Here is a 288,358-nt window from a genome sequence, read left to right on the forward strand (position 1 = left end):
TTTCTCACATAGCAAATGCCCTAGAGCAAGCATTCCAAGAGGGTGGCCTAGATGGAAGCTGCAAGGCCTCTTATGAACTACACTCAGAGTTTGAGAAGGTCATTGCTGCTGCATTCTTGTGGCTGAACAAATATCCAAGGCCAGATCAGATTCCAGGGAAGAGGAATTAGATTCCACCCCTCAGTGGGAGTCTTCCCTGATAGCTCAGCTGGTGAAGAATCTGCCTGCAATGAGGGAGACCTGGGTTCCATCCCTAGCTTAGGAAGATCCCCTGGAGAAGGGAAAGGCTACCCACTCCAGTATTCTGGTCTGGAGAATTCCATGGAGTGTATAATCCATGGGGTCGCAAAGAGTCGGACACGAATAAGTGACTTTCACTTTCTCAGTGGGAGGAGTAGAGTTAGGGTTAGGGATGCAAGCAATCTTGAATCTACCATAACACCTGATGAGTGCTGACTCCCATCTGGCGCTTCGCTGCAGTGGGGTCAGGGAAATGGAGTTTTTAGGATATCTTGTCTCTGCAGCCTAGATGGAAGATGGGGCACAGGAAAGAGGATGGGACAGTCCACCATTCAGTCATGCTTGTCATGCTTTGGTGATCAGATTCTGTGAGTTGGCCAAAAGGTTCCTTTGATTTTTTTTTTCTGTATGACGGTTCTAGTAACAGTTGTCTTTAACTTCATTTGAAACAGTTTTGTTAGGTTATATTATTACACCTGTCATACTTGTGTGCATTAAAAATTTATCAAAATTAGTAAATTTTTGTATAGCTGTTTTAATATTGAAGGTGGAAGAAAAAGGCAAGATTTTCAGCATATTGTGCTTTATTATTTCAAGAGAGGGAAAAACACAGCTGAAACACAAAAAAAGATTTGTGCAGTATATGGAGAAGGTGGTGTGAGTGATCAAACATGTCAAAAGTGGTTTGTGAAGTTTCAGGCTGGAGATCTCACTGGGTGATGCTCCACAGTTGGGTAGAGCAGTTGAAGTTGATACTGATCAAGTCAAGACATTAATAGAACAGTCAGCATTATACCACTTGAGAGATAGCTGACATGCCCAAAATAGTCAAATCAAGCATTGAAAATCACTTTAACCCGTTTGTTTGTGTTAATTGCTTTGATAAATTTGGGTTCTACATAAGTGAAGTGAAAAAAACCTTGACCATATTTCCACATGCGATTCTACTGAAACATAACAAAAACTTTCTATTTTTAAAATAAATTATGATGGACAATGAAAAGTAGAAGTGAAGTCGCTCAGTCGTGTCCGACTGTTTGCGACCCCATGGGCTCCTCCGTCCATGGGATTTTCCAGGCAAGAGTACTGGAGTGGGTTGCCATTTCCTTCTCCAGGGGACCTTCCCGACTCAGGGATTGAACCTGGGTCTCCCGCATTGCAGGTGGACGCTCTACCCTCTAAGCCACCAGGGAAGCCCTGAATGAAAAGTAGACACCGTACAATAACGTGAAACAGAAGAGATCGTGGGCAAGCAAAATGAACCACCACCAACCTCACCAGAGGCCGGTGAAGTGATGTTGGAAGATGGTGGGATTGGAAAGGAGTCCTCTGTTATGAGCTCCTTCTGTAAAACCAAACAATTATTTCCACCAAGTACTGCTCCCAGTTAGACCCACTGAAAGCAGGAATCAACAAAAAGTGTCCAAAATTAGTCAACAGAAAGCCCACAATCTTCCATCAAGGTAATGTAAAACTCCGTATTTCTTTGATGACCAGGCAAAAAAAACTGGTCAGCTTGGCTAGGAAGTTCTGATTCATCTGCAGTGTTCACCAGACATTGCACCTTTGGATTTCCATTTATTTTGGTCTTTCCAAAATTATCTTAATGGCAAAAAAATTTCAGTGCCCTATAGTAAAAGGCACCTGTAACAGTTCTTTGCTCAAAAAGATAAAAAGTTTGGGAAAGGTGGAATTATGAAGTTGCCTGAAAAATGGCAGCAGGTTATGGAACAAAACAGTGAATATGTTATTCAATAAAGTTCTTGGTGAAAGTGAAAAATGTGTCTTATTTTTATTTAAAAATCAAAGGAACTCTCACTACTCGCCGTTTCAAAATGCTGCTAAGACCTTAGGGACAGTTGAGTGATGCCCCCTCACCCCCGGGCTCGGCGGAAAGCGACTCATGGAACGGCCATGAGCAGACTTCACATCACTTCACTGCCAAAATGACATCATTTTCCACCTCTGCCCAGTGTTCAGCATCTGACAGTGCTTGCAGGATCTCTCCAGAACAAACCAATCAGGTACGACCAAAACTGCCTCTTTTGAAGATTTTGCAAGCAGCAGGTGCACAAGGTGAAATGTTCACTGTTAAAGAGGTTATGCATTATCTAGGCCAGTATATAATGGTGAAGCAGCTTTATGATCAGCAGGAGCAGCATATGGTATATTGTGGTGGAGATCTTTTGGGAGAACTACTGGGTCATCAGAGCTTCTCTGTGAAAGATCCAAGCCCTCTCTATGATATGCTAAGAAAGAATCTTGTCACACTAGCTACTGCTACTACAGATGCTGCTCAGACTCTGGCTATCGCACAGGAGCACAGTATGGATATTCCAAGTCAAGACTGACTGAAGCAAAATGTAGAGGAAAGCCTCAGTTCCAGGAAAAGAACTGAAGAAGGCAATATTCCCACACTGCCTACCTCACAGTATAAATGCAGAAGTTCTAGAGCAGATGAAGACTTGGTAGCAAATTTAACTCAAGAAGAGACGTCAAGACTGGATCTCGGGTTTGAGGAGTGGGATGTAGCTGGCTTGCCTTGGTGGTTTTTGGGAAACTTGAGAAATATCTATACACCTAGAAGTAATGGCTAAACTGATTTACCGACAAATCAGGATATAGGTACTGCCATTGTGTCAGACACCACAGATGACTTGTGGTTTTTGAATGAATCAGTGTCAGAGCAATTCGGTGTTGGGATAAAAGTTGAAGCTGCTGATCCTGAACAAACAAGTGAAGAAGTAGGGAAAGAGAGAGACAAAAAGGTGGTTGACATGGGAAAAAATGATGACCTGGTGGACCCTGAATCCATAAGTGATGATACCGACACAGAAGTTACCTCTGAGGATGAGTGGCAGTGTACTGAGTGCAAGAAATTTAACTCTCCAAGCAAGAGGTACTGTTTTCGTTGCTGGGCCTTGAGGAAGGATTGGTACTCAGATTGTTCCAAGTTAACCCATTCTCTCTCCACAGCTGCTATCACTGCCATACCTGAAAAGCAAGAAAGTGAAGGAATTGATGTCCCTGACTGCAGAAGAACTGTATCAGCTCCAGTTGTTAGACCTAAAGATATATACATAAAAGAAGAAAACTCTGAACATTTTGATCCTTGCAACTCGGTGGAATTCTTGGATTTGGCTCATAGTTCTGAAAGCCAAGAGACCATATCAAGCATGGTAGAACAATCAGATAACCTTTTTGAACAGAGAAAAGATACAGAAAACATGGAGGATTGCCAGAATCTTTTGAAGCCATGTAGTCTGTGTGAGAAAAGACCACGAGACGGAAACATCATTCACGGGAGGACAGGCCATCTTGTCACTTGTTTTCATTGTGCTAGAAGACTAAAGAAGGCTGGGGCTTCTTGTCCTATTTGCAAGAAAGAGATTCAGTTGGTTATTAAGGTTTTCGTAGCATAGCTGAATCGGTGAATTACAGACACATATTAACAGAGCTGGTCATGTATCCAAATATCAGTATTGAGCATCTCTACGCAGGGTGACTCATTTCATACTTTCATTTATTCTTGTAAACTTTTATGTTCTAAGCCATTTTTACCTCTAAACTTATAGAATTTGAGAATAAGTTCTTTAGAACTACATTATCAGTATGGAGACTATTAACATTAAAAGAGAAGTTAATCATTCTGTCTCCAAAGATGAGGCTCTGGGAGGGAGCAGTACAAATAGAAATACATTCGTTCTTTCATTTACCAAATTACCTGAAGATGAATCATTTCTTTATTTAATTTAATTTCTTACTGTTCTTTTCTGGTAGGGAATGTTCTTGGGCATCAAAATCCAAGGTGACTGTTAGAAAGATATTAAAGCTATCGATGAAAAAACAAGTAATTAATGTATAAAGTAGATTATGTTGTGTGATTCAGAGAAACGATTATTTTTGTAAAGTGCCTAGAACAGTGATATCCAACATTTTTGCTAACATACCTCAAAAAACAACTTTGAAAAAGTACATACAACTTTTTGCACATTTTAAAAATTGAGGTGTAGTTAGCCAACAGTAAAGTCAGTAAAGTGTTCCCTTGTGCTGAATTGTAGACATCTCAGTAGCCACCTGAAGCAAGCAGTAGTGCATTTCTATCTCCTTTTCCAGGCAGTTCCTCCATCATTTCATGACTCTTACCCTCAATTAGTTTTCCTTTTGCACATGTTAAATTTGACTTTTAAATTTTTAAAATAAATTTAACTAATTAAAAAAAAAAAAAAAAGGAACTTTTTGACCAACCCAGTATAACAAGTTTCCCTTCATCCTTGGTGTCAGCATTCTTGAGTCCAAATGGGAATGGGGAGCTGTCAGTCCCTCAGTCTATCCTGTCCTCTGGGTCAAAGCTTAAATTTTTTTTTTTCTCACTAAAACAGCGAAAGCTACAGTTTATAACAGCATATGGACATATATATGTAACTGAAAAAAAGTTTTATGATGCAATTTTTATTATGTGCAATATTGTCTCATTATTTTCTAGTCTGTTCCTTTTAAACAGATAGCAGATTGTGCCTCCATTCAATTAATCTCATGATTCACTGATTTACGAGTTGTAGTTTGAAAATCATTGCTGAAAATTCTTCTCTATTTTCTCATAGGTATTGAAAACAAACAAAAAAAAAGTAGGAAAAAAAGTACATAAGAACATTCCCCCAAAAGATTTGAGGAAGCTACCTAAAAGCATTGCCTATTAACCTCTATCTCATTCACATCCAGTTTACGATCACTCACAAAAATTTTTATCATACCAAGTTACTTTTCTTGCCAACAAATTTTGTAACAAAGATAACATGAACTTACCTGACCAGTAAACTCAAGGAGAATAAAAGTTGTATGCCTGCATTATTTTCAGTGTTGATAGCTCTAAAGACATGCTTGTTTTACTTAAAAACTCCAAACTTGCTTTAATACACCAGAATTAATCTCAGATCATGTAAACCTGAAAAGCTCTGGATCCAGTCTCTGTTACATTTCAACTGGTATAAATGCTTTGGGCTGTTTTTGGTTTGGTTTGGTTTGGTTGCCTGTGATTTGTGACATGTGAGATCTTAGTTCCCAGACCAGGGATCAACTCCCATCCCCCCACCCCAACCCCTCGCAGTGAAAGCTTGAAGTCTTAACCATTGACCACCAGGGAAGTCCCATTGCTTGCTTGTTTTTAAGCCAATTAAATAGAGCTCTTCTGCAAATCAATTTTAGCAATACCACCAGCAGGTAGGAAATGAAAAAAGCACATCTATAACACATGTATATACACACACACTTACAGACATGAAAACACAGACAGACGGAAACAGGGACCTTCTAGGTTTGTTTTAAATTTCATCTGTGTCTCAGATCAAACTCAAAAGAATAGTTAGATCCAAATTGTGTTTCTGGCATACTGTAAGGATGCTTTAGAGCTCTTTATGAAGTCAGTTTGCCTTTTAGAAGCTTCTGCAAACCAATCAAAGAATGCATTACATTGGCTCCCTAAGGATTTGGACTTCTCTCTTTTAGGAGTGCTCCTTAAGGTGAACTTTTTTAAAACAAAGATTCCCCCTTTTGAACAGGATGGATGAATTCCCAAAACCCTTCAACAGACAGAAATACCAAAAATCTAAGGCAACTGCTATTTAAATCTTTCCTTCTTGTTGTGTATTTGCTCCAGTTAACTTAGAAACAGTAACTAGGGGGTTTAATGTTTGGATCCTCATATGATAGTTCAGTTTTAAAGGGGCTGGTTTTCACAGAGGAGAGAGGGAAGATGGCATCGGGGGTGGGGCCAGAGTACAAGGTGGAGTCCTGAGACAGAAGAGCCAAGGAAGATACACAAGAGGGCCCTAAGACAAAGAAGCCAGAGGGCGGGGAACATAAGAAGTAGGAGGTTTCGGAAGTCATTTTGTTCTTTTTTTTATCTAGTTTTTTGGTTGTTTCTGCCAATTTAGAAAGAGTACCTTGCCAAGAACCAATTTTAGAGTATTGATTGTATTTGAAAGCTTATCGGTACTAACAAAAATAAATATGCCGTTTGTTTTAATTTTAAAATCACAATCCTCCAATGTGATCTTAAGAATGAATTTAGGGAGATTGGAAATTCCTCATAATGGCCATGGTAATTCTGAGTAACCTTTAGGTTTTTCAGCCTACTTTGTTAAAAAATGCACATGTGGGGAGCCTGTAGTTTTTAACATGAAACCAACTGGAATCCCCAAAGGAGGGCTGCCCTCAGGGCATTTAGATGGCCAGGGTCTTATTTTCTTGAGTTCGCCTAGAATTCTAAGGCTGCAGTCCTGGCCCAGATTCCAAAAGGAATAAAACAAACTCTTAGATCCCACTTAGCTTGGTCCTCAAAAGAGAACCTCACTACCATGCTCCAGAAAACAACTTAATACTCACTAATGAAGAAGCCTTGATCCAGAAAGAACAAAACCTTTCCAGATTCCAGATGAAGTCCAGGAGCTCCAAGTGCAAAAAGAGTGGAGCTTGGAACCCAAAATGAGACTCCAGACTGAAAGCAGGTGCTGACCACAGAACCAATGAGCGTAAAGGACTTTGCAGGTACCTCATTCAGTTCTGGGAGCCATCATCTTTCATGTCCACCTCCTTTGGATCCCACTTCTGACATCAAGTATGTCAACTAGTAATACAGTAGCCAGCTATTTTAGCAGCCAAAGTGAGTTTATTTACTGATAGCAGAGGAATTCCAATTTGGTATAAGTGAATGACAGCACACCATAGGCAAATGCAGAGCCCAAGGAAAAGGAACTTGCTTTTATGGGGAAAAGGAGGGAGTTGAGAGGGGCTGTGATAACCAAAGAGTCCATTGGAAGAAGCTGGGAATCCAAAGTATGGTGGCTTCTTATTGGTTGGTCTTCTACAGTCTGATTAGCTGGGCCATCATGGAGTGGAAAGATGTTTTCTTCCTCTTGATGGATCATAATGTAGAGGCACCTTCCTGTCAGAGATGTAGGTGAGGTCTCTTCCTGTCTGGTGTAACTGATGATGCATCATGGTCATGAGGGCTCCTCCTACAGGCCTGTCCCAATTCCAGTTTAGCAAAGTTTGTTGTTTTTTAATAAAGAGGCTTTATTATAAATTCATAACAGATTTAGTCATAAATAGACAAAAATAAAAATAAGCCAAATCTATCAACAGGAATTTGGATAAACAAATTGTAGTATGTCCATACAATGAAATTTTGTACAGCCATAAAATGAACAGACTACCAGTACACAAAACATTATGGATAAAAACATGTTGAGCAGAAGCTAAGCACAGAAGTGTACATATTTTGTGATTCTATTCATATAACATTCTGGAAAAGGCAAAACTACACTGAGAAAGTGGATCAGTGGTTCCCTGGGCCAGTAGTGGGAGGGGGGCACAAGGAAGTTTTGGGAATGATAGGAATGTTCTCTGTCTTCATGGCAGTGGAAGTTCTACAGGTATATACATTTGTCATATGAGTCGGACACAACCGAACGACTAAGCATACATTCGTCAAGTCACACTGAACTATATACACTTAAAATCTATGCAGTTTATGGTATGTATGTGCTAAGTCGCTTCAGCTGTGTCCGACTCTTTGTGACCCTATGAACTATAGCCTGCCAGGCTCCTCTGTTCTTGGGGTTCTCCAGGCAAGAATACTGGAGTGGGTTGCTGTGCCCTCCTCCAGGGGATCTTCCCCACCCAGGGATCTTATGTCTCCTGCATTGGCAGATGGGTTCTTTACCACTAGCACCACCTGGGTATGTATACCATACCTCAATAAAGGTTTTGAGATACACCATTTTTTTAAAAGATGGTAAAAAAATTTAAAAAAAAAAAAAAAAAGATGGTCAGTAGGAGACCCCCCTAGCCAGATAGGCGAGGTTGTTTTAAGTCAGACATACACGTTTTTATGTGAAATCTCTTCTTTTAAGACGTTAGTACCTAATTCAGAACTTAATTATGCCACACAAGCCAAACAAGTGAATCCTCAGGCTACGTTTGGCTCACAGGCAGCCAGTTTGTGGTCTGAGCCTTAAAATCTGCCTTGAGCTCAGCCAGTAAAGCTGCGAGCTGGAACTACACATAGTGACTTTTCCTGGGTGTGGCTCTGGCATGTTGCTCTTGACCCTCCTTGAAAGAGGTGATGGGTAGTGAAATGTAATGGGTCTGGGGAACTGAGTTTTTAAGAATTAATTTCACAAACCACATTATAATGATCACACCTAGAGTATTTAACACTGATCTAATTCTACTGACTAACATCCACATTTCCCCAAAATTGTCCTGAAAATGATCTTCTTAGCCTTCCCCCCCCCCCAATTCAGTTTGTAATTAAAGATTATACAGTGCATTTACTTATCTCTCTTCAGTTGCCTTCAATTTAGAATAGTTCCCAGTCTTTTTTTTTGTTTTTGTAATTTCCCTGGTGGCTCAGACGGTAAAGCGTCTGCCTGTAAGGTGGAAGACCTGGGTTCAATCCCTGGGTCAGGAAGAGCCCCTGGAGAAAGCAACGGCACCCCACTCCAGTACTCTTGCCTGGAAAATCCCATGGACAGAGGAGCCTGGTAGGCTACAGTGCATGGGGTCGCAAAGAGTCGGACATAACTGAGCAACATCACTTTCACTTTTCTTTCACTCCCAGTTTTTTTAGACTCTCATGAAGCTTTTTTTGAAGAGTCTGGACAGATGTTCTGCAGATTGTCCATTTGGATTTGTCTGGGGTTTGCAACTGCAGTATGGGATTCAGGTTAGTCATTTTTGGCATGAATTGTGCATAGGTGATATCATGTTCTTATTAGGAGGCTCGTGCCGTCATTTTGACTAATTATTTGTGATGTTTTATCACTTGTTTACATAGTGTCTGCCAGGTTTCTCTGCTGTAAAGGTCATTTCCCCCACTTTATAATTAATAAGTCATCTGTGGAGAAATTCTTTGAGCTGTGCAGAAAAACCAACAAGCTTTTGCCCTGTGGTTTTGGCTCCATTGATGATTCTTTCCTGAATCAATTGTTATCATGTAGGATGTAATTGGACATCAGTGTTTAAAACAGCCCCTGAGCAATTTTATAATTTTACTTATTTACTTATTTTTGGCTGTACTGGGTCTTTGTTGCTAGGTGGGCTTTTCTCTAATTGCAGCGAGCAGGGGTTACTCTCTAGCTGAGATATGTGGGCTTCTCATTGTGATGGCTTCTCTTGTTGCAGAGCACAGGCTTTTGTGAATGCGGGCTTCAATAGTTGCAGCTCCTGGGCTCTAGAGCACAGGCTCAATAGGCGTGGTGCACAGGCTTAGTTGCCCTGAGGTATGTGGGCTCCTCTTGGATCAGGGATTGAACTCATGTCTCCTGCACTGGCAGGGTATTCTTTATGACTGAACCACCATGGAAGCCCTCCTCCTTATATAAAAAATAAGTGATTTTATTAAAGTGTAGCCAGTGTTGGGAATTGCTAGACCAGTGCTTCTCATTCTGTGTTTACAGTTTCCCTGGAGATCTTGTTATAAAGCAAGTTTGGATTCAGTTAAACTGAAGTAGAGGTAAGAGTTAGCATTTCCAACAAATTTCCGGATGCTGCTAGTCCACACAGGTCACATGTTAAATGTCAAGGGTTAATCTAGACTTCAGAAAAGTTCTGCAATTCGTTCTGGAGACAGTGCCCTCTCCCCCTAATTTAGTTCTGCCCAGCGTGTCAGTCAAGATTCTCAGTTACAAATATCAAAACACCCTCTAGCTTGTCTGCACAGAAAAGGTATTTGTGAATCAGCATTGGGGAGCTCTCAGAACCCCTTGGCACTGAGCTCCCAGGAACAGTGCCCAGACACGTTGCAGAACTGATCTCATGAGAGAACCAGCCTTCCCACTGCTGGGCACTGAACCCATCAGCACTGATGCCAGGCACGCATGCCAACTGTGACCAGTACTGCCACCAGCAACAATGCCACACTGATGCCTGAAACCCAACCTCACAGCTATTATTGGCTGTCAAAGCTAGATGTCAGTTGTCACCCTCGCAAACAGATTCCACACAGAGCACACTTGCTCATGTTGTTTATTTCTAAAGTTTCATTCGAATGGGTGGGATTGCTGGAGCCTTGGTCACATATCCATTCCTTAGCTGCAAGGGAGGCAGGGAAATCACATTTCCTGGCTTCTCTCTTGGGAGATGGGGAAAAGGCAGAGTTCATAAAGCAAAGATGCTCTAAAGAAGCAGTTCCTAAACATGGCAAGTGTCCAACACACGGTTACTTGAAAGAATCAACATTGTTAAGTGCTGAGAAATCTACAAAAAAATAAGAGTAATACTAGAGACATTCTCTCTGATGTAGAAAATGCATCGTCAAACTGTGATAATGTGTGATACCAGAATGAGAATAGATAAATATTTGAGGTATACTTGTCATATTTTCATATATATATATGTATATGTGTACTGGGGGAAAGGACTTAGATCCAGGCCTTTACATCAATGTTAGCCAAAGTAGTCAGGATGACCAAGCTCAAAGTCAGCGTGGAAGGGCATCAGTCAAGGGCTTGGATAGAAGGAATCAGGCACCAATGGAAGGTCTTTGCTGCAAGAGTCTACCTTAAGTATGTTCTCATCTATGATTTTTAAAAATTGTACATTAGTAAGGCCAAAAGGAACTATCAGAATGTCACTAGTGATGGGAATTCCCCGACAGCCTAGTGGTTAAGGCTTTGTCTTCCAATGCAGGGAATACAGGTTCAATCCCTGGTGGGGAAGCTAAGATCCCATATGCCTCCAGGCCAAAAAACCAAATCATAGAACAGAAGCAACATTGTGACAAATTCAATAAAGGTTTTAAAAAAGGTCCATGTGAAAAAAAAATTTTTTAAAGATTGTTACTAGTGATTATCTCTGAGTGATAGTTTTCCTTCCATATTAATACTTTGCATTCTAAAATGCTTATAATAAATAGGTTTTCTTTTTTAATCATTGGAAAAAATTAAGTTAGAAGAACAGGAAGAAAGCTAAGAAAGGTGAGAAGGGAGGGAGGGAAGAAGAGAGAAAGAAAGAGAGGAGAGGAGAGAAATTGAGGCAGGGAAAGAAGGAATAACTGAAATTGATTTACAGCTGGAAAGCTGGTGGCTTTCTTGGGGCTAAATTTTCCAGAAGAGCAATCTGAGCAGTGCAATACACTCTGGGTGGCATCTCTCTCTCCTCCTCACCTGCTCCTGGGCTCTTGGATCTGCAGAGCGCCACAAGCAGCATCCAGGCCAGTTCTTGTGTTTGGCATCCCCTTGAACTGACTTCTGCTCTAAGCTTCTGTGTTGCAGATTTGGCTTCACCCAGAGCTTTGGATGGACTATTCCAAACCCAGTTCTGAGACTGGAGAACTATGCTGATGGGAGAGTCCTTTGATGTGGAGCAGGATGGAGTGAGACAAAGGATAGCAGGATCTCCTGATATTTCCGTGGAAGCCTTGAGCTGCCTCTGGCTGAAGCCGGGACCAACCTTCAGAGCTGGTTTGAAGTGGGAGGGGGAGTGAGAGGGCTTGACCTTTATACTCCTGTGTCGATCAGTCCTTAGACGTGGGCTGCCTGATGTGAGGGTGTGACCTTGGGTGAGGTGGCTCTCCTCAGTGAGGCTCTTCTTGACTGTGGCTGAGGCTTATCTGTGAGGGTCACTCTGAGGTCACATGTGCTTCGTTCCTGAAAGGGGATCTTCATTTCCTTTGGGGGATCCCAGCGTCCACCATGAATTTACAGAATAGTGTGTTGATATGGAGCTGGGCAGGCTTCCCAGGTAGCGCTAGTGGTAAAGAACCCACCTGTCAACGCACAGGAGACATAAGAGACATGGGTTCGATCCCTGGGTCAGGAAGATCCCCTGGAAAAGGGTGTGGCAACCCACTCCAGTATTCTTGCCTGGAGAATCCCATGGACAGAGGAGCCAGGCGGACTACAGTCCATGGGGTCACAGAGTTGGGCATAACTGAAGTGACTTAGCATGCACATACGAAGTTTGGAAACGATGGGATAAGAAGATACTAGAAGAAGCAGTGGGAAAGAAGACAGGAAACAGTGTCTTGTTTATGTGGGGATTGGTTCTGTCCTCTTCTGTCTTCACCCACAGTCCAGGCCTGCAGTTTTCTTAAACGTTCTGCTCTGAGGCACCTGTGCTTAAAAGCCTTTGGTATGTTTGGGACTCCAGGTCTGTTTCCCATCTGCCCTCCATTCGAAGCTACTCTCTTGGGTGTGTGGTTTCATCCTGGAACCACCACCAGGGGACATTCCAGACACCCTTGGCTCGCAGGACCCAGGCTGAAGATGAAACACTGCCTCTCCTCATCTTGCTTCTGAAAAAAAGAAAAAAGAAAGGAAATATATTTTGTGGGATTATCCTTTCGGAAATAAAAGACACAGAGCCACGATGTGACAGGTGGATCTCCCTCAAGAAAGAACATGCCCTTTGAGACTTCCCTGGTGGTCCAGTGGCTAAGATGTGCTTCCGATGCAGGGGGCCCCGGTTCGATCCCTGACCAGGGAATTATATCCCACCCACGTGCCACAACTAAGGATCCCATATGTTGCAACAGAAATTGAAGACCCTGCGTGTCATATCTAAGAACTGGGGCAGTCAAATAAATATTAAAAAAAAAAAAGAAGAAATGTGTCTTTTAGCTGCCAGGAGTACAGATAGCTGGCAGCCTTCAGCTCTTTGCATCTCATGACTTGACTCAGCCTTCACACTGGGACCAGTTCTGACTGGGCAGCCCCAGACCATGACCATGTATGACAGGGATACTAAAGCCTGGGTATTTTTTTGCCAAATCTAAGATTCCTTTATGGGCTGTCTTTGCTGCCTCTCAAGAAAGTGAAAAGCTAACTCACAGAATGGAAGGAAATATTTGCAGATCTTATGTCTGATTTGCAGACTTATCTGCAGAACACGTAAAGAACTCTTGCCATGGAATCCAAATACAAGCAAATGATCCAGTTAAAAAATAGACAAAGGATCTGAACAGGCATCTCCAAGGAAGAAATACAAATGGTCAAAGGGCACATGAAAAGATATTCACCATCACTAGCCATCAAAGACTTGCAAATCGAAAGCATAGTGAGATGCCACTTCATATCCATGAGTGTTGAGGATGTGGAGAAAGTGGGAACCTCAGGGTGTGGGTGGCGGTGTGAAATGGTGCAGCCACAGCAAAAACAGCCTGGCAGGTCCTGACATGACTAAACATTGAGTCACCATATGACCCAGCAGTTCCACTCCCAGGTTCGTCCCCAAGAGAAATGAAAACACATGTTTACACAAAACCTTGCACACAAATGGTCACAGCAGCACTAGTCACAAGAGCCAAAAGGTGGAAACAACCCAAGTGTCCATCAAAAACCCAGGTGGGAAGCCCGAAATGGGGAAATAGTTCCAAGTAGCTAACTTCTGAGTGCTTCCCAAAACTGGGAAGAGAGAAAACGGAAGTGGGAAAGTTCTTACTTGAACATTTCTGCTGTGTGTAGATTTCAGATTTATTGGATGTGCAAAGTCCCTTCTTTGAAGCTTTGGGTACTTTGAATGAGTTCTCTGAGGCATCCTTTTTCTCAGTCACTGGGTGTGGAGCAAACACACCTCTCCTAGAAAATTCTCTCTAAAAAATTTCCTCCTTAAATCCAATTGCCAACCTTTTTGTACCTTTGATGGGGCACGGAGTTAAGACTGATTATTTTTCAGAGACCTGATAAATTCTGCGTTTGGTCTAATCCAGGGTTTTTCAACCTCAGAATCACACTTTGGTGGATAATTCTTCACTGTGAATTCTGTCCTGTCCTCTGTATGATGTTTAGCAGCATCCTTGGCACCAGCTTGCTGGTTAACACCCTCCCCTTCCCCAGTTGGCAAGCCAAAACATCTCCAGACATTTCTCACTGCCACATGTCCCCTGGGGGCGTTGATGGCAAAATTGCTTCACGTTAAGAACCACTGACCCCTCCCCTTTGCTACTCAAAGTGTAGACCATGGACCATTAGCATAAGCATCATCTGAGAACTTGCTAGAAATGTAAATTACCAGATTCCACCCTAGACATGCTGAATCACACTCTACACTTGAACAAGATGTGTGATTTGTGTGCTCATTCAAATGAGAAGCCCGGTTTAGTACACTGCGTTATGTGGGATCTTTCTTCCCCCACGAGGGATCGAACCCATACCCCTGCAGTGGAAGCATGGAGTCTTAACTACTGGACCACCAGGGAAGTCCTGAAAAAGACAAAGGTACCAAGGCCATGGCCTGGCCTTACTGGCACCATATTCTCTTGCATTAATCCTTCACTTGTGGCTTGTGGTAGAATCTCCACAACCTTTCTCAAACTGCATGGGCCCAAGCCCCAGATTTTCTGATTCTGTGGGTTAAGATCGGCCATCCAGTGTCTATGAATTTTGAAACACCTCTCCAGGTGATGTGCTGTCCGTTAAGATCCCCTGGGCTACCTTTACTGGATACTGAGTTCTTCCAAATCAGTTATTCAGGTTGCAGAATCTTTTGAGATAGGGACTTCCTTAGTGGTCCAATGGTTAAGACTTGTGCTTCCAGTGCAGGGGTGTGGGTTTGATCCCTGGTCCAGGAACTAAGATCCTATAGGCCGTGCGGCATGGCCAAAAAAAGTCTCTTGAGATAGAATAGTTGGCTGTCAAGTGAGCCCTGGCCACGTTTCAGAAGCAGAGGGGAAATAGGATCATGCTAGGATTCTGGAGTGGATTCTTCTCAGGCCTCCAAACCTGGGGAGTGTAGTCTCTGGAAGTGGCCAGTTGCCGAATCCCCTTCTCCTGCCCAGAGGACCCAGGGAGCTGCTCCTTCTTTCATCACACCCTGCATTGCACACACCCCTGCAGAAACTCTGGCCACCAAATTCAGGCATAGCGTTCCTTCCAAGAATACCCAGCCTTTCTCAATTTCTTCTGTGTCCTCAGACAAGAATGGCTGGAAAAAGTGACAGGGCAGGCTTTCTTGGAAAGCAATCTGGCCTGCATCAGCATTAATGAGTAAAATGTGTCTTTGTGTGGCTATTTCCCAACAGACAGCACATTCCTAAGCTATTTTAACTCCTCGGTTCAGAAAGTCTAGAGTCCCCGTCTTCAGTCCTGGATCCTTTTTCTCCTAGAGAATCAGACCGAGACATCATTGACTAAAGGGTTCAATTAGTCTCAGAAAATATCTCCCTTCGTGTTGTTTGGTCATTAAGTTGTGTCCAACTCTTTGCAACACCATGGACTGCAGCACTCTAAGCTCCCTTGTTCTTCACTATCTTGCAGAGTTGCTCAAATTCATGTCCGTTGAGTCGGTGATGGTATCTAATCATCTCATCCTCTGCTGCCCCCTTCTCCTTTGGCCTTCAATCTTTCCCAGCATCAGGGTCTTTTCCAATGAGTCAGCTCTTAGCATCAGGAGGCCAAGGTATTGTAGCTTCAGTCCTTCCAATGAATATTCAGGGTTTATTTACTTTAAGATTAACTGATTGAATATCTCCCTATCTATCACCTGTCTATCTATATATCTCTTATCATCATCTAGATATAGATCGATAGTTGTAGAGATTTTTATATTACAAAGTGGTAAAAAAAATTCAACTGAGGAAAGGTTAAAGATCTTATTGGCTTTATTTAATGATTCATGAATCAGGCAGCATCCCACCTGGTAGACAGAAAGGAGCTCCCAGGAGCTGTACAAAATAGAAGACTTCCTGGCAGAAGGAACAGGGTAAGGAAGTTAAACTAGCAAAGAGTGGATTGGTTGTGACAAGGTCACCTTTCTTTAGGGGAGAGTAAGAGTCCTCACTACTGCTGACCAGGTAATTCCTCGTTGACTGATTTAAGACTCCATTTCCAGGAGAGGCCAAAACTAGAATTAAGTATCAATTAGGTGACATGGGGCTTAGCCTAAGTGACTCCATTTTGGACCTGTTGTCTTATCTTGTTTTTAGCAAACGTAATATAACCTTGATTTAGAAAGTTTGGAACATGTTACATTTTTTAAAAACCTGTTAAAGTATAGTCAAGGCTATGGTTTTTCCAGTAGTCATGTATGGATGCGAGAGTTGGACTGTGAAGAAAGCTGAGCGCCAAAAAATTGATGCTTTTGAACTGTGGTGTTGGAGAAGACTCTTGAGAGTCCCTTGAACTGCAAAGAGATCCAACCAGTCCATCCTTAAGGAGATCAATCCTGGGTGTTGGCTGGAAGGACTGATGCTGAAGCTGAAACTCCAATACTTTGGCCACTTCATGCGAAGAGTTGACTCATTGGAAAAGACCCTGATGCTGGGAGGATTGGGGACAGGAGGAGAAGAGGACGACAGAGGATGAGATTGTTGGATGGCATCACCAACTCGATGGACATGAGTTTGAGTAAACTATGGGAGTTGGTGATGGACAGGGAGGCCTGGCATGCTGCGATTCATGGGGTCGCAAAGAGTCGTACACGACTGAGCGACTGAACTGAACTGAAAGTGTGGTGGCCAGAACCTTCTTGGAGCTGTCAAAGTTACATAGAAAAGGCCAAGAATACGCTGCCTTTTAGAACATAAGAAAACTTGACTATATATATATTTTTTTAGGCTCATTTTATTTTTTGAATTTTTTTTGCCATGTTGCACAGCATATAGGATCCTAGTTCCCCACCAGGAATTGAACCTGAGCTGCCTGCATTGGAAACACAGAGTCTTAACCACTGGACCACCAGGGAAGTCCCTTAACTATCTCTGTTATGCTTCTCAGAGCCATAGAAGTGGATCATACAATACTTCAGGCCCTGTCCAAAAGAATACATTTTTCCTAGTCAACTGGGTCTTTTATCATCCTACAAAAGTTAGTTATTTTCCTTCACAAATAAACATGCAATTATCTAGTTTCAGTGTGGTAAACACCTGACTCGAAGCTAAAGTCACAAATTTTAGCTTAGCTAATCATCCCCACTTTTGTCTCAACTCAGGTTCATGAGATCTTTGTTTCTTATCACTGATCGACAATGTCATTTGTATTGTATTTTCTATTCAATTAAATATTTAAATAATGACATCAGTTGCTATTCTAAGACTGAAGACAACTGGTGATGCTGAAATGGAACTCTTGGCAGCTATATAACAACCCCAGGAATTAGCCTGAAATCATCCAGAGTCAGCTGAGAGATACAATGCAAATTCAGTCTTTGAAAGTTGCATTCAGACTGTCAGAATATAGTGTATGAAACGTACGAAAGTGTAGACTAAGACTTGAAATTAGCAAAATTGTGGACTGTCTATATATATATATATATATGACATACTTTTTCCCTGCAGCACAGTTATCTTCAAAATTCTTCCTTCAATCTCCTGAAAACTCAGAACCTTATTCTCCTGTCATCATAACAACCCCTGCCTTGTAGTGAATAGGGTCTTTACCAAGAAAGGCAGAAGTGGTATTCAGTATTTCTAAGATATTTAGTATTTCTTTTGAAGTTCCATCTGGTGCTTGCATCTTATTTGAGGGGGCTCCTCTCGACATCTTGACCTATGCAACACTTGCCAGTCAGGCCTATAACAGCCCAAGAGTGATCATCCAGGTGATCTTAGTGAACAAACATGGTAATTAAATTCGAACCAAAGTTTGGCATCAATATATAAAAATAGGACAAGTATTTAGAATAGATAAATCCTGCATAAAAAAGAGGAGGAGAGCGTTCGCCTCTGATTAATTATCCCAAGAGAGGCAGCAACATTCTTGCAGAAGAAGGGAATAAAGAGTGCTCGAAAGGGGCACCAGAATGCAGTCCGAACTGTGAGCCTGTTAAGTCCAGGTGCTGAGGCTTGCTTACCTGAAATCACCCATTTTCAGTCCACTCAACTGCAGTAGGTAGGTACCTTGGTTGTGGGCAGTAGAAACTCAAAATAGCTTAAGCCTGAAGATGGATTTATTTTAAGGAACAATGGACCCTTGGAATCAATGGCTATCTTGGAACATGGGTCTATTGGAACCCAGGAGCAAGGATGCAGCTGGCACTCAGAAACTCTGTGCAACCACAGATTCAAACACCACCAGCCTCTCTGTCTTGTCTCTGTACCCCTCTGAGTGTCACTCTTTTTTTTCTCAGCAATGCAGCTGCCTGTAATCCTCCAGTTCACGTGATCTGAAACATGATTGTAGACAGCACCTAAGTTTTATGTTTTCACAGCCTCAGACACCAAAAAGAGTCTGTTTCAACTCTCTTTCAGTCTCTGGTCCAAAAATTCTGGGAGAAAGCACTCACTGCATCAGTTTGGGGCAGGTGCCTTCCCCTCCCCTGAGTCAGTTAGCTGTGGGCAGAGGACAAGGTCACATGAAAACCTGGCAGCCTGGAAGCAGGAAGCAAGAACAAGTAGCGCCAGCCACTCGTTCCCATGGGGTATCCACTGAGCCAACCATCCCACCATTTTGATGTGTTCTCTTGTTTTCATTAAATCTACCTATGAGTCTGGAGAAATACAGCATGTTCATGGATTGGAAAACTCATGAATTTAGTCTCCCCAGATTGATTTCTAGGTTATATACATCCTTATCAAAGTCTCAATCTTTTTTTTTTTGTATTTGTTTTGTTTTTATATTTTGATTTTTATTTATTTTGTAAAGGTTATTTATAATTTTTAATGATTATATTCTTCTGTTTTTTTTATTTCTATTTTTCCCCAAAACAAACAACTTTTTATTGAAGTGTATTTGATTTACAATGTTGTGTTGGTTTCAGGTATGTAGCAAAGTGATTCAGTTATACACGTGTGTTTGTATGTGTGTGTATGCATGCACATAGTCGCTCAGTCATGTCTGATTCTTGCGACCCTGTGGACTGTAGCCTGCCAGGCTCCTCTGTCCATGGGGATTCTCCAGGCAGGAATACTGGAGTGGGTTTCCATGCCCTCCTCCGGAGGATCTTCCTGACTTAGGGATCATACTAGCATCTCTTAAGTCTCCTGTATTGGCAGGGCAGGTTCTTTACCACTAGCGTCACCTGGGAAGCCCATATATATATATCTTTCCAATTCTTTTCCAAAATAGGTTATTATAAGATATTGAATATAGCTCCCTGTGCTATACAATAGGTCCTCATTGGTTATCTATTTTATTTATAATAGTATGTATCTGTTAATCCCAAAGTCCGAATTTACCCCTCTCCCTCTCCATTTCCCCTTTGGTAACAAACCCTATAGTTTGTTTTCTGTGTCTGTGAGTCTGTCTCTCAACATGTTTTTTTAAATAGAGCTTGACAAGCTAATTCTAAATTTATATGAAAATATAAAGGGCCAAGAAGAGTCAAGATATCAGCCAGTTCTGGAAGCTCTGGGGTATGAAATGATCCTCTTCTTATTCACTGAAGATGTGACTTCTAAAAAATGTCAGAAATAAAGAAAAACCGGCAGAATACCACCCACAGTTTTCACTCAATAAAAGAAGGGAAGGTCACAAGCAAGCTAGAGCCCCACAGGCACAAGCTCATGCACAGGCACTCAGGAAGGAAGATCCAGGGGGAAAGAGAATTGAGTGAATTACAGGTAAGAACTGTGTGTGAGCTACACAGTAGCTACTATCTTCCTTCTGTCCTCTGACTCATGAGAGAGTCTCGCTGGTAGCACACCCTAACTGGAGTCCCACTGGAAAGGGAACTTGGGAGTCTGTAGACCACATCACGCATCCACTGCACTAGCATGCGTGCCGGTTTGGGTGGATAATGCTAGGAGATAGTCATTAGTCTCACCTTACCCTGCAGATCGTCGCTGACGGCTGAGCCCCGGCTGTGTCTATTGTGGTCATGCTCTCTCCCCTCCAGGTGGCCCAGCACGCCTTGTCCTTGGGGCTGACCTCAAATCCAGCATGTGCCGGCTGTTCCAGGCCCAGCTGGTTCCTCTGCTCAGGCTCCTCCATCTGTCACCCCAGAACTCCAAGCGCCTCCATAACAGTGCTTTGAGCTTTCAGAAATGGGGAGTTCACCCTTGCCCACAAGTGTTTCACTTAATCAAGGATTTGTTGTTTTAAAAATGACCTTCCTGGTGACTTGGTTTATTTGCATTAAAGGCCTTCACATCCCCTTGCTGCCTGTGGCCTGGAATTGCTGACTTTAGTCCTTCTGGGAGCCCCGGGCATGGAAAAACCTTGTGGGCTCTGCGTCTACATACATCATCATGTATGTGTGTAAATACTTCAGCAGAATGTAAACAAGGCGTGGGCTTGCCGCCTCGTTCCCTGCGGTGTTCCCAGTGCCTCCGCAGGGCCCAGCACAAATGCGTGTCAAGTGAAGGACAGCACACACGCACATTCCTACACAAGGACCTGGGGACAGTGTGCAACCACCTGTGCGCAGATATGTTGTTGTAGCCACGCGTTCTGGGAAACACACTCACTCAGAAGGACAGTGCAGATAGTGGAGTGCAGTTTATTACGGCGGCGGGCCCAAGGCAGAGTCTCCTCTTAGCCAAGGACCCCGACCAGTTTTTCTGAAAAACTTATATACCCTAAGTGTACATGCCCAAACCCACCTCCCCAAATTCCCTGGAACTAGTCTGAACAAAGGAAAAGAAAGATACAATCAAAGTTAACCCGTGATTCATATGCCTTAAGCCTAGGTAGTTAACAGTGGACAATTATCAATAGGCCTGTGGTCATACCCCAATAAGCTTAATAGAATGTATGATTCTATTTGGTTACACTGATAATTAAGGTATTCTTTTAGGCAGCAGAGAGTCTAGATATGAGTCCTGGGGCTCTTCCATCCAGGGGCCTGGTTTTCCAGTTGGTATGTCGTTTCCATAGGTACTGGGCACAGAGCTCAAAGTCCACAGTCCGGCCCAAGATGGAGTCCTGCTTTCGAGATGGAGCCTGTTCTGTCTGTTTCCTTCTTCAATGTTATTGTGTGTGTGTGTGTATGGGGGTGGCAGGGGGAGGACAGAAGTATTTGGGTAGGCCCGAAACAGCCATTGGGGACTACTTTAATGATGCCTGACCATCAACAAAGTACAGAATTTGTTGGAGAAACATATGGAAAACTAATATTTGTGCAGAGTGGAAGAGCAGACATGAATTCCTTTCATAGCGAGGTGACTGGTGGCCCCCCAAAGATATGCACTAACTCCCAGAACTGTGAGTGTGAGCTTATGTGGAAAAAGGATCTTTGCAGATGTAAATAAGGGTCTCATTAGGAGATCATCCTGGATCATCTGGGGGTCCCTAGGATCCTGCCCAAAACCCAAGAAAAAGTTTCCTTAGAAGAGAAAGGAAGAGGAGGCAGAGTGACCGCAGTGGCAGAAACTAGAGGATGCAGCCAGGAAGCGAAGGCCTGCCAGCCGTCACCAGAAGCTGGAAGAGGAGATGAAAGATCCTCCTCTACCGTCTGCAGAAAGAGCCCGGCCCTGCCGACCCCTCCATTTCAGACTTCTGGAACCGGAAGAGAATAAATCCCTGTTGTGTTACGCCACCCCACTCGTGGCCATTGGTTATAGCAGCCACAGGAAAGGAACTGTCCAGCACACAAGTCGTGGCCACTTGGTCCGGGGCTGTGTGTGTCCTGTGGGCACGCACTGCCTACATGCCGCTGTGACTGCCAGCCCGGGGTTGTGTACCACAGCAGAGCAAATATTTGTCAGGAGTGGAGCAAACAGTCAGGGGCGGGGGTGGGGTGTGGGGGAGTCTGGCTGCAAGGGCCAGGCCCGGCCCAGAGGTCTGGATCCCTTCACCTTCACTGGGAACCCCTGGAAATATTCTGGAACTAATGCCTCTGAGGCATTTCCTGCACTGAGCACCAGGGGCCACCAGGGAATAAGGACAATAGCATGGTCTTCCAGCTTCCAGCAAACTGGTCCCTCTCCCAGTCCTGATTCCGGTGAAGGGCCTGTACCCTCGGGGCTGTCCTGAGGTGCCTGGTGTGGCATGCCCGCCACCTACACCGCAGTGAGCTGCAGCTGCTCCCAGCATAGCCCTCAGACTGCCTGCCCTGCTCTCCGCACAGTTCTTTGTCCCTGCGGTGTTTCTCTCTCTGCGCATCCTGGCGCTGTGATCTCCAGAGCCCCAGCTCCAGGCTGCCGGCCAGCTCCACTTTCCTTGAATGACTGGCAGGCTCATCAGGCAGGAATCATCATCAGATTGGGAACAGAGTATTTCCACAGTCTCTAAAATACGAAGTCATCTCCACAGATTGCTTATAAGCACAAAAGGAAAAACTGCAACTGCTCCATGGAGAAACCTGGCGGTTACCACCTTAACCAGATCATCAAAGTTAACCTAACCCAGACTTCCCTGGCGGACCAGTGGTTAAGACTTTGCACTTCTACTATTGAGGGCCCATGTTCGATCTCTGGTTGGGGAATTAAGAGAGCACATGCCTTGCAGCTGGGCTTCCCAGGCGGCGCAGGGGTAGAGAATCCGTCTGCCAGTGCAGGAGATTCAGGAGACGTGGGTTCAATCCCTGAGCTGCGAAGATCCCCTAGAGGAAATGGCAACCCACTCCGGTATTCTTGCCTGGAAAATCCCATGGACAGATGAGTCTGCAGTCCCTGCAGTTGCAAAGAGTTGAACATCACTGAGCATGGACCCACAGGGCACAGGCAAGCCTTGCAGCCTCCCACAAAAAAATTAACGTGACTGACAATGGGACAGATTGACCTCATGTGGGTTCCTGCTGCCATGTTCTGAGAAAGGCACAACCTCATTCCCAGAGCCTTCCTGTCCCCCAAAGGCATAACCTGGGACAGCAGACAAAGTCAAGTCGAAGGCTATTTTACAAATAACTAGCATGGCTCAAGAATGCAAGAGAGAGAAACTGTTCCACACTATGAGACTAAATGATACAATAACTAAATGCAATGCATAGATGATGTGAATGGAAAACATCACCTGCCATATCAGTAACAAAGGAGGCTGCAACCTTCACCTTACAGCTATCCCCGGGGGTGAGCCCTGAGGGAATCCAGGATGGGAAAGAACTGGATATTGGCCCTTGACAGCTAAGGTGCAGATAAAGGATGTTTTCAATGAGCCCAGACTCTTGCATCTTCCCATATATACACAAGCACTAGATTAATTGAGATGTCTGATTTTCTTTATTTAACAGTCATCTTTTTTTTTTTTTTAAGTTAGAAAGTGAGATTTATTAAGTGTACTGCATGGGGGCTGCTGGCAAGACCAAGAGGGGGTCTGCTAACAGTAATCTTTTGATTACTACCTGGTTTTTGTTGCTAAACTCCTATATAACCTGGCTCTTCGCTCTTCAGAGCAGTCCCTCGGAGCTCTCTGAGAGGCTGCCTCCTGGGCTTGAGTGTTCAGAAAGTCCTTGGAATAAAACATAATTCTCAACTTTTAGGTTATACATTTTTTTGTTCAACAGACAATGAGAATGAAAAAAAATAGCTTAAAGATCATAATTGGGACAACTGGGGAAATTTGAATAGGTACTGTACATGGAGATAATTATGGAGTAGGAAATGGCAACCCACCCCAGTGTTCTTGCCTGGAGAATCCCATGGATGGAGGAGCCTGGAGGGCCACAGTCCATGGAGTTGCAGAGTCGGACGTGACTGAAGCAACTGACCGTGGAGATAATAGTATCCTATCAGTGTTGAATTTCTTTCATCGGATCATTGTATAAGAAGAGAATGTTCTTGCTTTTAGGTGGTACCAATGAAGTATTTAGGGGTAAAGGGATGCAAGACACAATGTCTAATTTATTCTCAAATGGTTCAGTAACTAAAAATAGTGATAATTATAGTTAGCTAGCTAGAGAGAGATATAGTAAAGCAAATGTAACATATGTTAGCAAAATGATGACTCAACAGACACCTGGTAAGGATATATATACTGAAGTTGATTGTACTATTCTCACCAATTTTTTTCTAGTTTAAAGAATTTCAGGGAGGGGAATATATATAATTATTACTGATTTGCATTGATGTACAGCGGAGACCACAACATTGTAAAGCAATTATCTTCCAATTAAAAAAGAGAAAAAAATTTTTTGTCTGTGAATCACAGAGATGTAGAGCAAAGTGAACTGTTTATTCTTCAGGGAGATAACGTCCCATCATTCAATTTAATCCATCCCAACAAACATTTAAGGCCTCTTAAGGGCCCAGAGACAGTGTTGGGTGTTTCAGGGGAAAATTCATCTGCCAGCTCAGCAGCTTCCTATCTGATGGGACTGATAGGGGAGAACCGGACAAATATATAAAGAACAAGAATATGAAGTGGAACAGGAGACGGGCCTTAAGAAAGGTGTAAAGTGGGGCAGAGGTCACAAGAGCCACACAGGTGAGACCCTTCCGAGTGGAGCTAACGTTTCAGTGTAATGTGAGGGGCTGGATTGGCCCTGGCAGAGCTGCACTGACTTTTCACTGGCTGGGTGGAGGAGTACCACACATGTAGAAGGCTATGCATGAACACAGGGCCCAAGTGGAGACAAGGGCACATTGAGTGATGGGCAAGTTTTTTTTTTTTAATTAATTAATTAATTTTTGGCTACGCTGGTGTTTAGTTGTGACATGAGGGCTTCTAATTGAGGTGCGTGGGCTCAGTAGTTTTGTGGTGTGGGCTTTGTTGCCCCTCCACATGGAGGATCTTAGTTCCCCTACCAGGGTGTGAACCCCTGCCCCATGCTTTGGAAGGTGAATTCTTATCCACTAGACCATCAGGGAAGTCCCATGAGCAAGCCTTCTTGGCCTTGAGTGCCTTTGTGAAGTCCGGGTAGGCAAGACAACGCTTGTCTTCTGCTCCTCTTAGGTTCAGCGGCTGCAGCCTGAGAATTAAACTGAAAACAGATTATAGGCATACCCTGTTTTTTTGCGCTTTGCTTTATTGTGCTTCACAGATACTGTGCTTTTTTTTTTTTTTTAATAAATTGAAGGCTGGTGGCCACAGCAACCCACTCCAGTATTCTTGCTTGGAGAATCCCATGGACAGAGAAGCCTGGTGGGCTACGACCCATAGGATCACAAACAGCTGGACGTGACTGCAGCGACTTAGACGGCACGGCATGGCCACCCTGCAAGGAGCGAGCCTACTGGTGCCACTTTCCCAGTGGCCTTTGCTAACTCTGTGTCTCTGTGCCACGTTTTGCTCATTTTTAAAATATTTCAAACTATTTCATTATTATGTTTTTTATGGCCATCTGTGATCTTTGATATCTTTGATATGACTATTGTAATCGTTTTGGGCGCCAGAAACCACACCCATGTATGATGGTGTACTTAATAAATGTGTGTGTTCTGACTACTCCACCAACCACCATTCCCCCACCTCTCTCCCTCTGCTCAGGACTCCCTACTCCCTGAGACACAGCAATATTGAAATTAGGCCAGCTGATAACGCTGCCATGGTCTCTCAGTGTTCAAGTGAAAGGAAGATGGGCATGTCTCTCACTTTACATCAAAAGCTAGAAATGAAAAAAAAAAGCTAGAAATGATTAAACTTAGTGAGGAAGTCATTTTGAAAGCCAAGATAGGCTACAGGCTAAGCCTCCTGAGCCAAACAGTTAGCCAAGTTGTTAATGTAAAGGGAAAGTTCTAGAAGTAAATTAGAATGGCTATTCCAGGGACTTTCCTGGTGGTCTAGTGGCTAAGATGTCGTACTCCCAACACAAGGGGCCCAGACTCGATTCCTGTTCAGGGAACTAGATGCCACTTGCTGTGACTGAGAGTTCACACCCCGCAACTAAAAGGTCTTGCATGTCACAACTAAGATCCGGCACAGCCAAATAAATTAGTATTTTTAAAAATTGCTTCTCCAAGCATTGAAACATATACATTACTGTATGTAAAACAGATAGCCAGTGGGAATTTGCTGTATGATGCATGGAGCTCAAATCCGATGCTCTATGATAACCTAGGGTGGTGGGATGAGATAGGAGTTGGGAGGGAGGGGACATGTATATACCTATGGCTGATTCATGTCGATGTATGGCAGAAACCAACACAATATTGTAGTTATCCTTCAGTTAAATAAATTAAGAAAAAATTGCTACTCCAGTGAATACATAAATGATGAGAGAGCAAAACATCTTTATTGCTGATATGGAAGAAGTTTCACTAGTCTGGTTAGAAAATCAAATCAACCACAACATTCCCTTAAAATTCTAACACAGAGCAAGACCTTAACTCTCTTCAGTTCTGTCAAGGCTGAGAGGTGAGGAAGCTGCAGAAGAAAAATTTGAAGCTAGCAGAGGTTGGATCAGCTCAGTTCAGTTCTGTTGCTCAGTGGTATCCAACTCTTTGTGACCCCGTGGACTGCAGCACGCCAGGCTTCCCTGTCCATCACCAACTCCTGGAGTTTACTCAAACTCATGTCCATTAGGTCGGTGATGCCATCCAACCATCTCATCCTCTGTCTTCCCCTTCTCCCACCTTCAATCTTTCCCAGCATTAGGGTCTTTTCCAATGAGTCAGTTCTTCTCATCAGGTGGCCAAAGTATTGGCATTTCAGCTTCAACATCAGTCCTTCCAGTGAATATTCAGGACTGACTTCCTTTAGGATGGACTGGCTGGATCTTCTTGCAGCTCAAGGGACTCTCAAGAGTCTTCTCCAACACCACAGTTCAAAAGCATCAATTCTTCGGCGCTCAGCTTTCTTTATAGTCCAACTCTCACATCCATATGTGACTACTGGAAAAACCATAGCTTTTGACTGCCTGGACCTTTGTTGGCAAAGTAATGTCTTTGCTTTTTAATATGCTGTCTAGGTTGGTCATAACTTTTCTTCCAAGGAGCAAGCGTCTTTTAATTTCATGGCTGTAGTCACCATCTGCCATGATTTTGGAGCCCCAAAAGATAAAGTCTGTCACTGTTTCCATTGTTTCCCCATCTATTTGCCATGAAGTGATGGGACCAGATGCCATGATCTTAGTTTTCTGAATGTTGAGCTTTAAGCCAAATTTTTCACTCTCCTCTTTCACTTTCATCAAGAGGCTCTTTTGATGAGGTTGGCTCATACAGTCTTAAAAAGCAAGCCAGCTCCATAACATAAAAGTGCAAGGTAAAGAGTAAGTGCTGTTATAGAAGCAGCAGCAAGTTATCCAGAAGATCTACCAGAGATAATTGATGAAGCTGGTACACTGAACAACAGATTTTTCAATGTAGACAAAACAGCCTTCTCAGGGAAGAAGACGCTATCTGAGACTTTCATAACTAGAGAGGAGAAGTCAATGCCTGGCTTCAAAGATTCTCTTGTAAGGAGTTAACACAGCTGGTGACTTGAAATTGAAGCCAATGTTCATTTACCATTCTGAAAATCCTAGGGCCCTTGAGAATTATGCTAAATCTATTCTGCCTATGCTCTGTAAATGGAACAATAAAACCTGGAATAACAGTACATTTGTTTACAAATATTGAATATCTTAAGCCCACTGTTGAGACCTACTGCTCGGAAAAAAAGGATTCACTTCTAAATATTACTGCTTATTGACACTGCACCTGGTCACCCAAGAGTGCTGATGGAGATGGACAATGAGACTGGTGTATTGTTTTCATGCCAAGGAGTAATTTCGACTTTCAAGTCTTATGATTTAAGAAATATAGCCGTAACAGCCATAGATAGTGATTCCTCTGATGGATCTGAACAAGGGAAATTGAAAACCTCTGGAAAGAATTCACATTCTAGAGCCATTAAGAATATTTGTGGTTCGTGGGAAGAGGTTAAAATATCAACATTAACAATTTAGAGGAAATTGATTCCAACCCTCATGGATAAGTTTGAAGGGTTCAAGACTTCAGTGGAGGAAGTAGCTGCAGATGTGGTGGAAAGAGCAAGAGAACTAGAATTAGAAGTGGAGCCTGAAGATGTGACTGAATTGCTGCAACCTCAATATAAAACTTTAATGCATGAGGAGGTGCTTTTTCTGAATGAGCCAAAAATGTGGTTTCTTGAGATGGGAACCTGCTCTTGATGAAGGTGTTGTGAAGATTGTTGACCTGACAATTAATGATTTAGGATGTTACATAAATTTAGTTGAGAAAGCAGTGGAAGAGTTTGACAGAATTGACTCCAGTTCTGAAAGAAGTTCCACTGTGGGAAGGGTGCTATCAAACAGGATTGCATGCTACAGAGAAATCGTTCCATGAAAGGAAGAGCCAGCAGACTTCATCATTGTCTTATTCTTAAAAAAACGGTGCATTTTGAGACACTTCATCTTCTGTCTATGGAATGTATATCTCTCTAAATAAACCTGCTCTCATTTTACTATGGCTAACTCTTAAATTCTCTTCTATGCAAAGTCAAAGACCCTCACGTGAGGCTGGTCCCAGGAACTTGCCTGAGACCTGGAATGTGACCATTCTCTGTCTCCCGTTCTCCTGCAACAGTTGCACATCCCAAAGTGCGATTTTTGCTGCTCCTGGATTAATCCATTTTGCTGGTAAAAATAACTTGGCTGTTTTATTGTTAACAAATGTAATCCAAAGGGCATTGGAGATTGACTTGTTCACTGCTATGTGCTCAGCGCTTAGAACAGTGACTGGTGCTGGATGTTGTTAATTGCATGTGCTGGAGTCCCCCAGATCCTGCAGGAGTAGCAGGCAAGAGACCTGGGAGGGTGGCAAGAAACCGGTACCCTCCGCAGCCTCTTTAACGAGGGAGGGAAAACCAAAGTCACAGGGAAGAATGTGCTGTGTGGTAAGTCGCCTCAGTCGTGTCCAGCTCTTTGTGATTCTATGGACTGTAGCCCACCAGGCTTCTCTGTCCACGGAATTCTCCAGGCTAGAATACTGGAGCGGGTTGCCATTTCCTCCTCCAGGGGATCTTCCCGACCTAGGGATCGAACCCGCCTCTCTTATGTCTCCTGCATTGGCAGGCGGGTTGTTCACCACTAGTACCACCTGGAAAGCCCCTCCTAACTCCCCTCTCTGTAGTTTTCTCTGCTGAGGGTCAGAGACTTGCTTAAGAAGGGAGGCAGATCCTGTACCTACTCTAGCCAATACTCAAAAGCATCCAGCCTCTCTCTCATTCTTTTTTTTTTTTCTCTTGTTGCAGAGCACGGGCTCTAGAATGCAAGGGCTTAGTAGTTGCAGTGTGTTAATTTCTCTCTAGTTATCCTGAGGCATGAGGGATCTTAGTTCCCCAACCAGGGATCGAACCCGCATCCCCTGCATTGGAAGGTGGCTTCTTAACCACTGGACCACAAAGGAAGTCCCCCCCCTCCCCGCCCCCAGCTTCTCTCTTTTGTGTAACCTAAACCCTTCATCCTGAACCTCCAGCTCAGTTCTGAAACCTCGTAGGGGAGCAGGATTGACCTGGGAGCTTTTTTTTTTTTTTTCTTTTAAAACGAAGTGTAGTAAATGTACAGAGAAGTGCACATGTGTGTATAGTTTGATGAATTTTCACAAAGTGAACAAACCAGATAGTCATCAAGTCAGGAAACAGAATATCGTCCACCAGCCTTTCTGATGTTCCCCAAGTGCCACCTCCCCGTCACTACCCCTGCCTCTCTCCCTTGGGAGTTGGGGGGATCCTTCCCCCAGAGCCTCTGCTTTATGAAAGTGACCAGAGGCCCAGTGTCAAAGCTGCACAGGTGGTTTACGTGTGTAGCGAGGTTTGGCAACTCCTCCTGGAAGTCACATAATCTCTGTTGCAAGTGGAACCAGAAGCTGCTCTACTCCCAGTCTTGGGCTCAGCACCAGTAGCTGTCTGGCTAGGTTTCCCCGCGAAGCAGTGGGCATTTCCTGTATCTGGGGCCTGCAGAACACGGGAGGGGCAACTCCTGGGCTCACGAAGGCCGGTGGGTTAGTTCCAGCCTGGGCATGTGGCCTTCCTTCCCTGGCAGGAGGTGCGTGAAGAGGTATTTTTGGAAGGTGCAGGAGTTCTGTAGCCATTTGGAAAATGCCTGCTCATAGGCTGGGCTGGATTCTCATTTTAAAATGATGATGTGGCTGAAGGGCCTGACCTGGCCAGTTTTCCTGGATCTACGGGTGGGGAAAGCAAAGAGACATGCTCATTTTTTTCCCCTTTTTCTTTAAATTGTGTCACCATTTTCTTTTTGTCTCGAATCCCTCTAACCGACAAGTTTCAAAAGAATCGTGCGGTGTCTCCCGCAGTTCATTGGCTCTTTGATGCTGTTTGCAGGTAAGTGTTTCATCTTGTCTCAAATCAGCCAGGGCTCTGGGTCACTTTTAAGTCGAGTGAGAGTTTAAACCTCAATTCTCCACCAGGGATCTCTGGCTCTGGAGCCCTCACCTGGCATCCCCCTGCCCTTCCAGGCAGGACCCTGAGTGCCCTCCCACTCTCTCCTCTGTGTCTCTCTCTGCTTTTCGCTGCTGCCTTCATCCTCACTGAGAGCTGCAGCTTTTTAAAAAAAAATTGTAATTGATTTACAGTGTTGAGCTAATTTCTACTGTATAGCAAAGTGATTCAGTTATATATATGCATGTACATCTTTTTCATATTTTTTCTATTATGGTTTATCACAGGATATTGAATATAGTTCCCTGTACTATACAGTAGGACCTTGTTGTTTACCCAATGTATATATAATAGCTTACATCCGCTAACCCCAACCTCTCACTCCACCAGTCTGTTCTCTATGCCTGTGAGTCTGTTTCTCTATGTCTGTTCACTTACATGTGATATCATATTATATTTGTCTTTCTCTTTCTGACTGACCTAGATCATCTCCAGGTCCATCCATGTTGTGGAAAAGGCATTATGTCATTCTTTTTTATGGTTGTGTAGTATTCCATTCTAAATATATACTACATCTTCTTTATCCTTTCATCTGTCGATGGACATTTAAGTTGTTTTTTTGTCTTGGCTATTGTGAATAGTGCTGCTATGAGCACTATTATAGAGGTGCATGTATCTTTTTGAACTGTAGTTTTGCCTGGATATATGCCCAGGAGTGGGATTACTGGACCATATGGCAACTCTAGTTTTAGTTTTCTGAGGATCATCCATACTGTTTTGCATACTGGTTGTACCAACTTACCTTCCCACCAACAGGGTAGGAGGGTTCCCTTTTCTGTACACCCTCTCCGTCATTTATTTGTAGACTCTTTTTTTAATTGGAGCATAATTGTTTTATAATGTTGTGTTAGTTTCTTTTGTACAATGAAGTGAATCAGCTATATGTATACACATAATCCTCCCTTTTGGACTTCCCTCCCCAACCCCCCATCCCACCCATCTAGGTCATCAAAGAGCAACAAGCTGAGTTCTCTGTACTGTATCACAAGTTCTCCATTTGACCAGTATGAGGTGGTACCTTACTGTAGTTTTGATTTGCATTTCTCTAATAATTAGCAATGTTGAGCATCTTTAATGTGCTTATTGGCCATCCATATGCCATCTTTTGGGATACCCTCATAGCTCAGTTGGTAAAGAATCTGCCTGCAATGCAGGAGACCCTGGTTCGATTCCTGGGTCAGGAAGATCCCTTGGAGAAGGGATAGGCTACCCACTCCAGTATTCTGGCCTGGAGAATTCCATGGACTATATAGTCCATGGGGTCACAAAGAGTCGAATACGACTGAGTGACTTTCACTTTCACTTTCATATGCCATTTAGAGAAATTTAGCAGCTGCAGGTGTGTGTGTGTGTGTGTGTGTTTAATAATTTTATTTATTTATTTATTGGCTGTGCTGGGTCTTGTTGCTGCTCAGGCTTTTTCTCTAGTTGCTGTGAGCAGGGGCTACTCTCCAGTTGTGGTGGGCAGGATGCTCATTGCAGTGGCTTCCCTTGTTGCAGAGCATAGGCTCTAGGGCATGTGGGCTTCAGTAGTTGCAGTTCCTGAGCTCTAGAGCACAGGCTCAATAGTTGGTGGCACACGGACTTACTTCTTCTGCTTATGTGGGATCTTCCTGGATCAGGGATCAAACCCATGTCTCCTGCATTGCCAGGCAGATTCTTTACCACTGAGCCACCTAGGAAGCCCCAGTTGCAGTTTTTGCTAATCATCTATCCATTCACTCACTCATCCATTCATTTGACCAGTGCCAAGCCCTGTCCTGGAAACAGGATGGAGGATCAGGCAAACAAATGACTTTATATCATCACCATTTTTGCCTTTACCCTTGAGAACTCTTTGCCCTCACTTCTCCACTTCCTCCCAAGGCTATGTCCGTGCTCTCTGAAGAACCTCTGCTCCTTCACTTGCATAGCAAAGGTAGCCTGTCCTCCCCATTATCTGTGTCCAAACCCCTTGCTCAGTTCAGTTCAGTTGCTCAGTCATGTCTGACTCTTTGCGACCCCATGACCTGCAGCACACCAGGCCTCCCTGTCCATCAACAACTCCTGGAGGTTACTCAAACTCATGGCCATCAAGTTGGTGATGCCATCCAACCATCTCATCCTCTGTCATCCCCTTCTCCTCTTGCCTTCAATCTTTCCCAGCATCAGGGTCTTTTACAAGGAGTCAGCTCTTCACATCAGGTGGCTAAAGTATTGGAGTTTCAGCTTCAACATCAATCCTTCCAATGAACACTCAGGACTGATCTCCTTTAGGATGGATTGGTTGGATCTCCTTGCAGTTCAAGGGACTCTCAAGAGTCTTCTCCAACACCACAGTTCAAAAGCATCAATTCTTCAGCACTCAGCTTTCTCTATAGTCCAACTCTCACATCCATACATGACTACTGGAAAAACCATAGGCTTGACTAGATGGACCTTTGTTGGCAAAGTGATGTCTCTGCTTTTTAATATGCTGTCTAGGTTGGTCATAACTTTTCCTCCAAGAAGCACACGTCTTTTAATGTCATGGCTGCAGTCACCATCTGCAGTGATTTTGGAGCCCCCAAAAATAAAGTCTGTCACTGTTTCCAGTGTTTCTCCATCTATTTACCATGAAGTGATGGGACTGGATGCCATGATCTTAGTTTTCTGAATGTTGAGCTTTAAGCCAACTTTTTCACTTTCCTCTTTCACTTTCAACAAGAGGCTTTCTAGTTCTTCACTTTCTGCCATAAGGGTGGTGTCATCTGCATATCTGAGGTTACTGATATTTCTCCCAGCAATCTTGATTCCAGCTTCTGCTTCATCCAGCTCAGCGTTTCTCATGATGTACTCTGCATATAAGTTAAATAAGCAGGGTGACAGTATACCTCGACATACTCCTTTTCCTATTTGGAACCAGTCTGTTGTTCCATGTCCAGTTCTAACTGTTGCTTCCTGACCTGCACACAGGTTTCTCAAGAGGCAGGTCAGGTGGTCTGGTATTCCCAACTCTTTAAGAACTTTCCACAGTTTGTTGTGATCCACCCAGTCAAAGTCTTTGGCATAATCAATAAAGCAGAAGTAGATGTTTTTCTGGAACTCTCTTGCTTTTTTGATGATCTAATGGATGTTGGCAATTTGATTTCTGCTTCCTCTGCCTTTTCTAAATCTAGATGCCTTCTCTAAACCCCTTGGTGCTGACCCTCATTTCCAGCTCCCTTGGTCTGAGACAAAGAATAAAAAGTAATACTTTTGGCATGAGTTTCTTCCCCAACTTTCCCTTTCTGAGACTCTCTCCATCCCCCATCCTCTCTCCATGCCAGATACTGGAATGGAAGCGCCATTTGTGGGGAGCTGCTGCACTTTCGTCCTTCCAGAAACCAAAGCAGGGAGCTCCCCGGTGGCCCAATGGTTAGGACTCAGAGCTCTTACTGCTCAGGCCCCAGGTTTGATCCCTAGTTGGGGAACTAAGATCCCATAAGGTGCATGGCTCAGTCAAAATAAAAGACACCAAAGCAAAATCAAAGAGTGGTGGCAGGGATGAGAGGGAGGGACGGAGAGAGGCTCAGAAAGGGAAAGTGGGGAAGAAAGTAAAATAAAAGCTCTGGAGGGCTGGACTGCTTGCTGGGAGATGACTCTCTGAGGCAGAAGCAGGGTAAAGGTTGGCCTAGAGGATGGCAGTGGCTTCCGTGTGCTCACTGGGGTGTCAGTGAACACTCAGCCGCTTCCTCTCTTTTCTTGGACCTGCCAGACTGTTTGGAAGAAGCAGTCTCTCAGTCCTTTGAACTGCCTGTTGGTCAGAGGGAGAAGCTGTCTAGGCTCCCAGGTAAGGTCTCTGAATCTGAGCTGATCACCTGGAAGAGGTATATAGCTGGGGAGGGAAAATAGATCCAGGGCATTCAGAGTGTATGTGCTGAACCTGAGAGTCACTAAATGACACAGAGCAATGCAAATGCCATGTGAACTGGATGTTCATAAAGGCTTGATCAGTGAGCTTTCCAGAAAAGAGTTCTTTAAAAAAAATTACATATTTATTCATTTCAAATAGGTAATCCAAGCACAGGACACAACATTTCAAAAAGTGCCGAAAGGTATGTGTGGTGAAAAATAAATGTCTTTCCCTCTCCTGTGCCCAAGTTCTTCAGTTTCCTTCGCAGAAACAACTACTGTTGTCAGTTTTTGTTATTGTCGTTTGGTCGCTAAGTTGTGTCTGATTCTTTGCAATCCTGGCATGGATTGCAGCACGCCAGGCTCCCCTTCACTGTCTCCCAGAGTTTTGCTCAAATTCATATCCATTGAGTTGGTGATGCTATCCAGCTCATCCTCTGTCACCCCCTCAATCTTTCCCAGCATCAGGGTCCTTTCCAATGAGTTGGTTCTTTACATCAGGTGGCCAAACAAAGTTTTGGAGCTTCAGCTTCAGTATCAGTCCTTCCAATGAATGTTCAGGGTTGATTTCATTCAGGATTGACTGATTTGAACTCTGAAAATCACAAGTGTACGTGTGTTTGTATTTCTGTGTGTACTTGAAACAATACAAATGGGCATATTACATATACTGTTTTTAACTGTGCTCTTTTAAGAGTACATTTTGGAGTCTTTTTTCTTAACATATACTGTATGGGTTGGGATAGCTTTGAAAAGCAGAAAAACCTTGTTCCCATACAACCCTGGAGCTTTACTTCAGATCAAGCAGCAACTTATTTGCAGCTTTTTTTTTTATTTTTTACAGACAGTGTGGTCCCTGGGCGACCTGAAGCTGTCTTGCTCAGGGAAACATCCTGGCATGGAACAGGCAAAGAGCTAATATCCCTGCCAGATTTCACTCGGATTCATGTCCCCCATTCTTATGGAATTCCCTACATCTGGAATTTGTTCTTAGAGTTTATATGAGAGATACCAGCACCAAGCCCCTACCTGGCTACTCGATATTTTTCCCCCCCAGGTCTTGTAGGTGGGTGAAGTGTTTTCTGGGTGTTGTGGAGGTCATTTCAGAGAGCTGCATTTCTGGCTCATGGAGAGAGGCTGGCAGGGGCTGTGTTTAAGGGATTAATGCCCCATGGTGCTGTCTGTGGCTTCAAGATTACTCAGGTCAGGGTGAGCTGTTTCCCTGAAGTGGTCTGGAATGCAGGAAGTGGAATAAGACACAGCTCTTAATGTTAAAGGACTGGTTAATCAAACCACTTTGGGTGCGAGTGTATCTGAATCACCTTGTAGAATGCTGTGTCTTTTCCCTTTCCTTTTGCTCTCTGCCTGCCAACGTTGCTCATTTTCTTTTCTTTTTAATATTTATTTTATTCATTTATTCGGCTGTATCAGGTCTTAGTTGCATGGCACAAGGGATCTTTGATCTTTGTTGCAGCATGTGGGGTCTTTAGTTGTGGCATGTGGGATCTAGTTCCCTGACCAGGGATCAATCCTGGGTCCCCTGCATAGGGAACAAAGAGTCTTAGCCACTGGACCACCAGGGAAGTCATGCCCCTTTTCTTTTGATGAGCTTTCTAATCCTAGTGGTCCATTTCTGCTGCCCCAAAGCAGCTTGGGTCAGATCAGATCAGCTTCTTAATTTGATTTAAATGTTCCAAAGAAAAAATATCATGGTGGGTATTTCTTTAAATTTCATCAGATCGAATTGCTTACAAGATTTTGGCCATCAAATAAAGGGAAAACAACCAGATATACTGACCCCTTGTTCTTAGAGTGGCTACCACAGCCTGGGGCTCTTGGAAGTTTATTACCTTATTTGCTCTTTTAAAAAAATAACAGCTTTATTCAGATATAATCCACATACCATACAACTCACCTACTTCAAGTAAACAAGTCAGTGGTTTTTTTTTTTTTTTTTTTTTTGTTTTTTTTTTTTATATTCACAGAATTGCACAACTATCACCACAATTTTAGAACATTTTCATCAATCACTCCCTCCCATCAAAAAGCCCCATAGCCATTAGCAATCACTTCCCCCTCAGTCCAAGGTATCCACTAATATACTTGTTTTTTCTATGGATTTGCCTGTTCTGGACATTTCATACAAAGGGGCTCATATAATAAGTAGTCTTTCAAGACTGGCTTCTTTCATTTAGCAGGACATTTTCAAGATTCAGCCCTGTTGTAGCATTTATCAGTACTTCACTCCTGTTTTATGGTCAAGTAATATTCCATTGTGTGGTTATGTCATATTTTACTTATTCATTAATTAGCTGATGGACATCTGGGTTTTTTTCCACTTTATTGGCTATAATGAGTAACGGTACTATGAACATTCCTGTAGGCATTTTTGTGTGGACCTCACTTGAACTTGGGCTTCCCCAGTGGCTCAGCCGTAAAGAATCTGTCTGCAATGGAAGAGATGCGGTTCTATCCCTGGGTTGGGAAGGTCCCCTGGAGGCGAAAATGGCAACCCACTCCAATATTTTTGCCTGGGAAATCCTATGGACAGAGGAGCCTAGTGAGCTACAATCCATGCGGGTCACAGTTAGACATAACTGAGCATATAAGTATACTTGACCTTGACAGCAACTCTCATGAGGTTTACAGACCTCGTTCTATAGACAACAAAACTCATTCCAAGATTGTAGACAGGAATTTTTAATGCAGCTGTTAGATTTCTGAGCCCATGCTTTTTCCAGTCTGTGTTCACAGAGTTGAAATAACTGCGACAGGACGTGGTGTGGATATGTCCGCAGGAAGGACCTGTGAACAGGAACGGTTATTTTTCAGTTGTGAAATTTCAGCCCTCTCCCCAATGTCCCCCTTCTCTTTGCCTTATTCTCCTCTCCTAGTTTTCACTTTCTTTCAAGTATCGGGGTTTCTGCCTCTCTGGTGGGTACAGAATCCACTCTCACTCATTTACACTTCGGTGTGGAATATAATTTTGTGCGAATGTGATATTTGCATGTTCGAGTCACCCCGATGAGGTGAAATCTCCTCTGCTAGTAGCAAGCACTGAGGTGCTATTTGAAGCAGGGACAGGCAGAGGGAGGATTTCTTGGAAAAGCTCCTTCTCTTGTCGGGTCCCAGGTTTCCAGGATGAAGGCCACCCACCGTGGGGTTGGGGCTGCAGGGACCGCCACCTGCCCGCGGCTCCCCTCTACCCCCAGCTAGGTCGCGCGCACCGTTGCTCGGCAACCACTCGCTCACGCTGGTGGAGGCACCAGAACCCTGCGGGGAGCGCGCGCACACGCGGGACGCAGGGCCGCTCGCGCGACCCCGACGTCAGACCCACCCCTCTCCTCAGGGCTTGCCGGGCCCGGCGGGAGGCCGAGCCCCGCCCCGCTCGGAGGGCAGCCTGTGGAACCCACGAATCAGAGAGACCGACACATCGCCCGGCCGGGCGCCGGGCAACCAATCGCCGTACGCGTGTGATCCCGCGCCCGCCCGGGAGGCCGGCTGCGGGCGCTGAGGCGGCGACGGCGGGAGTCGCTGCTGAGGCGGCCGCGGGCGCGGGTCGTGTCAGCGCAGCTCCTTGGGGCCGGGCCGGGCTGGCAGCAGCTGGCGCCTGGCGGTGAGGGCGGGCTCCCGGGGTGGGCGGAATGGCCCCCACCTAGGGACGTGGGAGTAGCGGCTGAACCCAGGATGCTGAGGAGGCGGCGCGGCGGCTCCTCACTCATTCCAGGTAAGGGGGACGCCGCGCTCGTTGCGGCGCGCCGCCCCGGCCCCGCTGTCTCCCTGCCGCCGCTCACCTGGCTCCGAGTCCTGGCCGCGTCTGTCCTGGCATCCCTCGGCCCCAGTCGCCGCCCGCCAGCGTATCTCCCCCGGCGCCAGTCCAGCCCCGCCCCTTCAGCGCGGAGCCCCGTGTCCCTGCCCGGCCGGGCCCGGCTCCGGAGCCCGCACCCCTGGCCCCAGCGCCCGCGTTTCCCGGTCTTGGGCTTCCCCGTGGCCCGACTCGCCCCCGCCGTGGTCGGCCTCCCGCTCTCTCCCGCCCCCTCCCCGCCTTCCTGTCCCTCTGGCAGGGCGGGCACTGTTTCCCAGCCTCCGCAGTCCTTCGGGGCGCCTTCCGGGGATAAGACGCCAGGGCCCCCCCGGATCGGACTTTTGCCTTCACCTCTACCCGGACTTAAGGGAAGTCTTCCCCAGGCTCACCCCGTCCTTGCCCGCTATACCGGGTCCTCTAGGCGTTTCACTCGCGCCCTCCCGCCCCCCACCCCACGCCACGCCATGTGTCCCTGGGTTTTGCCCTTTTGCCCCCAGATGCTTTCCTTTCCCAACTCGCCCCTTCTCTCTCCATTTTCATCACCCACCGTCGCTAACACGTCTTTTCCTCTACGCTTAAACCTCAGACACTGCTCCTCTTCTGAGTGCCCGGTCTATAGTTTTAGCGTAAGTCGTCTTTAAAAGAGCTACATCCATAATATATAAAGTGTGTTGCCTGAGTTTGGCACATAGTAGGTCTGGTACGTGGTAGGTGCTCACGCTTGTTACCCTCTTCCTTCTTTGAGGCCTTTGTGCCCTCCAGATAGTGGTAGCAAGACGTCCAGTATCCAGTACCTCAAGAGTAGTATGGGAGGTGGCAGGATGAATTAGGCACCTCCAAGTGTGATGAAGAGATTGCATTGTCAGTTATTTACTTACAGCAGTCATTTCGAAGAATTGAATTTTGCTATCTTTGTGTCATGTATTGTTTTATAATAATTGGCTTTGTAAAGAGTTCTTAATAAGGTTTGCAACTTAGTCCCACCACCCTATCTCCAGTGTTTGCTGAACTTTTATTTTTAGGAAAGGAAGAGCCCCCACCTCCTAGTTGAAATTGTACTGTGTCTAAGAAGGGTTTCGAGTGTTTATCTCCCAGCTTGATAGTCCAGTCCTGCAGTGAATTTTCATCCTTTAAGAGCCTAGAGGAATCAGGTTTAGATTTCTTTGAATCAACCGTGGAAGGGATCAGAAATGCTTAGGTGTAGAAGTTCTGACAAGTTCTCTCAGAGTGAAGGAGGAATTAGCCATCCCCGCCCCCCTTTCTGGCTGTCAGAGGAAATAACTTGAGTCGATTTTTAATAAGAATAAAATAAGTTTAACTTTTGAAAATTATAAAAGCCATGTTACTGGCCTCAAGTCATTCTTGCTCGTTTGCTCTGATGGTTTCCAAGCCTGGATGAATCCAACAGTTGGCTTTTTCTGCTCCTGGAGGCTTCAGGAAAGCCTGGGACTGAGCTGCTGGTGCTGTTCTAAACTTTATATTCCAAGTTTGCTCGCATTGCCTGGAGATCCTTTGATTCACTCCCTATGTACCTCTTATGTACCTAGACCTCATTGCTACTTCTAGATCTTTACCATTCTCCTCTTCTTGACTTATCTTACTCTTGACTTCTTTACATTGCTTATTTTGCCTCCTACTTCACAGAATTGGTGGGCATTAGCCCTGAACCCTTAAGGGTCTGTCATTTTTCTGTGTGCTTGTACCTATCTGATTTCTGATTACCTTATCTTTTATCAGAGGAAGAAGGTATTACTTTTTGAGGCTAACATCTTTCATATTCTATATTTTCTTTTTTTTCTCAGCTTGCACACATGCTCAGGTTTTCACCATCCAAAACAAACCAAAATGAAGCATTGCCTTAATGTGCTTTCCCTCAGATTAATGTGGTATTCCTTAGGACTTTGTTTTCTGTTCTTTTCCCTGTCCTCTAGTTTGTTATTACACTTCTGTTCGTGGCTTCAAGTAGCACCTGTATATTTTTGGTCTACAACCATATGTATTCAGTTCTCATTTTTCTTGAACTTCAGGTATTTCATATGTTTGTCTGTCGGATAACTATACTTGTACTTCAAACTTGGGTATTTTTTCCTTTCTCTTCTTACTCATAGCTGCTTCAAGGACATCCACAAACCTCCTATTTTAAGTTCTGTACCCTAGAAACCTTAGAATCCTCTTCTTCTCTCCTATCATTATGTCTGCCATAGATCCTATTGTTGCTACCTGACGTCCTGTTCTTTTCTCTCCTCATTGCCAGAAGATTGCTTGTGGCCTGGGTTATTTTTTTCCTGAACAGATATCAACCCAGGCTCTACTTTAAAACCACCTGGGAGCTTTTAAAGGTTGAGGATGAGGGGATCAAGGCCTCCATAGAGATTCTGAGTTTTGGTCTGCTGTGGGGCCAGACCTTTTCATTTAAAAAAAATCTTTGTCATTCAGCAGTAATAGGCATCAAAGGCTGAGAACTGGCTTGAGAGCTCTAAGAGGGACTGAGAATGGTGAGGAGCTGTATATAGCATTTAATCATCCTTTAAAAATCAACATAAATGTCACTTTTGTTGGCATGGTTACTTTCCTGACTGTACATTTACCTGTTAAAGTACTTATCACATTAAAATATTTTTTTTTAATTGGAGGATAAGTTCTTTACAATGTTGAGTTTCTGCCGTACAACAATTCGAGTCAGGCATAATTTTATATTTGTGTGTATATATATGTATGTATAGATCCCTTTCCTCTTGAGCCTTCCTCCCACCTCTCATCCTAGCCCCCAGATTTTATTTAAATCATTTCTCATGGGCCCATTTTTCTCATAACTAGGATTTCCTTGAGGTCTGTGATTATGCCCAAAGGTAAATTATTGTTTCTTACACTATTCACGGTCCTTCTGATACCAAATACGTAGGTTTTTCCCTCACATTAAATAGTTCTCCAATTCTCCAGACAGCAACTGAGTATCATACACTTTAACTTAATTATTACTATTAATACCTGGATTTAGTGCAGACCCCATAGATTAAGGACTCAGTCCCACAAGACACCTCTCAACTTCAGACAAATCCCAAGTCCTAGGTTGTGACCTGTACTTGAAACCAATTGGCTATAAATTGAGGCTTCACACAACTCCTTCCTCAGGTGTGTAATTTGCTGTAAAGGCTCACAGAATTCAGGAAAGCTCATTACTTACCTTTACCTGTTGACTAAACAATAAAAACAGTGGCAGATTTTATTTTCTTTGGCTCCAAAGTCACTGTGGACTGCAACCATGAACTTAAAAGATGCTTGCTCCTTGGAAGAAAAGCTATGACAAATCTAGTCAGCGTATTAAAAAGCAGAGACATGACTTTGCCAACAAAGGTTTGTCTAGTCAAAGCTGTGGTTTTCCCAGTAGTCAGGACAGATGTGAGAGTTGGACCATAAAGAAGGCTGAGTGCTGAAGAATTGATGCTTTTGAACTGTGGTGTTGGAGAAGACTCTTGAGAGTCCCTTGGACTGCAAAGAGATCCAACCAGTCTATCCTAAAGGAAATTAACTGTAAATATTCATTGGAAGAACTGATGCTGAAGCTCCAATACTTTGGTCACCTGATACGAAGAACCGACTCATTTGAAAAGACCCTGATGCTGGGAAAGATAGAAGGCAGGAGGAGAAGGGGATGACAGAGGATGAGATGGTTGGATGGCATCACCGACTTGATGGACATGACTTTGAGCAAGCTCTGGGAGATAGTGAAGGACAGGGAAACCTGGCATGCTGCAGTCCATGGGGTCACAAAGAGTTGGACATGGCTGGGCGACTGAACAACAAAATTCTGAGAGCCATTCTATATGCTATTAAGAGGTTCCAGGGAAACAGACTCGGTTGTTTCCTGGGTTAAATTTAACAACACACTTTTATACTGACTTTTGATAAGTGACTTTTGATTGTATCCTGGACCTTTGTTGTATTTTGTTAGGAGACTCTGGATCCTATTTAAATCTTTTATAGGTGAGGGAGATTAAGAGTTACTTGGGGATGTAATATACGGCACAGGCTGCTGCTGCTGCCAAGTTGCATCAGTCGTGTCCGACTCTGTGCGACCACATAGACGGCAGCCTACCAGGCTTCTCTCTCTGTGGGATTTTCCAGGCGAGAACACTGGAGTGGGTTTGCCATTGCCTTCTCCGTACAGCATAGGGAATATAGTTAAATATTGTAATAACTTTGTATGGTGACAGGTGGTAACTAGACTTATGGTAGTGACCATTTTGTAATGTTTCAAAATACTAAATCACTATGTTGTACACCTAAAATTAATATAGTAATGTAAGTCAGTTACCCTTCAATAAAAAGAAAAGTCTTTTGTTTTAGTAGCATTTGCCCTAAAAAGTTTCATACATAGGGCCCAGCCTACTTTCTTTTATTTTTGGTAGCAGCTTTATTGAGCTATCATTCACATTTCATACATTTGCCCATTTAAGGTACAGTTTTTTTTAGTATGTTCAGTATATTTTAGTTATTGTTTAGTTGCTATAGTTGTGCAAGATTCTTTTGCAGTCCCATGGACTATAGCCCGCCAGGTTCTTCTGTCCATGGGATTTCCCAGGCAAGAATACCGGAGTGGATTGCTGTTTCCTTCTCCAGGGGATCTTCTTGACCCAGGGATCAGACCTGCATCTCCTGCATTGGCAGGCAGATTCTTTAGCACTGAGGCACCAGCGAAGTCCTATGCAACCCTTATTACAGTCAATTTTAGAACATTTTCAGGAAACTGCACTCCTTACCTGTCACTTCCAACTCCCACTTGTCATCCTCTCAGTTTAGTTCAGTTGCTCAGTTGTGTCTGACTCTTTGCGACCCCAATGGACTGCAGCACTCTAGGCTTCCCCGTCTATCACCAACGCCTGGAACTTGCTCAAACTCATGTCCATCAAGTTGGTGATGCCATCCAACCATCTCATCTTCTGTTGTTTCCTTCTCCTCTTGCTTTCAGTCTTTCTCAGCATCAGGGTCTTTTCCAATGAGTCGGTTCTTCGTATCAGGTGGCCAAAGTATTGGAGTTTCAGCATCAGTCCTTCCAATGAATATTCAGGACTGATCTCCTTTACGATGAACTGGTTGGATCTCCTTGCAGTCCAAGGGACATTCAAGAGTCTTCTCCAACACCACAGTTCAAACCATCAATTCTTTGGGGCTCAGATTTCTTTATGGTCCAACTCTCACATCCATATGTGACTACTGGAGAAACCATAGCTTTGACCAGATGGACCTTTGTCAGCAAAGTAATGTCTCTGCTTTTTAATATGCTGTCTAGATTGGTCATAGCTTTTTTTCTAAGGAGCAAGCATGTTTTAATTTCATGGCTGCAGTGACCATCTGCAGTGATTTTCAAGCCCAAGAAAATGAAGTCTGTCACTGTTTACATTGTTTACCCATCTATTTCCCATGAAGTGATGGGACCAGATGCCATGACCTTAGTTTTTTGAATGTTGAATTTTAAGCCAGCTTTTTCACTCTCCTCTTTCACTTTCATCAAGAGGCTCTTTAGTTCTTCTTTGCTTTCTGCCATAAGGATGGTGTCATCTGCATATCTGAGGTTATTGATATTTCTCCTGGCTATCTTAATTCCAGCTTGTGCTTCATCCGGATGGGCATTTCGCATGATTTAATAAGCAGGGTGACAATATACAACCTTGACGTACTCCTTCCCCAATTTGGAACCAGTCTGTTGTTCCATGTCTGGTTCTAGCTGTTGCTACTTGACCTGCATACAGATTTCTCAGGAGGCAGGTCAGGTAGTCTGGTATTCCCATCTCTTTCAGAATTTTCCACAATTTGTTGTGATCCACACAGTCAAAGCCTTTGGCATAGTCAATAAAGCAGAAGTAGATGTTTTTCTGGAACTCTCTTGCTTTTTTTGTGATCCAACAGATGTTGGCAATTTGATCTCTGGTTCCTCTGCCTTTTCTAAATCCAGCTTGTACATCTGAAAGTTCTCAGTTCACATACTGTTGAAGCCTCGCTTGGAGAATTTTGAGCATTACTTTGCTAGCGTGCGAGATGAGTGCAATTGTGCGGTAGTTTGAACATTGTTTGGCATTGCCTTTCTTTGGGATTGGAATGAAAACTGAACTTTTCCAGTCCTGTGGCTACTGCTGAGTTTTCCAAATTTGCTGGCATATTGAGTGCAGCACTTTCACAGCATCATCTTTTAGGATCTGAAATAGCTCAACTGGAATTCCATCCTTCCGTTAGCTTCATTGGTAGTGATGCTTCCTATGACCCACTTGACTTCACATTCCAGGATGTCTGGCTCTAGGTGAGTGATCACACCATTATGATTATCTGGGTCAAGATCTTTTCTGTATAATTGTTCTGTGTATTCTTGCCACCTCCTCTTAATATCTTCTGCTTCTGTTAGGTCCATACTGTTTCTGTGTTTATTGTGCCCATCTTTGCATGAAATGTTCCCTTGGCATCTCTAATTTTCTTGAAGAGATCTCTAGTCTTTTCCACTGTATTTTCCTCTCTTTCTTTGCATTGATCACTGAGGAAGGCTTTCTTATCTCTCCTTGCTATTCTTTGGAACTCTGCATTCAGATGGGTATATCTTTCTTTTCTCCTTTGCCTTTAGCTTCTCTTCTTTTCTCAGCTATTTGTAAGGCCTCCTCAGACAACTGTTTTGCCTTTTTGCATTTTTTTTTTCTTGGGGATGGTCTTGATCACCTCCTGTTGTACAGTGTCACAAACTTCCATCCATAGTTCTTCAGGCACTCTGTCTATCAAATCTAATCCCTGTCCCTTGGCAACTGCTAATGTGTTTTCTCTCTGTACAGATTTGCTTGTCCTGGACATTTCATATGAATGTAATCATACGACATGTAGTCCTTTGTTATTGGTTTCTCTCACTTTGCATGTTTTCATGGTTTTTCCATGTTGTAGAATGTATCAGTATTTTATTTCTTTTTCTTGCTGAATAATATTGTTTTATGTGTAGACCACATTTATATATTAATCAGTTGATGGGTGTTTGGGTATTTGTACATTTTGACTGTTATGACTAATGCTGCTGTGAACATCTGTGTACAAATTTTTGGGTGTGCATGTTTCATTTCTCTTGGATATACACCTGTGGGTGGAATTGCTGGGTCATATAACTCTAGAACTGTAGGTCTAATATCTTGAGCAACTGCTAGACTGTTTTCCAAAATGGCTACTCTGGTTTACATTTCTGTTAGCAATGTATGCCGGTTCCAATTTTTCTACCTCCTTGCCAAAACTTGTTATTATCTGACCTTTGTATTCTAGCTATCCTAATACATGTGAAGTAATATGTTATTGTGGTTTTGATTGCATTTCCCTGATGGTTAAAGATGTTGAGCAACTTTTCATGTGCTTTTTAGCTATTTGTATATCTTTGGAGAAATCTGTTCTTTGTCCATTTTCAGATTGAGTAAATAACTCAATTTTGTCTTTCTGTTTCTGAGTTGTAAGGTTTCTCTATATATTCTGGATACTAGACCCTTGTCAGATATGATTAACAGATATAAATCTCCCATTCTGTAGGTGTCTTCACTTTCTTGATGGCATAAAGATTTTAAATTTTTATTAAGTCCAATTTGTCTTTTTTTTTTCTTTTGTTGCTTGTGTTTTGTGTTTCATATTTAAGAAACCAGTGCCTGTTCAAAGTCATGAAAATCTTCTATGTTTTCTTCCAGGAGTTTGATAGTTTCAGCTCTTTTATTTAGATCTTTAATCCATCTTGGTGAATTTTGTATAAGGTATAATATCGGGGTCCAACCTTATTTTTTGCTTATTGATATTCAGTTGTCTTAGCACCATATGTTGTAAAAATACTCTTTTACTCTTTGATTTGTCTTGGCACCATTGTCTGATTGGAATTTTGATAGAGATTGCATTGAACAGTTTGGGGAATATTGGCATCTTAATTCTTATTAGTCTTCTAACTCATGAGTGTGTAATGACTTTTCACTCATTTAGATCATCTTTAATTTACTTTGAAAGCATTTTCTATTTTTCAGTGTACAATTTTGCATTTTTTTGGTTAAATGTATTTTTTTTTGTTGTTAGTTTCATTTATTTTAAACTAAGGAGCATCTTAGCTCTTTGCTGCATCTACTGCGAGAATGAAGACCATTCTCAGCAATCAGACTGTCAACATCCCAGAAAATGTCGACATTACCTTGAAGGGACGGACAGTTATTGTGAACGGCCCCAGAGGCACCCTGCGGAGGGACTTCAATCACATCAATGTAGAACTCCGTCTCCTTGGAAGAAAAAGAAGAGGCTCCGTGTTGACAAATGTTGGGGAAACAGAAAGGAATTGGCCACTGTTCGCACAATCTGTAGTCACGTACAGAACATGATCAAGGGTGTTACACTGGGCTTCCATTACAAGATGAGGTCGGTGTATGCCCACTTCCCCATCAATGTTGTTATTCAGGAGAATAGTTCTTTTGTGGAAATCGGAAAATTTTTTGGGTGAAAAATACATACGCAGGGTTTGAATGAGGCCAGGGGTTGCCTGTTCAGTATCTCAAGCCCAGAAAGATGAGTTGATTCTTGAAGGAAATGACATTGAACTTGTGTCAAATTCAGCTGCTTTGATTCAGCAAGCCACCACAGTTAAAAACAAGGATATTAGGGTGGGGCGGGGCGGAAAAAAAAAAAAAGAGGATATCAGAAAATTTTTGGATGATATCTGTGTTTCTGAAAAAGGAACAGTTCAGCAGGCTGATGAATAAGATCTCAGTGATCCTGCTGCAGAAACAAGATAGCAGATGGTTCTATGGACTCAGTTGTGATATTTTAAAGAGACAATAAAAACTCTTGATTTGAAAAAAAAATAAACTAAGGAGCATCTTAGATTAGTCATTACATACATGTATTTTTATCCACTTTCTAGTTTTTCTTTTTTTTTAATTTTTGTTTTGTATTGGAGTATAGTCAGTTAACAGTGTTGTGATAGTTTCAGGTGGACAACAAAGGGACTCAACCATTCATGTACATGTATCCATTCTCCCCCAAACCCCATCCCATCCAGGATGCCACATAACACTGAGCAGAGTTCCCTGTGTGTATTTCTTAATGTTTCATTCTTTTGGTGCTATTGTGAGTGGAATTCTTTTGTTAATTTTGTTTTTGGATTGTCAATGATAATATATAGAAATATAATTGAATTCTTTATATTAGTTAAGTATCTTAAAATCATACCGAACTCATGTAACAGTTCTAATAGTTTTTTACTGTTTTATTAGAATTTTATATATATGATATATACTCTCTGAAGAGAGGTAGTCTTACTTCTTCCTTTCAATCTGGATTGCTTTCTTTTTCTTGCCTAATTGCCTAATTGTCTAAAATTTCCTGTATAATATACTATTAGAAATGGTGAGAGTGTACATCTTGTCTTGGTCCTGATCTTAGTGGGAATTGTTAAATGTGAAGTTATCTGTGGGTTTTCTTAGTTGTCATTTTTCAAGTTGATGATGTCCTCTTCTATTTCTAGCTTATTCATTGTGTTTATTGTGAAAGAGTGTTGTGGTGGTGGTGTAGTCACCAAGTCATGTCCGACTCCCTGCCAGGCTCCTCTGTCCATGGGATTCTTCAGGCAAGAATGCTGGAGTGGGTTGCCATTTCCTTTTCCAGGGGCTCTTCCCGACCCAGGAATTGAACCCAGGTCTCCTGCACTGCAGGCAGATTCTTTACCAACTGAGCTATGAGGGAAACCTGAAACTGTTGGATTTTGTCAAATGCTTCTTCAGCGCCTATTGAGATTTATCAGGTGGTTTTTGGTCTTTTATTCTATTAATAATGGTGTGTGACATTAATCGATTTTCATATGTTGAGTCAGCTTTATAAACATGGGATATACCACACTTGGTCATGGTGTGTGATCCTTTATATGTGTTGCTAGATTGGTTTGCTGCTATTTTGTTGAAGATTTTTGCATTTATATAGTAAATATTTGTTTATAGTTTTCTTGTATTGTCTTCATCTGGTTTTGGAATCAGGGAAAACTGGCTTCACAGAATGAGTTGGAAAGTGTTCCCATCTTTTCTGTATTTTGGAAGAATTTATGGGTTGGTGTTCATTCTTAATGTTTCATAGCATTCACCAGTGAAGCCATCTGGTCCTGGACTTTTCTTTGCGGGAAGTTTTGTTTGCTAATTACATTTCTTCACTTGTTATAGCTTTATTCAGATTACTTCTTTATGAGTTGATTTTAGTAGTCTGTGTTTTCTAGGAATTTGTCCATTTCATGTAGGTTTTGTAATTTGTTAGATTATAGTTTTTTATAGTATTCCCTGTAGCCCTTTATAATCATTTATGTAAGGTTGGTAGTAATTTACTGATTTTAGTTTTGGTTCTTCTCTCTTTTGTTCTTGTTCAGTCTAGCTAAGTGATTGTCAATTCTTCTGATCTTTTCAAAGAATCAACCTTTTATTTTGTTGATTTTCTCTATTCTTTTATTCTCTACTGTATTTATTTCACTAATTATTTCCTTCTGGCTTTGGGTTTAGTTTGTTCTTCTTTTACTAATTTCTTGAAGTGAACAGTTAGGTTCTTGATTTGAAATCTGTTAATTTTTAAAATTTAAAAGTTAAAAATTGAGATATAATTTACATAACATTGTATAAGTTTAAGATGTATAACATGCTAATGTGAGAGCTTTTTTTATGCCATAAGTTTATTTACAAACATAATGAGGCTGCTGAGTTCAGGTGTTTGATCCTTTTTTCAGAGATTGCAGCTCTTAAAATGATCCTCTTCATATCCATCTCATGGATAATTTTTTAAGCAGTTAATGTCTTACTGTAAAGAAAAGTGCAGCAAATCCAGACCCAGAGCACAAAGTCATGCTAGTAACTTCCACTTGTTTTCCAGTGAAAATGGTATATTCTTCCCTGGGCTTGGCTCCTAGTGGCTCCTGCAGACCACAGAGACTGTGACCCTCTGGATGCCGTCCCAACATGGTGCACAAGGCGCGGGGACTGCAGGCGCGAGAAGAGGCAGCCGCGCGCCAGGCGCGCCTTTCCTCGCGACCTTGTGCCCTGAGTTGAGTTTTTTTTTTAACTACAAGTGTTTACAGCTATAAATTTTCTCATCGCGTGGCTCTTGCTGCTTTCGTTACATACCATACATTTTGTGTTTTTATCTCAAAAGTATTTTCTAACTTCCCTTACGATCTCTTCTTTGGCTCATTGGTTATTTAGGGCAGTAGTGTTTATTTTCACATCTTTGTGTGAATTTCCTAAGGTTTTTTTCTGCTGTTGTTTTCCAGTTTCATTCCATTATCTCTGGAGAATATACTCTGTATGATTCCAATCCTTTAAATTTACCAAGACTTCTTTTATGGCCTGTTTCAGAGAATGTTACATGTGCACTTGAAAACAAAATATATTCTGCCATTGTTGTTTGGACTGTTTTATAGATTTTTGCTATATCTAGTTGACTTCAGTGTTGTTCAAGTCTTCCGGTTCCTTGCGAATCCTTTGTCTGGTTATGTTATCCATGTTGAAAGTAGAGTATTGAAGTCTCTAACTATTATTATTGAGTTGTCTATTTCTCCTTTTAATTCTGTCAGTTTGTAGTTGTTGCTTCTTATATTTGGGGTTTCTGTTGTTAGGTGCATATGTGTTTATATAGGTACCTGATATGTACAAGTATTTCTTGTAGAAAGCATATATTTGGATTTTTTAAAATTGTTTTTTATTTCTGTTTTGATCCATTCTGCCAGTCCTCACCTCTTGAGTGTTTAATCCATTTACATTTAATGTGATTACTGGTATATTAGGATTTTTTGGGTTGACCAGAAAGTTCATTCAGGTTTCCTGGTAACATCTTATGGAAAAATCCAATGGACTTTTTGGCCAACTGAATGTGCTGTACTTGGTTGCCGAGTCATGTCCGACTCTCTGTGACCCCATGGACGATAACCCGCCAGTCTTCTCTGTCCATGGGGATTCTCCAGTCAAGGATACTGGAGTGTGTTGCCATGCCCTCTTCCAGGGGATCTTCCCAACCTAGGAATTGAACCCAGGTCACCTGCATTGCAGGCAGATTCTTTACTGTCTGAGCCACCAGGGAAGCCCTGGCCAATCGAATATGTCTTCCATTTTGCTATTTGTTTTCTATATGTCTTAACATCTTTTTAGTTTCTCTATTCCTCCTATTCCTATACAAGAAATAAAGGGAGTCCTTAATGCTGAAATGAAAAGACACTAGACAGTAACCCAAATCCACATGAAGAAATAAGCACTAATAAAGGTAACTACACAGATAAATACAAAAGACAGTGAACATATTTTTGCTTGTAACTTATTTTCTTTCTTTCTTTTTTTTTTTTTTTTACTTATTTTCTATATGAAAGAAGACAGCTGCATGAAGCAATAACTATAAAACTGTTGACAGGATTAAATTTTTTTGTATTAAATATTTTCCGGTATATGTTTTCATTAGCTTATTTCTTTCATTATAATAGTCTTTATTTTTCTGGAGATTACAGTTAATATCTTAGAGCAATCTACTTTGGATTAATATAAATTTAATTTCAATAGTACATAAAAACTTTTGTTTTAATAGAGTTCTGCTCATTTCCTCTTTCTTTGTATTCTTATTGTCAAGCTGCATACTTTGTATTACAATCCTGTCAACAGTTTTATAGTTATTGCTTTATGCAGTTGTCTTCTTTCATATAAAAAATAAGTTGTAAGCAAAAATATGTTTACTGTCTTTTGTATTTATCTGTGTAGTTACCTTTATTAGTGCTTATTTCTTCATGTGGATTTGGGTTACTGTCTAGTGTCTTTTCATTTCAGCATTAAGGACTCCCTTTATTTCTTGTATAGGAAGAAATGTTTTTTTTCCTTAAAAACATATTTTTAAGGAAAGGAAGCAGCCCTTCTAGCGTTGAATTCTTTCAGTGTTGTTTACTGGGAATGTCTTAGTTTCTCTTTCATTTTTGAAGGGTAGTTTTACTGGATATAGAATTTTTGATTGATATTGTTTGTTTTCTAGCACTGTGAATATGTCATTCCACTGTCTCTGGCCTCTGTGGTTTTGACTGAGAGGTCAGTTCATTATCTTACTGAGGATTTCGAATGCAGTGAGTCACTTTTTTCTTGGTATCTTCAATATCCTGTTTTTGGCTTCTGACAGTTTGATTATAATGTGTTTAGCTATACAACTTTTCAATTTATCCTACTTGATGTTTAAAGATTAATATTTTTGACTGAATTTAGGGTGTTTTCAGCTATTTCTGTAAGTCTTTGAGTTTTTTTTCTTTTTGTCTCCTCTGAGCCTTTGGCATATTTTGGTATGCTTGATGATATCCCACAGATTTGAGGCTGAATTCATTTTTGTTCATTCTTCTTTCTGTTATTCAGATTGGAAAATTGATCTCTCTTTAAGTTTGCAGATTCTTCAGGTAGCTTAAATCTACTGTGGAGCCCCTCTAGTGAATTTTTCATTTTAATCATTGTACTTTTCAGCTCCAGAACTTCTACTTGCTTCTTTTTTTTAAAAGAATAATTTTTATCTCTATTGATACTATTTGGTGAGAAATCATTTTCATAATTTCTTTTAATTCTTTAGACATGCTCTCCTTTAGTTCTTTGAATGTATTTACAATAGCTGATTTAAACTCATCTACTAAGTCTAATATCTGGGCTTCCTCGGGGATGGTTTTTGTTGACTGCCATTTTCCCCCTGTGTTTGGGTCATACCTCTTGTTTTGGTGTGTCCTTCATGGTTTTTGCTGAAAAATGGACATTTCAAATATTGTAATGCAGCTACTCTGGAAATCACCCTGTCTCCCAGGGGTTTGTTGTTTTTACTGTTTGCTTTGTTACTTTTTTGGACTAATTCTGTTAACTCTGTACTCTTTGTCCTGTGTAACCCCTGAAGTCTCTGGTTGGTTTTCTTAGCGGTTAGCAAATGGTTGGGCAGATTTCCTTAAATGTGTTCAGCCCCTAAGTCCCCCAGCCTTGTGGAGGGTCTCTGTGTGTGTGTGTGTCTGTGTGTGTGTGTGTCTGTGTGTGTGGCTCCCTTCATGCACCAGCAGTTTACACTGTGCCTTAACCTTTTCTTTCTGCTTGTGTAGAACATCAAGACCAGACAGAGGTGAGAGAATAGGGCCTTCTAGGCCTTTCCTGGGTATGTACATGCCTTCCAGATTCCTAAAAATATGTTGAAGCTTTTCTGAACCTTCTATGTACATCTGTTTCCTCAGTTTTTCCTTTTAAGTTTTTGAATCAGTGTATTTGCCCCAGTTGTTGTTGCCACTGCAGACAGCTGTGGCATTAAAAAATTGTCTGTGTTTATTTTAACAAATGCCCTGGGATAGGATTGTTCACATTGAGGGTGCTCGGATTCAGGTCCAATAAGGATAAGCCCCGAGAATGGAGTTTTTCCAGTGAGCTGCTGGACAGGTTAAGTAGTACAATTCTTCTTTTAAATAATTTTATTTATTTATTTTTGGCTGTCCTGGATCTTCGTTGCTGTGCAGGCTTTTCAGCTGTGGCAGGTGGGCGCCACTCTCTAGTTGTGGTGCTCTGGCATCTCAATGCAGTGGTTTCTCTTGGGGTAAGACACAGGCTTTAGAGCACCTGGGCTTCAGTAGTTGCGGCCCGGCCTCTAGAGGGCAGGTTCAGCTGCTGTGGCGCACCGGCTCAGCTGCTCCACAGCACATGGGATCTTCCTAGACCAGAGATCGAACCCGTGTCTCCTGCATTGGCAGGCGGCTTCTTCACCACTGAGGCACCAGGGAGGCCCTAAGTAGTGCAGTCCTTTAGAGATGTGGTTTTGAAGGGAGCTGCTAACCTGTTCTGCTCCTTACGTGGCTTCTGGGCTGCTGTTACTCACAGCTACCATGTTTACTGGTTGTTGGTTTCCCAGGCTTCCATGGAGCTGGGAAGAGGGAAACAGGGCAAATTGAAATGCCATAAAGCTTGCTCTGCTTACTGAAAGTCAGCTGCTTTTCATGAATAAATGTTTCTTAAATTGTTTCAAGCTTTTGGTTAGTTTTCAGATCTCTGAAAAAGTTGGTTTTGACCATTTGTGCCAGCATTCTCTTCAATTTCATTGAAGGTCACGCTTTTAGAGGTCCTTCCTCTGCCATGTTGAATGTGTTACCTTTAGCCTTTTCTTACATTTATGTCATAGAAGTGTTTCATACATTAGTTTTAGCACATTTTTTAGGTTACTGATAACTTTGAGACAATACATTTTTGTTTTTCTTGTTTGCTTTTATTTTCCTGCACTCTGGTTAAGCTGACTACTTATTATTTTCTGAATACGTGCTATCCTTTTCTAGTCTGAGGCTTCTTATTATCTTATTTTCTCTGCTCAAAACTCTTTCTTCCATCACTCCTACAGTAGGAGTTCTGTTTATCGTCTAAGATTCATTTATGAGCCCATGGATGTGATCCTTTCTTGGAAAACTTGTATTTTCTCACATCTTTTGTATGATCTTATAATTCCATCATATATATATACACAGAGAGAGAGAGAGAGAGAATGCATCCTAGTTTCTTGTTTTTTCCACCCCCTGCTAAATGCTAGTTCTTTTAAGGCAAATGATGAATCATACTCATTTATATGCTCAGTAAATATTTGTTTAATTGAAGTGTAAGAGTAAGGTTTTATATAGCAAGAGTGCTTCACATTTTGGGTATTGTTGCTGGGAATTGCATTTTATTCATTTATTATTGAACTGAAGGAAGAGGTCTACTCTGGAAAAATATACCAACCACACACTATACTATATAATCTTTAGTAGGGTACAGGAATGTAAGAGTATAAAGGCAAAATTCAGTTTTTCTCATATAAATTATTTTATTTTATTTTTGTTTTTTTTTCATATAAATTATTTTAATAGTGATTTCTAATCAAAGATTTGATACCCAAATTTTTATGAAGAAGGTCACAGAATTCCAGCTCTGAGTAACTTTGTGTCAGACACATAATTTCTCTTGACAGAAGTGGGGACTTATTTACATTTGAGAGTGATTGTGCTGAAGCAAAACTAAACTGCAGAAAAACACAGGAATTGTAGAGCTACTTGACCTGCTAGTTTTTGCCTTTCATGTATGTCTATTATCTCTTAGGACCAGATCTAGCTCTCCATTCTTGATCCCATCTTGATGAAGTCATCAGGGACTTGCAGAAAGTGTGCAAAAATGCATGGTATTCATTTATGCAAATAAAGCAAAATACATATATGGATTTAGTTTTCTTCTATCATTCTAATTAGATCTGAGATGACTGAAATAGGATAATTCAAAAGCTAGGTGCATTTTTTAAACCATAGGCTAATGAAAGCCTTATAACACTGCCAGAGTTTTAAGTTCACTTCATTTGCATATTCATGTTGCCTGTGTTGCTTTTTGTTCATGCCAAGCCTCAGGAAGCACCATGGAGTTTGTCATCATAGTTTTAGAGCCAGACCTGGGTTCCAGCTTGGTTTGCCAGGTATTGATATGTTAAATGAGTTCCTTATTCTTTCTGAGCTTCAGTTTCCTTGTATGTAAAATGATTCTGGGACAGAAGTGTTACTTTATCTTCTGGTTTGTTGCAGTGAGACTGAGAGAGTACCAAAAAAAGTAAGATTCTGATTTATTCATCAATGAGAGTGTGAAATGATAGAGGCAGATAAAGTAGACTGATCAATAAAGAAAGTGGATTAGAAGAGCAAGGGCCAGAGGGGGAAAAACAAGAAGTGAACTTTGTACTTTAGTCTTTCTGAATATAGTCAAACCATATTTTCACACTGGAATCAGAAAGAAAGACCGATCAATATTCTAATTATAGTGTAATTATAGTGAAGTGTTAGCTGTCTGGGATTTTAGTGAGAAAAAGAGTTTAGTGGGTTCACGCAATACTTATTTATTGATGCTTAATATGCAGGTAGGATAAAGATGTAGTCTGTATCTTTACAATTAATTACACTCATAGAATCTAGTTATATTAACTTATTGGCAATCAAGAATCCATTAATTCATTCAAAAGTCCCTACTTTCAAGGAGTTCACAATCTACTGAAAAAAGACAAATTACATAAGAAGAAATAAGATATGGTTAAGTACAAGGACACTGGGAAGGACACCTGTGTCATATGAAGCAGAGAGCTGTCAGGAAAGCTTCCTAGAAGAGATAGTATTGAAACTGAATATTGAAGGATGAGTGGGAGTCGTTAAGTGGTGCTTCAGGTTTTTCAAGATGAAGGCAGCGTTGGGTGAGAGAGAGAGAGTATGTGTGTGTGTGTTAGGGGTGTTGATGATGTGGAGTAGTAAAAGCAGAGGCTGAGGGGCAGGTAAGGACTAGATCATGAAGGGCCTTATGTTATGGTGAGGATTTTTTTCTGAAAGAAGTAGAAAGCCATTGAAGAGTTTTAAGCAGGGGAGTGTCATAAGTTTATTTACATTTTAGAGAGATCTCTCCTGAAACAGAATGGTGAATGAACTGATTAAAGGAAGTCATAGAGTACTAGTCAGTAGGCTGTGGCGTTATCTTTGAGAATAAGATGAGGGTGAGAATTAAAGCCATACCAGCAAGGGAAGAAAAGGGAGAAGAGAAGATTCAAGAGCTATAAAGGAGGAAGAATTGACAAGACTTTACCTGCTGTGTATGAAGAGATTAAGGAAGAAGCTACAAAAAGGCTCCCAGATTTTTAGCTTGTGCATCTGGGAGGAAGTGGTTCATTTACCAGTAGAGAAAACTGAAGAGGAGGATTGATTTACCAGAGAAGATATGTTCCATTTGGTATTCTTTGAATTTGACAGGCCCAGTGGAATATCCAGATAGAGTTTATCCCTTGGTTTTTGAATGGTCGGTTCTTGGGATTTAGCATAGAAGTTTTGGCTGCATATAGATTTGTGAGGCATCAGAAAATAAATAGGGGGCGGCCATAGATGAAGCTGGGTGAGTGTAGGAGTGTGGTTGAGGGAACCCAATTGTTCTTTGTTGTTCAGTCACTAGGTTGTGTTCTGACTCTTTGTGACCCTATGGACTGGAGCATGCCAGGCTCCTCTGTCCTCCACTGTCTCCTGGAGTTTGCTCAAATTCATGTTCATTGAGTTGGTGATACATCTCATCCTCTGCTGCTGGCTTCTCCTTCAATCTTTCCAAGCATCAGGGTCTTTTCCAACAAATTGGCTCTTCGCATCAGGTGGCCAAAGTATTGGAGCTTCAGCAGTAGTCCTTCTAGTGAATATTCAGGGTTGATTTCCTTTAGGATTGACTGGTTTGCTCTCCTTGCAGTCAAAGAGACTCTCAAGAGCCTTCTCTAGCACTTTTCCAGTTTGAAAGAATCAGCTCTTTGGTGCTTGGCCTTCTTTGTGGTCCAACTCTCACATCTGTATATGACTACTGGAAAAACCAATGGTGGTGGTGGTTTAGTCGCTAAGTTGTGTCCAACTCTTGCAACCCCGTGGACTGTAGCCTGCCAGGCTCCTCTGTCCATTGGGTTCTCCAGGCAGGAATACTGGAGTGGGTTGCCATTTCCTTCTCCAGAGGATCTTCCCTACCCAGGAATCAAACCTGGGTCTCCTTCATTGAAGGCAGATTCTTTACCAACTGAGCTACAAGGGAAGCCCCAGAAAAACCAATGCCATAAGTTAAATAATGTTTTGTGACTGGTTTAAAAACTTATGTACGTAGTTGTAGCTGTTTTTTGAGGCTTTCTATTTTGTTCCATTGATTAATATTAGTATCATAACAGTTAAAATATTTTTTCTATCACCTTAATAGCTGTATGTTTCTTTCCAAAGTCTTGGGAAAGTTGTTTTTCCCATCTGCTATGAATTTTGTAGATTCAATTGAAAAAACTCAGTTGGAATAATGACTGGGATTGCAAAATTGTTTCATGGCCTCCAGATTACTTTGATTTTGTCTATTTGTAGTTCCTGGTTTCATTTTTGACATTATTTGTTGAACATTTGCTTTCTTTCAGATGACTCTGTAGGCATTTTAAGGAGATTTAAGAAAGAAGATTTCACTAGTGCTTATTCATCTATAAATTCCTTTATATTTTATTTGATAATAATGCACCTGCTGCATGAGCGATGAATGGGTTTTAATTTGTGCTCTAAAGGAGCTTATAGTTTAGTGGGGGTAAACTGACCACAATACAGTGCATGAGTGTGCAAACCAATGTGTTTTTACCAAGGCTTGAGGTTACAGAAGAGGGAGGAATTGACTTTGAGGGGAAGGGGGATGAGTAAAGAGCACTGAGGAGGCAGGTACGAAAGAGAATAGGGCTTGACGCAGGAGGCGGCAGCGTGAGCAGAGGCCAGGTGTATGTGGAGGGCCTGGTGTGGGTGCGGGTGGTCCTGAAAGGGGCAGGCTTCGTTGGGGGAGTGCCAAGACATGAAATTAGGGGATGAGCAGAAGCCAGTGTATGAAGAGTGCCACAGGCCTGTGTTTTTTAGAGGTCCTTTCACATGTTGTTCACCTGATGGTCACAGCAGCACTGGGAAAGAAAAGAGAACTTGCGGATGTTCCTTTATCTTTTCATTTTCTCTTTGGTATTACTTCTTATACTTTCTACTCTATTTACATGTGGAAAAAAGTTTATCATTATCCCTGTTTTATGAATGAGGAACTTGATGCTCAGTGATTTATCTAGTTCCATATGGCTAAGATAAAATGAATTTCAGATTAGAGCCCAAGTCTTCTGACTAATATACTAGGCTGCCTTTATATTATTTCAGTGGCATCTTCTTTTCTATTTTTCCTATTGTAGTTACTTGAATAGTTTCCTATTCTAAGCTTGAGAGGTTGGTGGGAAGATTGCCCAATTGAATAACTGAATGAGAGTGTGTAGTTTGAGCAGATTTGTTTTTTCTTTGTGTTCTCTCTCATGGGTGACTTAAAAAGACAGTAAACATAAGTGAAGAATCTAGAATATGAATGGTTAGCCTGCCATGGCCCTCTGATTTATATGTCTGAGAAAGTTAGAACTTGGTTACTTGAACTTTTTATTTTGTTTTATTTCATTTAACTCTTTTATTATAAAATTTTTCAAACATATGCAGAAATACATTATGTTGAGCCCTCAAGTACCCATCGCTCAGCTTCAACAGTGATTAATTTGTAGTCATCTAATTTCTCTCCTTCCCACACATCTGCCTTCAGATATTTTTGAAGTAATTCCCAGACATCATTTCATTGAATTTGAACTTTAGAAATGCCATGCTTGAGTTTAACGTGTGCTCTTGTCTCCATTTGTGTCCTAGGCATTAGGTCCAGCTTTTTCCCTCCTGGCCATGGGGTTTATTGAAACCAAAATCCCAGTACACTCCCAAGTCCCAGTAGACTCCCAGAGATGATCAGTTGTGTATACTGTAGTCTTCTTACTGTTTGTTTTCGTGCCAGTCCCCAGGGGGTGGCTGGAAAAAGATGTTCCTGTGTTGGTACTCTCATCATGAGCCGACATAAAGATTGGTTTTATAGCAGTGGACTTATTTGAAGTTTCTGCTGAATGACAAAACTCATTCAAATTAACCCCTGGATACTTACTAATCATCAAGTTCAAACACATGAATTTTTCCTTTTGCTAAAAAGCTGGAAGCAAATAGAGAAACCATCTCTGGACTGGACTTTGGACAGAAGGTAAAGTAGCATTGGCTGTTGCTGTTTGCCACATTGGTTGGCATGAATGAGCATGGAAAGCAAGAAGCTAATGATTAACAAAGGAAAGAAAGTGTTTAGGGGATTGTTGCATTCCTATAATTTATCTTTTTCTGGAAAATGTACCCAGCATATCTTTGTATGTAGCACATGGCTACTTTCCAGATTTTAAAGGCAGAGTGTAAAGAATGTGCTCATGAGTACATGTTCTGGGCCTGTGTGTATGTGCCGAGTGTTGGGCATGGTCTGCTGACTACCAATCTCTTAAATCCCTATGTTTGTTGACTGAAACTGTTTGCTTAGAAATCTTTATAAAATTTACAGTGATCCAAGTATGGAAGTATAATGTCAGCCTTTTCTTTTTCTCTAGAACTTTATTTCTGGAAGTTGGCTTTCTGGGAAAGAGAAGTCTTGTTAATAGTAATTTTTCAGATATGTCTGTTGCTGTGCTTTTTCTTCCTCCTGGAGATAAAAATGAGACTGAACTTTCTCATGTTTCCTTCTAGCTCAGCCTCAGCTTTGTAAATGTCCCAGGTGAGAAAATGTTGAGCCTCCTTGTCTGAAAATACAGTGATGTGGACTTTAGGAAATGGAAAGAGGCCAGTGTATGCGTGCATGTGTATGCATATGCAGGTGGACAGTGATCAAATATGTAATGGTAATTATCAGACAAGCTTGTACTGTACTTTCTTCTTAAATTATAGAGCTGCTTTTTTCCAGAGATTGAGAAGAATCAGTATCGAGGTATGAGTAGAGGCCTCAAGCTCTGCAGAGTCTCTTTTCTATAGATGTTTTCTTGGTCTGAGTAGTTTATTGATGCTTTTTGAAGGCTCAGTGTACACTGTGACCTCAAGCTCTGTGAAGCATGCTGTGGTAGGGGACGGGACTTAGTCAAGGTTTCTGAGCTTCAGGACTTTAAAATCTTTTGGAGTAAGTAAAATATACCCAATAAATGAAGAATGACCTTTGAAGAACACGTAAGATTTAAAGAGGTAGAGAGAAGAATGTGCTACTTGGGCCTTGGACCAAATGATGTAAAGGCCCCTTTTAGCACTCATGCTCTATGATTCTTCAAGTCAAGAAACATCTAAAGAAAGGAACTTAGGCTTCATAAACTTAGTGAGAAGTAATGAGAATATTTCTGGGGAAGCCAAGAATCCTCTTCTTTTCCTTTTCCGTGTCTCTTAACAAGGCCTTTGCCTACTGTCTTACTTGCTTTTGAACATTTGAAAGGGGAGACAGAACATACTTTTTCCCCCTAGGTGTGTTGGGGAAGACAGTGTTCAATTTAAAATACAACAGAAATGAAGACTTGAAAAAAAATCACCTCAAATTATGTTAATTGACTCAACCATCAAGTTGTGAGGACACATGCTGGGGTACAAGGCAGGGTTTTCTTTACCGCAAAGTGTCCCTTAGTGAAGAGGAAGTTGCCTTCATTTGAGTCTTTATTAAGCCTCTAATGTGAAGAAGCCTCTATTATTTCACTTTGAACAGCAAACTACTGTTTTGGAATAGTGTTAGTAAGCCTGACTTCCATCGGTGCTTTCGATGACTATTGACAGAATCAGTAGAATGAGACAGAGGAATTTAACATGAGATTTAGTGTTGGATGTCTTCAAATAAACCTTTTCAAGACCATTTTGAAAAATAATACCAGGTGTTGAGCGTAGGCTTGACATGTTCTGACTTAAGTTTTGGAAAGATCTCTTTGGCTGTTGAGTTGAGAACAGACTTTGGGGGGCAGGAGTAGAAATAAGGGCAGCTTTCAGAAATCCCAGTAGAGAATCCGGATGGTCCTAGTTGAAGTGTTAAGTGGTGGGATTCTGACTATATTTTGAAGGGAGAGCTGGCACAATTTTTGTCAGATTTCAATGTAGGGTAATGAGAAAGAGGTAAATAAAATATGTATTAAAAGTTTTAAAATCAAGCACATCTTACACCCTTTGACCTAGCAATTCCTCTTTTAAAAATTCAGAGTAGAAGGACTTCCCTGGTGGTCCAGTGGTTAAGGATCCACCTGCCAATGCAGGGGGCAGGTTCGATCCCTGGTCTAGGAAGATCTCACATACCACGGAACAACTAAGCCCAGACACCACAACTACTGAGCATTCTGGAGCCTCAAGCTGAAATGTAGGTTTCATTTCTGTAGAACTCAGGAGTGCACTTGTTAGGTTGTATGATAAGTATATGTTTACATTTACTAGACTCTGCCAGACTCTTTTTTCTTTAATTTTTATTGGAGTATTGTTGATCTACAATGTTGTGTTAGTTTCTGCTGTACAGAAGAGTGACTCAGTTATGCATATATCCACTCTTTTTTAGATTCTTTCCCCAGATACGTCATTTGACTCCACCAGATTCTTTTTCATGGTGGACGTACCATTGTGCAATGTGTGAGAACGAGTTGTTCCTTATCTTTGGCAGCACTTGATGTTGTCTGTCAGAATTTTCTATTTGAGCCATCCTAATAAGTTGTAGTCTTTTTTTTCTAAGAAGTATTATTGAGATGTAATCCACATACCATAAATTTTCCCACAACCTGGGTTTAGAACACTTTCATCACCCCAAAAAGAAACCACATGTTTGTCACTTCCATCTTCCTTTTCCCCTCAGCCCCAGGAAACTGCTAATTTTTGTCTCTAGGAGTTTGCCTTTTCTGCATATTTTGTATAAATGAGATCATACAATATGTGATCTTTTATGAGCTTCTTTAGTCGGTTAGCATAATGTTTTTAAAGTTCATCCAAATTGTAACATGTATCAGTACTCCTTTTTATGACTGAATAATACTCTATTGCATGGATGTACCATATATTATTTACTCATTTATCAGCTGATGGACATTTCGGTTGTTGCTACTTTTTGGTGATGAATAATGATGCCATGAACATTTGTGTACAAGTTCTTTTTGTGGACACATGTATTCAGTTCTCTTGGGTGGAATTGCTGGATGGTATGGTAACTCTTGGACTGCAAGGAGATCCAACCAGTCCATCCTAAAGGAGATCAGTCCTGGGTGCTCATTGGAAGGACTGATGCTGAAGCTGAAACTCCAGTACTTTGGCCACCTCATGCGAAAAGTTGACTCATTGGAAAAGACCCTGATGCTGGGAGGGATTGGGGGCAGGAGGAGAAGGGGACGACAGAGGATGAGATGGCTGGATGGCATCACCGACTCGATGAACATGAGTTTGAGTAAACTCCGGGAGTTGGTGATGGACAGGGAGGCCTGGCGTACTGCGATTCATGGGGTTGCAAAGAGTTGGACATGACTGAGCAACTGAACTGAACTGAACTGATGGTAACTCTATGTTTAATTTTCTGAGGAACTGCCTTACTATCTTCTAAAGTGACTATGCCCTCAGCAATTTACAGTCCCACCCACTGGCATTATATGAGTGTTTCAGTTTCTCCACATCTTCATTTGTTACTGTCTGTGTTTTTTTTATTGTTTCCATTTTAGTGGGTTTGAAGTGGTATCCCATTTTGGTATTGATTTGCATTTTCCTAAGACTAACATTGTTGAACATTTTTTCACATGCTAATTAACTATTTGTATACCTTCTTTGGAGAAGCATCTGTTTAGAGTTTTTGTCCATTTTTTACTGGGTTATTTGTCCTTATTGAGGAATTGTAAGCTCTTTTTATTTTCTGGATGCAAGTCCCTTATTGGAGATGTGATTTGCATATATCTTCTCCCAGTTTTTGGTTTGTCTCTCACTTTTAGGATATTGTCCTTTGAAGCACAAATGTTTCAAATTTTTATGAAGTCTAGTTTATCTATTCTTTCTTTGTCTCTTTTGTACTTTTGGTGTTGTAGCTAAGAAACTATGGCCTAACAAAAGGTCACAAAAATTTGCACTTCTGTTTTTGTGTAAGAATTTTATCGTTTTAGCTCTTCCATTTAGATCTCTAGCTCATTTTGAGTTAATTTTTGTGAATAGGTGTTCAGCTTCCTTCCTTTACATGTGGATATCCAGTTGTCCCAGTGTCAGTTGTTGAAGAGTACTCTTTCCTCACTTAGTTATCTTGGCATCCTTGTCAAAAGTTAGTCGACCACGAATCTAGTGGTTTGTTTCTGGACTTCCAGTCATCTGTATGCCTGTTTTTTGTTTGTTTGTTTGTTTGTTTTGTATGCCTGTTTTTTAATGCCAGTATTGCATTAACTTCGTTACTGTCATTTTGTAGTAAGTTTTATGTTTTGGTTTTAATTTTTTCTTTGCACTGCACGGCATGTGGGCTCCTAGTTTCCCTGGCCAGAGGTCGAACCTGCACCCTCTGCAGTGGAAGCAGTCTTAACTCTGGACTGCCAGGGAAGTCCCTGTAGTAAGTTTTGAAGTTGGAATTGTGAATCTTACAACTTTGTTTTTTAAAATAGTTTTGGCCAGTGAGATCATATAAACCTAAATAGAATTAAGTAACTCCCTGCTTAGAATCTTTATATGAGTCATATCTGATGGTATCTATGATAAAATTTTATATCCCTAACCTGATCCACAAGATTTTTTTATTTTTCAAAATATTTATCCATTTATTGAGGTCTTAATTGTGATATGCAGGATCTTTGATTGTGGCACACAGACTCAGGAGTGGGTGGACTCTCTAGTTGTGGTATGTAGGCTCTCTAGCTGCAGCACGTGGGCTTAGTTGCCCCACAGCATGTGGAATCTTAGTTCCCTGACTAGGGATCAAACTTGTGTCTCCTGCATTGAAAGGTGGATTCTTAACCACTGGACCACCAGGGAAGTCCCTGACTCATAAGATCTGACCCGTGCACATCTTTCCAGTTTCATTTCTCATTCATTTTCTGTCTTGCTTAAGCCTTAGCCTGCTCCTAGAAAGCTTGAAAAATGCCTTTCCATTGCAGGACTTCTGTGTATCCGTTTACTTTTGCTTAGAATGCTCTTCTTAGCATTCTTGACCTAATTCCTACTCATTCTTCAGATTTTTACCTATCAATTTTTAAGAAGGCTATTCCAATTATTTTTAAAATATTTATTTTTCTTTTCCCACTTAGGTAATACATGTTCACTTATTGAAAAATAAGGAAAGGTATCTTACAAGAAAACCAGAGAATAAACATTTAATGTTGTAGAGACATCTAATGCTACCTTGTTATTTGGTCCTTTGGCTTTATTTTCTTTTTCTGTTTGGAAGCCTGCAGAACTGTTTCATTCACATTTGAAGTTGAACTGTATTTGAAATTTGAAATCATTGTATCTGAAATTGCCAGGATGTTTCCAGATTGAGTTTATTGTCATTTGTTTTGCTGGAAAGGTAGGCCCTCACATGTATAGACTAATGTCTTTTTTTTTTCATTTCAGAAAGAGTTTTTCCCCCTTTGTGCTTGTGATATAGTTTTAGTTTCTTCAGCCAAAATGTTATTTTACTCAGGTTGAATCTTAATTTTCCATTCTTTATATTACTACCTTTTCTCTCCATTATTTGCTTTCCTTTCCACTTACTCCCTTTTAAGTTAAATACTGGTGTAACATCTGAAGTGTGCCTTCTAAGTTATGGATACAGTTTTCTGCATAGATATTTCAGTGCTATACTGCTACCAATTATCTTAATTTTTTCTTTGCAGTCTTTTCATTTTAAAAAGACTTTTATTTATTTTTGGCTGTGCTGGATCTTCATTGCTCTGCTTGGGCTTTCTCGGGTTGTGGCAAGCAGGGGTTACTCTTTGTTGTGATGTGTGGGCTTCTTATTGTGGTGACTTCTCTTGTTGTGGAGCATGGGCTTTAGGTGAGCCAGCTTCAGTGGCTGCAGTGAGTGGACTCAGTAGTTGTGGCAAACAGGCTTATGAGCTACAGCCTCAACCTACTCAAGCTTTTCTCCCTCCTTGCACACCTGCTGGCTGGAAGCGTCACACTGGCAGCACAGTGGGGCATGTGCATTACACTCCCATTCAGCCTGAGCGATCTCCATTGATTCCAGCAGCAAAGACTCTAGGCCTTTTTTTTTTTTTTTTTTGCCCGTGAGAATTGCCATTTATTCCCGAAGTTGCCAAAATCATCACCGAGGGACTCTAGGCCTTGTAGTTTGTTCTGCCTTGCCCTGCTCTGCCGAACCTCTGCACCTGCTGAGTGGATGAATGTGGGGTGGGAGTAATCGGGCACAAGTACCAGAGGTTCTCACTGTTCTTACTCAGTGTTGAGCAGTTTTTAAAACATAAATACTTCTTTGGTTGTTGTATTTCTTTGGTCAGTTTCATCCTGTTTTATAATTTGTTTTTGCGGCCCGGGGATGGGGGAGGGGGCAACAAGGAGCAAGAATTGGCCTACCTTCTCATTAGTTCATAGCTAGAAGTCCTGCTTCTCAGAATGTATTCTTTCTCCAGTATAGTTAGTAATTTCCCCAGGTGTACTCCAGTCAGGATTGTTGTTGTTGTTCATTCGCCAAGTTGTGTCTGACTCTTTGCGGCCCCTTGAACTGCAGCATGCCAGACTTCCCTGTCCTTCTCTATCTCCCTGAGTTTACTCAAACTCATGTCCGTTGAGTTGGTGATGCTATCCAACTATCTCATCCTCTGTCGCCCCCTTCTCCTCTTGCACTCAATCTTTCCCAGCATCAGGGTCTTTTCCATGAGTCAGCTCTTTGCATCAGGTGGCCAGAGTGTTGGACCTTCAGCATCAGTCCTTTCAGTGAATATTCAGGACTGATTTCCTTTAGGATTGACTGGTTTGCTCTCCTTGCAGTCCAAGGGACTCTCAAGAGTCTTTTCCAACACCACAGTCCAAAGGCATCAATTCTTTGGCGCTCAGCTTTCTTTATGGTCCAACTCTCACATATGTTCATGACTACTGGGAAAATCATAACTTTGACTATAGGGATCTTTGTTGGCAAAGTGATGTCTCTGCTTTTTAATATGCTATCTAGATTTGTCATAGCTTTTCTTCCAAGGAGCAAGCGTCTTTTAATTTTGTGGCTGTAGTCACCATCCACAGTGATTTTGGAGCCCAAGAAAATAAAATCTGTCACTGTTTCCACTTTTTCTCCATCTATTTGCTGTGAAGTGATAGGACCGGATGCCATGATCTTCAGTTTTTTTTTTTTTTTGATCTTCAGTTTTTGAATGTTGAGTTTTAAGCTAGCTTTTTCACTTTCCTCTTTCACTTTCATCAAAAGGCTCTTTAATTCCTCTTCGCTTTCTGCCAGTAAAGGGGTACCATCTGCATATCTGAGGCTGTTGATATTTCTCTTGGCAGATTCCAGCTTATGAGTCAACCAGCCCAGCATTTCTCATGATATGCTCTGCGTATAAGTTAAATAAGCAGGGTGATAATACACAGCCTTGATGTACTCCTTTCCCAATTTTAAACCAGTCCGTTGTTCCATGTTGAGTTCTAACTGTTGTTTCTTGTCCTGCTTACAGGTTTCTCAGGAGGCAGGTAAGGTGGTCTGGTATTCCCATCTCTTTAAGAATTTTCCACAGTTGGTTGTGATCCACACAGTCAACGGCTTTAGCGTAGTCAATGAAGCAGAAGTAGATGTATTTTTAGAATTTGCATGCTTTTTCTATGATCCAGTGGATGTTGGCAATTTGATCTCTGGTTCCTCTGCCTTTTCTAAATCCGGCTTGTACATCTGGAAGTTCTTTATTCACATACTGCTGAATCCTAGCTTGAAGGATTTTGAGTATGATTTTGCTAGCATGTGAAACGAGTGCAGTTGTACAGTAATGTGAACATTTCTTTGGCATTGCCTTTCTTTGGGATTGGAATGAAAACTGACCTTTTCCAGTCTTGTGGCCCCTGCTGAGTTTTCCAAATTTGCTGGCATATTGAGTGCTGCACTCTTAACAACATCATCTTTTAGGGGTGTGTGTGTGTGTGTGTGTGTGTGTGTGTGTGTGTGTGTGTAACTAAGAGTTTTTAAGGAATGTGATTATGGCACTGGCATTTCTAAAATCCATACAGCAGTCTGGCAGGTAAGAGGTGATGTTAGCCTTGAGTGTAAATTCTTCAGAGCAGCAGGCTGGAAACTCAGAGTTTCTGTGTTGTTGTCTTGAGGAAAATCTCCCTTCTCTTCAGGAAATGTGTCTTTTCTCTTAAGGACTTCAGTTGTTGGATGAGGCCCACCTATGGTTTGTAGGATAACCTACTTTACTCACAGTTCAATCTGTTAGATTTATTAGTAATTTAAAAAAAGAAAAAACCTTCACAGAAACATTAGACTGGTGTTTGACCAAACACTGGGCACCATAGCCTAGCAAAGTTGACAGATAAAATTAAGTACCACGCTTGCTCTCTGAAATTCAGGTTAAATTTACATGCACATAGTTTATGTGTCTAACATGTATGCCTCTGCTTTTATGTGTCTGTTTCTTTGGTCATGGTGTATCTTCAGTTTAGAATATTCTTTGTGCCCAGATCTTATCTATTCTTCTGAAGGCTAGATCACAGACACACGCAGTTTTCTTTGCACCCTATACTAGCTCTTCTGAACGACTTCTTGGCACCTAATTGCTGTGTTCTGTCTTGCCATTGTGCTTTTGCACACAAATTTCTGTTGCTTAGTGTAGTCTTTCCTTTTGTTTTATATAAGGCTTTTGCAGCTTCCTGAGGCATGCTTTGTGTGCTTTTTCATTATACTCCCATGGTCTCCTTTGCTTATTTCTATTAAGGCACTGATCACATTTTACTGTCATTGTATATCTGTCTGCCCATGAGACTGTGTTTCCTGAGAGCAGGGGTCATTGCACTGCTGTCCTTTTCAAAGTTTATCCTCAGCCAAACCCAAGTATCTGGACTATTATCTAAATAAATACTTTATAGAATGAATAAACTGAATCTGTGTTGAAAATTTGGAAGTTGTATATTTCTTCTGTAATTTCTCTTTAAAGTAGAATGTGGAGATAATGAATTCTTGGGGATGAAGCAGCTCTGACTGTCAGAGATGAACCTTGGGTTAGACTCAAAACATACTTGGGAATATTGAACATTTACTTGACTGACTAGAAATAATTTTATTTATTTTTCCATTCTGTGCAATGTTTGTAGCTTCAGTATTGTTACATAAAGAAAAGCTATTTCTTTTTTTTTTTTGAAAAGCTATTTCTAATTAGAAATGTTGATTTATTTTTGCTTTCATTTATATATGCTTGTATTCTAAGAATATCAGTGTATTTAAGACTGCTTCAGCTTCTTTCTAGCTCAAATGTAATGGTGATAACTGATGATTAATTTGTCAACAATCTCAGTGTGATGGTAAAATAACTTTTTCCTTCTCCTATTAGATGTTGGTCATCTTTCTGAAGTAGACTGTCCATGGCCTGAATGTTTTCTGAAAATCATTTGGAGCAAAATATCTGTTTAATAGCAAGATAATCACATCAAGATGGTTGGAAAACTGAAGCAGAATTTACTATTGGCATGTCTGGTGATTAGTTCAGTGACTGTATTTTACTTGGGCCAACACGCCATGGAATGCCATCACCGAATAGAAGAACGTAGCCAGCCCCTCAAACTGGAGAACATAAAGACCACTGTGCGAACTGTCCTGGACATCAAAGCCAATAAAACCTTTGCCTATCACAAAGATATGCCTTTAATATTTATTGGAGGTGTGCCACGGAGTGGAACCACGCTCATGAGGGCCATGCTAGATGCACACCCTGATATTCGCTGTGGAGAGGAAACCAGGGTCATTCCTCGAATCCTGGCTCTGAAGCAGATATGGTCACGGTCGAGTAAGGAGAAAATACGCTTGGATGAGGCTGGTGTCACCGATGAAGTGCTGGATTCTGCCATGCAGGCCTTCTTACTAGAAATCATTGTGAAGCATGGGGAGCCAGCCCCTTATTTATGTAATAAAGATCCTTTTGCCCTGAAATCCTTAACTTACCTTGCTAGGTTATTCCCCAATGCCAAATTTCTCTTGATGGTCCGAGATGGCCGGGCATCAGTGCATTCAATGATTTCTCGAAAAGTGACCATAGCTGGATTTGACCTGAACAGCTATAGGGACTGTTTGACCAAGTGGAATCGTGCCATCGAGACCATGTATAACCAGTGTATGGAGGTTGGCTATAAAAAATGCATGTTAGTTCACTATGAGCAACTTGTCTTACATCCAGAACGGTGGATGAGAACAGTCTTAAAGTTCCTCCAAATTCCTTGGAACCACTCAGTATTACACCATGAAGAGATGATTGGAAAGGCTGGGGGAGTATCTCTGTCAAAGTGAGTAGATTTTTTGTTTTTTATTTGACCCTATATTCAGCTAATAAAGGTGTGTGTGTGTGTGTGTGTGTGTGTGTGTGTGTAAACTATAGCCCTGTTTCCTGGAATAGAGAGAGCTTCATCAATGAGTTCTTAAAAAATTCTCTAACTGGTTCATTACATTTTCACTTACTTAATTCATTTTTAAATTTATGAATTATCCTTTTTATGTACTTGATGGAGGCAAAAATGGAGGCAAACCCAGTTTATAGCAGTAAAAGCGTGGCAGACTTTCAAGTCCATCATTCAAATGTAATGGTTTCTGATATTTAATTTTCAGATATTTTTGTTAATAAGGATAGTTGACTTTTGTGTGGAGTATGGTCAATATGAAGAAAAGCGTCTACCATATTGAAAGTGAAAGTGTTAGTTGCTCAGTCATGTCTGACTTTCTGTGACCCCATGGACTGTAGTCCATGAGGCTCTTCTCTTCCTGGAATTCTCTAGGCAAGAATACTAGAGTGCGTTGCCATTTCCTTCTCCAGGGGATCTTCCTGACCCCGGGATCGAACCTGGATCTCCTGCACTGCAGGCAGATTCTTTACCATCTGAGCCACCAGAGACGCCCATAGATAGTAAATTCCAATTATATAGAGCATTTTAGTGAGAGGAAAAATAAAGATAAAAAGAAAAAGAAGAAAATGAAAAGAAGAAACAAAAGAAAGCATCATGATGAAATGAAATTTTGCTTGTAATGATTTTTTTAAATTCAAATCATGGCTGATTTCCAAAAGGATACGTATGCGTTTCCATTCCATTTAATCGTACTGTCCAAGTGTCCTACAATAAATTTGCCTATTTTTTTTAACCTTTAAAAAAAAAAAAATTATCTAACTCAGTCCCTTCATTTTATAGGGAAGAGGTCTGAGTCAGAAAGATCAAAATGATTTACTCAAATTTAGCTGGCAGGGCCAGAATAGGAATCTGTGCTTTGGTGTAAATGAGCTGGTACTTTTGTCCATGGCATTTTCTTGCATCTAGTGTTTTCTTTTGTCATCTGATGGCTACATCTTCCCTTGAGTTTTACAAAAGGTTAGAGAATCACTGAAATTTAGAAGTTTAATCCATAATCCATACTAGAAGTTCCTTGAATTAAAATACTTCTAAAATTATTGCATTTTTCTTCCTTTCTCATAAAGTGATGACTAGATTGGCTTGACTTGATCTGATAACCTAACTTGATGACATACACATCAAATAAGGACATAATGATATAAAAAGTACTGTTAAATTCAGGTAGCATCTCCTCATGAAGAAAAGTTGACTTTAACTCTTGTTTTTTATCTTTCCACTTATAAAAGTAATATATATCCCCTGTAAAATAAAGAAAAAGCAGTGAACTTCCCTCGTGTTCCCTTCAAGGAATGTCTTCTTGATTTTTTTTCAAGTGTAGAACTTGTACAGTAAACATTGCTTCCTCATATGGATAATTTGAAAGGAACAGCTACTTTTCTGCAGCTAGCTTTCAGTTACTGACTATAAATTATTAGGTATCATCACTCTAGTGGCTCCAGGTTATTTACATTGATAAAAAAAATTACAGTTTTAGCTCCTGTCATCACAGTTTATTGTTCTTTCCATATAATAGACCATAACTTGTTTCTAATCATCTGTATTTCTAGGTAAGCATTTTATTCTGTATGCTTATATGTTGGCCCAGAAATTCTGATGTTTGTTCCATCTATTAATATAAAATAAGCTTTTTAACACCCCCCATCTCTCCAAGTAGGGAGTAAAGAGATTGGCTGAAGTTAAATTTCTGTGGAAATTCAGGAGAAAATAATTTTGCAGGGACTTCTCTGGCAGTCCAGTGGTTAAGACTTTTGACTTTCTACTATAGGGGCGCAAGAGTTCGATCCCTTGTTGGGGAACTAAAATCTTGCATGCCTCATGGTGTGGCCAAGGAAATTCATAGGAATTTTGAGTCAGTGAATTTTAGAAGGGGAAGAGACCTTATTTAGCTGTAATATATGGAATGCAGACCCTGTGAAGTTTTATTCTTTGTCAAGAATCACACATGGCTGAACTAGAACTTCCAATGCCTATTCCAAGATTCTTGCCACTATGAGTTTTTTTTTAATTAAGATATATAGTAAATTACAAATATTCAGTGTTCAATTTGATGAATGCTTACATCTCTATACACTTGTGTTCTCACCATACATATAAAGATATTTTAAAAATTATTGGCATTTAGGAGACTCCTGTATGCTCCTTCCTAGTCAATATCCTCCTCAACCCCAAAGTAACCACTGTTTCAGTCTCTTTCACCAGAGGTGATGAGGTTGCATATGAAGTTCAAAAACAGTCTTGCTTGTTTTTGAGCTTGATATAAATACTATCATGTCTATTTACTATCTTGTTCCTGGATTTTTTCATGTAATATTTGGATTCACCTATACTATTTTACATAGCAATAGTTCATTCTTTTTCCATTACTATGTGATATTTCAGTATGTAAATACAACACTATTTACATATGCTTTATCTCAGTTTTCATATTTACCCTTTTACCATTACCCGCGGATACTTTAAAAACCTCCATTTTATAGATGAAAGGCCTATTCCTCTCAGAGAGGTTGAGGAGCTTGTCCTCAGTTCCGCAGTTGAAACATAGTAGAAAGAGGATATGGATTCATGTCTCTCCATCTTTAGAAACTGTGCTCTTAACCTCTGTGTTATATTTATATTACAGGGCTTATGAATATTAAATAAAATAAGGACTGTGAAAGTGGCTAAACAGTCAGACAAAGGTCCAAATCCTAGCTCTACCCTTTATTAGTTGTATGACCTTGAGTGAGTTACTTGATTTTGCTTATTCTTAGTTACCTCATCTTCCCCATTAGTTTTCTTATCCTGGAAATGGAGATGGAAACAATATCCATTAAGGTTGTCCTGAAGACTGAATTAGGTGACTATAAAGTCTTAGCCCAGTGCATGGCATTAGTAGGTGATCAAAAATGTTACCTATTGGGAATTCCCTGGCGGTCCAGTGGTTAGGACTCTGCACTTTCGCTGCTAAGAGCTTGGGTTCAATCCCTGGTCAGGGCACTAAGATCTCACAAACTGCACAGTGTGGCAAAAAGTGTTACCTGTTATCTTTATTATTATTATTATAATCAAGGTGATAATAACCGTACCCATTGTGGATGGTGGTTATAGTATGTACTTCATAGAACTGTTGTAAGGATTAAATTAAAATTACTGTAAAGCCTTTAGTACAGGCTCTGGCATAAATGTTATAGTATATATTTAAAAATTATTATTAAATGCTTATGCTCTGTCAAAAAAACAAAAAAATGCACGTGAAACACCTAGCATGGTACCTAGTCCAGTACCAAGTGCTTCATAAGCTTTTGTTACCACACATTCTCTATAAGTTTTTTAGTGTAGAGATAGTCTTAACTCATGAATGAAGCAAAATGGGCACCTGATTGAACAACTCTTCTCGGGATACTGACAGGGCAGATTGGCTTTACAGTAGCAATATTTGAAACTACTTGATGGTGATCATCTGTTATTATTGTCATGTTTTTCCCCTTTTGTTTGTTTAGTTTTCCTATTTGTGAACTTCAGATAAATGGGATCATAGTCTGTTTTCTTCTGTCCATTTTTGTTTTCTTTTAACATTATCTTGAGGTTTATCTTTCTGAGGTATATAACTATTTTTAATTTGTTTTTATGGCCATAGTACTATTCTGATATAATCAATTAATAATAATAGATCCAATTATTTATACTATTGATGACCATTTGAGTTGTTTTGGTTTAGAGCTAAGTACATTTTTTTAAGGTTCTTCCTCTTCAAGAGTTTCTCTAAAATGCACAGCTAAGCATAGGATCGCTGGACCATAGGGGATATTTGTATTCAGCTTCACTAGGTAATACCAAATTGTTTCCCAAAGAGGTCACAGTAGTTTACACCGCTACTGTCAATATAAAAATCCCCAGGAATCTATATCCTCATCAACATGGCTTTAAAAAAAAAAAACCAAACCTTCTTATTTAATGTACTATAGAATACAGCCTGCCTTTTTAATTTTTCTAATTGAGTAAAGTAAATGGTACTTCATTGAAATTTCAGTTTGTAATTCTCTGTTAATGAATTTGAGCACCTTATATTTTCATTGGTTATTGGTAGTTCTCTTTTATTCCCACTTAAAAGGTTGCTTTTAAGAAGGAAAATCTAGAGCCATTCTTAGAAAGGATACAGATGAAGAAGTACATAGGGTGAGGTCTGGAAGGGTCCCAAAACAGGAGCTTCTGGCTCCATGATATAAGGATACTCTGCCCTCCGCATATGGATGTATTCACCAACCTGGAAGTTCCTAAAAATATAGCGACTTTAGTGTTTGCTTAAAATAGCAAATGTGTATTTTGTCACAGTTTTGGTGGGTTGATAATATGGGCTTGTCTTAGCTGAGTCTCATAGCTCAGAATCTGTTACAGGCTGCAGTCAAGGGTAACTGGTAAGGGACGGTTTCCAAGCTCATGTGGTTTTGGGCAGGATTCAGTTCCTCATGGGTGTTGGATGGAGGACCTCGCTTCCTTGCCATGAAGCTTTCTCTCTATGGTTACTAACACAGCAGCTGACTTCATCAGAGCAAGCAAATGAAAAGAGTCAAGGAGAGTGAGCAAGACAGAATTCACATCTTCTTAACCTAATCTTGCAAATAACATCCTATCATCTTTGCCATATTCATTAGAAGCAAGTCTCTAGGCCCAGCCACAATCAAGAGGAGGGGATTACACAAAGGAATATCTGGAGTTGGGAATCATTTTAGAAGAAGTTAACCAGTCTGCCCTCTGGTTGCCAATGACTCATATGCAAAATATACTTTCCCCCTCACCAAGTCTCAAAATTCTCATCCTGTTACAAACTCAGAGTCCTTCATCTTCCCATCTAAATCAGGTCGAGTTTTGGACGAGGCTTCTGGATGTAGTTCCTTACTAAATACAGATCCTTAAATACAGTAGCTTTCAATCTGAAGATACATCTAAAGATACAAGTTATGTCCCCACCCCACCCCCAATGCCAGTATAAAATAGTGGAACAGGCATAAGATAGTAGACCTTCTTATTTAAAGTGAAGGTAAATGGGGGAAGAGGAAAAGGTATCACTGTTCAGTCGCTCAGTCGTGTCCGACTCTTTGTGAACCCGTGGACTGCAGTACGCCAGGCCTCCCTGTCTATCACCAATTCCTGGAGTTTACTCAAACTCATGTCCATTGAATCAGTGATGCCATCCAGCCATCTCATCCTCTGTCGTCCACTTCTCTTCCTGCCTTCAATCTTTCCCAGCATCAGGGTCTTTTCAGATGAGTCTGTTCTTTGCATCAGGTGGCCAAAGTATTCGAGTAAGGTATCACTGCTGGTGGTGATTTAGTTGCTCAGTCATGTCTGACTCTGCGACCCCATGGACTGTGGCCCGCCAGGCTCCTCTGTCCAGGGATTCTCCAGGCAAGAATACTGGAGTGGGTTGCCAAGGTATCACTGGTTCATATCAATTCTGAAATCCATCTGGGAAAATGTTAGACATGCTTTGATTAGGTCTCCGAATATAAATAATTGTAGGAATTATTTTCCAGGTCTCTCAGCTCTGCCCTTTGGGCTCTTGACTGATCATTTCTTTTTCATGAAAGATAGCACATATTTTGTAGCTGTGTAGTTTTATCAGACTACTTCCTGCCAGAAGAATTCTGGAAATCCAATGTGTATTTTCATTTTGTACTGTTTCTGTCTCTTTCAGTCCAAGTTGGCAATGTTGCTGCTGATAAACTTCTCAAAAACTGTGTGGGTCCTCTGTAAATCTTACTGGGGTTCATTCCATTGGATAATAGTTTTCCCCAGAAATCTCTGAGATAAATTCTTCTTTGCTTTGGACTCCTGCTGAGATGCCTAAGGGATGATGTGCTTAAGCTTCCTAGAGGGCCTTATTGTTAAATTTGAGAAGACCTGTGACGCACACCTTTAATTTGTTTAAATGACTCTGTGTGAATAATTGGGAGCCATTTAGAAGTAGCCTACCATAGAGGTTATTTGATTGAAGTAGTTATATGATTTTTTTCCCTTCTTGAAGCTACTATGTAAGTTACATTAGTACATTTTGTAATGTTGATTTAACCTTGAATTTCTGGTAAAGCTTCAACTTAGAGGAACACTAATTATCTAATTAGTGCTGGATTTGATATGCTAATTTTAGTTTAGAATTCTTACATCTATTTCATGAGTGATACTGACCTATAGTTTTTATTATTCTTACGCTCTTTGTCTGGTTTTGATAGGGATAGAGTAGGTACACAGGTAGTTTTAGAAATCCCACTAGGGGATTATAGATAGAGAGGGAACTTTAGGGAAATTTGGGATATCCCTGTCCAAAATAAAGGATTTTCCTGTAGCTCCAACAGTAAAGAATCTGCCTGCAATGCAGGAGACCAGGGTTCGATCCCTGGGTTGGGAAGATTCCCTGGAGAAGGGAATGGCTACCCACTCCAGTATTCTTGCCTGGAGAATCCCATGGATAGAGGAGCCTGATGGGCTATAGTCCATGGGGTTGCAAAGAGTCAGACATGACTGAGCAGCTAACAGTTTAACTATAAAGCTTTTATCAATGAAAGCATGAGATATGCCTCAGACCATTAAGTTAAAAAAATGAGGCCTGCATCCTGCTAGTCAAGTCTAGCAAGATAATGATCCTTAGAACCAAGGACAGGAATATAAGGGAAAGATGACATTCCAAAGTAGAAGACCCTCATTATAATGAAACCTGAGATGATTTAACGTATTTTAGTATATGTTACCACCCTTCTGGTGATTTGAATAAGCACCACGGCAGTCCTGGTTTGACCTTATAGGGTCAGTCTCCTGCCTGATGTGAAGGAGGAGCTAGTGATATAAGCCTAATGTCTACTCATAGAATGAGGAAGAAGGTAGTCCTCTCCCCATCCCCACTTTCTTTGACTGTGAACATGTAACTCACTTAATTTCTCGGGCCAGAGCCCCTTTGTCTACCCACTTGTATCCCTCACAAGCATCCTTTATTAATAAATCTACTCCTTGTCTAACACTTTGCCTCTCACTGAATTTCTTTTGCACTGAGACATATAGAACTTGAACCTCAGTAAGGCCTGACACCAGGTGAGTGAGTCTAGTTAAAAAAACCCAATCTGGGGTTTGGCTGGGTTCAAGTCTCAGCCTGTGGGTTCAAGTTTCAATCTGAGGTTGAGGTTTCAGTTTCCTTATATCATACTGCTAGCCTTAAAAATTACTTAGTGTTCCCTCCTCTTCTGTGCATCTTTTGATTGTCTTTTCTGTTATTATTGGATCACATTTTCTTGGTTCTGTGTATCTGAGTAATTTTTGGAGTTGGGTTTTGAGCCTCTGAGTCCTGCTAAAATCCTCTGGAGAACGAAGATTTGTTTTGTTTCATTTTGTTTTGTTGAGTAATCAATCTGGTTAGTTTCTAAACCACAAGTTTGTGTCTCCTTCTATGAATAGTGTTTCCAGTATCATATTACTTTTCAGACTTTGCTATACTGCTTTGGGTTTTGTTATTGACCAATCATTTGTGAGGAGAAGGCAATGGCAACCCACTTCAGTACTCTTGCCTGGAAAATCCTGTGGACAGGGGAGCCTGGTAGGCTGCAGTCCATGCGGTCGCTAAGAGTTGGACGAATGAGCAACTTCACTTTCACTTTTCACATTCATACATTGGAGAAGGAAATGGCAACCCACTCCAGTGTTCTGGCCTGGAGAATCCTAGGGACGGGGGAGCCTGGTGGGCTGCTGTCTATGGGGTCGCACAGAGTTGGACACGACTAAAGTGACTTAGCATCAATCATTTGTAAGTTTAGAGCATCGGTGGCAGTTTATTTCCTAGTTTAATTCTCAAAGCCTTTGCTGTGCTTCCTTCAGTCTCTCCCAGGTGTGAGTTGGAAGTTGTGCCAATTTATGTGCAAAATTATGGGATATGTTCCCTGGCTCTCTCCTTTGATTTCCTACCACTCCCACCCCCACGCACATACTAGCTGGTTCCCAGGGGCTGCATTTCCTGTTATTCTGGCCTGAAGTATGGCTTTCTCTCAGTTTTAGCTGCTTGCACCATCGCTGTGCGTTTCTGCATGTTGGGTGTCACCATGAGGGGAAAGAGATGAGAGAAAACTGTTAAGAATAATACAGATGTTTCCTGTATTCTTCAGACCCCAGTGCTCCCTTTTCCCATTATTTTTTGCCTAAAAGATGGGGTTTTGTTCAGTTTTTGCTGCTTATATTTGTGCATCAGGTGTACCAATGATTTTTCTCTTATTCTAAGGATTTTAATGTTTCTAAGTTTTATTTGAAAAAGTCTTTAATTTTCGGCAGATTATTTTTGTTCGATTCAGTCTGTGTTGGCAGTAATTTTCTGTTAGTACTTTGAAGGTATTATTCCACTGTCCACTAGTTGCAGTTGTTGCTCTTGAGAAATCTGCTGTCAGTCTAATGGTCAGTTTTTTTTTCCAGTTCTTTTTTTATATGACATTTCCATGACCATTTTAAGATCTCATCTTCTTTTGTGTTCTGTGGTTTTACTAATATATTTTGTGAATAGGCATCAATTTCTTTAAAAGATAGAAAGTGAAAGTGAAAGTTGCTCGGTCATGTCTGACTCTGTGGGACCATGGAATTCTCTAGGCCAGAATACTGGAGTGGGTAGCCTTTCCCTTCTCCAGGGGATCTTTTCAACCCAGGGATCGAACCCAGGTCTCCCACATTGCAGGCGAATTCTTCACCAACTGAGCTATGAGGGAAGCCCTTAAAAGATAAATGTTATTTAAATAATTTTTTCTTGAATATGTTTTGTGTCTTTCAGAAGGAGTTTGTCCATTTTTTCTCAATTCTTGAATCTATAGGCATAAATTTTTTATAGCATTCCTTTATTGTCATTTTTTTTTAATTGTCATTTTTATATCTGTTGAATCTGTCATGATCTGTGAAAACTGTCATTCCTGAAATTGGTAATTTCTACTTGGAGTCTGTTGAACTTTTTGAATCTGGATTTTCTAGTTTCTATACAGTGTGGGAAAACTTGTACATTATTTCTTCAGATATATATTTTTTCTCTTCTCTTTTGATGGCCCCGACTATAAATATGTGAGATTGAAATTGTTCCAGAGCTCACTGCTGCTGCTGCTGCTAAATTGCTTCAGTTGTGTCCGACTCTGTGCGACCCCATAGATGGTAGCCCACCAGGCTCCCCCATCCCTAGGATTCTCCAGGCAAGAACGTTGGAGTGGGTTGCCATTGCCTTCTCCAGTGCATGAAAGTGAAAAGTGAAAGTGAAGTCTCTCAGTCGTGTCCGACTCTTAGCAACCCCATGGACTGAAGCCTACCAGTCTCCTCCATCCATGTGATTTTCCAGGCAAAAGAGTACTGGAGTGGGGTGCCATTGCCTTCTCTGCCAGAGCTCACTGATGCCTTTTAAAAATTAAAAAATTCTTAATTGAAGTATAGTTGATTGACAATGTTGTATTAATTTCTACTGTATAGCAAAGTGATTCAATTATGCATATATACTTCCTTTTTTATATTCTTTTCTGTTATGGTTTATCACAAGGTATTGAATAAAGTTTCCGGTGCTATCCAGTGTGTGCATGTGTGCTCAGTTGCTAAGTTGTGTCTGACTCTTCGTGACCCCATGGACTGCCAGGGCCCTCTGTCCATGGGATTTCCCAGGCAAGAATACTGGAATGGGTTCCCATTTCCTCCTCCAGGGGATCTTCCCAACCCAGGGATCAAACCTGTGTCTTCTGCATTAGTGGATGGATTTTTTTATCAGTGGATCAGTAGGACCTTGTTATTTATCCAGTCAGCAGTTTGCATCTGCTGACCTCAGACTCCCACTCCATCCTTCCCCCACTTCCTCTCCCCCTTGGCAACTGCAAGTCTGTTCTCTATCTTTCTTCTTCATATACAGGTTCATTTGTGTCATATTTTAGATTCCACAGGCTCTAGGGTGTGTGGGCTTCAGTAGTTGTGGTATGTGGGCTCAGCAATTGCACCTCCTGGGCACTAGAACACAGGCTCAATAGTTGTGCTCCATGGCATGTGGGATCTTCCTGGATTGAACTTGTGTTTACATATTTGCAGGTGGATTCTTTACCACTGAGCCACCAGGGAAGCCCCCCAGGAGTAGAACTGCTGGATCATGGGGCAACTGGTTTTAGTTGAGGAACCTTTATAACTGTTTCCCATACTGACTGCACCAGCTTACATTCCCACCAACAGTGTAGAAGGTTTCCCTTTTCTGCACACCCTCTCTATCATTTGTTATTTGTAAACTTTATTGATGGCCATTCTGACCAGTATGAAGTGTTATCTCATTGTAGTTTTGATTTGCGTTTCTCTAATAATTAGTGATATTGAGCATCTTTTCCTGTGCCTGTTGGCCATCTGTATGTCTTCTTTGGAGAAATGTCTATTTAGGTCTTCTATTTTTCAATTGGGTTATTTGTTCTTTTGTTGTTGTTGTTGAGTTGTATGAGCTGTTTGTATATTTTGGAAACGTAAACCCTTGTTGGTTGCATCATTTGCAATTATTTTCTTCCATTCTGTAAGTTGTATTTTCATTTTGTTTATGGCTTCCTTTGCTGTGCAAAAGCTTGTAAGTTTGATTAGGTCCCATTTATTTTTCTTTTTATTTCTGTTACTTTGGGAGACTCACTTAAAAAAACATGGATATGATTTATGTCTGAGATTGTTTTACCTATGTTCTCTTCTAGGAGTTTTATGATGACCTGCCTTACATTTAAGTCTTTAAGCCATTTTGAATTTGTTTTGTGTTTTCCAACTTCATCAGTTTACATGCAGCTGTCCAACTTTCCTAACACTACTTGCTGAAGAGACTTTTTCCCATTGTGTATTCTTACCTCCTTTGTCAGAGATAATTATCCATAGGTGTGTGGTTTATTTCTGGGCTATCTAGTCTGTTCCATTGATCCATATGTCTGTTTTTGTGTTAATACCATGCTGTTTTGATTACTGTAGCTTTGTAGTATTGTCTGAAGTCTGGGACGGTTATGTCTCCTGCTTTGTCCTTTTTCCTCAGATTGCTTTGGCATTTATGGGTCTTTTATGGTTCCATTTAAATTTTAGAATTGTTTGTCCTAGTTCTGTGAAGAATGTCACCAGTAATTTGATAGGGATTGCATTAACCCTGTAGATTGCTTTGGGTAGTATAGCCGTTTTAACAATATTAATTCTTCCAATTCAAGATGATTTTTTAAAAATTTTTAAAAATAGACTCTTTTAAAGAGCAATATCAGGTTCATAGTAAAATTGAGCACAAAATACAGGGATTTCCTATGTATTTTCAGCCCCAACACAGGCACAGCCTTTTGGGATCCAAATCCCAAACCAGACTGGTCCATTTGTTAGAGTTGATGAACCAACATTGATACAACATTATCATACAGAGTCCATATTTTACATGTTGTTCATTTTACAAGTTTTGACAAATGTGTACTGTCACATACCCACTGTTACAGAATCATACAGAGTAGTTTCACTGTCCTAAAAATTCCCTGTGCTTTTCATGGTTTGATAGCTCATTTGTTTTTAGTACTGAGTGGAACATTTTATTGCTCTTTCCAAATAACTAGCCTCTGATTTTGATGATTTTTTCCTGCTGATTTTCTGTTTTCAACTTTGTTGAATTCTGCTGTAATTATTATTGTTTTTTATTTTCTTCTGCTGCCTATTTTTAAAAAAAAATTATTTATTTTTTATTGAAGGATAATTGCTTTACAGAATTTTGCTGTTTTCTGTCAAACCTCAACATGAATCAACCATAGGTATACATATATCCCCTCCCTTTTGAACCTTCCTCCCTTCTCCCTCCCCATCCCACCCCTCCAGGGTGACACAGAGCCCCTGTTTTCAATTTCCTGAACCATACAGCAAATTCCTATTGGCTATCTATTTTACATACCATAGTGTAAGTTTCCTTGTTACTCTTTCCATACGTCTCACCCTCTCCTACCTTCTCCCCATGTCCATAAATCTATTCTCTATGTCTGTTTCTCCAGTGTGGCCATGTAAATGAATTCTTCAGTACCATTTTCTTAGATTCTGTATATATGCGTTAGAATATGGTATTTATCTTTCTCTTTAGTCACTTCACTCTGTATAATAGGTTCTAGGTTCATCCACCTCATTAGAACTGACTCAAATGTATTCATTTTTATGGCTGAGTAATATTCCATTGTGTATATGTACAACTTCTTTATCCATTTATCTGTCGATGGACATCTAGGTTGCTTCCATATTGTAGCTATTGTAATTAGTGCTGCAATGAACAGAGGCATACATGTGTCTCTTTCAGTTTCGGTTTACTCAGGGTATATGCCTAGAAGTGGGATTGCTGGGTCATATGATGGTTTTATTCCTTGTTTGTAAGGAATATCCATACCATCTTCCATAGTGGCTGAAATTACATTCCCAGAAATAGTGCAAGAGTGTTCCCTTTTCTCCACACCCTCTCCAGCATTTATTGTTTGTAGACTTTTTGATGATGGCTATCCTGACCAGCATGAGGTGATATCTCATTGTAGTTTTGATTTGCATTTCTCTAATAATGAGCGATGTTGAGCATCTTTTCATGTGTTTGTTATCCATCTGTATGTCTTCTTTGAAGAAATGTCTGTTTAGGTCTTTTTCCCACTTTTTGACTGGGTTGTTTGCTTTTCTGATACTGAGTTGTATGAGCTGCTAGTGTATTTTGGAAATTAATCCTTTGTCAGTTGTTTCATTTTCTATTATTTTCTCCCATTCTAAGGGTTGTCTTTTCACCTTGCTTATAGTTTCCTTTGATGTGCAAAAGCTTTTAAGTTTAATCAGGTCCCACTTGTTTACTTTTGTTTTTATGTCCGTTTCTCTAGTAGGTGGTTCGCAGAGGATCTTGCTTTGACTTATGTCATCAAGTGTTCTTCCTATGTTTTCCTCTAAGAGTTTTATAGTTTCTGGTCTTACATTTAGGTCTTTAATCCATTTTGAGTTTATCTTTGTGTGTGGTGTTAAGAAGTATTCTAATTTCATTCTTTCACATGTCCAGTTTTCCCAGCACCGTTTATTGAAGAGGATGTCTTTGCCCCATTGTATATTCTTGCCTCCTTTGTCAAAAATAAGGTACCCATAGGTGCATGGGTTTATTTCCGGGCTTTCTATCTTGTTCCATTGGTCTGTATTTCTGTTTTTGTGCCAGTGCCATACTGTCTTGATGACTGTAGCTTTGTAGTATAATCTGAAGTCAGGAAGGTTGATTCCTTCAGCTCCATTCTTCTTTCTCAAGACTGCTTTGGCTATTTGGGGTCTTTTGTGTTTCCTTATGAATTGTGAAATTTTTTGTTCTGTGAAATATGCCATTGGTAATTTGATAGGGATCGAATTAAATCTGTAGATTGCATTTGGTAGTATAGTCATTTTCACAATATTGATTCTTCCTATCCAGGAACATGAAATATCTCTCTATCTATTTATGTCGTCTTTGATTTCTTTCATTAGTGTCTTATAATTTTCTGTGTACAGTTCTTTTGTCTCCTTAGGTAAGTTTATTCTTAGATATTTAATTATTTTTGTTGCAGTGGTGAATGGGATTGATTCCTTAATTTCTTTTTCTGATCTTAGGGGGAATGCTTTCAGTTTTTCCGTTGAGAATAGTGTTTGTTGTAGGGTTATTGTATATGGCCTTTACTGTGTTGAGGTAGGTTCCTTCTGTGCCCATTTTATGAAGAGTTTTAATCATAAATGGGTGCTGAATTTTGTCAAAGGCTTTTTCCGCATCTATTGAGATGATTATATGATTTTATCTTTCAATTTGTTAATGTGGTGTATCACATTGATTGATTTCTGTGTATTGAAGAATCCTTGCATCCCTGGAATAAACCCAACTTGATCATGGTGTATGAGCTTTTTGATGTGTTGCTGAATTCTTTTTGCTAAAATTTTGTTGAGGAAATTTGCATCTATGTTCATCAGTGATATTGGCCTGTAGTTTTCTTTTTTTATGTTGTCTTTGTCTGGTTTTGGTATCAGGGTGATGGTTGCCTCATAGAATGAGTTTGGAAGTGTTCCTTCCTCTGCAATTTTTGAAAGAGTTTTAGAAGGTTAGGCATTAGCTTTTCTCTAAATGTTTGATAGAATTCTCCTGTGAAGCCATCTGGTCCTGGGCTTTTGTTATTTGGGAGATTTTTTTTTTTTTTTTATCACAGCGTCAATTACAGTGCTTCTAATTGGGTTGTTCATAATTTCTATTTCTTCCTGGTTCAGTCTTGAAAAATTGAACTTTTGTAAGAATCTGTCCATTTCTCCCAGGTTATCCAGGTTATTTTATTGACATATCACTTCAGTTCAGTCGCTCAGTTATGTCCAACTCTTTGTGATCCCATGAACCGCAGCACGCCAGGCCTCCCTGTCCATCACCAACTCCCGGAGTCCACCCAAACCCATGTCCATCAAGTTGGTGATGCCATCCAACCATCTCATCCTCTGTCATCCCCTTCCCCTCCTGCCTTCAATCTTTCCCAGCATCAGGGTCTTTTCCAATGAGTCAGCTCTTCGCATCAGGTGGCCAAAGTATTGAAGTTTCAGCTTCAACATCAGTCCTTCCAATGAACACCCAGGACTGATCTCCTTTAGGATGGACTGGTTGGATCTACTTGCAGTCCAAGGGACTCTCAAGAGTCTTCTCCAACACCACAGTTCAAAAGCATCAATTCTTTGGTGCTCAGCTTTCTCTATAGTCCAACTCTCACATCCATACATGACCACTGCCAAACCGTAGCCTTGACTAGACGGACCTTTGTTGGCAAAGTAATGTCTCTGCTTTTTAATATGCTGTCTAGGTTGGTCATAACAGTCCTTCCAAGGAGCATGCGTTTTAAATTTCGTAGCTGAAATCACCATCTGCAGTGATTTTGGAGCCCAGAAAAATAAAGCGAGCCACATTTCCACTGTTTCCCCATCTATTTCCCATGAAGTGATGGGACCGGATGCCATGATCTTAGTTTTCTGAATGTTGAGCTTTAAGCAAACTTTTTCACTCTCCTCTTTCACTTTCATCAAGAGGCTCTTTAGTTCTTCTTCACTTTCTGCCATAAGGGTGGCGTCATCTGCATATCTGAGGTTATTGATATTTCTCCCAGCAATCTTGATTCCAGCTTCTGCTTCCTCCAACCTGGCGTTTCTCATTATGTTCTCTGCATATAAGTTAAATAAGCAGGGTGACAATATACAGCCTTGACGTACTCCTTTTCCTATTTGGAACCAGTCTGTTGTTCCATGTCCAGTTCTAACTGTTGCTTCCTGACCTGCATGCAGGTTTCTCAGGAGGCAGGTGAGGTGGTCTGGTATTCCCATCTCTTTCAGAATTTTCCACAGTTTATTGTGATCCACCCAGTCAAAGGCTTTGGCATAGTCAATAAAGCAGAAGTAGATGTTTTTCTGGAACTCTCTTGCTTTTTCGATGATCCAGAGGATGTTGGCAATTTGATCTCTGGTTCCTCTGCCTTTTCTAAATCCAGCTTGAACATCTGGAAGTTCACGGTTTATGTATTGCTGAAGCCTGGCTTGGAGAATTTTGAGCATTACTTTACTAGCATGTGAGATGAGTGCAGTTCTGCGGTAATTTGAGCATTCTTTGGCATTGCCTTTTTTTGGGATTGGAATGAAAACTGACTTTTTCCAGTCACTGCTGAGTTTTCCAAATTTGCTGACATATTGAGTGCAGCACTTTCACAGCATCATCTTTCAGGATTTGAAATAGCTCAACTGGAATTCCATGACCTCCATTAGCTTTGTTGGTAGTGATGCTTCCCTAAGGCCCACTTGACTTCACATTCCAGGATGTCTGGCTCTAGGTCAATGTGAGTGATCACACCATTGTGATTATCTGGGTCGTGAAGATCTTTTTTGTACAGTTCTACTGTGCATTCTTGTCACCTCTTCTTAATATCTTCTGCTTCTATTAGGTCCATACCATTTCTGTCCTTTATTGTGCCCATCTTTGCATGAAATGTTCCCTTGGTATCTCTAATTTTCTTGAAGAGATCTCTAGTCTTTCCCATTCTATTGTTTTCCTCTATTTCTTGGCATTGATCGCTGAGGAAGGCTTCCTTATCTCTCCTTGCTATTCTTTGGAACTCTGCATTCAAATGGGTATATCTTTCCTTTTCTCCTTTGCTTTTTGCTTCCCTTCTTTTCACAGCTATTTGTACGGCCTCCTCAGACAGCCATTTTGCTTTTTTGCATTTCTTTTTCTTGGGAAAATGGTCTTGATTCCTGTCTCCTGGTTGTTCATAATAGTCTCTTATGATCCTTTGTGTTTCTTCATTGTCTGTTTAACCTCTCCTTTTTCATTTCTAATTTTGTTGATTTGATTCTTCTCTTTTTTCTTGATGAGTCTGGCTAAGAGTTTGTCAATTTTGTTTATCTTCTCAAAGAACCAGCTTTTAGTTTTATTAATCTTTACTATTGTTCCTTTCATTTCTTTTTCACTTATTTCTGCTTGGATCTTTATGATTTCTTTCCTTCTACTAATTTTTTTGTTGTTGTTCTTCTTTTTCCAGTTGTTTTAGGTGTAATGTTAAGCTGTCTAGTCTCTGTTTTTCTTGTTTCTTGAGGTAAGATTGCATTGCTATAAACTTCCTTCTTAGGATGGCTTTTGTTGCATCCCATAGGTTTTGAGTTGTCACGTTTTCATTGTCATTTGTTTCTAGAAATTTTTTTATTTCTTCAGTAACCTGTTGGTTTTAGAAACGTGTTGTTTAATCTCCATGTGTTTGTGTTTCATACAGTTTTTTCCTTGTCATTGATATCTAGTCTCATAGCATTGTGGTAAGAGAAGATGCTTGATATGATTTCAGTTTTCTTAAATTTACTGAGGTTTGATTTGTGACCTGTGGTGTGGTCTATCCTGGAGAATGTTCCATGTGCACTTGAGAAGGTGTATTCTTCTGCATTTGGATGGAATGTCCTGAAGATATTAATGAGATCCATCTCATCTAATGTATCATTTAAGACTTGTGTTTCCTTATTAATTTTCTGTTTTGATGATCTGTCCATTGGTATGAGTGGGGTGTTAAAGCCTCCTCCTATTATTGTGTTATTATCAGTTTCTCCTTTTATGTCTGTTAGTCTTTGTCTTATGTATTGAGGTGCTCCTATGTTGGGTGCATAGATATTTACAATTGTTATGTCTTCCTCTTGGATTGATCCCTTGATCATTATGTAGTGTCCTTCCTTATCTCTTATAATCTTCTTTATTTTAAGGTCTATTTTGTCTGATACGAGGATTGCTACTCCAGCTTTCTTTTGCTTCACATTTGCATGGAATATATTTTTCCATCCTCTCACTTCAGTCTATATTTGTCTTGAGGTCTGAAGTGGGTTTCTTGTAGCCAGCATATATATGGGTCTTGTTTTTGTATCCATTCAGCCAGTCTGTGTCTTTTTGTTGGAGCATTTAATCTATTTACATTTAAAGTAATTATTGATATATATGTTCCTGTTTCCATTTTCTAATTGTTTGGGGTTGATTTTGTAGATCTGTTTTCTTCTGTTGTATTTCTTGACTATATAAGTCTGTTTAACATTTGTATACTGGTTTGATGGTACTGAATTCTCTTAACTTTTGCTTGTCTGAAAAACTTTTTATTTCTCCATCAATTTTGAATGAGATCCTTGCTGGGTACAGTAATCTTGATTGTAGATTTTTCCCTTTTAGTACTTTAAATATATCCTGCCATTCCCTTCTGGCCTGCAGAGTTTCTGCTAAAAGATCAACTGTTAAGCATATGGGGTTTTCCTTGGATGTTACTTGTTGCTTCTCCCTTGCTGCTTTTAATATTCTTTCTTTTGTTTAGTCTTTGTTAGTTTGATTAGTATGTGTCTTGGTGTGTGTCTCCTTGGGTTTATCCTGTATGGGACTCTTTGTGCCTCTTGGACTTGATTGACTATTTCCTTTTCTATGTTGGGGAAATTTTCAACTATAATCTCTTCAAAAAATTTCTAATACCCTTTCTTTTTCTCTTCTTCTTCTGGAACCCCTATAATTCGAATGTTGGTGTGTTTGATTTGGTCCCCGAGGTCTCTGAGACTGTCCTCAGCTCTTCTCATTCTTTTTACTTTATTCTGCTCTTCAGAAGTTATTTCCACCGTTTTATCTTCCAACTCACTGATTCGTTCTTCTGCATATTCTGCTATTGATTCCTTATAGAGTATTTTTAATTTCAGTAGTTGTGTTGTTTGTCTCTGTGTGTTTATTCTTTAATTCTTCTAGGTGTTTGTTAATTGATTCTTATATTTTCTCCATTTTGTTTTCAAGGTTTTTAATCATCTTTACTACCCTGAATTCTTTCTCAGGTAATTTTCCTGTTTGCTCTTCATTTATTCGAACTTCTGTGTTTCTAGTTTGTTCCTTCATTTGTGCAGTATTTCTCTGCCTTTTCATTTTTTTTTAAAGTTATTGTGTTTGAGGTCTCCTGTTCTCAGGCTTCATGGAAAGTTGAATTCTTTCCTTGAATTCTTTCTTCCTTGTAGTTTCTGCCCTCCTAGGATTGGTCCAGTGGTTTGTGTGAGCTTCCTCTAGGTGAGATATGTGCAGAGTTTTTATTTGTTTGTTTGTTTTTCCTCTGATGGGCAAGGCTGAGTGAGGTGGTAATCCTGTCTGCTGATGATTGGGTTTGTATTTTTGTTTTGTTTGTTGTTTAGATGAGGCGTCCTGCACAGGGTGCTACTGGTGGTTGGGTGATACCAGGTCTTGTATTCAAGTGGTTTCCTTTGTGTGTGTCCTCACTAGTTGATCCTCCCTAGGGTTAGTTCTCTGGTAGTCTAGGGTCTTGGAGTCAGTGCTCCCACTCCAAAGGCTCAGGGCTTGATCTCTGGTCAGGAATGAAGATTCCACAAGTGGTTTGTTATGGCATTAAGTGAGATTAAAACAAATATCCAAAAACGAGAAACCAAAGATGAACCCCAGACTAATGGCAGTTACAAAATCAGGCAAATAATAATTAAAGTAATGGTGTATACACATATACATATATACCCATGAGCAAAATGAAAACAGTCCAACAAAAATACAGTAGATTGATCTGGCGAACAGAGGAAATCAAAAATTATATTTACCAGTTAAGAACAGAACTGACTTAGGCATAAACTGGAAGACAAAACTAAAGCAAGGTACCAAGTGGGGAATAAAGCAATGAAAACAAAACTAACAAGTATGTTGAGAGGAAAGGAAAGAAAGATATACAAAGTTAAATAGATGTAGATAAAGAAGATTTGTATACATTAAAGATTAACTGCAAGGGGAAAAGAACAGTAAGAAAGCCAAAGAAAGGAATAAATGTTGAAAAAATATAATAGGTTTAAAAAAATTAAAGTTATAAAAAAGAAAAAAATGAAAGAAGAAAGGAAAAAGGGGGGAATAAAAGGGAAGACTCCACAGAACTGCAAAAGCCCAATGTAGAGGCAGAGGTTTATAACAACAATAGAAAATGTGTGTGAATGTACACATATACATATACACCCATAGGCACAATCAAAATAGTCCAACAAAAAATAAAGTACAATAGAGTGACCCAGTGAACAAAGGAAACCAAAAATTATATATACCAGAACAAAACTAATTAAAGCACAAACTGGAAAACAAAACTAAAGCAAGGTGGCAGTTGGGGAATAAAGCAATGAAAATAAAACTAACAAATATGTTGAGAGGAAAGGAGAGAAAGAAAATAGATATGCAGAGTTAAATAGAGGTAGATAAAGAAGATTTATATACATTAAAGATTAACTGCAAGGGGAAAAGAACAATAGGAAAAGCAAACAAAGGAATAAATGTAGAAAAAAATAACAATAGATTAAAAAAATTAAAACTTGAAAAAAGGAAAACTCCACAGAACTGCAGAAGCCCAACATAGAGGCAGAGGTTTATGACGTCAATTAAAAATGTGACTGAGGGGGAAAGAAAGCTCAAACGCTTAATAGGGTTTCTTAGTGCCAATAAAATCAACAACTACAACAGAGGGGGGGAATATCCAAAAGAATATACAGAACAAGTCAAAAAATAAGAATAATAAATGTTTTTCTTGAGTCAGTGCTGTCAGAGTCCTTTCCCGAGCTGGGAATCACAGTCCACCGTACCTCCCTAGGATGCCCTCCAATACTGTTGGTCTCTGGACCTGCTGTGGGGGCAGCTCAGATTCTAACCTGGTCCTGCTCCTGTGTGTTCTTGACTCCAGTGTCCACAGCTCTCAGAGCTAGTGTGTTTTCTTTCGTGGGCACTCTCAATGGCCTTTTATATATTCCATAGACACAGAGTCTGCTTAGTTGATGGTGTGGATTTAATCTGCAGCTTGTACAGCTGGTGGGAAGGTTTTGGGTCTTCTTCCTTAGCCACACTGCCCCTGGGTTTCAGTTGTGGTTTTATTTCCACCTCTGCATGTGGGTCGTCCACTGGGGTTTAGCTCCTGAGGCTGCCCTGGAGGGCTTGGGTTTGCCCCTTTGGGGGCCGGGTGTGGAGGTGGTGCAGTTGCTTGGGTCACAGGGTTTCTGGCAACACCAGGTACTCAGCGGGGTTTGGCAGCTAGGGTAGTAGGAAATACAGTGCTCTAGAAGGGTATGGCAACCAGTCTTGGCCAATACGCTCCAGTATTCTTGCCTGGAGAACCCCCTCTCTGACAGAGAATTGGCAGGCCATAGTCTACAGGGTCGCAAAGAGTCAGACAGGACCGAAGCTACCCTGCGTGCATAAATGCAAGACTTTTTTGCCTGTGGCAGCTCTGCCCTAGTGAGAGTTGAGTGTGAAGGTGGTGCAGCTGTTTGGCTTGCGGGGACCCTGGTGGCGCCAAGTGTGCAGGGACATGGACTGTCTCCGCTGCAGGAGTTATGGCCGTATCAGGGTCTTGTTTTGAGCCACTATGTAGCTGGCGATCAGAAGGCCTCTTTGGCCAGTCTTTCTCCGTAGTTCCGCACGTTCAGGCACTTAGAGGGCTCCCTTGCCTGGGGTCCTTCTTTGTTGTTCGGGACATCAGGGACGTAGAGGGACCCCTCCAACTGGGGTCCTACTCTGTAGTTCAGTGTGTCAGACATTTGATGGGCCAGCCTCTCTATTGTTCAGCTACCGATGCTGGCATGTGGGGGGAGAGGCTGTGGTGATGGCTCCACCCCCTTTGCAACTCAGCAGTATTGCCTTGCTTCCACGGCTGCCTGGCTTTCCTCCACCAGAATCTCCCACCACGATCTCTTCCCTTACATCCCCTCAGTCCATCTCTCTGCAGCAGCCCTCACCCTCGGGTTGCTCCACAATCCCTAACCTCCAGCTCCCAGCTGCTGCCCCTTCCAGGAGATCAGTGTTTCTGCCCAGGGTGTATATGGCTGCAGCAGGGACTGTCTGATTCTCATTCCATTTAGGCTGCCACAGATCAGCTGTTTCACTCTCAGCCTTCTGTGTTTCTCCTCTGACTCAGACAATTGCCCCTCTGTGGGAATCGGACCCCTGCTTCAGTTCCCCCACCCGCTGAGGGCAGGTCCAGTCCTACTAACATTCCTGTTTTTTCCCCTAGTTCCTTTGTCCTACCGAGTTTTTCATGGTTCTATATATTATTTTCCATTGGTCAGGTACTCCTGTCCGCTCTCAGCTGGTGTTCTGCATGCACTTCTGTGTCTGAAGGTGTATTCCTGATGTATTGGTGGAGAGAGATGTATTCCATGCCCACCTACTCCTCCACCATCTTGTTCTCTCTGCTGTGTATGTTTTAACCAGTTTATATATATATACATATATATATATATATATATATAATTAAATTTTTTTTTTTTCATTTTGGCTGCACCACTTGGGATGCAGGCTCTTCATTTCCTAACCAGGGATGGAACCTGCCTTCCCTGCAGTGCAAGGGTGAAGTCTTAACCACTGGTCCGCCAGGGAAGTCCCTAACCAGTCACCTTTTATTGGGTGTTAGTTCTCCATTACTATATGAAAGGGTGCTGGGCTAAGGTTATGGTCGGGAATGCAGAGTGTTCCTCTTCAGTGGTAGTTGCATAGCTGCTCGTGTTTGAGTTCCCTGTAGGAACTGCATTAGTTGAAAAGCTAGCACCAAGAAAGCCCAGTGATTCTCCCTTTATTCACACTGATGTACTTGTTTTAATACCGGTAGTTTCCCTGGTGGCTCAGATGGTAAAAAATCCGCCTGCAATGCAGAAGACCTGAGTTTGATCCCTGGGTTGGGAAGATCCCCTGGAGGAGAGCCTGGCAACCCACTCTAGTATTCTTGCCTGGAGAATCCCCATGGACAGAGGAGCCTGGCAGGCTATAGTCCATGGGGTCACAAAGAGTTGGATAAGACTGACCAACTAAGCACATAGCCTCTTTGAAACACTCCAGCAGTGCCTTTGTAGGTGAAATTCTACATCAGTATCCAGCTTGGCAGCTCCCCTAGTTTGACTTTCAGGAGCTTCTTCTCCTTCAGCAGTATGATTGATGCCATCTTAGAGTCCTGGCTGTCCACTTGACCAGGCTGTGTGAGGACTCCTGCTTCTTTTCTTACATATGTATTCTCCATGATGTAAAATTTTCCTTCTAAGCACTGTTTTCACTGTGTTCCACATATTTTGATAAGTTGTATTTTCATTTTCCTTTAGTTTAAAATATTAAAAATTTTTTCCTGAGATTTCTTTTTTGATCCATGTATTATTGAGAAGTGTATGGTTTAGTCTCCCAAGTATTTTGAGATTTTCCAGCTGTCTTTTTATTACTGATTTCTGATTTAAGTCCATTGTAGTCTGTGAGAATACCTTGTATAACTTCTCTTTATTTTTTATAGCCCAAATGTGATCTTGTGTGTTTCATTTGTGCTTAAGGTGTGTGTATTCTGTTATTGAGTGAAGTATTTTATAAATGTCAATTATATCCAGTTGATTGATGATTTTTTTTCTCTCAGCACTTGAAATGTTTTGCTCTACTCTGTCCTTTCTGATTTTCTTCCTATAGGGTCTGTCCATTTCAGATAGAGACATGTTAAAGTCTCTAACAATAATAGTGAATTCATCCTTACATTTTTATCCTTTCTTGCCTCGTGTTTTTTTTGTAGGCACCGACACATTAAGAACTGTTATATCTCACAGAGTTGAGCCTTCTGTCATGAATATGGCTACTCTAGCTTTCTTTTGATTATTGTTTAACATGATGTATCTTTCTCTGTTTACTTTTAATCTATATGTGTCTTTGTATTTAAATTTGGTTTCTTGTAGACAACAAACAATTGGGGCTTGTTTTTTGGTTTACTCTCACAGTCACTTTTAATTGGTGAGTTTAGACCAACTGATGGTCAAACTGATTTTTATCATAGTTGGATTAATGTCTACTATAGTGATACTGTTTTCTATTTACTTCCTTTGTTCTTTATTATTCCTATTTTTGTTTTCCACTCTTTTTTTGCCACTTGTGGTTTTAATTGACCATTTTATATAATTTGATTTTGTCTCCTTTCTTAGCATATCAATTATACTTTTTTTTTAAAGTGGTTGCCCTAGAGTCTGCAATTTACATTTACAACTAATGCAAATCCATTTTCAGATAACACTATGCCACTTCATGGGTAGTGCAGGTACCTTATAATAGCAAAGTATTCCTGATTCCTCTCTCTGTTCCTTGTATAATTGCTGTCATTAATATCACTTATACATGCTGTTTAGTGGCAAAGTCATATCTGACTCTTTGCGATCCCATGGACTGTAGCCCATAAGGCTCCTCTGTTCCAAGGATTCTCCAGGCAAGACTGGAGCAGGTTGCCATTTCCTTCTCCAGGAACTAATACATAAGCATATATAGTCAAATACATAGTTGCTATTATTATTTTGAGCAAATTCTTATCTGGTAGATCAGTTAAGAACAAGAAAAAATAAAGAATTTTCTTTACCTTTTCTTACCTCTGTAATGCTCTTCCCTTTATATGGATCGGGTTTCTAACCCTATCAATACCTTTCTCTCTGAAGAACTTCCTTTGACATTTCTTGCAGGGCAGGTCTACTGGCAACAAATTCCCTCAGTATTTGTTTGTGAAAGTCTTTTACCTCTTCACTTTTGAGGGATAATTTCACAAGACACAATTATAGGCTGTGACTTTTTTCTCTCAGCACTTAAAATGTTTTATGCCACTCTTTACTTACCTGCATAATTTCTGAAAGAGGTCACATATGATTCTCATCTTTGCTCTTCTCTAGGTAGGATAATTAATCCTCTGGCTTCTTTCAAGAGTTTTCCCTTGTCTTTGGTTTTCTGCTCAAGTATAGTCTGTTTTCCTCTGTCTCTCCCTTCCTTGCTTCCTCTCTCTCTTTTTTCTTCTTACCCCCTTTCTTTCCTTCCTTCCTCTTTTTTCTTCCTTTCTCCCTCTTTTTTTGTAGTAGAATTTATTATCCTTGTCAGAAAGAATATTTGAAGAAATAATTAATGAAAAGCCCAATTTTCATGAAACATATGTATCTAAACATCTAAGAAATTCAGTGCACTCTAAGTAGGATAAAACCAAAGAGATTCACACCTACACACATGGTAGTCAAACTTTGAAAGACAAAGAGAATCTTTAAAGCAGCATGAGGAAAGGGCTCGTGGTATGCAAAGATCCCCAGTAAGAGGAACAGCTGCACTTTCATTAGGAATCATGGATTCCTGAAAGGCAGTGGGATGGTATATACACAGTGCTGAAAGGAAAAAAATCAATTAAGCCTTTCATTGGGTTTACCCAAAATTGATGTTACAGAAAAACCTGACTGAACTTTTGGGCCAACCCAATATGCCTGTCAAAACTATGCTTCAAAAATGAGGGAGAAATGAGACGATCCCCAGAACAAAAAGTGATAGAATTTGTTATCTGTAGAACTGTCTACAACAAGTGCTAGTGGGAGTCCTTCAGGCTGAAATGAAGGACACTAGAGTCAAATCTGTATTTAGAAAGTAATAAAGAACGTGGGTAAAGTCACTACTCAGGTTGACTTAGTACTGACCAAGCTGGTCCCTAGATAAAGGTCTTCAGAAGATCACTTACTTCAAGATGGCAAAGATAAAGCCACACCGCTCCCTTCTTTCATTCAGTACATAGTTTCTGAACAGATTAATGAGGTGAGATCTGTTCTAAATCTACTTGAGTGAATAAAGTGAATGAGTTAGTAGGGTTAATATTAGTCAACAGGAGTTACAAATTAAAACCATAGTGAGATACCCCTACATTTCCACCAGAGTAGTAATATTAAATGAGTAGGCAATACAGTGTTGGCAAGGATGTGAAGCAACTGGAACTCTCATTGTTAATGTAAAATAGTAAAGTCACTTGGCAAAACTATTTGTTACAGCTGTTTAGCAAAATATATGCCTCTCTTATGACCCATCGTATTTCTCCAGGATACGTATACAACAGAAGTTACGCACTTGAGAAAATCACACCAAAAGACTTTACAAAATATATATAGCAGCGCTGTTTATACAAAGAGCCCGAAGTTGGAAATAAATCCAAATGTCCATCAGCAGGGGAACAGATAATGTGGTATATTCACGTGATAAGATACTATTCAGCAAAGAACAGATTGCTGATGTAACATAGTTGAATCTCACAAATACTGTGTTTTTCATAAAAATCCAGACACAAATGAATTTATAATGTGTTTCCATTTATATGAAGTTCAAAAGTAGATAAAACCAATCTATGTAGTAGTTAAAACAATAGTTATCATAGGGCTACTACTGTGATGTAACACAAAGAAGCCAGTTTGGAGTCTGGAAGTGTTCTTTATCTTGTTCTGGATGGTGGTTACGCAGGCATACTCATAAAAATTTAAGTTAAACACCTTATAAAAGTTACTGTTCTTGAAGTTCTGCTTGTACTTGTGAAAGATAATTTAAGACCTTGAAGAAATATATATATCCTTCTTGCTCTTCAGTGTTATTTAAATAGGGATAAATAATACTATACAATTCAACCACTGTGTAAGAAAATTCCAACTACAGTTTCCTTTCTTCTAACTGCTAAAAGCCTGAAATTAAAATATAACATGTTAAAACAATTTACCTTTAGGAGATAAAAACATATACCTAATTTTAATGATGAATCTGCTGATTACCTTATTTGCTTTTAGATAATAATTAAATAGGGGCTTCCCAAGTGGCTCAGTGGTAAAGAATCCACCTACCAATGCAGAAGACACGGGTTCTATCTCTGGTTCAGGAATATCTCCTGGAGAAGGAAATGGCAACCCACTCCAATATTCTTGCCTGGGAAATCCCTTGGACAGAGGAGCCTGGCAGGCTACAGTCCATAGGATCATAAAGAATCATCAACAATTTAGCAACTGAGCATGCATGCATGCAATAATTAACTATTGTATTCCTGAAGTCCAGAATAGACTAAGGGCAGTTATTAGCAACCTTTAACCAACTTGGGTCTATTATTTCATGCTGGAGGAACAAAGCAGAATGAACAAGTGAGGGAACTTTCAAGAAATGAAGTGCCAGTGTTTTTACAACTACTTGTGGATCATAAAAAAGAAATGAAATGTGTTTGTTTCGAAGAATGCAAGTCTGGCCAAACATCAGGATGTTGCTACACAGAGAAAACAACCAGAGACAAAACCACAACAGAGCTGCTTTCATCCCAGAATGTCAAGGAACTGAAGAATGAGCCCTGAGATATGACCAGGAACAGTGGAGAGGAAGGGTAATCAGGGGAGGGGAGAGATTTTTTTAATTTCTTGATCTTGTGCTATTAATCTAAACCTAAAAATGCTGCTTTTATCTGAAGAATCAGAAATGGATTTATTCAATAAATACTTATCACCCTCTTATTATGTGCCTAGGACTATTGTAGGCCGTTTATGTATAGCAGCAAAAGAGACAAAAATTCCTGTCCTTATGGAACATATATTCTCTGGGTGGGGGATAGCCCAGGAATGCATACACACATTATCACATTGCAGTGAGCTTACATTAGATACCTATGTTTCTTGCTTAGCCTCAACTAAACATACATTATGGGACCTCTGGTTTAATGCTACTATCAAAGCCTCATTGCCCCTTCTAATGAGACTTTCCTCAGTACTTTAATAGTAAAATATTCTTCTGTATGAATCAAGATTGATCTGTCCTGATAAATGATAAATAAGAAATAGACCCAAATCATATGGGAACTTAGGACAGTGGCATATCTTTCATAAAGGAATAGTGGTATTGGATCCTAAAGTCAATGTAGCTAAGAGCTGAAATTAATAAAAGAGAGAAAAATAAAATTTAAAAAAAATTAAAAAAGAGAAAAATAGTAGAAAGAATAAATAAAAACCAAAGTCAGTATTTGAGATGATCGATTAAAAGGTAAACCCTTTGCAGTATTGATAAAGGTCTAAGAGAGCAAATATATATCACATAAATGATGAGAAAGGAGATATAATCACAGATATAAAAGAAAAGAATTGTGTGAGAATGCTTAGGACTGAGAATGGAAGGACTTTTGTAATAAATTGAAAGCCTAGAGACAATAGCTGATTTTTCAGGATAGATGGAGAACTTAAATAGGTTGATTAGCTTCAAAGAGATTGAAAATGTGACTAAGAGATACCATTAAAAAAGTTGTGGATGATCAAGAACTGATTTCTAACTTTTAGAAAACAGATGAACCCAAGCCTGTTTAAATTAATTGAGGTTATAGAGAGAAAATTGCAAAACTCCCCAGTTCATTTTATGAAACCATGATTTAATGACAGAACCCAACAGAAGTTACAGAGAAGGAAACCTGACACCAATTTTCTTATATACATTGATGTCAAAATCATAAATATTAGTAAACAAAATTCAGCAGTGTATCAAAACTGATAAGCAATTATCATCAAATAGTTTTCATTTCAAAAATGAAAGAATGGTTCCTATCAGAAAATCTATTAAATCACTACATCAATAAAGAGAAAACCATATGATCACATCATTCAATGCTGAAAAAGCTCTTGGCAAACTTCAGTTGTCATTCATTAAAAAAGCTTAAAGAATAGAAAATCTACTTGAATTTCACCTAAATGTTTTTAACTGAGCACCTATCGTGTACCAGGTAATGTTTTACATTCTGGCATTATATTTGCATGCTAAGTTGTTTCAGTCATGTCCGACTTTGTGCTACCTTATGGACTGAAGCCCACCGGGCTTCTCTGTCCATGGGATTCTCCAGGCAAGAATACTGGAGTGGGTTGCTATCCCTTCTCCAGAGGATCTTCCCAAGCCAGGGATCAAACCCGCATCTCTTATGTCTCCTGTGTTGACAGTCAGGTTCTTTACCACTAGTGCTACCAAAGTTCTACATGCTGGGGTTATAGCAGTTAACAAAACAAAATAACAAACCTTTTTTTCATGGAACTTACATTAGCATTTGGGAGTTACCCATAAAAAAAGGAGACAAGTTAAATGTCTATTTTGTCAGGTAGTAATAAGTGCTAAGGGCTTCCCTGGTGGCTCAGACGGGAAAGAATCTGCCTGCCATGCAGGAAACCTGGATTTGATCCCTGAGTTGGGAAGATCCCCTGGAGAAGGGCATGGCATCTCCCTCCAGTATTCTTGCCTGGAGAATCCCCATGCACAGAGGAGTCTGGCAGGCTGCAGTCCACGGAGTCACAAAGAGTGGAACACGATTGAGCGTCTAAACAGAGCGCAATAAATGCTAAAGAGAGAAAGCAGAAAATAGGTAGTTGCCAAGACCTGGGGTGTAGGAACAGAAGGAAGTCTTCATCCTTAAGGTGACAATTTGAGCAGAGCCCTGTGGGAAAGCAACAGCAAGTGAACGAAACACAAAAATTCCTGCCTTCACAAATCTATACTAAATTGAAAAAAAAAATAGTATATTAGGAGGTTATAAACATGGAAAAAAGAAAGATCAGAAGAATGAAGGGGACCATGACCTAGGAGATTTTGAGGGGCAGGTTGTATTAGTAGTTAAATAGAGTGGTCAGGGTATGCTTCATTGAGAAGGTGAGGTCTGAGGAAAGTCTTGAAGAAGGTGAGGGACTTAGCTAAGTGGTTATCTGGGGAGTGTTCCAGGCAGAGGAAACGGCCTCTGTAAAGATGCCAGTGAGGAGATGCGTGGCCTAGGCAAGCAATTGCAAAAAGGTCAGTGGGGCTGAAATAGGATAGACATGGGAGTAAAAGTCAGCTACCCTATTTTATGTAGGGCCTTGCAGACCATCATAAGAGCTATTTAAAAGTTAGTTTAAGGGAGACTTTCCTGGTGGTTCTGTAGCTAGGACTCCATGCTCCCAATGGAGGGAGCTGGGATTATATCACTGGTCAGGGAACTAGTTCCCACATGCCACAACTAAGACCTCATGCAGCCAAATAAATGATAAATATGCTTTAAAGTTAGTTTAATAATTTTAATAAGGCAGACACCCTTATAACTATCACCAATATCATGAAATTGGACTATGTTAGTCAGTCCAGAAGCCTTTCCATGTACCCTAACTCAAATCTTCTCTTTCCCCACCAGACTATCCACTACTCTGGCACTTCTGTAGAAATCACCTTTTGTTCCTTTATAGTTTTATCACCCAAATATGCATCGCTATATATTATAGCCTCACTCATTAAAAATAATTTAACGTATCTTTTAAGTTTCTTTTAATCTAAAGGTTTCCAGGGAGTTCTCTGGTTGTTCAGTGGTTAGGACTCTGTGCTTTCACTGCAGTGGCCCGGGTTCAGTCCCTGGTCAGGGAACTAAGAACCTGCAAATGGTGTGGCATGCCAAAAACATTCTTTACCATACATTTTATTTTTTGAAGAGCTTGAGTCATTTAGCCTGTAAAGTTACTAATCTGAATTTTGATGATTGCAAAATTTTTTCAGTCAAACTGCTGATTATTCAGTATATTCTTTTTTTTAATGGTACTGTGGTTTATCATTTTATTTATTTATTTTTGGCTGTGCTGGGTCTTCGCTGATGCTCAGGCTTTTTTCTCATTGTAGTGCACGGGCTGCTCACTGTGCTGGCTTCTCGTTGCAGAGCACAGGCTCTATGCGAGGGCTCAATAGTTGTGGTGCACAGGCTGAGTTGCTCCACGGCATGTGGGATCTTCCTGGGCCAGGAACAGAATCTGTGTCTTCAGCATCGGCAGGCAGATTCTTTAGTGCTGAGCTCCCAGGAAAGCCCCAACATATTATTCTGATTCTGTACTTTGTGCAAATTGGCAGCTGAATCCAAAGGCTCATGTTTTATTGTTTAGTATTTCTTCTATTTTGTTTTTTAAATTAATTTAAAATTGGAAAGCATTTAAGTCTTTTGGAAACATTATTCTATTTCACTTTTAATATTTTTTAAGAGTATCATATTTATTTTTCTTTCAAGATTAGTCTTCATTTATGAAATTATCTTTTTTCATTTCTGATTTTCCCAAGTTCTGTCACTTCATTTCTGAGTTTTTATACTTACGATTTATGTTGTTCTTTCTTATTTTATATCATTTTCTTAATGTCTTTTAGCTGTTTAAAAATAGTAAGTTATGAGGTGTATATATATGCACACACACACACACACATAAATGGCTGAGTCCCTTTGCTGCCCACCTGAAACTGTTACAACATTGTTAATCAGCCATACTCCAATACAAAATAAAAAATTTTTAAAAATGCAAAAAAATTTGTGTTTATGCTAAGAAAGAACTTCTGGTGGTCCAGTGGCTAAGATGCCACACTCCTATTGCAGGGGCGTCCAGGATTCACTCCCTGGTCAGGGAACTAGATCCCGCATGCTGCATCCTGGCACAACCAAGTAAATCTTTTTTAAAAAATAAAATAGTAAGTTACAGTTTTAGTATTTTGTGGCCATGTCTTTCTGACGGCTTTTCCTTATACATAGGGATGTTATTTCCTTTTTTCCTTATAATTAAAAAAACCCTTGAGATTTGGTCTTGTATTTTCTTGTTGTTCATTTGTACATAAAAATAATTTTCTTAAACTTTTAGAAGGAGTAATCGTTCAGGATATCTTTATCAATTGCACAGATCACCCTCTTCTCATTTTTTTGGTGAAGTATTAAATAATATGATGACTTGCTTTACTGAGATTCCTGGCTCTGTACCCCTCTGTCAAAGGTATCTGAACTTGCTCACTCCTTTGTCTCTGTCCCTATTCTGATTCTTCTCCAGAAGTTTCCCTTCAGTGTGGTGCCCCATCTTGGATAGGAGCTTTGGCTGGTTGGTTTTAAGAGTTCATTTTTCCCAGCCTACTGATCCCTTTCTCAACTTACGAGGGCCTCTTACTCTCATCTTTTGGTTTGGGTGAAACCCCTTCCGCTTTAGTGTTTTCAGACTGGTCTGTTCTGGTTTTCAGAGTACAGCTATCTCTCATATGCCATGTTGCTTCCCTCTCTTTCCTCCCACAGAAACATTCCTTCCGTGCAGTACTGTGGCTGTGCTGGCCATTTCCACACTTGAATTTGGGGGTTTGTGGGGCTACTTTGTCACCTAGTTTTGTTTTAAATGTTGGTTATGAGGTTTTGATTTTGCTATCTGGTTTCTTTGTTTTTAGAGAACATTTGGCAAGATGAAACAATATTCTGTGGTTTCTCAGATTCCCTCTCATGTTCTGGATGTGGATTTGGAATACTTGACATTGGTGGGGTGGGGGCGGGTGGAGTTTGCAGGATTTTGAGTAGAGGAGTGACAAGATCTGCCTTGTATTTTTAAAGGCTCTGTATGCTTGTGTGATGAAAATAGATCACAGAGACATAAAGGAAGAAGCAGGGAGACCAGTAGAATAATACGGTAGAAATCCAGGCAAGAGACAGTGTTGGCTTGAATCAGGGGAGTAGCAGTGACATTAATGAGAAGTGATCATATTTGGATACATTTTGAAGGATAGTTGACAAGCTTTTCTGATGAAGTGGATGTGGAGTATGAGAGAAAGAGAGTAGTCAAAAGACAACTCCACTTTTACTTTGTGTTATCCTGCACAGCCAGAAGAATAGAGCTGCTTTTAACTGAGATGGGGAGGGCTGTGGGCATAGTAGATTTGGGAGGTAAGAGGAGGAGTTCAGTTTGGACTATGTTGAACTTGAGATAATAATTAGACTTCGGAGTGAATCTTCATGATCCTACGCATCCCACTATTACATGGGCTTAAAAAAGAAAGATGGTTTATCATAGAAAAGGGGAAGATGCTGAGAAGTCAGATGAGAATGTATTAATAAAAATCACACTTAATCATATCTCATTTGCAGCATTTTACTGTGCTTCTATGCATATATGTAAAACACGCATATATTAATTTTAACACATTTTTACAAAATTGAATTTCTGTTGTGTACACATTTAAAAATCCACTTTCACAAGACATAACCTGAGCACTTTCTAAGAGTGAAATAGAACTTTGAAAACATGACTTTTAATGGTGTTTCATCTTTTTACTCTAATAAGTCTAGCTGTGTGGACTGTTACTCTTTTACCCATTCTGTTTTGCATGTCCATTCCAGCCCTGATGCTTTAGTCCAGAGGATTTAGTTTCCTGTAGTAGTTGCTGCATATCATAATTCAGACCTGTGGTTTGGCAGCCTGCCTAGCTGTAGTGTTTAACTAAGATGTGTGGAAGCTCCATGCTTTTAAAATGAGTGCCTTGGAGAATAATGTTCACCTCAGTCATTCAAGACTTTGGCACTGTCCCCATTCCCCAAGGAAGAGTGCCTTCCACTGTGAATGCTGCACAGTAGGGGAGCCTGGACGCTTAAGACTCCTGCTTCAAGCTCCTTGCCTGCAGATTCACAGATATCTTGCCTTGCCTTGCAGTGCTGTGCCTGGGATGTAGATGTTGAAATATATATCTGTCAGGCTCTGTTTTATGGTCCCTGTGAGACTAGAGGGTATGGGAGTGATAACTAGTTTATACTCAGATATTCTTCAGGCCTAAGTGTTAACTTCTGGAAGGACTGAAGGAGTAAAGGAGATTGGGTGAACTCCATCCAGCCTGCAGATTGTTGTCTGGAGAAGAAAATTCGATTCTTTGGAGGAAGTTCATAGCTCTCAAATAACTGTTTTCTTTTTACAAATATTTATTTATGTTTTTATTTATTTATGCTTGGCTGCTCTGGGTCTCTCATTGCTGTGCACAGGCTTTCTCTAGTTGCAGCAAGCAGGGGCTACTCTCTAGTTGTGGTGTGTGGGCTTCTCCTTGCCGTGGCTTCCCTTGGTACAGAACACGGGGACTAGATGATGGGCTTCAGCAGTAGTAGCACCCGGGCTTAGTTGGAGTCTTCCCAAACCTGGGATTGAACCCCCGTCCCCGATGCTGGCAGGCAGATTCTTCATCACTGGACCACCAAGGAAGTCCTAACTGTATCCTGTTGAACAGAGAATGACAAACTTCTGTAAAGGACCAGACGTTTTTGCCTTTTTGGGCCATATGATTTCTCTCGTGACTGTTCAGCTTTGATGTCAGCACAAAAGCAGCCGTAGATGGTATAGAAGCGGCGGATGTGGCTTTGTCCCAATAATACTTTTATTTGTAAAACAAAAAGCAGGCCAGATTTGGGTCATAGTTTGCCAGTCTGTGCTTCTGAACAGTGTTTTACAAACTGTGTCTCTACCTACTAGTGGTCATTATCTCCAATCTCTGAGGATCAGAGTTTCATAGATCACAAAGCTAGAGCACACAGGCCCAACTTCCAGGTCCACATTCTCCCCGTTACGTCTTGCTGCCTCTTAGAAAAAAAGGCAGACTAAATACCTAGAAACCATGGGAAGAAAGAAAAAAATGAGCCAAAAGGCTTGATTTGGAACTACAAAGCAATTCTCTGAGTTTAAGAGTGGGAAGTTTGTGTGGCTCCCCAACCGGCAGTGACCTGGAGGATTGGGATCACACTTTCTCTTGTTTTTCAGTTTGTTTCCTATTTTACTTTACCCTGTCCTATTCATCACACAACAAATGTGTTTCTTGAATCTGGTAAGTACAGAGTAAACGGTGTGTTTCTTTCCTGCCCTGTCTCCCTCCCCACCCAAAAGCTGCTCCAAATACATCCTTAGCTCTCCTGTGTCACTCTCTAATGCACTAGGCTCTCGTGTGTGAAAGCTGATGTGGTCCTTTTTGAGGAAGACTGTTCCCTGAGACCGCCACCTGCCACAGACCCTCCGTGCCCTTAAGATACAGTCTTAGATTGGGGTTCATTAATTTTTTCTGCAAAGGGCTGGATAATAAATATTTGAAGTCTGGGGAATTGTATGGTCTTTTTTTTTCCTTTTTTTAAATGTTTGGCTGCTCTGGGTCCTCATTGCCACGCACAGGCTTTCTCTAGTTGAATTGAGACAAGCCGGGGCTACTCTGTAGTTGTGGGGTGTGGGCTGTTCCTTGCAGTGCTTCTGTCGTTGCGAGCGCAGGCTGAGGGATTGTGAGTCACGGGCTGCAGTGCTGACGGAGCAGCTGTGGTACATGGCGCCGCTGTTAGTGGCAGTAGCTGTCTCGCGGCCTCAGGATCAGCTTGGACCAGAGATCAAACCCGTGTCCCCCGCGTGGGCAGGCGGATTCTTAACCAGGGGACACCACGGGGAAGGCCCACCACAAGGGCTTTACCTCAGCTACTCAGCTCTGCCGTTGTGGCACAGAAGCAGCCGTGGACAGTATGTAAACGAATGAGTGTGGCTGTGTTCTGGTAAAACTTTAGAAATTTGAATTTCATATGATTTTCACATGTTATAAAATATACTTTTGATTTTTTTAAAAAACCGTTTAAAGTATAAAGCCCTTCGTAACTTGAAGGACAGATAAAAATAGGCAGTAGAACTGGATTTGGGCTGTGACCCATAGATTACGAACATTTGCCCTAGCTATTGGTAATTTATGCTGACTCATGTCCCACTCCAGGAGAAGAATGGCCTAGTTCTGTTATCTACATTCCCATAATATGATTTCTAACCTCTGACATCACATTTATCATGCTGCATATTAACCATGTATATGTTTATCTCTCTTAACAGACTCAGCTTCTTGAGAAGAGGGCCATGACCTAGTCATGTCATGTTTGCATCCTTAATATCTAACACTTGACACATAGTGGGCTCAAAAAATATTTAATTTGAATTTTATGCTCAATCAACGTAAAATGCCTTTCAGTTCAGTTCAGTCGCTCAGTTGTGTCCGACTCTTTGTGACCCCATGAATTGCAGCACGCCAGGCCTCCCTGTCCATCACCAACTCCCAGAGTTTACTCAGACTCATGCCCATCGAGTCGGTGATGCCATCCAGCCATCTCATCCTCTGTCGTCCCCTTCTCCTCCTGCCCTCAAGCCCTCCCAGTGTCAGGGTCTTTTCCAATGAATCAACTCTTCACATGAGGTGGCCAGAGTACTGGAGTTTCAGCTTCAGCATCAGTCCTTCCAATGAACACCTAGGACTGATCTCCTTTAGGGTGGATTGGTTGGATCTCCTTGCAGTCCAAGGGACTCTCAGGAGTCTTCTCCAACACCATAGTTCAAAGCATCAATTCTTCAGTGCTCAGCTTTCTTCACAGTCCAACTCTCACATCCATACATGACCACTGGAAAAACCATAGCCTTGGCCAGACGGACCTTTGTTGGCAAAGTAATGTCTCTGCTTTTTAATATTCTATCCAGGATGGTCATAACTTTCCTTCCAAGGAGTAAGCGTCTTTTAATTTCATGGCTGCAATCACCATCTGCAGTGATTTTGGAGCCCCAAAAAATAAAGTCTGACACTGTTTCTACTGTCTCCCCATCTATTTCCCATGAGGTTATGGGACCAGATGCCATGATCTTAGTTTTCTGAATGTTAAGCTTTAAGCCAACTTTTTCACTCTCCTCTTTCACTTTCATCAAGAGGCTTTTTAGTTCCTCTTCACTTTCTGTCATAAGGGTGGTGTCATCTGCATATCTGAGGTTACTGATATTTCTCCCAGCAATCTTGATTCCAGCTTCTGCTTCTTCCAGCCCAGCGTTTCTCATGATGTACTCTGCATATAAGTTAAATAAGCAGGGTGACAATATACAGTCTTGACGTACTCCTTTTCCTATTTGGAACCAGTCTGTTGTTCCATGTCCAGTTCTAACTGTTGCTTCCTGACCTGCATATAGGTTTCTCAAGAGGCAGGTGAGGTGGTCTGGTATTCTCATCTCTTGAAGAATTTTCCAGAGTTCATTGTGATCCACACAGTCGAAGGCTTTCGCGTAGTCAGTAAAGCAGAAATAGATGTTTTTCTGCAACTCTCTTGCTTTTTTGATGATCCAGCGGATATTGGCAATTTGATCTCCGGTTCCTCTGCCTTTTCGAAAACCAGCTTGAACATCTGGAAGTTCTCGGTTCATGTTATTGTTGAAGCCTGGCTTTGAGAATTTTGAGCATTACTTTACTAGCATGTGAGATGAATGTAATTGTGCGGTAGTTTGAGCATTCTTTGGGATTGCCTTTCTTAGGGATTGGAATGAAAACTGACCTTTGCCAGTCCTGTGGCCACTGCTGAGTTTTCCAAGTTTGCTGGCATATTGAGTGCAGCACTTTCACAGCATCATGTTTCAGGATTTGAAATAGCTCAACTGAAATTCCATCACATCCACTGGCTTTGTTCATAGTGATGCTTTCTAAGGCCCACTTGACTTCACATTCCAGGATGTCTGGCTCTAGGTGAGTGATAACACTGTTGTGATTATCTGGGTCGTGAAGATCTTTTTTGTACAGTTCTTCTGTGTATTCTTGCCACCTCTTCTTAATATCTTCTGCTTCTGTTAGTCCATACCATTTCTGTCCTTTATCAAACCCATCTTTGCGTGAAATGTTCCCTTGGTATCTCGAATTTTGTTGAAGAGATCTCTAGTCTTTCCCATTCTGTTGTTTTCCTCTATTTCTTTGCATTGATCACTGAGGAAGGCTTTCTTATCTCTCCTGGCTGCTCCCTTAAAGAGAAACACCTGATCACTATGCAACTTCCCAAGTTCTTCTCCTTAAGAAGTTATAGCAACTGCATTCATTACTAATGGAGCTTGTGACTCAGTGGTTACATAACAAAAAGCCTTTTCATTTTAGAATTCTCTCTGTCAGACACGAGATGGTTGAACTTTATCTGTAAATCATTTATGTAATCATAATAAATAATGACTTTCACTTTTCTTCTGATTCAGTGCTACAATCTGGATACAAAAATAATAATAGCTGTTTTTTACTGAATGCATACTACATTTCAGTCTGAGTCAGCTCTAGGTTTCCTTTAGACTTTTGGAAACTTCCTGACTACTAAAAAATTATCTCTTCTCCTTTGTTCCCTACATCTGAAATGAAACTAAGCAGTAATACCTAACTTTTCCTCTATGTTGTCTGTTGTAAGGAATAATACTGTTGTACATTCATTCCTTCAAGTCAAATATGAATTCATCTAGACTCCTTTCTCTCCTCCCCATATCTAATTAGCCACTGTCTTATCAGTTTAAAAAATCTGTGCAGATTTTTTTCTTTCCATCTCTATGTCATTTACAGTAGTTGAAGCTTTAATCATTTCTCAGTTCTTTCAATATATAGTTGAATGTCTTCACTGGTTCTTCTGACTGCAGTTACCCCTTCCTTTAATCTACTCTTCCCATAGTTATCAATATTGAATGCAGATAAGGATGATCTGGTCTTGTCAGTTCTGTAATAAAATCTGGTCTTGTCAGTTAGGTAATAAAAACCCTTCTATCATTCCCCATTATTTTCAAGATAAAGCCAACTTCCCAGTCACGACATACAAGACCCTATGTACGACTTCATTGGTTAACACAGATGTGTTTTAGAATTCAGAAGTTTTTGGGCTCTAGAAAGTCATATGATGTACATAACACATAACATCCTCTGTGCGTTCTGGGTCAGCACTCTGTAATCAAGTACATATTTCTGCATCAAAGACTGATTGTTTACACCAAGAAGAATAAGTACTATAAATAGATTCTTACCAGTTCAGGTTATGTTTTGCTGCCATATGAGTTACAGGAAAATGTTTAGTTTGGGGAACTTTTTGGATTTCAGAATTTTGGATAAGAGACTGTGGCCCTATATACCCAGGGGTCTGTTGGAGCTGGATTGCCTCAGCTGTTTGTTGTTCAGTCGCTGAGTCATGTCTACGTCTGCCTCTTTGCGACCCCATGGGCTGCAGCACGCCAGGCTTCTCTGTCCTGGAGCTTGCTCAAACTCATGTCCATTGAGTCGGTGATGCCATCCAACCATCTTGTCCTCTGTTGTCCCCTTCTCCTCCCACCTTCAATCTTTCCCAGCATAGAGAAACCTTTTTTGTGCATCTCTTCTCAACTCTGTGGTTGATGATATTATGTTGGTAGCTTCAAATTAGCCATAGTGGGAGTATTTACACCACTGTGTGCATATGTGTTCATTGTCGCTCAGTTGTATCCAGCTCTGTGACCCAATGGACTGTAGCCCACCAGGTTTCTCTCTCCGTGTGATTATCCAGAGTGGGTTGGAGCGGGTTGCTAATTCCTCCTCCAGGGGACCTTCCCTACCCAGGGATCCAACCGATGTCTCCTGCTTCTCTTCTTTGGCAGGCGGATTCTTTACCACTGAGCCACCTGGGAAGCCCTTTTTAATAAAACCTTGCCCTGCATTATAGTCTGGTGGAAGGATAAGATAGCTGGACAAGGAAGCCAGCTACTTAAATGCAGGAAAATTAGGAGGCTTTTGTAGCAATCTGGGTGAGAAATGATGGTGACATGAACTAAGGTTAGTGGTGGTAAGACTAGTGGGAGAGATTTTCCTATTCAAAGATAGAGCCTCCAGCACTTGAATAATTTGGGAGTGATCTTGCTTTCTCCCTGTCCCGTCCGAGATCTCTGGGTTTGCTTTGTAGACAGGTGGTGGTGCCGTTTATCAAGATAAGACGTACATGTCTCATGCATCCAACCTGGGCTGGTGATCTGTTTCACCCTTGATAGTATACTTGTTTCAATGCTGTGCACTGGGAAGACCCAGAGGGATGGGATGGAGAGGGAGAGGGGAGGGTGGATCCGGATGGGGAACACATGTAAATCCATGGCTGATTCATGTCAATGTATGACAAAAACCACTACCATATTGTAAAGTAATTAGCCTCCAACTGATAAAAATAAATGGAAAAAAAAAGATAAGATGTACATGAAGAGGAGTAGATTTTGAACAGAAGATGAGGGGTCCAGTTTTGGACCATCTTAGTGTTTGGGTGTGTGCAGGGTATATGGGTAGGGTGACCATATAATATATCATACAAACTTGGATATTTATGGGTGTGAGTGTCATGTGCTGTTCATTATTAAGCTGGGGGCAATTGATATAAATTGGACCTGTCCTAGACATACTAGGATGTTCTTCACTCAGGTAAAAAAATCAAAAAAAGATCATAGAGGTGAAGCCATACCGGGAAAATATATAGAGTGAAGAGAGCAGTGGAGTCCTGGAGAAATGTTTGAGAGAGAAAAAAGAAGGTGGCCATCAAGGCAGGGAGGAAACCTGGATCAAGTAGCCTCACAGAATCCCAAGGAAGAATCATTTTATTTTCTCTTGTGTATTTTTGAAGGAGTGTAGCCCCTTTGAGGGATTCTTCATTAGATAATGTTTATCTTCAGTGAGAGATTGAAAACTTAAAGGAAAAGATTTTTTTAACCATTTATTAGAATACTGTGTTTGAATGACTTCTAATGTATTATGATATTAATATAAAACTCTTTTAGGCATTTTTTTTTTGCCACTTTTGTTGATAGTCATTAGGCCAAAATCTCCTAGTTCAGATACAATTTAAATACAGATGTCTTTATATATTATATTTTGCACTAATATTATGAGTGTTTGGTCAAACATAGTATCACTATAGACTTAAAGTAAATTTCTAGGTCAAGAGTTAGCATTTATTTTGTAATAGTAAAAGTTATAAAAGCACTTTTCTTCCTTATAAAATAGAGTTCTTTAGAAAATCAACAGAAAAATAAGACATAGGAATCTTTTGCATTGTTAGTGAATAGTGGTTGACTATTTTCCCCCTCATATTTTATTATGAAGAATTTCAAACATACAAAAAACGGAAAGAATTATATCCACTAGCTACAATTAACATTTTGCTGTATTTACTTTTTCACATAATATGTCCATCTTTCTGTCCCTTTGGTCATCTTTCAATCAAGCCATCTTATTTACCTGTGTTTTTTAAATGTATTTCAAGTAAGGTGATCAGCTGTTTTTCTGAGCATCTTATGTTATTTTTTTCTGAATGTTGTAATTAAAGTGTCAATAATACATTTTGTGCAGATGTTTTCAGCTGACCCTTTTTCCTATTTCTAGAAATCTGAGATTGCCAATAATTGCTGTCAAATTGAGAACATTAAAAAAAATGTCTAGTAAATAATGTTAAGCCTGAAAAATGTGCTCTTTTTCAATAGCTTTATAATCCAGAGACTTGTAATTTTTAAAGTCATCAAAAATAATTTCCAATACTGTTTTTGATACTCTAAATACATATTTATTCACATTATATTGTTTTCAGAGTGGAGAGATCTACAGACCAAGTCATCAAGCCAGTCAATATGGGAGCTCTATCAAAATGGGTTGGGAAGATACCTTCAGATGTTTTACAAGACATGGCAGTGATTGCACCCATGCTTGCCAAACTTGGATATGACCCATATGCCAATCCACCTAACTATGGAAAACCTGATCCCAAAATTCTTGAAAACACCAGAAGGGTAAGTGAGAACTTGAAAGTGAATTGAGAAAACTGGGTATGGAATTTGGATCCGGGAAAGTTTTTTCTTGTTTTATTTCTTGCTTTTTTTATGACCAGAAAATTATTTTAAATTAGAAAAATCCTTTTTGTAAAATGCTTCATTGTCAAAAATCTTCCACTGAATTTTAAGGATAACTGTGGCTCTTTCCAGGGACTGTGGGGACAATTCTTCAATTTCTTTTTTCCCATTTTCTAAGAATAGTGCTTACTGTTGGAGAGATTTATTCTATTAGCTGATTATCATAAACTGGCCTTAACACCAGGATTGTTAGTGACCTCACTTACAGTTTCTTTTTACTCTGAATCTAATGGCTGCTTTACTTTGGTTAGATGAGGCATGATTTCTTGGCATTTGAAGACTGAGCATTGACTACATGAGAAGAATTATTAGAAATAGGTACAATAAACTACCCTCTGATTGAGAGAAAGTTGCTAGTAAAGTGTTACTACAACTATATCTTTTAATAAATTATGCTCACATCTTTATAATCTTATTTGAGGAAAGTTCAAAATTCAGAAAATCTGAATATATACCTTCCCTCTATAATCTACTTCAAATCAGATCTTAATGTATTTTTTTATTGTGGTAAAATTCAAATAACAAGATTTACCATTTTAACAATTTATACAATTCAGTACATTTGCATTGTTGTATGGCCGTCACCACCATCCACCTCAGACTTTTTTCATCTTTCCAATTTGAAACTACATACTCATTACACATTCCTCCTTTCTCCAGCCCCTGGCAACCATAGTTCTACTTTCAATCTCTAGATTTGGTCTTTTTTGAAACTACAGTTTGAATAAGACAACCATGTTAGTGTAAGTCACTGATAGGCTATTTGATTGTCAAGATTAAAATTTCTTGCCTTTTTCTGGTATTCTCTTTTTATGCAGTGTTCTCCCCTCCCCACAGTCTTACATCATCTTTTTATTCTGTCCTCCTTTTGATACTTTTAGTTGACTAACTTATATTTCATGAGGCTGATTTCCATGTGGATTTTTTACTCTTAGGTATTACTTTTGTTTTCTTTTTTCAAGTCATTAGTGACTATTTGGAAAGAGCTGTTTTCTTATAAACCATCATATAAGGAGGCAGATATTTTTAGTTTTAAAATTATCTTTATCCTTTTAATATTTTTCATATATAAGCATTATTATAAAATGATAAGCTCAGTTTATAAAACATAAAATTAAAAAGATAGGAAAAAATTCACGTATAATGTTACCACTCAGACAAATGCCATTGTTAGTATTTTGATGAATTTCCCTTTCTTCTGTATATGTTAAACAAAGGTAAGATTACATAACTTTTAATCTTACTTTTGCACACACAAAATCTTGTATCCCACCCTTTCCACTAAGTATTCATGAGCATTTTCTCATTGTGCACATGTTTTTTAACATGCTTTTTCATGGTTGTATAAATAAATCATTATATGAACCACTTTATTTTTTTTTATATGAACCACTTTAAATCCTTTTGAAACAAAGTAGTAAGTGAATGAATGAATGAAAAGAGAATGGATGAATGAGGTTTCCCTAGTTTATGTTATATAATTCATTTCACTGTTTTTCTTTTGTTGTTTACAATTTTCTCTTTGGCAAGCAGTGCTGCAATAAACATCTTTGCGCATACTGCATTTTAGTGGGTTCTTTTTTTAAAGGTTAGAATAATGAGAGTGGAATTAAACTATGTCAGAGTATCTAAAATTTTAAGGTGCATGATATATGTTGATAAATTTTTAAAAATCTTTTGAACTACCAGGGTAATATAGGTGATTTTATTTTATAGATTTTTGCTAATTTTAATAGGTTTCATTGATTAATATAATCGAACATTTCCAGTTAGTACCTACATGCATATATTCTTTTATGAAACTATTTCCTAAGTTTAAAAAAAGTTTTATGTGTGTTAAAATTTTGTTAATTATGTTCTGCTAAAGACAGTACACAGTCCAGCATCCATTATCATAGTCCTTTTTAATCTCTTGGTAATTGGTAATTCATAGCTTTTGCTTTTGTACATACTAAAATGGTTTTTATAAACCAAGGTACATGTATAAATGATATTTAGAGGTTTCCCAAGCAGTAGATATTATAGTTTTCCTACATGTGAGTTGGCTGGTTAGACTGTTCTTGGCTTGCTTGAGTGGTTAAGTAGGGAAGAATGCTGTGGTTTGAATCCTTGTGACTAGACAGTTTGTTTCATACACTTTTGTGGCTTTTGAAGAGTTTCAAAGTATACACTGGAAAAAACCTCCCTCCCCAACCCTGTCTATCTCTAAAGTAACAAGTAATTTTGGGAGAAACAAGATAAAGTGTGAACCATAGTTGCATTTTTGAGCTTTTTGTGATAAAGCATACAAGCCGACATCCTTGTTTTGTGGAGTTTTTCAAAGCTATATATTTTCAAGGCTTTTTTCTGTAAAAGCTCAGATGCTAATATATCCAGCACTGATGATCATGAAGTTTCATAACATAATGCTTAAAAATTGATCTTCACTTGTCAGCTGTGACATGAGATTGACTCCAGAGAAAGAAGATGGCTGGGGAGATTGTGCCCTTTATTTATGGGATGGGAGTAGGGAAAAATTCACGTTTTGACTGGAAATACAGAATCCAAAGTTCTAGGCCTAAAAATTGTGTTTTTCATACAACTTTGGATAGTCTAGAAGCATTGGTGTCTGAGTCAGTGTATTTTGGAGACATGTTGCTCAATTTTGAATAGAAAATCATGTGCTTCATGGCTGCTCTTACTCAGATGGTAAATTGGAAATGAAATGCTAACATATTCCATGTCCTTTCCCATCACTGAGGTGTCTAATCCCAAAATTGTAGCACATTTCAGTAAATAGCGCCCTCTAGGTTACTTTCCCGTAGTCTCCCTCCCCATGTTATGTTCTAGCAATCTCCTTGCCCATGGGTTTTTAATCTTTTTAGATTTATAGACCTTTGAGATCTGATAAAACTATGGGTCCCTGTCTGAGAAATAAGACAACATATATAGAGAGAGAATTTTATTCTATAATTTTAATGGATTCATAGATGCCTCTAAAGCTCATCAGAGTAAGAACTTCTGTTTTATAGTCTCCTTGAAAAACTCATTCACTTGTGTGACTTTGATTACAATTTATTTGCTGATTATCATAAATCTGTGTCTCCTAGGGTCTCTTTCTTGAGCCCCAAGCTCATTTTTTCCAGCTGCTTTCTGTATCTCTCCACCTGGTTGTTCACAAGGATCTCAAACTCAGTGTCCAAAATGAATTTATTGTCCATACCTGTTCCCTGATAGAAGCCAGACAGATTGTTCACTAAACTGAGCAAGAATCTAGAATAGGGGCGGGTTTAGGCTGTGTTTATCTATATTTGCAATGTCTATTTTGAGCCAGGGAGCAGAGTCCTCAGGACACATGGGTCAAGCCCCAAACAGAGCAGTAACAGACCTGGTTACTAAACCTGAAGAGTGAGCTGAAAAGCAAATCCAAGTGTGAATGGAATATCCAGTTGAAAACCAGACTAGATAGTACTAAGGAAGAACAAATAGTGAAATAGAAAAGCACGTATCAGTGTATAGAACCCACAGAGCAAACAAGAAGGAACTTTAATATTAAGTTGGCTGGGAGAGGGAGTTGGTTTATATGCCTGAACCAAACAGTAAGGGCACCCAAAGCCGGTGCTCGGTGACATCCTGGAGGGAGAGGGTAGGGAGGGAAGCAGGTGGGGGCTTCAGGATGGAAGGGACACATGTATACCTATGGACAGTTCATATTGATGTATGGCAAATACCATCACAGTATTGTAAAGTAATTATCCTCTAATTAAAATAAATAGTTTTTTTTTTTTTTTTTTAAAAAAAGGACGCACTGAAAAAAAGAGAAGCTACAGCTGTTGGAATGCTCTTGCATTAACGGGAGAGCCTGTAATGCACACCTATGTTTTCCAGTTCTTCTACCCAGCAAAAGCTTCCTCTCTTAGTTTTTCTTATCTCCATGCATAGCATTTCTGTTTGTCTAGTGATCAAAGTTAGGATTACCTAGCTTTGCAGATGACTTGTAATTAATTAATCACCAAGCCCCCTTGATTATATATTTGAAATTATCTTGACTCGATTCTTATTTTAGCTACCTTACTTATTTCAGTTTCTCCTCATTTTTCACCTGAATTATGGTTTATCCCCCTTTGTGCATGTGAGTGTATTCATTCTTCTCCATTTAAAGCAATACTCAGTGAGAGTTACTTTTCTAAAAGTCCAAATCTGAGTGTGTCTGAACATACTGTTCCCTCGTGCAGGCCTTGAATAGCTCCACTAGTGCTACAGGGTAAAGCCCAGACTTCTTTTTTATTTTTCTATTTATTTTTTTAATTTATTTTTTCTTTTTTTTCTCTTTTTCTTAAATATAAATTTATTTATTTTAATTGTAGGCTCATTATTTTACAATATTGTGGTGCTATTGACATGAATCCGCCACAGATACACGTGTGTCCCCGTCCTGAACCCCCTCCCCCTCCCTCCCCGTCCCATCCCCTGGGTCATCCCAGTGCGCCAGCCCCGAGCACCCTGTCTCATGCATCGAACCTGGACTGGCGATTTGTTTCACATATGATAATATACATGTTTCAGTGCCATTCTCCCAATCATCCCACCCTCGCCCTCTCCCACAGAGTCCAAAAGACTGTTCTGTACATCTGTGTCTCTTTTGCTGTCTCGCATATAGGGTTATCGTTACCATCTTTATAAATTCCGTATATATGCGTTAGTATACTGTATTGGTGTTTTTCTTTCTGACTGACTTCACTCTGTATAATAGGCTCCAGTTTCATCCACCTTATTAGAACTGATTCAAATGAATTATTTTTAATGGCTGAGTAATATTCCATTGTGTATATGTACCACAGCTTTCTTATCCATTCGTCTGCTGATGGGCATCTAGGTTGCTTCCATGTCCTGGCTATTAAAAACAGTGCTGCGATGAACATTGGGGTACACATGTCTCTTTCAATTCTGGTTTCCTTAGTGTGTATGCCCAGAAGTGGGATTGCTGGGTCATATGGCAGTTCTATTTCCAGTTTTTTAAAGAATCTCCACACTGTTTTCCATAGTGGCTGTACTAGTTTGCATTCCCACCAACAGTGTAAGAGGGTTCCCTTTTCTCCACACCCTCTCCAGCATTTATTGCTTGTAGACTTTTGGATAGTAGCCATTCTGACTGGCAGGAAATGGTACCTCATTGTGGTTTTGATTTGCATTTCTCTGATAATGAGTGATGTTGAGCATCTTTTCATGTGTTTGTTAGCCATCTGTATGTCTTTTCTGGAGAAATGTCTGTTTAGTTCTTTGGCCCATTTTTTGATTGAGTCGTTTATTTTTCTGGAATTGAGCTTCAGGAGTTGCTTGTATATTTTTGAGATTAATTGTCAGTTGCTTCATTTGCTATTAATTTCTCCAGTTCTGAAGGCTTTCTTTTCACCTTGCTTACAGTTTCCTTTGTTGTGCATGAGCTTTTAAGTTTAATTAGGTCCCATTTGTTTATTTTTGCTTTTATTTCCAATACCCTGGGAGGTGGGTCATAGAGGATCCTGCTGTGATTTATGTTGGAGAGTGTTTTGCCTATGTTTTCCTCTAGGAGTTTTATAATTTCTGGTCTTACGTTTAGATCTTTAATCCATTTTGAGTTTGTTTTTTTGTATGGTGTTAGAAAGTTTCTAGTTTCATTCTTTTACAAGTGGTTGACCAGTTTTCCCAGAACCACTTGTTAAAGAGATTGTCTTTTCTCCATTGTATATTCTTGCCTCCTTTGTCGAAGATAAGGTGTCCATAGATGCGTGGATTTATCTCAAAGCCTAGAATGGAACTTTTCAACCAAATCTTTGGAAATTTTCTGATGCGCTTTTTATTGTTGGTTTCTAAGTTAATTCCATTACAATTAGAGAATACACTAATGTGGTTTCAGTCCTTTGAAATATATTATAAATTGCCTTATGGCCAGCATATGTTCTTACATGTCACTTGAGAGGATGTATATTCTGCAGTTGTTGTAGAATTCTATAAATATTGATTAGGTCATGTTGTTTCATAGTGTTGCTCAGATCTTCTAATTCTTACTGCTTTTGGAGAGTCTAATTTTATCAGTTTGGGAGAAAGATGTGAATTTGTTCTTTTATTTCTATCAATTTTGCTTCATGTGTTTTGAATCTGTATCATTAGGAGCTTACGTTTTTATATATTCTTAAGTAATTAGCTCTTATTATGAAGTGTATCTCATCATCTCTGACGTTTCTCTCTGGAAATCTCCTTTGTCTCATATAAGCGTAGCCATTTCATTGTTTTTATGCAACCATGTTGAAAATGTCATTATTTCTCCTTCATCATATGAGAATATTTTGCTTGGTGTAGAGTTCTAGATTGACAGATTTTTGAGTTTTGTTTGCTTGTTTGTTTTACTTTCAGCACTCAGAATATGTTATTTTATTGGTTGTCATTGTTTTTATAGGAAATCAACTAAAATTCTTATGAATGTAGTAGCTTTGTTTTTTGTTTTTGAGTACTAAAGTTCAACAGTTCTGTACTTCTTTGACACATAGTTCAGTTGATAGAATTTGTTGTTGTTTAGTTGCTAAGTCATGTCCAACTCCTTTTGACGCTATAGACTGTAGCCTGCCAGGCTCCTCTGTCCATGGATTTCCCAGGCAAGAATACTGGAGTGGCTCACCATTTGCTTCTACAGGGGATATTCCCAACCCAGGGATTGAATCCACATCTCCTGCATTGGCAGGCAGATTCTTTACCGCTGAGCTACCAGGGAAGCCCTGTTTTTTGACTGCTGTAAGGTTTTTCTCTTCAGTTTTTGCCAGTTTGACTAAAAGTGCCAGATTCACTGATCCTCTTTTTTCCATCTCTCGCTTCAGGTTTGATTTGCTTTTAATTAACTTACATTTGAATTCATTGATCCTTTCTTCTTCTGTGTCCATCCTGCTATTAATCCCATCCAAGGACTTTATTTCAGATAATTTATTTTTCAGAACTAGAATTTCTGTTTCTTTGCTGGAATCCTCTATCTCTTCACTCATTCTGTTCATCTTCTCCTCTGAATTCTTATAACATTTTTATAATTATTTTAAAGTTCTTACACACGGGTCTTTCTTTTGGCTCTTTTTCTTAATTATCAATTATGCTTATTTACTTCTTTGCATGTTTTAGGGTTTGTTTCATACTGGACCTTTTGTATAAAAGAAGTAACCTAGATAATATTTTTCCTTTATTTTTCCCAGATAGGGCATATTCTTTCCTCTCTCAAGCAGCTGGGGTATTTGGCCGATCATTCAAATTTCAATGAGTCAGACTGGGCTGGGTCTGAGCAGCAGTTTTAGTCACTTTACTTCTAGATTTAAATGAAATTATGGAGATTGACCTTTAGCCCAACCCGCAGTTTCCTGTGTTCTGAGGATGAAAGGCTGATTTCTTTGGCTTTTTAAAAATAGCAGCTGGCAGGGACTGGGTTGAAGCTTAAATTAATTTGTTTCACCTCTGGATTGCAGCTGCAGCAGGACCCTGGAATCTAAGGACCACACAAGTTTGGGAGATCTCTCTCCTTTCTAGCTCTGCTTCCTCTGCTGCTTACTCAGCAGAAGTCCCTTGGGTTATAGTTATTAGACCAAGAGATTTATTTTTACATCTGGGCCTCTTCTAGATTTGAATTCATCATACCAGTTCACACTGCCACTGGAAGTTCAGCCTCTTTTTATCTTATCAGCAAAATCTTTCACCTCTGGTAGGCTTGCTTTTCTGCCTACCTGTACGCAGATTAGGCAGTTGATTCAAGATAGAAAGAGGCTGTTTGCTCTCCTTTGAAGAACTCATCCTTCTCTGGAAGTCATTTAGACTTCATTGCTTCTTTGCATCCACTGCTCTTCGATGGCTCTAAAGAAAAGTTTATCTGATGTTTTCTTATCGTTTTAATGAGAACTTCTGTTTCATAACCATAACGGAACTCCTCAGAACAGCATTAAGACTCTTTGTCTGCTGCTTCAGTTTTCCTTTTCAACCTCATCTCTTTTATCCTTCCAGTCACACCACACTACCTGCCTTTCATTCTCTTGGCACATTTTTATAACCCTGTACCTTAGCACTTGCCCTTCTTGCCTTGAATAGATTGCTTCTCTTCTTCATTTTACAACTTTGTCCTTTAAGACTCAGCTCACATGACGCCTCTTATGTGCCGCAGATCCTTCTACTATTCTTTCTTCCTGCCTTTGCTCTTGCAGTTATAGTATCATTTATATTATTTACTACTTCTTTTATACTAAAGATTTTTGAAAGGCATTTTGTATCTTGAGCACTTGAGAGTTAGTAGGTGTTCAATAAAACAATTGTTATTAGCAAAAATAAACTTTAGACATAGGAAGAGGAATATTTCTTTGACCAAAAATACTGTGTCCTAATAGGAAGTTCTTGTAGGCAACATTTGAAGTCATTGCCCAGTTCACAGGGATTCTGCCTTATGTGAGAAATGCTCCATTACACAAAGGTGAGCTCCAGTGGCTACCGCAGTACTTTATGATGCTGTCAGTCTGTATTTAGTTCAGGAAAGGGAGCTACTGTAAGTATTATAGGAGTGAGGAGTCTAATACGTTAATTATGGCTTACCAAAATTCCAAAGAATACTCAAACTCCCGCACAATTGCACTCATCTCACATGCTAGTAAAGTGATGCTTAAAATTCTCAAAGCCAGGCTTCAGCAATACGTGAACCGAGAACTTCCAGATGTTCAAGCTGGTTTTCGAAAAGGCAGAGGAACCAGAGATCAAATTGCCAACATCCTCTGGATCATCAAAAAAGCAAGAGAGTTTCAAAAAAACATCTATTTCTGTTTTATTGACTATGCTAAAGCCTTTGACTGTGTGGATCACAATAAACTGTGGAAAATTCTGAGAGATGGGAATACCAGACCACCTCACCTGCCTCTTGAGAAACCTGTATGCAGGTCAGGAAGCAAGAGTTAGAACTGGACATGGAACAGACTGGTTCCAAATAGGAAAAGGAGTACGTCAAGGCTGTATATTGTCACCCTGCTTATTTAACTTATATGCAGAGTACATCATGAGAAATGCTGGGCTGGAGGAACCACAAACTGGAATCAAGATTGCTGGGAGAAATATCAGTAACCTCAGATATGCAGATGACACCACCCTTATGACAGAAAGTGAAGAAGAATTAGAAAGCCTCTTGATGAAAATGAAGGAGGAGAGTGAAAAAGTTGGCTTAAAGCTCAACATTCAGAAAACTAAGATCATGGCATCTAGTCCCATCACTTCATGGGAAATAGATGGGGAAACAGTGTCAGACTTTATTTTTCTGGGCTCCAAAATCACTGCAGATGGTGATTGCAGCCATGAAATTAAAAGACGCTTACTCCTTGGAAGGAAAGTTATGACCAACCTAGACAGCATATTAAAAAGCAGAGACATTACTTTGCCAACAAAGGTCTGTCTAGTCAAGGCTGTGGTTTTTCCAGTGGTCATGTATGGATGTGAGAGTTGGACTATAAAGAAAAGAATTGATGCTTTTGAACTGTGGTGTTGGAGAAGATTCTTGAGAGTCCCCTGGACTGCAGGGAGATCCAACCAGTGTATCCTAAAGGAGATCAGTCCTGGGTGTTCATTGGAAGGACTGATGTTGAAGCTGAAACTCCAGTACTTCGGCCACCTGATGCGAAGAGCTGACTCATTGGAAAAGACCCTGATGCTGGGAAAGATTGAGGGCAGGAGGAGAAGGGGACGACAGAGGATAAGATGGTTGGATGGCATCACCAACTCGATGGACATGGGTTTGGGTGGACTCCAGGAGTTGGTGATGGACAGGGAGGCCTGGTGTGCTGCAGTTCATGGGGTCACAAAGAGTCGGACACGACTGAGTGACTGAACTGAACTGAAAATCTAGGAGAACTGAGGGTCTGGAAAATTTAAATTATATACTGGACATTTTATTTAAAAGAAGAATAGAGAATGAACTAGATTAAAGCTATCATAGAAAAATCAGGAAAATAGGCATTTATGATTTAAACCTGCAGTGTGTGGAAAGCCAGAGTTTGCAGAGAAGCCCTAGAAACTGCATCTAGCTGTCAAATGGGACCTCCGTAAGAGAGCCTAAGGGAGGGCCTGTGAGGCATGCCACCAAGATGAAATGGGGACCTTAGAAGAGGTCTGTGGGAGCGCTGCATGTCTTGAGAATAATGGCTTCTGCTTATTTTCCACTTTATAAATCTCATATAAATTTCTCTCATTGGTGGCTATTTACTCCGAACCACACAGGGAAGGGAATTACATCAGACTTAATTTTCTACCCTAGACAGGAATGGTGGTGATACCTATTGACCATGGACAGTCAAGCATAGTTCATCTGTTTGTCAGGCTGACATACATACATACCCATTTTAGCCATATTAATTTCCAAATAAAGATAATGACATTATGCTTCTACCTAATTGATGCAGTGATCCCTTACAAAACTAAAAGCATACTAACCATCTCCCCAAAAGAGGAGCCACCATGTTTCATATTGCACTTTATTCATTTCTGGCTGATACTTACTCCCCCAGCTGAGTCACACTGTCTTTGATATCCTGAACCTAAATATGGAGATATAAAGTCAGCCATAAGTAGCACACCTTTATTAGACAGTATGGGGATGGGAAAGGGAGGAGAAAAAAATCAATCTATTCAGACATATTCATAACAAAGCAAGGAAGAAAATGTACAACACTATTGTAGTCCCCATTTCTGTACCTGTCATGTAGTCATGGACAGTATTTGTAATTTCTTTCTTTCTCTAACTATTTCATATTCCATTTGCCCTCACTAACCATGTTGGTTCTATGATTCTACGCCTGGTGGAGTGACCCAAACCTTCATACTGAAAGGGTGTGTGCCAGTAATGGTCATGCCTATATTGTTTGGCAGTAATTTTCCATTAACTTTCATTGTAAACAAGTGTAACAGAGAATCTCCTGGGTTCTAGGAAATATCTTTCCTTCCTTCGCTGTGTATTTTAAATCCTGTTTCCTGTTGATAATTGAGATTAATCAGCTGAGCTAATACCTTTCTTGTCTCTTGCTGATCATAGATCATCATAACAAATATAATAATAGTGAAAAAAGTAGGGAATACTGTAAGAATTAACAAAATGTTACACACAGACAGGAAATGAACAGATGCTATAGAAAAAATGGTACCGATAGACTTGCTCAGTGCACGGTTACTGCAGGCCTTTAATTTGTAAAAAAAAAAAAAAAAAAAAGCAGTGTTTGCAAAGCATCGTAAACTGTAGGTCAATAAGATGAGGTATGCCTGTAAGAATACAACAAAGGTGACAGGATGTATGTGAACACGATTGCATTATGTAAGATTGTTGGGCTGGATTTGCTGAAGTTGCTCCCTCTCTTCCCTCACTCCCATTCTCTCCTTTGCCTGACTTTGAGGAAGCCAGCTGCTGTGCTGGAGAATTTCTTGTGGCAAGGACCTGCATTATAGCCTCTAGGAACTGAGGGTTCCTCCACTGACAGATAGCAACTCAAGTTGACAGTTATATAACTGCAAGGAATTGAATTCTTAAAACAATCCAAGTAAGCTCGAAAGTAGAATCTTCCTCACTGGCCAATATATTGTTGGCAGCTTTGTGAGACGCTGAGCAGAGGGCTTTCAGCTGTGTGTGGACTCGTGACTCCAGAGAAACTCTTAGGTAATAAATGTGTGTTCTTTTAAGCTGCTTAGTTTGGGGTAGTACTGCGTTTGAGTTTTCTTGATATTACAGAGAACTAGCTTTTGGTTTTTATCGTTCTCTTTGCTGGTGTCTTCTACTTTTTTGAGCTTGTATTACTATCATCTTCTCTCTTATCTTTATTATTTCCTTATCTTTACTTAGAGCTTATTCTTTTTTTCTAGCTTCCTAAGGTTGAACCTTAGGAATCAATTTTATTTTTTTATTTATTATTTTTTATTGGGGTGTAGTTCTGGAATCAATTATAAGTATTTCATATTTTCTAATAAATACATTTAAAGCTATACATTTCCCTCTAAACTGCTTTATTGTTATATTCCACAAATTTTGATATGTTGTATCTTCTTTGTCATTCAGTTTAAAATTTCTTTTTGATTTTTTCTCGTGTGATTTTTCTAATTTCTCTTGTGATTTTTTTTCTTTGACTCATTGATTATTCAGAAGTGTGTTAATTTCCAGATTGTTTGGGTTTAGATAGTTAATTGATACTGAATTCTTATTTAATTTAGCTGTGGTTTTACATAGCATGATTCTGCATGATTTTGGTCCTTTTAAATTTGTTGATAATTGTTTTATAGTCCTGCATCTGTTCTATCTCAGGGAGTGTACAGTGTGCACGTGGTAAGAATGTGTATTCTGCATGTGTTGAATGTAGTGTCCTTTAAGTATCAATTAGAAATTAAATCAAGGTTGTTGATAGTGTTATTCAGAGCCTGTATGACATTACATAGTTTCATTCATACTGGGCAATGTGCCTGCAGAACCTCCAGGAAGAAATAGTAATGCACTGTTGTGTATGCATTGTTATATTTATTGTGATCTGTGATCAATGATATTTGATGTTACTATTGTGATTATTTTGGCACCTCAAGCCATGCCCATTTTAAGACAGTGAACTTAACTGACAAATGTTTTGCGTGTTCTGATTGCTCTACTCACTGGTGATTCCCCCATCTCTCTCCCTCTCTTTGGGCCTCACTATTTCCTGAGACATAGCAATTTTGAAACTAGGCCAATTTATACCCCTACAATGGCCTCTAAGTGTTAGGTGAAAGAAAAAGTTATATACCTCTTCCCTTACATCAGAGCTGGAGATGTTCAGGCTTGGTGAAGAGAGCATGTGGAAAGCTGAGACAGGCCAAAAGCCAGACTTCTTGCGCCTTCAGTTAGCCAAGTTGTGAATGCAAAGGGAAAGCTCTTGAAGGAAATTAAAAGTGCTTCTCCAGTGAACACACAAATGTTAAGAAAGCAAACAGCCCAGGTCTCCCATGTTGCAGATGGGTTCTTTACCAGCTGAGCTACAAGGGAAGCTCAAAATATTCCTTTCCAAATATTACTGCTCATTGACAACGTACTTGGTCACCCAAGAGATCTGATGGGAATGGACAATGAAACTGATGTTGTTTTCATGCCTGCTAACACAGCATTCATTCTGAAGCCCATGGGTCAAGGAATAATTTTGACTTTCAAGTCTTATTTAAGAAATACCTTCATAATACTGTATCTTAGATAGAAGCAATTCCTCTGATGGAAATTAAAAACCTCCTAGAAAGGATTCACCGTTCTAGATGCTGTTAAAAGCATTCATGATTCATGGGAAGAGATAAAAATATCAACATTAACAGGAGTTTAGAAGAAATTGATTCCAACTGTCATAGATGTCTTGAAGGGGTTCAAGACTTCAGTGGAAGGAGTAACTGCAGATGTGGTGGAAACAGCAAGAGAACTAGAATTAGAAATAGAACCTGAGGATGTGACTGAACTGCTGTAACCTCATGATAAAACTTTAATTCATGAGGAGGTTCTTCTTCTGGATGAGCAAGAAAAATGGTTTCTTGAGAATGGAATCTACTACTGGTGAAGATGCTATGAAGATTGTTGAAATGACAACAAAGGATTTAGAATATTGTATAAATTTAGTAGATAAAGCAGCAGTAGAGTTTGAGAGGATTGATTCCAGTTTTGAAAGATGTTCTACTCTGTGGGTAAAGTGCTATCAAACAATATTGTATGCTGACAAATCGTTCATGAAAGAAAGAGTCAGTGCAGCAGACTTCATTATTGTCTTATTCTTAAAAATTGCCATAGCCACCCTAACCTTCAGCCACCACCACCCTGATGGTCAACAGTCATTAGCACTGAGGCAAGACTCTCCACCAGCAGAATGATTATGATTCACTGGATAGTGTCAACATAAATTTTATAGGCACTGGGATACCAAAAAAATCTGTGCGACTAGCTTTGTTGCAATATTTGCTTCATTGTGGTTGTCTAGAACCAAACTCACAGTATCTCCAAGGTGTGCCTGTATTATTTCCTGTTGTTGTTGAATCAGTGTAGTGACACTGATAGACATTCAACATTGCTTTTTTCAAATGTTCATTTTTGGGACTTGAAATCTTGAATAAGTATCAGTGGGCTTCATGTGAATTCTTCATATATTTTTCACTTAATACATTTTGCATTTCGACAAGTGACTGCTGCTGTTTTATCGCTAAGTCATGTCCAACTCTTTGCGACCCTGTGGTCTGTAGCCCGCCAGGCTCCTCTGTTTGTGGGATTTCCCAGGCAAGAATACTGAAGTAGGTTGCCATTTCTTTCTCCAGGGGATCTTCCTGACCCAGGGATTGAAAATGCAGCTCATGTTGTATTTCCTGCATCTCAGGTGGATTCTTTACCACTGAGTGAGACGTTCTCCTGAATAGTGATTTGACAGACAAGCGAGCATACAAAGACCTCATCTTGTAGTAAAAGCCTGTTGACCGTGCTTTATCACTGAATGAAGACTGCAGACTACTGCCAGTTCCTTTCTATTTTTCCACCACTTTTCAACCCAGAGATGCTGCTTCTTTCCAAGGAGACAGTAGGAGTACTCAGAAGCCCTGTGCCTGCCCCTCCAAATTATTTCTTCTTCCTCTTTCCTTCTTTCCATGGATAACTTCTATCCTAAATTCTGCCATCATGGATTTAATTTTGCTTGCTTTTAAATTTCATATAAATGAAATCATACTGTTTATTTTGAAGAAAGGTAAAAAGCAGTCTCAGACATCAGAGAACTGATCTGACACAGCAGATCTAGCCCAGGGTTGATGAGAAACTGACTTTCTGTGCTCGCCACTGAAGTACGACGGTCTTCTCCTGGGTGTCAGCGATCTCACCGAGCACCACCAAGACAGGTGTCCTCTTCAACCACAGTGAACTGCGGAGAGGCAAGACCACTTTGTAGTAACAACAAATACCAAATACCTGCCTCTTGCTTCTTAACCAAAAATAGCTTTATTCTTACTTCTAGTGTTCCTTTCTTTTAGATAAGATTTATTAAGATACCCAGTTAGAGAATAATCCCTGCTTGCTGGCAGCCCCCAGTCCAGAGCAAAACCCTGTTTCCTTGGACTCTTCCCCAAATCACCTAACCAAAATGATGAGAGTCCTTTCTTTTTTTTTTTTAATGAGAGTTCTTTCTGATGCTCTTTTCCTGAGACATTCCACATTTCCATGGTGTGTGTGTTCCCTTGCTTAAAAGAGTAATGAATTCAGCATGTTTAACTACAGCTATATTCCTGGTAGTCTTTAGCTAGGGGGTATTGATAGTATTCTTTTGTGTCTGGTTTCTGTCCTTTAACATTTGTGAGTTTTATGTTGTTGCATTTCACAGTAATTCATTTTTGTTTTTTAATGTGATACTATAATTGCACAACTATTTGGACATTTGAGTTGTTTATCATTGTAGGGATGTTTTAATGTTGATACACAATAGCCTTGTACATGTCTTTTGATGAAAATGAGTATGCACTTTTGTCAGGAATGTGCCTGAGAGTTACATTAGGAGTTTCCAAGACAGTAGTCCTAAAATTCTTATGCTTCCAAGTGTAGCTGATTATAGCAAAAAGATGGAAAGTAAAACCTACAAAGGGAAAAGGCACATGGGGGAAAAACTCTGGAGGAAACCAGGTGCTATCTTTCAAATGTCCCTCACAGTGGAGTCACACAGGATTTGCTTCATTCACCCGGCAACATGTGTGACAACACATGTGAATTGTTGCCAACCAGGGAGCTCACCAGAGCTTTTGAATCCAGGGTTTTTTCGGGGATTGGTCATGTAGGCATGTAGACCCCCCAGAGAAAAAACAGATGTTCACCATAAATAAATTACTAACATAAACTAGCTGCTCAAAATGGGACAGGCCGGCCCAAGGCCTCAGACATGCAAAAACATTCCTATAGACAGAACATTCTAGGCTCAGATCCCTGGAGCCAGCCAAGAGCAGTCCTGAAAATAGGCCTTTCTTGGGAATGTGCAACATTTGAGCAAAATAGACCTGCTAAGTTAATCTTTTCCATCACAGAATGAATGTATGGGTCAGAGGGCATTTGAATGTGCAAATTTAGGAGATAATGCTAAGTGACTATATTCTCTCACTAGCAGGTGTGTGAGAATTTCAGTTGTTCTACATCATCAATATTAGAGTCAATCTTGTAAAATTTTAGTCTTTCTTATAGGAGTGTAGTGGTTACGCTCATTATGGTAACTCATTATGGTTAAAATGAGTATTCCTTAATAACTAAAGAGAGCAAACCCTTTTCCATGCTATTTGCCACTGAACTATGTTATGAAATGCTTTTTCAAGTCTCTTACCCAATTTTCTACGAAATAATTTGCTTTTTCCTTAACAATTTTTAGAAATTCTCTGTGTATTTTGATGTGTGATGTTTTTTTTTTTTTTGATGTGTGATGTTTTTATGTATCTCACATATGTTCTCACACTTTGCTTTGCCTTTTCTCTCCGTTAAGGCTGTCTTTTTAAGAATAGAAATTCCTGGGACTTCATGGTAGTCCAGTGGTTTAGGTTGTTACCTAATATTGAGCAGATTTCCCTGTGCTATATTACAGTAGGTTAATTTTAAATGTAGCAGTGTGTACATGTCAATCCCAAACTCCCTAACTATCCTTCCTCCCATAAACATGAATTCATTCTGAAAGTCTGTGAGTCTATTTCTGTTTTGTAAGCAAGTTCATTTGTAACATTTCTTTTTCTATTCTGCTTATACACGGTATCATACGATATTTCTCTTTCTCTGACTTATTTCACTCAGTATGACAATCTCTCAGTCCATCCATGTTGCTGCAGGTGGCATTATTTCATTCTTTTTAATGGTTGATTCTTGAATTCATTTATTTCCAAAAGTAGAATTGAATATAATAAGTTAACAGTATTCTATAACGTAATGGCATATGTAGCCCTGAAGGTTCAGTAGGTTCCAATCAGGGAGGGCCCAATGGATTTGCTTCTTCTGCTTCTCTGCTTAATCTGTACTGTAAGTTGGCCTCGGAAACTATTCTCGGTCCATCATCTGTAAAAATGGAGACCACTATGAAGGAATCTCTTCATTTATTTCTTTTTTTGTCCAACTGTCCATTCATCCCTGCATCCAGGATATACAGATAATTAAGAATCTGTCCCTCTCCTTAAGAAGTATGCTAGAAGTAGATGTGTAACTAACTGTAGTTCAACATGATAACTGCCATATATTTAAGGCACTTGGGATGCTATGTGGACACAGAACTGGCTCTACTGGATTGTCATATTTAAAGGATAAGTTAAAAGTTCCTAGTTTGAGAAAAGAAGGAAAAAGCTCCCCGGTGAAAGGAAATTGATGAAATTATTATTGACTGTACCTGTGTGTATTAACTGTCCTTCAGTGTTACTGAAAATTACGTTCAACACGTTTACCTTTGAATAGAGATGTATTCTTGCCTGGTAAGTATCCCATAGTAAACTGATACAGTTTATTAATCATCCTGCTTGTTTAACTTTTCTCCCCTGGAAATCAACGCCCTGATGCTAAATTTGCTATATTTATACTGCTTTCTTTAGAGGTTTCTATGTCACATTTACTACACATTCCCAATTCAATTTATATTCCAATCCATCTTGTCCAACTTCATCCAAAAGTCAGTACATTTTTTTTAAAAAACATTTTTGGAGAAGCAGATAATGCTTATGAACTGATTAATATATTTCTTCTTGATATAGGGAATGTATTAATAACACTTGTCCATTGTTTCTAACACAAGATTGTTGAATGCTGCAGAAACCCAGTCTGAGATTTGCAAAGCTGCCAGAATATTTTTAAGACAAATGAGAACATGTAAACATGCATGTTATCAGCTGTTTCATGTTTGTGTTTTAGCGATAATGAGTCTTTAGTGGGCCAGAAGAGCCCAGTGGGATTAAAGATGTAAATTTCAAAATCTATATTCCTTTCTGTATTATCATATCTGGCTGGAGTTGTGTGTTCTCTGCATGTGAAACTATCATTGTTTCTCGAGGGGAAATGCTTTTTATATTACTAAAAATAGTGAATTGCATAAGAAAATAAATAGCAGGCCATGCATGGACCAATGATGAAAGTTTGTTATGAACTAAGAAGTGATCCAATTCTGTGCACTTGAGCAGTCTTGGAAAGAGGATGAAAAGAAGGAAGAAGGCAGAAAGGAGGAATAAATTAGATTTGAACTTACAGTGAAATTTGAATTCATAACCAGGGGTTATAAGACTAATCTTTTAACCCTTGGAATGTGTGTGTATGTGTATACATATGTGTGTATACATGCACACACTTTGAAGAAAACAGTGAACAGAAGCAGCACTTTAAAACCTGCAGTGCACATAGTATGGTCATTAGTATGTGTTTCTGGACGTTGTTTAAAATTTCCTTATTTTGAAAGAATGTTTTGAGTTAAGTCTTTGTTCATCTTGAGTACCCAAGCCAGAAGAAACAGACTTTTGTGACCTAATCTCAGAAATAACATTCCGTCACTTTTGCCATATTCTAGTTGTTAGAATCTAGTCACTAGATCCAACTCACACTTAAGGGCATTACACAGGTCATAAATACCAGACACAGGGGTCATCAGGGAAGGTGGCCACAGACACTTTTAGCATGAAAATAATTTAGCAACAGTTTCATATTCTCCGTAAGATCAAGCCAGTTCAGAATTAGGCCTCATGACATGTCTGCCACCTTTTCCTGTAAATTGTAGATGGCTGACTGTCTACAGTCCTTGGGGAACCCATCATTCTAGAAAGTCAGGTTTCTGGGTAGATTTGTCTCGTTTAGGACCAAAACTTAATATTTTGATGTAGAATTACTCTGCATTTTGATGATGTATCTCTTTATCTTCTTAAATAAATTATTGATTGTAATTTGAATTTTTATTTCATCCAAAGGAAATTAGTGTATGTGTTAGTAAGAGAAACTGCCCATCCTCTCTTTATATAGGCTATAGAACTGTGGGTCCCTTTCTTAAAGAACTCAAGGCTTCCTATCTGCCTTTTATAATTTCTGTGTCTTCCTTTGTTTCATTTGTCACTTCTCAGTTATCAGTACTTGCCCATTACCTTCTTGTTTGCTATAGGTTGAAACCAGATAACTTAGAATGGTTAAAAATGTATGTTAAGGAAAAGGGACCTAAAAGACTCTATTAAATAGAAGACTCGATCTGCAGTCTGCAGGTGTGTTAATAACATCCATTTTAGCTCCATGGAGACTTTTGTTTACGTCTTAATTGTAAACTATTACTATAGGTGCCCATTGTAGCAGGTGAAGTGGTATTGGGCATGGCTGGTCAGCTTCTAATTAATCTTGTAAGAAAATGGAAAGTGGCCTGAGGACAAATAACAAGAAGATGCATTGCTTGCTTCAGTCAGTATTCAGAACTTCTTCTTTCTTGGGTTTTTGAAGCTTCACAGGCAGCTTAGATAAATTCTCTTCCCTTGTCTAGCTCTGTATTCTAATTTACAACTGAAGGCTTTGCTTATGATGGAGTTAATTATACCTCACTCCGGTGGCTCAGAGGATAAAGCGTCTGCCTGCAATGCGGGAGACCTGGGTTCGATCCCTGGGTTGGGAAGATCCCCTGGAGAAGGAAATGGCAACCCACTCCAGTATTCTTGCCTGGAGAATCCCATGGACAGAGGAGCCTGGCAGGCTACAGTCCACGGGGTCGCAAAGAGTCAGACACAACTGAGCGACTTCACTTCACTTCCACAAATTTGAATCTGACATTAGTCAGAGTCACTTGACTTCTAGATACCACTTTTAAAAATTTTCCTTCTCTGTCATTGGTGGCCTCTTCTCAGTCTTCTTTGCCGGTTCTTCCTCTTCTTCCCGCCCTCTTAATGTTGGAATACCTGCATGTCTCAGTCTTAAGTCCTGTGTTCCCCCTCTCTACCCTGAGCACCTAGGTCATCTCATCAGGTATCAAGTTTTAAATACCATCTATAAGTTGATGATTCTCAATTTTATATTTCCCAGCCCAGATCTCTTCCATGAATCCTAGATTTTTATTTCTGACTACATGACATTTTCATGTATTGTCCAGTAGACATCTCAAGTTTAACATTTCCAAATTGAACCCCTGAAAATCTGTTATATCCCAGAACCTCTCCTGACTGAGTTGATGGCAAGTTCATATTTCCAGTTGGTAATTGCTTAAGCCAAAAACTTTGGAGTCATCCTTGACTCCCCTCTGCTCTTTCACATTCCACATCTAGTCTATTAGGAAATCTAGATATAATTGGGGGGGGGGGTGCGGAAATCCACAAAGGTACTGCTTTGCACCACCTCCACCACCACCTCCCTATCCTGTCTAGATCACTGCTGTTGCTCCACACTCTGTCCTTGATCCTCTGCAGACTAAACAGAGCAATTAGGGTAACCCTTTTAAAATGGAAGTTCAATCGTGGTACTTAGTAACTTTCCATTTTACTACACTGGACAAATTAATGTCTGTGCCTCAGTTACTTCATCTGTAAAAAGAGAATAATACCTCCCTCAGAGGATTGTGGGATTCGATAAGGGGAAACATGAAATGCATACTCAGCACCAACCTGATGCAGAGAAAGTCAAATTTAGCTGTTGTTACTGTTGTGCACCCTCTAAATCAGAAGCCTGCTTTTGTTTCCTTGTTTTGCAGAGCTTGAGGTGGGAGGGTTCTCTAGGAACGTTTAGATTCTGAGTACCTAGCTCATTTCTGTCTAGTAAAATCCTCAGTTCATTAGTACCAGAGGATAGGACGTCCAGAAACACTATTCCTTTAGCCAGAGGAAATTCCATTTCTAACTTCACTGTTTTTATAAGTGATTCTGTACTTGGTTTCCTGCACAAAATAGAAATTGCTTGGTCAGTAGAAAGTTCCTAACTTCTGTCAGTACCATAGTTCCTAACTTTTGAAGCATTTTTTTTCCCTAAAGGATAATGAGAAGAGACAGCTTCCCACTTATTTGTTGATTGAGCCTTTTGTTTGATGTCTTATCCTGATCCCTTTTTGTTTTTTTAATTAAATTTGTGATATCACATATTCAGAGTTTGGATGTTTTTTTTTCCCCCTTCATAGAAGCCTTACCTCTCTGAGACTATTGATTCCTGGAAGACACTTATAATATTTAGTGTTCCCACTCATATTTTCTGTTATGTCTTGCTGGTTTTTACAACAAACCTAAAAGAGAAGGAAGAATTTAACGATAAGAGTTTTCTAATAGTAATAAGATGCAGAGAGCATAGTCTAAAGGGAGAGTGCTGAGCTGGGGCCCTCTGAGCCGCATTCTGCCACCGACTAGCCATTTGACGCTGTGGGCTTGTGTTGCACCTTCTACTTGAATTCTAGTAGAAGAGGCTGAGAGAGAGGAGACTCGGTTCCTGAGAGGAGGTGAGGAATATAAGAAAAGTCGGTTAGGGACCAAACCCGCTAACAGTGGAAGGGGTGCTGGGTCAAACATACTGGTTCTGGTTCATAAAGGAGCCAGGGTGCAGGACCCTAGGCCTGAGCAGCTTATGCCCAGGGCTTAGAGAGTGGGGCTTTGGATCAGTTCCCTGAATAGAGGGAGAAGGAAACACTTGAGAATCTGGTAAAAAGCAAAAACAAAAAGCTTATTCTGATGGCTTGAGCCCCTGTTTTGATATAGTGTCTGCTTGCCCCACAGATAGTAGACAGAAGCACCGTGGAAGTCAGTGTTAGCATGATATAGACACTTCTATGTCAGAAAGCTGGAGCAGTAATACAATGTTATATGTCAGTTGTATCTCAGTAAAACTAGGGGGAAATGAAGGAAACTGGAACAATCTCTGGACTCTGAGGCTGGGGTAAAGCAAAGAGGATTCTTACATGCAGATTCTTTGGAGAGCAGTTAGACCAGCTCTCCAGTGACCTGGGACTGTTTGAAGATATGAAAGAGATCTCAAAAGGGGGCAGCTTTTGAGACCCTCCTAGCAGCTGCACTGTTATTATCTTGCACCCCCACCTGTTTCCAGTGTGATGCATTGCTAAAGAAATATCAAGTCTCTTCTCTGTGCTTTAATTTAGGCTTCCTAGGACTATAGCAGAGACCCTGAAGAATAGACTAGGTTTTAGAAATTGCAGAGAAAGAGACAGGAAGAAAATACATTCTCTGAGTCTCGGAAGGAATACTGCTGCTTTTAGAAATGAAAGTCATCTTATACCCCAGTGAAATCCTTTAAGTTAGTAGGCTTTAGTATTCACCATTAAGAAGATTGTTCTGTGCTCCGAGGGGCTACTCACTGACTCTTCTCAGTAACAATCCATAGCTTCTTTCTGTAGTTTCTCAACAGTTATCAAAGCTGTTGCTGGTGGAATCCTTCTTCACTTGATTACCATGAATAGTTCCCAGTTTTTTGCTGTTGTTGACAGTGTTGAAAGAGGCATCTTTGTACTTAAATAGTGTGTGTGTGAAAGAGCAATCCTAGTAAATTCTTAAGCTACTGGCTTAATTTGTTCAGTTTTTTTTTAATTGAAGTATAGCATACATACAGAAAAGTATACAAACCACAGGTCAGTTAATATTCACAAAATGCACACATGTTTATAATCACCACCCATATCAAGACAGAAAATCACCAGTACCCTACTAGCTAATCTCATCCTTCTTCCCAAGCCCTGCCCTGCCACTGCACTCCTCCCCACAGTAAACACTATGGTATATCATTATATATATAAACATTTATTTATTCATTCTAACTGCACTGCTCTGCAGGGCCACCTTTGTCATAAACCAGTTATCTGTAAATGAGGGTCTGTTTCTGGACTCTTCATTCTGTTTCATTAATATATTTGTCTGTCTTTGTGCCAAAACCTTACCATCTTGATTATAGCTGTATCTTTTGTATGTATATGTTTTTTGTATGTTTTGTTGTTGTTCAGTTGCTAAGTTGTGTCTAACTCTTTGCAACCCCATGGACTGCAGCACACCAGGCTTCCCTGTCCTCCACTATCTCCTGGAGTTTGCTCAAGTTTATGTCTGTTGAGTTGGTGATGCTATCTAACCTTCTCATCTCTGCCTCCCTCTTCTTTTGCCTTCAGTCTCTCCCAGCATCAGGGTCTTTTCCAGTGAGTCAACTCTTTGCATCAGGTGGCCAGTGTATTGGAGCTTCAGTTTCAGCAATAGTCCTTCCACTGAATATTCAGAGTTGATTTCCTTTAGGATTGACTGGTTTGATCTCCTTGCAGTCCAAGGGACTCTCAAGAGTCTTCTTCAGTACCACAATTCAAAAACATCAATTCTTTAGCACTCAGCCTTTTTATGGTACAACTCTCACATCCCTGCATGACTACTAGAAAAACCATAGTTTTGACTATGTCTTTGCTTTTTAATATGCTGTCTGGTTTGTCATAGCTTTCCTTCCAAGAAGCAAATGTCCTCTAATTTCATGGCTGCAGTCACCATCTGCAGTGATTTTGGAGCCCAAGAAAAGAAAAAATTTTACTGCTTCTGCTTTTTCTACTTTCCCTGCTTCTTTTGTATGTTTAATGTAACTTAATTATAGCTGAATAATAATGTCTTAATATATTTTAGAATAAGTCCTTTCACCTTGTTCTTTTTAAGATTACCTTGATAATTTTTGGCCCTATGCATTTCCACAAAACTTTTATAATCAGCTTGAAATTACCCCTCCCTCTTCCCCAAAAAAGCATGCTAGAGTTTTTATTGGAAATCCTGTGAGGAGAATGAACAGCTTTATTATATTGAATGTTACAATCCCTGAAAGTGATGTGTCTATCTGGTCTTTGATTTCTCTCAATAATATTTTATGGTTTTCTGTGTAAAGATCCTACACATCTTTTTAAAAACTATTCCCTAATTATTGCTGCTTTTAGAAACATAACTTTACATATTGAAAAGTGCAAGTTTTTAATTATAAGATTTCATGAGGTTAAAAGTATATATCATTTTAAGAACCACCTGACATTCAAATTACTATGGGAATATTGGGTACATTAAGAAAAGTAAAGCTGCAGATTTCAGAAGGAAATCAGGAGGAGCCTGTTCCTAAATTGTGTGAATTCGTTGTTGGATGCTGGAGAGAGATGGCCAAGGGCTTACTTTCTCAGCTATTAATAAAATAATTGGAACTTGGAATATTAGGATGCTTTTCTTTCTTCTTCAGAGACTCTAAGCCTTCTCCCAGGCAGCCCACATTTGGGAGCACCTAGGCAAGAGTAGAGCAGGTGGGGTCAGTGTGAATAGAAATTTCACTCAGTCCTCAACTCGGGGTGCTCTTGAACGGACAGACTTCCTTCCTATTCCAAAACTCACCAAGAATGAAGCAGTGAACCCACCCAGCATCAGGCAATGCAAGCTTCCCAAAGCGATGATGACAGTGCCGCGTTCCTTAAACTTATACTTGGCTTTTATTTTTTTTGTAGGTCTACAAAGGAGAATTTCAGCTACCTGAATTTCTTAAAGAAAAACCTCAGGTACTGTATCTGCTTCCTCCTCTTGGTGTAATAATAAATGGGGTCTTGCATTGAAGTCATCCTCTCAATGAGATAACGATATGCGCTGGGGGTAGAAAGACTGGCTTCTGGTAATTGTTGATTTTAACAATCAGTTAACATAGTCTCAATTTCAGAGGGCTCAGTGTCTTCCAAAGCTAGGGAAATATTTTATTGATAACTAAAATCTGATTGCTTGAGGTCACTCAAAACCGCATAGTATTCCACAAATGAGGACCCTGCCTTGGTGAATCTGCTCCAGGCTTCTGATACCTTACTTGAAATAATAAAGTACAGCCACTCTTTGTTCATACTACATGTACATCCATTGCCTTTTAGTTTTTCTCATTTGGAGCCTAAAAGACTTATGAATACCTTGTACATACAACTACCAAGTTCACCAAGCTGGGAATGGGTGATGTGAGTTTGAAGCTTATAACTTTTACTTTAAAAAAAAATTAATTAAAGCAGATCCAGAGGTCTCCTTGTCGTGTTACACTATCACTTACTTGGATTCCAATATTGTTTCTTGAGCTGAAGAGGAATAGGTGATGTTATGGCCAACAGATGTAGAGTAGCCCAGAGTGTCCCGCAAGAGCACATCTCCTACCATTTCTGTGTAGTCGTAGGAAGAAGTCAGTGACTATTGCCTGAGCCGAGAGAAGACGTCCCTGTCCAGCATGGTGATAATACGTGTCACTTCCAGGTTGCGCTAACAGCAATTAGCTTGTTAATAGGAAATGAGGACCCAGCACTGAATTCAGTCGCTAGAAGTGTTCCAGATGTGGGTTGTTGAGGGGAACCTCACAGACTGTATGAAGTCATGTTGCCTGAAGCAAGACTAGAGTAAACAGGCTTTTCTCTAAGAGTAGCTGTATCTCAACCAATGTTGGAAACTCTGTCTTCTCAGATCCTTTTCTTAAAACAACCATTAATAATTGATACATATTACTTGAGTATTTTAAATTACTTTCATGGTATATGCTTATTAACATATTTAATTTTAATCTGTCCATCCATTCATTTCATTTATTCAACAACTGTCTACTGAATTACTTTTATGTGTGAGAAATTGGAATGTGTCCTCAAGAGTCAGAGGGATAAGAGATCTTCTCAAGGGGACTCCTGGTCTGCCCAAAGATTTTGATCAACTTTTGCAAACAAAGAGGCACAGGGGCCCTGAGCCTTGGCTGGGCAAGATGTACCTGAAACTTGGATGAATTCATGAACAAGTGGTCACTTACAGGCTGTGGCAGCTGGAGCCAGAGAATAATCTAAGAGGCAGTCTTAAAGAAATGTCCAATCCAAAAGCTGTTTTGCATAATAAATCTGAAGGAGTCAAGAAAGGGACTTTGAGACTGAAATTAAAGGGACACCCCTAATTCACAGCATACATAAAAATCCTTTCCAGGTTGATTATAGAACTCAATGTGAAAGGCAAAATAATAAAGTGTTTAGGAGGCAATAGAGAATATCTTTATGACCTTAAGAGGGAAAGATTTCTTAAACATTATAAAGAATACTAATCATTCATTTTAAAATGGATAAATTGGACTACATTAAAATTGAGAATGTTTACTTATTAGAAAGCATCATATAAAAAAGTACACCTTAAGCAGGAGAAAATTTTGAAACAAAAGATTCATCAGTATAGAGAATTTCTATAATAAATATAGGAAAAAATAACAAAAAATAGAGCAAACGGCTTAATATAGTCACTTCAAGGCCCCTGTTCAGGTTAATTTCATTTAATGCATCACATACATACTTAGAAAAGAGCCTATAAAAGGCTTTGATTTAACTCCTAATAAAGAGAAAACTGAAGCCCACAGAACCCTCACGTTTGATCTTTAGTTAGAATTATCACAGAACTCAAGAAAGCACTGTACTTAAGATTACAGTTTTGGGAATTCCCTGGCAGTCCAGTGGTTAGGACTCAACAATTCCACTGCCAGGGACCTGGGTTCAATCCCTGGTCTGGGAACTAAGATTACACAAGCCTTGCAGTGGGGAAAAACAACAATAACAAAATAAGATTATAGTTTTACTATAAAGGAAACAGGTCAAGACAAACCAAATGAAGAAACACATAAGACAAGGTCTGGGAGAGTCTCAGAGAGTCTCTGTGCCCTTCTCCAAGGTATCTAGGTAGTTTTCCCTCACAGCACATCCATGTGTTCACCAACCAGGATGCTCCACTGAACTTCAGCAACCAGAGTTTTTATTGAAGTCTAATTATGTAGGCATGATTGATTGACTCACTGTCATAGAATTGAACTCAATCCCAAAGTCCCCTACCCAGAAGCTGGGCTGGGTCAGGGCCCCAGCCCTCAAATCACAGGTTGGTCTTCCTTGTGATCAGCCCTCATGCTGAGTCATCTTATCTCTTAGCAGACACTCAGGTATAATCTAAGGGGCTCATAAATAACAGACATTCATGTTACCTGGAAAATTCCCAGGATTTAGTCTCCCTACTAGGAACCAGAGACAAAAGCCAGTCGTCTTTACTGTCAGCAGTAGCAGACAGAATTCATTGGGAAGTCTAATCAGAGCCTGCAAGCTACATCTGATATTTCAGCAAGTGCAGTCACCTCTCATGCTGACCGACTGAAAAACATCTTTTGCTTCCTTCCACAGTCTGAGCAAGTGGAGTAGCAGAGCCAGGAACCTCTTACATACATGAGGTGAGGTTGGGGACACTGCTGGCCTGGACTTTTGGGTTTCACTCTCGTAGGAGGCATTGCAGTGGGGTGGGGAGCACAGCTCTGGAGTCAGTTCACCTGGATTGGAATCTTGACTGTGTATGGCAGTGAGCAGATTACTTAACTTCTCTGTGTCTTAGTTTCTTCATCTGTAAAGTGAGGACAATGTAAATAAGAGATTGGTAGAATGAACCGTAATAATGTCTGCCAGAAGCGGACACACAGTAAGCACTCAGTGTTAGTTGTTATTTCCAGTATGAGGAGGGGTGTTAAATGGTAAAATATTTTAGCTGAAAGAAACACCCTCAATCACCTGTTTGCTGATAAGGAAACTGATCCTAGAGAGAGCAGATTATCGGTCAAGGTCACATCACAGGTCGGAAGAACCCAATGGTAATGAGCACTGTCTTCTGACATCCAGCCAGGGATTCTTTCACCACCCATGCTGCTTCCTCTGTGTGTGACGTGTGCCAACAGTTTTGCGCTAATATTTTGGGGGAGTTGCTTGGTTGGTTTTTCAAGTCTGCCCTTGCTGATGTTAATGCATTATGATGTTGTATGTTTGTAAGCCACGTTGTCTTGTAGTTAAGGGCTACAGTGTGGGGCAGGCCTTCTTGACCCCCTTTCTATCTGAGTGATCATCAGGTACATGTCACGGATGCCAGTGGCAAAGCTGGTTCTGAACCTAGACCTCCTGACATGGCTGTTCAGACCTCACACCACTCTCCCAGATTTTAAGATTCCATTTTGGTCTGAATAATGTGGTTATGCTGTAGACCAGGGGTCCCCAACCTCTGGGATCTAATGCCTGATGATCTGAGATGGAGCTGATGCAATAATAATAGAAATGAAGTACCCAATAAATGTAATGCGCTTGAATCATCTAGAAACCATCCCCCCACCCCTGGTCCATTGATAAATTGTCTTCCATGAAACCGGTCCCTTGTTTGCTTGTCGAGGTCCCTGGTGCCAATGGTTGGGGACCATTACAATCATTTGGAACTTGAAAAGCTTTCATTAAAATCTGCCATAGTAAAAAAAACAAAAAAAAAAAAATTAAAAAAAAAAAAAATCTGCCATAGTTGTGTTTGCTATTCTATTTTTTACTTTATATAATAGCCATGTATTGACTGTACCATACCAGGCATGAAGTACCAAGCATCACATATATATAGTATATAAATAATATATGATAAATGATATATTTAAGCTCTATGAATTATTCATATATATATATTATAGATATATATATATATACACATACACATATATGAATGATTTCATTCAAGTTGCAAACCAGTCTGGCAAGTAGGTGGTATTTTTTCTGTTCTACTGATGAGAAAACTGAGATTGAAAATTCAGTCTGAATAAGAGAGTTTTATGACGTGCTATGTATTAATAGATTACAGATAGAAAAAAGCATACTGATGGAAAAAAGTGAATACTGCTCTACCATGTCAAAATTATTGACGATAGTGAATTAATACTATTCAGAGGTTTTAGGATTTATGATTGTCTTTTGCTAAGGAGCGAATCCTAAATGTAGACTTAAACTCAGTGGGCATGCAGGTATAACAGCAGTTATCAGGCCTTGTATAATTTTGTTTATTCAAAATATTTTCAAAAGTATAGATGAGACCCTTCTCTGGTGGTCCAGTGGCTAAGACTCCATGCTCCCAACACAGGGGGCCCAGGTTCGATCCCTGGTCAGGGAACTAGATCCCGCATGCTGCCACTGAGTTCGAAAGTTCAAATGCTACAACTAAAGATCCCACATGCAACAACTAAGACCCAGTGCAGCCAAAAAAAAAAAAGTACAGATGAATTCCTTCCTGGAGACATTCATACAGGGATGCATTATCGACCAGCTGCTTTACAGGACAGATGACTCCAGCTTTGAGTTGCCACCACAGCAGCGATGCAGCCTCATTTGCTTGTCGAGGCCTGTAGTGGCCCCCGCGCGATGAGAGAACTCAGGAGAAGCTAGGAAGACACCAAGGCACCTCAAGACAAATCATAGTCTTTTGTCTTGTATTTGGGATCCCTTTAGTGTATGAACAGCAGTCACTGTATTTCCTAAAGCTTCCTTTAAAGAACCTCAGTATCCATCTTTTGATATTAAACAGTCAGCATTCGACCCCTGGACATTTGACATTGCTGTCAAGTGCCCCCAGAGTTGCTTCAATTGCAGACCACAGTTGCAGTCATTTGGAAGTGGGCAGGAGCAGCCCTTGGTTTGGCTTCCATCCTTTTGTTTTGCATATCAAAGCTCCTGGCAGGCATCTAAAAGCATCCCAAACTGAGAGAGAGTGCCTCTCCGCTAGCCCTTCTGAAGCAGCTGTTCTCCTAATGGTCCATCCCCCTGCTTGCCTCCCCTGCTCTGCTGGGCTCACAGCTGGAAAGGAAGTGGTGTCGTGCAGGGAAGAACAAAGTGACTACACACCTCTAATGCATTCTGTTTGTCTGCCCTAGGGAAGACTGCTGCCTTTTTGGCCACAGAGAAATTTCTAGGACTGGCTGTCCCCTGCTGAGATCAGTGGAGTGTATGTACCATGCCTACATCTCCTGCTTATTTGCCAGTCTCCTTCCTCTGAGAGGGTGGGATGTCAGCACACGTTGGGACCCTCTTGAGTGACCTGCTTCCCATGTACAGCGCTCTCGATCCTAATTACGTGCACAGCCCTGCGGAGAAGGAACCCAGCGGGGATGTGTGCTTTCTGTTAAAACTGCTCTGGCCTTCACCTTTTCTTACCAGATTCCAAACTTTGTTTTCAAGGGGAGGGTTTTAAAATGGGATCCTGTAAGCAAAATTGGGCAGTTTCATCTTGGACTAGGTTGTCTGTACATGTTCTAATGTTTTGTAGAACACTTGTACCTGTTGAAATGTTTGATGTGGATAATGTTAAATATCTTAATTATTTAAATAATTCATTGTATTGTTTCTGAGAAGTTGAGGAATTACCACATACATTTACAACTTGATGACTTTTGTATTTTATTTTTCAAAATAAAAGCTTTAAATGTGAAGCACTCTGCTAGTTTACATGTTTTCATTGCCGTGATTTTAGAGAAGCAATAAGACATATCAGATGATGATCTAATAAACCAGAGTTTCTTCAGTTGCTGTATTTCAGATATTCTCAGTGGAGTTTTTGCTGTAATTTATTTCAGAGAGACCCACTACCATCCTTTTGTCTCAGAATCCTGTTCTTTGTTTCCTTCTCAATTGTCTGGTCTCCATAAACTCTAATTTCAGAGAGACTTCCCCTGATGCCCTTTCTGCCAACCTCATTCACAATATCATCTTATCACACTTTGAAGTTTTTAATGTTTCTTGACTTCTTAAATTGTCTGTCTCTTACATTAGACGGTAAGATCCTAGAAGGCAGAGATGTGTCTTTTTGTGTCCATTTTTGTACCCCTGACACCTAGCAAAATGTCTGGCACATTGTAAGAACCTAGTAAAATATTTGGTATATGATTAATCTTCCCAGAAGCCTCTAACGTATCAGTTTCAGATGAAGAAACAGAGGCCAGCCTGGTCAAGTCATTTCCACGAGGCCCCTCAGCTAGTGCCATGGACCTAGTTTCAATGAGCCTTACCCTACAATCCTTTCTGCGCCACTCCCCTAGCCCTGTCCCCTTCAACTGAAAATGAGTCCTGCTGCCAGATCAGTCCTTTGTTCAGCACTATGTCTTAAGTCACTCTTTTGTTCAAAAACCTTTGATTCTCTAATGCCTCACACATGACATCTGAACTACTCCGCCTCCACAGTGTGGCTTCGGCACCCCTGGTGAACAGTACACTTCCGCCCTGGGTCCTTGCACTATTTTCTGCTGCTTCTAGATGCCCAGAAACCCAGTCCCTCTCCCGTCTCCCTGGGAAATCCCAGCTCCGTTATGGGCTCAGCTGTCTTAAGTCCGATTACTTGTTACTGCTCTAGTTACTGCTCCAGCCTCCAGAAAGCAATAAACTCAGTTTCAGCATAACGTAATTTGCGTTTTTGTTTTTCCCTTATTTCCTGTCTTAGTCTTATGTTACCAGCATTGTAGGGAGGAGGTCACACACCCTTCCAGAGCCTATCAGAATGGGAGGCAAAGACATTTTTAAACTATAGCCCAGCCTGACTCCAATACTCACCCCTAGGTGAACATAAAGACTTTTTAGTCCCTGTGCCTGCCCACCTCTGGAGACTCCACCTTCATGACTGAGATTGTATTGGAAAAGGAAAAGGGACCATTGCACAAAACAGCTGGCTCAGGAAAGAAGAACCACTGCACAAGTGGCCCAGAGAAGCAGGCGCTGTGGTAACTGCATCCCCGTTGACATTCCTTCCTCCGCAAAGCCTGATTTTCCCGTCTGAGCACATTTCTTTTGAGCTCTGTGAAGCAAAGCATTTCTGTTCCGTGGGACATCTCAGAGCACCTCTAAGAAGATGACTGTTTTATTTGTGAAATGTTAGATTTGATAGAATCAAATGGAACGCCTGTTGAACAAATGAAAGACACCTGGAGTAAAATTTAAAAAGAGGTAACCGGGTGAGGGACCAGGGGAAGATGTGTCACCTGTGAAGGTCAGAGAGCTGCCTGGGGCCAGCAAAGCCATGGCTGCAGCCATCAGGTGAACCTGTGGGGCCAGGGAGAGGCCGGGGTGCTCAGTGTCTGAGGAAGAGCTTGGAGAGAGCAGCATCCATGAAGAGTCATAGGATTTCAAAATGAGAGGAAAAAAATCTTAGTGATCACTAAGGCTCATAATCACTCTAGAAACATTTATCAAGAACTTCTCATGGTCCAAGCCCTGTGCCTGAGTGCACATGTCTAAACTCATTTAATTCTCAAAATCACATCAGAGGTAGGTATTATTTCTACCTGCATTTTTACAGACACTGGGTCAGGAGGCAGTACTAGCTTTCCAGACCAGCTAGTAAGTGATGGAATCAGGATGCAAGTACAGGCAACCTAGCTCTAGAGCCTACACCCTTACCCACCACTCTACCTCTCAATAATCATCTTTTTACTAGAACAGAAACTTGTCATTAGCATTGAGTAACAACTATTTAAATACACCTGTTGTACTTAGTCATTTGCTGGGTATAATTTGTGCCAAGAAGCGCTGCCTTGTAAATTTATGGTCTTGGTGAAAATCAAGAAGAATGTACATAAAACAATTATTTCAGGCTCTATCTAACAAAACCTATAGTATTACCTACTGCAGCCTGGCTGGTAGATGATGGATAAATAATAGTCTAGGCAGGACTCCATTCAGTGTTGCCCCCAAATTTGTCTTCCTAGGGACCTCCAGATCCTGGGGCTGTCTGGGCTTTTCTCTGGCAAGATCTGTATTTTTGGCATTGAGGTCCCTTGCCTGCTTGTTTGTCACTATCCTACAGTCTTCTGTGGGGAACTTAGGTCTTTGCATAAAGCTGAGCTCTCCTTTTGTTCTGAATTGGGCAAAAGAGATAATTTGTATTTATTTTGGGTTTAAGTCCTAATAAAGCACACTATTTGAGGGGTTTTTGCAGAGAGGAGTTCTGATTAGATATAAATGACTTTGATTCTCCCTTTGGAGTTTGCTGATTATTACTGGACATCCGAAATTAAATAATTTTTCTCAATAAAACCACTATTTTTTTATGTCCGGTAGAAATGGCTTTATGGCCTTTCCCTGAGATAGAAAGCTCTAAATGCCCTCTGTTGGTCAAACATGGAATAACTGCTGAATGTACAGAAAAGTTTTTAAGTTGAAATATGGAAATACATCATAGATGTGTGTAAAAGTTTCCCCACAAAGATGTCCACTGCAATGAAGTTTATAGAAACAAAAAAACTGGAAAAGAAAACTAATGAAAGGCAGGTTTAGTTAAATGATTTATGGCACATCCACATAACTATTCAGCTAATATGATACTGTAGAAAATTTTCATAACAAGGAAAAATGTTCATGTTACAGTAAGTGAAAATTTGAAATCACAAAGCTGTTTAGTATGCTCCCACTTCTATTATTTAAAGGAAGGATAGAAAACTAAATGGAGTCACTAAATTGAAAGACAACAGAAAGGACACGTGCCACGATATTAACAGATATCTCTTTGTGGTGAGGTTGTGGGTATTTTTATTATCTTTCTGCTTAACCCTGTTTTCTAAATGCTACAATCAGCATGAATTACTTTCAGTAAAGAAGTGAAAAACAATGAGAGCTTTTTAAAAGAAATAAGAGATCGAATGCCCTAATCTTAGAAAATCTGGGGTCTAGAGTAGTGCTTTGACTTACCCAAGATGAGCCATCTAGATAGATTTAACAGGGACTTTCAATTCACTTATTTTCTGATGTCCCATTATTTAGCCAGTTCTTTTGATGAAAAACCAGTAATATTAATAATCAAGTCTTGGCTATCAGTTGTTCTTCACAAATGAGTAGCTGAGACTTGAATTAGAAATGAAACTGGTATTTCCATACATAACAAGCAGCTCCCTTGTTGCAGTCTATTGAAAGTCAGCCCTTGACACAAGGCTTTATAAAAAAGAAGAAAAATTTTTAAAAAGACATGAAGCTGGGTATTAACTATTAGGGCATTTAGATGGAGCACATTTGAAAAGATCACAATGCACTTAGTTCTGTTTCTCTTGTGTGGGGATTCAGTTCAGTTCAGTCTCTTTTAAGACCCCATGGACTGCAACACGCCAGGCTTCCCTGTCCATCACCAGCTCCTGGAGTTTACTCAAACTCATGTCCATTGCGTCAGTGATGCCTTCCAACCATCTCATCCTCTGTCGTTCCCTTTTCTTCTGCCTTCAATCCTTCCCAGCATCAGGGTCTTTTCAAATGAGTCAGCTCTTCACATCAGGTGGCCAAAGTACTGGAGTTTCAGCTTCAGCATCAGTCCTTCCAATGAATGTTCAGGACTGATCTCCTTCAGGATGGACTGGTTGGATCTCCTTGCAGTCCAAGGGACCCTCAAGGGTCTTCTCCAACACCACAGTTCAAAAGCATCAATTCTTTGGTACTCAGCTTTCTTTATAGTCCAACTCTCACATCCATACATGACCACTGGAAAAACCATAACCTTGACTAGATGGACCTTTGTTGGCAAAGTAATGTCTCTGCTTTTTATATTTTGGTCACAACTTTTCTTCCAAGGAGCAAGCATCTTTTAATTTCATGGCAGCAACCACCATCTGCAGTGATTTTGGAGCCCCTAAAAATAAAGTCTGTCACTGTTTCCACTGTTTCCCCATCTATTTGCCATGAAGTGATGGGTCCAGATGCCATGATCTTAGTTTTCTGAATGTTGAGTTTTGAGCCAACTTCTTCACTCTCCTCTTTCACTTTCATCAAGAGGCTCTTTAGTTCTTTGCTTTCTGCCATAAGGGTGGTGTCATCGGCATATCTGAGGTTATTGATATTTCTCCCGGCAATCTTGATTGCAGCTTGTGCTTCTTCCAGCCCAGCGTTTCGCATGATGTACCCTGCATATAAATTAAATAAGCAGGGTGACAATATACAGCCTTGATGTACTCCTTTCCCTATTTGAAACCAGTCTGTTGTTTCATGTCTAGTTCTAACTGTTGCTTCCTGACCTGTGTATTTCTCAGGAGGCAGGTGAGGTGGTCTGGTATTCCCATCTCTTGAAGAATTTTCCACAGTTTGTTGTGATCCACACAGTCAAAGGCTTCGGCATAGTCAATAAAGCAGAGGTAGATGTTTTTCTGGAACTCCCTTGCTTTTTTGATGATCCAATGGATGTTGGCAATTTGATCTCTGGTTCTTCTGCCTTTTCTGTATCATTCCAATTTTAGTATATGTGCTGCGGAAGCGAGCACCCTCTGCCTTTTCTAAATCCAGCTTGAACATCTGGAAGTTCACGGTTCATGTACTGTTAAAGCCTGACTTGGAGAATTTTGAACCTTACTTTGCTAGTGTGTGAGATGAGTGCAATTGTGCTGTAGTTTGAGCATTCTTTGGCATTTCCTTTCTTTGGGATTGGAATGAAAACTGACTTTTTCCAGTCCTGTGGCCACTGCTGAGTTTTCCAAATTTGCTGGCATATTGAGTGCAACACTTTCACAGCATCATCTTTTAGGATTTGAAATAGGTCAACTGGAATTCCATCACCTCCACTGGCTTTGTTTGTAGTGATGCTTCCTAAGGCCCACTTGACTTTGCATTCCAGGATGTCTGCCTCTAGATGAATGATCACACCATTGTGGTTATCTGGGTCGTGAAGATCTGTTTTGTATAGTTCATCTGTGTTTTGTTGCCACCTCTTCTGAGTATCTTCTGCTTCTGTCAGGTCCATACCGTTTCTGTCCTTTATTGTGCCCATCTTTGCATGAAATGTTCCCTTGGCATCTTTAATTTTCTTGAAGAGATCTCTAGTCTTTCCCATTCTATTGTTTCCCTCTATTTCTTTGCATTGATCACCGAGGAAGTCTTTCTTATCTCTCCTTGCTATTCTTTGGAACTCTGCATTCAAATGGGTATATTTTTCCTTTTCTCCTTTGCCTTTCACTTCTCTTCTTTTCTCAGCTATTTGTAAGGCCACCTCAGACAGCCATTTTGCTTTTTTGCATTTCTTTTTCTTGGGGATGATCTTGATCCCTGTCTCCTGTACAATGTCATGAACCTCCATTCATAGTTCTTCAGGCATTCTATCAAATCTAATCTCTTGAATCTGTTTGTCATTTCCACTGTATAATCATAAGGAATTTGATTCAGGTCATACCTGAATGGTCTAGTGGTTTTCCCTACTTTCTTCAATTTAAGTCTGAATTTGGCAATAAGGAGTTCATGCAGTAGATATAATGGTCATCTGAGTTAAATTCACCCATTCCAGTCCATTTTAGTTCGCTGATTCCTAAAATGTTGACATTCACTCTTGCCATCTCCTGCTTGACCACTTCCAATTTGCTTTGATTCATGGACTTAACATTCCAGGTTCCTATGCAATATTGCTCTTTACTGCATCGGACTTTGCTTCCATCACCAGTCACATCCACAACTGGGTGTTGTTTTTGCTTTGGCTGTGTCTCTTCATTCTTTCTGGAGTTATTTCTCCACTGATCTCCAGTAGCATATTACTCACTCCAGTATTCTTGCCTGGAAAATCCCATGGACAGAGAAGCCTGGCAGGTTACAGTCCATGGGGTCACACAGAATTGGACACAACTGAGTGACTTCACTTCACTTCACTTCACCGACCTGGGGAGTTCATCTTTCAGTGTCCTATCTTTTTGCCTTTTTATACTGTTCATGGGGTTCCCAAGGCAAGAATACTGAAGTGGTTTGCTGGTCCCTTCCCCAGGGGACCCTGTTTTGTCCTGGACAGCTGCAGGCTGTGCCGTGTGAGCCTCTAGGCGTCCTGGGTGCAGAGCTGGAGAAATAACCACAGATGCTTCTGTGAACCTACTAGGCCCTCTATGAAACAGACGTGGTCACAACTCCATTTGTCACCAGGACTCCGTAATGGTTGTGGCATTCAGGATCTTTAGTGGGACCTAGTTTCCTGACCAGGGATTGAACCTAGGCCCCCTGCATTGGGAAAGTTCTCGATTGCTTTCTCCCAAGACGGTAGGCACTGGAGGGGCGGCTGCATGGTGCTGGAGCAGCTGTGAGGAGATACCCCACATCCAACGGCAGAGAAGCCCCAGCAAGATGGTAGGAGGGGTGAATTCACGTTTAGATTCAAACCCCATTCCCGCCAGAGATGCTCAGAGGGCTCAAACAAACCTTGTGTGCACCAGGACCCAGAAACCCCACAGAGACTGAGACAGAACTGTGTTTGAGTGTCTCCTGTGGAGATATGGGTCAGCAGTGGACTGTCGCAGGGGCAGGGGCCCTGGGTGCAGCAGACTTGGGTATGGCATAAGCCCTCTTGGAGGAGGTCGCCTTTAACCCCACCATAGAGCCACCAGAACTTACACAGGACTGGGGAAACAGACTCTTGGAGGGCACAAACAGAACCTTGTGCACACCAGGACCCAGGAGAAAGGAGCAGTGACCCCACAAGAGACTGACCCAGACTTGCCCGTGAGGGTCCGGGAGTCTCTGGCGGAGGCGTGGATCGGTGGTGGCCTGCTGCAGCATTGGGGGCACTGAGAATAGCAGTACATGCGTGGGATCTTTTGAAGGAGGTCGCCATTATCTTCATCACCTCCACCATAGTTTGAAGATGAAATGAAGTCGCTCAGTCGTGTCCGACTCTTTGTAACTGCATGGACTGTAGCCTACCAGGCTCCTCAGTCCAAGGAATTTTCCAGGCAAGAGTGCTAGAGTGGGCTGCCATTTCCTTCTCCAGAGGATCTTCCCGACCCAGGGATTGAACCCTGGTCTCCCACATTGCAGGCAGACGCTTTACTGTCTGCTCCACCCATCAATAGAAAATTGGATTAAAGATTTACTGAGCATGGCCCCGCCCATCAGAACAAGACCCAGTTTCCCCCTCAGTCAGTCTCTCCCATCAGGAAGCTTCCATAAGCCTCTTATCCTTCTCCATCAGAGACCAGACAGACTGAAAACCTCAATCACAGAAAACTAACCAATCTGATCACATGGACCACAGCCTTGTCTAACTCAGTGAAACTATGAGCCATGGTGTATAGGGCCACCCAAGATGGATGGGTCATGGTGGAGAGTTCTGACAAAACGTGGTCCACTGGAGAAGTGTTGGGGTTGGTAAACTACAACCATTGAGCCAAATCTGACCACACCATTTATGTCTTATGACATAATTTACTAGATAATCTATGACATCACTTGCATCTTGTCTATGGCGGCTTTTCCTCAACAGCAACAGAGCTAAAAACAGACAAACTCTATGGCCTGCTAAATTGAAAATATTTACTCTCTGGCCCTTTACAGAAGTTTTCAGACCCCCTACTCTTATAGCTTATTTTAATCCTATATTGCCTCAGGATATTTTAATGTTTCACCAAAGGACTCTTAGCTGACAGTTCCAAACAAATTTCAGAACAAATATCAGTGCTAGGAAGCCCCCCAATGGCAAATTGTTTTTTTTTCCGATACTCTTTTACTGCCTCAGAGAAGCAGGCCACTCCTAACCTCAAATCTAGGGCAGTTTCTAAGCGGCGGGGGTCCCTGCAGGGGAGAAAGGCTGTGGAATGAAGGAGCCATCCCAAGAGATAGGGACACTAGCAGACAAGGTGCATTTTATCAGGGCGCAGGGGATTATATTTTCTGATAAATTTTTTCCACTTGATGGAATCATATTGCATAAAAGATTTTTAAACTGTGAAGTGCTTAAACCTGAACTGATAGACTAGTGAAAACGCCAGTCAAGAGGATGGGAGGGAGAACTGGGGATGTGGCTCCAAGTACCTCACCCAGCCACCAGTGAGATTTGACAGTAACGCTTCCAGAGGTGACTGAACAAGAGTTCACTTAGAGAAATAAAGGGGCAAGAGAGTGATCGGCAGCAGTTGGTAGGACAGCTACCAACTCAAACCAAATTGCGTGCATGCTAAGTCGCTTCAGTTGTGTCTGACTTTATGACCCCATGGACTGTAATCCGTCAGGCTCTTCTGTCCATGGGATTCTCTAGTAGGGAGTACTGGAGTGGGTTGCTATGCCGTCCTCCAGGGGATCTTCCTGACCCAGGGATTGAACCTTATGCATCTCTTATGTCTTCTGCATTGACAGGCAGGTTCTTTACCACTAGCACCACCTGGGAAGCCCTCAAACCAAATTAATAAAACACTATTTTCAGGGGACTCCCCTGGTGGTCCAGCGGCTAAGACTCTGCACTCCTAATGCAGAGGGTCCAGGGTCAATCCCTGGTCGGGGGACTAGATCCCACATGCTTGCAACTAAGACCTGGCACAGCCAAGTAAATAAATAATTTAAAGAAGAATAATAAAAGACTATTTTCATAGGATTCTGGATGTGATTGTTATCATTATTTTAATTTTTACTTTTTGTCTGCACCATGTGGCATGTGGGATCTTAGTTCCCCAGCCAGGGATTGAACTGGCACCCTCTGCAGTGGAAGTCTTAACTGCTGGACTGCCGCAAAGTCCCAAGTTTGTTTGTTTCTTTGTTTTCCATTAACTTTTATTGGCATATAGCTGATTTACAGGGTTGTGTTAATCTCTACTGTTGGATGTGAGTTATTTTTGCATCTGTATTTTATGTTGTTTTTTTTATAATTAATTAATGGAAATATAAAACATTTATAGAAACTGACATACAAAGAGCTTGGGATGAGAACACTTTGGGGCCCATGTCATCTTGCACAGTGAAAATATGGTTACCAGTTACCATGGTTACCAACGTGCACTTCAAACCAAAGAGCCCTCCCCACTGAATGTTCTGCCCTGGATAATATCCCTAGGACCTTTCACAACTTGAGGGGAGCCCCTTCTCACCAACCCAGCATGATGCCATCCTGAAATTCCCTATCTCTATGATATCAATAACAATCCATGCCTTTATATACTAATAATACCAATAAAATACTGGAGAAAAAAAATCTATGGAGAGAAGTAATTATTTGAACATGATTACAGGACAAATTTCTTTCAAGTATTCATCTGTTGAGTTCCTACTCTATGTCAGGCATTGTTCTGGACCACGGAGGCTGATTACAGAGATGAATAAGACAGCAAAATGGATGCCCTCACCCTAGTTCTGAAAGTCCAGGAAGGTAAAGACCAACAGGGGACCTCTGCTGCACCACAGCAAAAAAAGAAAAGTTTTAACACTTCCACGTCCGAGATGGTCTGCTGAAAGAGCAAGAAGCAGGCCTCCAACTCAGGGTCCACTTTCCCCCTCCAAATCTCAACTGCTGGGATCTGCTTGGTGAAACTTAAGCCACCTGTAGAACCCAGGATTCAAGATACTATGGAAAAGTAGCTTTTAGATTTCAAGGTTCTGGCATTCAGTGAGGCATACTTGTGGGGGGTGGATGGGATTCAGAAAAGAAATGGGAGAGCCAATCTGAACATCAGCCACATGTATCAAGTGGACAGTGGGTAAGGCTAGGGAACAGCAGTGGTTAATGAATGGGGGTGCCTCAGAGGCTGAGGGAGAGCTGAGCTGAGTTCTGAGCAAGTGCGTCCTTAGCCAAGCTTTTGTGCCTTGGGACTTGGGAAGCTGCTGGCAAACAGCCTCCTCCTCAAAGCTGGGAGAGAAAGGAAAGGCCAGTCCTTCAACTGGAAGGAAAAGAAGATGGATACTTTTGTTCCCATTTTTATTTCCTTTATTGTTCTTATTCGCTGAATTAGAATCAGGAGAGAAAATTCAGTAGTTGGATCAGTACTTTGGAAATCTGTTGCCATTCAAAAGGTCTTTTCTTCAATGAGGCATGGAGGATAGAATCCAATTGACAAACTGCAGGGTCTCATGCCTGTAGGACTATCTGTTTGAGTGACTCCTGGAGGAAAAATAATCCCAGCACTATAAGTGCCTGTGTTCTGAAAGCAGAACCCACCCCTGCACGCCATGCCCCCTCCAAGGCTCACTGACCCTTTCCTCCAGACCTCATGCGGACTGGCCTGGAAATCATTTCACTGCAGGCTGGGGGTAGCCGCTGCCAGCAAAGTGCCCTGCTTTCCCAGAAAACCTGCTCCAACCCCTGCCTACTTGCTCAGCAAGTCCTCATTCCAGGCAGCTGATCTTGGATGTCCCCCCACTGGGTAAACAGAACCAACTGGGAAACTATATTCTGGAAGGAAATATATTCCTCAAGTGAAAAGGAAGATGAAAACTCAAACACATTCAGTAATGTAACCATGATGGCACATGGATTTTCCTACATCCTGAGCCTCTGGGGCTCCCTTCCTATTCTTCTTATACAGCCTTGCTTTAAGGTGTAGGAATAAATGTCACCCTGATAGCCCTTAGCTCTCTGGTTTTCTCCATGGATTCCTAGGGGAGGAGAGGCCATCTGGCAGAGGGGATAAAATGAAGCAAGCTGGTCCAGGTAACTCCATGTTGCGTTACCTACTGAACCAACCCAGGATCTACTCAGACTTCTTGTTACATAAGATAATAAGCTTCTCCTATTATTTAAGCTAGCGATCCCCAACCTCTGGGGTCTAATGTCTGATGATCTGAGGTGAAGCTGATGCAGTAATAATAGAAATAAAGTGCACAATAAATGCAATGTGCTTGAATCATCCAGAAACCATGCCATCCACGGAAAAACTGTCTTCCACAAAACTGGTCCCTTGTGCAAAAAAGGACCACTGATTTAAGCAACCTTTGGTTGCAATTTCTCTTACGGCTGAAACTTCCTAAGGATGGAAAGAGGAAATTTTGTTATAGATATTGTTCAGAAGGGCTGGAGCAGGTAGTGAGAGCTAAGAGATGGCCTCAAGCGGCCTTCATCAGGGCCGTGCTACTCAAAATATGGTTCAGGGACTTGCAACATCAGAATTACCTGGGCATTTGTTAGGAATGCAAATTTAAGGGCTCCACCCCACATGCACCAAATCAGCCTCTGGAGGCGAGGCTGGGAATCTGTATTTTACCTCTCCAGTAATTCTGATGCAACCATATTTGGAGAAGGGCTTCTCTAGTGGCTCAGGTGATAAAGAATCTGCGTGCAATGTGGGAGACCCGCGTTCCATCCCAGGAAGGGGAAGATCCCATGAAGAAAGGAATGGCAACCCACTCCACTATTCTTGCCTGGAAAATCCTACCAAGAGAGAAGTCTGGCAGGCTACAATCCATGGAGTCACAAAGAATTGGACACGACTGAGCAACGGGGCTGGGAATCTGTTTTTTAAGAAATTCTCCCTCCAGTAATTTTGATGCAACTGTATTTAGAGAAAACACTGACCTAGGAGGCTGCTACAACTGGGACTGTGATCGGTCCCACAGAGGAAGTGTTGGGCCTCTTGCTCAAGGCTGACCTCCCTGAAGCTGTTCTAATCCTCTAGGCCTCAGTTTCCTTCTCTGACACAACAATGTCAGATTCAAATGAAGAGCCGGATGTAAAAATGGTTTGAAAGAGCTAAAATCTTGATCCCCTAGGAGAGTCCCTGAGCTGACTCTGTCATACCAGGGGACACGGCATCCAAGGCTGCAGACAGACGTGTTGGCCCAGGCTGGACTCCGCCTCGGCAGCCTGTGAGCTTATTTGGACAGGGCGTGTCTCCATCTGTGTCTCCAGGTGTCCAGAGGAAGACCTGACGCGTAGAGGGTGGAGAGTTACAGCCATTCTTTTTTTTTTTTTTTACAGTCATTCTTAATTGAACTCAATTGCCCCTGTTTTGAATTTTCTTTTTCGGATTGCTGCTTGAGTCAGCCGGGAAAGACTGGAAACCCAGGTTCTGTCTCTGCAGTTAGAAGCGGGCCAGCCCCTGTCGCAGTGCTGCCCTTCCTCTCCTACAACCTCAGTGACCTCAGCCGTCCTCCCTCAGGAAAGGATGCTCAGGTTCTCCATTGAGGTGACCCGGTCCTCCCGGATTCGGATTGCCCCGGCTTTCGACGCCCAAGGATGCACAGGACCCGTTGCCCTGGAAACGTACGAACGATTAAGTCGTAAGCCCTCTCTCTCCTCAAGTTTCTAGGTGTCGACTGAGATGCGGAGCCACCCTCCACGCCAAGAAGAAGCCCGGCTTAGAGGTGGTGGCCGCGCGCGCGCCCGTTGCGCCGAGAGAGTGTTAGCGGGAGGAGAGGGCGAGCCCGCTGACCAGACGGCCAATCAGAGCAGGGTAGGCCAGCGGTCTGGCCCCTGATGGCTAGTCAGGCGCGGGCTGAAAGCTCTGTCTGCCCTGAGATTGGTCGAGCTTCCTGCCAATCGGGGGCGGAAGCTAGCGGGGGTTCGGCCAATAGCGTGAGGCAGCTGGGTCAGGCCAGTGGCCCTGTGGTCCCCACAGTGGTCGGCGAGCCGGTTGGCGCTGAGGGAGTGGCTGCCCTCCAGCCTGTGCGCGCTGCGCTCTCGGCCCCTCCGGCCCCGCCTGTCGGCCGCGCCGCGTCATGCAAGGAGCTGCTGGGTGCTAGTGCCCGGGCCGCCGCCCTCCCGCCCGCCCGAAGCCGCGCCCACTGCCCAGAGCCAGAGGGATGGTGGTAGTCACGGGGCGGGAGCCAGACAGCCGTCGCCCGGACGGTGCCATGTCCAGCTCCGACGCCGAAGACGACTTTCTGGAGCCGGCCACCCCGACGGCCACGCAGGCGGGGCACGCACTGCCTCTGCTGCCGCAGGAGGTACCTGGATCCGGGGAGGGGTTGGGGGCGCGGGAAGGGGTGCAGAATGAGGAGCCAGTGTCCGGCAGAGCTGACCTTGGGATGTGAGCAGCGCGGAGGTGGAGGGTGGGGGTCGGGCCGAGGGCAGCACCAGTCCTCTCTGCTCCCCTACCCACCCTGCTCCCACCACCCACCGATCCCCCTTACCCCTTGTCAAAAGCACCAGGTGTGTCTTCCCCGTCCCAGGAGGCACCTGGCCCTCCCATCCCCCTCCTTCCAGGATTCACTGCCTCCTGGGTTGGTACTCCCATCCCTTTGTCCCACCCTTATCTACTGGAGGAGGGCGGGTAGGCCATGGGAAGGGGCCCTTGGAGCCCCCAAGAGATGGTAGTGTTTTCTAGAAAATCCAAGAAGATGCCTGGGTAGTTGTGCAGACCCAGTCTCCAGCTGCCCAGAGAGTGTGGGTCAGGGGCAGCGTGCAGATGTAAAGCAGGCCGGTTCATAGATGTAGCCTTACCCACCGGACGGCTCCACGGCTCTGCCTCCTAGATGCTGTGCTGTGATGCACAGTGGCTTCCACTGGTCTTACTGAATGCATGTGACACTATCATGTGAACACCTGAAATGACCCTCTGGAGGAAAGAAGGAGGGGCCCGGCTGGACACTGAAGACAGAGGCTAGGAGATAGTGGCTAAGGTAGTGGCAGACGTGGAGGCATGTGACAGGTGGCATTCTAGATGAAGGGACTCAACCCCAGAAGGGCAAGGCCTGGGTGAGGCTGTTAGGAAGTTGTAGTGTCCTCTTGGGGTTAGGAGGCTGTGCTCTGAACATCATGGGGCACTTGTGAAATGGGCAAAACTCCAGGAGGACTTTTGTAATTGAAGAAAGAAAAGAAAAGAGCCCTCGGAGACACAGGGTGCCCTTTTTTTTTTTTCTTTTTTTTGTGCACTGTCACTGGGAAACAGTCTGTTTTGAGAGAAAAAGCATAGGACCTGGAGACTATAGGCCAGCACTCTAGTGCCTGCTCTTTCACAGATTACATGGCTCCATGTGAGTAATGTAAAATGTTACATGGCTTCATGTGAGTAATGTAAAATATTACATGGCTTCATGTGAGTAATGTAAAGTATTATTATCTGCAAATAATATTTGAGTCCTTGGTGTGCACATAGAATAGTTTTAGAGGAGCTAGCTGTTGAATAAGCAGAAGGCATTTCCTATGTCCTCTGGGTGCAGACGAGTAACATCACCTACATTCACAGAATGTAAATGCCTGTCTGTCTGATTCATCCATTCATTCGATGCTTATTTGGGGTTTTACTATGAGCCAGGCACACTGCACAAGACCCTGGACCACTTTGATGTAGTGTGTTTGTTCCTACTTTGATTTCACAAAAGGATTATGAATGTTGGGAGAAAGGACGGTCTAGATAAATACACACAGACTTTCACAGAGCCAGAGCGATGTCGTAATATTGAAAAGTATGCAGTGGGATACAATTTTAGTTAATCTGGAGGAGGTTTGTGGGAAAATTAGAGAGAATTGGCCTGGTTTCTTTCAAAGCCACAAGCAGTGAAGAGATTAGGAGCTGGGGGGGGGGGGTCGGAGAAGACCCTGAGCATATTAGGGAGAACCTGGAGCTTCTCAGGGCAAATGTTGGTACCCTCATTCCCTGCCCTTGACTTCAGAACTGTAACTGGACTGAGGACTAATCTCACTGCACAGATTAAGGAGGGAAGCAGAGAGGTACAGGGGGTGAGGAGTGGATGCCTGGTGTTATTCAACAAGCCTCTGTGAGCCCTGCTCTGGGTGGCCTCAGAATAGGTGAACAAGATGCTGTCCCTGCCCTCGGAAAACTTGGGCAGTAATAAATAACCACCAACAGTACAAAGCACCTATTGTGTAAGGCACTATTATAGAGAATGTGGGTATAGTGAAGGCACAATGGTGGGAGTGTTTAGTTAAACCTATCTTGGGGCAGGCAAGGGACGACAGAGTAGAGTCGCTCACGCAGGACTTCCCTGGTGATTCAGTGGTTAAGACTCAGTGCTCCTAATGCACGGGTCAGGGAACTAGACCCGCATGCTGCGACTAAGACGCCCGTGCAGCCAAATAAATAAATATTTGAAAGAAAGTAAAAGAAAAAAAATTTCTCACAAAGCAGGAGATCTTGAATAGAAGCTCTTAAATAAGTGGATGTTGCTAACCCATAGGTGCCTTAGTGTGGATTAGCAGAAGGGCGCACAGCTGGGCTAGCGGAGCCTGCTCACCCAGGTGCGCTTGCGCAGTGAACAGCACGCACTGCCGTATGGGGCAGTTGCATTTGCTGAATGGACAGGAGTGGCAGGAGCCCTGGGGACATGAGCAAAGGCACAAAGATGGGAAGTTCAGAAAGCAGAAGGAGGACGGCGAAGGCTTTGAACTCTGGAGCAGAGGTAGGAGGACTGCAGGGAAGAGACCTGATTTAAGAGCTGTGGAAGGAGGAGGGGGAGGACTTGGTAACTGATGAGTCGGGTGGAGGGATGGGGAGAGAAGCGGTCAGAAGGATGCCCAGGTTTCGGGCAGCCCGGGCTCGCCTCCCCAGCTGCCAGACTGAAAGCGCCGGTGATTCCTCCCCAGTTCCCTGAGGTCGTCCCTCTTAACATCGGAGGGGCTCACTTCACCACACGCCTGTCCACCCTGCGGCGCTACGAGGACACCATGCTGGCGGCTATGTTCAGCGGGCGACACTACATCCCCACCGACGCCGAGGGCCGCTACTTCATCGACCGCGACGGCACACACTTCGGGTACGTCCTTCCCTCTGCCGTCACCTGCGTCGTCCTGGTGAGTGAGTGGCCTGGGCTGGGGCCCAGGACCGTGATACCTTCCCTAACACCCGCAAGCGGAGATAACCTGCTGGTGGGATTTAATACATGTGCACTCTGAACTGGATCGGACCTCTTAGTTTCTTTCCCAGAGGAGGCAAGGACAGCCCCAGACATCCCAGGTAACACATGTTGGGTAGGTGTGATGAAACCGCTTCTCTGCTATGCAAAGACTGGAAAGTGGAATTCCACCAGTGTCAGCATCACCGTTAGGGAGGAACATGGCGTGTGGCAGTGGTTCCCAGACTTCTTTCAATAGTTTCAAGCAAACAGGGAGTTAGTTCCCTCGTGGTTTAGTGGTTAGGACTCCATGCTCTCCCTGGCAAGGGCCTGGATTCAGTCCCTGGTTGGGGAACTAAAGATCCCACAGCACAGTGCAGCAATAAATGAATAAATAAAAATAAAATAGGTAAGGGAAGGACCAACATAGGGTTGCCATCCTACAGTATTGCCAAGTCTTTAAAAAAAAAAAAAAAATAGCTTCAGTTGTTACTGTCATTTTAACAGTAAGCCATGGGAAGATATAATCTCAAAAAAAAAGTCTTTCCCAGAAATAACTTCTGACAACTTTACATACAAGTTAAACACTGTGTTTCCGTTTCCTTGTTTGTGAAATGAGAAATAATTATAGCTGCTTTGCAGGCCTGTCATGTGGATTAAATAGAATCTTGGTGTGACCTCTGGCCAGGTCCTTTGAGTATATGGCTGAAGCTCTTTGCCCCATCCATCTAACTTTGGAGATGACTGGAGAGCTAGCATGGTCCTTGACCTTGAACAAAAGAAAACCCTCCAACTGCTACATCTCTGTGCCGGCCTCCAAGTAGGCTTGCCCACACCGGGAGGAGGGTCATTTTTCATCCTCAGAAAGGAGCCTCTGGTCAAATAATTTGCTTTGAAGCATCTGGGTTTCCCCATTGGGCTGTCAGCTGCCTCCAATGCTGAGAAAACAAAGTGTCACATCTCTCTGCAGAGCTATAAAAAGATTTTTGTTTGCAGGCTGTTTGGGGGAGGAAAGTGCTGGCCCCAGCTGGCATCTCCCACAGCACTCCTCGCTGGGCCTGGCCCCGGGGTTATGTTTTTCAGAGCTCACTGAGGTTTGCCCTCAAGCCTAAAGGACTAATTTTGGAAGGGGTGATGGGGAGGGGGCACTAGGTGTGGCCCTGGGCTGCTGTGCCCATGCTCAGCATGGGCCACAGCTGGAGAGTGGCAGGACCAGGCGAGGGTGTGGCGGAAAACAGGATACTGTGGCATTCATGCTCAGGCTGCTGGACTCCAGTGGCCTGTGATTCACCAGCAGCATGTGAAGTTGTGGAAGGAGTTTAGGGCTTTTTTCCGTGGGTGAGCACACGTGCCAGAACCCACTGAGGAGGCTTCCTGGGCCTCCCCCTGGGCTGGTTTCCGGCTGGGCTCATTACATAGCACTTTGGACTAAAGTCTGGACCATTGTGGGCATGAGCTTGGAGTCACCTGTGCCTGCATCTGGGCCTCCAGCTAGCCATGGCTCCTTTAGTAAGAGTGTTCCTTAAGCTCTCTGAGCCCCAGTTTTTCCTCATTTATAAAATGGACGCAAGAGCACTTACCCCATGTGATTGAAGGGATTATATGTGATAACACCTGAATAGTGGCTGACACAGATTATTACTTACTGAGTGCTGGCTGGTGTTGCATCATGGTCATAGACTAAACTGTGGAGGTAACAGCTTGATGTTGGGGTTTACTCAGACACCCTCACAGAAGAGCCCTTCCACACCTACCCGTGACAGGTCCAATTACTCTTAGCACTGCAGAATCTAAAGAGAGAACTGAAAGAGCTGAATTTTTATTTTAAGAAAATACAGCATGTCATTTTTATTCACTCCTGAAACCAGTTTGTTCAGGTGTCAGGGCTAGGTAGTCATCTTCTCCATATAGCGTAATGCTGATGGCCGGGATGGGTTGGGGGTGCAGAACTCGTCCACGTGGCTAGTGGGAATGAAATGCTACAACCACTTTGTCAAACAGGCATTTATAACCAAAAAGTTCTCCTGCTGACATTTACTTAAGAGGGATTGGTCCCCAAGTCCACAAAAAGTTTACAGGGAATATTTATCACAGCTTTACTCTTAAGAGACCCCAAACCGGAAACAACTCAAATGTCCATCAGCAGGAGAATGGGTAAATAGTTTATGGCACACCCATATAATGGTGTGATACTTAGCAATAAAAGAAAAACAACAAAGGAAGGGAAATTCTGCTGCATACAACGCAGGAAATCAATCTAAAAAACACTAGGTTGAAGGGAAGGAGCCAGGCACAAAAGAGGACTACTGTATGATTCCACTTACATGAATTTCAAGAAGAGGCAAAAGTACTCTTTGTTGATAGAAGTTAGACCGTTTGCCTCTCTAGTGATTGGCTGGGAAGAGGCCCAAGGAAACTTTTAGGAGATGGGAATGTTCTGTATCTTGATGTAGGTGGTGGTTGTTATGGGTATATTCATAGGTAATATTAACTATACCTCAATTAAAATATATAAAGAGGTTAAATATCATATCTTTTCATTTTTCCTATGTGTACTTAATAATTATATTAATAATGGTACTGATAACAACCAGGAACACTTATTGAGGGCTTACTCTGTGCCAGATGTCTTTCTTTCTTGGCCACACCATGCAGCCTGCAGGATCTTACTTCCCCAACCAGGAATTGAACCCATGGCCCCTGCATTGGGAGCATGGAGTCTTAACCACTGGAAGTCATTGTGCTGGGTGTTTTCTAAGCACATTTTTTATGTTAACTTATATAATCCCCTCATAACATGATGGGGTAGTTTTCTGACTCTCTCCCCATTTTAGAGAGTAGAAAATCAAGGCACAGAGAGATTAAATTCTCTTACCTGAGGTTACACAGCGGGCCGCCTGGGTCCAGAGCCTGTGCTCTGACCTCTGGGTGGCCCTGTCGGGGTCCATCAGCAGCTCCTCACCTGCCCTCTTTCTTTCCTGCTCAGCGATGTGCTGAACTTCCTGCGCTCGGGGGACCTGCCGCCCCGGGAGCGCGTGCGGGCCGTGTACAAGGAGGCCCAGTACTACGCCATCGGGCCCCTCCTGGAGCAGCTGGAGAACATGCAGCCACTGAAGGGGGAGAAGGTGCGCCAGGCATTCCTGGGGCTCATGCCCTACTACAAAGGTGAGGGGGCCACGACCCGCGCAGTCGGGGTGCGAGGAGGGAGGGTTGCAAGGCATCTGTCAGTGTCAGGGTCTCCCCCAGGAGAGAGGGGGTCACGGCTTCCTACACACCTGTCATACTTGGGATGGGAGAGAGTCCCGCTTCCCTTCCTGCCGTCCTCTCAGTCACGGGGGGGGGGGGAGACTCAGGTGAAATAGGGCCCACCTTGCCTGCAGCGTCATTAAATTGCATTTCAGAAAGAGACCCTCATCCTGTCCCATTGGTTTCCTTTGGCCCTGCAGAACTGCCCGCCATCCCTGGTGAAGTTTGTGCCCCTCGTGGGCCCACACAGTGCCTTCCCCGGGGGTCTGTCTCTTCCCTCCAGGGTCCACCGTCACTGGGGTGGTCTCTCTCTGCTCCCTGCCCCACCTCCCAGCCGCGTCCAGTGATGGGCTCTATGTTCACCCCTCGTAGACCACTTGGAGCGGATCGTGGAGATCGCCCGGCTGCGCGCCGTCCAGCGGAAGGCCCGCTTTGCCAAGCTCAAGGTCTGCGTCTTCAAGGAGGAGATGCCCATCACCCCCTACGAGTGCCCGCTGCTGAACTCGCTGCGCTTCGAGCGGAGCGAGAGTGACGGGCAGCTCTTTGAGCACCACTGTGAAGTGGACGTGTCTTTCGGGCCCTGGGAGGCCGTGGCTGACGTTTACGACCTGCTGCACTGCCTGGTCACGGACCTGTCGGCCCAGGGCCTCACCGTGGACCACCAGTGCATCGGGGTGTGCGACAAGCACCTCGTCAACCACTACTACTGCAAGCGCCCCATCTATGAGTTCAAGATCACGTGGTGGTGAGTAGCGCTGGCAGGGAGCAGAGTCCCGTCAGGGAGGGTAGCCGGTCCCCTTAGTGGCTCTGGGAGCGAGGTCCCTGGAGGGGCTCCTGGCTGCCCCAGCACCTCCTGAGGTGAGGACGGGTCCTGAGGCTCGGCTCCAGGGGGACGGAGGGGCAGCCCCAGTCTCCCCGGCTACACCTCGGGACCAGACTCGAGGCTGGTGGCCCCCGGGGGACCTCAAGGCATGGTGGTCTCTGCCCGAGGCTGATGGGGTCCGGTTAGCGAGGGCTTGACCGGCAAGTCCAGAGAGGTTTAGTCATTTTCTTGACCTTGCAAGAGAGTTTGTGCCCTTTTAGAGCCATGTTGCCAAGCTGATGTAGGCGTAACCACCCCTCCACCCTTGTGCTCATTGTCTCAGTATGAACCTAGAACACGATGGGGGGGAATTTGCCCACAGCCCGCCCCCCACAGCCCCTGGCTGAAGAAGGAGCATCTTCTTTCCTTCTTCCCCCAGCAACAGCCCCACGCTTCATTTCAGGATGTGGAAAGACTTTTCCTCCCAAGACATACTCTTCACCACCTTTTTGAGACGTTACCCTAGTTGCCAAAGCCATGCACCAGGTTGGCCTTAGAAAAGCACAATGTTTACAGCCCTGCCTCGGGGCCTGGGCTTCTCCTTCTTTCCAGCAACCTGCCTTGCTTGAAGGGTGATGGCCTCCCGGGGCTGGAGTGCACATTTCAGGGACTCCTTCTGAAGTCAGTCAAGCAGGCAGGATGCCTAGATCTTCTTTGAGATGTAACATCCATTCTAGAGGCTCAGAATCCCTGCTTGGCCGCTATTCCGTGTGTTAGGATCCAGTTTACGGTGAACCTCCCTGGACGGGGAACCCCTGTTGCTTTTTCCTGGTCAGTGTTCTCCTTCCAGGAGATTGTCTTGGGGAAGGGAAGAAAGGGCTGGGGGAGAGGCGCAGCTGTCCCTGGAGCTGAGGGATGACAAGCAGGAAGCCAGTTTGGAGAGAAAAAGATCCAGCAGCTTCTGCTTCACTGTGTTTCCTTCTTGCTCCGTCTGCAGCCCGGGGCCGCCAATCGGGGGTGTAGGCCCGCGTCCCCGGGAAGTACTCTGCAGCCCCAGTCATTGGAGCGGGCGTTCCCACACCACGTGTAGGGCTGCTCCCTGCTATCGCGATCGAACTTAACTGCTCCCGAGTGCTCTTGTAAGATTTTTTTTCTGTGAGCCTCATCGGTCTCATTCTTCCAGGAGGAGACTGGTGAGGAGCGGGGCGGGAGCTGAGGAGAAGCAGGCCAGACCTTAAATTCCCTCACGGGACAGTGACCCCTTGGCCTCTTTGTGAGAAGATTCCAGGGCATGGGCTCCGACTCACACTGTATTCTTGTGTGTGTGGAGCAGGCGTCCAGGCCAGCATCTGAGGGGATGGTCCAGTCAGTGCTTCAGGTTCCGAGGTAACGCGTCCTCTCCTGTTCTTATCTACAAACAGACTGTCACTTTTCTGGAGCTAACACCCCTGCTTGGACCCAGTAGCACGGCCCTTGCCTTCTTCTCACAGGAAAGTCTCTCATTTAAGTTGCCCAGACTGGCCAGTAGCTTGAACTCCTGTAAAAATTTGTTTTCTGACAGACAGTGAGGCAGGCTCTTCAGGAGGGAGCCGGTGTGAGGAGAGAGCAGACAGTGAAGCCCAGAGCTTTCAGTAATCCCACCTCGGCCCCTTCTCTCTCCCTCCTCAGCCCAGAGCATCACAGCATTCAGTTATTTAGAGTCCACACTGGTAAGACAGGGAGTGACTGATTCACGCAAATATAGGTTTGCTCAAAATCAGCCCCTTACGACTTGCTGGGGGCTCCATGGGCGCTGAATAAGAACACTGTCCCTGCGCCTCTTGCTGGAGACACCCCTGTTTCTCTGCTCCCCGAGTTGTCCTCAGGGTGGTATGCTCTGTACCTTCGTGGGGAGACACGGCTGTAGGCTGGTAGACCAGGCTGAGCAGGGATACCAGCGGCCAGCTTAGAGCTCTTTCCACATGGAGTGAGAGAATTTGATGGTCACATTGGGCCATCCTCTCATGATGAGCCAAGGCCAGGCTGCAAAGTGCTCTTGGATGTGGAGGTTTGTGGCGATGGCCTCCAAATAAAGGTCATCTCTGAGGAAGTGACCTCTCCCAGTTGGGTTCCCTTTTCGGCTGTCAGTGGCCAGGCCCAGAGCATAGGAAGGGTTGGGTCAGGTAGGAGGATTCCAGAGGACAACTGCTACCCAGAGTAAAATGAAGTTCGCACGCAGGGAATTCTTGTGCGTGATGTTGGTTGGTCAAACCAAAGGGCTTGCCTTTGAAGCCTCCCTTACGTTTGACTTTGGGTACCTTTTCTCCCAGGAGCTCTGCTCAGTGGTTGGGACGGTGCAAGTTTTAGGAGATAGGACTGCATGGTGCAATGCTAGCTGCAATTTAGTAAGATTGAAAAACTTAATGGCAACTCAGTTTGCAAAGATTGAAACACAACCAGTGAGACCCCTCCCACCATCCCAAGTCGGGGGAATTCTCTGGGTAACGCTCTAAATCGAAGAAATAAAGGGATCGTCACCATCTTTATTCAACTTCTGGTGAGCTCACCAGGCTGTCCAGTGCTTATCATGTGGAAGGCAGTCAGCTGTGCTCTGCAGTTTTCTGTCTTTCTCCCTGGGATTTGGGACATTCTGGGAGCTGTCTGGAGTCTTGTGCCTCTGGCTGCTCAGGTGGTGTCATCTTCCTGTTCTGGGTCGCTCACTGGAGGACTGGGAAATTGACAACTGCAAGCCACAGCGTCGGGTGAGCCTCAGGGTGTCATCTTGGTCTAAGCTGGATCCTCTAATGGTTAAGACAGATAACAACAAAAAACAGAAACCACTCACACCCAGCATTTTGATCCCCATTAGGATTTCAGATATCTTCCTTCTGCATACCTTTTGTCCGTATTTGATCGCACTGTAAGTGATTACCCTCTCTCAGGTACCATTTTGCTGTGGCTCTTCCAAGAAGGTGGTGCCTGCCTCATGCTTACAACAGAGGGTTTGTTGATCAGAAGCCAGAGTGGTGGGAGCAGGGGTGGGAGAGGCACTTTTTGGAGTTTCCGAAGAATCATGCGTGTACACACATATGTTAACGGGGGGAAGGGTGGGCTGGCTGAGGGGTCGGGGAGATGGGAACAGAGACCAAGAGGAGGAGCAGGCAGTTGCCTCTGGGTGTGGGAGGTCACGGGTCCGTCGTCTTCCTTCTGTAGTGTTGGGTTTGTGAGCACCGTATAACGCTGCCTGTGTTCGTTCATTTTCCTGTCTGTGAGCGCTTTGATCCACAGAGCCTCGGTACCCTCACCTAGCATTAAAGTCAAGAACTAGAACCTGGGTGTCGTGCTTTTCTTATTTAGAGACGTATTCTCATCCCGCCTTCGCCCTCCAGGCTGCCAGCGAATGTGTTGATTTCTGCTTGAAACGTGGTATGTTTGGGGCTGCCATGCTAAAGCAAGCAGACCCTTCCCTGAGACATGCGGCTGAACTTCCACCCAGACGTGAAGTTAAAGGGGGATGGGCCCCCCTGGAGGTCCCTCTGCAGTTACCCTCAGCTGGTCTCTGTCTCAATAGGCATTCCCACCTGCGCCCCTGGATTTCTGGGGTTTTTATGCAGCACTGACCATTTGTTCACGACCCTCAACTTCCTCCCTTGACCATTCTATCTTTTTAGGAAGCGGGTTCACCTGATGCTTCACTGAGGACCCAGAATTCCCATTGCTGAAAGCCCTGTACCTCTTTTCTCCTGTCCTGGGCCTGCACCCCCAAGACACACTCCAGTGCCTCGGTGGGGGTCACAAGGAGGCCCCAGCATGAGTAGCCTCTGGCCCTTGTCCCTACATCTTCATGATGCTGGAGTTGGTTGAGGCCGGCGATCCTTCCAGGTATGAGAGTTGCAGTATAATAAACAGATTAAAGTCCAGAGGCACCTTGTGAAAGAACCCCTACAGGGAGTGTCTGGAGCGGTCAAGGTGAAGCTGGCAACTTGGCTCGCACAATGAGGGCGGGGCCGGTTTTTCAAACACTTTGGCTTCAGAAGAGGCTCCGTTAAATGTACAAGACCCCAGGAGGCCAGCAGAGGAATCCAGCTCTGGTTGCAGCTGAGAGAAGCCACTGCAAAATGCAGGCAGGTACCCATATGCAGCAGTGCTTAGTTGCTTTGCTCAGTCCTAGCCCGCCAGGCTCCTCTGTGCATGGAACTCTCCAAGCAAGAATACTGGAGTGGGTTGCCATGCCCTTCTCCAGGGGATCTTCCTGACCCAGGGATTGAACTCGTGTCTCTCTTGCATTGGCAGGTGGGTTCTTTACCACTGAGCCACCTGTGCAGCAGAGGCCAGCCAAGACCCAGAGCTTCCCAGAGTGGACATGAGAAGGGACAATATTCTCTTACAACAGCCGATGGGCATGCCAGGGGAGGAAGCTGAACTCCTGCTCACCTCTTTGCCATCCATGTGCCTTCACGTCCCACCCATTCAAAATGGAAAATAACAGAGACTTCTTGGGACCTTACATCTGACATATCAACCTATAAGGTCTCCGTGCCTGAATTGCATTTGGAGTCATTTGTGTCAGTCAGGAGAAAAAAAAAAAAACAAAACAAAACTACACAGTAATTTGAATAATTTATATCTTGAATATAAATAATTACTAATTATAATATGATTGGAGGAATGACGGATTGGCTAATAAAGAGTAGAGATAACTATAAAGAATATAGGAATAGCCAAGAAGCAGCCACTAAGGCTGAGATAGTGGGTCCAAGGATGAATACCCCCTCCCCCAAGAGCTGATATCCAGACCTTTTTGGACAAGGCCTGGCCGGGTTCGCTGAATGACAGAGAAGTCATGGGGGTGCTGTGCTGGTGAAACTTGCTTTAAATCTACCCTCTGGGGTGCCGGAAAAATCTGTTCTTTAGGAGGTGTCTTGCCAGAGGCCCTCTACTACAAAACCACCCCTGGGAGTGCTGGGGAAAGCTCTTTGTGACTGCAGATCACCTTGTATGGCAGGAGCTGGGTGCTGGAGAAGCTATATGAGCTGTGAGAAAGCACACCAGAACCAGAAAGGAAACATCTCTCCCCTTGCTTATATGTGGAATCTAAAATATGGTACAAATGAACCTATTTACAGAAGAGACTCAGACTCACAGACACAGAGATCAGACTTGTGGTTGCTGGGGATAGGAGTGGGGGAGGGAGAGGGATGGACTGGGAATTTAGGATTTGTAGATGCAAACGATTAAACTTAGAATGGATAACAAGGTCCTACTGTATAGCACAGGGGACTGTATAATTATTGTAGAAAATAATGGCTCAGTGTTAAGTCAAAATTCCTGTCTTAGGCACACATTATTAAAATTTGAAATGAGACAGTTTGAACACCTAACTAAATCATTATAGGGATTTCCCTGGTGGTCGAGTGGTTAAGACTCCACTCCCAGTGGAGGGGCCCAGGTTCGATCTCTTCTTGGGGAACTATTTATTACTAGATCCCATGGGCTGCAATCAAGAGTTTGCATGATGCAATTAAAGAACCCACATGCCATGAAGACAGAAGGTCTTGCATGTCACAGCTAAGACCCGGTGCAGCCAAATAAATAAATTTTTAAAATAAATAATTATACCCATGGGTTATAACCCATTGAATAAAATAAGAATCCATGAATTCATATTGACACAAATGAATAAGTAATGGCATAAAAGAGATAGAAAGGAAAGTTCTTAATTAGCATAAAATGTCAGCTAATACAGAAAGAATGATGGCATTAGAAAAACCCCATTAAAAAACTCCATTAAAAAAAAACCTCCATTTTGTAAACATCATAATTAGAACTGAATCATCATCAATCATCAGTGGACTCTAAATTTTTAAGAAAAATAGGATCTTTACATAGTCTCAAAGTATTTTCCTACAAATTACTAAATAATTATAAAGTAAAAATAGTGACTTCACAGTGGAGACATCATGTACATCACCTATCTTAGTGCCTGGAGAAGAACACAACATCATGTGATTTTTCTGCCAAAAAAAAAAAAAAAAAATGAGTAGCATGAATCTAATCATAAGAAACAAAACAGAGAAACCCAAAGTGAAGGATATATTTTAGAACGACCATCTTATACTTTTGGGCTTCCCTTGTGGCTCGGCTGGTAAAAGAGTCTGCCTGCAATGCGGGAGACCTGGGTTCGATCCCTGGGTTGGGAAGATCCCCTGAAAAAGGGAAGGCTACCCATTCCAGTATTCTGGCCTGGAGAATTCCATGGACTGTACAGTCCATGGGGTCACAGAGAGTTGGACACAACTGAGCAACTGTCACTTCACTTCACTTATACTTTACAAAATGTCAAGATTATGGAAGACATTTAAATGGAAGAACTATTCCACATTAAAGACTACTAAAGAGACATGACAATTAAGTGATCCTGGGTTAGACTTGGGACCAGGGAAACAATAGCTATAACGGGCATTTTGGGCCCAATTGATGAAAATTGAATAAGGGTTATAGATTAAGTTAGAGGATTTTATCAATGTTAACTTTCTTCATTTTGATAATTTTGCTTTGGTTTTTCTCAGAGATTATCTTTATTCTTAGGAAACACACACTGAAATATGTAGGTGTTTGCAACTTAGTCTTAAATTCTTCAAGAAAAAGGGGAGAGAAAGAGAGCACAAAAGAAAGAAAATTGGACAGATCTACAAATTCAGGAAACTGAAAAAACTCCTTGTAAGATTAATTCAAAGAGACCCACAGAAAACAGATTATAATCAAAGAGTAGCAAGCCAAAGAAAAAGAATCTTGAAAGCATCGAGAGAAGGGGATTTGTCATTAGTAGACCTGCTCTATAAGAAATGCGAGAAGGACTTCTTCAAACTGAAGAGAAAAGGACACTAGAAGTCATATGAGGAAGTAAACGATACCAATAAAGATGAAAACCTAGGTCAATGTAAAGGTCAATGTCATTGTACTAAACGTTTATAACTCCTCTCTTTTTTTCTTCTATGAGCTTCCCGGTAGCTCAGTGGCAAAGAATCCGCCTGCCAATGCAGGAGATTCGGGTTTGATCCCTGAGTGGAGAAGATCCCCTGGAAAAGGAAATGGCAACCCACTCCAGTATTTTTGCCTGGGAAATTCCAGGGACAGAGGAGCCTGGTGGGCTACAGGCCGTAGGTTTGCAAGAGAGTCAGACATGACTTAGCGACTAAACAACAACTTCCCTGTATGATTTTAAAGTCATATGCATAAAACACTAATTATAAACCTATGCCGATGGGCAAACAATTTATAGAGATGAAATCTGACACTAACAGGATAAAATGAGAAGGACATAGTTGTTTTGGAAGCACAGTACGTACTATTTTCAAGAAAGTTGGTATTATTCAAACTAAGTTGTTTTAAGTTCAAAATGTTAATTGTAATCCCAAAAGTAACCACAAATAAAATAACTAAAAATTTACAGAAAATGAAAAGAGTAGACTACAGAAAAACATTTAAATACCCAAAAAATGCAGTAATGAAAGATTGAGGGGAAAAAACATAAGTAGTTTAGAAAACAAGTAGCAAAATGGCAGATGTAAAGTCATTATTTAGCAGCAATTACTTCAAATGTAAGTAGATTAAACTTTCCAGTTGAAAGCCAAAGATTGGCAGAATGTATCTCCTAAACTCCATCTATCTGCTGTCTATAAGAAACTTACCTTAAATAAAGACACAAAGAGATTGGAAGTAAATGATGGAAAAATATATTCCATGAAAACAGTAACCAAAGGAAAGTGGAGGTGGTTATATTATTAAACAGACTAGATTTTACATTTAAAAAGGTTACAAGAGATAAGGACATTAGAAACTCCCCACAACTACAGAAAAGCCCATGCAGCAAGGAAGATCCAGTATAGCCAAAAATAAATAAAATTATTTAAAAAACAGATCTCAAATCTATAACTATACACCGTAAGTGAAAGTCGCTCAGTTGTGTCTGACTCTTTGCAACCCCATGGACTGTAGCTGCCAGGCTCCTCTGTCCATGGAATTCTTGAAGCCAGAATGATGGAGTGGGCAGCTGTTTCCTTCTCCAGGGGATCTTCCCTACCCAGGTATCGAACCTAGGTCTCCCACATTGCAGGCAGATTCTTTACCATCTGAGCCACCGGGGAAGCCCCCATACACTTTAAAGGAACTAGAAAAATGAAGAGCAAATTGAGCCAAAGCTAGCAGAAGACAGAAAGTAAAGATTAGAGTAGCAATAAATGGCGGAGAAGGCAATGGCAACCCACTCCAGTACTCTTGCCTGGAGAATCCCATGGACACAGGAGCCTGGTAGGCTGCAGTTCATGGGGTCATGAAGAGTCGGACACAACTGTGTGACTTCACTTTGACTTTTCACTTCCATGCATTGGAGAAGGAAATGGCAACCCACTCCAGGGTTCTTGCCTGGAGAATCCCAGGGACGGCGGAGCCCGGTGGGCTGCCGTTTATGGGGTCGCACAGAGTCCGACACGACTGAAACGACTTACCAGCTTAGCAGCAATAAATGGAATGGAGAATAGGATAACAAGAGAATATGGAAAATCAAAAAAAACAAAAGTTTTTTTTTTTTTAAAGATCATTAGAATTGGTAAGTCTTGAGCTAGATTGACTACAAAAAAGAGAAAACTCAATTTGCTAAAATCAGAAAGAATGGGTCATTACTATTTACATAAATGAAAAGATTTATGAGAATTCTGTGAATATTTGTGCACCAACAAATTGAATAACTAAATGACCTAATTCCTAGAAACACAAATCCTACCAACTCTGAATCACAAAGAAATAGAAAATCTGAAAATACTTGTAACTAATAAGGAGATTGAATCCATAGTCAAAACCCTCCCAACAAATAGAAGCCCTGGACTTTATGGCTTTGCCAGTGAATTCTACCAAAAGTTTAAAGAACTAATATCAGTCCTTCTCAAAGTCTTCCAAAAAAAAAAAATTAAAAGTGGAGAGAATGCTTTCTAACTTATTCAGTGAAGCCAGCATTGCCCTAATACTGAGTCAGATAAAGGCACTACAAGGAAACTATACAGACCAATATTCCTTAAGAACACTAATATAAAAATTCTCAACAAAATACTAATGAATTCAGCAGCATATAAAAAAAAGTTACATACTGTGATCAAGTGAACTGTATTCCTGGAATATACAAGGATGGTTCAACATATAAAAATTGATCATATGTTACTCACTATATTGAATCACCAACTCAATGGCATCACTGACTCGATGGACATGAGTTTGAAGTTTGAGCAAGCTCCGGGAGTTGGGGATGGACAGGGAAGCCTGGCGTGCTGCAGTCCAAAGGGTCACAAGTCGGACACGACTGAGTGACTAAACTGAACTGATACTAAAAAAACTCCCCAGTCTTCTCATTGATGCAGAAAAAGCTTGTGACCCAATTCAATACCCTTTCATAATAAAAACACTTAAAAAGCTAGGAATATAAATAAAAGAAAGCCACATATATAAGCCACATAGCTAACACTATACACAATGATGAAAGGTTAAAAGCTTATCTGCTAAAATAAGAAACTAGATTAAGGATGCCTGTTTTTGCCAATTCTATTCAATGTAGTATTGGAAGTTCTAGTTAGAGCAACTAGGCGAGGAAAAGAAAAGGCATCCAAATTGGAAAGGAAGGAGTAAAATTTATCTCTTTGAAGATGATGTGATCTTATAGTAGAAAACCCTAAGGACTCCACACACACACACAAATCTGTTAGAACCAATAGATGAATCAAGCAATGTAGTAGTACAAAATCAACACACTGAAATCAACTGCATTTCTAATACTGAACAAAGGGGAAAGTAGGGAAAGAATTCCATTTAAAATAACATCAAAAAGAATAAAATACTTTGGAATTAATTTAATCAAGGAGGTGAAAGACTGAAAATGGCAAAACCATTGATGAAAGAAAGAAGACATAAATAAATGGAAAGACATACCATATAAATTGGTTTGTTGTTGAATTTTAGGAGTTCTCTATATATTCTGGATAACAATCCCTTATCACAGGTAGGGATTTGCAAAAACTTTTTCTTATTCTCTGAGTTGACTTTATACTCTATTGACTGTTACCTTGGATGCACAAAAGTTTTAAATTTTGGTAAGTCCAATATGTCAATTTTTTCTTTTATTACCTGTGCCTTTGGTGTATATCTAGGAAATTATTGCAAAATCCAGTGTAATGAAGCTTTTCTCCCCTGTGTTTCCTTCTAAATTTTCTCTCTTACATTTAGGTCTTTGATCCATTTTGAGTTAATTTTTTGTATACAGTCTTAGGTAAGGGTCCAACTTCATTCTTTTGCATGTAAATTTCACATTATGTCTATTTTACAATAAAAATTACATTAAAAATTAATATACTTTGATGATAAAAAACACCCAGTAAACTAGAAATAGCAAGAAACTTCTCAACATGATAAAGGCCATGTATGAAAAACCCACTGGTAACATCACACCATGGTGAAAGACTGAAAGTTTTTTCACTGAGGTTGGCAACAAGGCGAGGATGCATACTTTAACCATTTCTATTAATATGTTTTCATTTCTCTTGGGTAGATTCATCTTATCTAACCTTTCTGTAGAATTTGACTCTCTGATCAGTCCCTTGGCTATCTCCTGTTAGCCTCCATGTTACTCCTCTTTTCTAGTTTTCTTCTTGTTGCTTTTTTTTCCTTCTTTGCTGGCTCTTTTCCTTCTGAACCAGTCCAGGATTTACTCTTACCCGCTTTTCAGTTTTCCCAACGGGACTGATTTTTATAAGTTGGTATGCAAAAACAGGGCTTCCCTAGTAGCTCAGACGATAAAAGCATCTGCCTACAATGCAAGAGACCCAGGTTCAATCCCTGGGTCGGGAAGATCCCCTGGAGAAGGAAATGGCAACCCACTCCAGTATCCTTGCCTGGAAAATCCCATGGATGGAAGAGCCTGGTGGGCTGTACGGTCCATGGGGTCACAAAGAGTCGGACACAACTGAGCGACTAACACACACACAGGCAAAAACAAAACATACATTGAAATAAAGATTAAAACAATGAATATCTATGTAACTGTCATCCAACTCAAGAGCTAAAACATTGCTTCCTCAGTTAACTATGCCTTTGTTGCCTTTTCCAATAGTCTCCACCACCACCATCCCTTCTCCGGAGGGAATGTGGTAGTTTTGTGCTAGTTTGTTCCACTAATGGCCTCAGACCTTCCAGTGTCCTTTTTGCTAGTCCCCTCCCACTCTGACTTTGGGGTTGGCCCCTTACTTGCTTTGCCCATTACCATTTGGTCTCTTCTCCTTCCTCCCTCCCTTCAATTCACTCTGCTACAGCTACTCAAGTTGGTGTCAGGAGGGCGTTTGCACTTGCTGTTCCCTGTGCCTAAAACATTCTTGCCCAAATACTTGCATAGTACTGAGTTAGCCAGAAAGTTTGTTCAGGTTTTTCTGTATGATGTTACAACCCAAATGAACTTTTTGGCCAACCCAATGGTATAGCTAGCTCCTTCACCCTTTGCTCTAGTCAGGGCTTTCTTGTTCACCCTAAAATGTCAAATTTCTTGATTGGACTCGCTAACCCTCTCCCTTGCATTATTTTTCTCCATAGCAATGATCACTATTCTATGTACTATTGTAAATGACTTATTAATGGCTCCTGCACCTCTCCCCTAGAATGTAAGCTTCTCAGCATAGGTACTCTCTCTCTCTTTTTTTAAATAGTCTGTTATCCTCAGCAGAGCACACTTTAGGTGTGGTAGGGGAGGGAAAATAATTTTCTCTCTGCTTTTCTGAATTGTTGGTTGAAATCCTTATAAAATAAAAGAGTGACAACAGAAAAACAAATTTATTAACCTGTATCCTTCACATGTACACAGGAGCTACCCAGGGAAAAGGCTTAGAATGCCAACCTAAATACCATTTTCCAGTAAAGACAAAAGAGAATAGATGTTGGGGGGGGGGGGTGCGAGGGGAGGGTGGAGACCACTTATGGAGGTGACTAAGGGAAGAAAAACAAGTTTAAAAGTCTGTTATACAGTTTAAGCCAGTGTCTTCTCCATTGATGAATCACTAGTGATGTATTAGAGTTGTCCTCTGCTAGGTACAGAGTGGGAGACACTTATAAATGGCCATTTCCTTCATAAATGTACGTTTCCCTTACAAAAGTTTAACTTCTAGTTTGTTTTCTGGGCTTCTGTGTCTCTTTCTCAGAATAATTCTTATGCCAAAGAAGCATACTTTGGGGTCGCATATTCTACTACCCTCCAGCATTTAGGAGTAATCTGAGGAAGAACAATCTCCAGTTTATAAATAATGAGCAAAGACTGAGAAATCAGGCAACCTGTCCGAGATCACTGAGGCAGCATTTAGCAAACCTGGGATTCCAATCCAGATCTCCCTCCCAGACACCTTATTGTATTTTCTTTTCTTCTCTCCCTCTTTTTTTTTTTTTTCCCAGTCGTGGCTGCACTTTGTGCCATAGATGGCATCCCGAATACAGAGGCAGCTGCTGTCTCCAACATTCCTGAAATGGGAATCACAGAGAACTGGATTCCATTTAAGACTCGACCACTGATAACGAGACACTGGCTAACTTTTTAACTCGTGGAACTCAGTTAGGCTCAGCTGTAAAACCGATTTCTCTATCAACCACTCTCGTTAAGGTCCTTTAACTCAAGAACTTTTAGAATCCTAAGATCCGGGTGAAGCGGTGGGATTCATGAGTTTCTCAGGCAGCCTCATTTCCTGCGGTCTGGAACCAACCACGGGCCCAAACACTGCTCTCCGAGCGCCTTGGCAGCCGCCGCCTCCCATTCCAAGCTAAGAATGGGAGGGGCCGTGTCAGAGGGGCCGCATCGTCCTCCGCCTACTCCTAGAAAAAGACAATGAAACACCGGCTTCTCCGCCGGCTCCCGAACGCTTCAGATCACCGCCCCAGGATCAGGGTCGAAGCCGTCTCCTTTCCCTCGCCTTTAGGCTTAGCGGCTGCAGGAATCCAGGCCATCTCCACCCAGGGCGGAATCCTGCTAGCGCCGAGGCCCCGGAAGTGACGTGCGTGCGTGCGTGGCGTGCGTTCGCGGCGCTGGGGGCGGGGCTGCGAGAGGGAGGGCCGGCGTGAGGGCGGGTTGTGGACAAGTACCGGCCACCTCCTCTAGCGACGCGCGGAGAGCGGCTGACCTGACGTTGGTGGAGCCGCAGGCGAGGTACGGGGCAGACGGGTTGGGGGCGAGGGCGGCGCGATTCTTGGCTCGGGGCGGCGTGGCGGCGGCACCGTCCCGGCGGGGGGTTGCTGGGTCATTGGTCCGGGCTGTCCACCCGGCTGGGGCCATCTCGCTCCGGTATCTCCTGCTGCCCTCCGTCTCAGCCCCGGGGCTGGCGGCGCGGCCCTTGCCGGTCCCAGGTAGTCGTCGGCCCCCTTCATCCTCTGCCGTGTTCGGACTGCCGGTTTCGGGAGCTCGTCGCCAAGTTCTCTGCGGCCCGGCCCAACTTCGACGGCAGACCGACGCGCGTCTAGTTTCTTGGCCGCCTTCTGCTACCGTCCCCCCCTCGCGGGATGGCTGCCCTCCGGCCGGGTCCCTCCTCACTATCCAGTCGCCGAGTGCCGAGGGACACCTCTGGTGGCGGCCGGGGGGGTCATGCCCTGGGCCCCTGGGGGACCCCGTCGCAGCCCGGCCTGGCAGGGGCGCCAGGTACTTGGGGGACCCGCGTCAGTGTTGGGGAGGGAAAGGTCCCGGAGCTGGGAGAATGCTTCCAGCGCGGGGACTGAAGACTGGTCCTAACTTTGGCCGGGTGGTTGAGGGCGAAGTTGTGGGCCTGGGCTTTTAGGAACAGAAGTCCCTGCTTCCGAACTGTCTGGGAGGAGATGCCCATCACGGAAGTTTAGTTGGCAGGGGGGAGAGAGTAGGTCAGAGCCTGCTGGTGATGTCTCAGCGCCAGTGACCAAGCCCTGCGGTTGGGAAATGTGTCAGTGGGCGCCGGGCCTCGCTTTGCCGTGAGATTGATTAGGTGTCAGGAACATTTGTCAGGATGAGTTTACAGCATCACCTGGGAAGTAGTTTTTTGGATCTGGGGAGTTTTGTGTTTTGTGTGTAAAAATAGTTGTAACTTTTTTTTCTGTAAATCTAAAACGGCAGAGCAAACCCAAAAAAGTCAATTAAAGTTACTAATTAAAATAGTTGTACCAAGAAAGCTTTCCAGAGATGCCCGAAGATTTTATTTGATTTAATCCATTTAATGGTAAATAACGATAATTTTAAGAGTTACTGGTTCTTAGGTGGAAGATTAAGAAGTGTTCAGGATTTGCATTTTTATTGACCTCCCAAGCACTCATTTTCTTCTCTCTATAGAAGTTACCTACTTTAAGAGAGGGGGACTGCGAAGATAGTGTGTGGTGAGCAGCGTGAGCTAAGAGTAGGGGTGGGGTGAGGTGGGGAACCACACCCCAGGTGCCCCAAGGGACTGCAGGGTGTGGAGGGAGGTACCTGGGAATATTTCCGGAAATGTCCTGAAGAATGAGTAATATTCAGACTGACAAGGTGGGGTGAGAATTTTAAGGGTAGTGGGAATGTGGGGGTGGGGCAGCTAAAGGAGGAGAGGAGAGTAACTCCCCAGGAGGTGGTTTTTTATTTTTATTTTTTTGGAGGTGGTTTTTTAAAAGGGAGAAAATGCAGAGGAGAGAGGGGCAGAGATGCAGGGCCTTTTCCTGGGCCCAGGAGTTTCCTGGGCCTTTTCTCTGACGGTGACAGAACCAGGGAAGGATTTTGAGGCGGGTTATTTGCCTGGTTAACATGGAATTTTTTTGTCGGTCTTACAGGCTGATCAGGATCGTGCTTGATTGTGTGCTAGCTTGTGTTTTGAGTGTTTGAATTGAATTGTCTATTCATTTACTAATTGTTTGAGTGTGTCTGACCTTGCTTTATGTAAACTTCTATAAACAGGAATTCTGCTTTTATCTCTTTGCATCTCAATTCAAGTCAGGCATTCACCGAGTGTTCCAGGAGGACTTGATATTGTGGATTTCTGATGTTGATTTTCAGTGAAAAAAAATTAATCGGTACTTATTTAGATAGCTACAAATAGAAGAACTAAGATCTTGTTTTTACTTTTGTCAGTCTTTGGGTAGAAGCAGAATTTCTGTCTTGACAATGCAAGTTTCACTTTTGGCACATGTGTTTATGTTGGTTGCAAAGTAGACATCTCCAGCAGAGATGATCCATGCCTAAAATATTGGAGATGTCTGTGTAACATACTTGTCTGTTCTGTGACATAGAATAGAGATGCCATTAAGTGGCTTCTTAACCCAGCACTGACCCTAAAAAAAAGTTTCACAACAGAGGCCAGGCATTTTAAAAGTCATATTAAATGTTCATTTTTGTCCTAAAGAATTGTGGAAACATTATGTATATTGTTTGTTTGACTGAAATGCCTTGAAATAATCTAGACTGTTGTTGAGTAAACACTTAGGAAAAACAGTAATAGTTGACTCATCTTTTCCCCACGTACTATCATGTAGCTCTTATTTTGTCTGTCTGTTATTTGGATAAAGCTCCCAACATGCCTTAAGAAAATGCTGTACTTTATGGTGCTGCTTTCAAGTTACCGCGTGAGATTCCTGTTGTTGATGAAGTTACTATTGGTGGGATAGGAAGCGTAATTTTTATTATGTAGTAAAACATTTTTTACATCTCTGGTAGCATAGCTCACTTGTTTATGGTCACTAGGTGGGTGAAGGACTATAATTATAATCAATTAATTAGGTAAATTTATAGTTAAAGTTATAATCAGAATGTTAAGTATGAGTGCATGATAGAGTAAAATTTTACCCACTAAGAGTCTTAAGCTTTTTGTTTTCTTCAAATGACAGTAATGAGATTTCTGAAATCCCTGAAGCAGGAATGTAGCAAGAGCATTTAGGGCTCTAAATTCCATGCTGTTTCACAGTACAGAATGGTTGGCAGCATCCCCTGTGTTAGGCAGAGGGCAGCCCGGAAGGAGCCGGATAGAAATTTTATAAATAATTTTTGAAGCTAGTTGGTTCAGTTCTCATTTGGAGTAAATATGCAAATACACCTGCATTTGTGGTGATTTCATCTGTATTTTAAAAATGACTTTTGGGGGATTTTTACAGGGGATATATTTGCAAATTTCTGTGTGCACCCCAGTTAAAAATACATAATGAAAGTGTCTTATTTTGATAGTTCCTCTGTCGTTAGACTTTCCTAACTTTAAATATAACGTTGGTTACAACACTTGCTTTTGTTCTTTGGGAGCTCAAGAAAGATAATGCCTCTAGAAATTGAGCTCATAAATGTTTATTAATGGAAGAAAATATCTTCTGTGCTTTACTTTTTTTTTTTAAAGTGGGACATAATATGACCCAGCAGTCCCACTCCTGGGTATACACACCGAGGAAACCAGATCTGAAAGAGACACGTGCACCCCAATGTTTATTGCAGCACTGTTTTTAATAGCCAGGACATGGAAGCAACCTAGATGCCCATCAGCAGACGAATGGATAAGGAAGCTGTGGTACATATACACTATGGAATATTACTCAGCCATTAAAAAGAATTCATTTGAATCAGTTCTAATGAGATGGATGAAACTGGAGCCCATTATACAGAGTGAAGTAAGCCAGAAAGATAAAGGCCAATACAGTATACTAACGCATATATATGGAATTTAGAAAGATGGTAACGATAACCCTATATGCAAAACAGAAAAAGAGACACAGATGTACAGAACAGACTTTTGAACTCTGTGGGAGAAGGCAAGGGTGGGATGTTCAGAAAGAACAGTATTGAAACAAGTATACTATCAAGGGTGAAGCAGATCACCAGCCCAAGTTGGATGCATGAGACAAGTGCTCAGGGCTGGTGCCCTGGGAAGACCCAGAGGGATGGGATGGAGAGGGAGGCGGAAGAGGGGATCGGGATGGGGAACACATGTAACTCCATGGCTGATTCATGTCAATGTATGGCAAAAACCACTACAATATTGTAAAGTAATTAGCTTCCAACTAATAAAAATAAATGAAAAAATAAATAAAAATCATTTCCCTTAAGAGAGTTCTTAGAACCATTAAAAAAAATAAATAAATAAAATAAAGTGGGGCATATCATTTGCTTATATCACACCTTGTTCCGAAAAGGATTCATAATGACTTACAAAAATATGTACAGCTAACTGTTGGAAACAGAAAAAGGTAATGAGTTCAGGACTGTGGGAGAAAAATGAAGGTGGAAACAGAATTGAGATCTGTACATAAAGTACTTGGACTGAAGTCTTAAGTATTTGTTGAAGTGAAGTCGCTCAGTCGTGTCCGACTCTTTGTGACCCCATGGACTGTAGCCTACCACGCTCCTCCATCCATGGGATTTTCCAGGCAAGAGTACTGGAGTGGGTTGCCATTTCCTTGTTAGAGGGCCCCAAATTTGACTGCTTTTTAGTAGCCAGTTCAGAAAGAAATGTAATCAATTACATGGTTCACTGACCATAAGATAAGACCCAACTTCTGCTTTGGATTCCCAAAGATTCCTTGTTCTGAGAAACTCCTCAACTACATCCTTAAGTAGCATGCATTTCAGAGGGCTGTGTTTTGTTTTTTAGTAAAATTCCTCATTGGTTCATTGTGTAGGTTAATGGAATAAGATGAAAACATAATTTAATAAAAACAGTTCTGGTGCTGGCCAAAAAAAAAAATGTGGATTAAGCGTTCAGCTCCCGAGACTGATGTAATTTAAGGATCTGTTTTACATTATCTAGGTGTGTAGATGGGGATGACACAGTTTTCAGGTTACCTTTTGTAAATGTTTTGTTCTCCGTGGAGCTTTCTTTTATTAATTTATTAGCAGTGAGGTTTGGGTTTGTGCTTCCTGACAAGTTCTTTGAGTACATCTATTTTTTGTTGTTGGTTAATCACAGAGCCATATTTTTATCAGGTGTGCTTTATCATGGAGGGTATGAAAATGGAGGAGACTGCCAAGGATAAATATTTAAATAAAAGTTACCTTGCCTCCACATGTAGATAAACTGAGGAAATACCAATGAGTACCAAGACTCATTGCTGGAAGTAGGTTTGGGGTGTTAGCTTCAACACAGAGAGCATTGGGTTGTAAAGTCCAGGCATATAATTTATATTTAAGAAGGGACGGAATCCACTCGGCTCATCCTAGGTGTAGTGTCCAGTAAATTAATATATCTGCCTTTTCCTCAAGCTAAAAAGTTGACCTTTTAAGTAATTAGTTCAAACTTATCAAGTGCTAGCATGAGCCAGGCATGTGCTAATAATAAGCTCTTTACATGCATTGTCACAGTATTGTCCTTCTCCTTTATTCCTTTTCTTAAAGGAAAAATATAAAGAAATGTGGTTCAGAGCAGTAACTTGTTCCAGGTCATACAAGAAGTGATGGAGATTTAAACTTAGGTAAAATTTAACTTCAGTAATCTGACAGACTCAGTGGTCCACACCTATGACTTTCTACTATAATACTTGAGGTGGGCTTGTCTGGGCCGACAGGTGGGGCTACACAATACACTCAGTAGAGGTAAACACATTGGCAAGTATTATAACCCATCCTTGCAAAAGGGCTTTGAACCATTCTGAACTTTCCATCCAGAAAATGAGCTGAGAGCTACAAGTTCAGGGCATTTGACCATAGTCTGTACAGCTGGGAAAAAATATGCCTTCTAGGTATCTGTCAGGATTAGAGAAATGGGAATATTATTTTATGCATTTGTGTACATTTAAAATGCTTATACTGTTTTTTGTTGTTATAAATTTGTCTCTTGAGAGCAGGAAAACCACGATGATATAGCTGTAAAGATAGTGTGCCATTCTGGAAAGAGAGGTCTATATTTATATTTTAGAGTAAAACTTTAGCTGGTGATCCCACTGCTATAATTTAGGACAAATTGAGGTTATACTTTTATAGTGATACTGTGAGGTGTATGCGTTATTAATCTCCTTTTGTGTTTTATTAGGAATTGTATTGCATTTTAGAGTTGTACAGATAGGTAAACCATTATTTATTGTGAGTTTTCATATGAGACTATTCCAGTTTAATTTCACATCATTTTATTTTGAAGTATTGTAATCTAGTTCCTCCAGGATATTGTAAATTGTGACCTAGCCTACGGAACTCAAGAGTAGAGAACATCCTTATTCATCCTTATTAGTAAACAATGGGTGGAACTGTCCTTGTCTAAATATAGTTATGTAAGGTGGTGTTTCCTTAATTACATTTCCATAGTGCTTTTGTCATTGTAGTTAGATAGGTTCCTGAAAAATTAGTTGGGCTAGTCACCTAAGTTTTGAATAGGATATTATAAGAAGAATATAAAAATTGTGAAAACAACAACAAAAAAAGTAGGCTGATGAAACAGTGTCCAAAATCCATTATAATTAATGTCTTGGGAAGTAATATGCTTGGCTTTTACTTAGTGAATTAGATTACTTTTTTATTTATAGAAATTAATTAGCCTTTGTGGTTGGGACAGTAGTGTGATAAGTGTGTAGATTTCATTTGTCTGGAGTTTCAAATGTTGTATAATTGTGAATGGACACATTTTAAATGTCATTTATAAGCAATAATCAGGGGGCAAAGTATTTTCATACCGTATGCTAGCTGCTGATACCTTTACAGAACATCATGTGATGTTTACAGGACACCTGCTCCAGGAAATGGAATGTCTGATGAGAGACAATATTGAAATTCAATATTTAAGTCCCTTGAATGTCCACTGTATGGAGACACCACTTTCTCCCAAAGCCTACTTTCATTTTATTTTTTAAAATTTTTATTTGTTTATTTATGGCTGTGCTGGGTCTTCACTGCTGCAAGTGGGCATTCTGGAGTCGTGGGGAGTGGGGGCTACTCCGGTCGTGGGCTTGGGCTTCCTTGCCGGGGCTGCTGCTGTTGCAGAGCGCAGGCTAGAGGCTCTTGGGCTTCAGTAGTTGTGGGGCGTAGGCTTAACTGCCCTGCGGCATGTGGGATCTTCCCGGGCCAGGGGTCAAATCCGAGTCCCTTGTGTTGGCAGGCAGGGTTCTTCACTGCTGGACCACCAGGGAAGCCCCTTTATCTCATCTTTTGTTGACATAGAGTTGATTTACAGTCTGTGTTAGTTTCAAGTGTACAGCAAAGTGAATCGGTTTTCAGTTTCCTCTCCCGTGTAGGCCATTACAGAGTACTGCATGGGGTCCCCTGTGCTGTAAGCAGGTCCTTACTAGTTGCGCTTCATGATATGTGTGTATGTCAGTCCCAGTCTCCCAGTTCATCCATCTCCTCTTCCCCCCCCCGCTAACAGGAAGCTTGTTTTCTACAGCTGTGATTATTTCTGTTTTGTAAGTTCATTTCAGGAGCCTACTTTTATTCTTACATGTGCTTGAGGACAGATTGCAGGCTCATTTTGTTGCTGATGTTACCCGTGAGAGGTTGTAGGCTGTTTCCCTAAAGAATTATTTTTACCTTTTCAGTACATTGCCTTTTCAGTTTGTGTGTGTGTGCGTGTGTGTGGTCTTCAACTGTCTACCTGGTATTTTGTGGTGTTAAAGTTTTAATATTTTGTGTAAGCATTTCAGAGCTCACCATAAGGTACATATGTGGGTTTTATTGTACTGCAAAGAAGACTGGTATTTAAACTCCATGTTACTTTGTAGTTCTGTCCTTTGAGCTGTCATAGGTTTCCTAAACAAAATTGGTTTTAGCCAGTGTGTTCTTCTTAGCTCCCAGTGATGACTAATTTCTAACCACTTGGCTCACATTAGCATTTTCTTTAAAAAAAGAAAAAGAATTTTCTTGGTGGATTGACACTGTTATCCTGAAATCATTAGTAGTGCTTTTTGCCTTAATGTCTGCTTTGATACCAGTATAGCTTTCTTTGCTTTCTCTTGATGAATGTTGCATGCTGTATCTTTTTTCCATCCTTATATGTTCCAACCTTCTTTGTCCTAGAAAAGCATCATGAAGTTAGATTTAGTTTTTTATTTCTTTAGTCTGACAATTTTAGTCTTTGAATTAGAATCGTTAGTCTATTAGTGTAATTGTTACTACATTTGGAATTTTTCGTTCTTTCCTCTTTGTACTACTTCTGCCCTGTTTCCTGTCTCCTCTCCTTTTGAAACTCTGGTTACACATCTGGTAGACTTGTTCACAGTGCCCCCCGACCTGCTCCTTTTTCTTTTTTTTTGGCCATACCATGTGGTGTGGAGGATCTTTGTTCCCCCACCAGGGATTGAACCCATGTCCCCTGCAGTGTAAGTGTGGAGTCTTAACCACTGGACCGCCAGGGAAGTCCTTGATCTGCGCTTAAATCTGCCCTTTGAATTCTTAGTTTTAGTTAATATACTTTTCAGATCTAGAATTTCAACTTGATTCTTACAGATTCCAGTTCTCAGTTGAAATTCTTCATCTTTTTATATGTTCTGTCCTCTTTCTTCCCCTGTTTAAAATAGGAAATTTAAATAGCCATCGTTATTTAAAAGTCTTCCCGTTAACTTCAATGTCTAGATTATGTGAACATCTGTTTCTGTTCTTTCTTTTTGGTTTTCAGTTATAAGAATGCTGAGCGTTATGAATAAAATGAAGTTCCAGATGCTGCTGCTCTTTTTCAGAGAGGAAATCACTCCTCCTTTTTGCTAGTCAGGTAGAGTAGGGGCTCATCACCTAATCCTGTTAGGGACTGAGTTAGTGGTTGAGATTGTGTTGCTGGTTTGGTATGGCAGGGATTCTCTCTAGTTTGTCTTTAATGCTGTTTGCCTTTAATGCTAGCAAGTAGCCAGCCATCCAGGGCTTCCAGCTGATACTCTCATAAATTCACAGGGATCCCTCCTCCTGGTAGCTTCTCTGCTCTAATCTTTGCTGAGAGCAGTGAGATTGTTGAAAACTCTACTCTTGATTTTCAGAGGCTTTTAGTTTTGTTTTGAAGCCCTTTTTGTGCAACTGCAGAATTTGGTAAATGTCTTCAGGAGAAGGCCAGCCTTTTGTCAGGCCTGGTTTTTCAACTCTCCTCTTTGACTGGGATCTTGACCTGTGGAGTCTTGCTTTTCATCTCTTCCAAAAGCTCTCATGGTTCCTCTGCAGAAGGAAAGTCTTGATTCTCAGCTTTTTGCCCCAGAATCAGCAGTAAGTCATTTGGATTCTCTACAGTTCCTCTCTTTTTCCAGAATCTAGAGCCTTCTAGTCTTGGTTGTTTCAGCTGCTTTCTGATGCATTTAAACATTGGTTTTTAAAATGTTGCTGACTTTCCTAATTCTCAGTAGCAGTGTTGGTATGCCACAAGCTACTTTGTCATATTCAGAAAAGAGAGTTTCCCGCGAGGAATGAAGTTATAAGAAGAAATTAATCTTTTTATAATTGTGGTGCTTGCTTTATAGCCAGGCTCTGTCCATGGAATTCTCCAGGCAAGAATACTGGAGCAGGTAGCCATTCCTTTCTCCGGGGGATCCTCCCAACCCAGAGATCAAACCTGGGTCTCCCACATTGCAGGCAGATTCTTTATTGTCTGAGCCATCAGGGAAAGTTACTTTAATTTAGAGCAGTGGTTCTCAAGAAGCTCCTAGCCACATCACCTGGAAACTTGTTAAGAATGCAAATTCTCAGGCCCTCCTTACCCCCCAGACCATCTGAATCCATGTTGTAACAAGTCTTCCAAGTGATACTTATGCATGCTAAAATATGAGAACCACTGCCTTATAAGTTGTTTGGCTGTTTAAGTTTCTCCTACTCCCTACAGTTGAACGCTAGAGAGTATATAGGGGTGTTAAAACCAAAATTTAGTTGAGTAAATGAAGATCTAATTGGCTTTATCAAATGATTCATGAATCAGGCAGCATCTCGTCGGCAAAGAGATACTTTGAGAGGTTACACAACATGGAAGGCTTCTGTGGTGAGGGGGGACAGGAAAGGAAGTCATCATTAGCAAGGAAAAATGAAAGGTCATTGGAGGAAAGTAAAAGCTCAGGTGACCCTAGCTTCTCATTGGTTGAGCTACAGCATTTTCTTTTGGCTAGGCCGGTTGCTGGGAAAGAAGGAAGTCTTTCTCTTGCTGACGTAATAAAGTAGTGCACTTCCTGTTTGGGAGCGCAAGGTACATCTCTTCCTGTCGCAGTCAGTAACTGACGTCTTTCCGGCAGGGTAATTGATGCTTCCTGTCTGAGGTAATTGATGATGAGGATGATGAGGGTAGTGGTAGCACGTGACAGCTCCCTTTACAGGCCTTCCTGATACCCATTTTAGTTGAGATTTTCTTTTTTTTTTTTTTTTTTTAATTTTTCACAAGGAACAAAAGGGAAAGAAAACTCTCTAAGCAGGTACTTTGTGAGTCTTGTGAATATATCATTGAATAAATCTAGAAGATACCTATTGAGTACTCACTCTGTTCCTGGTGCTGTGTTGTCTACACACATGGAATGGACAAGTTAGCAAGGAATTGTACTAGAACATGAGTGTTGTAATAGCTGTGGTTATGAAATGCTCTAGGGGGACTCCTCTGGTTGGGAATCTGGTTTGCAGTGCTGGGGACATGGGTTTGACCCTTGGTCAGGGAACTAAGATCCCACATGCCGCCACAGAACGACGGAGCTGGCAACAGAAGCGTCCTTGTGCCACAGCAGAATAGCCTGCAGTGAAGACCCCATGTGCCGCAACTGAAACTCGATACAGTCAGATTAATAAGTAAGTAAATCTTTAAAAAATGCTATAGGAGCCAGCAAGATGGAATTATTCTGTCAGTGGGGAAAGGGGAGTCAGACATTATTTGAAATAGGGTGGGATTTGAAGGCCGATGAATAGAAGGGTATTCTAGACTTGTTCGTGAATAGGATGACTATGTACCTTATTATTGAAAACAGGTCACTTTTGAGAACCAAAGGGATGCTTTTATGCCAGGACTGTTCTCATTAACTGGGATGTATGATCAACCTATTTGTAAAGAGGAAGTGATGCTGTGGATCCACAGGTCTATATCAACTAGTGAAAGACGCATTTCTTTCAATTATTTCTGGAATTCACAACAGTTCTAATTGGTTTACAGGACTGCTGTAACAAATTACCACAAATCAGGTGCTTAAAACAACAGAAATTAATTTTTTTTTTTTTTGTAGTTCTGTAGTCTAGATGTCTAAAAGCAAGGGCCATGCTCTCTCCGAAGGCTGTAGGGAAGATGGTTGCTGCAGGCCTTGAAGTTTACTATGTTCTTCCAATCTCTGCCTCTGTGGCCATGTGGCCTCTGCGTGTTTCTGTCCCAGGACCTTCTATAAGGATACCAGCCATTGGATTTAGGGCCCACTCTAATCCAGTCCCATCACTTCATGGCAAATAGATGGGGAAACAGTGGAAACGGTGACAGACTTTATTTTTGGGGACTCCAAAATCACTGCGGATGGTAATTGCAGCCATGAAATTAAAAGACACTTGCTCCTTGGAAGGAAAGTTATGACCAACCTAGACAGCATATTAAAGAGCAGAGACATTACTTTTCCAGCAAAGGTCCGTCTAGTCAAGCCTATGGTTTTTCCAGCAGTCATGTTTGGATGTGAGAGTTAGTTGGTCTATAAAGAAAGCTGAGCGCCAAAGAATTGATACTTTTGAACAGTGGTGTTGGAGAACACTCTTGAGAGTCCCTTGGACGGCAAGAAGATCCAACCAGTCCATCCTAAGGGAGATCAGTCCTGGGTGTTCTTTGGAGGGACTGATGCTGAAGCTGAAACTCCAATACTTTGGCCACCTGATGTGAAGAGCTGACTCATTTGAGAAGACCTTGATGCTGGGAAAGATTGAGGGCAGGAGGAGAAGGGGACGACAGAGAATGAGATGGTTGGATGGCATCACTGACACAATGGACATGGGTTTGGGTGGACTCCGGGAGTTGGTGATGGACAGGGAGGCCTGGCATGCTCCGGTTCTTGGGGTTGCAAAGAGTCAGAACTGACTGAATGACTGAACTGAACTGAACTAATACAGTATGACTTCATGTTAATTACATCTGCAAAGTCATTGTTTCCAAATCTAGTCGCATTCACGTTATTGGGGTCCAGCCTGTCTTTCGGGAGGTCACAGTTCAACCCACAGCAGGTGGGATGGTTTTAGCAGCTTTTGAAAGTTTCTGCAATTTAATTTATTGTTACACAACAACGCATTTTTCTCACAAGCTTAGAATATAATACAAATATTTATTTGATTGAGCCCTCTAACAAGTCTGAATAAATACATTTCATTCCAGGCAGTTGTTTTTTGTACTTAATCTCATAGATACGTGTATGTCTAGCCCAGTGATAGCAACTGGCAAAGGATGAAATGGCTGCAGCAAAGCTAAAACTTAAGATATAACTTTGCAAAACCAAAACCCTTTAATCACTGAAGCCACCTTTATATATTGTGGTTTGCTGTTACTTTGTGTTATTGACTAGTTGAGAGATGGCTGTTTCTGTGGAAGAAGGGATAGAGCCTGTTAGAAGTAGACTTGAGCAACCCGGTTATTTTGCGTGTAATTTTGAGTTACTGGCCTCGGGAATGGCGCACTCAGATTGGAGTGAAAATTTCACTTCACTGACGAGGGTGTGACAATACAATAGAAGGTTGTCGCCTGGAATTCATTCCTTAAGAATGCTGCTCTGCTGGCTCTGCTCATTCCAGCAACAGAAACTGTACGTTATGCTCCACAGGGTTGATTATTGTTTGAAATTATTTGGTCAAACTAGTGTTTGGATACTTTGTCTTGTTTTATTTAACATTGGAACTCTGCCACTAATTCTCTGTGTGACATTCACATTCATTTTGGAGGCAGTGTATTTCATGCTATGAAAGTCAGTGAACCATGTATACAGTCTTTGATTAAATAGTATCTTCATAACACGTAAAGTCAAGGACTGAAAGATGACATAAAAAGAACACCTGTTAAAAGAAAAGAGAAATGAGCAAAGAACAGGAACAGTTTAATTCTTTTTTTTTTTTTTTGGAACAGTTTAATTCTTCAGAGAAAGCATGCTAATGACCAATAAGTATCTGTAAAGATGGTTAATTTAAGGACATATGTGTTAAAACAAAAAATGCTTCTCCTTTTTTGCCTTTCAGATTGGCAATGATTAAAGACTAATAATGCAGTTTTTATGAGTTTTTGTCAAAGTAGATCATTGTAGGTGGGAATGTAAATAGGTATGACCTTTTTGTAAGACCAGTTTGGGGATATAAATCAAAGTTTACAAGGCATACACCCTTTGACATTCCATGTCTGTTCCTAGGAAGCTGTTTCCATTTTGCAAATGGTCTGCTCAAATCCTTGGATTTATAAATTTTATTAGTATAATTCCTAAACATGATCAAATACTCTCTTGTCCTCTTTACTTAAAATAGTCTTCCCAGTCTCTTATTTGCCTTTGTATTTTGGTTCTAAGATGGGGCCTTTTAAAAACTAGGTAGATGTTTCAGTTTAGTTATTCAAATCTGTTTCCTTTCTGATTTCTCCTGCAGCTTGTAAGCTTAGATAGCCCTCACATCATTAGAAGTTTCATAAATACTTAATTTTAGTTCTTTCTATTTTTTCACTTGTCTTTAAAGAACTTTTAACGCTTTATGTTACCTGTAGTTAACTTTGGGGGGTAGTAGATTGCTGACCAGTAATTCCAACATTGTTTATTGAACATTCTTCCCTTCTCCTTCCTCTAATTATTATATTAGAGGCACAGAATATATTAAATATTATTATATTAGCAGTAAATTATTTTATGTATTAGCAATTAATTTGGGGGTCAGCTATAGTGACTTGCTAGTTCTGTTGCTAAGTTCACATATTTTAACTAGTTTGCAGAAAATTAAAGTTCAGTAAATTAAATTAATTTAGAATATTTTTTTAAATTCTTGCCTATGTATTATTGCTGATAAAACGTGGAATTTTTTTTTGACTGTGTTATTTGGTATGTAGAATCTTAGTTTCCTGGCCAGGATTTGTCGCTCACCCCGGGCAGTGGACAGTGGAAACGTGGAGTCCTAACTGCTGGACCACCAGGGAAGTCCCCAAATATGGAATAATTTTGTCAAGTTCAAAAGAGTCTTTTGGAATTTTATTGTTATTTATCAAAAACTTAAAAATTTGAAAACATTTGCTCATTTATAAAATATTTAATTTTCTCATACTGTGTCTTGGTATGTCTTGCCAACTACTTAAGCCTTCTTTATATCTCAGTGTTTTTATGCAGATGAATAATTATTTTTATTACATATATATATATATATATATTTTTTTTTTTTTTTTTAACCAAGCCATGCGGCATGCAGAATGTTAGTTCCTCAACCAGGGATTGACTCCCCGCCCCCCTCCGCCACCCCCCCACATACACGGTGAAAGTACAGAGTCTTAACCAGGGAAAGTCCCTAATTTTCTTATTAAAATAGTTCCTAGATGTTTTTACATTTTGATACTATTGGGAATGAGATCTCTATTTGTATTTTCTAATTTGTAGTTAGGTTATTATAAGAGTTTCATAGATTTCATGTACACATATGTAGTTTTTTCATATAAATAAAAATTCTTTTATGAAATTTAGTAATTTTAAAATTAACTCCTCAATGTTCATAGTGTTTTAATTTCTTCTTTCAGGGCTTCTAGGTATATAGTCACATTTTCTAGACAGTAAGTGCTATGAGGACTGAAACATTATTTTTACTTATATTTGTATCCTAAGTGCCTGTCATGTAGTATAAATCAGTATATTGTTGAATAAATAAATGAGGTCATGATGAGTAGAGAAAGCGCTATGAGGACATAGTGACTGGGAGTAATGTTTTCTTTATTTTCTATGGGTGTATGTATCTCAGGTTTTTTAGAGTAACCATCTTTTACTTTTATAACTAGAAAAAAAAACAAATTTAAGGGAAAAATCTTAACTTTAAATTCTGCTTCTTACCTGAGGTTCAAGGATAGTTTATTGTTTTAGTAGAGTTGATTGGATGTTTTCTGTAAATCCCAGTTATATTGCCCAGAGGAATACTCTGTGAGGACATGACATTGAACCTAAGAAAAGGAAGCAGCCTCTCACAAGGAAGATAGTGGGAAGCTGCTCAGATCTAGAGTATTTTTTGGTTTGGTTTTACGAAATGAACCTGGTTTGCTTGCAGAGCCTTAAGGAAGAACAGACACAACTCTGTGGACTTTGCATACCTCTGACCCTTTTCAGGGTGCCTCAGTCCAGATTGAATCCTAGCCCTGCGGCAGAACTCACAGCAGTCTCGGCTGTCTCAGCAGTAGAGCTCATTCTTACTCCATCCTCCCTGCTGTGAGTAGGCCAGTTGAATTAGGCGTTTTCTCTGCCCAGGTTGCTCAGTAAAAGTCTACCTGTTGGCGTGCAGAGCTCGAGCCGGAACTGGGTGTGGTCCCGCTGACCTCCCTCCTGGGTGCAGTACTGATGGTCGCTCACCTCTGGGTTGTGGCCCATCTGGCGAGGGATAGGTCTTTCTGCCCAGGAAAAACAGAATTGAGTCTCAGAGTTGATCCCCTGTGTTTCTCCCTAGCTGAAAAGGGTATGGTGTCTCTGTAGCTCTGATGTCTAACTTGGGTGTGCTGACCGTACCTTCTTTGCCCACCACAACAGCTTTGTTACTGCTGCATAACCATGGGATCATGGGATGTACTTTCTTTTTGGTGTCTCACTTGCTTGCTTTGTTTTTCATACTTAGGAACAGAAGTGATCTGAGTGCTGTATGTGCAACTGTCTGAAACACATTGGTTCAATCATGTTGTTGTTCAGTCGCCCAGTCGTGTCCGACTCTTTGTGACCCCACGGACTGCACCATGCCAGGCTTCCCTGTTCAGTCATAGGTGTTTTTATTTAATAGATTTTAAGTGGAATTTTTTTTTAAAAAAGATTTTAATTTGAAATTACAGATTAGCAGGAAGTTGCAAAAATTACCTGGAGAGGTCCTGTATTCTTTTCACCTAGTTTGCCCCAATGGTTGTGTCTTACAAGGCTAGCTGTAGTACAGTTGTAGTAAGTTGACATGTTTCAATGTGTATTATAGTTCTGTGCCATTTTATCACATGTAGATTCCTGTAACCACCACCATAGTCAAGGTACTGAACTATTACCACTGACAGCTCCCTTATGCTACCCCTTTGTAATCACATCCTTTTGGGTAGACCCCAGGACTGCTCCCCAGGTCTTGTAATTCACAGAAGGACTTGAAGAACTCCTGTATTGCTGGTTGTTTTATTACAGTGAAAGGATACAGTGAACCAGGATCGATGAAGGAAAACAGTGCAGTGAGCAGAATTTGGAGGATACCAGACATGAGCTTCCAAAAGTCATCTCCCAGTGGAGTTGACAGAATGTTTTTAATCCCTCAGCAGTAAACTCTAGCGCCAGGTGTGAAATTTTCTGCTGGGGAAGTTTGTTTAAGACTAAGATTCCAGGGTTTTTATCGGAGGCTGGTCACATAGGCACAGGCACCTTTATGACTGACCCCCAGAAGGAAAGCAGTATTCACGGTACCTCGCATAGTACAAACCATGCAGTGCAGAGTCTGCACAGACTGTTTAGACAGGTTGGTACAATGTGGATCAAGACTACAGCATACAGAACACCCTTATCAGTTAGTCTGTAAGGGCACTCTTAAGACCTCAGTTCCCAGGAGCTGGCCAAGAGTCAGCCACACAAGCAGGCCCTTCTGAAAATGAGAACATGCATGATTTGAGCAACTCAGGCCTGCTTGGTTAACTCTTCCTGCATACCTTTCCTTACCCTCCCTTGTTAGAAACAGGATGTGGAGAAATAATTGTGGGCCCAGAGTGGAGGTGAGGCTTGGGTTGGTTGGGGTAGGTACTACTTTAGAAAGAGTGAAAGCTGAGACCTAACTGATGAGAGGGAAATTACCTTATGAACAGAGTCACAGCTTCTAGGCATTAGAACACACTTGCAAAGGTTCCCAGAAGAGAGAACTTGAAAGGAGTCCTATATTAGCTTTCTGTTGTTGCCATAACGAATTACCATAAACTCAGCAGCTTAAAACAGCACCCAAAGTTCTGTAAGTCAGAACTCCTGGCCGGCTCAGCTGGTGCTCTGTGAAGGCTCTCAAGAGATCAAAGTTAAGATGTCATCTGATCTGGGCTTTTCTCTGGAGGTTATGGGGAGAATCTGCCTCTAGGCATACTCAAATGTTGGTAGAATTGAGTTCAATAAAGTTTTATGACTGAGTTTGTCATTTCCTTGATGGTTGTCAGCCAGGGGTCATTCTCAGCTTCTAGAAGCCACCCACGTTTCTTACATTTTTCTCTACCTTCAAAGTCAACAAGGGTCCTTTGACTCTCTTTGACTTCTCTGTCCTCTTTTGCTTTATATTTTAAAAACAATTTTCTTGAAATATAGTTCACATACCATAGGATTCACCCATTTAAAGAGCACGATTCAAAAGCAGCCTTGACCACACCAACTTTAGAACATTTTCGTCACCTCAGAAAGAAACTCCATGCCCTTTAGCTATCTCCTTATTTCATTCTCTCTCTCCCCCTGAGTTCTAAAGCTACCATTATTCTGCTTTCTCTCTAGACTTCCCTCTTCTGAACATTCATACAAATGGGATCATATAATGTGTTGTCTTTTTATGACTGGCTTCTTTCAGTTAGCAAATGTTTTCACGGTTAGTCCTGTTGTGGCATGTGTCAGTACTTAATTCCTCTTTATGACTGAATAATATTGATACTTCATTGTGTGAATATACTACATTTTGTCGATTTATCATTTGGTGGACATTTGGGTTGTTTTCAACATCATTAGACTGTTATGGGAATTGCTGATACAAACATTCATTTACACATTTTTATGTGGACATATGTTTTCATTTCTCTTGGGCATATACCTTGGAGTGGAATTGCTCAGTAACTCTAATTAAAATCTTTTGAGAAACTGTCAGATGGTTTCCAAAAGCAGCTGTACCATTTTACATTCCCATCAGCAGTGTATGAATGTTTCAGTTTCTCCACATGTTTGTCAACATTTGTTATTATCTCACTTTTTAATACTAGCCATCTAATTGGTGTGAAGTGGTTTTTCATTTTCCTAATGACTAATGATGTCAGAAGTCATTTAATGTGCTTATTGACCAGTGGTATATCTTCCTTGGAGAAGTGTCTTCAGATCTTTTACCCATTTTGATAACTGGAATATTTATCTTTTAAAATATTGAGTTGTAACAGTTCCTTACATATTCTGGATACACGTTCTTTATCAGATTCATGATTTGCAAATATTTCCTCCCATTCTGTGGGTTGTCTTTTCACTCTTTTGATGGGGTTCTTGGAACCATTTAGTTCTCATGAGGTACAATTTATCTGTCTTTTCTTTTGTTTATGCTTTTGGTGTCATCTAAGAATCTTTGGCAAATTTAAAATCATGAAATTTTACCTGTCCTTTTTCCCAAGAGTTTTTATAGTTTTAGTTTTTGCATTTAGTTCTTTTTAAAAAATATATTTATTCGTTTATTTCTTTATTTTGGCTGTATTGGTTCGTAATTGTGGCACGTGGGGTCTGCAGTCTCTGTTGTGGGATCTTTAGTTGTACATGCCAACTCTTATTTGTGGCACACAGGATCTAATTCCCTGGCTGAGGATTGAACCTGGGCCCCCTGCGTTGGGAGCACAGAGTCTCAGCTACTGGACCACTGAGGTAGTCCCTGCATTTAGCTCTTTAATCAATTTTTAATTTCTGTGTATGGTATAAGGCAAAGGTGTGACCTCATTCTATATGCGTGGTGTCTCAGCATCATTTGTTGAAGACTATTCCATTTGATAGTTGTGACCATAGTTTGGTGGGTTTATTTCTGGACTCACAGTTCTATCCCATTGATCCACATGTCTGTCCTTGTGCCAGTTCCATGCTGTCTTGATTATCATGGATTTGTAGTAAGTTTTTAAATTGGTAATGTACATCCTCCTACATTGTTTTTCATGATTGTTTCAACTCTTCTGGGTTCCTGTTCTCTTCTGCGTTTGGGGTTCATGTGCTTATATTAGGTCTGCCTGGAAAATCAGGATAATCTCTATTTTAAGGTCAACTGATTAGTAATCTTAATTATCTGGAAATTTTTTTTTTTTTTTTTTTGGCCACCTGAGGTAGCATAATCACAGGTTCACAACAGAGTGAATGTCACAGGGGCACAGGACCTATGAGGCTTAGATTTGTGAAAAGGTAGAGAATGGTAGGAACAGAAGTTGGATAGAGGGGTAGGATTAGAAGTTTCAGAAATATTAATTTGTCCAAAGTCACATTGCAGAGCTGAGATTTGAGTGCATACTTGACCGATCTCCATGTTCTCATGTATACATCAAGCTGGTCTTCATAGACTCATAGCTATTATTGTTATTTTCATGTTAACCTGTTGAGCCCTTAGTGTATGTGAAGTAGTCTTCCCAGTTACATTTTTTGAGCTCTAGCATAGTACTTGGGCAAGTCTTTGGGTGCAAATAGGCTGTACTGGAGTTGGCAAAAGGAAAAAGCAGTCAGGGATCAAGGGGTGTGTTTCAGAATCTGAAGGTAGGCAAGCAGGCAAACCTTAGCAAAGGGTTAGAACTGAGAAATGGAAGCCCCTCAGGCCCTAAAGAGTATTTTTCTTCTACCACTTTTCTCTGCTTCTTGTCGCGTATTTATTTCAGTCTGCAGACTGATTATCCTGTTATTCAGACTGCTTGTTGGAAGGTGGTCCTGCCTCAACTTCTCCATCATTCAAAAGAACAATCCAGACTCAGTCTCATTTCCAGAACTTCATTTTGGGTCATGTATCCACCTCTGGTTCAGTCAACTGTGACCCTGAAGTTGGGGGGAGGGGGGCTGCACATATACAAACATGGCAACCTGTAGATTTAGAGATTTACATTTGGGGAACACTTCCCCAAGGAAAGGGAAGTTGCTGACACATATGTTAGGTAGCCTCCCTAAAATATGTTCATTTTAGTAACACAGCTGTGCTATTGTCTTTGTAGTATAAAAATTTTTAAACTTACTGAATCAATACAAGGGAAAAAGTAGATATTTCTTTTTGCCTACTCCTCTTGGAATTGAAGAAGGACCACAGGCTGATGATGGTGAGTTTAGCTCAGACTCTCAAAATAGTTTGATGGAACTCAGGACATGATACAAGTTCCGGCTTTTGTGCTGTCCCTGCCGCTTACTGCCGTCTTGGTGGAGCAGACTATAGCTTCGCAGTCTCAGTGTCTTTCTCTGTATTATAATAGAAGAAAGTAGATGGTCTTTAAAGTTTCTCAATTTAACATTCTAGACTCTTGACTAGACTTTGTTAACCTTCTTTCTAGCTCAGCCTCATTTATTAAATGATAAGTATGATAAAATCTAAATCCTGTTTGTCCTTGGTGGTGGTGATGGTTTAGTCGCCAAGTCACGTCTGACTCTTGGGACCCTATGGATTATATAGCCTACCAGGCTCTGCTGTCCATGGGATTTCCCAGGCAAGAACACTGGAGTGGATTGCCATTTCCTTCTCCAGGGCGTCTTCCCAACCCAGGGATCGAACCTGCATTTCTGTGTCTCATTGCTTTGGCACGTGGTTTCTATACCACTGAGCTGCCAGGGAAGCCAGGAAAAAAGTATAGATTTATGTAAACACCTCCATAAACATCTCAGTACGGTTCTATTACCTCTAAAAAAGTTTCTTGTGCTGTTCATTTATAGACTGCCACCCCAACATCAGTTTCTAACACACTGATTATACAGTACATAAATTTTGAAAACTGGCTTCATTCACTCAGCATAAAGCATTTGGGAATTCATCCCAAGTAGTTGGGTATGGCATCACTTACTTTTTTTTTTCTAAGTAGCATTCCATTGCATGGATGTACCACACAGTTTGTTTATACATTCATCTACTGAAGAATATTTTGTTGTTTCCATTTTTAGAAGGTCATAAATAATGTCACTAGAAACATTGTATAGATTTTTGAGTGAACATCAGTTTTATTTCTCTGGAGGAAGTAACTGGGAACTGGACTGCTGGGTTGTATGGTAAGTGTATCTAACTTTTAATGAAATTACTAAATCGTTTACCATGGTAGATGTACTATTTGCATCCCACTAGGAGGGTTCTCATGGCACCCACTCCAGTACTCTTGCCTGGAAAATCCCGTGGACGGAGGAGCCTGGTAGGCTACAGTCCATGGGGTCGCCAAGAGTCGGGCACGACTGAGTGACTTCACTTTCACTTTTCACTTTCATGCATTGGAGAAGGAAATGGTGACCCACTCCAGTGTTCTTGCCTGGAGAATCCCAGGGACGGGGGAGCCTGGTGGGCTGCCGTCTATGGGGTCGTGAAGAGTCGGACACGACTGAACTGACTTAGCAGCAGCAGCAGCAGGAGGGTTCTAGTTGCTCTGCATCCTTGCTTCCACTTGGTATTGTTCTTAATTTTAGCCTTTCTAGTAGATGTGTATCGATGTCTCATGGTGGTTTCAACTTGCGCTTCTCTGACGGATGATGTTGAATTACTTTTCATGTGCTTAGCTGCCACAGTGTCGAGGTGATGTGACTGACATGGCTTGTTACCGTCTGAAATGTAACCAGTTAGCCTGCCAGTTTCATAGATGCTGGCAGAAGTCATGAGACTCTGGAGTTGGAGACAAAGGACTTCATTGTTCACAGGACATCAGTAAAGTAAGCTTCATCTCACGTGGGCTGCCTTTGGTCCCAAGCCCCATGGTGCTGGTGTCACAGCCGAGGAACCTCAGCTTAAGGAGCTCAGATTCTTCACAGTGGGCAGCAAACAAAGCCAGCTGACTTTTGACCTGGAGGGTAATTAATATTCTGTCTACTTTACTTGACAGAGAAGTTGTTTTCTGCTCTGAAGGGAGGCAGTGATTGCTTCCTTCTGAGAATGTTAGATATGCAAACCTTCTTGAAGAGACAGTCTTAATTACAAAGGCCCCTTGTACAGAAATGTGAGAAACCATGGAGAATCATCTCCTATGTGTTTATCTTCTTTGGATAAGTTTGTTCACGTCTTTTGCCCATTTAAAAAAAATCAGATGGTTTTTCTTTCTATTGAGCTTTGAGAATTACACATATCCTGGGTGCAAGCCCTTTGTCAGATGTATGATTTGCCAGTATTTTCTCCCAGTCTGTAGTTGGTATTTTCATTTTTCTCGCAGTGTCGTTTGCAGAGCGAAAGTTTTTCGTTTTGCTGACGAGTTCAGGCTGCTGGTTCCAACCCTACTTCTGTGAGCTGTGCTTCCCGTGTCAGTTCACTTTTCGGAGGCTTCACAGTGCTGTTTCAACCTGTTTCCTGGTGTGTGCCAGTCTGAAACCTTTGCAGTGGTCTCTATTAGTGTCAGTTTTAGTTTTTGGTCCTGAAGAGCATCAGACCTGTGCATGCATGCATGGGCTAGGGTGTTCACAGCTTGCTTTCTTGAATTCTGCTCAGTGATTCCTCCTGTATTTTTTAAGTTCCCTCGGGGCTTATCTTCTCTCTTCTGGGTGGAAAGCTGTGGAAGTAGTTACCCTGCTCTGTCTTGTACTCCCACCACTGTCTGGGAGACTCGAGAGAGGGAAAAATGGGTAGTTCCCTTTACTCAGAGGGTAGCTCCTGCAGTCTCTCATTCCAGTCGCTTCTGTGGACATCGTGTGATTGCCAGTGGCTCAAGAGAAGGGGGAAAAGACAAGAAAATGGAGGGATTTTCATATTTCCTCTCAGTGTTAGGAGTTCCTATTCTCATTCTTTGAGCCAGAACTAAAGGAGCGCTCCCCTGGCATTCATTTCTGGATTGACTTGGTGATACTGGAGGGGAGAAAGGGTAACCTGAACGGGGGTTCGGTGATAGAGTGAGTTCTGGTCTTCTTCCTTAATTTTCCTCCTCCCTTTTGCCTTTGAGAGTCCTCAGAAGTAATGCTTGGTGCATGCCTCTTTAGTTGTGGTGCACAGGCTTCTCACTGCAGTTGTTTCTCTTGTTGCAAAGCTTGGGCTGTAGGTGCGTGGGCTTCAGTAGTTGTGGTAGTTGGGTTTAGCTGTCCCACCACATGTGGGATCTTCTTGGACCAGGGATCAAACCTGTGTTCCCTGCATTGGCAGGCAGATTCTTTATCACTGTGCTACCAGGGAAGCCCCATCTTAACCATTTTCAAAGTATGTAATATAGAAGTGTTAACTATGTGTACCTTGTGCAACAGATCTCTAGAACCTTTTTGTCTGGCAAAACTGAAAGTCTCTCCCATTGAACAGCAACTCCTCTTTGCCTCCCTCCCCCTAGCCCTGGCAACCATCATTCTACTTTCTGGTTTGAAGAGTTTGACTTACTTAGATACCTCATGTAGGTGGAATCATGTCTTTGATTTGTCTTTTTGTGATTGACTTATTCTACTTGACATAATGTCCTCAAACTTCATCCATGTTGTAGCATATGACAGAATTTCCTTCTTTTTGGAGGCTGAATAATATTCCATCGTGTATACCACATTTTCTTCATCCATTCATCCTTGGATGGATATTTAGATTACTTCTAGCTCTTGGCTATTGTGAATAATGCTCAGTGAGCATGAGCGTGCAGATATCTCTTCAAGATCCTATTTTCAGTTCTTTGGGGAGTATACCCAGTGAGCTTGCTGGGTAATTTTGTTTCTGATTTTTTGAGGCCCCTCCATAGTGTCTTCCACAGTGACTGTGTCATTTTACCTTCCCACCAGCTGTACACAAGGGTTCCGATTTCTATACATCCTTGTCAACACTTGTTGTTTGTGTTCTTTTTGATGATAATCATTCTGACAGGCGTGTGGTGATATGTCATTGTGGTTTGGGTTTGCATTTACCTAATAATTAGTGATGTTAAACATCTTTTCACATGTTAGTTGACTGTTTGTATTCTTCATGGCTCAGATGGCCAAGAATCTGCCTATGATGCAGGAAACCCGGGTTCAATCCTTGGGTCAGGAAGATCCCCCAGAGAAGGAAATGGCTACCCACTCCAGTATTCTTGCCTGGAGGATTCTATGGACAGAGGAGCCTGGTTGGCTACAGTCCACGGGGCCGCAAAGAGTTGGACACAACTGAGCAACTAACACTAACACACATATCTTTTTTGGAGAATTGTCTGTTCATGGCCTTTGCTGATTTTTAATTGGATTTTTATTGTTGTTGTTTTTAGTTCTCTATATATTCTGAATATTAAGCTCTTATCAGATAAATGGTTTGCAAATATTTTATCCCATTCCATAGGTTGCCTTTTCCCTCTGTTGATTCCTTTTCTGTGCAGAAATTTTTAAGTTTGATGTAGCCCCATTTGTCTGTTTTTGCTCTTGTTTCTTATGCTTTTGGTGTCATATCCAAGAAATTGTCACCAAATCTAATGTTGTGAAGTTTTCCCCCTATATTTTGTTCTAGGAGTTTTATAGTTTCATGTCTTACGTTTAGGTATTTAATCCAATCGGTCTTTTCTTAAAGTATGCTTTATCATTGGGCAGGAATAAGAAGTTTGTTCTTTAGTATGATAGGAATTTGCCATATTGAAACCTTCTTTTCCCCTCTTTCTCCCTTTCCTTCTGTTACAGCCTTAAGTTGATAAACTCATTTTTTTTTTTTCTTAATTGCTTTGCTGTGAGCAGAATGATAGTGAATTCATTCTCAACAACACTTTCTTGTTTGCTCTTTGATTAGCAGGAGGAAGATGAGCCTTAAGTCTGAACGCCGAGGAATTCATGTGGATCAATCAGAACTCCTATGCAAGAAAGGATGTGGTTACTACGGCAACCCTGCTTGGCAGGGTTTCTGCTCCAAGTGCTGGAGGGAGGAGTACCACAGAGCCAGGCAGAAGCAGATTCAGGAGGACTGGGAGCTGGCAGAGCGGTACAAGGCCTTCACTTGGGGTTTAGACAATGATGTGACTGGATGTGCAGCATGGAGGGATACGTTTTTCACTTCTCTTTCGAGCTATCAGCAAGTCAGCTTAATTTTAAGAGAAATGGATATTTTCGTTCGTTCACCACTTAGCGAATAGCTTTCAGTGATTTCTTCACTTTGTCTTAACTTTTAATTGTTTTGTGTTTGGGATGAGTTAAGTCTTAGTTCTCTAATGTAGACAATAAGTTCCTTTGAATGAAAATAAGCATACTTTATGGTGAAGATAAATGAGGTTACAGATGTGAGTGCTCAGGACTTGGCTTATGACTTTCATCAAGCATTATTTCCCTCATTCTTTTAATATACCCAGCATGACATCTGGCAGTGATAAGCACACAATAGTAGAAACCTGTTGATTTGTATCCATGGTCCTGAAAGTACAGAAATTTAACTTTTCCTTAAAAAGTGGCATTTGTTAGTATCATCCAGGAATATGACTATGATAAAAATTAAAACATAGAATGTCTAGTGAGCATAGGAGCTAATAAAATGCCATGAATAATACCACTGGACCACCAGGGAAGTCCCCAGGTTTTGTAGTTTTAGGTTGTTCCCAGGTGATGCTGATGCTGCTCTCTGGGGAATCACACTTTGAGAATCATAGTTCTATGGATAACTTTTGAGATTTATTATAAATACCTCAAATTCAGCTGGTCCAAGGCCAAATTCCTTGCTTTTATTTACTCTAATCCCCACTCCCAGCAGTTCCTCGTATCCCTCTTGTATCAGTTAAAGACATCACTCTTTATTCAGTTGACTAAAAGACATCAATCACTCTTAATTTCTCCTTCACCTCCCACACACTGGTTACAACTAGTTGAGCATGTTCTGCTTATTTCAGCTCAGAGAGGCCTTTTGAATCCCATCCTCTCCTATTTCCAGGTCTTGTTTCTCTTTCTTAAGTCTGTGTACTCTGCTCTTAATTACTGTCTCTGTCCCTAGTCTGTCTGCCCCTCCAGGTGTCACAGCTACCTGCGTTATGTTTAAAGCACAGATCAGACAATGGTATTGGATTATAGTCTTTCTTGATTTCCCTACCACATGATGAAGTCCAGGACTATAGCAGGCTTGGCAATCAAGGTTTCTTACCACCTGGCGCCTACGTGTACATCCAACATCAGAGTCCATCACATCGTCAGTGATCTGACTACATTGAATGAACTTGGTCCTCAACACAAGTCACATCCTTCCCATTTGTAGTAGTACCTTCTTTCTGGAATGCCCTTTCACTTGGTGGAATCCTCTTGATCCTTCTAAGACTGGCCTGAATATCACCATTATAAAAACTTTCTTGGGACTTCCCTGGTGGTCCAGTGGTTAAGAATCCATCTGCCAATGCAGGGGACACAGGTTCAATCCCTCATCCGGGAAGATTCCACATGCAGTGGGTCATCTAACCCTGTGTACCCCAGCTGTTGAAGCCTATGCCCTGGAGCACATGCTCTCCAAAAAGAGAAACCACTGCAGTGTAAAGCCGGTGTACCACAACTAGAGAGTAGCCCCTGCTTGCTGCAACTAAAGAAAGCCTGCTCATAGTAACAAAGACCTGGCGCAGCCAAAAATAATAAAATAAATTTAAAACAAAAAACCTTCTTGGACTCTTTCAGCGGATTTAGGTTTTTTTCCCCCTGTATTCTCATAGCACTAGGGTTTTGCTGTCTCCTGTAGGCGCTGTCACATTATGTGGTAGTTACAGACTTAGCTCTTTCTCTCTTCCACCTTTGAGGTTGTCAGGGAAGAGGACTAGACTTTATTTTGTGTAATCCTCGTACAACTGCTGAATGAACTTGATTCACGGAGAAGGTCCCTTTTGAAGTTTGTAGTGGCACATAGGATAGTTTGCTATCAGAGACCTCAGACCTCTTTGGTATTTAACCTCTAATTCTGAACGTTTTAGCTCCCCAGTTCATCAAGTTATTACCTGTATATGCAAGGAAAACTTGGAGAATTATCAGGGTTACTCTTGATCTCTTCTTGAATTACAGTCTGCAGCGGGAGGAAGAAGAGGCCTTTGCCAGCAGTCAGAGCAGCCAAGGGGCCCAATCCCTCACATTTTCCAAGTTTGAAGAGAAGAAAACCAATGAGAAGACCCGCAAGGTTACCACAGTGAAGAAATTCTTCAGTGCTTCATCCAGGGTTGGAGCAAAGAAGGGTAATTTTTCTGATTCTCTTTTTCCTTTTGTGCCCAATGAGACACAGAATGTGCGTCTCAGCTTTTTCTGTAAGCATTCAGAGATATCAACACAGACTTGAGAAGTTGGGTTGGAGGTGCAGATGACAAATGAAATCTCATTGGTTGGAGGACATTGTGTTTAAGAAAACTTATTTTTACTTTATCAGAGGAGTAAAGATAGTTGAAACATATAGTTTTGTTTATAAAATTTATACCCATCGTATCTACTTGGATGTTTTATTTTTTGTGCCTTCAGTTTTTGAATATTGGTTTACTCTCCTTTGTTTAATATCCTCACTATCCATACCTTATCGGAAATGACTGCTTCAAGTTATCTTAAAGTTACCTAAAAGAGAAGTTTTCTGAAAGCTTGAGAGGCAGCTTGTGTCTAGATAGGAATTACTATTTAGAGAACATATAGGAAAGGCTCACTTTTGTATGTACTTGACCTTTTTCATCCTACTGCTTAAAATTCCACATTATAACCAGCAGGAAAATTCTCGCTAAAGTCACACTTGTTCTACCAGTGAGCTGATAAGCTAGTTGAAATGACCTAGCAGGAAGCAAGAAAGAATGTCTCTTGTTAGACCTTAGTCTCTCTATCTTTGTGTTGATAACCAACACTGATGCTGTCAGAGAGCTGTTCTCTTGGACACTTCTTCCACTCCCTCCACCCCAACCTGGGATAATTGTCCTTAGGTTTTTGGTCTGCCCACAGAAAGGGAAATAATAGTATCACACCTAAAGATCTTTGCTGATCTTTTGGATTTAATGACTGTTGTTTTTTGTTTATTAGAAGGAACGATTATTTATCCAAAAATACAGCACTTCTCTTTAGTAAAGGCAAACCTTTAAGCTGTCTTTTTCATTCACATGATCCATTTGAAGTTGTTCTTGCTTGGTTCTCTGTCAGCAGTTTTCTGTACAGCAGTAAGAAGGGGAATAATCAATACCTGTAACAGATTAAATGTGTTTGATAAGAATGTATTTGGCTCATGATTTATTTATGAGGAGGTTGTGTAGTAGGGTGATTAAAAGTGTATACTTTGGAGTCACCCTGGTTTGAGTCTCAGCTTTGCAGTTTGCTAGCTATGTGACCTTAAGCAGGCTAATCTCTTTAAGCCCTGTCTATTCTGAGGGATAGTAATACCTATCACTGGCGTGTCTTGAGGAGTAAATGAGCTGATGTGTGTACAGCGTTTTAGCCCAGTACCTGACACACATAGTAAGTCTCCAATAAGTGTTAGCTATTTTAAGATGCATGTTGTTTTTTTGATAGAATAATCTCTGCTGGTAAGGAGCTCAGAGGTATTGATCAAAGCCATTCATTCCTGTTTAGTTTGCATTCTGTTTCCTGCTTTGGGGAAGTCTGATTAACCTTGTACATTTATAGATGTCTGGTGAAATGATATATGACAACAAGTGAAATGGTAAAGAATTATAAAGCCATCAGCTCTAACTGTCACATTTTACAGATGACAGTGTGAAAGCCCATAAGGCAAATTTATTTACCCAAGGTCATATAATGAGTTGCTATATTAGAGCTCAGGTCTCCTAAGTCCTGGTTAAGCTTTTTCCCCTCATATCCCTTGACCTCAAATATGTATGTGTTCACCTATAACTATATCTGTGTCTGTATCTATGTAGATAGATAAGCACATAATAGTCACACACATTCATGACTGTACTTGGCACTTTTAAAATCATGTCCTAGGAGCTCCTGTACAGTACACACTGTATTATGGAAAGAAGATTTTACTTTAAAAGAAAAATTTCAAGTGATTTTTAATCTTAAAACTGTTCATGTGGAATAGTTCCTAACTTTTTGAATTTCTTTAGAATGATAGATTTTTTAATTTTATTTTTATTTTTTTTGATCTTTAGCTGTTTTATGTTTGTAGAAAGCATGTGGTGAGAAAGACCTCAGAATGTTGGGAAAAAAATTGATGTGTGTGTATTCTATTGGACCTTTGTTTTGCAGATTGTTTATGACACTCTGCCAGATGAACTCCGCATTTCAGGGTGATTATTTTTTTGGCCTTTGCATATGGATGAAGTTAGCCTATACTAAATGCAGTTTTCATTTATTGAGTCTAGACTACAATAGGCCTTTTATGTTCTGTGTTCTTTATTTTACTTTGTTAATACAAGATGTCCTTGCTCTTGATATTTTACTTGCTTCTATTGATGGTATGAAAGAAAGCTCTTAAGCCAGGAAAGGTTGGTGGTACATAGAACACAAATAACCTTCTAAGGGATTTGAAAAATATTTTAACTTCCTGTTAGAATTGGCCGTGTCTTCAGAGACGATTAATGGGACAGCTTGATTGTAAAGACTCAGAATTTACTTTCAGTTTTTTAATCTCCAGAGCAGGGTTGAGTGAGCTGTAGTTTAGAGTAAATTGCAGTGGGTTAGCCAAGTTGAAATACTTGCTCGTACGTTCTAAAATGCCCTTTTTCTTTAGAGCTCAAATAGATGTCACCCTGAGTAGAATCTTGTGTTCATCTTTTACAAATAATCTAAAACTAATGCTCTAAGGAGGGATTAAGGAAGGCTGTCTTTAAAAAAAAAAAAAGGAAGGCTGTCTTTTTTTTTTTTTCTCTTAAGAATTAAGATGCCAAAAAAAAAGAATTAAGATGCCAATCTTTCCACTCAGACCTTAGATTCTAAATACTATCCTACACTGAAGTGAATTTGGGTTCCTTGGAGAAATGACTGATTCTGGAACTGGGAAAGGAGGGCTCCTCAGAAATGTTGGGGACATGTCAAACACCCAGAGGTCAGCTTGAATGGGTTCCCACTGACCAAATTTGGATATCAAAACAAATAAAGACAATAGATGGACTGCAGATGAATAAAACAATAATCCATTAGTCCATCCAACTAATAAAATAGATAAATAAAGAAGGGAAGAAAACTCTTGCTTACCATAGAGTGTTGATTAACACATATAGGAGTGATGGAGATAGAAAATCACCATTTTATAGTCATCCTGGTAGGAACTGGTTCAGACAGGTTTCACCAGTGGATGCTGCGTCTGGCGTGAGAGGAGGGAGTTTCCTGAGGAACAAGTTGTGAACCTTGATTCAGGTTAACTCCCACAACTTATTTACTGATTACAAATAGAGAAATGATAGCTATATTACAGTGTGGGAAATGGACATTCTGTGCCTCTAGATATGATAATTTGAGAAGAACACAACATCAATTGTGTAATATTTAAGCTGAAAATTTATAACCTGACATCTAGTCATGAGGAAACAGTAGAGAAACCCAAATTGAGGCACATTCAGTAGAAATAACTGGCTTGTATTCTTCAAAATTGTCAGTGTCATGAAAAACAAAGACACATTTCCAGATTAGAGGAGACTGTATGACCACTAAATAAATGTGTGACCCTCAGTTTGATCTTGTGTTTTTAAAAAAAAAAAAGCTTGTTTTTCAGTAACTATAGTTAGCAACAGAATATCCTTGTTGCTAAGAAATACCCAAACTAAGGGATAAAGAGCATGATACATACCATCTACTCTGAAAAAATTTAGAAAAAAATGCACATAGACATGGAGCAAAATGTTAAAATTTTGTGAATCTAGATAATGGGTAGAAAGGGATTCTTTGGGAGAATTCCATGGAGAGAGGAGTCTGGTGAACTATTAGCCGTAGGGTCACAGAGAGTCGGACACAACTGAAGTGACTTAGCATGCATGCACATACTAATTCATAGCTAGTGAATGCAGTTCATCTTTTTATCTTTTAAGTTTTTTTTAAGTTGTTTTAGGGTTCACATAAAATTGAAAGGATGATACAGAGATTTCCCATAGGTGCTATGCCTCCACACATGCAGTCTTCTCCAATATCAACACCCCCCACCAGAGTGGTCCATTTGTGTTACAATTGCTGAACCTACGTTGACACATGATTTTCATGAGTATGTAGTCTACATAAGGATTCATTCTTGGCATTGTACATTCGGTTGATTTGGACAAGTGTGTATAATGATATGTATTTACCATTATAGTATCATAGAGTATTTTTACTTTGATTAGCATTTTGAAAGAGTATTTTTTAAAAATCAAAATCATCTGAGAATAGTATTTGTTGAGGGGAGAGAGTGTGCACAAGTAAGGCAATAAAAGAGATGGTTAGAGTTCTCCTGCCCTTGCCTGGCTTACAGATCCAAAGTCTCAGGGCATGGTGTTCCCTGGAAAGAGTCCTCAGTCCACTCTGACATGCTGAGGCAGATACTGCATAGTAAAGAGCTCAGGCTGCAGAGTTAAGGCACAGAGTCCTGGGTTCAGATTCCAGCCTGTACCACTTAAATAGCTACAGCATCATCCAGGTTAATTAATGTTCTCAAGCCTTAGCTTATAGAGTTGTGAGGATTATACAACAAAGCATCAGAAAAGTACTTAGCACATAATAAACATTTGCTGTATGTTAACTATTACCACTGTTAGTTTGTCAGATTGCATGTGTATTCTGTTTTTGTTGGGTGGAGTGTTCTATAATAGTTACTTCAAGTTGTTTGATGACATTGTTCAGGTATTCTGTCCTTACTGACTGTTTTGTATTACCTATAATATTGATTACCAAGAAAGGAGCATTGAACTCTCCTATTAAAATTATGAAATTTTAAATTTCTTCTCTTTATGTTTCATGTGTTTTAAAGCTGTGTTACTAGGTGCATGGGCTTCCCTGGTGGCTCAGGGGTAAAGAATCCGCCTGCAGTGCAGAGACAGGGGTTCGATTCCTGGGTTGGAGAAGGAAATGGCAACCCACTCCAGTATACTGGGAAATCTCAGGGACAGAGGAGCCTGGTGGGGTACAATTCATGGGGTTGCAGAAGAGTCAGACACAACTTAGCGTTAAACAAACAAACAAGGAAAATGCAAATATTTAAACATAAAATAACTTAAATTCAAGTTTAACTTTGATTTAGCATAATTTAAATAATCTTAAATTAGATACTTAAAGTAATTCCATGCATGGATCTTCTGTGTAATGAAACTTACTATGTTTAATTTTCCCAGCAGAAATTCAGGAAGCAAAAGCTCCCAGTCCTTCCATAAACCGGCAAACCAGCATTGAAACGGATAGAGTGTCTAAAGAGTTCATAGAATTTCTCAAGACCTTCCACAAGACAGGCCAAGAAATCTATAAGCAGACCAAGCTGTTTTTGGAAGCAATGCATTACAAAAGGGTAGGTTGAGAACCACCTAGAAATGTAGAGTTTTGGTTTTAGGAAAGGTCTTAGTGATAATCTAGTGAAACTTTGTCATTTTCCAACTGAGAAAATAAAGACCCAGAAATGTTGTCACTTACCTGAGAAATGTCACTGAATCAAGTTAAACATGACTCTGAGGCTAATACTTTTCCACTGCAACTCAATGGTATTTAAATCATCTTCATGTGAAAAGTTTGACATCAAAGCCACTTGTACTGTGTCCTTTATAAGTCTGTGTCCTTTTAATAAGCCTTCCTAACTTGTCACCTTGTAAATAATAAGCTGCCAAGAGGGCCATAGTAGACCTTGAACTCTTAAGTAATAATCATTAGACCGAGAATAATCATTTAGGATTTTTTTTTTTTTGGTTTGGTTTTGTATTTTGATTTTTAATTTTCCTATCCTTGCTCAGGTAGAGAAGTGAAAGCTAAAATTTAGACAATGAAAAGGACCGTAGCAACTTCTGTCCATTTATTGTACAGGTAGGGAAGTTGAGAGCCAGAGAGGATGAGTGACTTATCCAGGGCCACTTGGACAACAGCTTGTGTCCTCTCCCTGTGTGTCTTTAACCTGTAATTTCTAACCCATGGTTTCAACAGTGAACCACTCTTGACCACACCTTTTTCCTCTTCATTCCTATTTTCTCCAGTCTTAGAGTATACCAGTGATGAGCAGCCTTCTTTCCACATACACGTCAAGTCTAGAAAAATCAAGTATTTTCAGAATTGCGTTAAAATTTTTTTCAGCCATTTTATCTTTATCAGGAAATACTTTGTATATGCACTGAGAGTTTTTAAAAATACTTCCTCATCCCCAAAATGTACCTCTTTAGGCTAAAATTTCATTCAGCACCTGCATAATTCCCACACACTGAAGTATTTCAAAGCAATGCTTAAAGAGATTTTTTTTAAAAAACTAGCTGCTATACTGTTTGAAAAGCCTGGTTCACTTGACTCATCTGTGAGTACTTTTGATCTTTTCCTAAACCTTGTTGGAAAACTCAGGTAACCAATGGCTAAATGTACAGTTGCATTAATGAACTCAGGAGTCTGTCTTTCATTGATTTTTAAGACTACATATTTAGTAATATTAGGTACTTGCAGAAGCCACTGACAGGACACTACTGGACCTCTGGAGTATCATGAATAACATTGTATTTGCTCAGACTCTGGTGCCCTCAGAGTATTTTAAATGAATGTAACATCTTTGGGAATTCTGCAGAATTTGCCTACCTGGCTGCACCAACTGTGCTGTCCTTTGAGAGTCTCAGAATGTGAGTTACTGGAACACTTAACCCTTACACATTTCATTCACTGAAGCAAAGGCAAAAGTTTAAACATTTCTCGTGCTGAAAAATTACATGGTAATGTTTGTGAAAAGCACATTTGAGTAGTTTGTCATTAGTAACTGTCTAGCTCCTAAAAGTGACTGACTACTACTGGCTTTTCCTTAGAGTGATAAAGTGAACTCACTTACCTTGATAGTTCTTACCACCTTCATTTTGCCAGTTATTGAATTTGACAAAAACCAGGTACTTTTGCTCTGTTTTGTTCATCTAAATGAACAAGTGTTTCAACCTATATTCAACTAGCTTCATGACCACAGGGTATATTCCCTTGTAAAGTGGACTGTCTTAAAAATCTGAGGACTACATGCTTGGCGACATATTTTAAAACTTAAAATTAAACATGTATTTAGAAGGCGTAAAGCCCTAATATGTTTAGTTTCCTGGGGGGAAAAAATTATTGAAGGCAGCAGAGACTAGCAATACAAAAAATATGAACATTAAAAGTTAAAACCTAAATAGATCAAACAGTGAACTGTAGTACAAAAGAAACTTAATCTAGAAAATAGGTCATGGAGATCTAGTTTCTAAAGATAAAATACACAGAAAACGTAATTAAGGAAATAATCAAAGATTTTGAAAGCTAGGGGTGGAAAAAAGACCTCAGCCAGACAATTTTCTTTTTTTTTTTTTTTTTTGGAAAAAAAAAATAAAATGACTTTACACAGACATTATAGAGAAGACTATCCCAGGGATTGGTAAAGAATGCTTAAAGAAAAGAAGTAATTTACACTGCTAGACTGTGTTTTTTCTTAGAAAATTTTGAATAATCTTTTAGAATTTTGTAAAACCTGAAAGAATTTACCAGCACAAATGTGCTATTATATCACTTAGCTCCTTTGGGAAGAACTTTGAAGGATCTGAGATGTACTCTACTTGCAAGTTAAAGGTTAGCTTGCCATCGTTTCATGGGCTTCCCTGGTGTCTCACTTGGTAAAGAATCCACCTGCAGTGCAGGAGACTCAGGTTTGCTCCCTGGGTTGGGAAGATCCCCTGGAGAAGGGAATGGCAACCTACTCCAGTATTCTTGCTTGCAGAATTCCATGGACAGAAGAGCCTGGAGGGCTGCAGTCAATGGGGTCGCAAAGAGTTGAACACGACTGAGCAACTATGCTTTCATTTTAATGATTCCATGAATACTGGCAGAAGACAAAAGCTTCCTGGGTCAGGGGAAAAAAAAAAAGCCAGTTAATGACGGCAGAGGGGCCCGAGTAGATCAGTACATGTAAATGTACAAACCAGTGCGTTTGTACTGGGTCCCTACTTATCAGTGCCCACAGGGCATGCAGAGAGGACCAGGTAATCCCTGTATAGGCAGTGAGTTATGCTAAGGAAGAGTATCTTTTATAGGGCTATGAGCCTGCCTGACTTTTGCTCCAGAGAGAAACCTTATTATATTAGACAGTGACAGCCTACCCTTTTCACTTGAGTGCGGCCCCAACCCTGTTTTCATGGCCTGTCCGCTATACAGCTATCCTGGAAAAGGGTGCAGAAGAGAGGCCGCCAGTGTCTCCTCACAAGATGTGCAGAAATAGGAGAAGATCAACATAGAACTGTCTCCCCGCGTCTTTACAATAGTATAAAGGGAGTAATAAATGGCCACTTGAATTCTTTTTTAAAAAATTTATTTATTTTTAATTGGAGGATAATTGCTCTATAATATTGTGTTGGTTTCTGCCTTATATCAGCATGAATCAGCCATAGGCATGTCCCCTTGCATTCTTTCTTTCTATGCCTGGGTCTGTGGTAGCCTCCAGGGATATGACAGTAACAGTACCCTCAGGGAACTGACTTTTTAGTGGAGGAGATAGGCAATAAGCTGATTTATAATATACAACTGTGGTTAGTCCTCTGAAGAATCTAAAGCAGGCTAAGAAAACAGAGTGGCAGGAGAGTTAGCTCACACTGCAAAATAAATATTGTGCTAACGTGTAAATCTGTGCAATAGAAATAGAAAATGGAGTTTTCTGAACTGTAACAAAATTACAGTGATTGTGTGGAGCTGGGGGAGGAATTAGGTGATCCATTGCCACCTATAAAACAGGCCATTTAGGCCTTTAAAAGGAGGCCATAGTTTCTAGCTGGGAGTGAGTACTGGTAATAGTCTTAAGAAAGAAATGTGTTCTTACTGTTAAGATTTGATGCGAGTGAAAGTTAGCCATGTTATATATTATAAATCAGTTCATTGTCTGTCTCTTCCTCTAAGCTACCTAAGAAGATAATCCATTGCAGAAAGTATTGAATTATTTGCATTCAGTCTTCCTGTTCAATCTGAATGCCCTCTGAGAATCATTATTTTTTATGTTATTGCCTGGTATAGTGGCTGGAATTCTATTAGCCATGTAATAAATGGTTTCAGAATGAATAGAAATATAATTTTCTGGAAATTGGGGGGAAACAATCTTACCGGAAAATCTGAGAGAAAACAGAATACCAATAGAGATAAATTTAGCAGCATGGTAAGATAAACCCACAAAATTCAGTTACAGTACAAGATGCCAGAGATGAAAAGCTAGAGAGCCTAGCAGACTTTTTAAAAAGGGCAATTTTTAAAGATAATAGTAATAAAAAGATTAAATATTAAATGATAACTTAATCTAATACAGAAAGAGGTTTATTCAAAGAATTAAAAGACTGTTTCTGGATTTTATCTTGGATTTAGCTGAGGAAGTACAGATATCTTGGATCTAGCTGAGGAAAACAAAAAGATAAATTTACAGATAAAGATACCTTTCAGGTCAGTATGAACACTTAAAATATTAAATTACAATGTTACATTGTTTATTCTAGTAAAAGAAGGTAGCAGGAGTTTGGGAGGGGAAGTTTCTAAATGTAGCAGACACTTCAGAATTTACTAAAATGAAAGTTACCACAATTAGATATGATTTTCATATATAGAAAAAAAGAGAGAGAGAATGGTAAAATAAACCAGGGATTCCAGAAATAAATTCAGTTTCTCAGGAGCAAATTACATGAGAATTAGAAAAACAAGGGGGAACAGGATTGCTTTTTACTAATTGCTGCTGAGGAAGACAGGGAAGTTTGTGTGCAGATTATTTAAGGTCTGTGTTTGCTATGAACCTTACATGCCCACCAAATAAAAGAGCTAAGAATGAGAAACCTTAGAAGAAAGCAAATTAAGATACTTATTTCATCTACAGAGAGGAGCTACAATTGGAACTGTTGAAAATTTTTCTTAATGATCAGGAAAAAGGTTTAATGGTATTAAACATTCTGGCAGTTAAGGAGTGCAGGGCACTGTTGAGCGCTGTGAGGCCTGCAAGGTTGTTTTGACCAAGGGAATGGAGGGGACATCTTCTCAGAGGAGGCGAGATGGGGACCGAGCCTTGAATGAGACCCTGTGGGACTTCCTCGGGCAGCTTCTGGAGGATTGGAGAGGAGCAGAAGTAATCTGGACAGAGAATAATTTTACATTGTTAGAGAGGCGGGAAAGCTAAGTGCAGGTTCTCAACAATAGGAAACCTAGCGGGGTACGTGGGGACCAGATCGTGACCTAAGGTGTTCAGTTGAAAAAGGAAAGATCAAAAGTGGGAAGAGCAGCTGAACTCCAGGGGAGATGTAATGAGAACCCAAACCAGGGAAGGGTGGACGAGACATTGTGAAGGCAGGTAGGCAAGGTTTGCTCACTATCCCTCACGCCAGGCCATCTCTTCTGAATCAGCCAGAGCGTCAGGGACTATGTGCTTCATTGGGGCTTTATTGACCCCTGTCATTGGCCTGTGCAGAGGTGGTCTGAGTCCTGTGGAATTTGTCTTGCGCCATATCCATGCCCTCCTGCGATGACATCCTCATGAGAACCCTTGGAGAAATTCCTGATTTTGGAGTCAGAATTTCACCTAAGAAACTGCTTTTATATTTGGACACTCAGTTGTGTGACTGTTTTCATCTTACTGATGATTGCTAGACAGCTTAGTTAGACAAATTTACGGGCTGACTTTTTTTTTTTTTTTAGTAACTTCTGTATCTTCAAGGAAGATATTTTAGTGTTATCTTTCCAGCTCTACTTTCTGTTTCTCTCCATGTTTTGTCTTGTTTCCTCATTTTTCTAGGTTGTGCTGAACTAGGTTTATCTCTCGTATAGACTTCAAATATTCTTTGGAAAAAGTGGGGAGTAAATACTAATACACATGTTACACCTGTAAAATCAGTAAAACCCAAATAAAAATTACGATGCCCAGTGCTGGAGGGGCTGTGGAGAGATAGGCACACATACATGGCTAATGTCTGTACTTGGAGTTTCTGAGGGTTGTATCTAGCAACAGGTATTTAGAGCTGTAAAGTTGTTCATATTTTTTAAGCAGTTAATGCCACTTTTGTAAATTAATTGCAAAGAAATAACCCAAAATAAACTATCTTCACACAGTTGTTTATAGCTGCAATATATAATTAATGAAAAAAGGGTAAGAACCCATGGCATACAGTGGTAGAAGATGGTTGAATAAATTGGCTAATATAATGGAATATTATAAAGCCATCAAATGATTAAATAGACTAGGTAAGTCAGAACGTACATATACATGTAAATTTTCAAAATATGCATTATACCCATGTAAGAATATGTGTATACAGCAAAAAGTAATGAGAAGTCATGGAATGTGGTAAAGAATACTAAAGGACAGGCTTTTCTTGCCTGCAGCAGTAATTGAATTCATAAGTACTTCTGGGATTAGTTCACGGAGTAGGTTTTGTAAATATAGAGCTTTCCTCATGATCTGTCTTTCAGTTACGTAGCAGCCTCTTTGTCCCTTTGTTTCAGGACTTAAGCATTGAGGAGCAGTCAGAATGTACTCAGGATTTTTACCAGAATGTGGCTGAAAGAATGCAGACTCGTGGAAAAGGTAATCCTTTGTTAGCCTGCCTGGGAGGGACGGCTGGTAGTTGCAGAGCCCTCCTGCTGAGTCTCTCAGTAGTTTCTCTCTTTCTTTTGTTGGTTTGCCTGCTCTGTACTGTAGCTTACTCCACTAGCATTCAGATAGTTGGTTTTATACTTAGCAGTATCTTTGAATACCACGACGTATATCATTCCAAGATAATCAGGCAATTGGATAATTTCTTGAGCAATATTTAATAATTTCATTGGGAATAGGGACAGAGTCAGTTAAAACCCCTTGGGAGGCTTCTAAATAAAACCCTTATCTCAGAATTGCCATTTTGGTGAGAAATCTGCCCCATCTGTTTACTTTAGAGTGACCCCTAAGGTCATATAGTAGACCTCTGAAAAGCGAAAGGGTGACTCTTGCCAGCACTTGCCAGTCTTGGGAATTTCAAGTGCTTTTCTAAAGTAGCACCGTGCTACGGTCTTCTCATTAAGCAGGGTGTACACCTGTTAGGTCCTGCCAGACAGCTTCAGTTAGAAGTAGGGATTCTGTAAAAGGCAGCCCCGAAAGTTGGGGTAATTTTTTTAGAGTGTTTTTTAATATCTTATACTTTTGTTTGGGTGTTTTTAATGTATTTCTGATAAATTAGTTTTCTGCTACATTGAAAGTACTATGAAAACATCACTTCATTTCAAATGTTCATCCTTCATTCAAATATCCTTTTGAATATTTCAGTGCCTCCAGAAAGAGTTGAGAAGATAATGGATCAGATTGAAAAGTACATCATGACTCGTCTCTATAAATACGTGTTCTGCCCAGAAACTACTGATGATGAGAAGAAAGATCTTGCTATTCAGAAGAGGATCAGGTAGTTGGTTGTTCTGCTTTTCCTTGTTGTATTTACTGCCTCCTGTTGGAAGAACACATCTGAGAAAACAGGGCCCTTGAGTTTCAGACCTTGGGTGCAAGTAACAGCTAAGGTGGGAGCCATCCTTAGCATATAAACTCCTTTGTCATGTCAGAAAGAAAAGGAATGTGGTAAATTGACAAGAGGAAAAGACTCAGGTCTCCATCTTGCTCATCTGTTTGAATCCAGGCAGCTTTAGATGAGAATCATGCCTTGTATTTGAGACTGTTCAGATCTCCAAAATTTCCAAGGAACAAGAGGAAATTTCATTGTTTTCTCATTTCACTGCACTGTCTTGTCAGGCAGGAAGCTGTGAATATCCATATAAAGACAGTGTGTGTTGTCTTTCTCTGTTATTCCCAGGGGTGATTCAGCCATTTCTGCTGCTGCCTCTTTCCACTAGCCCTGGGTGGCTAACACTGTGCAAAGCACCCACTCCTCCATGGCCAGTAGACTGAGTCCCCAGTGGCCGCGGAGCACTGGGGAGAGAGGCCGTCGACGTGTGGGCACAGGGCCAGGCCTGAGCTGAAAAGGGGTTTCTGGAGGAGAGGGAGCTCGGATCACAAGTGGGGTTCCCAGACAGCGGGGTTGGTAATCGGTAGCTCTGAACTTGATGATGTCTCATCGGAAGTGTGGAATTGATCTTGGGAAGATAAGGGAGGAAACCAGAAGTAACTCGGTGGGCTTTAGACTGAGGTGAGAGTGTTAGTCAAGCATGTGGTGAGGACTGGCAGAATTTCATGAGTGGAATCACCACGTGACCAGAAATCTCCGAGGTTCGGGCAGAAGTGACACACGCCTGATGATCTCTGACTCCGGCTCTGGTGTGCCTCAGGTCGAGGGCAGAGCCTGAAATGTGGGCAGTGAGGACAGGGGGCAGCAGGTTCTTCCCTCATCTTCATTCTCAAATATCCAGTGCTTTTCCAATGTAGTATAATTTCATTTCAACTGGAAAAATTGTCTTCCGCTTTCTTGTGATAAGTGCAGAAGAGAAGCCTCATCATAGGATTCCAGCTGCCCGGCACATCAGCTGAGCCGCTAGTACGTGCAGGGGCTTGGATTGCCTGACGAGCCCCAGTGGTGCCCGTCTTTTCCTATCACTGAGGAAATAACATGATAAATGATTACAGTCCATCCTTGGACCTTTTTTTTCACTGTCTGTCTCTCTCTCGGTAGAGCCCTGCACTGGGTTACACCTCAGATGCTTTGTGTCCCTGTTAATGAAGAAATTCCAGAAGTGTCCGACATGGTGGTGAAAGCAATTACAGGTCAGTGAAACTAAGAACTTTGTATTTGGATGTTTTCCCCTCGAAGTTAGCATTTTGCTTTATAAATCTGTACTTATTTCAGTGAGCAAAAAGATAGTATTTCTAAAATACTTCTAAAATGCAGATTGCCAAAGCTATATTGGAATGTGGTAAAAGTGATTTAAGAGTGTTAGGTTTATGAATTTGAAGCATTTTCAGATCAGCAACTAAACCACTCTCCCCCTTCATTTTCCATGACCATTTCTTATTTCTTGAGCATTGAACTAAAGTCAACTAGGTAAATTTCTTAAAACTCAACTGTATTTATATATCAGAATAATTTTGAGAGATGAAATTGGTGAGGCATGGTTAACCCCAAGCTAGAATTATATATTAAAATGATGTTTCTGCTGCTCCTGCTGCTAAGTTGCTTCAGTTGTGTCTGACTCTGTGCGACCCCATAGACGGCAGCCCACCAGGCTCCTCTGTCCATGGGATTTTCCAGGCAAGAGTACTGGAGTGGGGTGCCATTGCCTTCTCCGATGATGCCTGTAGTTGGTTGTTAATCAGAGATGTGCTTTGCATTTCTTTTCTGGTTAGTTGGAGAAGTAAATGAAGTGCCATAAATTGATGTGGCTCCAACATTCACCTAATAAGGTTTCTGTTTCTTAATCAAGGAATAACCTAGCAGAAGTGCAACACAAAAGTTTTAAAACAAACCTGGTGGAGAAGACATCCAACTTGTCCAACATCTCCTTAATTAAGGAGAAGAGTTGGAAAGAGATTACCAATTTAGAGATTTTTAATGAAATTCTGCTGGGAAGGAAAGTGGGTCAGCTGATGTTAGCAGTGCTGGAGGCACGCCATTAAGTAGTCTCCTTTGGTTATAAGAACCAGAGACTCGAGTTGCAGTAAGAAATGAGGGTTTGCTTAAGATATTATCAGGGTTGGAAAGGAGGCGAGGCTGTTACAGAAACTTAGCTCCAAGGTCCCTTCAGGGACTGAATTATGTTCTAGCTAACATGATTCTTCCACTTTCTCAGGTTCTGCTTCTCTTTGTACTTTTTCACATTTCAGCTCTTGATATAAAATGTATTATTTTCTGTAATTACCTGCGTAGAGTTTAATTGTCCTCACTAAATACCATCCTCTTTGTTGCTCAGAGCTTTTCTGCTAAGCTCCTCATGGGTCCCATGAATGACCGTTTTGGGTCAAGGCCCAACCCCCACCCCTGCCTTTTGTTTAGGGGATATCCATAAGAGATTGAAAGTGAAGCCTGAAACTTGTACTTATGTTTTCCCCCAAAGACTCTTACTAGTAAGTTCAAGATCAACTGGTTTAAATTTAAAGTACTTCATAGGAATTTATGTTGGGGACTCTTTTCTGAAAAGCCACAGGACAGACCTTATAAAACCAGAAACTACAAGTGCCAAATCATTGTTTGCTGAAAAATAAAAATAAGAAAGATGTCAGTATATCAGCAGTTTGTTAACAGAATTTGAGCTGTGGGACTTTGCTCTCTTGGCATCTAAGATGAAGTTTGAAGAGATCTTTTGATAGTAAAAGTATAGCCACGAAATTTTAAAAGCCTTCTTATGCTCTCATCTTAACCCCCTCTTCTTGCCAATCCAAGAGCTGCCACATTCTGCCTCTGAGGACCAGAATTGATATGATCACTTTCTTCCTATGCTATAAACTTGTCAACCTTCAAAAGGACAGTCGCTAACAATAGTCTTAAATGTGGAGATAATCACTGAACTTTCTCCAAATCACTGTCTGCTTCTAATCAGGACTGTCCTTTTTGTTTATAAATACACTGCACTGAGGCCCGTGCCACTTCAGTTGGCATCCGTCATCTAGTGGGTAGAACCCCCGAGTGCTACTAAACACCCTGCAGTGTGCAGAGCAGTCCCTGCAGCAGAATCATCCGGCCCAAATGTCACTAGCACCCAGTTTGACTGACCTGGGAGTACTGCCTACTTTGCTTTCAAAACCCCATTAAAGATAAGTCTGGACATCTGCTAAGATAGAGTCCCTACCCTCAACCCTATCTTTCCTCCTGGCCCCTGGTGGCTCAGACAGTAAAGAATTTGCCTGCAGTGCAGGAGACCTGGGTTGGATCCCTGGGTTGGGAAGATCCCCTGGAGAAGGGAATAGCAATCACTCCAGTGTTCTTGCCTGGAGAATCCCATGGACAAGGGAGCTGAGCAGGCTATAGTCCATGGGGTCACAAAGGGTCAGGCATGAATGCGAGACTGATGCTTTCACTTTTTTCAAAAGCCTTGAACAGAAAACAAAGCCGTATCTGAGGATTCTGAAAAGTAAGTCATAGCAGGCATTTTGGAAAGGGAAGTCATTACTAGAGGAACAGCTAATGCAGTTGTGAGTTTCCTGTGTTGTTTACTTTTCTTTCCACGTCTCCTAGTTTAGACTTCAGGGCAGCACAAATCATGGAACTGCTTCTGGGGATGGGTGGTCCAAAAGCAAAAAGAAACTTTTCTCAGACTCAAAGATACTGGGCAAGGGTGGGGTTCACTACCAGATGGAGAGTGTGGAAGAAGTCCCTTGGGTTTTGTTTTCCCCTTTATTTTCCTTCCTTTTTCTTCTCTTCTCTTTTTACACTGCTGGCCCTGCTCCTTGGCAGGGCAGCTACACACGTGTCCAGATAGAAAATACAGGCATGCCTCAGAGATTCTACGGGTTTGGTTCCCAATCACCACAATAAGGCATACACTATTGTAAAGTGAGCCACACGGACGTCTGGTTTCCCAGTGCTGATAAAAGTTCTATTTACGTGGTACTGTAGTCTCTTCAGTGTGCAGTAGCATTATGCCTAAAGAGCAATATGCATACCTTATGTTAAAAAGACTTTATTGCTAAAAATGCCGAAGCAATTACCATGGTAACATTAAAGATCTCAGATCATGATAACATATAATAATAATGAAAAGGTTTGAAATATGCAAGAAATATCAAAATGTGACACAGAGTAATTAATAAGCAAATGCTGTTGGAAAAATGGTGCTGAGAGATGCTCAACATAGGTTGTCGCAAACCTTCAATCTGTAAAAAAAAAAAAATGCAGTATCTGAAGTGCAATAAAATATGTGCCTATAATTCACTTTTAATTCATTTTAAAACTTAAGGAATAAAGATTAATGAGAACATGGTTAAATATTTGAAATGGAGAATGTAAACCAACAGTAAAAGACGACAGAAGGCTAAATAAGGTGAAAATGGTTTAAAAAATATATATATTTATATATATAGACATTCCCCCAGATCTTTTTGGTAATAAATTGTATTTAAATAGAAAAAAATAAATATACTGAGACATAGTAACAGTAATTAAAACCCAGAATAAAAATTTAAACAATAAAACGAACAAAAATTATATAATTCATACAATAGACAGGTAAGTAGGGAGGGATAAAAATATTAGTAAATTAAAATAAGGCCTCAGCACTGTGCAGTGTTGCTGTCTCCCACATGTTAGTCTTCCATGGCTGATGGTCCTGTGAGAACTTCCCCAGGTGGCTGACCCGAGGGGTGAGAACTGAGAGCAGAACAAATCTCTGGCATGTACCACCAAACCACCTAAATCTGAAACTTTTATTTCTGCTAGTGGCAAGAAATTGGTGTCAAATTAAGCCAGTTCAGCTCTTTCCTTTCATGGTGTTCTAGACTGTAGGCAGGTCTGTCCAGAGGCACCCGCCTGCCCTCCTTTTGTGTGGTTCTGACAGTGCAGAGTTCAAACTTGACCCTTCCTCATTGCCTCCTAGTCCTTGTGACAAGAATGTGAACTTGTAAGAGCCTGCTAGTTGGACTTAGTGGTAGTGAAGGGCAGTGAAATAATTTTGCTTCTGAGAGAAATCAAGTATTGTTTATGAGATTAAATAATACCTATGCTCATCCCCTCTGCTACCCAGCAGGTTATAAGTGTCATAAACCTGTAGTTAGATACTTGTTGCTAGTGGGAGATTTATATGCCGTGAGGATTGGCCCCTGTGGACCTCTGTGTGATGGATTTCAGCCGCTTGCACTTTAATATCTAGCTCAGAGATGCCTTGTAAAATAGCCACATTTCTAAAAAGCTGTATGCAAATAAGGCCTTCTGAACTGAGTTTTACAGTGTATTTATGAGGAACAAAAACAGTGAAATGACTCTGCTTATTTCTCTGGGGAGCTCATAACCATTTTACATCATGACTTAAAGAATGCGCTTTCGACTCAGATAGGCTTGGCTTCAGATCCCTGCTATGAGCCTTTTTATTGTATAATCTTGGGCAAATCATTGACCCTCTCTGAACCTCAGCTCCCTTGATAATAATAGTGCACATGCATACCCTGGGGATGGAGAGAGGATGCTTGTAGAGCACGCAGTGTAGGGCCTGGCTGATGGGCACGTGCGCCCAAGTGTGAGCTAGTGTCTACTGTTGTTGCAGGCTTTCTCATATGCTAAGTTAACTAGTGGAGAAAGGGTTAGCGAGGGCACCTCTGTAACTTAAGAGATGAAATAGGATGATCCCGACACCTCTTTGGTGTAACCGTCTCCTCACTGGAAGCAGCATCCCTTCTCCTTTGTAGATATCATTGAGATGGATTCGAAGCGTGTGCCCCGGGATAAGCTGGCCTGCATCACCAGGTGCAGCAAGCACATCTTCAATGCCATCAAGATCACCAAGAGCGAGCCGGCTTCAGCCGATGACTTCTTACCCACGCTCATCTACATTGTCTTGAAGGGCAACCCCCCACGCCTTCAGTCCAACATTCAGTACATCACCCGCTTCTGCAACCCAAGCCGACTGATGACGGGCGAGGATGGCTACTATTTCACCAATCTGGTAAGGACTTGACTTGGTGGTGGTGTGGAGAAGAACCCAGAAGGTATTCATTTGAAGGGTGTGACAAGGGCTCTCACAGGCCTGTGACACGTGCGTGCTCTGGAGTTGAGGGGTCAGCATAGCTGAGGATGTGTGCTTCGTATCACGGAGCACATGTGACCAGGCCAGGCACACATTCCACCTCCCAGGACTGAGCCACTGTGGTTCCCCTACAGGACACGTGACGGCCACGCTGAGTGTCTTTGCTGCTATTGGCTGTCACTCCCCGAGTCCCGGCTGTGAGAGCGCTCATTTACTTGCTTGTTTCAACCATGAATAAATCAGATCTTGGGCTGATTCCTTTATTAAAAGACTTACTATTTATTTTTTGTTTCATTTCTACAAATTCCCTCTTAAAACTGAATACTGAGATGCTGATGTATAGAGGATATGCAGTGATTTTCAGCTCTTGTTTTTTTACAGTACTAATTAACACTAGGCAGAACAGTCATGAGGTCCGCACATCTAAGGCCTGAGGCCACATGACTGACTGTTGACCGCTGGACTTCTCCTTGTTTGTGTTAGACTAGATTTATTGTCACAATCATGAATTTGAGCCTCAAGACACCTTACGTTCTTTGTTTCCTGTGCTGGAAGCTATACAGGGTAATAGGGAGGGAGGGGCGGCCAGGTTACATAAGGAAGCATTTCTGGTAAATTGTCTAAAAAGATGGATCCTTGAATCACTGCACTCTGCAGCTCTTCCTGGACCCCTGACCCACAGCCTTAACTGTGTGCACACCATTTTTCTTCATCCTCTTCTTGCCAGACTCAGAGTCATGGCCCCAGTGAAACCGCTGTGGCAAAAGTAAAAAAAAATCAGCCAGCTGCCACATGCCTTAGGGCCTCTGCTTTGGTTCACTCCTTTAACACCCCTGGTGACGCCTTCCTTCCGGAACATCTCGTGTGCCTCAGCGTCCACGATTCCACTCCATCTCCCTGGGCTTTTTGGGGGCCTGGTGTCTTCCTTGTCCCCTTAAAGGTGTCACTCCCTGGGGGGGGTCTGTCCTCCATGCAGCTATCTCTGGTCCTAGCGCTGCTGGTTACCTGTACAATGATGACCTGCAGTTTTGACCTCACTCTGAGCTTCCCAGCTAATTTATTGTGCTTCAGATTTAATCTGTTCAGAACTGAAGCTACTTTCCCATCAAATGTTTCTTTCTTTTCCATTATGTACTGTTTCCATTAGTGGCAGTACCATGTATCTACTCCCCTAGGCCAGGAACCTCAGAATTATCTGCCTCTTCTTTCCAGAAAATAGGCTGCAGTGATTCCACACACATAGTGTGAACAGGTGGTGAGGGTCAGACAGGCACGTTCTTGTCAGATGAGGCTGTTGAAATAGATTTGCTAAATATTCTTTAAGGAGATTTGCTTTTTTATGAATAATAAGGTAATATCCTATGAATGAGTTTCTCAAAAGAAATTCTGAGAGCTGCCTATTTTCTCCTGTTATATTTTTCATGTCTTTCTCAAAAAATACTTTATTAAAAAAAAAGTGTGAAAATGGTATGTTTATATTCTAGAATTCTAGATATATTTCTATAGATATAATTCTAGGTATATTCTAGAAAAAATTAGTTAAGGGAATATAACTAAGATGTCTGTGTCACCCAGCATTTCCCCCGGCATTTCTGTACTAATGATTGCTACCATTTATTCATTGCTTACTACAGACCTGTGAGCTAAGCCTGAGACACGTGCTACATTATTTAATTCTCACAGTAACTCTGGGTGGTATTTCCCGCATTTTACAAATGTGGGAACCATAGAGAGCTTAGGTAACTTTTCTAGGGTCACACAGCTCTGGGCTGTCAGTTGACAGAGGTGACATTTCACTCAGGTTGACTTGTATCAAAGTATATTTTTTTTAACTGTTTGACGTTAAAACATCTTTGAGGACCACCAGTACCTGCAGAGATGCTCAGTGGCAGGCCGTGTGCTGGGTGGGTCTGCAGAGCTGGGAAGGGCCTCATGGGGCGTGGCCCTGGAGCTCCAGGCCACACTGTGATTCCTCTGCCCTGAAGCGTGGCAGGGAAGCGGAGCGCCTCTGACTTCGAGGAAACATACAGGAAGCTCTGTGATAACCATTGTGGAACGAATACTAAAGGTGCCTCTTCAGATATTTCATTCTGTACAAGATCCTAGGACCTTCGAACCACCCAAGGAGAGGACTGAATTTCTGGCTCAATGAACTTGGCAGTTAGATTTAATTTTTTTTAAAGGAAGAAATGCATTATTGCAAATGGGAGTATAAAGGAAACAACATAAATGGCCATGGTAATTTTTGAAGCTGAAGTCCATGGAGGTTCATAAGATTATCTTATCAAGTTTTTACTCTGTTTAAATTCTTTGTAATAAATGGATTTTTTTATCTTCTCTTTGAATGTTTGTAGCTCTCCTATATAACTATAATAAATGACATTCTCTTCTTTTTATAGTGCTGTGCCGTGGCTTTCATTGAGAAATTAGATGCTCAGTCTTTGAATTTAAGTCAGGAAGATTTTGATCGATACATGTCTGGCCAGACTTCTCCCAGGAAGCAGGAATCTGAGAGTTGGTCTCCTGATGCTTGCTTAGGTGTGAAGCAGATGTACAAGAATTTGGACCTCCTGTCTCAGTTGAATGAACGACAGGAAAGGATTATGAATGAAGCTAAGAAACTTGAGAAAGACCTCATAGATTGGACGGATGGAATCGCAAAAGAGGTTCAAGACATTGTTGAGAAATACCCACTTGAAATTAGACCCCCAAATCAGTCTGTAGCAGCTATTGACTCTGAAAATGTTGAAAATGATAAACTTCCTCCACCGTTGCAACCTCAAGTTTATGCAGGATGATGAAAACTTAACATGGATAGTATTTATTTGAGCCTGAATTGTAGCCAGCCCTTCCTGCAGTCCACTGATTGGGGTCTAGAGTATAACTTAATTGCTTAGAAGTATCACAGTGTTTTTAAAGGTACAGTTTGTGGGATTGTTTTGTTCGTTTTGTTTTGTTTTCCTGTCAGGGGAGGCTTAGTAAATAATAAAGTACTATTTATTGAGTCACTGAAATAGATTCATTTAAGGCTTGTGTGAAAAGTTTGTCTATAAATCTATTTTTTTCTCCATGGTTTTCCTATGTGCTTCCTCTGTGGCATTCACTGTGTTTTTGCATTTGGTTAAATAATTGCCTTTTAAAGGAGAAAACGAATGCTACAAAAAATGTATGTGGTACCGCTGTTCTACAGTTTGACATACTTTTATAATTGTAAAGATAGAAGATATATTGCTAAGTAAATATGTAAAATTGTAAATATGTAAAAAAAAAAAGGAATGATGTCCGCTGTGCATGGCATTTTCATGTGTTAATTCCATTTCTTTTTTTTTGTTTGTTTGAAATGAAGTATATTGAATATTTGCCTTTTAACACTGTTTTGTTTGGTTTGCCCCACTAAAATGAATGCAGAAATACTTAAGACACACTCTCCCTGAAACGTTGGCTCCAGCTTTAACAATGTGTTAGCCCTAACTTTGAGGTCCTGTTCAGTCAGAGAACATGACACCGTTGAATCACATTTTCAGTCATGTGAAGTTACCGTTCAGCACAGTCGATTGGAGACTGAACCGTGCTTCCAGCGCCTCTGTCCTCCTTCCATTCAGCAGATGCTCCCTGAGCTCTTGGTCAGGGCGGTGGCCCTAAGTCTTGAGTCAGAAGCCAGGAATGAACAGGTCTCCGCAGGTGAGAGCTGATGGAACATCTCTCTGAGCTTCAAAGTGTAGAGGCACGGGAGGGGGCGTCTCTGCTTCCACAGTGTGCTTGTGACTCTGGACAGCCCAGTCACACGTCACATAAGCCTCTTTCAGGGTTTCTCAACCTCAGTACTATTTGGAGCCTGAGAACATTTTATTTGGCACCACCTCGTGTATTGTAGAGTATTTAGTGGTGTTGCTGGCGTCCACACCCATTAGACACCAGTAGCAGCCCCCCCAGTTGTGAAAAATCGTCTCCAAACATTGCCAGATATCTCCCAGGGGACAGAATTGCCCCCAGTTAGGGACTGCTGATCTGTTTTGTAAGCAAAGGCGTTTTCCTCCTGATGGTTAATATGATATAACCAAAGAAAATGGCACCAAATGTACAGTGAAATGTGAACTCAGAGCTCATTTGGTAAAGCTCTCCAGCCCCTGGCAGCATGGAGCCTTGTCTAATCCTGGTGGAGCCTTTCACAACTAAATACACCATCGTGATGCTCCTCACAATCTGATGTCTGCAGACTCTCGGAGTACCTGGGAAATTGTAATTCCCAGGGCACCATTTTTGCACAAGATCACATCACACAAGCTTAAGAAAGCTTCCTTTGTGTTTCCAGTGTCTTCCTCATGGTGTACCACAGATGTGTAGTGCAGTAGTTTTGGAATAAAACTAGGGTGGGTGTAAAACTTGTTACCCATTACTTAAATTAACGTTCAAAATGCATCACATTGATACATCTGTTGTCCTAAAGCACTGAAGAATGAAGCAGTTAACTGAATCAGCTGATCACCAAGCTCACTTGGAATATTACCATCAAGTGTCTGGAGAATGTGCCCAGAGAAACCCGGGCCCAGATGGTCTTCGTAGAGAGCTTTCCCCTTTTTTTCTTTTCTATGTACTTTCTAGGTGCTAATCCAGGTATACATACACACTCTTACTTCTCCTGGGAATATACCATTCTTTTAGTCATTGTACATTATGTTTATTAAATAAAATGTGCATATCAGCCTCCCCCAAAAGACTGTCTTCTTTTGACTTCTTACCTGTGTATAAATTGTTGAATTTTTTTTTTTTTTTGAAATTTTTTTTTTATATATATCTTACTGGTTGAATTCTTCTTATTTGGACTCTTGCGTTACAGTCTCTTAAGTCAGCATCAATATCATAGCCAGGGATTCTGTTTTCTCAACCAGAAAGTACTGATATTTTATGTACTATAAATGTTATTGGAACAGAAGTTCTTATCAATAAAGTTTCCTAATCCATTCCTCTTCCAAATAGGTTGATTTTTGGTTCTTCATCTTAGGAAAATATACGGTATTAATATTCTCATGTTATAAAGGTTTCCCTTTTAAACCACAGCGGTCGTTATCATACTTAAAAATGAAAGACATTAAATTAATTTAAATGAAGAACAAGAGGGACTTCCCGGCTGGCGAGTCCTTTGCTCCCAATGTAGGGGACCCAGTTTCAATCCCTGGTCAGGGAACTAGGTCTCACATGCCGAAACTAAGAGTTTGCATGCGGCAACTAAATATCCTGCATGCCGCAAAGAAGATAGAGGATCCCACATACTGTGCTGTGACTAAGATCTGGTACAGCCAAATAAGTAAATGTTTTAAGAAAATATTTTTTAAATACTTAAAAAAATTTTTAAGTACTGTGTAAAGTTGGTGAGACAGTAGATGTTAAATTTCTCACCAAAAAAAAAAAAAGTCCTATGTAAAATGATGAATGTGTTACTTAAGTATATTGTGGTAATCATTTCACAGTGCTTATGTTGTATGAAGTCAAAATGTTGTATAGCTTAAACTTACACAATGAGATATCAATTATATCAGCATAAAGTTGGGCTTCCCAGTTGGTACAGTGGTATAGAATCCACCTACCAATGCAAGAGATGTGGGTTCAATCCCTGGACTGAGAAGATCCCCTGGAGAAGGAGATGGCAACCCACTGCAGTATTCTTGCCTGGAGAATCCCATGGACAGAGGAGCCTGGCGGGCTGCAGAGAGTCAGATGAAACAGCACACACCAGAAAGCTGGGAGAAAGACAGAAGAAAGACAATACAAACGTGGGAAAAAAAAAATTACTTCTTCAAATAAGGAACTGTAAAACTTTGAACATTTAAAAATACAACAAAGGACATGAACAATTCACCATATAGACTTAAAAATGGAGAATGATTTGTCTGGGAATGTTCTTTGTTTTCCCTGAAGTGTATGTGGTTTCTTGTGACTAAGAAAGCGTCAGATTTTCTTGGCATTTCACCTGCTTACACAGTTTTGAATATGAAGAGATGTGCTTTGAGAGATCAGAAACAGATCAATGGCATTCACCATTCTGCCAATTATATATAAAAGTTTGTTAATAAGTGATCGTAAATTTTTTTTAAATGGACACCGGATGAAAAATACTCAACCTCATTAGTAACCAAAGAAATAGAAACGAATTCAGTAACAATGTTTTTTCTTGTCACATTGGCAAAGGTGAACATTTTATGGCAAATATAGCACTTTATGAGTATATAGAGAAATGTGCCTCACTGATGAAAGCACAGATTATAACATTTCCAGACAGCAAATCAGGGTGTGTGTCAAGAGCCTTAAAAAATCTTTTTACTTTAATGGCACAGTAACCCTATTTCTATAATTAGCAATGCTAAGAAAATAATATGCTTGTGCTTAGTCGCTCAGTCTTGTCAGACTCTGTGACCCTGTGAACTGTAGCCTAGTCGCTCAGTCTTGTCAGACTCTGTGACCCTGTGAACTGTAGCCAATCAGGCTCCTCTGTCCACGGGATTTTTCAGGTGAGAATACTGGAGTGAGTTGTCATTTCCTCCTCCAGAGGATCTTCCTGACCCAGGGATTGAACCCGAGTCTCCTGTGTCTTCTGAATTGCAGGCAGATTCTTTTTTTTTAATTTATTTTATTTTATTTATTTTTTTTTTAATTTATTTTTTAAGTTGAAGGATAATTGCTTTACAGTATTGTGTTGGTTTCTGCCAAACATCAGCATGAATCAGCCATAGGTATACTTACGTCGGCTTTCTCTTGAACCTCCCTCCCACTTCCCGCCCCATCCCACCTGTCTAAGGTTGTTACAGAGTTCCAGTTTGCATTCTGCATGTGGATTCTTTACCCTCTGAGCCTTCAGGAAAGCCCAAGAAAATAATTTTTTAAAAATTTATATAAAAACATTAAGTACAGAAGTTTAAAAATTCAGTGTTTAAATTGTGTAGAGGGGGATGTTTCAATTAAAGAATAATTGTGCAGAAAGCTATCCTCACATAATATTAAGCATATTTCCAAATCTGTTTTAACATTCCAAGCAGTGCTAGAGAAAAAAAAAACAAGTCTCATCAGTAATTACCATTGGGTGTGGGGGTTATTAAGATGGTCTTAATTTTCCTTTTTGATATTTCCTTAGTCTTAACTTTATACAATAGCGTGGTAGTTTTATCATCAGAAAACTAAAAAAAAAAATATTCTCAGAGTATAAAAAGAAAAGCTTCAAACTACTGCATGACAGAATTGTATTAGCACACATTAGCTCTTAAAGTGGAGAAGGCAATGGCACCCCACTCCAGTACTCTTACCTGGAAAATCCCATGGACGGAGGAGCCTGGTAGGCTGCAGTCCATGGGGTCGCTAAGAGTCGGACAGGACTGAGCGACTTCACTTTCACTTTTCACTTTCATGCACTGGAGAAGGAAATGGCAACCCACTCCAGTGTTCTTGCCTGGAGAATCCCAGGGACGGCGGAGCCTGGTGGGCTGCCGTCTATGGGGTCGCACAGGGTCGGACACGACTGAAGCGACTTAGCAGCAGCTCTTAAAGGGAGAAGTTTGTTTTAAAAGTGACACAGCTGTCTCTGAGCAGGGTTTCCCAGGCAACCTCTTGGTGGTTGCCAATACAGAATGCTACCTCTAGGGGTGGAATCAAGCCCTTGGCTGCTCTGCCCCGCTTTAAAAGAATAATGAGTTGTCCGCAGGGGTAGGTGTCTGGCTTAAATTTCCTCTACAGGAGTATGCACCTGTCAAATGGTTTCCCTGCCAGAAGAAAATTGCTTGCTCCCTTAGTAAAAAGTCAATGAAGCTGAAAGAAATCTAGTTTCTTGGATTGAGGTAGCAGCCAGAAGACTGGTAAGCATTCTTAAATGTGGAGGCCTCTCCTCTAAGCACTAGGAAGAGTCTGTCGTCAGAATTAACCTGAAATTCCAGTGGCATCAGCTCTGGGCGGTGGACAGGTGGGTTGCGGGAGGCATCTGGTCATTTTTCTCCTGATTTGGAAAGTGAGAGGGGTGGATGGTCATGGTCACTATTTCAAGTGGAAGCTTTTTCCTCCCCAAAATAAGAGTGACTCATTCTGAAATGAGCCCTTTATGGGTGTTTGGGTGAACTGATTAGTGAGGGGCTGGACAAGGTGGTCTGCAGAAGCGTCTTTCTTTAACATGTACCAATTTTCTGCCCTAAATATATGTGGAGCCCAGACTACATGTGAAGAATGGTGCTGGAGGGACTGTGAAAAGGTACATGGCCTGGACTTTGCCTTCAGCTTACCTACAGTCCAGTAGAAAAAGGAAGCTCTAAAAATATGATAAGTTAAATAGCTCAAGACTTAGTTGACCATAAGATATAATGGAAGTGACAGGGCACCACATTCTGTTATTAAGGCTTAACTGCCCTGTGGAATAATCGTGGTATCTCAAGTGTATTCAGCCCTTATGTACAAGGTCCCGTGCTAAGCAAGCATTTAAAATGTATTACCTCTTGAATGTCTCTAATAAACCTAATCTAATCATTTTCTTTATTTTTGGCTGTGCTGAATCTTCACTGCTGCGGGGGCTTTTCTCTGGTTGGCGGTGAGCTGGCTTCTCACTGCCGCGGCTTCTCTTGCGGAGCCCTGGGCTCTGCTGCGCGCAGGTTCCGGTAGTTGCGCCACGCGGGCTTCAGTAGCGTGGCTCCCGGGCCCTAGAGCACAGTTAGTTTGCTCCGCAGTGTGTGGGATCTTCCTGGACCAGGGATCGAATCCCTGTCTCCTGCATAGTCAAGTGGATTCTTTACCATTGAGCCACTGGGGAAGCCCTAATAAAGCTGGACTAACAGGAATAATAATAAGTAGACTTAATTAGTGCTTAATACATGCTAGGCATTGTGCTGAGTGCTTAACATAACAACATACACTGAACCTTCTCAGGGAACCTGCAGGGAAGTATTACTGTTATTCCGAGGCACAGAAATGAGGCTGCTACGCCAAAATGTGAGTGTCTTGCCCAAGATCACAGAGCTGAAGTGGGGAACCAGGATTCAAACCTGGGCCGTCTAGCTCCAAAGCCCCACGCTTCTTGTTCTATTTTTACGTTGTATTGTGGTAGGAATACTTAAAATGAGATTTATTCTCTTAATGTGAGATCTATCCTCTGAATTTTTTGTGTGTTTAGTTTTGGGTTAAATTTTGTACAGGATTGTTGATTCTAGGTACAATGCTGCAGAGCAGATATCTAGAGCTTATTCATCTTGTTTAACTGAAACTTTACGCCTACTGATGAATAACCCCATCTCCCATTTCCCCAGCCCCTGGTAACTGCCATTTCCTATCTTTGATTTTGTGAATTTGTTTGTTTCAGATACCTCCTGGAGATGGAATTAGGCAGTACATGTCTTTCCGAGTCTGGCTTATTTCACTTAGCCTATGTCCTTAAGGTCCATCCATGTTCCCTATTGCAGAATTCTACAGTAAAAAATTTTTTATTTCCTTTTTAAAAATTCTTTTAAATTTATTTTATTGAAGTATAGTTGGTTTACAATGCTATGTTAATTTCTACAGAACAGCAAAGTGATTCAGTTAGACATATATATATATATATATACATTCTTTTTCATATTCTTTTCCATTGTGGTTTATCATAAGTTGTTGAATGCAGTTCCCTGTGCTATACAGTAGGACCTTGTTGTTAATCCATTTTATATATAATAACTTGCACAGAATTTTCTTAATTATTTTTAAATATTTTGGCCAGGCTGCTCAGCATGCAGGATCTTTAGCTCCCCAACCAGGGATTAAACCTAAGCCCCTTGCAGTGGAAGTACAGAGTCCTAACCATTGGAAGAGCAGGGAAGTCTCAGAATTTCCTTATTTTTTTTAAAGGCTGAGTAGCATTCCATTGTATGTATACACATTTTCTTTGTCCATTCATCTCTTGGACATTTAGGTTTTTTCCCACCTCTCAGCAACTGTGACTAGTGTTGCCGTGAACACAGTTCAGACTTCCCTTCATCCTGATTCTCTTCTATTGAATATATTCCTGGAAGTACAGGCTCATATGGCTGGTCTCTTGTTAATTTTGGGGAGCCACCATACTGTTTTTCATAGCAGTTGTACCATTTTACATTCCCACAGAGTCTCCACTTCAAAGCACCATTTTGTATCAACTCTCCCCAAGATCTCAGGGAACTGAGAAGAGAGACGTAGGTAAAGAGAGAGTTTTTGGGCTTCAGGAAGATAATGAAATTTGAAGAGTTTTTATTAGAGAAAAGATGAAAAAGAGGAGAGGTGTGACTTGGGGTGTGACTGTTTTCGTTATTAGGCAATTAGGATTATAGCATTTCAAGCTACAGTATTTGATTCATGTTTTAAGAGAATTTTATCAATTCCAGCCATGAATTTCCAGTCGACCCTGGGGTGTAGCCTTGAGTTGCTCACAGCTTCAATTAGGGGTCAAAAAGTGTGGCCAGCAGCTGAATCTGGCCCACCCCCTGCTTTTGTAAATAAAGTTTTATTAGAGCACTGCCACTCCCATTCATTCTGTTGCTTTCATACTACATGGCAGAGATGAATAGTTGGAATGGAGTTCCTATGGCCTGTAAAACCTAAAATATTTTTTTGCAGAAAAGTTTGTCGACCTCTGGTCTAATGTAGTACAGTGATTGTTAGTTTTTCCTCCTAAATTTTTGATTTTGAAAAATGTCAAATCTACAGAAATATTGGAAGAATCATGAACACCCTACATGCCCTTCTCCTTGACCTAATCCTTAACATTTTGCCACGTTTGCTTTTCCTCTCTCGCCCTCTCTCTTTTCCTTTCTCCCCTGCCCCTCCTCCCACTCTGGCTGCAGTACTTGTTAGGTGCAGATATCATAATTTTATATCCCTAAATAGGTTAGATATATATCTCCTAAGAATAAGGACAGTCTTTTACATAACAATGAAAATTTAACTTTGAGGCAATAAACAGACCAAATTCTCCAAATTGTGTCTCTAATAGATTTTTTTTTGGTAAAATCCAGTTTCATGTGCAGAATTAATTACCACATTTATTGGTCATGTCTTTTTAGTCTCCTTTAATATAAATAATGGCCAGCCTTATTTTGTTTGTGTTTTTTCAGCTTTATTGATATAGTTGACAAAACTGTAGGATGTTTAATGTGTACATGAGGGCGATTGTGAAATTTAATTTGTACATGAGGATTTTTGTTTTTCATGACATTGGTATATATTAGAGGGTGGGCTCGATGTTTAGAGAACGTCGCTCATCCGGGATTTGTTTGATCATTTCATGGTGACTACATTTGAGTTTTCATTGGAAGGACTGATGCTGAAGCTGAAGCTCCAATACTTTGGCCACCTGATGTGAAGAGCCCACTCATTGGAAAAGACCCTGATGCTGGGAAAGACTGAGGGCAGGAGGAGAAGGGGGCGGCAGAGGATGAGATGGTTGGATGGCATCATTGATTCAATGGACATGAGTTTGAGCAAACTCCATGAGATAGTGACAGGGAAGCCTGGCATGCTGCAGTCCATGGGGTCTCAAAGAGTCAGATACAACTAAGCTACTGAACAACAAACAGGATTTGTGTTTTAGTGGTTGCCAGCAGGAGTCCCAAAGAGGGGCTGTGTCCTCGTCAGCGCCCCCATCAGGAGACTGATTGTTAATGCAGGAAAACTACCCCAATGGTGGTAAACAGGTTTGAATTGCTAAAGACACACAAACGACAAGACTCAGTTTGGCAGTGCTTACAAATCTAGAGTTTATCTCAGGAAAAGGGTACAAGATAGCAACACCATTAATGTAAGGAACGGTATCCCAGCCAAAGGCTGTCACCCTATGTGCACAGAACACCTGGGAACAGGACCTGTTCATGTAGAGAATCTAGATGTGCACACATATTCCCAATGGTTGCAGTCATTTGAGGGTTGGTATTCGTTTAGACAGACAGCTGCTCCATCCAGTACCACCAGCACAGACGGGTTTTTTTTTAATACTTGCAGTTCTTTTCCTCTCTGATCAATAACAATCTATACTTTTGGGGGTCTTTCTTTTGACTGATTAAACCATAAGTAATCTATCACTGATTTTTTTTTGCCCCTCCCAACAAAATGTACCTTTTCTCAGGTACCATATATTATTTCTCATGGGAATATAGGTTTGAGGCTTTGTCTCTGTTGTTTCAGGTTCAAAACATCTTGAGAATATAACCAGACTTCTTTTCTTGGGTCACGTACTTTGACAGATACTGGCTCCCAGCAAAAGTAATCTCTCAACAAGGCCCAGGTGTCCTCAGTTGGACATGAGAAAAATATCCCAATGTAGATCATCTATACTTACATAAATAAAGGAAATGGGAATCTGAAGGCATAATCACGTTTGTCCTGGTCCAGACAGTTACACAGTCAGACCTCCCACCTGTTTGTCCATTTTGAGGACATAGACCACGCCTAGAAGTTCACTAGGTACCAGGCTGTCAGCTCACTTTAAAAAAAAATTTGGTGGACTGTATGTAACATAAAATTGACCATTTTCAAGTGTACAATTCAGTGTCATTAAAGTATATTCACAAATGTTGTGCCACTATACATTTCTAGAATTTGTTCATCATCTCAGGCAGAAACTTGGTACCCATTAAACAATAACTCCTCACTCCCCACCCCATACAGTTCCCAGTAACCTCTATTCCACTTTCTGTCCTAATCAATTTGCCTATTCTAGCTCCTTCGTTTAAGGGAAATCATACTATATATATTATTTTGTTTCTGACTTATTTCATTGATCATAATGTTTTCAAGGCTAATCCTTGCTGTTGCAAGTATCAGAATTTCTTTCCTTTTTAAGATTAAATTCCATTCTATGTATATATCAGACTTAAAAAATTCAGACTTAAATTGAAGAAAGTAGGAAAACCACTAGACCATTCAGGTATTACCTGAATCAAATCCCTTACAATGATACAGTGGAAGTGACACACAGATTCAAAGGATTAGATTTGATAGACGGAGTGCCTGAAGAACTGTGGACGGAGGTTCATGACACTGTACAGGAGGCAGTGATCAAGACCATCCCCAAGAAAAAGAAATGCAAAAAGGCAAAATGGTTGTCTGAGAAAGCCTTACAAATAGCTGAGAAAAGAAGAGAAGCTAAAAGTAAAGGAGAAAAGGAAAGATATACCCGTTTGAATGCAGAGCTCCAAAGAATAGCAAGAAGAGAAAAGAAAGACTTCTTCAGTGATCAGTGTAAAGAAATAGAGGAAAACAATAGAATGGGAAAGACTAGAGATCTCTTCAAGACACTTAGAGATGCCAAGGGAACATTTCATGCAAAGATGGGCACATTAAAGGACAGAAATGGTATGGACCTAACAGAAGCAGAAGATATTAAGAAGAGGTGGCAACAAAACACAGAACTATACAAAAAAGATCTTCATGACCCAGATAACCACAATGGTGTGATCACTCACCTACAGCCAGACATCCTGGAATACGAAGTCAAGTGGGCCTTAGAAAGCATCACTACAAACAAAGCTAGTGGAGGTGATGGAATTCCAGTTGACCTATTTCAAATCCTAAAAGATGATGCTGTGAAAGTGCTGCACTCAGTATGCCTGCAAATTTGAAAAACTCAGCAGTAGCCACAGGACTGGAAAAGGTCAGTTTTCATTCCAATCCCAAAGAAAGGAAATGCCAAAGAATGTTCAAACTACCACATAACTGCACTCAATCTCACACACTTGCAAAGTAATGCTCAAAATTCTCCAAGCCAGGCTTCAGCAATACATGAACAATGAAATTCCAGATGTTCAAGCTGGATTTAGAAAAGGCAGAGGAACCAGAGATCAAATTGCCAGCATCCATTGGATCATCAAAAAAGCAAGAGAGTTCCAGAAAAACATCTACTTCTGCTTTATTGACTACACCAAACCTTTGACTCTGTGGATCATAACTGTGGAAAATTCTTAAAGAGACGGGAATACTAGACCACCTTACCTGCCTCCTGAGAATTCTGTATGCAGGTCAAGAAGCTACTGTTAGAACTGGGCATGGAACAACAGACTGGTTCCAAATAGGGCAAGGAGTACACCAAGGCTGTATATCGTCACCCTGCTTATTTAACTTATATGCAGAGTACATCATGAGAAATGCTGGGCTAGATGAAACACAAGCTGGAATCAAGATTTCTGGGAGGAATATCAATAACCTCAGATATGCAGATGACACCACCCTTATGGCAGAAAGTGAAGAGGAACTAAAGAGCCTCTTGATGAAAGTGAAAGAGGAGAGTGAAAAATTTGGCTTAAAACTCAACATTCAGAAAACTAAGATCATGGCGTCTGGTTCCATCACTTCATGGCAAATAGATGGGGAAAAAATGGAAACAGCAAGAGACTTTATTTTTCTGGGCTCCAAAATCACTGCAAATGGTGACTGCAGCCATGAAATTCAAAGACACTTGCTCCTTGGAAGAAAAGCTATGACCAACCTAGACAGCATGTGAAAAAGCAGAGACATTACTTTGTCAACAAAGGTCTGTCTAGTCAAGGCTATGGTTTTTCCAGTGGTCATGTATGGATGTGAGAGTTGGACTATAAAGAAAGCTGAGTGCCGAAGAATTGATGCTTTTGAACTGTGGTGTTGGAGAAGACTCTTGAGAGTCCCTTGGACTGCAAGGAGACCCAACCAGTCCATCCTAAAGGAGATCAGTTCTGGGTGTTCATTGGAAGGACTGATGCTGAAGCTGAAACTCCAATACTTTGGCCATCTGATGCGAAGAACTGACTCATTGGAAAAGCCCCTGATGCTGTGAAAAATTGAAAGCAAGAGGAGAAGAGGATGACAGAAGATGAGATGGTTGGGTGGCATCACCAACTCCATGGACATGAATTTGAGTAAGCTCAAGGAGATGGTGAAGGACAGGGAAGCCTGGTGTGCTGCAGTCCACGGGGTCACAAAGAGTCAGACACGACTGTTGACTGAACTGAACTGAACTGATGTTTATATCATTTTGTTGATGCACCTGTGGTGGATATCTAGGTTTCACTGCCTTTTGGTTCTTGCAAATAATGATGCAATGAACATTGTTACACAAGTATGTTTTAGTTCCTGCTTTTAATTCTTTTGAGTGTGTACCTAAGAAGAGATTTGTTGGATCAAACGATAATTCTATGTTTAACTTTCTAAGGCCAAACTGTTTTCCACATCGGTCAGATCACTTTGTTGGCTGTTTAAAAGAGGAAAAGGTTTTGGCAAACATGTACTTTGCCCCAAGGATTGTGTGAGTCAGAACTGAGAGACAGTTATTCCCTTGTTCTAAGCTCCTCAAAAAGCATCCACATTATCAACAATTTATTCTCTCCCTCTCCTTCAGCAGCAAGCTCATCTTCTTCCATATATCATTAATTCCAATCCATTTTCCCCTCTTTGAAGCAGGACCTTCTGATTCCACACTGGGCAAGTTGTATGGCTGCTAGCAAGAGGAAGAGTCTCAGAAGGGCCTCCATGTCATTTCATCCTGAGGTTCTGATTGGATAGATGCAGAGTAATACAACTATCCTGACCATGGCAATAAAACATTCTCTGTTGTCAGCTCCAGCATGGCAGAGTGTGGGGAAAGGACCATAAGTCCCATGAATCATTTGGAATTCTTGCAGTTAAGTCACAATTAATAGAAGAGGTATCTTGTGAAGAAATATTCCAGCCTCTGGAGCCCTTGACTGTAGTTCCAACACAGAGACAACCAGGTCCGATATTGAAGAAGAAAATTTTATCAATATGAAAAAGTTCAATGAACTGGGGTACAGCAGGGAAGATTCCAAAGTTTCTCTGTCATGCCCTTTAACCCCAGTTCCACCGTAAGAGCATAGTGATAAGGGAGACACCAGCACAGTGTACTTTAAAAAAAATCATGTATTCCAACTTTCCACCAGACTTTTGTTTAAAAAAACAAATATTCGTTTTTATTTATTTGGCCATGCAGGGTCTTAGTTGTGACATTCGGGATCTAGTTCCCTGACCAGGGATCAAACCGAGGGCCCCTGCATTGAGAGCTCAGAGTCTTAGCCACTGGACCACCAGGGGAGTCTGCAGACTTTCATTTTTAAAGGTTACTTATTTATGTTTTGGCTGCACTGGGTGTCTGTTGCTCCTCAGGCAGATGCAGAGAGCAGGGACTGTTCTCTACTTGCGGTGCATGAGCTGCTGATTGCGGTGGCTTCTCTGGTCGCGGAGCTCGGGCTTCAGTAGTTGCAGGTCCCGGGCTCTCGAGCTTGGGCTCAATAGTTGTGGCACGTGCACTTAGCTGTTCCATAGCACGTGGGATCCTCCTGTAGGGAGGATCTTGTAGGGAGGATCCTGTAGGGATCCTGTAGGAATGGAACCTGTATCCCCTGCAATGGCAGGCAGATTGTTTACCACTGAGCCACCAGGGAAGCCCTCAGATTTTTATTCTGATCCCTCTCAGGAGCATCCCCATAGCTCCCTGGATTAATTCTGTTGCCTTCCCCGCTCCAGGGGCTCACAAGCAGGCTTAGGCAGTGCTGTGACTGCTCTTGTACCCAATAGAACTTGAGGACTTATTTCTCTACCCCTGGTCATTTCACCCACATGTGAGTAAAAGGCCTTAGGAACCCCACAGGGATTTGGTTCAAGAGACCCCAGCGTGGGACTTCCCTGGAGATCCAGTGGTTAAGACTTTGCCTTCCAATGCAGGGGGTGCTGATTCAATCCCTGGTCAGGGAGCTAAGATCCTACATGCCTCACAACCAAACAACCAAAACATAAAACAGAAGTAGTATTGTCACAAATTCAATGAAGACATTTTTTTTTTAAGCAGTATTGTAACAAATTCAATGAAGACTTATTTTTTTTTAAGTCTTGGGCTTTCCTAGTGGCTCACTTGGGCTTCCCTAGGGTCTCAGCTGGCAAAGAATCCGCCTGCAATGTGGGAGACCTGAGTCCCTGAGTTGGCAAAATCCCCTGGAGAAGGGAATGGCTACCCACTCCAATATTCTGGCCTGGAGAATTCCATGGACTGTATAGTCCATGGGGTCGAAAAGAGTCAGACATTTTAGTAAAAGTGAGTGACTTTAACTAAAAAAAAATGGTCCACATCAAAAAGGCTAAGGTCCACATCTTAGCCTTTATGCCAATCTCCCTCCGTTATGGCCTTGATTTTTTTTTAACTAAGAAATGTCAATTATTTTAAAATTAGAAATAATCTCAATCTTAAGGAAAATTAGCAACTATGAGACAAAGAACTACTGCCTTTATATTAAAAGTGGGTATTTTGGAGTTTGATGCCGTAGGCTCGTTGGAATCCTTTTCTTTCAGGAATTTCTCTAAGCCTTGGAATTTTATATCCTAGGGGCTTTGAGAAGACTTAGTTGTGGGAAACTCAGATTCCTGTAAAATTTCTCTCAAGGTTACAATGGCACTTTGTCTATTTCCTCCTTTTTTATTTTCATTTAAACATTAACTGTCTAAAGATTTTCACAGGATTAGCGCCTTGAAAGTTACTCCCTGCCCTGTTTTGATTTTCTTTTGTAAAGTCTTAATGTTTTGAAAACAGCTTTATTGAGAGATAATTCATATACCACACAATTCATACAGTTAAAATGTACAGTTCAGTGGTTTCCATTATATTCACAGACTTGTGCAACCATGACCACAATAAATTTTTGAACATTTTCATTGTCCCCAAAGAAACTCCCCTTTACTTATCACCCTTCAATTGCCTCCCACCAGCCTTTAGTCTACTTTCTGTGTCCATAGATTTGCTTATTCTGGACACTTCATGTCAATGGAATCATATAATCCATGGTCTTTTGCTTCTGGCTCCTTTCACTTAGTATGTTTCCAAGGTTCATCTATATTACAGCATGTGTCAGTACTCTCTTCCCCTTTATGGGTGAATAATATTCCAATAAAGGACAGAAATGGTAGGGACCTAACAGAAGCAGAAGATATTAAGAAGAGGTGGCAAGAATACACAAAAGAACTGTACAAAAAAGATCTTCACAACCCAGATAATCACGATAGTGTGATCACTCACCTAGAGCCAGACATCCTGGAATGTGAAGTCAAGTGGGCCTTAGGAAGCATCACTACAAACAAAGCCAGTGGAGGTGATGGAATTCCAGTTGACCTATTTCAAATCCTGAAAGATGATGCTGTGAAAGTGCTGCACTCAATATGCCAGCAAATTTGGAAAACTCAGCAGGGGCCACAGAACTGGAAAAGGTCAGTTTTCATTCCAATCCCAAAAAGGCAATCCCAAAGAATGCTCAAACTACCACACAATTGCACTCATCTCACACACTAGTAAAGTAATGCTTAAAATTCTCCAAGCCAGGCTTCAGCAATACGTGAATCATGATCTTCCACATGTTCAAGCTGGTTTTAGAAAAGGCAGAGGAACCAGAGATCAAGTTGCCAACATCTGCTGGATCATCGAAAAAGCAAGAGAGTTCCAGAAAAACATCTATTTCTGCTTTATTGATTATGCCAAAGCCTTTGACTGTGTGGATCACAATAAACTGTGGAAAATTCTGAAAGAGATGGGAATACCAGACCATCTGACCTGCCTCTTGAGAAACCTGTGTGCAGATCAGGAAGCAACAGTTAGAACTGGACATGGAACAACAGACTGGTTCCAAATAGGGCAAGGAGTACACCAAGGCTGTATATCGTCACCCTGCTTATTTAACTTATATGCAGAGTATATCATGAGAAATGCTGGGCTTGAGGAAGCACAAGCTGGAATCAAGATTGCCGGGAGAAATATCAATAACCTCAGATATGCAGATGACACCACCCTTATGGCAGAAAGTGAAGAAGAACTAAAGAGCCTCTTGATGAAAGTGAAAGAGGAGAGTAGAAAAGTTGGCTTAAAGCTCAACATTCAGAAAACTAAGATCATGGCATCTAGTCCCATCACTTCATGGCAAATAGATTGGGAAACAGTGGCTGACTTTATTTTTCTGGGCTCCAAAATCACTGCAGATGGTGACTGCAGCCATGAAATTAAAAGACGCTTACTCCTTGGAAGGAAAGCTATGACCAACCTAGACAGCATGTGAAAAAGCAGAGACATTACTTTGTCAACAAAGGTCTGTCTAGTCAAGGCTATGGTTTTTCCAGTGGTCATGTATGGATGTGAGAGTTGGACTATAAAGAAAGCTGAGTGCCGAAGAATTGATGCTTTTGAACTGTGGTATTAGAGAAGACTCTTGAGAGTCCCTTGGACTGCAAGGAGCTCCAACCAGTCCATCCTAAAGGAGATCAGTCCTGGGTGTTTATTGGAAGGACTGATGCTGAAGCTGAAACTCCAATACTTTGGCCACCTGATGCGAAGAGCTGACTCACTGGAAAAGACCCTGATGCTGGGAAAGATTGAGGGCAGGAGGAGAAGGGGATGACAGAGGATGAGATGGTTGGATGGCATCACCGACTCAATGGACATGGGTTTGGGTGGACTCTGGGTGTTGGTGATGGACAGGGAGGCCTGGTGTGCTGCAGTTCACGGGGTCGCAAAGAGTTGGACACGACTGAGCAACTGAACTGAACTGAACGGAACTGAACTGAATATTTCATTGCATGGATATAGCCCATTTTGTTTATCCATTCATCATTTGGTGAACATTTGAGCTGTTTCCACTTTTGGGCTATGATATCGCTGTTGTGAACATCTGTGTACATATTTTTGCATCGACATGTCTTCCAGTCTGTTGAGTCTCTAGGAGTGGAATTACAGGGTCAAATACGAACTCAATGGTTAACTTTTTGAGGAACTGACAATCTGTTTTCCTAAGTGGCTACACCATCTAACTTTAAAAAAAAAAAATTCCCAGTGGGGTCACTGGGATAAAGACTTTGAGGCTCCTTCTTTCACATTCTCCGTGGACTCAGTAGTAAAGTAGTAGATGGTGCCAATGCCGGTGGGATTCCTTCCATTATGGTTTTGGTTACAGCCTGGGTGACTTGATTCCATAATTATATACATAGCCCAATCCTGGCTGCACCTGCAGTGTTTCGGCATCTTCAGTTTTTGTGGATAAAGGGAGGGGCAATAAAGTTACCCTCCTCTGGATATGTATGAAGGGACCCTTTTCTTCATCCATTCCGTTAATCTAGGGGCTTCCTCATGAACCATCCTCACAAAGGTATTAGCCAACAGAGGATGGGGTGGGGGTGGCCCAGATACTCCCCCTCTGGCTAGCAGACTTCAAAGCAGGGACAGAGACCCACTTCTAAAGGTATCGGGAGGGTCATTTCCACAAATGTTTATTAGGATGATGTCTGTGATGATCTACAAAATGTCTCCATTCCTTTACTGAATAATCCCTTATTTCCATGGTTTCCTGCCCTCCACTCTCATCTTGCCCCACTTGAATTATCTTCTGAGTCGTCATGGGTGTCACAGGCTTAGCTGATTCATCAAAAATTATAGCGGAAAAAAAAAATTATAGCGAGCGCCAGCCAGAGAGGGCAGAACTCAACCCATGGAGATTCTGAGTTTGCTTTCATTTGGCTACTGCTCAAAGCAACAACCATGGGACTGAATTTGTAGCTGACTTGACATCGGTTTGCATTTCCCTTCTGATCCATTTAAACTCCTGGAGTTTGGATTCTTTCATTTCTAGATTTCACTGGATAGTCTTATTATTAATAAGTATCTCATTTCAAAATCTGTGCTATTTCAAACCAAGGATGGCTTGTTCATTTTCATCTGCTTTATCAGAATTATCTTTTTTTAGGAGCTGTGTTTATTTATTTATTATTAAGTTATTTATTATTGGCTGCATCTGGCCTCAGCTGCAGCACGCGGGACCTTTGTTGTCTCACGCAATGAACGGTCTCTAGTTGTGGCTTAGTTGCCCAGTGGCATGTGGGATCTTAGTTCCCTGACCAGGGATTGAATCCGAGTCCCCTGCATTGCAAGGCAGGTTCTTAACCCCTGGATCATCAGGGAAGTCCTATCCTTTCCTTTTTAAATAATGCCTTAGCTGTTAAGAATGAGGAGGCTTTCAGTAAGTCCTACTTCAGACACCAGCTGCATAAATGGTGGCAATTAAGAAGGAGAAGGGATAGGCTACCCACTCGTGTTCTTGGGCTTCCCTTGTGGCTCAGCTGGTAAAGAATCTGCCAGCAATATGGGAGACCTGGGTTCAATCCCTGGATTGGGAAGATCCCCTGGAGAAGGGAAAGGCTACCCACTCCAATATTCTGGCCTGGAGAATTCCGTGGACTATAGTCCATGGGATCACAAAGAGTCGGACACAACTGACAGACTTTCACTTTCACTTAACAGGGTTCAGTTGCTCAGGAAACTCACGGGGCAATGCTACAGTTTATTACAGGAAAAAAAATAAACAGCAACAGTATTAAAGTAAGGACATGCAGTATAGCCAAAGGCTATTCCATAGCAAAAGGCATGGAAAGACCAGGTCCTATTGTCCATTTTTTATAAGAACCAAGACAGAAATCACTTTTTCTTTTGGATCAGGAACCATCAACATGTGCATGAAAACTTTGGAACAGGGAGCCCAAAGCAGAGTCCTTTAAAGATCTTGCCGTCACATAGGCACATTCCCCAATGGCAGAGGCCTCTGTGGAGCCTCAAGAAGACCAGGTGTAAATTATCAGTCTGATTAGTATCAATAAATAATGCTGAGAAGCTGACATAAACTATTCTAAAGCTCCTTGAACCCAAGGGTTACAAAGCAACACTTCATCAGTATGATGACCAGGGGTTGGGATCCTGCTTGAACTTTCACAAAACAGTTAAAGTTTCTTGTGGTCTTACCATGGTTAACCGTCACAGCACATATCTTATCTTTTGACAGCATTTTACAGTTTACAGAACATTTGGAGGATTTTTTGTTGTTGTTGTTCTGTCGCTAAGTTGTGTCTGACTCTTTGTGACCCCATGGACTGCAGCACGCCAGGCTTCCCTGTCCTTCACCATCTCCCAGAGTTTGCTCAAACTCATGTCCATTGAGTCTGTGATGCCATCCACCCATCTCATCCTCTGCCACCCCTTTTTTCTCCTGCCCTCAATCTTTCCCAGCATCAGAGTCTTTTCCAGTGAGTTGGCTCTTTGCATCAAATGGCCAAAGTATTGGAGCTTCAGCTTCAGCATCAGTCCTTCTAATGAATATTCAGGGTTGGTTTCCTTTAGGATTGACTGGTTTGATCTCCTTGCAGTCCAAGGGACTCTCAAAAGTCTTCTCCAGCACCACAGTTTGAAAGCATCAATTCTTCGGTGCTCAGTTTTCTTTATGGTCTTCGACTTGAGTAAGTGGATGTTATCTTCTCCACCTTAGGAATGAAGAGCCTGAGGTTCGGAGTATTTGTGACTTACTCAAAGGGATCCACACAGTGAACAGCAAAGCCAGGACTAGACCCCAAATCCCACCTCCAGCCAGAGTCTCCTGCTCTCCTTTCTGCTGTCAAGGTATACCTTCTCTCCCAGCAAATTGTTTATCCTCAGTGAGTCCCTCATCATTATCACCAATGACATCCTTTTCTATCTGTTGGAATTCATATTTTTTCTTTTATAAAATGTTTACTGTTCTTTCACTTATGCAACAAGTATTTATTGATTCTGATATTTCATTGAGTGTAAGATGTTCATTGATTCAATAACAGCTTTTCAGAAAAAGAATTAGAAAGTGCATATGAAAACAGTGGAGTTAAAATGTTTTTATTTCTTTTTGGACTTCAATGCACAGAATTGACATGACTTATTTTTAATTTATAACAGCATATATTTATCCTGACACAATGACCTACCACACTGCTCTTCACTTTCACAATCCAGGTTTAAGTTTTCTTTTTTTTTTTTTCAGGTTTAAGTTTAATCCATATTCACCAACTGATTTAAAGAACCTACGACCACTTGTAGCTATTCATTGCTTGCATTGGCATACTTGTCAAAGCCTCCGCTTGTAATCTGATTGACTTTACCAACTTTAAGGTTGAAAGTATAATCTTGAGGATGAAAATTTTATCTTTGGTTTAATTATTTTCTACTGGAAGTTAAGCAGCTTCTTTTGAAAGCCAGCTGAAAGCTATTAATACTTTTGTCAAAGATAAGTGTTTCAGGGTACAGTCATTCTGTTTCACGACTCTTGAATGACTTCACAGTGGCATCTCCTAGGTTTGACCTACTTTAACATACTTAGCAGCTTCTGCTGCCTTTGTCACATATAAACCATCTTCACACTCAACAACTTTCTAGTTCAATGGTGAATCACAGGGTTTTCTATTTTTATTAGCTATCTAGTAGATACAAAATAAAAATTTTAAGTTACACATAAAATATAAACAATGACTTAAATTTGTTAAATAGCTGTGTACTCATGACCCTTTTTAAGATAGGGAACATTCCCATTACCTTTGACTTAGCTTGTGTGCTCTTCCCCTAGTCCATCATTTTAACACTTAGCATGAAGACTGTGCATCTTTTTCTTCATGATTAATTGTTTAAAATTTTTATTTAATTTTATTTTTGGTTATTCTGGGTCTTCATTGCTTTGTGCCGGCTTTCTCTAGTTGCAGTGAGCGGGGGTTACTCTTCATTGCGGTGCACAGTCTTCTCATTGCGGTGGTTTCTCTTGTTGCGGAGCATGGGCTTCAGCAGTTGCAGCACGCAGGCTTCAGTAGTTGAGGCTTGCAGGCTCTAGAGCAAAGCCTCTGTAGTTGTGGCTTAGCTGCTTCGTGGCATGTGGAGTCTTCCCCGACCAGGGATCAAACCTGTGTCCCCTGCGTTGGCAGGCAGATTCTTACCCACTGCGCCACCAGGGAAATCCTGTGCATCTTTTTCTCATGCTTTTTTGTCAGAGTTCTACCAATTATGTATACATTGCTAAACAATATGTCCATTATATTAGCATGTTTGGAAACTTTTTTTTTTTTACAATGGAATTATGCTTCAATGTATCACTGTGTGACTTGGTCCCTGAGATTGAGCTTCTTTGCTGTGTCAGCAGTTTTCAATTATTTTTCACTGCTCTTTTGTATTGTATTTGACTATATATGAATATAGCTGAGGTTTACAGGCTTGCATTTGACTGTATAAGCATTTGTTTTCCCCCTTCCCTTAATTCTTAGCGATTACAAATAGTGGTCTGGCGGGGGGGGGGGGGGGGGGGGGGGGGAGACTCAAGAGGGAAGGGATATACTATGCATAGTAGTGAAGTGAAGTCGCTCAGTCGTGTCCGACTCTTTGCGACCCCATGGACTGTAGCCTACCAGGATCCTCAGTCCATGGGATTTTCCAGGCAAGAGTACTGGAGTAGGTTGCCATTTCCTTCTCCAATACGTATGCATACATATGCCTAATTCACATTGTCGGAGAGCAGAAACCAACACAATTGTAAGGCAATACATATGCCAACAACAACCACAACAAAAAACAACAAAAAATAGTGGTGCTATAAACGTACCTAGGTCAATTTGTGCAGACGTCCAAGTGTTTCTCCAGGGTAACAACTCCGGAGATAATGTACATCTTCAAATTTACTGGACAATGCCAATTTATTTTACAAAAATATCTAAGATCATTTTAAAAATTCATTTCATAATTTTGATTGTAGCAAGGGATACTTTTATCAGCAATGATTAATCCCGGAGCAGAGAGACACACAGACACACACGCACACCCGCACACCATTTACACGCATGCACACACTTTACACACACACCCATCAAACACTAAACATCATATACATGCACTGCCTGCAGCCTCGTACAAAAAGCACACGGACACTCAGATCCACAAACATGCACCACGCACGCATACTCCGCACACTCATTACACACTACTCTTACACAGAACACGCAAAAGAACGTCCCGCACTCCACGCTTGCACGCACGCAGCCCACGTGCTCACCCGAGGGCCCCCCCCCCCCCACGTGACCCAGCCAGGAAGCGTGGCCTCCGCCTCTGGCGACTGAGGAGTCTTGTCCCCGCCGCGCCGCCGTCGGACGGCAGGTGTCGGAGGTCAAGGCGGCGTGGCCGTGGCGTTTTTTTCTACCCGGAAACCACGGAAGCCGGACCTGGTGACGAGACCGTGTCGCGGCGGCGGGAGCCCGACTGGCCTCTGGTCCTCGCTTCGGCCCCGCGGAGCCGGACGCTGTCCCCGGCGCGGCGGGGAGAATGGTGCCGAGCGGCTCTGGGCCGGCCGCGCGCCGCCGCTAGTGAGCTCCGAGCGGCCGCGGGCGTCCGGCGAGCAGCTGGCCCGGTCGGGCCCGGGGCGCGCTGCTGCCCACCGGGGCGGGGTGAGCCAGGGCGGGCGGGGGTCGGGGTTCGGCCGGGGCTGACGCGGGCCGGGAGGGGATGAGCTGGCCGGCTTTCGCCCTCGCGTCTCGGGGTGCAGCCCCCGCTCCAGCTGCCAATGGGGGTTGGTCCTTGTCCGGCCTAGGCTGGTGGCCTCGGCCGCCCGCCACCGGTGTTTGTCCACTCGCGTCCCCGGAGCCAGCGTTCCCTGGAGGCCCTCGAGATGGCAGGACTTCCCACGTCTGGAGCCGAGGCCTGGATAATTTGGATTTGGCACGGGGAACGTGTTGGTAGTTTGCCTTTGTTGACTTTGGGTCGCGTTTGCGTTATTCTGCTTGCGAAGGATACACATTTCAAGATGGGAGGGAGAGACTTGCGTACGTGCAGACACTTGAAGTGAACTAGTGGTATTTTTTTGTGTCAAGCTTGGTAACTAACCAGGGCGGGGGTGGATTATCATCTTCACTCATTTTTTTTTTTTTTAATCCTCACTCATATTTTAATAAACTAAATTGAGTGGCTTCAAGGTAATCTAGAGGCCGGTAATTCTAGTTCCCTTGATAGGCACCCTCTGGAATAAGACGAGGCCTGTTGTGCTGTTTTCAATCGTGTAAACACCGTAATCGGTGGACAGCTGGTGAGGGGGCCTTTGTTGAAGAATCCGGTGTCTGTAGTTTAGTTCTCAGCCGATGACAGCCTTGGCTGAGTGTTGAATGATGAGCTGCTTTGCGGTCTGCCTGAAAGCAGGAAAGCTTGTGGTTGCTGAATTGCTACTTTCCCGCCTCAAAGGTGAGCCCTCTCCGGGAGGTAGCGGGAGGCACGACCCCAGGGTTGGTGATGACTGTTGGTTTGTCCCTGTAGCACTCTTTTTGGTGAGCTTGGAGTCTGAGCTTTTTGTATCCCATCTGTAGATGAGTGCTCGGTTAAGGCTTGAATGATAAAAGCACCCTCCTGCTCCCTCACTGCATCTAAGAAGTCTCAAAGGAAATAGACCTGTTGTGCAACTGAGATACACTTTATGACTCCAAGCGTGTTTACTCTGGGAGTAAGGAGGCCGCGTGTTGACTTCCTAGTAAAGGTTCGGGAAGAATTTCTGTGGCCTAATTGAGATGGACTGGAATCAGGGCTGCCGCCGGCGTCTGGGTAGTAGGATCACAAATGCTGATGGAGCGCACCTGCGCTGTCGGCGCGGGAGCTGCAGCTGCTGCCGGGAAGCGAGACAGACCTAAGTGCAAATATAGTTTCTGCAGGCAAGGGACTTAATTAGAGAAAGGGATGGGCGATAAAACGTGGCAGGACTTAATTGCCATATAGAGATACCAGCGATTAGAGATTTCCTTCTGATTAGGATCAGAAAACCTTCGTAACGGAAGGACTTTTTTTTAAACTTTTTAATTTTGTGTTGGGGTACAGCCGACTAACAAACTATGTTGTGATAGTTTGAGATGAACAGTGAAGGGACTCAGGCATACATGTACATGTATCCATTTTCCCTCTAGCCCTGTCCCATCCAGGCTGCCGCATAACCTTGAAGGAAGTGACTTTTGAGGTGGACCTGGAAGGATGGGGAGGGTTTGGGTCATTCCAGATTTGCTGGGAGATGAAAAAGCTTGGACCTTTGGTGGAAGGGCACCCGGTCTAGGTAGCTAGGCAGTAGGTGTCTGGCAGTATTGGGAGAGGCAGCTGGTTAAGGGTTAAATGCTTTTCTGCTTCAGAAAAACACAGGCTACTGAGTCTGACTTCTGGTAGTTTTCTGGGTTACAGAGAATTGTTTGCATTTGATGTCTGTGTCTTGTTCCGTTAAACAGCCAATGACATGAAGCAGGTGCTTAACTCATTTTAAGGACAATGAAAAAAGATGCTGATTGTAGTTCCTGTCTGGTATTAACAATCAGGGAATTAAATTTGCTGTCCTCGAGTGGTTTATGTGCCTGTGTTTAGTTTGCAAGAACACAGATCTAGTAACATCTCTGCCACTCTGGCTGCAGCCCAGTGATGAATGACAGACTTTTAGTCATCACCTGAGTGTTTTTAATGACACTTAGTTCACTTCACAGAGATGCTGTTTGTTTCTGTTACCCAGTTGTTGAAGAACTGTTGAGGCTGTTCAGACAGGACACCATGTAATTGCCCTGGAATGTTATGATTAGTCTTAGGACTTCACTGGCTTCAACCTTAGCTTTTCTTTAAACATACTAGGGACCAGCTAAACTTTTTACCCCTCCTTTTTGACTCTTCTTCCCTCTCTCCCCACTGCTCTGTCTCCTCCTTGTTACAGTCAAGTGTCTGAAAAAGAGTGGTCCTGGCAGGAATGGCAGATCTATGGGATGTTTTTGTCACTATTAACCTGTTACAGAGTGATACTGACTTGTGAGAGGACTTTAGAATTTTTTAAGAAAAGTTAAAAATTTTTTTTCACTGAGACATTCCAATTAAAATGAAAAAAAAAAAAAAGGTAATGGAGGAAAGATTATAAGAGTTTTTAGCAAATTAAATTTCCATTTAGGATTTGTTTGGTAAATGTACAAATCCTTAAATTATCATTTCCATACCAGAGGTATGCCACTGTTTCTGTGTATAACTATAAACCTGGGGACTGTAGAACAATGTCTGATGGTAATAGTTTGCAGAGTACTGTCATTTGCCATTTTGTGCTATTTGTTTTAAAATGCTATTTTCAGAATATATCCCAATCTTTACACTGTGTTCAGATGTTATGATTCCATGTTGTGTTCATTTAATATTGTCATCACTCATGATTTTTTTCCTTAAGTATCTGTTAATTAAACCCCAAATCATTACATCTCAATCCAAAGATACTTTCAGTTTGGTTTTTAAGTAGGTCAGCAGTTAAAAAAACTAAGAACAAAGAGGTGAGTTATTTTCAATTTTGGGACTAAGATGAATTTATTTGTTAAAAAGAGGGATCTTGTTGGAAATTCCCATGATTTTATGTCATGATTTTGAAAACGGAGCAATGCATTAGTTAGTTACAAGTAAGTAGAAATACAGCCAAAGTCTGAATTTTGGAAAATAAGTCATGAAATTATATCAGCCCACATTGTTTTCGGAGAAGGCAATGGCACCCCACTCCAGTACTCTTGCCTGGAAAATCTCATGGATGGAGGAGCCTGGTGGGCTGCAGTGCATGGGGTCGCTGAGAGTCAGAAACGATTAAGCGACTTCACTTTCACTTTTCACTTTCATGCATTGGAGAAGGAAATGGCAACCCACTCCGGTGTTCTTGCCTGGAGAATCCCAGGGACGGGGGAGCCTTGGTGGGCTGCTGTCTGTGGGGTCGCACAGAGTCGGACATGACTGAAGTGACTTAGCAGCAGCAGCACATTGTTATCCTTTTGTCTTTATTTGAGTACTGTTATTGCCTAAAATGCACATTTAGCAACTGAAACTTTATGCTGTCTGTTATTTCCCTTTTGATCATTTAAACTTGTTGGGTGAAACAAGTTTTTGAGAGTCTTTTCTGCGTTGTAAGTTGTATTAGATTAAGAAACAAGAAACTATGGGCAGGAGATTCCACTCATCTTTGCTTTATACCCTGGTGAAAGTGCTCAAGTGGGAGTTGCCTTGCTAAAGAGATGGGAAATAAGGTAACCGTTTTAAACTTCGGAAAAAATCTATCTTAATTGTGCTCATATTGAAGTCAGCTAAAATACACTATCCAAGGTATGTGAATTTTTTTTTTCCTATCAGGCATTTGACTTGAAAACTACTTATCAACCCTAGTATTGTGATTGATGGCACAGGTTTTGAGGTCAGGTGAATTAAGTCAGAATCTTAATTGAGTACTTCTTGTGACTGTTTTGTAATATAATCTTGTATAAATTACCCCCTTTTGATTTCAGTTTCCTCTTGGGTAAAATGAGGATAGGCATATTTACTTAGCAGTGTTGTGCGGATTAGAAAATATGTATGTAAAACACTTGGCACGGAGCCTGGCCCTCAGCCCATTTTAAATGGTGGCTATTAAGCATGATCCTTAACCCCTAATGAGAGAGGTTTCTACTTATATCGCTGTTGATGTCTTAATTGCAAAATTGTATGACTGCTATTCAGTGTGTGTCTCATTTGATGGGGTGGACTCTGTATTCAAGCCCCTAACATCTCCTGGGAGCCAGTGGAGCACTTGGTTAATGTCCAGGCCCTGAAGTCTGACTGGACTTGAATCCAGGTTCCTTTAGGACTTGGGGCAGCTTAGCCAACTTCCTTATGCCTGAATTTCCTCATCTGTAAAGTACAGATGTCATGAGGATAAAATATGTGCAAAACTCTTAGAACATCGTGCTTCACTCATGGAAGTGGGTGGTAATGTTAGATGTTACTGTTGAGCACCTTCCCAGGGCCAGGCCCTGCCCGAGGGAGGAGGTGTGCAGAAACGGCGTCACAGAAATGAGAGCCCAGAGGAGCAGGATGCCTTTGGAGTCCAGCTGGGCTGAAGGAGGCAGTGGGGCTGGAGAAAAGCCACTGTTGAGAGACACTGCAGCGTGGGAGCAGCGGGGCTGGTAACCCGTAACTGTTGGGGTGTAGGAGAGAGTCCAGAATGGCTGGCAGGGGTCCCTGGGTAGAGAGGGTCCTCTTCGTGGAATGTTACAGTAGATGGATGTTTCCATCTGGAGTGAGGAAGTAGGTGAAATTGACAGAAAGCTGTGAATGAGTGTGTCCATCTTGAGCAGAGGCCCAGCTGAAGCCCAGGGGGGACCCCAAGTTTTGAAGAAGAGTGAGAAGGAAGAGCAGCCAGGAGAGGAGGTCCTGGCAGCTGGAAGGTGGGGTGGCCCTTGGTGTCCATTGCACCAGGAGGTAATGAGGACTGAGACCCAGACTTCGGCTTTAGCGTCGAGACCTTTGTGGAGACCTTGACGTTTCTCTTAGACTTTGTTGCTCTGCATTTGCCTCTCTGAGGGTCTTTTCCATTTGCATTCACTTTTTTGTCGGGGAAGGAGGTGATTTCTCAGTGCTGGAGAGCTGGGTGTTGAGATCGCCCAGGGTTTCTGTGACACAAGCCCATGTCCTCATCTCTGCTGAGTCTTGGATAATCTGGCATCGCATCCATTAATGTTCTTTATTAGCCTTAGGGTTTATAGCAACCAGCCTTAAAGCCCTTTGACTATGTCAAACATCACAGGATACTTGAGAAAGGCTACTTTAATTTTTACACTCAGAATGAGCCTCTCCCACATCAAGGTGACTGCTTGGCCTTTTCTCTTAGCATAAGACCAGCATATTTCCCTCAGTGGGTGTTAGAAAAAGCTTGCTCCCTCACCCTCCCCGCACAGTCCCCCTGTGGGTTCTTCCACCACTTCCCTGACTCCTAGTCTCCTCAGAACTTTGAAAAGGGTGTGACTTTTATATAAGAACGTTTTAAGGAATTTCTCATTTAGCCTAAGGTCGAAAATTCAGTTTAATAAAATGGTGGTTTTGTTGTTCATGTGAAGTGAACTTTTTGATCTGCGTCACAAGTAGTGGTTTAGTGTAACTTAAAATAAGTCAGGAACTGTTTAGGAAATATCATCTGGGAGTGTGGAATTCCCATCCTGTGCAAAGATTCTACTTTTAAACTGGAACAGGTTGCCACGTGGTATCCTTTGAAGTATGTGGGCTGTGGAGAGGCGGAGAGAGATGCAGAGAGGACTCGTGTATCTGGCATGATGAATGTTAATTTACTTCCTTTTCAATAAAATATTATAATTGCTAAATTATCTACTTCTGCCCTCACTGTCCCCTTGGGAGGCCTTCCTCTTTTACTGGCTGTTTCTCTGCCTGTGGATGTGTTGGCTTCCTCCCTCTCACTGGAACCAGTGCTGACCCCCTGTTATCATCTCTCTACCGTCTGATTCCCCCCAGCGAGAGCGAGGTTTCAGGGATCTCCAGTGGTCTCTCCAGGTGGGGGATTGTGTTCATGCAAGCTCAAGTTCACCTGAGTACTTTCTGAAACACCGAGAAGCGCAAAGAGCCTTTCTCTTGTTACTGCTGCTGCTGGGTCACGTCTCGGCAATATTTGGCTGATACTTCTTCCTTGACACTCTTCTCCTATGCCTTGTGGGACCCTTCACCATCCTGGGCACCCCACCCCAACCCCAGGCTCTCCCAACCTCTGCCCTAAGGGAGGAGCCCACACTTGTCTGGGGAAGCTCTCTGCGCCACCTGCCCTAGGAGCACGCAGTACCGGGTTGTCTGGAGGAGTCTAGGCAATGTTCTGATTTTAGTTTTGGTTTCTCATAAATCCAAACACAGATTGCCACAAGATGAGCTTTGCCTTTCTTTAGCACCAGGACATACTAAACAACTGTCCTGTTTTTTTGTTTTGTGGTTTTTTTTTCCTCTAGGTGGGTTTAACAAATTTTCTTTCCTGTTTATTGCCTTTATTAATGAAGAGAATGAATAGAATTAAGTTTTAATGAAACTTTATTTAGACCAGGAGACCAGCAGGGTCGATTGACAGTCAATTATAAATTTTAGTTAGAAATTATTATAAAAGAAATGCATTCTCGTGATGGAAATGTTAAAGACATATAATCTCACCATCTAAAAGTAACCACCCTTGTTTACATTTGAGGGTGTGTTATGTGTTTTTTTCCCACATGGGTGCTTGTGTAGCTCTCATATTTTAAAAACCTAAAATAACCTCATTTTGTGTGTTTTAGATCTGTGTTAACGGCTACATAGTTTTCCTTCTGGGGCTATGTTATACTTTAACCATTTCCCTCCTATTGTTAGATAGCTGGTTTTCCAGTTCTTAAAATTTTATATACTCCTAAGATGACTGTCATAGTAGTTAAGTCTTTGTTTTCAGCAGTGAGGGTTTTCTCAGGTTCACTTTTTATAGGCAGAATCACAGAAGTAAGAGTGTGCTGAGTTTTAGTGCTATTGGCATGTATGGCCAGGCTGGTCTTCAGAAAGTTTGTAACAGCCTTCTCTCTCCCCCTTTTTAGGATCTCCTAACTTGTGGGTTGCTGGAGTTAACCTTAGGATAATCTTAGCATTGCCTTTTGCTTACTTAAAAAACTACAACCTGATGTTTAGTGTTGTCCTTAAACTAGTCTCTGGGTACTGAATCGATGGACTTTAGTCACGTGCGCTCACACCTGTGAAGTTGGCCCTTGACTGTTCTGTGTACCTTACCTCCTTAGACTTTGCAGAGAGGCAGGGCCACAGCCCAGGTCAGCTCTTGTCTCCATCCTGGTGAACGTCTCCAATTGGGGTTGGGATGCGTGAGTGTAGGGGAGAGAGTTCAGCTCGTGTGCTTTCTCTCCACCCGCTTCCTCCTCCCCATAGAGCTTAACTTATTTTTTAATTAAAAGTGAGACATTTACTTGTTGAGAGGATGACGGAAATTTTCTTGTAATTCTTTGCAGGGGAAATAAATTTGTTTAGCCCTTGTTAATTCATCTTTGAAAACACTTGTGAATGGTGGAAAGGAATTTTAAGTTTATGAAGTATTTGGACTTTTAATAATTTCACTAAAAAACCACAAAAATGCTTTTACTTTTTAAGTGAATCCAATAGGCCTCCTCTGGAACTTGCTCTAATAAAATTGGTGTATGTTGACATTGCTTGCTAATTTGTGGTTATTTATGTTGAGATATATATGTATTTATATGTATATGTGTGTTTATATATGTATGTGTTTATTTATATTCTAGAGTGATATGGTTTTAATGATAGCTTTATCTAGAAGGGAATTCAAATTTTTTTGTTTTTCTAAATATTTCATTATTGTAGTTCGAGGTGGTGAATAGTTCCTAATTATTTTATATGCAATTCAGATTTCATTGTGTTGTTAATAAATGGAGCTCTAATTTATTGTTGACATTTTGTTTCTGAAACCTACTAATATTTTATTTTTTAATTGAAGTATAATTGATCTACAATATTAGATTCAGGTGTACAACATAGTGATTTAATACTTTTATAGATTATACTCTGTTTAGAAGTCTTATAAAATATTGGCTGTATCCCCTATACTGTCCATTACATCTTTGTAGCTTATTTATATATGGTGATTTGTAACTCTTAACCCTCTACTGCTATTTTGCTCCTCTCCCCTTCTCTCTTCCCACTGGTAACCACTAGTTTGGTGTATCTGTGAGTCTGTTTCAGTTTTGTTATATTTATTTGTTTCATTTTTTAGATTCTACCTATAAGTGATAACATACAGTATTTGTCTTTCTCTGACTTATCTCACTAAACATAAAACCCTCCAGGTCCATCTGTGTTGTTGCAAGTGTCAAGACTCATTCTTTTTTATGGCTGAGTAATAACCCATTATATGTATATGGGATATCTTCTTTTATTCATTCATCTGTTGATGGACACTTAGGACATAGGTTGCTTCCATGTCCTGGCTATTGTAAATGGTACTGATATGAACATTGGGGTGCGTGTGTCTTTTTGAATTATTATTTTCATTTTCTTCAGATATATACCCAGGAGTGGAATTGGTGGATCATATTGGTAGTTCTATTTTTAGTTTTCTGAGGAACTTCTGTACTGTTTTCCATAATGACTGCATCAATTTACATTCCCACCAATGGTTTACTAGAGTTCCCTTTTCTCTATGTCCTCGCCAACATTTGTTGTTTGAATCCTATTTAATGAATAGAGAGGACTATTGCTCCGCATCCTTGCCAGTGTTTGGTATTGTCAGTGTTCTGAGTTTTGGCCTTACTAATAAATGTGTCCTGGTATCTTGTTTTAATTTGCATTTCCTGATGACATATGATGTGAGAGCATCTTTTCATATGCTTATTTGCCATCTGAAAAATCTTTGTCAAAATGTCTATTAAACACTGTGGCTAATTTTTAAGTTGTGTTGTTTCTTTTCTTATTGTTGAATTTTAATAGTAGTTTGTGTGTTTTGGAGAACAGCCCTTTATCAGATGTCTTCTGCAAATACTTTATCCCAGCCTGTGCCTGTGTTCTTATTCTCTTGATAGTGTCTTTTGTAGAGCAGAAATCCTTCATTTTAATGAAGTCTAGCTTACCACTTCCTTTTTTCATGAATAGTGCTTTTGATATCCTTATCTTAAAAGTCATCACCAAACTCAGGGTTTTCCCCAGTGTACCTTCTAGGAGTTTTGTAGTTTTGCATTTACTGTCAGGTCTGTGGTCCATTTTGAGCTCGCTTTTGTTAAGAGTGTAAAATCTGTGCCTAGATTCATCTTTTTTGGCGTGTGTGTGTCCAGTTGTTCCAGCAGTATTTGCCGAAAGACTTGTCTTTGCGTCATTGTATTGACTTTGGTCCTTTCTCAAAGATCAGCTGACTGTATTTATGTTGGTGTCTTTCTGAGTTCTCTGTTGTTTCATTGATCCAGTTATTCTTTTGCCAGTACCACACTGTCTTGATTACGTAGCTTTATAGTAAGTCTTGAAGTCAAGTAGAGTCAACCTTCCCACTTTGTTCTTCTCCTTCAATATTAACTGTTTTGGTTTTTTACCTCTCCATATAAACTGTAGAGGAAGTTTGTTGATACCCACAAAATAGTTTGCTGGGATTTTGATTGGGATTGTGTTGAATCTGTAGGTCAAGTCGGGAGGAACTGACATCTTGACCTACTGAATCGTTGTATTGATGAACATAAAATATCTCTCCATTTATTTAGTTCTTTGATTTTGTTCATGGGAGTTTTGAAGTTTTCCTCATATAGATCTTGTACATATTTGTTAGATTTACACTTAAGTATGTGGCAAGGGGAGTGCTAATGTAAATGATACTGTGGTTTTTAATTTCAAACTCAACTTGTTCCTTGTTGGAATATAGAAGAACAACTGGCTTTTGTATATTAGTCTTGTATTCTGCAATCTTACTGAAATTACTTTCTAATTTATTTTTCAGTGTAAGTCTGGATTCATTTGATTCATTTAATAAACTTCATTTTAAAATTACCTACTTTAAAAAAAATAAAATTACCTACTTTGTGTTTAGATATTGATAAAGTAGAGACAATAAGATATCGTATCTATCTGTGAGAGGCTTACAGCTTGGTTGGGAAGGTAGACATGTACACAGGCAGCTGCAGTAAGGTATTTCATTCTGTGTGAGAAATTTTTGGTGTATAGTGGGGACATAAAGGTGAAAGTCACTTCTCCCTAAGGGACTGCTAGAGGTGGGAAATGTTTCATAGGATGAGGTAACCCCTCAGCCGGGACTTGAAAGAGGGGAGTTGAAGTAGTGAGAAATGGCATATGACGGTCAGGAGGACCTGTGGACTCAAAGACCTGCAACTATAGGATTGTCTAATATGTTCCAGGAATCGTAGGCAGTTAGCAAACCATTAAGAAGGAGACAAGACAGAGTTTATGGTGGACTGCTATTATAAGGAACTTGGACTTTACCCCTAGGTCATTTGGAACTCTGAGATAATTAGTGACAAGATTAGATTTGCATTTGAAAAAAGTCACTGACAGGAAGATGAATTATTTGACCCATAGCAGGAAGATCCAGTTGAGGCTGCAGCAATAGCTGCAAGTGAAGATGATGAGGGCCTGAACTAAGGGGAGTATCAGAGGAGTATGGAAAAGAAGAGTCAGAAGTAAGAGATGTTGAAGAAATCGAATCTTTAGCTCTTAATAGTTGCTTGGGTATGGGGCAGCAGTAGTCCAGGATGTTTTCCAAAGGTCTGGGTTGAGATGGAATCCAGGAGGAGGAGTCAGGTTGGGCAGGAATGCAGGTTAGTTCAGTTTTGGACATGTAGAATATGTAGGTACAGGGGCAGTCAGTGGGCACTTGGATGCAGTGGTCTTAGGGCTGTGGGACACGTGGAGGACTGATGCAGTGGTCAGTCTCCATCATCTTAAGAAGATGGGACACAGCAGGTAGATGTGAGACATTATTTTGGGAAGAAAATCCACAAGATTTGCTGACGGATTAGATTGATGGTAGTGGTGAGGGAAAGTAATGCAGGTAAAGGAGGAGTATGTTGAGAAAAGTTTACATTTTGAAATGCTTCCACTAAAAAAGAATAAAAAAATCTGAGATAAGATTCCAGCTGCAGAGGTTAGAAAAATCAAGCTGAGCTAACCCAAAGAAGGCCAGTGCAGAAAAATAATTTTTTTTAAATGTAGAAATTACTAAAAAAAGAAAAGAAATTATCTAGGTATAATCTATAAACCCAAATAATGCTTTTCTTTGAAAACACAAATACAATATAGCTCTGGTAAGACTGATTAAAAGGAGAGAGAAGAAGACAAACACATCACAACATTTGTAATGAAAAAGAACAGGACTACAAGTAAAAATTGAACAAATCACAAGATAATACTGTGCCAGAAATGTTAAAAACCAATATAACATGGGCAGTTTCCTAAAATAATATGTCTTATCAAAATTACTAGAAATAGAAGACATAGATTTTTTTAAAAAATTATTTATTTTTGGCTGTGCTGGGTCTCTGTTGCTACGAGCAGGCTTTCTCTAATTGCAGTGAGCAGAGGCTACTCTAGTTTTGGTGCGAGGGCTTCTTGCTGCGGTGGCTTCTTGTTTCAGAACAGGGGCTCTAGGGTGTGAGGGCTTCAGTAGTTGCAGCACATGGGCTCAAATAGTTATGGCACATGGGTTTTGTTGTCCCAAGGCATGTGGAATCTTCCCAGACCAGGGATCGAACCTGTGTCCCCTTCATTGGCAGGCAGATTCCAACCACTGGACCACCAGGGAAGTCAAACTTATTTTTAAAGCATGAATAAGTAGTTAAGATAGCCCATCAAAATACAAAACTAAAAGAAACTTGAGTCCAGATGTTTTCTTGGTCAAGGTATATCAAACTTTGGGGCTTCCCTTGTGGCTCAGCTGGTAAAGAATCCGCCTGCAAGACGGGAGACCTGGGTTCGATCCCTGGGTTGGGAAGATCCCCTGGGGAAGGGAAAGGCTCCTCACTCCAGTATTCTGGCCTATAGAATAGAGCTATATAATCCATGGGGTTGCAAAGAGTCAGACACGACTGAGTGATTTTCACTCTATCAAGCTTCCCAGAAAAAGAAGCAGATATCTTATATATGTTGTTCTAGAAAATAGGAGTGAACACAGTCAGTTAATCCTACGATATTAGAATGCCCCGTACTAGTCAGGGAGTATATATAGCTGAGGAGAGAATGATTTTGGCTTATAATTTTTTTCATCTCACTTGTGAATAAATGTGGAAATTCAGAGTAAAATTTAGCAACCATAAGTCAGCAATATAGTTTTAAAAGATCATGATTATATGAAATTTATTCAAGGAATGCAAATGAATCGTGAAAAAAAATCAATAGAGCATAGTTCATGTTAACAGATTAAAGGAGAAAAATTGATTGTTCAGAGGTTGCAGATGAAGCATTCATTAAAATGTAACAGTTATAGTGAAATTCTCTTTGCAAACTTGAAATAGAGGGTACTTCCTTAACCTGATGAGGAATTTCTTTCAGAAATCTTTAGCATATACCGTATTAGTGAAGTGTCAGAAGCATTTCCTTTAAAGTCAGGAGTGAGGCAAGGATTCCTATTACTGCTGCTTCTGTTCATTTCACTGAAGGTTCTAGTCAAAGTAAGAAAAAGAAAAGAAGATGAGACAAGGATTGGAAAGAAACACTGTTATTCCTTGTGGAGTTACTGTCAAGAGAAGCTACAAACAGTCTAATTTGAATTTGAAAGATTTTAGCAAAGTGTCTGGAATTGAGATCAATACACAGAAGTCTATTGCTGTTGTATAAACTAGTAACAAGGGAAAACGTCATTTTTAGAAGGATACTGTCAGTGGTAGCTGCATAAATTTTCTTTGAATCAATCCAACAAGATGATTAAGAGAAAATTTTAAAAAACTGTTGAAAAAGAAAGTGGACCCAAATAGACATTTACTGCTAGAGGATATGAGGTTTCTTTAGAACATGATGAAAATGTTTGAAAATTGACTATGGTGATGGTTTTCCAATCTGTGAACTGAATTGTATATTTTAAATGAGTAGATTACATGGTGTGCAAATTTTATCTTAATAAAGCCATTAAAAAAATGAAGAACCTGTCATAGGGCCAAAAATACCATAAGCCATATTTAAGGAAAACCCACAGACTTGGAGTAGTTATATATAATGTTTAGAAGAAATTGGAAAAAAAGGTCCAGTGTCTAAAATATCCAAAAACAAAAAACTTTTGAATGTTAATAAGACACAGACAAACATCCTACTGGTGAATGGCCAGAGATCCAGGCAGTCACCTAGGAAGAATCTATATGGCTGATAAAGAAGTAGAAAGATACTCTTCAGAGAGATGTAACTTAAAATAATGGTGAGATACAGTTTCACATAGAATATCAAATGTTGGCATGAATGTTGGGAAATGGAGCGAGTGCTTTCCTTGCAGGTGGGGGGTTGGGGAGAGGAATATAAACTGGGACAACTTCCTGGGAGAGTCTGACAGTCAGGTTGCAGATGGGCTGCTGGTGACCTCTTTGTGTTAGAACCACTTGTGCCTGCTGTGGTGTCCTTTGTGAGCAACACAGTGGGAAGAACCCGAGATGACTGTGATACAGTTGCATGGTATACAGCAGGTAAAGCCAGTGGGCTGGTCAACAGGTTATGTCTCAAAACAGAAGGATGAGTCAGAGTCTCGTGCAGACAGACAGGCTCACAGCCTGGCTTGTGGCAGGGGGCTGCTCTCTGTTCTTAGGGGTTGTTGATGCATCTTTTTCTCTCTCAACTTTAAAAGCTGGCACATATTTAAAAAATAGTTTTTAGTATTGTAGCCTGATCATACATAGAAGAACTTACTATGTGCCTCTGTGGTTCTCGGGGCCAGGAGCCGGGCCGTAGCAGTGAACAAGACGGGCAGCATCTCTGCTCTCATGGAGTCAGAAAGAGGGATGATACGACTGTAAACAAGTGAAAATTTAACTCAACAGCGTGAAGGAATTGAGGCAGGGTTCTGGGAGATTGGGGGTGGGGGGTGATCATGGAGGGGCTCTCTGAGAAGCTGACTACTGAGCAGAAACCTACTTTTGAAGAAGAGCAAGCATGTGGAAATTTAAGGGGGAAGGGACTCTAGGCAGAGGTAAAAGCCTTCAGGTAGATATGTTCAAAAATTCCAAGGGTAAAATACTTAGGAATAAGTTTAGCAAAAGGAGTGCAAATACGTGCTTTGAAAACTGCGAAATACTGAAATAAATGAAAGAGAACATAAATCATTGGAGAGAGACCCCAGGTTTGTGGACTGGAAGACAAATATTGTTAAAGCGGCAGTACTCCCCAGACTGATCTGCAGGTTCAGGGTCATCCCTGTCTAAGTCTCAGCTGACTTCCCTGTAGAAATTGACGCGCTGCTCCTGAGAAAAGATGAGTGTGGCCAGTGCCCAGTGAATGGGGGAGGGAATGTTGGTGAAAATGGAGTTACTGAGGCTGGCAGGGTTTCTGGAACCTGACACCCTGTGGGCCTTGACAGGAAGCCTCAGTAGGATGCCACAGAAGGGATTCAAGCAGGGGAATGATAAAATTCAGTATTTGTTGGGTGCCTACTCTCTGCAAGGTGCTGGAACCGGCAGGAGTGTGGTGAACAGGACAGAACATTGAATAAATAGAATTCCACTCTTCAGTGGTAGGAAATGAGAGCATCCTCAGCTTATTTTTGTACATGTTGGCATGTATTTCTGAAGTATCACTGACCTACTTACCTGATTTCTGAAGTAATGTGGAGGTAGCAAACGTTCCTTAAAGAATAATTAGAAAATTCCAACCAAAAGAATGTCTGTCTTTCAAAATCCTACCATTTGGAAATAATAACAGTTAATATTTCGTATTTGTTTTTTTCCCCTTCTAGTCTTTTTGAATGGATTTATGATCAAACAGTTCTCAAGTTCAATAACGTGTGACCTCCTCACCACCCCAACCCCAGTAAAGAAACATGTGAGTCATAGGTTTTCCTTCAGCGAGTCTGTCAGTGATTCTGATGAACTCCTTTCAGGTGGAGCTGATCAGAATAATGTTCAGCATCAACCCCCTGGAGAACCTGAAGCTGTACATCAGCAGTCGGCCGCCCCTGGTGGTGTTCATGATCAGCGTCAGCGCCATGGCGATCGCTTTCCTGACCTTGGGCTATTTCTTCAAGATCAAGGAGATCAAGTCACCAGAGATGGCAGAGGTACAGTAAACTCTCAGCTCTCCTCTCAGACGGGCTGGACCTTTGTAGGGTGGAAAAACACCTTTTGGCTCTCCACATACCTTTCTTTGGTTTGTGACTTTTATTTATCCCAGTGAGGAGTCATATTCAGAATTTTTGGCCTTCCGTCTTGCAGTGACTCACTTTGGTAGGAAGTAACCTAGTCTCAGATAGTTATTGATTTAAATAATGCTACCAGCTTTAGTTAGACTGTTTCAGCAACAAAGCATGTGTTTTAGGAAGTATATTTGTAAAGTGTGTGTGTCAAGAAGTTCAAGAACTAACTTTTTGCTATTCACATTAAATTAGCTAATTGCTATTTAAAAAAACTTAAGCATTTATTTTAAAACCATATATTGTCATGGAGTTTTATACTGTACTGAAAGCCTTTTCATTGGAAAGAAAGAATTCTAAAAAATTAGAAAGCAGGATCTTATTTCCAAATATATTTCTCTTCTTCTTATCAAGGAAAATTTTAGTTATCTACAAACTTGCCTTATAGATTTTGTTTTTTGGTCAGTTTAAATGAATTATTTGGGCATTGCTCTTTAATTGTTAATCTAGGCATATAGTAGTTTTTGAACGGTCATAGTACAGACTTTATATGTTTTTGGAAATTACCTAGAGGTCCAGTGGATGACTCAGTGATTTTACCGCCAAGGGCCTGGGTTCAGTCTGTGGTCAAACTAAGATCCCACAAGCCATGCAGCACAGAGCCCCCTCCTCCCCGCCCCAAAAAGCATGTTCTTGCATATCAGAAAACAATACAGAGTTAATAATCTTGTTTAATAGAGGTAAAGGACAGTATACCTGTTAATAAGTTTACATTATGCCAAACCACTGATACGGTGAATTTCCTGGTGGATGAGTTTCCTTTAGGACAAACTAGTTTCCATTTTAGTGGATTCTTTGAGTGCCTTCTCCTGCCCTTTTCCTTCTTGGGTGTGTTCCGTGGTGGGAATGGGGGTAGGGTAGGGATTGCATGATTGTCGCAGTGTGCGCGTCTCGGGATGGAGAGCAGAGTTCTGCTAGTGGCGTGGGGATGGTGCTCACTCTGTGCCATTCTGGATTATAGATGATCTTGGCAAGAGGAACCACCTTCTCTGACACAGAGCAACAAGTTTGAGCTATTTCTCCCACTAAACCCTTCCAAAGAGTTTCTTACCAGGAGACCTACTGGCTGGCTTAGTTCTCCCTTTTCTGACCCTGCCTGAGTCTTTAGGGCTGAAAATGAACATTCTAGTCACAACCAAAGTTCTGCAGCATCCTGGCATTCCTCTCCCTCCAAGCTCAAGTCCATGTTGAATGCTCAGCCAAGGCCAGAGGTTAAGATGTAGCGTGGATAATTAGCCCTTGATAAGCAGAATGGGGCCTGACATTGGCCTTGGCCAACTTCAGAATGGACTTGAACTCTGCAGGAAAGCAGAGCTGCAGGACGCTGCAGAACTTTATGATTTAATTTAGGGATTTTATCTTCAGTTAAGGAGCCTGGGTATATAGGGAAAGTTTGGGACTGTGAACCAGAAAACTTAGTTCTGATTCTGCCTGCTTTCACCTCAGCTGGAATTGGACAGTCCCCACTTTGCTCTGGGCCTCAGTTTGCTCATGTCTGGAATATGAATGGGCAAGACTAGAATATTCATTCTCAGCTCTAATGTTCTTGAATGGTCTGCTGAGTTTTTAGGTGTTAGAGAGAGTGTAATTTGAAATTGCTGGTTGCCCTCTTACTAAACGCCCAATACTGATAAACTGGGGCTGTAAAAGTAGACTTGACCGCTTGGGGAATTACTTAAATAGTATTTTTAATTAACATTACAGTTATTGGCTGTGTCATTTGGTTTGTCTTCACATTTGGCAGCTTTCTGTAGATAATGTTACTTGGAAGAAAGGAGTTGTGTGGAACAGCCTAGGTTGATTTGTTATTGCCATTCTAGCCTGAGTTCATCTTTGGGTTTCTGCTTAAATGAAAAAACACCCTGGTGGGTACTTTACTATGTTGGTATCAGTTTTAAAACTATTTATAGTTTAAACCATCAATATAGATATAAAGAGAAGCTTGAGAACATCTTTTCTCCTCCCTTTTGAAATTGTTTCTGTCCTAAAGTGGCACCCAGGGTCCATGACGAGGGGGAGAAAGTATTAACATCAGAGTGGGTATTTACTGCGGTTTCATGTTCTCAAGAGAGAAGGAGCTCGGTTTAGAAAAGGGACCTTTTAAGGAAATATTTTAAGGCAGCCTTAATTTTTAAAAAATAGCTAGTTGTACCCAGAGGGGTGGGGGGTGTGAGAGGAAGGTTTAGGAAGGCGGGGACATATGTGTACTTATGATTCATTCACACTGTTGTATGGCAGAAACCAACACAGCGTGGTAAAGCAATTATCCTCAAATTAAGATAATAAAAATAGCTAATTGTAACTGCTGAATGAGTTTAGTTTAATACTTTGAATGTTTTACTACTTTTGTTCAAGTCGTCTTGAGGCTAGATGATTTTCTGTGAGTGTGATATACTTTTTTTCCTTCACATATTTTCCTGAGTTGTTTCAACTCAGTTTATGTAATAGGTCATGCCAACGGAGAGTTCATATTTTAGATTTTGAATGTGAGAGTGTTTGGATTCCACACAGCGACGGCAGCGCAGGAAGCTGAAGGCTGTGCCCTCCCGTCGTTTGAAGGACTGACCGAGGCGCAGCGGGCCGCGTGCGGCACCACGCGGAGGGCCGTGACTGCGCCGCTGCGCCGGCAGCACTCGCAGACGACTCACCCTTGTTCTCTTTCGTTTTGCCAAAGGACTGGAATACTTTTCTCCTGCGGTTTAATGACTTGGACTTGTGTGTCTCAGAGAATGAAACGTTAAAGCATCTCACAAACGACACCACAGCTCTGGAAAGCACAGTGACCAGCGGCCAGGCCAGGACGTCCACGCAGTCCCCACAGGCCCTGGAGGATGCGGGCCCAGTGAACATCTCAGTAGCCATCACCCTCACCCTGGACCCACTCAAACCCTTTGGCGGGTACTCGCGAAACGTCACGCATCTGTATTCCACCATCCTCGGGCATCAGATCGGACTCTCGGGTACGTGAGTGGGAGCCAGCTCCCCCAGGCTTTCTCTGGCCACAGCTGTTACAACACAGAGTATTAGAGTGTCTGGTTTTCCTCCTCAGAGTGTTCCTTAGTTTTTGTATGTGTCTTCCCTTTTGTTGACTTTGAACTAAACAAAATCAGGGAGGAGAACCATTTCTACTACATCTTCGCTTATTCAAGTGCTTGGTATGCAGTAGGTGCTCAATGAAAGCTTATAAGAGTGGGAGACTGGGAAGAAACTATAAGGCCTATTTATGGTCTTAACATTCTTAAATGCACATTTTTTTATTTGTATTTTTTAAATTTTATTGACGTATAGTTGATTTACAATGTGTTAATTTCTGCTGTAGAGCAAGGTAACTCAGTTATACATACACACTGTATCATTTCTTTTCCATTGTGGTTTGTCACAGAGTAGCGAATACAGTTCCCTGTGCAGTAAGACCTTGTTGTCTATCAATTCTGTATAATAGTTTGCTGGAGGGGAGGGAAGGATTGGGAGTTTGGGATCAGCAGAGGCAACCACAAGTCTGTTCTCTGTATCTGTGAGTCTGTTAAACACAGATTGTCTAAATTCTGGCTCATCATGTTGGAGTTTTGTACATACTACAGATATTGCTGTTAAGTCTTAAGTTTTTTTTTTTGAATGCACTGGGCTGAATGCTAGGAATTAGAAAAAGCCGAAGATCTGGTCTCTTCCCTTTGCAATTTTGGGATATGAAAGAGACAAGCATAACGTAAGTTAATATTCATCAAGCACTTAAGAGTAGTTCCTGGCAGACAGGAAATGCTGTATAAATGCTTGTTAAATAATATTAAACACCTGTAGAACACTGAGCGCTGCCCTCGGACTAGTACCAAACCCAGGACAGACCATAGGTGAGTCAGGAGGAAGCTGAAGTAGTGGAAGCTGGAATGATCAGGACGGGCTTTGTGCCAGAGACTTGGGCCTCAGAGGAATCGTCTTTGGTAACCAAGAACCTTTGAAAGTCCTTAAAGGAACTGGGGAGTACCTGGCAGCCCCCTCCTGGCTCCTCCTGATGAGAGGTGTTCCCATGTAAGGCGGTAAGGGCAACATCTGGGTTTTCCATGTAGCGGGTGGACCTTTTTCTTTTGCTGTGATGTTTAATACCTTGGTATTCATTTGCACTTTATCGCTCACCTGTCCCATGACCTTTCTTAAGTCTGACCTGCTGACCCTCAGTCTGCTCATATGTGAAAGGGTTACAGTAACACTTCTTTGGTCTTGTTCACGGGATGGTGGCCACCGAGTGAAGTAGCACATACAGAAGCAGAGTGGCAGCGCTGAGCGCTGTGCCCGCGGTGAGGACTCACACAGCCCCAGCCGTCCCCCTCGGGCGTGGCCGGGCCCTGGCGTGGCCTCTCCAGGCGGCGGCTGAGAGCGGCCTGGCTGGGTCTGCCGGCTCAGCAGGCCTCAGAGTCTGGCTCGGAACAACCACTGTTATTCCTGAAACCCCCGCAAAGGCAGGGGTCCCACCTCTCTGGGTTGATGGGATTCCTGGGTGGGTTTGATTTCAGGATTCAGTCAAATCCCAGAGAATCATAAATGGAAGATTTCTTGCCTTATTTACCTAAACACTGATTTTTTTTCCAGGCAGGGAAGCCCAGGAGGAGATAAATATTACCTTCACCCTGCCCACATCCTGGAGCTCGGACGACTGTGCCCTTCACGGGCATTGTGAACAGGTGGTGTTCACAGCCTGCATGACCCTCACAGCTCACCCCGGCGTGTTCCCCGTCACCGTGTAAGTGCTCCCTGACCCCCATGGACATATGTGAGAGGCTGTTTACCATGAACTTGACTAGAATGCTTTAGCAGCAAATTCTCAGGACAGCTGGCATCACGTTACCTTGTAGAATTGTCATCGCTGGGACTTGTCTATAGGATTATTTCAGTTTAACTTGCTTTTCTGAGGTAAAACTTCTGCATATAAATATCAGAGGGTTAGTGTTTCAGTAACGTCATAAAAGCATCTGGTTGTGTTTGCAGGTTTTAGACTTCCTTTCCTGTTGGTAGCAGAAGCCACAGGAAAGATGTGTAAGAGCTGATCCTGTGACCATAATGACGACTTTTGAACAGTATTTTGTTCATCTCCATTATCCAGGAAGAGTTATTTTTTAAATTGATAGTATAAATTGAACCTTATTTTCCATGAAACAGTTACTGTTGCTGAAACTTCTGCTTAATTTTTTTTTTTTTTTTTTTTGAGCACCTGTCAGTGTTAACCGCTTTGCCTTTAAGGCTGTTCTTGCCTCTGCTTTCTCTGTAAAGGAGGTAATGATCTATAAATACATGAAATACACAAGGCAGAGCCTGTTTAAGGATGTTAGGGTGAGTCTTTTTCAAATAATTGTCCTGGGATTAATCTGTTTTAGATGTTTGGAGGTTTGTAGGCCAAGTTCAGTATTATTTGCTGTTGGTTGTAACAGCTGATAGAGAAGTTTGTATGGAAAACTTCCAGTGGTGACTGAAAGTTTAGCTTATTTGAGAAAATGGGCTTAAAAGGAGTGACTGCTTTCTGGTGAGAGGACCTAGGATTGAATTCTGAAAGCAAAGTTCTAACACCCAAACTCTCAAGTATCGATGCCTAGTTCTTATTCTGTTGTGTTCATTAATTAAAAAAAAATCACTGAACCAAAAACATAATAGGCCTTATCTCAAGAAAATATGGCTGTCTCCGATTTCTCCTTCCCCACGTGAGGCCTGCTCAGCGCCGTGTCTCGCCCCCTTCTCCTGCAGACAGCCGCCGCACTGTGTTCCTGACACCTACAGCAACGCCACGCTCTGGTATAAGATCTTCACCACGGCCAGGGATGCCAACACAAAATACGCTCAAGACTACAACCCTTTCTGGTGTTACAAGGGGGCCATTGGAAAAGTCTACCATGCTTTAAACCCCAAGCTTACAGTTATTGTTCCAGACGTAAGTGAGAAGAATCCTGTGTGTCCGTGTGTGTCCAGAAACCGTTAGAGCAGACCCCGCTTACCTCTGTCCTTGGGTTAGCTTAGCTCCTGCCATTCTCGATGTCCCGCCGGGTGGGGAGACCAGGCTAGGGGAGCTGGAGACTTGCCAAGATACGCCGCCCCTTTGCGTCTGTTCTTCATTTTCCACTTTGTCCAACAGCAGTTACGTATTGATTGCAGCTGTGTGCTAACTCAGAGGGGCTGCAGGAGAGGCTGGCCAGCCTTCCTCTTGCACACGCCCCTCGCTGAAGCATCTGTGGTTAGTGGCGGCAGGAGCAGTACATAGTGTGGGATTCAGAGGCAGACGAAAATAGGAGGAGGGGACTCTAGCTAAATACTGATGCCTGGATGGGCTTTGACTTTACAAAGAGAAGACAGAGGGAAGGCCCTGTCCTCTGAGCTGGTGGGTGATTTGCCGATTTTGTTTGCTCCTCAGACTGGAGCCCACTTTTAAAAGACTGCACTGAATTTTTGTGAATGTTCTTCTCTTCTGTCAGTACCTGCCAGGTGGATTTCTTCTCTTTTTGCCTGGTCCCTCTCTTTCCTTATGTCTCACTTGTATCGAGTTGTGGGCATTGGAATAGCAGGGCCTGCAGGAGCGCGCAGTGGAGCCGAGACTGTGTGGTGGGCAGGGGCCGGTTCCCGAGGCCCTCGGGGCCCCACTGAGGCGTTTCGGTCTCCCTGGAGGAGGCGGCCAGCGCGGCCTGCATCTGGGCTGTAGGGAGTTTGTAAAGCAGTGTGTCAGGGAGACTGGTCTACCCCCCGATACACGAAGTGGGATGGAGCCTGAGGCCTGGAGCTGTGAGAAGGAACAGGAGTGGAGGCCTGGCTGGGATCTCAACAGCTGGCCGGGCCTGTGGCCGGGCGCCTGTGGGGATCAAAGGCGTGAGTCACGGCTGGCGTTTCCAGCCAGGGGCTCATCCACGTGGGGAACGGCTGCAGCCTCTCTGGGGAGGAGTAGCTAGGGGTTAGGAACACAGACTTGGGGGGTCAGCCGTGCAGCTTGAGGGCTGTGAGAACAAAAAGAAAGGGAAGGGCAGGGGTTAAAGGCTCCGGGGGGAATTTGAGCAGAGTACCAGTTTAGGAAGGGAGGGTGTGGGTGGGTGTCTGGAACATCGTGAGCTCCAGCTTTCCTCCTTGAGAAGATAGGAGGAGAACCTTCGGTTCCCATGTGAGAAGGAACGTTGAGGCAAGCCTAGAGGTTGTGCCCCCTGATTTCAGGAAACCACCTTTAAAATCTCAGTGACTCAGTGCGGACATCTCTGGTTGGCTCTCTCTGTTTAGGATGACCGCTCGTTAATAAACTTGCACCTCATGCACACCAGTTACTTCCTCTTCGTGATGGTGATAACGATGTTTTGTTACGCGGTTATCAAAGGCAGACCCAGCAAACTGCGTCAGAGCAATCCTGAATTCTGTCCCGAGAAGGTGAGCAGTGGGTGGGGTCTGGCCCGGGACTGCTCTGGAGGTCTCTGGGTAAAGTCCCAGTTAGTCCTATTTCCACTTACTGTGGTGATTCCTTTTCTCTGGGGAAATTAGTTCCTGTCTCTCAGCAGCCGTTGCCCCTCAGCCTATAACATGGTGTTGCATTTTCAACCATATACCCGTCTTTGGTGGGAAAAAAACGTTCTCATATCTCCACTGGAGGGACTTCCCTGGGTCCAGCGGCTGGGACTCTGTCCTTCCAGTGTTCTGGTCGGGGAACTAAGACCCCACATGCTACACCGTGTGGCCAAAAAACAAAACAAGCAAAATGAAAATTAGATGGTTAACAAATTATGTAGTAGGGACTTCCCTGGTGGTCCAGTGGCTAAGACTGCACTCCCAGTGCAGGGGGTCTGGGTTCGATCCCTGATCAGGGAACTAGATCCCACATGCTGCCACTGAGCCCTGGTCCAGCCAAATAAAATAATTAAAAACCTACTTTAAAAAATTATGTATTAAAAACAGCTCCCCGCTGGAGAACAGCTAACCCCGAGGGCCGCCGCCTTCCACGTGGGTCAGCGTGCTGGTCACCTCCCAGGGTGCTGACACTTGGCCCATCTCAGCACGGCGCTTCCTGAGATCAGCCGACTTCTATTCATTACCTCCTAGATGAGCTTGATCTTTTTAGCGCTTTAATCATTCCCCTGTCTGGCAGATGCATGCGTGTGACTCCCTGGGTTTGGGGCTGGGCCCAGGGCCTCAGTAGGAGAGCTGGTGGGGCTGAGTTACCTGGGCGTCGCTGCGTGACCCGTTGGCCGTCTTGCTCTCTCCTAGGTGGCTTTGGCAGACGCCTAATCCCACAGCTGCCGTTTGCCAAGGGAGACCGAAAGAACCATAATCATCGCCTGCTGAAGCCAGCCTGGGCCTGGACAGTCTGTGAATACATTATCTTGCAATGTTGGGTTATTCCAGCCAAAGACATTTCAAGTGCCTGTAACTGATTTGTATATATTTATAAAAGTCCATTCAGAAATTGGTCCAGTGATGCACGTGCTTCGCACTGGGTGCCGCCAGAACCCTTCGGCCTCACCTGCAGACTCGGCGGGATGACCCACGCGGTGCCCGAGAGGATTCGCAACCTCGCTGCCGGGGCAGGCCATGCTGTCTTTCCCGGGGCCTGAGGCGTGTCACCGCTGTGGGGGAGGTTTGCTTTGGTTCTTGTTCAGCCCGATCTGTACAGAATGTTCAAAACAGTCTGCCCCTTTGATATGATACTGCATTTCCAAAGCCACCCCAATCCAGTTTGTGGATTTTATGTGTCTGTGGCTTAATAATTATAGTAACAACAATAATACCTTTTTCTCTGTTTTGCTTGCAAGGAGACAGACCTTTTTTTTTAATCCACCTCTTTTCCCCTTTGAAGAAAAAATAGTCACATTTTAATACTAGTTAGGAGAGATTCGTGCTTTTATCTTGAGTAAAAAGTTAAATATTTAAAAGTCACTTACTTGGTAAAGATCAAAGTTTCATTTTCCACATGTTCCATGTTCCATGGACAGCGAGGAGCTTGGTCCTGTTTGAGTTGAGCTGGCTCAGAGTGTTCCACTGTCCTTTTTCTTCTCTGTTGTCCCTTACCTCCGTTACAAAAGTTGAAACAGCTTCCTTGCTCCAGAGGGCTTCAAAAATGAAGCACAAGTGGCTCTAGCCGTTCTCTTCTCTGAAATGCAAGTGACAGTATGGGAAGGAGGGGCGATGGTTCGGTCTAATAGTCATGAAAGGGTCTCTCGTTTTCTTTGAGAAGGGAGGAGATTTTTCTTTCCCGGGTGTTTCCCGGGTGTTTCATTTTTATGCAGTTAACATACTTGGAAGGAAATGGCAACTTGAAGATACAACATTAAGAAAACGTTGGCTGTGAAATCTGAGGGAAAATGATTCTGATTTGCCATTTATCAGGAAAACCAAAAGCATTTTTTTTTCTTTTTGGATGATCTAATTCTCTTATCCCTTTTTCCTTCCAAGCCATCTTCATTTTAAAACGGTTGTGCATCTTTTCTAGCTCTTTATCACTTGTGTTCTTATTACCGTTTTTCTTCACAGCTTTTTGCCTTACTAACTCACAGTCATTAATGATTTCTGAAAGTTCTCCGACGCAGTGATAGAGCAAAAGGGCAGTTAACAGTCTTGGGTGTGACCGTCAGCACTTCTATCCCTTAACTCCGGGTCTGTAGTCAGTTCTAAATTAGAACCAGCCCTGCAGTCTGAAATATATTGGCCTAGAACATTTTATCCCCAGTTTTTTTTGTTTGTTTGTTTGTTTTTTAAATCCCAGGCATTCTTGAATGGAAAACATTTGTGGGCTTTTACTGAAGGTTATTAAAATAATCATCATAGTAACTTGATATGTTAATACTTTTTTTTTTTTTCTTTTAGTACATTTCAAGCACAGTAATCAGACTTGTCTATCCGGTTTTTTTTTTTAATGATATGAGTTGCTTACCTGATGCATAGCTAATCAGTTAATTTAGTTTTCTCTTTAGAGACTTTGAGACTCTTACGAGACAAGATTGAGAAAGAGCCATTTGCTTGGCCTTTAGAAACATCAGTATCATTAAGACCAACAGATTTTAGATGAAGCTGCTACTGAATTAATAAAATCCCAAGGAAGTAGAGTTACAGGAATAGATTATTAACTGGCAGAGTAATATAAAAGGAAGACAGGTGAAAAAAGTCAGTTTCACTGGTTCGTTGGGTCCAGCTTGTTGCTAATGTTACTGACCCTTGTGTTAATTACAGGGACTGGCTGGCATCTGCTGGCAGGGGAGGAGGGACTCTGTTAGGCACAAGGAAAGAAAGTGCCAAAAATGCCTGGACAGTATGACTTGTCGCGAGGCCAGGACACACTCTTTGAAACCCAGCATTCTCCCCTCGCAGGTGATCTCAGATCTTACAGAAGCCCAGTCCGATGTACAGAGGAAGGCTGGGGATGCCAGGGGTGCTGGATCCGCCGACCCTCAGCAAGTCCAGAGGACCCGTTACTATCCGGGCGCTGACAGACCAGGCCCTGTCCTCCGTGTCGCTCACTGGGCGGGCGGGGCCCTCAGGATGAGCAGAGGGTCGTAGACAGGGCCTGTCTCCCCTCCAGGGGCGACCCTGTGCAGAAGCACTGGCCCGTCCTCAGGCGTCTTGGACTGGAGTCCAACAAAAGGTCAGCAACTTACTATTAAAACAGTTGTTTCAGATCATATTGATCTCTTTCCCTTTTCCTTTTGTCCTTTCACTGTATGACTTGAATCAGTTTTGATTCTATTTGTAAGTTTTTCTCGTCATTAGGAACCTGCCACTTCTGTTGCGTTCTCTTGGGCAGTGTGTAGGTGTTCAGCCTCCTGGTTTTTCACCCTCCTGCAGGCACTGTGGGGTTCCGAGGGCCAGCGGGTCCGTGTCACTCACCTTGCTGCATGATGGTCGGTAGCCGATCTGTTCCGGCATTTACTCCCAGGTTAATTTTCTGTGTTGAAACTCTGTGCACATGTGCTTTCCAGAATAAAACATCTGAATTTATTCGCTGTGTCTCCATTTCCTCCTGTCTGCTGGGTGTTTTCTGAGGGGAGAACATACATGATAAGTCAGTGGGGATGTTTGCAAGCTGTTCTTAAGTGTCACCTGTCGTCAGGATGAGGGGCGGGCACTATTTCCTACCAAGCTGGCTCCGCCAAGCACCCAGGTCTTCTCCCCAAGAGTACAGAACCTTAATGCACTGGACTCACAAGTGCTCGCAGACCTGACCCAACTCCTGCCCGGAAGGAGGAAGAGATACAGGGCAGTAGGAGCGTGTGAATGGGGAGGGGGTTTACAGACACCCTTCTCGGTTCACGCGCTCTTGGTGTGGTCTCAGCCCGCGGTACCAGGGCCGGCCCTGACTCCCCGGAACAGAGCTACCACACAGGCCAGGCCTGCTTTGTCAGGAAAGGCATTCTCCGCAGTTAACCTGTAGTTATTTGTAAAGGGCAGGGTGTTCATTGATGTGAATTCTTCCCTTTTCCCGGGAGGCTGGGGCTTTATGGGTCTTCCCTCCCTCAATCCCACGCAGGTGCCAGGCAGTGAGGGGGTCAGCCTCCAGGTGCCCTGGTGGGAACGGGACCCCTCAGTGGGCTCTCGTCTCCACCGCCCTCGCCTGGTCCTGCCTTCTCTCTCTAGTGGGTGGAGCACAACTCGCCATGCCTTCTGCCACTCGCTGCTACCTCCTCGGACTCGGAGGTTCGGGTGTGGCGTTCTCTCTCCATCACGTGCAGAAGCCCTTGGAGAATAACAGCCTGCATCTTCCTTCTCTTATCATCTGTAAAATCTGACATAGACCCAGTTCCACAAGTCCATTAGAGATGGTGCTTTATAAGCATCTCCTTGTCGGTGAGTCTCAGACACACAGGACCATCTCTGCAGATTTCGGGAGAAGCAGAGTGAATGCACAGACCCAAGGTGCACTGCGGAGTCGGGTCCAGCTCGTGAACTTATTTCCTGTCTTGAACAAACCTTCCCTGCCCATCTGTTTTCCCCTCTGTAGGCCCCAAACCCCTTATACTGCGCTAGGTGTTGCTGGTGGATGAACAGCGGTGGTCTGACCATTGCAAGAACAGACGGCAAGTTGCTAGTGCCTTGTCCAGGGGGTAAGGAGATGAGGTTTTGCTTTTCATGTTACTCACCCTCTTTACTCCAGACTCTTGCTCACCCAATAGCACGTCTTTCTGGGGTTCTTAAGCGCTGTCGTCCATCTAGGAACTAGAGGCGCAGCAGCCCACAGACAAAATGCTTGCCCTCTGGGTGCTTCCTTCTGGTGGGGGAGACAGTGCATAAACACAGAAATATATTTCTGATGTAATGGCAGCTAGGGATGAGGTAAGGGTTCTTGGGACAGAGGATGAGGGCTGTGATGCCTCAGATGCGGTGATCACAGGAGGCATCTTGAAAAGAGGTACACTTTGAAGTCACACACAGAGCGGCGAGTGCTGGCCTGGGGCATTCCAGGCAGAGGGCAGAGAGTGCTCCCAGACCCCTGGCTTATTTTTTTTTTTTTTAGGGCCCTGGCTTATGATGGGTGGAGAATGGGGTCCCACAGGGATCTGTCTTCCCACCGGAGGACAAGATGCCTCCAGGCTGCTGCCGGGGTGACCCCGCAGTCTCTGTAGGGAGATGTCTTACCGCCGTCTGGTCCATGCAGGGTGTTCTCAGAGTCAGCGTGGCAGGTCTGAGCTCTGGCCCCAATTCACAGCGGGCCATGTAACTTAGTCTGAATGGCTTAACCTGTGTCCATTTCCCATCTGTAAAGTAAGGATAACAGTAGCCACTTGAATACAGTGAGGACGGAGCAGGTTAACAATGGAACAGTATATGGTGCTCTGTAACCATTATAATGATGTGTGGGGGGGGGCTGGTGTCCAAGAGTGAGGCTGGTGGGTCACCTCTGGTTTGGTAGGTGAGAACTAGCAAAGCAGAGAGATCTCCAAGCTCTAGTCTTTGTCAACAGCGGTATTGCCCTTGTAGTAGGTTCCTATCATCTGATGAGAACTGATCTGCAAAGAAAGTGTATATAACACATTTCATGAAATGAAAACCACGCTTATCACATAGGACATGCATTGCTAATTAACATTTTTAGTTTCTTCTATCTAATTGAAAAACTGGGCTTAACCACTAAATCGATTGCACGGCCAACTTCAAGGAAGGCAGCCTGCTATTTTAAAAGCACTACAATATTATAAAGTAATTAGCCTCCAACTAATAAAAATAAATGGAAAAAAAAAAATAAAAGCACTGTTCTAGTGCGAGCAATCACAGTGACCAGATTGTGAACAGATAGTAGCATGTGGGGAGGCAATAGGACCTTGTGTTTAGGAGTTTGGGTTTAGGATCAGGAATTGGATTGTCTGGGTTCAAATTCTGGCACTGCCAACTTTTCTCTTGGAAAGCCTTGGGCAAATTTAATTTATACTCTTCTGCCTCCATTTTTTCATCTGTAAAAGTGAGGAGTAATAGCGTTTACTTCCTAGAGTTGTGAAGATTCAGTGAATCAAAATATGTGGAGCCTACAGCATCTGCCTGCAGTGTGGGAGACCCAGGTTCAATCCCTGGGTCAGGAATATTCCCTGGAGAAGGGAATGGCTGCCCACTCCAGTATTCTTGCCTGGTGAATTCCATGGACAGAGGAGCCTATCTGGTTACAGTCCATGGAGTCACAAAGAGTCAGACACGACTGAGCGACTTACATTAGTCAGCAGCAGAGACAGATGATAAATGTTACAGTTGTGGAGGCCTGGAGTCAGCCCGCTTACTTAGATCCCTTCCATGCAGGGAATGCGGTGGTGGCGTCGAGTCTAGCACTTGGGGGTCAGTTGAGAGAAACGAGACCAGAGCTGAGCCCACAAGCCCCGCCTACTGTCCTAGTCACACCCTCCCTACTTTGGTCCCTGGAAAAGTTCAAGGTTAATCGGGCAACTTGAGCAGTGATTGGGCCCATTGAACTATGTGAAAGTTGACATTCCTCTTGAGCTCTGATGGAGGAGGGAGAGGCTAGGACTCGTCTGCAATCGTGAGTGTCCGCTGGTAAAATCAGGTGCCTTGGATTGCAGGGTGGGGTGATGTCGGAGGCTGCTAGTTATGTACTGAGTTCTGGTCCTGCAAGTTTGACCCGAAAGCTTCTGAGTCTTCCCTCACCTGTGGAGGGAGGTCTACCTTAAGAAGCCGGGTTTATCCACTGGGGCTGAAGCGAGGAGGTTGGAGTCTGGGCTCCCAGAGGTTTAGGGTTGTCCCAGTATTTCTGGCAAAGTGTCGGGCAACTGTAAAACAGGGTGAAATTGTCAAGACAACCACTTGAGGGTTCTGAAAGTTGACTCAAGGCAAGTGAAAAAAAAAAAATTGAGATGCAACTGTTTATGGAAAGATGGCTGAACTTCCGGAAAGAACACTAAGTATTTCGCCTGGAGCTGTTTCCATTTTCTCCCTCATCCCTAGCTTAGAGTGTTACCAGGGTGAAGGTGTCTTTAAAAGCTGGCAGCTTCATTGTTGGGCTTGCTCGGGAGGGAACGGTGAAACAATCTTGTTCAGTGGCATTGCTGTAAAAATAGCGAACTTGATAGGAAGCGAAAGGAGAAAGCTTGGGGTGGGTGGCAGACTCTAGAGAATTTACCAAGGAACTCCTGGAAAAGAACCAGAGAGGTTCCACACATCCCTGGGAGAATGGGAGGCCACGTGCACACACAGGGGAGGCCCAAGGATTCAAGCTCTGTACTGGGAAGTATTAGAAGTTGGGATAGACTTGAAAACAGACTGAATTTTGAATAGGCTTCCCCACTCGCCCCCAGGCCTATAGGCAAATGTCAAGATGTTTGAGCAGAACCTCTAACCAGGCATTGCCTGACTTCTATGCTATGTAGACCTAAGGGCAATCTCTTCGGAGGTTTTTATTTTACAAAAAACAAAATATAAGTTAAACTGAGCAGAGACATCATGGGTTACATACCATGGAGAAGATAGTTTCTACAAGTTGAGTATAGGCTATTTACTAAAAATGAAACAATAACATCAGCCTGGGGGAGGGGGGCGGGAATCAGAATCCACAGTTACTACAATATATTAGCTAAAATGTCCAGTTTTCAACAAAAAATGAAAACCAAAATTAAAAATACAGTACCGTGTGTGTGTGTGTGTGTGTGTGTGTGTGTCTTGAGTCGCTGAGTCATGACCAACTCCTTGCGACCCCATGGACTGTAGCCCGTCTGGTTCCTCTGTCCATAGGATTCTCCAGGCAAGAATACTGTAGCAGGTTGCCATTTATTTCCAACTCCAGGGGTTCTTCCCGACCCAGGGATCTAACTGGCACCTCTTACGTCTCCTGCATTGGCAGGCGGATTCTTTACCACTAGTACCACCTGGGAAGCCCCTAAATCCCCATAAATTATGCAAAAATTAACTCAAAATGGATCATGTAAAATATAAAACTTTAGGGAAAAACAGAATCTTTAATGTACAGGGTTAGGTAAAGGAACCGTAGATATGATATCAGAAGCACAATCCATAAAAGGAAAAACTGACAAATTAGACCTCATCAAAATGTAGCTACTGCTACTGGAGAAGAGTGGTGAAATAGCTCCAGAAAGAATGAAGAGGCTGAGCCAAAGTGGAAACCACGCCCAGCTGTGGATGTGACTGGGGATAGAAGCAAAGTCCGATGCTGTAAAGAGCAATACTGCATAGGAACCTGGAATGTTAGGTCCACGAATCAAGGCAAATTGGATGTGGTCAAACAGGAGATGGCAAGAGTGAACATTGTCATTTTAGGAATCAGTGAACTAAAATGGATGGGAATGGGCAACTTTAATTCAGATGACCATTATATCTACTACTGTGTGCAAGAATCCCTTAGAAGAAATGAAGTAGCCCTCTTAGTCAACAAAAGAGTCCGAAATGCAGTTCTTGTGTGCAATCTCAAAAACAACAGAACGATTTCGGTTCGTTTCCAAAGCAAATCATTCACTATCACAGTAATCCAAGTCTCTGCCCCAACCACTAATGCTGAAGAAGCTGAAGTTGAATGGTTCTATGATGACCTAAAAGACCTTCTAGAACTAACACCAAAAAAAAGATGTCTGTTTCATCATAGGACTGGAATACAAAAGTAGGAACTCAGGAGATATCTGGAGTAACAGGTAAGTTTGGCCTTGGAGTTCAAAATGAAGCAGGGCAAAGGCTAACAGAGAATGCATTGGTCATAGCAAACACCTTCCAACAACACAAGAGATGACTCTACACATGGACATCACCACATGGTCAATACGGAAATAAGGCTGATTATATTTTTTGCAACCAAAAATAGAGAAGCTCTATACAGTCAGCAAAAACAAGACCTGATCATCAGCTCCTTATTGCAAAATGCAGACTTAAGTTGAAGAAAGTAAGGAAAACCACTAGGCCTTTCAGGTATGACCTAAATCAAATCCCTTATGATTTTACAGTGTAAGTGACAAATAGATCAAAGGATTAGATCTGGTAGACAGAGGGCCTGAAAAACTATGGATGGAGGTTTCTAACACTGTACAGGAGGTAGTGAACAAAATCATCCCCAAGAAAAACAAATGCAAGAAGGCAAAGTGGTTGTCTGTGGAGGCCTTACAAACAGCTGAGAAGAGAAGTGAAAGGCAAAGGAGAAAGGGGAAGATATACCCAATGAATGCAGAGTTCCAAAGAAAAGCAAGGAGAGATAAGAAAGCCTCAAATGAACAGTGCAAAGAAATAGGGGGAAACAGCGAATGACAGACTAGTGATCTCTTCAAGAAAATTAGATCAAGGGAGTGTTTCCTGTAAAGATGGGCATGACAAAGGACAGAAATGGTAAAGACCTAACAGAAGCAGAAGAGATTTTAAGAAGAGGTGGCAAGAACACACAGGAGAACTATACAAGAAAGGTCATAATGACTTGGATAACCATGAAGGTGTGATCACTCACCTAGAGCCAGGCACCCTGGAATGTGAAGTTGAGTGGGCCTTAGGAAGCATTACTACAAGCAAAGCTAGTGGAGGTGATGGAATTCCAGCTGAGCTGTTTAAAATCCTAAAAGATGATGCTATGAATGTGCTGCACTCAATATGCCAGCAAATTTGGAAAACTCAGCAGTGTCCACAGGACTGGAAAAGGTCAGTTTTCATTCCAGTCCCAAAGAAGGACAATGCCAAAGAATGTTCAAGCTACCATTCATTGCTTTGCATTCTAGCAAGGTAATGCCAAAAATCCATCAAGTTAGGCTACAACAGTATGTGAACCGAGAACTTCCAGACGTGCTAGCTGAATTTAGAAAAGGCAGAGGAACCAGGGATCAAATTGCCAACATCCACTGGATCATCAAGAGAGTTTCAGACAAAACATCTACTTCCACTTCACTGACTATGCTAAAGCCTTTGTGTGGATCACGACAAACTGGAAAATTCTTAAAGAGATGGGAATACCTGACCACCTAACCTGCCTCCTGAGAAACCTGTATGACAGTCAAGAAGTAACAGAACCGGACATGGAACAATAGCTGGTTCTAAACTGGGAAAGGAGTATCTCAAGGCTGTATATTGTCACCCTGCTTATTTAACTTATATACAGAGTACATCATGTGAAATGCTGGGCTGGATGAAGCTCAAGCTGGAATCAAGATTGCAAGGAGAAATATCAATAACCTCAGATACGCAGATGATACCACTCTAATGGCAGAAAGTGAAGAGGAACTAAAAAGCCTCCTGATGAAGTTGAAAGAGGAGAGTGAAAATGCTGGTTTTAAAAACTCAACATTCAAAAAAACTAAGATCATGGCATCCGGTCCCATCAATTCATGGCAAATAGATGGGGGAAAAATGGAAATAGTAACAGCCTTTATTTTCTTGAGCTCCAAAATCACTGTGGGCAGTGACTGCAGCCATGAAATTAAAAGACGCTTTTTCCTTGGACAAAAAGTTATGACAAACCTAGACAGCATATTAAAAAGCAGAGCTATCACTTTGCTGACAAAGGTCCATCTAGTCAAAGCTATGGTTTTTCCAGTAGTCATGTATGGATGTGAGAGTTTGACTACAAAGAAAGCTGAGTGCCAAAGATGATGCCTTTGAACTTTGGTGTTGGTGAAGACTCTTGACTCCCTTGGACTGCAAGGAGATCAAACCAGTCAATCCTAAAGGAAATCAGTCCTGAATATTCATTGGAAGGACTGATGCTGAAGCTCCAATACTTTGGCCACCTGATGCAAAGAACCAATTCATTGGAAAAGACCTTGATGCTGGGAAAGACTGAAGGCAAAAGGAGAAGGGGGCGGCAGAGGATGAGACGGTTAGATAGTATCACCAATTCAGTGGACATGAGTTTCAGTGAACTCCAGAAGATAGTGAAGGACAGGGAAACCTGGCGTGCTACTGTCCATTGCATTGCAAAGAGTCGGACACAACTTGGCAACTGAACAATGACAACAAAATGTAAAACATCAGTTCTTCTGTGCTCACCCTTCTTTATGGCCCTGGTGGTTCAGTGGCTCAATGCAGGAGGCCCAGGGTCAATTCCTGGTCCAGAAACTAGATCCCACATGTCGCAAAAGAATATCAAAAATTCTGCGTGCTGCAACTGAGACCCCATGCAGTCAAATAAATCTTTTTTTTTTTTAATGTAAAACTCTTGCTGCTCTGTGGAAGACAGTCAAGAGGAAGAAAAGGTAATCTACAGAGTTGGAGAAAATATTTGCAAACCATATATCCAACAAAGGACTGCTTTCTAGAATATATAAAGACTCCCAAAATTCAACAGTAAAGGCAAAACAAAACCCAAAACCACCCAACAATCCAATTAGAAAATGAGCAGAAAACAGGAACAGACATCTCACTGAAGAAGATTTATAGATTTCACATAAGCACACTGAAAGATATTGAACATCTTTAGCCATTAAGGAAATGCAAATTAAAACCACAGTGAGAGATGTCCGTGGTAGTCCAGTGGTAAAGAATCTGCCTTTCAATGCAGAGGACATGGGTTCGATCCCTGGTGTGGGAAGATCCCACAGGCCCCAGGGCACCTAAGCCCATGGGCCATAACTAGAGAACTCACGCAACAACTAAGACCTGATGCAACCAAATAAATAAACCACAATGAGATGTTACTGCGCACCTACCAGAATCACTAAAATTACAAAAAAGTAGTGACAATATCAAATGCTAGTAAGGACACAGAGGAACTGAGTTACTCATACATTGCTAGGGGGATGTAAAATGGCACGCATACTCTGGAAAACAGTGTGGAATTTCTTATAAAACTAAATGTGCAATTACCATACAACCAGAAATCCCAGAGAAATCAAAATGTATGTTCACATAAACACCTGTGCATGGGCTTGCCTGATGGCTATGTGGTTAAGAATCAGCCGGCCAATGCAGGGGACACAGGTTCGATCCCTGGTCCAAAAAGATACCACATGCCGCGGAGCAGCTAAGCCTTGGCGCCACAACCAGTAAGCCTGTGCTCTCGAGTCTGGGAGCCACCGCAAGAGAAGCCACTGCAACGAGAAGCCCTCAACGCTGCAGCTAGAGGGTAGCCCCTGCTCATTGCAACTAGAGAAAGTCATCAAGACCCAGCACAGCCAGAGGTAAAATAAAAAATAAACAAGTAAATCTTAAAACAAGAAGAAAAAAACTTGTGCATGAATGTTCATGACAGCTTTATTTGTAATAATCAAAAACCAGAAATGATTCAACATGTTCTTTAGTGGGTGAATGGATGGTTCAACAAATTGTGTGTGTTAGTCGGTTTGGGATGCTATAACAAATTACCATAGGCAGGCAGGCTTATAAACAACAGAAACTTATTTCTCACATTTCAAGAGTGGGAAGTCCAAGATCCAGGCTCCAGCAGACCTGATGTCTGATGACAGCATGCCTCCTATTCTGGAATTTCACTTGTTGTTGTTGTTAAGTCACTAAGTCACGTCCAACTCTGCGATCCCATGGACTATAGCCCATGAGGGTCCTCTGTCCATGGGATTTCCCAGGCAAGAGTACTGGAGTGGGTTGCCATTTCCTTCTCCAGGGGATCTTCCCAATCCAGGGATCGAACACGTGTCTCCTGCACTGGCAGGCAGATTCTTTTCTGCTGAGCCACCAGGAAAGCCTGGAGTTTCTTTTATAAAGGTGTTAATCCCATTCTTAATTGTCTTGCCTTCACGACCAAATAATTTCCCCAAAGTCCCACATCTAAATACTGTTACATTGGGTTAAGTTTCTCCATACAGCAACACAAAAATTTAATCTACAGCACTGTGGTACGCTCATACCATGAAACACTCTTCAGTAATAAAAAGGAATACATTCTTTTTTGTTGGCCATCCTACATAGCATGTGGGATCTTAGTTCCCCAAACAGGGCTCCAACCTACGCCCCCTGCACTGGAAGGCGAAGTCTTAAACCACTGGGCCACAAGGGAAGTCCCAGAAATAAACTCGTTTTTAATTATATTTTTTCTTGTAGTTATTTATAATGTTGTGTTAGTTTCTGGTATACAGCAAAGTGATTTGATTTATATATATATATATATTTTTATATATAATAGAATATGATATATATTCTTTTCCATTATTATAGGATATTGAATATAGTTCTCTATGATATACATTGTGTATATCATAGAAGATAGACCTTGTGTAGTAGTTTGTATGTATAGGAGTTTGTACCTGCTAATCCCCAAACTCCTAATTTCTCTCTCCTCATGCCTCTTTCATGCTTCCCTAATGGCTCAGATGGTAAAGCATCTGCCTGCAATGCAGGAGACCCAGGTTCCATCCCTGGGTCAGGAAAATCCCCTAGAGAAGGGAATGGCTACCCATTCCAGTATTATTGCTTGGAGAATTCCAGGGACAGAGGAGCCTGGCAGGCTACAGTTCCAGGGGTTGCAAAGAATTGGCCACAACAGAGCGACTAACACTTTCACTGTCTGTTTCCCCTTCGGTAACCATAAGTATGTCTTCTATGTCTGTGAGTCAGTGTCTGTTTTATAAATAAGCTTATTTGTATCATGTTTGCTACGACACCTGTGAGTGATGTTGTATGGTGCTTGTCTTTCTCTGTCTGAATTACTTCACTCAGTGTGACTATCTGTAGGTCCTTCCATGTTGTTGCAAATGGCGTTGTTTCTTTCTATGGCTGAGTAGTATTCCAGTACCAGAGAAGGCAATGGCACCCCACTCCAGTACCCTCGCCTGGAAAACCCCATGGACGGAGGAGCCTGGTAGGCTGCAGTCCATGGGGTCACTAAGAGTCAGACACGACTAAGCGACTTCACTTTCACTTCTCCTTTCATGCATTGGAGAAGGAAATGGCAACCCACTCCAGTGTTCTTGCCTGGAGAATCCCAGGGACGGGGGAGCCTGGTGGGCTGCCGTCTATGGGGTCACATAGAGTCGGATATGGCTGAGATGACTTAGCAGCAGCAGCAGCAGTATTCCAGTATATATGTGTCTATACATGTAACATGTATTATTATATACATCACATGCTCTTTATCCATTTATCTGTCAGTGGACACTTAGGTTGCTTCCATGTCTTAGCTGTTGTAAATAGTGCTGCTATGAACACTGGGGTGCATATATCTTTTTAAATTAAGAGTTTTGGCCAGAGGTATGTGCAGAGATAGGATTGCTGGATCATATGGCAACTATTTTTAGTTTTCTTAAGGAGCTTTCATACTGTTTTCCATAGGGGTTGCACCAATTTACATTCCCACCAACAGTGTAGAAAGGTTCCAAAAAGAAAGTAATTAGCCTCCAACTAAAAAAAAAAAAGAATGGATTCTTTCTTTTAAATGTTATTTGCTTACTTTATTTGTGGCTTGCTGGGTCTTCATTGCTCTGTTCAGGCTTTCTCTGATTGTGGAGAGTGGGGGCGACTCTCTAGTTGCGGTGTGCAGGCTTATCACAGCAGCTTCTCTGGTTGCTGAGCACAGGTTCTAGGGTATGTAGGCTTCAGGAGTTGTGGCACTTGGGCTTAGTTGCCCTGCAGCGTGTGAAATCTTCCTGGACAAGAGATTGAGCCTGTGTCCTCTGCTTTGACAGGCATATTCTCAACCACTGGACCAGCAGGGACACCCAGGAATGAACTTTGATATATGCAACAGCTGGGATAGATCTCAAAGGCATTGTGCTAAGTAAAAGAAGCCAGTCTTAAATGTTCACATACTATATGATTTCTCTTATATCACTTTCTTGAAATGACAATTATAGAATTGGATAACATTTCTTCATGGTTTTCAGGAGTTGGAAGTGGGGGTGTAGGTATGGCCATAAAAGAACAACAGGAGGGATCCTTTTCTTCTTTTGGGCCATGCTGCACAGTATGCAGGATCTTAGCTCCCCGACCAGGAATCAAACCTGTGCCCTCTGTAGTGTGAGTGCAGGTCTTAACCACTGCACCACCAGGGAACTCCCACTAGATGATCTTAACAATAGATGTGAGATGGTAGAAGAATCAATGAACGTGAACACAGATCGTAAAAATCGCCCAAGCATGAATACTAGACAGAAAAAAAGATTGAAGAAAAATGAACAGAGCCTCAGGACCCATGGGCAACGTCAAGTATACCAACACAGGAAATGGTAGTCACAGAAAAAAAGGAGGTCAAAAACAGGGACAGAAAAAACATTTGAAGAAATAATAGCCTTCAAACTTTCAGATTTGATAAAGATCACTAAATCTGCAGATCCAAGAATATCAATGAATCCCAAGTTAAATTAATACAGAGACCCCTCCCTAAATATACCATAAAAGGACAAAGAAAGTAAGTGAAAGAGAAGTCACTCAGTCGTGTCCGACTCTTTGCAACCCCATGGACTGTAGCCTACTAGGCTCCACAGTCAATGGGATTTTCTAGGCAAGAGTACAGGAGTGGGTTGCCATTTCCTTCTCCAAGGGATCCTCCCGACCCAGGGATTGAACCCGGGTCTCCCGCATTGCAGGCAGACGCTTTACTGTCAGAGCCACAAGGGAAGCCCATGAAAGAACATGGAAAGATCAAAAAGCAGCAAGAGAAAAATGACTCAAAGGGACAGAGCGATTAACAACTGGCTTCTCAGAAGCAATGGAAGAAGACAGTGGAGTGGCATGTGGTTGTTGTTGTTTAGACATTGTTGTGTCTGACTCTTTGTGACCCCATGGACTGTAGCCCACTGGGCTCCTTTGTCCATGGGATTTCTCAGGCAAGAATACTGGAGTGGGGAAACCAGATCTGAAAGAGACACGTGCACCCCAATGTTCATCACAGCACTGTTTATAACAGCCAGGACATGGAAGCAACCTAGAGGTCTATCAGCAGACGAATGGATAAGGAATCTGTGATACATCTACACAATGGAATATTACTCAGCCATCAAAAAGAATTCATTTGAATCAGTTCTAATGAGATGGATGAAACTGGAGCCCATTATACAGAGTGAAGTAAGCCAGAAAGATAAAGACCATTACAGTATACTAACACATATATATGGAATTTAGAAAGATGGTAATGATAACCCTATATGCAAAACAGAAAAAGAGACACAGATGTACAGAACAGACTTTTGGACTCTGTGGGAGAAGGCGAGGGTGGGATGTTTCGAGAGAACAGCATCAAAACATGTATATTATCTATGGTGAAACAGATCACCAGCCCAGGTTGGATGCATGAGATAAGTGCCGGGCCTGGTGCACTGGGAAGACCCAGAGGGATCGGGTGGAGAGGGAGGTGGGAGGGGGGATCGGGATGGGGAATACATGTAAATCCATGGCTGATTCATGTCAATGTATGGCAAAAACCATTACTTTACAACGTTGTAAAGTAATTAGCCTCCAACTAATAAAAATAAATGGAAAAAAAAATAAATTAAAAAAAAAGAGTACTGGAGTGGGTAGCTGTTTTCTTCTCCTGGGGATCTTCCTGACCCAAGGATGGAAGCTGCATCTCCTCTATTGGCAGGTGATTCTTTATCACTGAGCCACCAGGGAAGCCCTGGAGTGGCATATTTAAAGAGCTAGAAGAAAAACTGCCAACCAAGAATTCTATTTGCAGAAAGACTATCCTTAAAAAATGAAGTTGGAGATCAAGATGGTGGAACAGAAGGACACAATCTCGCCTACCCCTTTGAACACATCAAAAATGCATGTGAGGTGGAGCAGTTCTCACTGAAAAACTGGAGAGCAGCGAAGGACGCATACCACCGAGGCTGTAAGAAAGATTCACACGGAATCAGGCAGGAAGGGAAGAAAAGTGATCAGGTGGTGATCTGCACCCCTGGGAGGGGACACAGAAGAGGAGGGGGATTACAAGACCTTGGAGATATCCCCTGGGGATACCGGGCTTCCCAGGCTTGGGGGCCTGACCCTGGGAGAATGAGTCCCCTAAACTAGTTTGGGAACCAGTGGGGCAGGCAGCAGGGCTGTAGGAAACCTAGACTGCTCCTGAAGGGTGCACACACACCTGCTGATTTCCAAAACCAAGGTAGAAGAAACAGATTAAAGCTGTCTGGGACTCTGGCCAGCTTCTCTGAAATGTCCCAGCGGGGCCCCAGCCCGAGCTGAGCGTCTGCCCGGCCCCTCTTGCCCCGTGGCAGAGCTCCACACTAGGGCGGAGGCTGCCCCGGCTGAGGGGACAGCAGGGCTGCGGGGGACAGAGCCAGCTCAGACCCCGCCAGCCCCTGGACAGGTGAGGGAAGCCATTTTTGGCGCTTCCGGAGGCAGGAGAGAGGGAGGGAACAGGAACTCTGACTGGTGCAGGGACGCCCCAGCCCACGCTGAGCGCGCACGCCAGCCCCTCTTGCCCAGCGCTGCTCCCCTTTAGGACAAAGGTGCCAATGCGGGGAGCAGGGAGCGCACACACAGAGGGGGCAGACAGCTGGGGCCTGATGCTCAGGACTGCTTCTCCAGCAGCGTGGGGCCTGACCCACACCCGAAAGGGATGTGCTGGCCACTGTGACAGAAGAGATGCCCCAGCTCACACCAGACTCCAGCCTTAGCCTCTCTGATTCTAGCCTCACTTCCTGTCAAGGTGATAACGGCCCGCACACCCTGGGGGTGATGACATGTGCTCAGGCTTCCACCAGGCGGCGCTAGTGGGGAGAACCAGCCTGCCAGTGCGGGAGACAACAGACTTGGGTTCCATCCCTGGGCTGGGAAGACCCCCTGGAGGAGGGCATGGCAACCCATTCAGTATTCTTGCCTGGAGAATCTCATGGACAGAGAAGCCTGGCAGGCTACAGACCATAGAGTTGCAAAGAGTCAGACGCTACTGAGCGACTTTGCACACATGCACGCGTGTCAGACCCAGCTCTCCCAGAAAAGCCACTGGGCACACACGGACTGTACAGGGTTGCTCTCACACAAGACCAGGATAGGTAACTGTTTCACCTAATTCCATGGAGACAGAGGCATTTAATCAAAATGAGAGGACAGAGGAATTTGTTTCAAAAGCAAGAACAAGAAAAACAACTAATGAAACAGAGATAAATAATTTAAAAGAAAAAAAGTTCAAAGACTTAGTAATAAGAATACTAATTAATATAGGGAAAAGAATAGATGAACACAGTGATAATTTTAGTAAGTAATTACAAAATATAAAAAGAAAATCTGGTCAAATCTGAAGATTACAATAACTATAACAAAAAAACACTAGAAGGAGCTAACAGGAGACTACGTGATACAGAAGAATGCATAAGTAATCTGGAAGATAGAATAATGGAAATCATCCAATCAGAAAAAGGCAAAACAAATTTTAAAAATAAGAACAGTTTAAGGGACCTCTGGGACAACATCAATTGTACCAACATTTACATAACAGAGATCCCAAAAGAAGAAGAGACAGAAAAGGGTCAAAAATGTATTCGGTGAAATTACAGGTGAAAACATCCTGAACCTGAAGAAGGAAACGGATATCCAGGTAGAGGAAGTATAGAGGGCCCCAGAAAAGATGAACCCAAAGAGATCCATGCCAACATATATCATAATTAAGATGGCAGAAGCTAAAAAGAAAATTCTAAAGGGATGCAGAGAAAAAGAGTCATAAACAAAAGTGAAAAGTGAAAGTCGCCCAGTTGTGTCTGACTTTTTGTGACCCCATGGACTATACAGTCCATAGAATTCTCCAGGCCAGAATACTGGAGTGGGTAGCTGTTCCCTTCTCCAGGAGATCTTCCCAACTCAGGGATGAAATCCAGCTTTCCCGCATTGCAGGTGGATTCTTTACCAGCTGAGCCACAAAGGAAGCCCAAGAATACTGGAGTGGGTAGCCTTTCCCTTCTCCAGGGGATCTTCCCGACCCAGGAATCCAACCGGCATCTCTTGCATTGCAGGCGGATTCTTCACAAACTAGAGGTAGGAGGGAAGCCCATCTAGAATGGAAGGACATGTAAAGAACTTGTCAGACAAGTAAAAACTAAAAGCTAATCAATACTAAACCCACCCTAAAAACCATGTTACAGGGTCTTTCCTAAGTGGAAAAGAAAAGGCTGCAACAAGAAATAAGACCCCTGGTGTGGGAACTAACATCCCACATGTGAGGGGCGACTAAGCCTGTGTGCGGCAACTACAGCGCCCACGCGCTCTGGAGCCCGTGAGCCACGAAAGACCCCGCCTGCTGCAACTAAGACCTGACGCAGCCATAAACAAATATTAAAAAAAACACAAGACCCAGTATGGTATTGGCCCAAAAACAGACATATAGGTCAGTGGAATAGGATAGAGAGCCCAGCAATAACTCACACACTTGTAGCCAATTGATCTATGACAAAGGAGGCAAAAACATCCAGTGGGGAAAAGACAGTCTCTTCAATATGTGATGCTGGGCAAACAGGACAGATTCATATAAATCAATGAAATTAGAAAATGTTCTAATGTTCTCACATAGTATACAAAAATAAACTCAAAATGGATTAAAGTCCTAAATTTTACACATTATTAACCAGGGAATTTTCATAGAAACTAACACCTGTGGCCAGCGATTTGTTATGTAGGTGAATACTAAATCAATCATCTCTGGTCAATAACGTTCGGCCAACAAAAGATGTTTTAATACATCACTAGTCAATAATGTGTTAAGACCGGAAACCATAAAACTAGAAGAAAACACAGGCAGAACACTCTTTGACATAAATCAGAGCAGTGGTTTTCTGGATCTGTCTCCTAAAGAAAAGGGAAAAAAAGCAAAAATAAACAAGTGGGGCCTAATTAAACTTAAAAGCTTTTGCACAGCAAAGGAAACTATCAACAAAACAAAAAGACAGCCTGCTAAATGGAAGAAAATACTTGCAAGTGATATGACTGATAAGGGTTAACATCCAAAATATATAAACCCTTCATATAGCTTGATATCAAACAAACAACCTGATTTTTAAAATGAGAAGACCTGAGTAGACATTTTTCCAAAGACATACATAGGGCCAGCAGACACATGAAAAGATGCTCAGCATCACTAGTCACCAGGAAAATGCTAATCAAACCCACAATGAGATATTACCTCACACCCATCAGAACAGTTACCATCAAAGAGGATCACAAACAAATGCTTGTGAGGATGTGAGAAAAGGGAACTCTGGTACACTGTTGGTGGAAATGTAAATTGGCGCAGCCACTGTTGAAAGCACTATGGAGGTTTCTCAAAAAGCTAAAATTAGAACTACTGTGTGATCCAGCAATTCCACCACTGGGTATATCTCTGAAGGAAATGAAGACACTAATTCCAGAAGATACACGCATCCCAATGTACATAGCAGCATGACTTACAACAGCCAAGAAGTGGAAGCAGCCTAAGCATGTATGAACAAGTGAATGGATAAAGAAGATGTAGTGTACACACACACACACACACACACACAATGGACTGTTACTCAACAATAAAAAAGAATGAAAACTTTCCATCATACCAACATAGATGGACCTGGAGGGTATTAAGCCTAGTGAAATTAGTCAGACAAAGACAAATTCTGTATGTTAATACTTATATTTGTAATCTAAAAAAAATAAATGAATATGAACAAATCAGGAACAGATGCAGAGAACAAACTACTGGTTATCAGTAGGGAGAAGGAAAAGGTTTAGGGGATTATGAGACACAAACCACTATATAGAAAATAAATAAGCTACAGAGAATACAGCCAACATTTTGTAAGAATGTCAAGTGAAGTATATTTCATACTATAAAATGTAGTATAAAAAGCTTATACTATAAACTATAAAAAAGTTTATACCATACTATAGAAGTCTTACACTATACTATAAAATTTATACTATACTATAAAAGTTTATAAAATTTTTGAATCACTGTATTGTACCTCTGAAACTAATTTTGTAAATTAATTCTATTTTAATTTTTAAAAAATGACTGAATGATGATTAAAAGGGGAAAAGGGGCAATCTTTCACATGGAATTCCAAATAATGTGTGGAAATGCTTGCTGACCCCTTCTGGGAGATGGAGCTTAATTCCTTTCCCCTTGTGTGTGATCTGGGTTGAGTGACTCACTTCAAAGGGATAAAGTTCAAAAAGAAAAAAAATTACGTGGAGAAACCCAGCAGATGCAACCTTAGCTACTGATTAAGGTTATATTGCCATTAATGTTGTGATGTCAATACCCTAATATGATGCATTAAGAAGGGTATTTCACTTTGAAGTATTCTTTCCAAAAACATATAGCCCCATTCTAATCACAAGGACACATCAGAAATTTTGCAGGACATTCTACAAAATACTTAGCCAGTATTCTTCAAAAGTGTTAAGGTCCTCAGGATATGAATAGATTGAGAAATTGTCACAGGTTGGAAAAGGCTAAGGGGACACATGATAACTAGATGCTAGGGGTATCCTGGGTTGGCTTCCAGAACAGAAAACGCTCTTAGTGGAAAAACTAGGGAAACTGGAATAAATTATGTCACTTCATTGATATTATAGTATTTTACTAATGATAATTTCTTAGTTTTGACAAGTGTGCCACAGGTGTTAGATGTTAATATCGGGGGAAAGCTGGGTGAAAGATATATAGATAGGAACTGTCTACTGTCTGGAATTTTTCTGTAAAACTAAAATTATTCCAAAGCAAAAAAGTGTTAAAGAATGAGAAAGATGTCTATGGAATGATATGGAGAAAACTCCAAGACATTCGTGAAAAAAATCCAGGCGTAGAATGACAGGTGTTATTTGCTTTTGTGTGTCATTGTAAATGCTGAGGCTGCTTCGGGAAAGACACCTCTCAAGGCTGGTCAGAGAGCTGCCTCAAGGGGAGGGTAACTGAGTGGGGGTGGGCTCAGGAGTGGGACGGAGACTTTCTGCTCTGAACTTTTGTACCTTTTGAATTTTATAGCATGTGTAAAAAGTAAATTATATAAAAGGTGGGTAGGAAAATTGCAGTTGGGGTCCTCCCTGGTGGTCC

At 41.6% G+C, this 288,358-nt stretch overlaps 5 protein-coding genes, 1 long non-coding RNA gene, 1 other non-coding gene and 2 pseudogenes across 12 annotated transcripts; 7 read left to right on the top strand and 2 right to left on the bottom strand.

The window, feature by feature from the left end:
• The first annotated feature begins 1,317 nt into the window (after positions 1-1,317).
• On the top strand, positions 1,318-4,076 carry LOC122701678 (protein Mdm4-like). 2 transcript variants are annotated; one of them, XM_043914886.1, is made up of 2 exons: positions 1,318-2,529; positions 2,598-4,076. In XM_043914886.1, exons 1-2 carry the CDS (start codon positions 2,187-2,189, stop codon positions 2,636-2,638), a joined length of 384 nt encoding a protein of 127 aa, XP_043770821.1. In that variant the 5' UTR covers positions 1,318-2,186; the 3' UTR covers positions 2,639-4,076. The 2 variants fall into 2 exon arrangements, with proteins under 2 accessions (XP_043770821.1, XP_043770820.1); XM_043914885.1 differs by having other exon boundaries at positions 1,318-4,076.
• A 26,023-nt stretch (positions 4,077-30,099) lies between these two features.
• On the top strand, positions 30,100-46,896 carry LOC122701680 (annotated as a pseudogene).
• Positions 37,728-139,979, top strand: TPST1 (tyrosylprotein sulfotransferase 1). 2 transcript variants are annotated; one of them, XM_043914889.1, is made up of 7 exons: positions 37,728-37,971; positions 66,058-66,073; positions 67,921-68,866; positions 109,438-109,636; positions 134,179-134,229; positions 136,885-136,931; positions 139,422-139,979. In XM_043914889.1, exons 3-6 carry the CDS (start codon positions 68,022-68,024, stop codon positions 136,900-136,902), a joined length of 1,113 nt encoding a protein of 370 aa, XP_043770824.1. In that variant the 5' UTR covers positions 37,728-37,971; positions 66,058-66,073; positions 67,921-68,021; the 3' UTR covers positions 136,903-136,931; positions 139,422-139,979. The 2 variants fall into 2 exon arrangements, with proteins under 2 accessions (XP_043770824.1, XP_043770822.1); XM_043914887.1 differs by lacking the exon at positions 66,058-66,073.
• Positions 90,845-91,422, bottom strand: LOC122701681 (annotated as a pseudogene).
• An 8,699-nt stretch (positions 139,980-148,678) lies between the features above and the next one.
• Positions 148,679-148,751, top strand: TRNAR-CCU. The gene has a single exon. It is a non-coding gene; the product is annotated as a tRNA-Arg (tRNA).
• Positions 148,752-152,763: 4,012 nt separating this feature from the next.
• On the top strand, positions 152,764-165,804 carry KCTD7 (potassium channel tetramerization domain containing 7). Of its 2 annotated transcripts, XM_043914894.1 has the most exons (6): positions 152,764-153,117; positions 155,717-155,886; positions 158,951-159,129; positions 159,583-159,955; positions 163,663-164,119; positions 164,285-165,804. In XM_043914894.1, the coding sequence occupies exons 1-5, from the start codon at positions 152,974-152,976 to the stop codon at positions 163,688-163,690; spliced, it is 894 nt and encodes a 297-aa protein (XP_043770829.1). In that variant the 5' UTR covers positions 152,764-152,973; the 3' UTR covers positions 163,691-164,119; positions 164,285-165,804. The 2 variants fall into 2 exon arrangements, with proteins under 2 accessions (XP_043770829.1, XP_043770830.1); XM_043914895.1 differs by lacking the exon at positions 163,663-164,119.
• Positions 165,805-173,097: 7,293 nt separating this feature from the next.
• Positions 173,098-223,257, top strand: RABGEF1 (RAB guanine nucleotide exchange factor 1). 3 transcript variants are annotated; one of them, XM_043914892.1, is made up of 9 exons: positions 173,098-173,210; positions 197,643-197,828; positions 199,868-200,034; positions 205,087-205,256; positions 211,403-211,484; positions 212,199-212,331; positions 213,547-213,638; positions 218,205-218,461; positions 220,942-223,257. In XM_043914892.1, exons 2-9 carry the CDS (start codon positions 197,650-197,652, stop codon positions 221,338-221,340), a joined length of 1,479 nt encoding a protein of 492 aa, XP_043770827.1. In that variant the 5' UTR covers positions 173,098-173,210; positions 197,643-197,649; the 3' UTR covers positions 221,341-223,257. The 3 variants fall into 3 exon arrangements, with proteins under 3 accessions (XP_043770827.1, XP_043770826.1, XP_043770828.1); XM_043914891.1 differs by having other exon boundaries at positions 173,101-173,210; positions 197,640-197,828; XM_043914893.1 differs by having other exon boundaries at positions 173,102-173,210; positions 197,640-197,828; positions 205,090-205,256.
• Positions 223,258-243,537: 20,280 nt separating this feature from the next.
• Positions 243,538-269,973, top strand: TMEM248 (transmembrane protein 248). The gene is made up of 7 exons (XM_043914896.1): positions 243,538-243,790; positions 258,727-258,903; positions 261,710-261,995; positions 263,620-263,770; positions 264,766-264,949; positions 266,275-266,418; positions 267,250-269,973. The coding sequence occupies exons 2-7, from the start codon at positions 258,745-258,747 to the stop codon at positions 267,268-267,270; spliced, it is 945 nt and encodes a 314-aa protein (XP_043770831.1). The 5' UTR covers positions 243,538-243,790; positions 258,727-258,744; the 3' UTR covers positions 267,271-269,973.
• Positions 268,815-272,085, bottom strand: LOC122701686. The gene is made up of 3 exons (XR_006343104.1): positions 271,609-272,085; positions 271,113-271,240; positions 268,815-270,013 (listed from the first exon to the last, which is right to left on the bottom strand). It is a non-coding gene; the product is annotated as an uncharacterized LOC122701686 (long non-coding RNA).
• Positions 272,086-288,358: the final 16,273 nt, after the last annotated feature.

The sequence above is a fragment of the Cervus elaphus genome, chromosome 10, assembly GCF_910594005.1.
Source record: "Cervus elaphus chromosome 10, mCerEla1.1, whole genome shotgun sequence".
Taxonomy (NCBI): Eukaryota; Metazoa; Chordata; class Mammalia; order Artiodactyla; family Cervidae; genus Cervus; species Cervus elaphus.

Coding starts and splice junctions, on each gene's coding strand:
- LOC122701678 (XM_043914885.1), top strand. CDS start 2,187: ATGACATCATTTTCCACCTCTGCCCAGTGTTCAGCATCTGACAGTGCT.
- KCTD7 (XM_043914894.1), top strand. CDS start 152,974: ATGGTGGTAGTCACGGGGCGGGAGCCAGACAGCCGTCGCCCGGACGGT. Junction 153,118..155,716: donor TGCCTCTGCTGCCGCAGGAG/GTACCTGGATCC, acceptor ATTCCTCCCCAG/TTCCCTGAGGTCGTCCCTCT. Junction 159,130..159,582: donor GCTCATGCCCTACTACAAAG/GTGAGGGGGCCA, acceptor CACCCCTCGTAG/ACCACTTGGAGCGGATCGTG.
- TPST1 (XM_043914889.1), top strand. CDS start 68,022: ATGGTTGGAAAACTGAAGCAGAATTTACTATTGGCATGTCTGGTGATT. Junction 68,867..109,437: donor GGGGGAGTATCTCTGTCAAA/GTGAGTAGATTT, acceptor TATTGTTTTCAG/AGTGGAGAGATCTACAGACC. Junction 109,637..134,178: donor TTCTTGAAAACACCAGAAGG/GTAAGTGAGAAC, acceptor TTTTTTTTGTAG/GTCTACAAAGGAGAATTTCA.
- TMEM248 (XM_043914896.1), top strand. CDS start 258,745: ATGTTCAGCATCAACCCCCTGGAGAACCTGAAGCTGTACATCAGCAGT. Junction 264,950..266,274: donor TTACAGTTATTGTTCCAGAC/GTAAGTGAGAAG, acceptor CTCTCTGTTTAG/GATGACCGCTCGTTAATAAA. Junction 266,419..267,249: donor CTGAATTCTGTCCCGAGAAG/GTGAGCAGTGGG, acceptor GCTCTCTCCTAG/GTGGCTTTGGCAGACGCCTA.
- RABGEF1 (XM_043914892.1), top strand. CDS start 197,650: ATGAGCCTTAAGTCTGAACGCCGAGGAATTCATGTGGATCAATCAGAA. Junction 200,035..205,086: donor CAGGGTTGGAGCAAAGAAGG/GTAATTTTTCTG, acceptor TAATTTTCCCAG/CAGAAATTCAGGAAGCAAAA. Junction 218,462..220,941: donor GCTACTATTTCACCAATCTG/GTAAGGACTTGA, acceptor TTCTTTTTATAG/TGCTGTGCCGTGGCTTTCAT.